The 245,814-nt window shown below is 40.6% G+C and overlaps 1 protein-coding gene across 1 annotated transcript; it reads left to right on the top strand.

Moving 5' to 3' along the window:
- Positions 1–2,352: 2,352 nt before the first annotated feature.
- lrp1bb (low density lipoprotein receptor-related protein 1Bb) lies at positions 2,353–186,096 on the top strand (the record flags this gene model as incomplete). Its single annotated transcript, XM_083682704.1, has 92 exons — positions 2,353–2,437; positions 63,885–64,007; positions 74,377–74,514; positions 83,506–83,625; positions 84,105–84,233; positions 86,012–86,269; positions 86,729–86,891; positions 90,344–90,566; positions 92,008–92,197; positions 92,384–92,527; positions 93,721–93,957; positions 94,408–94,588; positions 96,997–97,216; positions 97,327–97,516; positions 98,728–98,850; positions 99,017–99,157; positions 99,853–99,978; positions 100,796–100,912; positions 103,803–103,883; positions 104,045–104,215; positions 105,033–105,215; positions 106,218–106,418; positions 108,523–108,768; positions 110,014–110,211; positions 110,949–111,153; positions 113,030–113,194; positions 114,024–114,268; positions 118,345–118,476; positions 118,774–119,001; positions 119,573–119,747; positions 120,049–120,143; positions 121,563–121,712; positions 126,761–126,901; positions 127,017–127,142; positions 127,420–127,551; positions 130,535–130,669; positions 130,895–131,024; positions 131,513–131,639; positions 132,134–132,285; positions 132,946–133,070; positions 133,369–133,740; positions 136,024–136,213; positions 137,855–138,059; positions 140,812–141,004; positions 141,921–142,046; positions 142,435–142,563; positions 142,735–142,854; positions 144,370–144,483; positions 144,696–144,845; positions 145,069–145,191; positions 147,543–147,662; positions 148,301–148,429; positions 148,529–148,651; positions 148,787–148,927; positions 149,125–149,312; positions 150,739–150,922; positions 151,066–151,151; positions 153,934–154,056; positions 156,139–156,320; positions 156,599–156,798; positions 157,008–157,196; positions 157,745–157,893; positions 158,300–158,393; positions 158,795–158,911; positions 159,373–159,492; positions 160,501–160,620; positions 164,123–164,239; positions 165,465–165,571; positions 166,430–166,562; positions 167,317–167,423; positions 167,541–167,673; positions 168,089–168,211; positions 168,402–168,524; positions 169,253–169,393; positions 169,689–169,823; positions 170,740–170,859; positions 171,256–171,497; positions 172,308–172,531; positions 172,789–172,895; positions 173,664–173,780; positions 174,083–174,256; positions 175,344–175,469; positions 177,466–177,630; positions 179,222–179,383; positions 180,001–180,175; positions 180,427–180,531; positions 182,063–182,176; positions 183,071–183,147; positions 183,476–183,566; positions 184,129–184,279; positions 185,208–185,282; positions 185,845–186,096. The coding sequence occupies 92 exons, from the start codon at positions 2,353–2,355 to the stop codon at positions 185,983–185,985; spliced, it is 13,923 nt and encodes a 4,640-aa protein (XP_083538830.1). The 3' UTR covers positions 185,986–186,096.
- Positions 186,097–245,814: the final 59,718 nt, after the last annotated feature.

Here is a 245,814-nt window from a genome sequence, read left to right as displayed (position 1 = left end):
AATCAATCGAGATGAGATTCTGGGATCTGAGATTAGGCAATGATGTACATTAGTTATATCCCTCAAGTCATCCCAGACGTGTCACCAAGAGCATTGTGCTGAAAACCATATACTGCATAAGACGTGTTTGAACTACATGACTACATCATCTATGACTGGTTCTGGGGCCAAGTGGTTTGCATATTTGTGTGCATGTCAGGAGAACAGGTCCCGCTGTGTGAGAAATAGTTTCACAGGTTATGACGAATTGTATGAGTGGCAGATCAGACTGCCCTTCAGTTCGGGAGCTGAGCTCACACGAGTGCCATTGGGTGTTCAGATTCACTCTGACAGATCTGTTCTATAGCGAGACCACTAGGTCCACTGTGAGTGTTACTCTTATTGACAGGTTCAAGCACTCTCAGTGCATGGCTGCAATCATTATTAGTATAAGGGCTTTACATTTGAGATGACATGATTCTATAGGTGGAACAGTCTTGCTAATTAGGGGCAAGGGTGACAAGACAGGCAGATACAAATAGTTGATTGCAGTTACATGTCTTTATCAGGGGACAAATTAATACACATAAGGTGCACTCTGGAATAATGAGGGGTTTTCAGTGGTCACCAATGTCAAGGCAAATGCAGTATTTTATATTCTTTAAAGCATAAATGTGGCTTTATAACATGCACTGAAAAAAAAAGAAAAAAAAAGAAAAGCACCCATTGTGCAAGAGATTAATGGAAAACCTAATTATGTGTGTATATTACAGTAACAAGGACACATGGAATGGAACATGTATGCACATATGCATGTGTGTACTGTGCATACAGTAGTAGCAAGGACACAAGCATGAATCAAATTACCTTTAATGTAATTACACATTTTGGATTTTACTTATTGCAATAACTCAGTGAATTTGACATCTCATTTCCTACCTTTTCTGAATAAGTTCATGTTCAACTTTTCAGTAATGTATGTTCAGTTCTATTAACGTGTCTAATGACTAATGTCACAGGTATATTCTGTCTTGTGACACCAGTTCAAAATAGCTTTTCTATCTGGCCTCTGTTCTCTCTGTCTCAATTGTCATTACCTTTTGTTTTCTATGAATTGGTTTTTATATTTTTATTTCATAAACTTGCTTTCAAGTAGTTTAGTTTAGAGATAATCATCTTTAAGATGGTGTCAGACTTGGCTTTAAAATGTCCAAAAACATACATACACTCACGTATTGTTACAACTGAGAGTATTAGTGCTCTGTTACCCCTTGTGAATACTGAATGTTAGGGATCATGGTTTGAGCTTCAAAGCTGCAGCCAGTGCCTTCGAAAGGAAGCCACAAAACAGAGATAAGTGTCCTATGGGCTAGCCGCTGGCTGTCATAGTGTGTGGGCAGTCTTCAATACCATTGAAGCACCATGAGCACTCTGTGTTTGCTTCCACATGTTTTTTATTTGTCTGAGATACTTGTCGGAAGAGAAGATTCAGAAAACATGTCCACTGGGATCTTAAATAATACAGTATGTGTCCTTTCTGTAAATTGAATTGGCTGAGAGGTAACACTGCATTGCGTCGCTAAACATCACTGTTAACATTTGCATAACTATTTGTGTCTAGTGTCTTCAACTTTATGGCAATAGTTTATCCAACATGATCTCACGAATTGAGCGTGTGATCCTGTTGGCCTATCTATTGCAAAAGTGTGCATGCAACTGATTATGTGGGCCTAGCAGTTAAATAGCCTACTCCTGAGTGAGATTACCTTTCTGTGGGCAGTGTCCATGTTCTGGCTTTATGAAGAATACCAACACACAGGATAGAAGAGAGGATCAATGAGGTAATCCAGGTAAAATCTAGTAGCCTTCAATGTTTTATCAGTGTAAACCTCTGAGATATGTTTCCCACATTTTCACAAGACTGACTGCTTTGTCTGATTTGAGAGAAAAACACATGTTTCTCGTTTGTTAGCAATTAATTTAAAGTGTAGTTGATATGTGGCGACTGCAATGCAAACAAACCCACAGCAATTAGCTGATTTCCATTTTATGACACCTTATGTCAGATACTCTTCTTTGCGTTTAAATAAGCGCCAAGACGCACACATTCAGTATCCTCCCACACTCTCACCCCGCCTCCCATTCTTTGCCTCCCCTCTCATCGCTCTCTCCCTCTCATACTGTCTCCCGTACGTCCGTTTAGCTGAACACCTAGAGAACTACAGATCTATGTGAATGTGCGGAGTGAGGGAGTGTTGGTCCGTTCCGCAAACAGATTTCACTTGACATCCCTGAATAACGGCGCTCGACAAGGGGGGCTCACCCGGACTCGTGTGAGAGAAGTGCTGTGGCCCTAGCCCTCACTCCGCAACGATGTCCGAATTTCTAATAGCCTTTCTCACCATATCGGGATTATTTTCGTGCGTTAAAACCCTGACAGTCGTGGAGACAGAGCAAGGTAAGAAAGCAAGGCGTACAGGGGATGTGCAGTCCGATGAAACTTGGCTTGTTCACTCTTTCCCGGTGCATGGCCAATTTGCCAGGATACAGTTGATTACCATTAACATGACAGGTTACAACATTAGTTGTAACCTGTCCCCTTTCGTTCCCGCACCGCAACTCATGTAATGTAGGCTAATGTATCTAAAATTGCCCATCATTGGTGTAGTGAAGGTGCGAAAGCGAATGTAATCCCTCTATTCTTGTTGTGGGCACGTCGCAACGGTTTTGTGACATGACCGATTCAAAATGATATGTTGATCGTTTGTTTAGTCAGTCTTTTTTTCTCCAAACGATGACAATTTGTGAAATAGAACCAATGCTGAACTTCACCACCATGTAGCCTATGTAATAACCATCCCTGTGCGTAGGCTAACTCTGTATGCTGGCGTTGCTGTAGCATGCAGCAGGTGACACCCGCGTAACATGCGATGCAGTGACACGCGCACGGTTTCATCTCTGACCTGCTCAGAACTCACATACAAAGCTGTTCAGTCACCTTAGCTATCTTTGACGGTTTCTTTTATCGGCAATATGGCCTACATGTCATGAGTAATGCCGTTGCGTTTATTTGAGGTTGTGCGCAACAATGGCTAAAAGGGGGGAATTCATTCGAGGTGTGGAATAAGTGCTCTATCAAGAACGCAAATGTGGAATGTTCCACCCGCGCTGATCAGATCTTGTCTGTCGAGTTGCTCTCTAAGATCAATAGCCTTCACTTCATTGTCGTTTTCTTTGTTGCCTCATAGTCTACTTGTAGTGTTGAGAGACAATCAGTAATGCCATCAAATACCCTCAACAGAGCGTGGAAACCATGGACCTAGTGTACTCCAGGTTATCACAGCAGGTGGGCACACAATGTTTACTGTAGCGTTTGAAATTGAAATATTAATTTGATTCCTAAACTCCCCATGGATGCCCTGCTCAGGGTAAAAAAAACAACACCTGAAATAGAAAAACTGGAGTTTTGTCAGCATTGCAGTGCTAGCCTATGTATCTCAAATCAAAGTGGAAAATACTGTTTCAGTGTGGGTGTTGCAATATGTGTTTCAACTACTGCTAAACTTCTGGTCGGTTTTGTATTGTATGTACAATCCAACAAAACAGGCTCCTTGTTTAGAGACTCACAGAGATGAACACACACACACACACGCACACACACGCGCACACACGCGCACACACACGCACACACACGCACACACACGCACACACGCACATTTTTGTTCAGGTCAGCACATCAAATATCAAATAGATGTGTGCCTCAGGATAACAGACATATCCATTAGAATCACTCCATGAGTAAATTCCAGGTACGTGTTCACAAAAAGAAACAGTGAGCTGGTCTGGTCCCTCTCTGGGACTACTTCTGGAGAACCTTATTACTGTATTCAGGGGAGATGGAGGAAGTTAGAAATGTTCAGAAATAAGTTAAGATAACATGGCACTTGGTATTTAATAGACATACAATCGGTCTGTAGAACATATCAGATAAAGTAATTTGGTGTATGGGGTAAAGTAGGTAATGGTTTATATGGTTTAAATACATAGTATGTTCCGTTGCTGCTTATTCATGGAACATAATAAAAATGACTGTTTTGCTCCTTTTAAACTATTGTGCAGGCTACATTTTGTTCCAAATCAGTGCTTGCCATCTAACATTGAGCAGTTTGGCCAGGGCGTTGCACTGGCAGCACAATCCTGAGCTGACAGAATGACATGATGTGAGTTGAGGTAGCCCAAACCAGCCTTATTTTATCAAAATACCCTTGGTCTCAGTGGTGACCGCCACACCAGATAACCATCATCAAGTACAAACAGCCCAAGGTTGTATGAAATGTATACTCCTTTTACAAAGTAGGAGTATGGTTGAAGACACTGGTTAGGTACTATTCCTCCCTAATGAAATCAGGAAGGTTGCCTTCAGGGGCTAATTAAATTAGATTAAATCGGAGCATGCTATGCTGCCCTATGATCCAGCTGAGAGGTGTTGCTGTTGATGGATAGAAGGACATCATTATGTCTCGGTATGTTGACCCACTGTGTCTAGATTGTAGATAATGTCATACAATGTTTATTTATGAACAGTGTCACATTACTAGTTTGATACTGTTGGATGTCATGCATTTGGTATCAAGCTAAATTACCTTTATTAGTATGCTTTTGGGATCAAATTGTAACTGGAGACATTATTTTCCACTTAATTTTGTCCAAATTCAGGTTATGAAAACACTTGCTTTGGTAAACAAGAGTCATCCCAAAAATAAAACAGTTTTGTAATAATTACCCAAAGGGCTTACATTCAGAAACAACGTCACCTCTACTGTATGGTTACATAACATGAAGGGCTGACTTTCCAGGGAAACTGCTGTGCTGCTTCTACTGTTGACCCTCTAAGGTGGGCCTGACCGCTGTTTTGATAGCTGGTTTTCATAGCTTTGTCTGGAAAGTATTACAGTAAAATGTGCTGGCTGTTCTGCATCTTTTGTAGAACCAACCTATCCCTATCCTGTTCCAACATGGCAGCGGAAGTATAGGACTCAGCATCAGGTGATCCCCGTCCACTGAGTCCTTGGGCCATTGGCCACTGTCAGCACCAAGTGATTGGGAAAACCACAGTGGATGTTGTTACACATACTTGACCCCTCTTGAGAAGAGGGAGTAATAGGGCTTGTTATTCCAGAGCAGAGAACTTGCTGAAAGGTACATAGATTTATGGAGAAGATGAGGTAGTGGAGAGGACTGTTTTGTCTAGGGCAGCACAACTGCATGGGGAAGTGATTCATGCAACACCTGTATGGTGGACACTGTTGTTTTAGTTGGCCTTCGGGTCCATGGCTCATACTGTATATTTATTGAATCTCACCTCAACCTTAAGCTTGGCTAGAAAACTAGCAGACTTTTGAAAACAGCTTGACTGTTAGTGAGAGGTGCACAGGTGTGATTGTGTCTTGTTTGCAGATGTTGAGATCATTTTTGTTCAACTACGGCAGTAGTTTGAGTATTTTGATCACTTTGAGACAGCTTCATTTAAAGTATGTAACATTCAAGTTTTCTAAAAGCTTCCTAATGGTTGTAATGATGTTTAATCGGTAGCGATCAGGGAATGAGATCCCTTGACAGTAATATTTCATTGACGAACGCTGTTTCGGTCCTGCGAAACCGTCTTCTAAAATGGAGTGTCCTAACCAATACTCTGTTTGTATACAAACATGTTGTTACTGGCCTGGGGTGGTCTAGAGGAGTGGACTCACCGATTTTCGCCTTTCTGTCTCTGGTGGCTGCCTCATCGGAATTGTGTGTTCATGCAGAAACACAACAGCTAATGTCCGACACTGCAAGTCCATTTCGGGGGTAATATAATTATTAGGGTGGTTGTTGAACATCAAAGTGAATTTCTTTGCATTGGCCAGAGGTGGCAGATGTCCAATAAACATACGCCCTGCTCCTTTAAAGGAGCTACACGTTACATGTTCACTGTACTGCAGCATATAATGGCCTTGAAAAGTCTTTAAGGATAGAGCGTTATAGAAAGTAGGTAAATCAAAACTATCCATAATGTCCAAAGCAAATATTTATAATTACCTGTTCACCTGACATGTCGGGACCGTATCTCAATGGTCTGGATAGGCGATTTAGCCACAGCTAGCTAGTATCAATGGCTAGTACTAGGAGACATAAACAAATGGCATTGTATTTTATTGCAATTTCAACTTGTTGCTACAGGGGAGCCAGATTTCATGTGTAGCTCCTTTAATCCAGCCCCATTTGACAACCCACAAAACATGCTATATTTGCCATAACATTTGTGTTGATTTGTGTTGTCGTTTTATAAAAAAAGCTCTGCCACAAAGAACACACATTGTATTCAGTCCTGTCAATTATGTACTATTGTCAGTGGACCCTATTCCAGGACTAAGGTAAGCCATGGCCCCAGGGAATGTGAGCCATTAAGAGTCAGGTGCTCCCAGATGAGTTATTATGGGCTGTGTGGTCGCTCTGGAGGACCTCAATAGGACACAGTTATTGAACATGAAACCATTGGATTTTTATTGTGTGAACTCAGTATCACCCTGCATTGTCCTAATAGATGACAATTCAATCAGCTTGAGATTGGCTGGCATGGTAGAGTCCATCCACTGGAAATTGACTCGACTGAATTGATTTCAGGCCGGAGGAGGAGGAGCTCCTTGTTTGACCCATATGATCTGTTTGTGTTGATTCCCCTCAATTGACTTAATTATTCAGTGGCAGGGGGTTTAATATTCGATTTTTCTGAAATGTTACAGAATTGGTTATGTGATAAATGAATCAATGAGAGTTTCCTCAGAAAAGGGCCTCTCTCAGTAGAGTTAAATCAAAGTGCTTGGCTCAGCCAGATAGCAAGATGGTTGCTGGAAAATAAGCACAATTAAATTATTGATGTGATAAAGCATAACTGTTTTATTGCCAAATATGCTGATGAAAAGAGGGACGAAAAGAGCAATGATGGAATAACCTGATATGATCAGAATAACTTCAGCTGAATTAATGGTTGTGATTGACGGAAATTGACTGCACCATTTACAGTAATTTGAGAACTAAGTTGATCTTGTTTCTGTTACTCCCATTGCATCTTGTTTATTCAATGGAAGTAACAGAGTTTTGCGACTCACTATATCCTTTATCTATCTGCCGTTAGTCTTCCCGTAGCTTAAAGATTTTTTGTGTGCAGCAATACAATATATGCTGCCACAATTAGGCTTACACTGTAAATGTTACAAGTACAGTAGAGTCTGTCTGAGTGTGCAGTGTGAAGAAGACAGTGTGCAGGCAGTAGGGGTCTTTGCTGCGGGGATGGCTCCGTTGGGGGAAACCATCTCTTTCTGGGCCTAAAGTCAGCCTGTCAGTTTGACAGGGTGAACCGCGAGCATGGAGGAGACAGCACCCCAAGGAGCCTCCCTGCCTGTGTGTGCTCAGCATTCATACACTGTTGGAGCAAAGGCTGGTGGGGTGAACTGGTGTGCTCTTATCTTGTTTCTCACTCTGTCTCAACTGGACATGAAGGCATGCCCTTCAGGAAATAGCATTGCCGGTTGCTCTTTTTTTTGCAACTTTTGACTAGTTTGTGTCGATGACCCTCAGGCTTCTTTGCACATGGTTACTGTGGCAGAGTGGGAAGATGTGTCACCCTTGAGTTTGTTACCATGGGAATAGTGTGTTTTGCACAACGCTGGCCATAGACACCTGTAGAGAGAGAGAGAGAGAGGGAGGGAGGGAGGGAGTACAGGCACGCAGACAGACACACAGACAGACAGGCAGAGAGACAGACAGGCAGACAGAGAGAGGGAGACCAGTCTGTGGGTCAGCCATGTTGGTGTGTTGCTCCTCTGCCATGGCAGCAGTGGTGTGGCTGTGGACCAGGACCTGGGCTGCTCAGCCTGGCTGGGGAGACACTTTCCCAGCTGCCACCTGGCACAGGCCAAGGGCTCAGAGGCCGATGCAGCAGTGGCCCAGAAATGAGAACAGGGGAAGGATTCATCCAACTAGCCTCATTCAGGAGACAAACCCAAGGCCAGTTGGTGATGCTATACTGCACCCTTTAAAAGAAAAATCTGGGTACTGAGACAGAAAAATGTAACTTTTTGAATAAATAAAATAATGTAAGAGTTATATAATTTTTCTTCATGGATTTAATCATGTAAATGCTGATGCAACAACCACTGTGCAACCACTGTAACAGATATGATGTTATTCCATGATTAGTTTTTCACCCATACTTATAAGCCATTGCCTTTTATGAAGGCACTATAGCTATTAATACTATAGCTATTAGTCTGTTGATGGCTACAGTAGAAAATGTTATGCATAAGCAGTGCATAGGAGTTGCCAATGGGCAACAAACACACGCATGCACGGGCCTGCACTCACACACACACACACACACACACACACACACACACACACACACACACACACACACACACACACACACACACACACACACACACACACACACACACACACACTATTATGAGAGAGGCTGGCAGCTCTAACTGAGTGTCTGTACATGTAGAGCCGCTTTGGCTGTGTACTGTGTAGTCCAGTCCAGGGCTTGGGAGGGGTATGGTAAGGATGGGAGACAGAATTATTGGCATCATTTCTATCCCACTCCACTCAGGAATGATAGGCTCAGTAAAATCTTTAGTCAGTTTATCACCAGCTACTCAAATTAACCTGGTCCATACAATATGAGTTTTTTTCCAAGCATTTGAGCCATGTTTAGTCTGAGTATGTCTAAGTCTGACAGAGTACAGAGAAGGTTTTTGATGTAAAATATTTTGGACATTGCCGCTGAAATAAATAATTCAACACATGCTTTATTGCCATAATGCAGCAGCAGGTATTAAAATGATAGTTAAAACCTCTACCACTACCTCCACACCTGCAGCAACAATCCATTCTCAACAGCTGCAGCCTGAGCCTCTCACTAAGATTCAGTCAGTGGCAAGTACATCATTGTGTTACTCTAAATTTAGAGCACCAGATTCTTGCACACTACCTGTCATCGATGATTCTGTCATGATTTTGAGTTGCCATTGATCTCCGATTCCCTGGGGTTTGATTGTGAGTCCTATTAGCCATGTTTCCATCAATCACAGTTCAGCTGTTTGTTTGTTTGTTTGTTTCTCATTTTCTTTGATATGATGAGAGGAGCTCAGAGTTCTGGGTTTGTTTATCCTTCCCCCGTTTTGAAATGTGCAATCATACCCTTTGCCTCACCGATGCGCCTCAGTGCTCCGTAAAAAGGACCAGAGATTAAGCACTCAGCCTAAAAAAAAACGGGCTGTCACAGGTATCTTCTGCTCACCGCCTGATAGGACGATCCTTCTGAAACAGTCCTCGACACTCCGAAACAAAACGACAGAAACGCCTCTTACTTTTTAGACAGCAGTTACGCATTTACCTCAGTATTGAATTGCACTTCATCACAAAGGATGAATTGGGTTACCAACATAACATCGTTTGTAGTTTTTAGTTCATAATAGTTCATGCAGTGGTAGGAGCCTTAGATATGACATATATAACCTCCCGATTGCTGGTCGGCTTCTCTAACCTCTAGGCCACCTGCTGCCCCTAATAGTGAATAGTGAATAGTGAATAGTCTGTCAAATTAGGTTATAGCCATCCAATAAGGTTAGAATTTAAGGAACTGTATCATGAGGGCATGATCAATGGTAGTGATTTAGCTACCAAAGGTCACTGCAGGTTGTTGTTAAAAGTATTGACAGTGCATTAGCACTCATCATTGCCATCATTAGCTTCTGTTATGGGCATTAAATACAATGGCAATGTATTTGGGCGTTACAATGTTTTAATGCACATTTTTGATATATCGACCAATATTTTGTAAAACCTACTCAACACTGATTGTCACGTATTTGTGCAAAAAACAGGGAGCTTATATCAGCTAGTCAAGCTTTCATAGGTGTCTCGATTGATTGGCGCAGAAGCAAGAGTTGATTTTGGTAATTTCTCGCTCCAGTTGGCCCAGTTGACACAATGTGAGTCAGCCGTGTAAGACGTCTTTTTATGTAAGCCAATAAGTAGAGGCTGGAATTCGTTTGGCCAGAGCACAACTGAGGTTAATAGATTGACCATTCTGTCTCACACAGTGCTCACATGACGGTTGGTCTCAGTAGGACTGTCGCCTTTTCTTGTCTCAGCTCTCACATCTCCTTTTTTCTATAGCTGTACCCTCCAAAGACAACTAAAGACTGTCTGTCTGCGGATGAAATCAAAGGCATGATGCAAGTACTAATGCAATGATAGGTGAGGGGAGCCAGCTGAGGAAAAATCACGCCACTGCAGTCAGGAACAAGCGCTCTGTAATGGAGGGCTTCATCTGTTTATTTGTTGATTTTTCAGGAGATGAGAATGACTAACGTCTCCCTCTGTAGGTGATTAATTATTGTCAAGTGATGGAAGCTCTCACAATCAATCCCACTGCTTTGAGGTGACGTTTATGTTGATTGGCAATTACACACCATTGTTCAGAGCAACAGATTGCACGGTAAATAATATTGTTTGGTAACAATATTGTTTGGCATCGGTGTCCTGTGGCTATGAACATTTTATATTTGAATTTCAAATGTTAATGCGCAACAGTTAGAGCTCTTGTCAACAGTTTTTGAAGTTTGACAAATCATTATCTATCCTGATAGTTTTATACCCTGAGGCGAATTGACTGGTTGTTTCTAGAAATGACATCACAGACATGAGGTGTTTCTCAATTGTGCAGATCCACACTCCCATGCTCGGAGTACGTTCTCCACACCCATGTTCTAGAGCACATAGGCATCCAGGTGTGTGGAGAACGCACAATTTCAGAAGCACTCCCATGCTACTTTATTACCTTTAACCTTAAAAGTCACCTTGCCAGCTGCGACGCACCATGTTATTATTGTATTTGTATTTTGGAGAGCTCTACATACATTTACCATAATATAATGTATATAGGCCTAGACGTAATATGTATAAATGTACAAGAGTGTGCAGGTGCTTGACAATGTTGAATGTATTACTTCTCCTTGTACCGTATGTAGCCTAAGTATTTATTAAACTGATAATGGAGCAGTCCCAATCAAATATATATATTTTTTCAGTTTTTATTCGACAGAGACAGTAGAGAAAGACAGGGTATGTCAGCAGGGTATGGGCTGGATTCAAACCCATGATGACACGGGTATATGTGTGCACTGTAGGCCATGGTGCTAGACCACTGGACCACCCATGTTATATTCTATAATAGGGATGTGAAAAATCATCTTGTTCCCTACAGCCTAATCCTCTATTTTCTTATTGTGTACTTGTGTACAATGAAATCATCCATAACGAAATAGAAAACAAACATATCTCTCTCCCTCACTCCTCCAGCGCAGTGCTGTGTGTGTGTGTGTGTGTGTGTGTGTGTGTGTGTGTGTGTGTGTGTGTGTGTGTGTGAGTGAGTGAGTGAGTGAGTGAGTGAGTGAGCGAGCGAGCGCAACAGCCTCTCAGTGTCGTGCTCTGTCACAGCTGAGTTAGACGAAGCCTGTATATAACCCCCCCACCCCCCCAAAAATACATTTACGGATCGATCATGAGTCCACATGTTCACCCTTATTCTATAATAATAATTCTATGATAATATGTGTATTATGGCATGTACCGTAAGTGGAAAACATGGGGTCTAGTCTCATTTTCTTGCGCACAATCGTACGCACACGGATCTGTGCTTGACGCATCAAATGTGCTTGCGGAGCTCCAGCGCGCGAGCTGCGTGTTTAGGGCGGAGAAACTCACATTTGAAGGGTGTGTCTCATGAATATCATGGATGCTGCATTCTCATCTGATATTTTACGTACCAAATCTCCATGTTACCTGCGCGCTGGAGAGGCTGCATCAAGTCCAGCAAAACTATTGGCAGTGTTCGAAATTGCGTCTTTTGCTATTCGTATTTTATGGATGACGGTTGATTCAACAGTAGGCTAATCAAATAATTTAACATTGCTCATGTCATGGCCATTTGTTTAAGTGACACTGGAAATAATTGACAACATATGTAGCAGCATTGAAATAGCAAATAGCACTGCAACCCTTATCTGTGGTAGGACGTTTCACTTTTAAGTGGTTCTCTGTCATTTAGCCTACCTAGGGTTGCTATTAAATAATAATAATAGCCTAAATGTATATAATTTACATTTACATTTATGGCATTTAGCAGACGCCTTTATCCAAAGCGACTTACAACAAATACATTTGTGTAAGTAAGTGAATCATCTATCCATCAGTCATCATAAGATAAAGTAATCAATGCTCGGACCAGGGGCCATAGGCAGTAACAATGCTAAAAATGTATCGTCATTATTGCTTAGCAATTAGAAATAATGTCTTCGCTGATGGAGGGAATCCGGTCCAAGAATAACAGAATACATCTCTTGGGCCAGAAAGTGCGTCAAGTCTGGAATGCCTATGGCTTTTGGAATGCCTTTGGCAAGAACGCCTTCTTTGGCGCAAAGATTTTCAAAATGAGAATACCAAATCTTGGAATGTGCGGAGCCAGAAGTGCGTAAAAGGCGCGCAGCACAAGGAAATAGACAATAGACCTCAATGTATGTTATTGAAATGTCGAAACAAGCTGGATATTAGCTAGATATGCATTTATGTAGCTACGGTTTCCGTATAATTTCTGTGTCAATCTTCAAAAAGTGTTTTAATTGTAATAAAATGCAAGTCGAGCAGTTCGTCACAAAAACGATCTATTTGTAGGTAGCTGGTCGGCTACTGTAGCTGATATATACAACAATGAAACATTTTCAGGCTTTAATCTGTTTTGGCATGAACTGATTCAAGGTCGTAAGGATAATTGAATAACATTTGTTTCGGGACGTTGTTTTTTCCGTGTTCTCATTTGCATGCTCGGAGCATGGGAGTATGCATATTTAGAAACACTTATTGTGTTACCCTCATTGGTCTTTAAACTTTGATTCGAAGTAGAGAAAAAGAAAGAAGAGCCTGACAGTGTGGCACCTTTGGGACAAGTCTAATACGGCAACAGAGACAAGACAGGACATTTCTGATCTACTGTAGCCTATGCAACCCAAAATAAATGAAAATTACAAAGAAGATTGGCTTACCGCTTCTAGGTATTGTATATTCATTACTCATATGTGATGTTATGAATGCAAATCATTGATACAGTGATATAGTACTTGAACTCGGTGTCAGGGTGTATTAAGGGAAGCGGATTACATTTAACAAGCTTTCCAGAACCCCGAGCCCCCTCAACATCACTGAGTCGCATCACGTTTACGTGCACATCGTAACTGGAATACTGGCCCTTACCCTGGTTAAGAGCATAACCCGGTTTTGCCGATTACATGAGCCGTACATTTGATATGTTACATGAGTAACATATCAAAATACCACGGCCGCCAATATTCCTCTATGCATGATCTAATTTGCTAACCTGACAGATTTCGCTAAATATTACACAGCTGGCTCACTCTGTACTAGCGAGAAAATGCTTGTCAGGAAGTGTGGCCTCTCGCATAAATGAATAAGTCAAAGACAATTAGTCCTATCATGATGAAACTTGGTACACAGATCTATTGGGCTCTCAGGGTCATACCTCGAAATCTACATGCAAATACCAAAAGGGGGCGCTATACATGTCAATCACATAAACCTGGTAAACGTCTTCAAGGCTCTCCCTTGACCATTCTCAGACATATAATATAATGTATGCCATTTAGCCAACGTTTTTCTCCAAAGCAACTTACATTGCAGTGAGTGCATACACTTTTCAGTATATATGGGCCCAGCAAGAATTGAACCCACAACCTAAGCATTGTTAGTGCCATGCTGTACCAACTGAGCCACAGAGGAGATATCCGCTTCATCCCGTGACCTTGCCATGAGTTTTAGACCCTGTTAACCTCTGCTTGCAGCTTTAATTATTCATATTATTATAAAGCTTGTATTTGAAATTCCATAGCAAACTATTTTAGCTAGTTTGTTGAGCATGACAAGGTTTTGTTAGATATTTTAGACTGAATAACATGACCAGTCGCTAATATAGCTTAAAACCAACTTCTTAAAATAAAGCTTCTAACCAGCACAGTTTTTCCTCCTATCTCCGTTTCTGCGCTGATAGGGAAAGCAAAATAATGTTGAAATTATGTTAAAGATGAAATGTTATTATGGGGGTAGTAAGTTAGTCAGTAAGGTAGTCAGATATCACCATAACAGATCACTGTATTCGTTAATCTAAAACAAGCCCTTCTTACAATACAGCTACTGTACCCACTTGTATGGTACCTGAACCTTTGCACAATAGCATTTTGACTGATAGTGCCACTAATTCTTATAGAAAGTCTTACTTGCGATGACTGTAATCTGTAGTGATTTACTTCCTTCAAACCAGTGGTTCCCATTCTTTTTTGGGTAATGTATTCTAAAAACACTTTGATCTGCCTGAAGTACCCCCTCATGTGTGCACAACTGGCGTGATTCCTAGATTAGGTTTAACAAGATTAAATAAGCGTTAAATATCAATATTATTTAATTATTATGTAATTTAAACATAATGATATTGTACTATTATAATACTCATGTACACTTATCATCAGCTGAATCTTTTTTATAGAATTTTCTTTCCAAATTATACAAAAAACAAAGATCACATTTTCAGTACTTCCAATACATGTAAGTAGCCCAATGAGAACGTTGAGGTGACACTTTAAATGGCATGGTTTCATGGTATTATTTTATAACACCTCGCCACAGAGGAAAAAGTGGCTGAAGCGGCTCCATAGGTTTTGGAGGTGAAACCAAAGAGGACATACTGTTCATTAAATTGACGATACATTGACTTTTCAACTTTCTTACATTCAACTGGGTCACTTGAGCTGGTGCTAGCGCTGCTGCTAGCGCTGCTGCTGCTTGGAAAAGCGTGTTTCAGCCATTGATCCATAGCTTGACCTAGTTGCAACTGAAAGCTAGCTGTTACCTGAAATGGTGAGCCTCTCTGGTGCGCACGAGCAGAGGAACAGGTACACGTGTCACAAGCAGAGGATCAGCGGGCAGGCAGAGGCCAGGGAGTTAAAAAAAGTGAAGTAAAAATATAAAATAACTTCCCAAGTACCCCCTGGGGACTGCCCACCTACCCCTAAGCATACCCCCAGTTTGGAAACACTGCTGTAGACAAATGTAGTCATTGTAAGTCGCTCAATAAGACCATCTGTGTAATGACTAAAATGTAATGTAATTATACTGTGTGCCGACATATCACACTGTGAAAATAACACTTTTGGACACGCCTACATTCTTTTAAGTTACTCTTTAAGGCTGACCTTATCATTTAGTTCCCAATGTCTGACTCACAGTGCTCATTATTTTCTGACTCCGGGCAGTATAAGCTTCATGAGATCTGTGATGCTGTGGCTACAGTGTAGATGAAGAGATTTGATGTTATGTAGTCTCTAGCAAACTGGAGTTTTAGATTGCTCAGCCATAATGCCAACCAACTCCTGTGACAGTTATCTGAGGTCAGGCCTCACTGTCTGTCTGTCTGTCTAGCATGCGACATGGCAGAACAGGATAGGTCTTATCTCAGTGACCACAGCATAGCTGAAAGGGTCTCAAATTGATCTCAAAAGTTTGTAGACATTTTAAGACATTTCCAGACCTCAGAAATGGTCTATTGTGAAGCTGAGATCTGAAATGGTGAGATTTAATGGTGCCTATCATTTCCCTTCATTTGAGATTGAGGCATATAGCTAAATCTACAAAACAGATGGTGTGAGGCATGGACTCACCTTGAAATGAGACCAACCCTGAGTTCTGAAAATATCTCAAGATCTCAAACAAAGCACCACAGAATGATGCTATTCTTCTACCCCACTGTCCTGAAACACAATATTTATACCCAGAGTATTAACAGTACTGTACCTCTAGTAATAGTAATATGGTTTGCATTTTGACCATCAATGTGCCAAAACCAAGAGCCAGGTTCCATGGTCCATAAAGCTGAGAGACACGATGCCTGAAATTTGAGTGATATTTATGAATTCATATACAGTATGCTCCTCCTCTCAAACCAGTGAAGCAGCTAGTCTCAGAGTGTAAATCTCCAGAAAGAGCTTGAATTTGGTACTTCATTCAAAGCTTAGTAGCCTCTCTGAGGGGATTTGTCTCAGCCTACTATGTCGATGTGCCCAATTCATTCCAAAGTAATGTTTTCTAACTAGAAAGGCAGGACTGGGCAATAGAGGCGAGGGAGCCTTTGAACAGAGTTTGTCCTCAAAATGATGTTTCTGTGTCCTGAAACCCTTCATGTTTTAGAACATAAGGGCTGTTATTCTACACTTCCATGGCTAGCAATGAATGCTGCCTACATCCATGTACAGGAGTGCTATGCGTCTAATATGTCTTTGTCTTATGTTAATATGACTCTGTTCTGCTAGGTTTTGTCCAGTGTCGACAATGAACACAGTAATGGGCAGGAGTGATTTATGTCCAATGAAGGGCCTCAATCTCAATTAATTTGGAAAGGCTTCAAAAGAGAGATTTAGCGAATGTAGCTCTCTGATAGGAGAGACCACACCGTTGTTATGATACAGTAGACGTACGAGATCCTTAGAGGATAAATTAAGAATATGGATGCATTCAGTTTTTAGTCCGCAAACTTGTCTGCATACTTGTCTGCATACTATTCTGACCGAGCAACCCTTCTCAGAGTTTGTCATAATGAGTTTCCTAGGGATGGTCAAATCTGATTGATGTATTGAGCACAGCAAGTCTGCATTGTTCATGATTTTAGATGAAGAGGCTGCAGAATATGATTTAGAGTGACAGTCTGTCAAAGATTAAAATGCTGTCAACAGATTTGAACACCTTTGGTCTCCAGGAACAGCAGCCAGCCTGTGCCCCAGGGAGAACCTTTGTGCAGATAGCACCTCAAAACCCCTAATTTTCATATACTCCTGAATGCAATTGACTGCTCCTGGCGATGTTTCCCCAGTGGAACATGGGCGTTTCATTATAAAGAGGCCCTTACCGACCATCCTCCACTCTACTGTGACCTAATGACTTTCCAGAGACGACTGCCAGGGATTAGAGCTCATCCTCATTTTCTTTTTTGCTTCTTTCTCAGACAATGTAGTCCAAGCTCTGCGTCCTTGCTTTTATATGTAGGCCTATTGGTGGTGCAGGAAAATGCCATTGCTCTTTGCAACATTAAATATTGATGTTCATCCACACAGGCATGAATAACAATTGTAGGAATTAAGCTTATGTAGATAAAGAGTGCAACTAATCCACATGTAATATATAGCTGTAAGTGGCTTTTTAGGGAGTATATAAAGTAGTCATCAGAAGTGCGGTGGTGCCGCTGCTAAGTATTTTTAAGAAGCAAACAAAATAGGCAATCTCTGTGTTATGATACACTTCGTGGTGGTCTCCCTGACCCAGATTAAGACTAATCCTGGACGCAGCCTTGTTAATTGTAAGAGTCTCCATTGTCTTAATCTGTGTCTGGAATAGAGGTCGGAAAATGAAACAAAGTACAGGCAGTCCAGAAAATGTATTTTGTGAATGAATGTGTTGGTAAAAAAGTCATGATATACTGTACCAGGCAAGAGCTCACATTTCATTTAACACATGGAATATGCTTGTGTAAATATCGAATTGACTACGTTATTTAAGTAAATCATTGTGTTAACAGCATTAACAGCATCATGGATTGGATAAAGGAGGATAGTCATTACTCTTTTTGGAGGAAAGTTGACATTGGCTGTATTTATAGAATGTATTGGTGCTCCATGTTCATGATCATTTAGTTTAGGCCATACAAACTTGATTAATTATTTAACGGATTTCATTTTCAGAAAAGTGAGTCGAGTGAGCGACAAAAACATACAAAGCGTATCAAGTGTACGATTATCCAGATTTGGTGTTTTGGTTATGGAAAGGTGAGACAGTTAATTATGCTATTTATAAGTCATATTTAACAAAATCCAGGGGTAGGCTTATAATGGGGGGGGGGGGGGGGGGGTGCACATACCACATTCCTACAATTGATGAGAATTTATTGCATGGCCAAATAAACAGTCTTCTTCTTCTTCTTCTTCTTCTTCTTCTAACCCTAGAGTCGCCAGGGGCAAACTGAGTGCATCACGGATGAATGTGGAGTGCATGGAGGTCGCTACCGCGCTTGGCTGTGGTTAAGGCTAACAAAGTCTCAAAGTTGACGGCCACCAAAGGCTCAATCGAGCGCTCATAAGCATATCAAGAACCAGCGACAAATCCCCAAAACAGGTTTCTATAAGCTGGGCTGGGGCGGGGTCAGCCATGCAAAGCGCTCCCGGCCTGTTTCAGGTGTGATTGAATAGGGTTTCAGCAAATAGGGTACGCAAGGGTGCATATCCCATAGTGAGATGTCTAACCGAGTCCACTGAAAGAGAACAAAAAACGGAATGAATTCACAGAACAATGGATTACAGATATATACTAATTAGTGTATGGTTCAGTGGTTGTATTTAGAATAGTAAATGCATTTAACTAGATATTAAAATGCATGCTACAGAAAGTATGATGCAACAGCATGTGCTGTTGTTGGCATAGGAACTGAGGAGAGCAGACATCATTCAAAAGCTTATAAAAGTTGAAATGGAAAATGAATGCACTTAGTTATGTTGGAGTTACAGTATCTGACACCTTGCTTTTTCTGCAGCACTTAGCTAATGTAGTCATAGTTATCTGAGGATTTATATGAATGACTTCTGATAGTCTGCTGTGATTAGAATAGGCATCCAACTGATGCACATTGATTAGATGCTTGTAAACTGTATCAGACCATCAGCCAGCTGTGATAGCTGCCACAGTGTATAGTGTAAAGTAACCCCTGAAAGCCCTACTGAAATCGTTTTGTAGTATTCTCAAGTTGTGCCCAGGAGTCTCGGCTAGGTAAACAGAAAGTTTCATACTTTGAATCTCCTCTGTGCCTACGGTTACTGTATATGTATACATAGCCTCTTGGGCCATGGGGATGTGGACCCACACTTCAAACTTACCCTGCAATAACCTCTATGGAGGCTAGGGAGAATATAAACTGACAAATCAGTTTCGCTGGGATAATATTTTATGCAGTGAGAATATAAATGTCATCTTGGAATTCTTTAAAAGCAAGTTGATGTAAAGCAAGTATTAGCCACTGATGAACCATTTTAATGTTCATCATCATCTTGCATGTCCTTGGCATGTGGCTTGAATGGTTTACCAGACATGTGCTAGAACAGTCTGATAGATTACCTCAATGTGGGCTATAGACTGGTGCATAGCTGTAACAGACTACTATCAAAATAGACTGCATCTCACCACCAGCATGGAAAGACTGTTGTATATTGCAATGACCTTTCACTTGGAACCTTTTTAGCTTCTTGATCATAGACACCAGTCATTTGTGGAGTAAACTGAATGTTCACCCTTTTTATATTAGACTGGTTTTATTTGGACTGTGTACTCTGGCTTTGATGGGATTTTGATAAAGGTGATAATTGACAAAAGGTTTCTTGTTGAATATGAATATGTTTTTTGTGCATGTGTGCATGCCTGCATGTGTGTACATATACCATATGTGTGTACTTGTACCCACCATGTGTTTCTTTGTATCCACCATGTCCAGCAGCACTATTTGAAAATGAGTACACCCAGATATCCTCTCTGATCTCACAAAGGAAGACACTTCTAGTTTAGAAGGAAATTGAGTGGAACAGCTGGAATCACGCTGTAAAATGGGTAACTAGAGGGTAACAATCTCCCTGAGGAGAGCATCTTTGAGAAACACTGTGGAGCATTTCAATCAGTCCTAAACAGCAGGAGACTGCATCTTCCATGAACAGAATCGTTAGTTCTGCACAATATGGCCAAAAGTGATGGAAACAAAAACATCATGCAAAACCTGCTGTCTCTATTCCCAGTCTTTATTCTTTAACTGACTCTTGAATATAGACCTGGCAGTACAATTTGTAATACTACACACAAATAAGATGCTATGGGTCAGGTCTCTTGCTGCCATTAGCAATGATATTCAAATAATTGTGCAGCATTATTGTACACATAACATACAGTACAGTAATGGTATGAGCACCCACTTGTGTATTGTAGCCAAGTGACAACTATATTTAGCAGAGACTGAATCCTGACAGCAATACAGCTGGGTATAACGATATCATTGTCATGTTGATTGACTGGAAGACAACAGAGTGCCTCCAAACCTGGCACTCATTAGTGATTCTGTCAAATCATATTCTGGCACAGGCACATATGGTGTAGGAGAGTCTGGCCCATGTAGCACTTTGGGTTGGCCACAAAATCTCTGCTGTGATCGGATTTACTGATAATCTGGTAATGTGGTCCAAACTCCCCTGATGAAAAAACAGTCCTGGACTAGACAATGCAAGCTGACACTGTGAGCCAACACATTCAGTGTGAAACAGAGTGTGTTTACATTTTAACTGTGCCAATTTACTGCTTAAGAGCAACAGTTATCAATTCTAGTGAGGCCCAGATAATTGACTTGAGAATTTAATTTTCTCAGTCCAAACATGATTATGCTGTGGCTTAGTGGATGCCTGCAATTGCTGATTTGTTGCAGGTTGTTGAGGTTGGAATTCAATCAAACCAGCTATGGATTAAAAATACTGCTCCTAGACAGCGAACATTGGTCCTTCAATAACAACCCACAAAAAACATTGACAAAACAAAACTTCAAGATAATCAGTGTAGCCTTATTCTATTGATTAAAACATATATGATTTTTTCCTCTAGAATCAGTTTCCCAATACACTTAGAAAATAAGCACAAGCAGGACTATCAGGCTGCATAATGAGTCATGGAGGAAAGCTTCACTTAATGCCTAAAGCTAAGAGAGAAACAGGAGGGTGTGAACTTCAGAGACCACCTGTTCCTCTTAGATATCTTAGAACTGGAAGCACTGGAAAGTGTTAACATCTTTAGAAAAACACATCATTATGAAGTGAAGAAACAGATTGAGAACTTGCCTACTTGATAAAACAGTAACCTACCTGCTACCCCAGCGGTAGTCTGTAGACTGATTGTATGGTGTTGTATTAATTATTTACAGTGATTAAGGGGGACAGGTGACTATATTAGGAACAGGTGGTAATGTGTTTTTGGTATTGACTGTGAAGATTATGCAAAAGCATCAGTTTGAATGTGCAGTATGAGGGTTCAGCCGAACAGTCAAACTTTCATACTACACTAAAAACTTACGAAGGTTTCCTAACCTCTCTCCATCTCTCGCTCCCTCCCTTCATTCTTGGCAAATAAAATACAGCGAGTACATGACATGTTGTTCCTCAGGCTCTCAACTCAACTGTAAACACCCAATCTTGTAAAATGAGCGCATCTTCTCTCACCACAAACTAGCAACATACAGTACACTGTGAACTCATAACTGAATAAGCAATAATTCTAACTTTGTCTAAGGTTGTCTCACAGTGTGGTAGGCAAGGCTCCAAGGCAGTAATGTGCAGTACTATATCTGCTGTTGTGGAGAATCAGTTTGGATACTTTGTCTCTTCCCTAATAATTTGTGTAATGCTGGTCTTGTGTCACTGCTGCAGCATCTCAGTGAATGGGCTCTAATCATCTTTAATATTCCATGTTTGATTCCACCCTGTCTATGTCCCTGTCATTGTGATGCTACAGTGGGGACACATTTGGCTTGTCAGCGGACGTAGCTGTTCACCCTTTGATGCACAACATGGGTCAAAAGTGACCCGACTGAGTTTTTCTTTTCAATATCTTTTCAATAAATTAATTTCATCATTCACTATTCCAGGTATTTCTCAATTAACTTGTTTTTGATCATCACAAATTCTTATTTTCATTTTTTCTTTCTTGCTTTTGGAATGAAAGTCATTTTTGTCACTTTTTTGTCAGTTTTTATTCACTATGGAATTTGATAGGAATTTTTGATATTTGTAAATGTTTGCAATTAGAAACATACAGTTAGGTCCAGAAATATTTGGACAGTGACACAATTTTCATAATTTTGGCTCTGTACGCCACCACAATGGATTTGAAATGAAATAATCGAGATGCAATTGAAGTGCAGACTTTCAGCTTTAGTTCAAGGGGTTGAGCAAAAATATTGTATGAAACATTTAGGAATTGCAACCATTTTTTTACACAGTCCCCTATTTTCAGGGGCTCAAATGTAATTGGACAAATTAACATAATCATAAATAACATTTTTAATACTTTGCCGAGAATCCTTTACAGGCAATGACTGCCTGAAGTCTGGAACCCATGGACATCACCAAATGCTGAGTTTCCTCCTTTGTGATGCTTTGCCAAGCCTTTACTGTAGCTGTCTTCAGTTGTTTGTTTGTGTTTGTTTGTGTTTGTTTGTGGGTCTTTCTGCCTTTAGTTTTGTCTATCTTTTGAAAGATAACTGTACATAAACTGTACATAACTGTACAAAGTAGCTGTCTTCAGTTGTTGTTTGTTTGTGGGTCTTTCTGCCTTTAGTTTTGTCTTCAGCAAGTGAAATGCATGCTCGATCGGGTTGAGATCAGGTGATTGACTCGGCTATGGCAGAATATTCCACTTCTTTGCCTTAAAAAACTCCTGGGTTGCTTTCGCAGTATATTTTGGGTCATTGTCCATCTGTACTGTGAAGCGCTGTCCAATCAACTTTGCTGAATTTGGCTGAATCTGAGCAGACAGTATATCCCTAAACACTTCAGAATTCATCCGGCTGCTTCTGTCCTCTGTCACATCATTATTAAACACAAGTGACCCAGTGCCATTGGAAGCCATGCATGCCCATGCCATCACACTGCCTCCACTGTGTTTTACAGAAGATGTGGTATGATTCGGATCATAAGCCCTTTCAAGCCTTCTCCATAATTTTTTCTTCCCATCATTCTGGCACAGGTTGATCTTAGTTGCATCTGTCCAAAGAATGCTGTTCCAGAACTGGGCTGGCTTTTTTAGATGTTTTTTGACAAAGTCTAATCTGGCCTTAGTATTCTTGAGGCTTATGAATGGTTTGCACCTTGTGGTGAACCCTCTGCATTTGCTCTTGTGGAGTCTTCTCTTTATGGTAAACTTGGGTAATGGCATGCCTACCTCCTGGAGAGTGTTCTTCACTTGGCTGGATGTTGTGAATGGGTTTTTCTTTACCATGTGAAGGATCCTGCGATCATCCACCACTGTTGTCTTCCGTGGATGTCCAGGCCTTTTTGTGTTGCCGAGCTCACCAGTGCGTTCTTTTTTTCTCCGAATGTACCAAACTGTTGATTTAACCACTCCTAATATTGCCGCTATCTCTCTGATGGATTTTTTTGGGGTTTTGCAGCCTAAGGATCTGTTTCACTTGCATTGAGAGCTTCTTTGACCGCATGTTGTGAGTTCACAGCAAAAGCTTCCAAATGCAAATGCCACACTTGGAATGAACTTAGACCTTTTACTTGCTTAATTGATAAAGAGATAACCAAGGAACAGCCCACACATGCCCATGAAACAGCTTTTGAGTCAATTGTCCAATTACTTTTGGTCCCTTGAAAAAGAGGGGGCTACATATAAAAGAGCTGTAATTCCTAAACCCTTCCTCCAATTTGGATGTGAATACCCTCAAATTAAAGCTGAGAGTTTAAGCCCATATTCATATATAACTGTAACTTGAGTATGTTGTGGTAAACAGCTAAAATAACAAAAAATGTGTCAGAGTCCAAATATATATGGACCTAACTGTATTTACTGCTATTCACCTGCCACACATTTCAACTCAACATGACTGCTTTTGCACATCTGATGCAAGTCTTATACAATTGTTTTACCTAAGAAAATATTTGATATCTTTTGAAAGATAACTGTACATAATATTTGAACATTAGGTTAAGGTTACTTTGACAGTGACATCCATTACTAGTGAGAAAGAAAAATATGTCCAATACTATTATCTAGCTAGCTGTTCTATTCTAGCTAGCTAATGTTAGCTTGGTCAACAAAATATAACTCAAGCAGTATATACTTGATCAACTGATTGATATATTGAACTGATTGAAATATTCTTGTGGTTTTGATTTTCTTTATCCAGAGTGTTAGTATGGCTGTTCCCAGTCATTCCAGATTTACATCTAAAATGGTTGTAGACATGCTGCATGAAGAACAGGATGAGGGAGATGAGGAGGCAATTATTGGTCCTGATTCTGAGTCTGAAATCTCTGATGCTGATGACCTAGACTATGTGCCACAGGGTCAAGCTGGAGTTGTGGGTGTGTCTTGGAATCCAGCTCTCCTTGATGAAGAAGACTCCTTTGATGACATAAAAGACTCGTCTGATGAGTCCTCTGAAGAGGAAACTCAGACCCAGCCCAATAGATTGAGTAAAAAGGGGTCTTACTGGAATGAGCATCCCCCCACTCAGGGCAGAACAAGAAGCCACAACATCCTGAGGAGCTGCCCAGGACCTGCACCTGGTTCAACAGCTGTTTCACCGAAAGATGCCTGGGATATGTTCATCAGTGACAACATCATTGAGGAGGTTCTGAAATGCACCAACTTAGAGGGACGAAGAGCAGCAGCAGCAAAAGGGAAAGAGTGGAGAAGAGGAATTCATGGCCTTTATTGGTTTGACCTTCCTTGCAGGGGGGGACAAGAGCTGGGATGTGGCCCTGCAGGAGCTGTTTCTGGATCCGCTGCAAAATCCAATGTACAAGGCCACCATGGGGCTCAGGAGATATGAGGATATCCGCAGCTTCATACGGTTTGATGACAAGAGGACCAGGGCTTTGCGACTGGAAACAGACCACATGGCGGCATTCAGGTATGTGTGGGACTGTTTCCTGGCCAATTGCAGAAGATGGTTCATCCCCAGTGACTGTGTCACCATAGATGAGCAGCTTGTGCCATTGGATTCAATGGCAACATGACCATGGTGAGCTATGTGCCGAAGAAGGGAAAGGCTGTTGTCCTCCTGAGCACCATGCATGATGACAAAGCAGTGGAGGACAACAGTGTGAAGAAGAAACCAGAAGTGATCCAGAACTAGAACAAAACAAAAGGAGGAGTGGACACAATGGAAAAGATGGTTCGCACCTACTCATGTAAGCGGAGAACATGGAGGTGGCCCATGGTGCTCTGGCACAATGTGCTGGATGTTGCCATCCTCAATGCCTACACCAACTTCATTGCATAACACCCTGATTACATGGGTGGTGTGACCAATGCACGGAGGCTTTTCATCAAGGAGCCGGGCAAAGAGCTTGTCATGCCACATATGAAGAGGCGCATGGAGGGCACGCCCCACCTCCAAAACCATATTACAGAGGCAATGGGAAGATGTGGGATAAAACAACAAAACACAGCCACCACCAAACCACAGGAGGACATCAGACAGGAGGGCCAAGTGAAGAGGAAGAGGTGCAAGATCTGCCCAGCTGCCAAAGACAGAAAAGTCAGCAGCTGGTGTTTCCAGTGCACCAGGCCTGTGTGCAAGGAGCACAAACATGTAGTTGTTATTTGTGACATTTTTAGTTTTTTTTTCCTTTTATTTGGTCACATTGACCATAGTTCACTACAGTTCACAACAGTTACACTACAGATACACTACAGTTCAATATCAGTGTTGTAGGTTATCAGTGTTATGTGTATGTATTTTTTAACAAAATTATTATTATAGTATGTCTTTATTTTTTATAAATCACACTTGCATACATGGGTCATTTTTGACCCATGTGTGTAAACTTGATGTAGTAATACAAAAACTTTTTGTTCATAAAGTAAGAAAGGAAAAATTAAAATAACGATTTGTGGTAATCAAAAACAAGATATTTAATGAGTACTATTAAATGATGAAATAAATTGATTTCAAAAGATATAGCAGAGAAACACTCAGACATGCATGAAATAACATAGGAAATTAATATAGGTCATGTTTGACCCATGTTGTGCTTTATATTTATATTTATATATTTATTAGAAGGGGTTTGCATAGCTTGTGCATCAGAGGGTTAAGACTGGAGTGCTCAGACAAGTCAGATGTCTCTTCATAGCCAGGTCTCTTGGCACATGACCTTATTCCCTGTGACATTTTCAGCCATTAATCTCCAGACGTAAAGTGATGGAGTACCTCTCCCAGGTTACATTGTGCTCATGTCACACCATTTTCTGTGTGGCATAGAGGTCATTCAACCCTATAGTCGTGGCGTTGAGGCGGGAGGAAGCTGTAATTTAATCAGCTCAGTTGGAGAACACTGTTTGATTATTGTCATTTTTGTACAGTAGCATCAGTGTGTGAATGTTTTGGCAGAAGACACTTAACTGTCCCTATTGTCACAATGCAAAGAGAGGTATTGTTTTAAGAATAGTTCAGCACTCCAATCAGTTATTTTTCAATCCCTATCATTTTGAATGACAAGGTGACCATTATTAATTTCAGGTTATACTGTAAATTATTCAAGATACATATATGATTGTGTATCTCTTGCATTCCAAACTGGTACTAGGTGATAGTTGGTATATAAGCTCTGTTTTGACAATTGCATCACGTTTCCACTGTCAACATGTTATGTATTTTTTCTCTGAAATTAACACTAACCATTGTGCTAATTGTACAGTGCATTTAGAAAATATTCAAACCCCTTCACTTTTTCCACATTGTGTTATGTTACAGTCTTATTCTAAAATGGATTAAATTCATTTTTTCCCTCATCAATTTACACACAATACCCCATAATGACAAAGCCAAAACAGGTTTTTAGAAATGTTTGCTAATTTATTAAAAATAAAAAACTGAAATCACATTTATATAAGTATTCAGACCCTTTACTCAGTACTTGTTGAAGAACCTTTGGCAGCGATTACAGCCTCATGTCTTCTTGGGTATGACGCTACAAGCTTGGCACACCTGTATTTGGGGAGTTTCTCCCATTCTTCTCTGCAGATCCTCTCAAGCTCTGTCAGGTTGGATGGGGAGCATCGGTGCACAGCTATTTTCAGGTCTCTGTGATTTCTTTTTAACATCTCTCATTATGGAGTGTAATTCTCTTCTCACAGTTTGCAAAACGGTTTTATCTTAATGGAAGGTATGCAACTGCTCTTGAGAATTATGCCTACATACTGTATTGTATTACTGATTTTTTTCTTTACCAACTCCTACATAGTTCATTTTTAGCTCATGATTTCCCACTGGACTATCTTAATGGGAGACTATCAGTGATTTATGATCTATTGCAGGAACAATGAAACAAAGCCAACAAACAAACAACCTGGAAGACCAGGTTTAGGCTGTCAGAATTGTTTGCCAGTGCAGTATATTGGGAGTAAAAGGTTACCACTAAAACAGGGACTTGAACAAAGCTGATAGATATTTACAGCAATGACCCTGTGCTCCTTAACGCCGTTGTTTTATCTAAGTCTGTAATAATACTTTATGGATCTGTTGACGAACAGGCCAAGACAATCGTTACACGCGGCACCTCTTATCACAGTGAAGTGATGTTGCATTAATGTTTGTTTTCTGTTCAGTGGGCATTGTGGCCAAAGGCCTCTGTGAGCCCCACACTCATGATTTCTGGTGATATTTTCCTGATGAATTGTGAAATCAATGCAGCCAGTGGAACACTGCAATCCCCAATGTCAAAGTTGTGCCTTTGCATGGAACATTTATTTTTGTGGAGGCAGCTGTTGCCACAGTCTTTTTTCAAAAAATATGTTTTAGGGCATTTCTGCTTTATTGGGGAAAGAGACAGTAGAGATTGACAGGAAGGATGAGAGAGAGAGGAGGGATGACATGCAGGATATGTCGATGGCCGGAATTGAATCAGGGACCTTGTGATGATATGGTATGATATGGAGTGCCAACTACCCTGGCTACTGTTTAAAAAGGCCCTAGAAAAAAGAAACAGCTATATGAGGACATTTTTAATTGCATACAATGTTATTATATTTTGCCCTTTTTCTTCTCTGTCATTTATTATGTTTTCATGTGTGGTGTGATTCATCTGAAATGTTGGAAAATCTCTGTCTGAGAAAAATGCTCATTCACAGTATATTGATAATAACCTCTGTAATGTTGATATTTCTTGACTTTAGATGACTCCTCTAACATATATATGAAGGCTTGCAATGTGCAAGAAGAAGAACTTATGAGAACTTATGAACCTCATAAGTTGGAAAATATTTATTTTTTCATTACTTTCAAATTGAAGCTCAACAGATCACACAAAAAAGTTTTGGAGTGTGTTTTATTGTCTGAAGTTATTGTTTCATATTGTTTCAGTGCACCACTGTCTAGCTACCTGATGATGTTCTCACCATGGTACTTCAGTACTATGGTCAATAATGTGTCAACATTTACCTGGATACGTTTAGAATGTGATTCTTGGTTTTAATTATGTTTTTTGTTGATTAGCAGTAGTGGTTGGAACACAACACCCAATTTGACCAAACCATTGTGGAATTCAGGTCAAGTGGTACACTTCTCTACCAAGATAAGCTCATTCTATAGCTATGTTTGTTTGTGTGAAATAGTTTAAACTTTTGAAAACTACTTTTGCCTATTTTGCCATAGAGACACTCTGAGCATTTGAAACCCAGGGTCATTCATTGCATTGACCCTGTGTGAGTGTGGCTGTGACCTCCATCTTTTTAGTGTGGATATTGACAGGCAGGTCAGAAAGAAAACCCAGAGTATTACTCCTGCAGCAACACCATTTCTCATCTGTGCTTTTGAAATGATACTGCAGCTCCTGTGAGCTTGAAACTGAATTAATAATGAACAGAGTCAATAGGCCCCAGTGTCCCATTCTCCCAGATATCACCTTGGAGTGACTTTGCTCAGGTATTGAAGAATTGAGTCCAGAAGGAAATACATGTTTACCGTCAGAGCTGTGGTCTGCTTCCCTTAACTCTGAACAAGAGTGCTATCATTTCTATGTGCATTCTATACCGCTGTACCCCAGATTTCCCCTCACATTAATGTCACAGGACATAAGCTCTGGAGCCGAAAGGAAAAAAATCCTCTCACACGTAGAGCTTTTCTGTCACATGTTTTCAGTCCTTTGTGCAACACTTGTATAATCTTCACTGAGAGACGTTTCAATTACACTGGGTATAAGCGCTCGGAAATGAGATTGTTCTGCGTCTGTTTGTTTTGTGCAAACTAATAAAATATGCATTGGCTGAATGCTATTTAGAGCTGTTGATCAATACTCGCGGCTGATTTTATGAGAAATCTCTAGAGATCATGGCATAAAGTGTGATAGATTGTGACTTTGATGAAAGAGGGAGGCAGGTAGAACTGGCAAATAAACATGCATTTAATTTCACATTTCCATATGTTGTCCTACTATCTCACGCTGTTGAGTAACTCCAGCCAGGATACACAAGAAATTACATACATTTTCTCATTTTCGGGCCAGATGGCCATTTCTGTTTTTTGTGAGAGAATACTGTGGGGAACAAGGTCCCCATCTTGATTAAATTGATCATGATGACTCTACCTTTTTGCAAGGAGTAGCCTGATTTCTTACCGCTATTCAAGGCATACCTTCTTTGTTCTGCTCTTGACCATGACATTCTCACAATGACTCACTCACAGAAAAAGTGCGATGATAACAATACAATGTCTGAGTGAGACTGTTGTGTTGCTGCTGGCCCTAGACATTTAAAAGCCCTGAAATTAGCCTATTGTGCTACAACAGCTTTAACTCTACATCCCTGGGAGTCCATTACTGTCTTAGTCTCATGCCATGTCTCCTTTGTCCTGGGATTTAGTGTTTTGTTTTCAGTTTTTAGACTTAGCTACTCCACCACACATTCAAGTGGAATCTGACAATCAAATCCTTTATTTATTTAGATTTTGTATAGCCATTCCATTAGTGTAGATTCTCCAAGAGGCTTTTGTATTTGTTAGAGACTCTTTGGTCCATATTGGAATAAAAGTCAACATTTACCCTGAGAGAAGCTTGATAGTGGGTTGCTCTTGAGTGTAGTGTATGTTCATGGGAAACCCTGCTCGTTAAGAATGGCTCTGTCATAGCCCTTTATTAGACTGAGGCTGCCTCTCTGCTCTGATGATTCTTTGAACAGCTGTCTCATTCTGCTTTCTCTCTCTCTGTACTTCAAATATCATTGCCACGGATTGGACAAGAACCACAGAGTGAGCCTATGAAAGAAATGGTTTAAGGCTTGTAGTTTAAGGCAGGCAGTCGAGGGAGGGAGTGTGTACTGTGTGTGGGGGTGAGAGATAGTACTGGTCAGCCGGTCAGCTCAATTACCCAGCATGTGATTGTCTCCCCTTCCAGAGGAAGAGAAAAAACGGTTCATTATAACTCCCACACAACTCAACCTCTCTCTCTCCAGTTTGCTTTGCACCATAAGTCCCTCCTCAACTGAAGAAATCACTTTGGCCTCAGCTCCTGCTGAAAACACATTGTGTAAGTTTGGTATGGTCAGTATAACAGATGTCACAGCTAGTTACATTTACAATAGGAGTGATTACTGAAGTACATGAGAGATCACTTTCGAGAAGGAGAGCACTGAGAATGATTTACCTATCAAGCACAGATATAATTACATTAACATTTACATTTTCATGTCCGTACTCCCGTGACATGCATTTAAACAATAAGTAAACATATTTGGTCTCCTTGTTACACATGCAGTGCATCAGCCGCAGTCCACAGTGCTTGATACAGTATTTGCGTTTGCAAGGTAAAGATTTCAAATGTATCTTCTTAAATGTTCATATGGCCAAAAACATTTGGTACAATTCATGAATTTCATTACAACTCTGGTATGGGTTTTTGACTATAGAAGAATAGAAGAATCAGTACTCCTAGCAGGGAAAGAATACACCTTGTGTCAGAGAAGGGGGGAGAGGAAACCATAGTGATGGTGCTGCTTCTCAATGAAGCAGGGAAATGACGAGTGTAGAAGTCAGAGAGAGGGGTGGACATACAGTATAGACAATGATTGAGAGCAGGACCAGCTCATGATATCTTATCAAAGCATGAGATTCCTGCTGGCCAGCCACTCCTGGGAATTATCTTTTTTCCCTGGGATTTTACCCTGGGGAGTCTGAGTGCCAGCCTCCTAATCTCACATAGAAATGAAAGGGGATGCATCCCTATACTTCTGACCCTCATCACTCAAGACCTCATGTCACATCCCTCCAATTGATGCCACCCACTATGAATCCCAATAATCCTCAAGCAATCCTTAATCTAAAAATGATTAGCCCTACAAACACAAAAAACTTGTGACTGACAGGAGCATTGTGCAACCAATCTTTCTTTAATATGCCTGTATTCACACTAGCACTGGAAGATAAAATAAGAAAATGCCTAATATATTTTTTTCCCTTTTAATTCTTCTTCTACTCCATTATAGTGATTCCTCTATTGACTGTTCCATGGAATAACTCACAGCTTTGGTGCAGAGAAAAAGATTGACAGAACAAGTGACAATTAAAGTGGAGCTGTTAAGCAAAAGAGAGGATTTCAGTCTTAGAGAGGTCTCCGCCAATGTCCTACAGTCCCAGTGTGTGCCAGCCTCGCGCCAGTCTCCTCTACCCCACGGCTTAAAGACAAGCTATCCTCACACCCTCACCGGCTCTCCCAATGGCGGTCAGCAATTTCACACAGGGCAATTACGCTGTCGTGGCTTCACGTCCGCCATACTTTACCGCTATCTTTTAATTGGAGGAACGGTGAGTCATTTCATAGAGGATGAAGGAGATGTGTTCTACCTGCCCTTAGCTCACTAAGAATAGAGCTGAATAGAATAGGATCTCTCGGTGCTGTGTAATGTGATTTCACCCCAGGCCACATTTTTAATAGTCAGGGATAGGTTTCCCATTGAGGTTGCTTTCATTTCAGAGGCGAGACACTGCCTTTGTGCAGGGCGTGCACAATTGGGATGTGAGATTTTGCAGCTCAGTCATTAATGGTTCTGTATTTAAAACTTGATATCAGATTTCCACAGGGTTTGTATTTTTTTTTTCATATCAGTATAAAGCATAAAGGAAAGATATATGAAGCAAGGACAGCAAGGATAAGATGAAGGTTTAAGGTGACGGACGATGGAATCAGGTTAGGAGTCTTTTTTCTTGCCGGGGGAAGTTCCCAAGAACTGCAAATCATATTCAATTTGATCCCACTGCCAAATGACTTGCTAAATTATGCATAACTTTTTAATTGGCTGTGCTCATAGTGGATGTGGGATTTCTTTTGTGAATATGTGATGTGAAAGGTGAGGCTGTGTTGAGTCTGGCGGAGGCAACCCTGGCTGTATTCCAGAGGGCGCGTCTCCTAGCAGTAGGAGGCCTCCTAAACACTGTGCTGTCTCCCTCTCTCCTCCACACCTCTGCTGTGTCCCTTTCACCCATTCCTGCCTCTTGGTAACCCCTAATTTACCCTCTGGCCAATGAATAGAACATTTACAGTGCCTTCGGAAAGTATTCAGACCCCTTCACTTTTTCCACATTTTGTTGTGCTATAGACTCAATTTCAAATGGATTAAATTAAAATAATTTGCCATCAATCCACACACAATACCCCAGAATGACAAAGCGAAAACAGGTTTTTAGAAATTTCAGTACATTTATTAAAATCAAAATGCAGAAATACCTCAAGTACTCAGACCCTATGACACTCTTAAAATGAGCTAAAATGCAAAAATGTCATCAACAAATCACTCAGTAAGAGTCCATCCATTGAGTCCATCTTAATGCAAGGATAATAATTTTGGAATTAATATCTTTGTTTTTATAGGCTCTCTGATTTACATAGGAATTGCATAGAGTTTAGAGTTTGGGTGGGACTCATAAAAGATAAATAAATAGAGATAAGAAACCTGGTCAGTTTTGTGTTACCCATACACGTGAATGCAAAACACATCATGCTGAGAGGAAAGGAGATCTCAGAGGATATCAGGAAGAGGGTAGTGAGAGCACATCAGTCTGGGGAAGGTTATAAAATAATCTCAAACAAGATTTGAGCTGCATCAGTCCACTGTGAGGCAAATAATTTACAAATGGAGAGAATTTAACATGACAGCAACTCGGCCTAGAAGTGGACGCTCTTCCAAAATATTCCCAAGAGCTACAAGAAAAATAATAAATCAGGTAAAAGCCAACCCAAACATAACATCTAGAGATTTGCAGACCTCCCTTGCTGCATCTCAGGTAACTGTGCATGCTTCAACAATAAGAAGAACACTGAATCGAAATGGCATTCATGGGAGGGTTGCTAGGAAGAAGAATCTGCTGTCAAAAAAGAACCAAACTGTAACGTCTCGCCCTGTTCCTTAGTTTATGTTTGTCTTTGTTTCATGTTATTCATTTATTGTTTCCTGTTTTATTTAGTTTTTCTCACCTTGTCTCTCGCTTCAGACACTTCTTCCTGCTTCTGTGTGTTTCCCGCCTGTGTGATGTCTACCCCGTCCTGATTAGTAACCTGTCCCTCATCATCCTTCCCTCTCCTGTGTATTTAATTTGTGTGTTTCCCTGTCTCTGTGCCAGTTCATCTTTGTCCTTTGTGCCAAACGTACCAGCGATCTATCCTTGTGTTGTTTGTTTTCCTGGTTTTTGATCTCCGCTATTTCCCTGACTTCCCCTTATCGGATTATATGCCTTACACTTTGACTGCCTACCTGTGTACCGTACCCTGTTTTTGGAAAGTAAAGACTATTCTTTTGATTCAAGATTTTTGTCTCCGAGTCGTGCGTTTGAGTCCTCTGCCTGCATACTACAGTCATTACAGTACAAACTGGCCAAATTATGGACTCAGCTGACTCAGACTTTGTGCGTGCTGCGCTTCAAACCCAGGGGAGACAGATTCTTCACCAGATGGCTCCTCATATACAGGAGGGCAGTTGCATCTACTGTGCTCAGCTGGGTCATTTCATCTCAGGGTGTCCAGTAAGACAAGGCTCATCAGTGAGGAAGAGGGTGCTGGCGAGCCGAACTGTTTTTTTCTGCTAACCCCTCTCGTTGTTTCACTCCTGCTTGGCTTATTACTCCATCCCATGTGCAGATTCACTCACCGCACTCAACTGATTCAATTCATTATCGCCAATAACCACACTGAGTTTCTGAGCTTCCATCTTTTCAACTCTCCTTTACACCCTTTCATCCTGGGTTATCCCTGGGTCTCCAAACATAACCCTCATATAAACTGTTCCAGTGGGGAGGTTACGGGTTGGGGCGAGGGATGTTCACTCTCCTGCCTTCCGTCTGTTCCTGCTTCAGTATCTCCTTGACCTCTGGTCTCTGTACCTCTTGCACCTCCTGCCCCTCCAGTACCTCCAGCACCTACTTGATCTCCTGTCTCCTCGTCCTCCCTAGTTTCAGTGCTTTCCGACTTCTCGGATCTTTCTAGTATCCCCTCCTGTTGCCTCAATCTCAAGGAGGTATTCAATAAGACCTGTGTTTCCTCTCTACCCCCTCATTGGTCCTACGACTGCGCTATAGACTTGCTCCTAGGAACTCCTCCCAGAGGCATCTCTATTCCTTGTCAGCCCCTGAGAGGGAGGCTATGAAGGAGTACATTGACTCTTCCTTTGCTGCCGGTATCATTCGCCCATACTCTTCTCCTGCTGGGGCTGGCTTCTTCTTCGTTGACAAGGACAAGACGATTCGTCCCTGCATCGACTACCGAGGCCTGAACAATGTTACCATTAAGAACAGGTACCCCCTCCCTCTTATCTTGACAGCATTTGAACTGTTACAAGGGGCTAAGATATTTACTAAGCTTGATCTTAGACATGCTTACCATTTAGTAAGGATAAATGGTCACTATGAATACCTTGTGATGCCTTTTGGACTCACCAATGCCCCAGCTGTGTTCCAGGCTCCGGTGAATGATGTTCTCTGAGACATGCTTCTGAGACATCAGTTTGTCTTCATCTATCTGGATGATATCCTCATCTTCTCCCCTGACAGGGAGACCAATGTCCAGCACATCCATCAAGTTCTCCAGCACCTCCTTGAAAACCAACTCTTCATAAAAGCAGAGAAGTGTGAGTTCTATGCTTCCACCGTTGCTTTCTTGGGTTTCATCATCTCAGAGGACAACATTCAAATGCTCCCTGCCAAGGTCAGTGCTGTTGCTGAGTGGCCCACGCCTACCAGTCGCAACCTAGTGCAGCGTTTTTTGGGTTTTGCAAATTTTAACAGATGGTTTATCAGAAACTTTAGCACTCTTGCCGTGGGATCTGTTAATCATTCTCCCTGGGATCTGTTAATAGTGCCTGCCCTCACCTTCTCTGCTGTCAGATTCCAGTGGTCCCCAGGCGGACCAGGCTTTCCAGAGACTGAGAGAGAGCTTCACCTCGACATCCGTCCTCACTCTTCCGGATCCCCGTCAACAGTTTGTGGACGGCAGGACCTGGTGGACTGGGAGGGGTACGGTCCTGAGGAGAGATCCTGGGTCTCCACCAAGAACATTGTGGATCCAGGTCTCATCCGGGATTTCTGACCTGCCGGGGACGTCAGGTCCCTAGAGGGGGGGGGCTACTGTAACGTCTCGCCCTGTTCCTTAGATTATGTTTGTCTTTGCTTCATGTTATTAATTTATTGTTTCCTGTTTTATTTTGTTTTTCTCATCTTGTCTCTCGTTTTAAACACTTCACTTCCTGCCCCTGTGTGTTTCCCGCCTGTGTGATGCCTACCCCGCCCTGATTTGTGTCACTTGTTCCTCATCATCCTTCCCTCTCCTGTGTATTTAATTTTATCTGTGTGCTCCCCTGTCTCTGTGCCAGTTTGTCTTTGTCCTTTGTGCCAAACTTACCAGCGATTCCTTGTGTTATTTGTTTTCCCAGTTTTTGATCTCCTCTATTTCCCTGAATCTGCCTGTTGCCTTCTCCTTATCAGATTATATGCCTTACCCTTTGACTGCCTACCTGTGTACTGTACCCTGTTTTGAAAAAGACTATTCTTTTGATTCAAGATTTTTGTCTCCGAGTCGTGCATTTGAGTCCTCTGCCTGCGTACTACAGTCATTACACAAACTGCCCATCTTAACTTTGCCAGAGACCACCTGGACAAGCCTGAAGGTTTCTGGAAGTCCGTTCTCTGGACAGATGAGTCCAAAATTTGTGACCTTTTTGGTCACAATCAAAACCACTATGTTTGGCGAAAAACCAACACCGCCTACCACCAATACAACCTTATCCCAACAGTCAAGCATGGTGGTGGGAATGTCAAGATCTGGGGCTGCTTTTCCTGCTCTGGACCTGGACAACTCCACATCATTAAGGGAACCATGAATTTTGAGGTATACCAGGAGATTCTTGAACAGAACGCCAAGCCATCAGTCAGAGAGCTAAAGCTGGGCTGAAAATGGGTCTCCGAACAAGACAACGACCCAAAGCATTCAAGCAAATCTACCAAAGAATGGCTCAGGAGAAAGAAGATTTGTGTTTTGAACTGGCCAAGTCAAAGTTCTGACCTAAATACAATCGAGATGCTGTGGCAGGACCTGAAGCAGGCAGTTCATGCCAGACACCCCTCAAACCTCACTCAATTGGCTGAGTTCTGTAAGGAGGAGTGGGCAAAAATCCCTCAAAACAAAGTCAGAGACTGATTAGTGGCTATACAAGATATTTACTCCAAGTTATCGCTGAAGGTGCCACAAGCTATTGACTGAAAAGGTTCACATATTTTTGCACACATGAAATCTGAGTTTTTGTTAAATAAACCACTTTCATTAAATAAACAATGAAAATATATTGTATTTTTTTTGTTTGTGTCCTTTATTTGGAATGTCTTTATTACGAATTGGGGTTTAGATAAAGATTTTATAAGTTAATTTAAATATTTTATACAAAAATAATGACCACAAACTTTCAAGCAGCATTGTATAAAGATAGCTGCCCTCCTTAAAATGGAAGTGTCACAGAGAAGGACACAGTGCTGACCCTAATGAATGTACCTCTCTATGAAAGTGATGCATGCATGGATGTATGTGTGACTCATTAAGATGATAAACTTTTATGAGGTCATCATGGTGTAATCTTTAGGTTTTGTAACATAGGCCATTCCTTCCTGATTGAAAAGGGTCTGCTAGCAGGCATTGCACCTGACCTCAATACAGGCAGACCTTAACTGTTGTCCATCCCCATTGATGTCTGCAGAGAGATGGACAGCATTGTAAACTCCCCCGGGAGCCAGTGAATATGATTACTGGAGATTAGTTCTGTGATGAATTACCACATCAAGCCTACATAAACCATTCCAAAAGCTCTTGAATGCACAGAGTGGGATGCTAATATTGGCTGCATTAGGTTGCAGTTATCAAAATGAGTTCTTCTACGGCTAATGAGCCATTAGCTTTTCTAACTGCATAATGTGCATTAGACACCTCTGAATCCATATTCATGACAAGGAGTGAAGGACTCTAGAGGCCATCAAATTCTCCCCTGGAAACAGGCAGCCACCTTCTCATCAACACATAATGATTGTGACTTAAGTGTTTTGTCTTGTCTTTTAAAAAGTGGTCTGCAAGATTTCCTACTCGGGAGTGTTAGGCCAATTATTGAAGTTTTGATAGTAATTTGCAGAAGGGAATCTGAAAGGAATGACCTTCAAAGGTCATTTGCTCTTAATTAACAACAATAGGTGCAGCAGAAAAAAAGGAAAAAGAAAAGTAAGAAAACTGAGAGTTTTACTTTTGTGTCATGATCCAAGACTAAGTTGGTATCAACGTTATCTGAGCTAACCCTGCATCAATGGTTTTTAGTTTCAACCAAATGAATTACCGCAAGCATCTTGCTGGTCTTTTTTGGAGAAACAACTTCAACCCCTCTCTATAGTGATGCCTCCTGTACTAATGAAGCTTTCCTAAAAGCCAACACATGGCCTGCCTGCCGTGCCAACTATAAACGGCGGACATGTTGAAAGAAGTGTTGCCAAGGTGCCAGTGTGGCTGCTGTCCCACCTGCCAGTGTCACAGGTCCCTCCTCTGTCTTCAGGCAATGCATGATGGGACGGCCATCTGACGATTCTGGGCGCTTTCCACACCCCTACATCCTCAGTCAAACTATACCCCCCTCCCCTACACACAAATACACAAGAGAGGGATCTGTTAATAGTGCTGTCCTCATATTGTAATGCCATCTGCTCCGCTGCAAGTCGTCTAGGGAGGAACATCATTTTGATGATGTGGGTTGGATGTGGTCTTTTCCCAAACAGCCCACTCGTACTTCTCTCTGTAATACCAGGTGTTAATGTAACCTGTCCATCTCTCCTACCAAAAAGTCAAGATAGTCTCAGTAGCTGTAAGTTAGTTACTTTGGTGCTGACAAATTGTTTCTGAGAAAGGAATTGTACAAAGCTTAGATTTGGAAGATGTCCATTTATTTCCATTTGCTAAAACTAGAATCTAAGCTAATGGCATACCTCTTGACAATATTTGGCACATTTAGTATTTTTGGCACAGATGCTTGGGTTTAATTCAGGGTTTACTTTCTATGTATTCTGGCACAGTGGAATGACTGGAATGCTAATGCCATCTAAAACACACTTCTTGTGACACAGTTATTGGAATGAGGAAGGAGATAAGCCTAAACCTAGCCATTTCTAAACTTAAGCTGTAGTGTTGAATTGCCGTGTATAGGTAGACTATGATACCAAAGATTATTTTCTGTGTTGCATGTTGAGGTTTGTAGCTAACTGTAAATATGCTCAAGAAGCAGAGTGAGCAGATGCAACTCCTACTCTATACCCAGTAGTCCTGTTTGTGGTAGAGTGATATATAATTGTAATGAAGATGTGTGGGTTCCTGTTTGTGCCTATGTGAAACAGAGCTTAGAGAAGAAACACACAGGGAGGTAAAGATGAGACAGAGGTGCCCAGAGCAGCCTCCAAGGCCCAGCACGCCTGGGGCCACTCCTGCCAGGCACACACACACACACACACACACACACACACACACACACACACACACACACACACACACACACACACACACACACACACACACACACACACACACTTTGGGTGCAGAGTAGGGCTGGGCGATAAAATTATAATTGTTGAATATTTTTTTGATTTGATAACCATAAAGGCATAATGGCTGTTATCAAGATAAAGCTTGTTTTGCGTCCTGTGTCCCGGCTTCCCGTTAAACATGGATAAAGAACAGAAGAAAACAGGCAGGATGCATGAAGAGTGAGAGAGATTTATTTTATCCCTGTGCTGAGAGCACAAGGGATCCTCTCCCACACAAGCCCATTCGCTAACACACACACACACAAAGCATACACACGCAGTAGCGGCGGGAGCGGGAGACAAGCAATCTTTTCCCATTTTGCTGTTTTGTTTGCTGACGTGCCTTCCCGTTTGTCATCCGAACTGTCAAATATTTTACCAAAACATTTTAAAAGTTTACAGTTATGTCTCTACGATTTGAACCGGCTATAGCGCCATCCCTTACTTTGACTTAATCAGTTTTTTAATAATTTGCTGGATTCTATCACTTCATCCGTTTAGAGTCAGCGCATAATCAAGGCCAATGCCTTCGACACAGTTAATGACTTCTCAAAAATTAATTCATTGTAGAATACACTAGTATCATATAAACAGTTTTATAAACGGCTTTATTTAAACAATTGATAAGCAACACTTTGTCTTCTTCCGTCAAGCCTTGTGCTAACAACACAGCCTCTCTTGCTCAGAGGTCCAAGGCTATTGACTTTTGAACATTTTCTAGGGCTGTCTTTTTAATTTAATGCATACAGAATACCAGATATAGATAGTCACCTCACCCACTACCTATCATGCCTATTTTTGGTTGTCTGGTATTGCCTTGGGACACCTTCTGGTTTCTTCAGGCTTCAGTCCTAAGCAGAAAATGCCCTTCAAACTTTGTTATCGACCAACATGAAAACATGTATTGTGATAACATTTCTGGCCATATAGCCCAGCCCTAGTGCAGAGCCTCTAAGACAAATGGGGAGACTTGCTGAGAGATGTGATAGTTTTTTTCTAGTTACACACTGACAATGAAATCAGGTTGTGACTTTTGAGCATTTACATAAATGAGTCCCCCACTGTACACACCCAAACAATAAAAAATGCACCATATGCTTTTGCCACAACACAATCTGTTGTGGGTCAAATAACCATGATTATAGAAGAGTAGAAAAACAGGAGGATGAACCATAGAGACATATCACACAATATTGTAGGCTATTCAGGATACCTGCTAGGGTTGGGCGATATAAATGATTGCATACCTTTATACCGTCCTCAAATTTTACCGAAAAATACAAAAATAACGTTGTGTGGGCCTAGCGGGAGCCGTCTTTGCTCCATATATTACATAGGTACATTGAAAAACGAAATGATTTATGTGGTGACTGTTATACCATTGTATATGTATGACATTTGACCTAAAGAATCATTTAAACTTTACATCCCGATCACAGACAAACTAAACAGTTGGATAGCATAATATGATAGCTTAATAAGAAGCATCACACACTGCATTCGTAATAATATAACTTGTCTCATGTCCTATGTCATGATACCGTATTACCGCCCAACCCTAATACCTGTACATTAATGGGTTCAGGTTTTATATGATTGCTATGCTGGTCATGCACAGGCCTAGTACATTCTGAACACAATGTACAGTAGTTGGTGTTCTCGTCCTTGCCCCTCATGATTGTTGTATCATTGCATACTGCAGGCTATTTAGTTCCAACATGCTAGTTACCTTCACTGCATACTAACTCCCAACCCACCTTTATTGTGTATTTCTACCACAAAGAAAGGGGTATAGGTATAGACATTACAGACAATTTTGAGTGGCAACTGCACTGCTGGTGTCCAAAGAATCAAAGGCAAACTATTGTTGTCATCTTCAATTCTATGGCTACAATTGATTGCTTTTTTGCTGATCCCTATCAGGCCACTGCACTGTGCAAAAGCTTTATGATGCTGGGTGTATTTCCAATTGTACAGACACAGCACAAATTAAAAGCACATTAGTCAAACACTGTTACAAAACCTTTTGAGTCTTGTGTACAAAATGATAAAACCTATACATCCCCTTCAATCCTACATTGACCTGCAACATTTTGTGCACATGGTGAAAGCAGGAATTGGAAATCTATACCTGCAGTACCAAACAATTACTGTATATGTTCTGGAGAATGGTACAGACCTTGAGAATCTAGTATTTTTGGCACAGATGCTTGGCTTTAATTCTTGAATCAGAGAATCAGACTCAAGAAAGAACATACTGTTTTAGATAGAACACTAAGTGGCATCATCTTGGGCTCAAGCCTGTGAGTCAGATCAGTGTGTGTGAGCTAAGGTTCAGGCAGCACAGCTGGACTGTGACTACACAGCAGGGGTCTGAGACTGGGAATATGAGAGATAGAAGAGAGAGTACACAGCCATCTCACCTCCAACATGCCCATCTGATTGCGGGTATACATACTGTAAGAAAGCCTGTCTGTTCAGTTTCAGTTCCCTCTCGCCATCATCCCTTTGCCGTGCATGAATGCCATAACGTAAGTAACCTAGCAAAGTTTCCCTCAGGTTTATAGACTACTTGTCATTATTATTTAGTCATTACTCACGTTTATTTTGACATATTTAGTTAGACTTTACGAGCCTGTGATGCTAGCATTCCTGTCAGACAATTGAAATATAACGGTTAGCTGTTGTGAATTGTGTAGCTGTTTATTTAGCTGTTTATTGTTTATTTTATGTATTAGTGAACATTGCCTTTCTCTCTGTAATATGCGCCTGATTATAATAGCATTATATATATATATATATATATATATATATATATATATATATATATATATATATATATATATATATATATATATATATACATATATATACATATATATATATAAATATATATATATATATATATATATATTATAGCTCTTATACTTGCCTGCCTCTGTATTTGTGTAATAACATTGTAATTACCTCAGAGATGTCTATTATTGACCTTTATTGTTTTTCATGTTTACTCTGCACAGCATAATTACCCTTTCTTCTATTATTATTACACACATGCACAAATTCCACGTCCTTTTCATATACCCTCTGAGCATAGTACTATACCCTTTATGGATAAATGGCACAGCTAGGATTCTGAACAGTATTGTCAGTATTGTGAATAAATCTCTCAAAACTGACGACCATCTTCCCTGCTTCTCTAACCGGAAACACACCTTCATATCTTCACCTACTCAAACCACTGTTAATTCCAAAGGCCCCTAGCCTCTATTTCAACAACTAAAAAGCTAGCAAAATAAGCTAGTGTAGGTGACTGGTGTTATCTTGGCGAAAAGGCTTTCATCACTTCACCAACTTTATCATCCATAACAAAATTGACAAAACAAATAGAAAACTCATCCAGTGCAGCACAGTGCTGTGTGTGTATGTGTGTGTGTGTGTGTGTGTGTGTGTGTGTGTGTGTGTGTGTGTGTGTGTTTGTGTGAGTGAGTGCCCAAGCCCTTCCCTCTCGTGCTCTCTCACAGCTGAGGAGATTTCACGTTATCCCTCATCTACCAAAGTAGCACCACACAAAGCTTAGACAAAGTCTGTATGGAAACATTTAAAAAAGAGATTTTCGAGTATGGAAGTAATTGATTATGAGTCCAAATAGAGTACTAGTGTACTCGCGGTACATGTTCACACCCCTAGTGCAGCCTTATTACATAGACTGTGTGTGCTTGCTAGGGTAGTGGGCCAAAGTTGGGCTCTCTAAATCAGTGATGGCAGTCCATAGATTTAGAGCAGGGGAAGCTGGTGGAGGCATAAAATGGAGGACTGACTCGGGGAGATTATACATTATTTGACAAGAAACCGAGTTTGGTTTATAAGAATCAACAGAATGACCTATTAGAGACTAAGCATGCAAATAATTCTATGTGTTCTTTTGTATTCTTGTACACAACTCTAGTGACCTTCCGGTAATTATAATCATCTGTGGCTGATTACCACAGTGTACCTGAGTAAACGCTGTTGTTTCCTCCATTGAAGTCCAAACATTCATCGTTGCTCACCGGTGGATACTACTTGCAATTAAAGAGATAACATTAATTGAAGTAAGAAATGTCTGTTTCCATAGAACGGACACGTTCAGTGGCGCTCATTATCTGAGTTGATATTTCCAGAGGACATGTTAATCAGTAAAGTTTGCCTCCCTAGGGGTCTTACAGTAGGTGCATGTAGGCAGTATGTTTGACTTTGAAAAAGACAATGGAAATAAGGAAATGAATAAAGTTTATGGAATGTTCCTTCCAGATTGAAACGTTAATATTTAACCACAGTAGGTATATGCATTTGAAACCCTTTATTATCTCATCTTTCATCGATTGAGTTGGCATTTGCGCTCTGTAATTAACATTGAATACACAGTATATGCTACTGTATAATTGGCTGTAATAACAAGGGCTGCATGCTTAGTGAAAATAACTTTATTTTAAATAATTTTTAAACTGAATTGATGTCCACTCACTTAACACTTTATTAGGAACACTATACTAATACTGGGTAGGGCCTCCCTTTGCTCTCAAAACAGCCTCAATTCTTCGTGGCATTGATTCCACAAGATTTTGGAAACATTCCTTTGAGATTCTGGTTCATGATGACATGATTGGAGCATATTTTTCAGGTGTGCTGTGAATCTCCCGTTCTACCACATCGCAAAGTGTTCTATTGGATTCAGATCCGGTGACTGGGAAGGCCACTGAAGAACACTGTAGAACTGAACACTGAAGAACTTATTGTTATGTTCATGAAACCATTTTGAGACAACCTTTGCTTTGTGACATGGTGCAATATCATGTTGGAAGTAGCCATTAGATGGGTAAATTGTGGCCATGAAGAGATGCACATGGTCAGCAACAATACTCAAATAGGCTGTGGCATTCAAGCGATGATTGATTGGTATTAACAGGCCCAAAGTGTGCCAAGAAAACATTCCCCTCACCATTACACCACCTCCTCCATGAGAAGGTGTACAGGTGTTCCTAATAAAGTGTTTGGTGAGTGGATGTAACCAACTATAGGATGATTACTGTTCAAAAAGATCACAGTAGTGCAACACAGGAGTGCCACACTGTATATGAAGTAGTTTGTTGTTATACAGTAACTTGAGGAAATTAATAGAGGACAATAGGATGTTTGCCAAGGAGACATTTCCGTTGTCCAGATGGCAGAGTATTAGGGGCGGTACCACCAGATGGTGGGTGCTAGTCGAGAGGAATGGGTAGGGCCTGTGTCATGATGTTGGAAGGAGAAGGAGTCTTTGAGGCTCTTCTCCCGAAAGAATATGAAGTAATATTGGGTTGGATAGTCCAAAGATGTAAAGTATGACGTGATTAGTCATGGTCTATTTTTGTTCACTATTTTTCAGGTAGAAAATGGCATGATATATCCACACATTACCCCTAGGATATCAGGTAAGTCAGAGCGAAAGCCTGAATAAGCTGCCACAGATGTTGCAGAGTATATTCGACAGATGGACGGCCCTGTATCTCATTGGGGAGGTGATCCATGTTTGTAAGCCAAATGTGTTACACCCCCACAAGAAAAAGGGAAGGCCTGTCAAGCACATTCTGGGTTTTGCCCTGAAATCTATTCAAAGAGACCATTTTTGCTCTATCAATGGCTATTAAGCTCCTATTTGAGACACACTGACTGCTTTGAGAAACTTCTTGTTAACCCCAGTCATTCCTTTACCTCATTGATTCTTACTCCCAAATTCAATTGTGGACCTGCTTTTCACCTCATCTTATTGTGTGTTTAACCCTTAACTTCCCAAAACTAGGTGTCTAGTCTATCCAGGTATTAAACAGAAACATGCTTTGGTTTTGTGTTTTTTTTTTGTTTGTGCAAAATTCAGCAGTAAATTCAGCGTTCTATAACACTCATCTACAGTATCTACTGTGTGGCTATGTTACCTCAGTAAATACAGGTTCATTTTCATTTCTGTGGCCAAAACAGGACCTCAGTCCTGTTTTCTTCAGACAGGTATGAGAATATTGAGAGACATGTAGAGTCTATAAATGTTCCATTGTGATTTGGAGTTGTTTGCTCTCTGTGTGTAATTAGGTGAGGTCTCTGAGGGGCCAGTAGAGTGGAGGGACATCACTTGATTACAACCATTAATCACATCGACGAGAAGGAAAAAGGAGGATGACTAGGGAGCTGAAATGGACTGAGTCATTTTCTTAATGCTTCATTTCAACTTGAAGTTCAATCAAGTCGCTTGACAAATCTTTTCAGAAAAATTGCAGCGATGAGTCACAATGGTGGGGGCACAAATGTCGTTTTTACCCACAACAAAAAAAACATCACAGCAAATTCCTTGTGAGATGCCAATACAATTATTCTCAAGTTGTCAGTTTGTTATTTACAGCGTGTTGAGTATTCTCAGAGGGCATACAGTTAGAGATTAACTAAAACATGCAGAATTCATTAATTTTAGACCTCCAATCCCATCCATCCCTCTGAGAATGCCTGCAGCCAATATGTCCTTGAAGCTAGTTTCCTTGTTAAGACTGGAGGCTTTTTCTTTCATCTTACCAGTCTCCATACTGCACATTAAGGGTATGCAAGATGTATGTTCCATGAAAGGCCAAATAGAGCTCTGTGTTGAGGGGAAATAGGATGTATTGTCATATTTATGAGAAAGTATTTTTGTATTTGCAAGGGACATGCTTGTATACGCTTGGTTAACTGCTGCTTTAAGGAACGACTGCTTCAGTGGTGCCATCACTCCACAGTAACTATCCCTGCATTAGAATTGTTCCGTGTTGTTAACAGTAACCAGGAATCATCACATGTAAGATAATGTCTTCCATCTAACACAGTCAGCAGGTTAAAAACAAAACTAACCAGCGATTATCTCATATCTCATTTAAACTGTCACTCACACCTTGTTGACAGTTAATTTACTGGTGCTGGTCTCAAATGTTTATCGCTGATGTAGAATTCTATTGAATTGAATAAACATTGACCGAATGAAAACATTGTTTCATGCTAATTGATCTACAGTATGTGATGGATGCCACCCTCATGTGTGCATGTAGAAAACTATAATATTAACTTTTGAAAAAAACTAAATTACCCCTGATGAAGGTGTGAGCTGAAATGACAGTTACTATCAGCTATCATGCTGTTGCAATAGAAAACTATTTAATATCTCTTCTCACATACTGTACTCTATGTTTGGTACACATTCTAGCAGTTTGTGTAGTACAGTATGCAGTTGTGTTGGAAATCCTGATATTAAATACATTTTGATAACGTGAAGGGGGTTATATGCAAACAAAACATGTTTTTCATACTGTATATTATCTTCCATAGAGGGTAAGCTCAGGTCATTTTGTTAGTGTAACATGTTGTATTTTGGGGTTTGGCCTGTCTTGCACAAAGAGAGAGAGAGAACATGCTTTTGAGGCTCCAGGTGGGAAAGCTTGTCCAAGAGGGGATAGTTGGAGTAGGAGTCACCTTGCTTGAGGGCCAGGCACAGGCAATTTTGAGAGTAACCTGGTGTTGTCGTGGAGGACATGGGCCCAGTGACTCACACTGGCCCACGGCCACAGGGGTCTTATCACCAGACAGCCGTTTGCCCATTGGGGAGTGACACTTTGACTGCCTTGTGGTCACAGGCTCTGCCTGACACACAGAGCAGGTGGTGGAAACATGCAGCCAAAAGGGACATCCTTTTTGGCAGAGGTTTTGAATGAGAGAGAGGATGCATATCTTATCTGAATCTCAGTAATCTAATGGGAGTCACTCACTGAATAGGATTTTTAATCACAAGTATTTAGATTGACAGAGTTTACATTGAATAGTACAGGCTAGAACTACTCTCTTGCTCTTATAATCAATAATTATTGTCTTATTGAGTGATGTGGTAGTCCATCCTATAGGACTAGACATACCAGTTAAACCCTCTGAGAACACAGGGAGATTGTGTGTAGTGTGTGTAGTAACATACTGTAGGAGAATGTTCATCATTGAGTATTAGAAAGTCATCATAATGAATGCTAAAGGAATGACCCTGGAAATCTGAAACTGTTCTGAGAGTGTTCAGGAAAGGACATTATTAGAATACAAAAAAAGAAAAGGTTGGAGAGCAATTTGTCTTAACAGACATTTTCTGGCAACCAAAGTTGTTAGATTGGATGCAGCAGTGTAGTGTATGGTACAGGTATGAATCCTGCAGTGGTGTGAGGTTATTAATTGAGAACATCAATAATAACAACCCCTGTTCTCTCTCTTGAGGAGAGCATTCATCATGTGAGGTCAGTGCAGTCAGGCAGGAGAAAATGGGGCAGCTTTGGCCATAGCAAGCTTGGACTCGCTGCACTGCAAATCTCCCCCACCTCACCAAAGTGACAAAGTGCCATAACACTAGCCCCATGTTCGTGTGAAATTACTACCACATGTTTCTGCCTGTGGTCATGTGTGTGGATGACAAATCCAATCAGGTATCAGGCTCCTCTCGTCACCTTTTACTGTTACACATTACATCAGGTTGGCTGAAACTAACCTGAAACTAAACAAGAGGAAAAGCAGCTGTGGTATGTTTACTAAGAGGAGAACACAGTACGAGCACAACTCCTCATGTCTTGACTGAACATAAAGTTAAATGTTAAGATGAACTGTACATGTTGTGTTGTGAAAGATACATTTTATTGCAGTAGTATAGTATATTTTGTGATTTTAAGGCTGGGTCAGAATCCAAGGTACTCATAAGATGACGAATGACATCATACGTTTAGTCTATTAGAACCACACCTGTTTCCTGTGCAGACTGAAAAACAGCCATTAAGTGAAAAGTGGGCAAAGTGACAGTTTTAAACATGATTTTATGTTTGTATTTATGTAGCAGGACAGGTGTGTGTACATATCACTGGTAGTGAAGAATTTGACAATGTTAAGATGGATGGCTATGGTACATAAATTATGCTGTAAGAGGTCATATACAGTATTTGTATTGTTACACCTCATAGCTTAGCTGATCTCTGTGTAGACAGGCTGCAGCTGTGTAGTCATAGGTCAGGCCAACAAATTCAATCATCGACATAGTAAATCTGATCAGTTTGGAATAATTACTTGTGTGTGTAAGGTTGCTTTAACTCAGTAACACTATCTAAAAATGTTACTTCTGAATCTCTTAACCTTACCTCATCATTTTTTGTTTATGCGTGCCCACAAGGAGTGTGCATCTCCAGTCCCAGAAGTAGTCCATTTACATTGACTCCCTTTGAAGAATTGGAATTTTGAATGATGTTTTCATGTATCCCTCCAACACCCACTGTGTTAGCTTTGCGTTGGTGTATCAATGTGTCTGGGAGGAATAACACATTGCCAACCCCTACCCAGCCCACTACAATAGTTACTAGCTATTGACAACAGCTGTGAAACAACCCATAGCTTTTTCTTGACACTGTTGACTGCAAAGCTTTTAACAAAGTAATCTGAAAAGTAATGTCATGTTCATATTGTTTACATTGGGTCAGGTTCAGGTAGTCAGGAGCATACAGTATAGTAAATGCTGAATTCACCAAAGTGTAATTATATTTCATTCAAGGTCAATGTGACATACAGTTGAACTATGGTATTGTTGGGCATTATTTCCTATGTCAAAAACTGGTTGTTAATCTCATTACTGTGATTTACAATGGCAGAGAGTTTGGCCGAGGCTATAAAGATGAAATGGATGTCAGAGATGATGCCAAAAAGCATAATTAATGTTTGTTACATTTCTACAGTCAAACACACCATCCTTTCTGCTCCCTGAAACAGGCACATTCAGTCTGCAGTTTTGTTGTTTTGGCCTTCAGTGACACCATTTAAAAGGAGAAAGTGGTGATTAGGGAGGCTTTTTCAAACAACCGCCCCCCCCCGAACACACAACCCTGTCTCTGAATCTTCAAATCAAAGTGCCATTATAGTTTTCTACCTGGTATTCAGATGAATGGACTGTGAACAGGGGGTATAATGCCCTCTTTTACCTGTCAGTGTTGAAAGCCTGAAAGCCTTAAATCTTTTTTTAAAGAGCTGAGATGGCTACCATTTGTCTATTTGAAAGTGAGAGTCAGCTGAAAGCTCACTGTGACAGTGGTGGGTGGGGTTAAAGAAGTAGTTGAGAGAACGGAGAAGAGAGTCACACATGGGAAGAACTGATAACTGATATAACAATATAACATATATATATAATATATATATATATATATATAGTGCCCACAATTATTATTGGAAAGAGGAAGCATTTTGCCTTCTTTTAGCTCTATATGCCAACAGTTTGGATTTTAAGCAATTACTATTGGGTCAAAGTAGAGGCCCTCAGCTTTAATTCAATGTTGTTGTGTTCACCATTTAGAAAGACATTTTTTATTAAAACATACTCCCCCTATTTCAGGTCTCCAAAAGTGTTCGGAAAAGCACTCATGTTGAAACAGACATCAAGTTGTTGCAAACGTAACCCCGTAATTCAACTTGCTTCGACCGAGCCTCGAACTAGCCAACACACGTGACCTGACCGACTCCTCAAATACCCAAGATTTTCCACAGCACGGTTGCGGGTATTTTAACTTGAGGAGTGTGTTTACCATCTCAACTCGGTTACACTTGGTAGATTGGTTGAATTCTTTGCATGCAATAACTGCCTGAAGTCTATGACCCAAAGTGCCTGAAGTCTGCCTGAAGTCTGCGACCTCTGAAGATTTACTTCTCTAGTCAAGAACTTTCTGCTTTTTGGCCTTGAAAAACTCCCTAGTTGCTATGGCAGTACAGTGCATTCAGATTTCATTCAGTTTTTAATTTTTAATAAATTAGCAAACATTTCTAAAGACCTGTTTTGTCTGAATACTTTCCGAATGTGCGGTATGTTGGGGTCATTGTCTTATTGTATGATGAAGCGCCATCCAATGGATTTGGATTCATTTGCTTGTACTCGAACGGACAAGAGGTTTCTGTACACTTCAGAGTACATTCTGCTGCTGCTGTCAGCAATAACATCATAAATTAAGACAAGTTAGTCAGTTCCTGTGGCAGCTATACATGCCCAAACCAGAGCATACCCCCTCCACCATGTTTCACAGGTGAGGTGGTATGCTGTAGATCCTTTTTTCTCCAAACTTTCCTCTTACAGTCACTCTGGTACATGATAATATTCATCTTACCTCTCCAGAAGACCAGTGCAGGCTTTTTAAGTACTTTTTAGCAGTTACTGATCTGTGGGACAGTTGTTTTGTTTTTTTCTTAAGTATGGTGAGCATTCTTCGGTCATCCACTGTAGAAGTCTTCCTTGGCCTACCAGCCTGTTTGGGATTGCTGAGCTCACTAGTGACTTCTTTCTTTTTTAATGATATTACAAACTGTTGACTTTGGTAAATCTAAGGTTTTGGCTATATTTCTGATAGTATCTCTTTGGTCCTGCAACGCCGAGAATCAATACTAGACATTGACAGCTCTCTTATGCCTGCACAAAAGAAATGATGGAACACACCTGACTAACCAGAAACACCTCTCAAGCCAATACTCAAGCCGATACCTTTGGTGCCCTAAAATATGGGGACTATCTATACAAAAGGAGAATATCTACTTTAACCTCATAGTAATTGTTTGATTTTAAATGCAAACTGAATCACTTTGTTGTCATAAACACAAGTAATGTTCAACATTATTTAGACATAGGAACATTGAGAACCTACACACATTCATGAGATCAGACCCTCCCATTTTTCTGTCCATGTTTCATGTATTGAAGTGCATTTAAAAAACTCAACCACATTTTATTCCTTCTCTTCTAAAATGCTGTCTATTTCATTCTCTTTCTGGAATTACTCAATAAAAGCATACTCATTCGGATTAGATGCAACCCCATTTTGAAATGATCAATCTAATTCTGAAATCAACTCATGATTTGAATGTGTGACGTATTTTGACTGGTGTAGCAGTTCTGAGTGGTGATGTCTTGATGGCCATGAAATGTGTTATTTGTGGAGAGCCATGCACTGTTTTATTTCAGATGGCAACACTGCAGTAATTATCGCATGGATATTGATTTATTATGTCCCTCTCACATATGGTTATAGCAGAGGTATTGAGCAAACTGCAGCCATTTTCTTGCTCCCACAAATCTTTACACTTTGTTGCCATGACAACTTGTGAGTTTATTTTAGTTATTAGATGTGTGAAAGCTCTCATGTTTCTTCCCAAGGCAATTTTAGAAGGTAATATAATGAATATCAATTTGACTGAGATCAAAGTACTTACAAAAGAGAATTCACTTGCATTGCCATCCTTTAATGTGTCATTAATGAAGGATTTGAATGGGACTGATTTTCTACAGAGGTACGCTCAAAACATTGAAAATAGGGACTTTCAATCGTTGCATAGATGATGTGAGGTGCTGCTAAAGAAAAAGTCAAATAGGTGATAGGTATGGTTTCTAAACAGTTAAAGAATGATTCAACCTAAAACACTTAAGTAATAATAATATATTGTAGGGCTGTCAGTTGATCCAAACACATTTGTTGATATATTCCTTCCTATTAAATTGATTAATCTATTATGTACATTTTATATTTTATCACCTTATTTTTCACCTTGCAATTTAGGTGGTCAGACATTTTCAAAGCATTTCTCTAAACCCCAAATGGTTCTTAAACAATGACTGCGGGAGTAATTGGGTACTTTACAAGTTAACAAGTAAATGATGGCCTCAAAGGTGCAGATTGCCATTAAGACAAAAGGGTGATAATTGCTTTGAACCAAGCTTCTTTGGTACAACACTCTTGTTTGGCTACTTGCCACTCACTCTAGCTTTAACTTCTTGTCCTTGGTCTGGTAAATACTGTAGAATTACTGATTGTCTTTTTCATTAATGAGTTGTCAATTAAGGTATTAGATCATTAATCTGTTAATCGATTAATCTTTACAGCCCTACTATATTGATATTAAAAATGACAATTCTGCATGCATGGTCATGATGTACATTTACATATTGTTGACAGCATAATTGCTGCCTTGTGCTGTGAAGATGCAGTAGAGGTTCTTTCAGGACTTGTGTGGGGATGTCTGAGTTTCAGTAGGCTGATGTCCTATCCTGATTTACTGTGTTCTGGTTCATATCCATCTCCTACACATTTCCATTAGGGCCCTGTTTGTCTGACCTTAGCTACTAAGGAACACAAACACTGAATGGAATTTGTCTCAGGTAATAGATGGGTGTTTTGTTGTCTAGTTGGTGTAGCACAGACATACAGTACTGTGGTACTTAGAATGGGATGAAACTGCATAATACCCAACAGTAAAGAGTGTTTTCCATGTGTGCGTTATGTCACTATTGATTTTGTATATCACTATGCACCTTTTTGTTTGAGCACATGAATGTATTATTTTGTATTCTTTTGATTTGTAATTAAATCATGCACAATTAATGTTTGGTCCCAGCAAGCTTTTTCTGACTTTAAGTTGCATTTCAGTACAGTTGTTCCTAGTGCTACAGTATGTGTAGACCCAATTCACAGGCTTCAGAAGACTGTAGAACTGTATACTGTATCAACTACTGTAAAGCTGTAATATGGTTTCCTGTAAAAAGGTCAGAAATTACACTATACAGTGGCTTATTTCTGTGTCTTTTCACCACTGCATGTGTTTACTGCATTCCTTTTGCCATGCTTTATTATGATTAATAGCAAGCAAGTATCTATGCTGTTCTGCATCTTAACGAGTCCAGAAGTGGATGACAGCCATGTTAATTAGCTGTAAAAAGGTCAGATGCCCAGTAATGGAGCGAGTCACAAATCAGCACTGCAATTAGACATTGTTCTTGGTGATTCTAAAGAGTAATGTAGCCCTGCCATTTTCACTCTTTTTGGCATTGCAGCGGAGGAAGTGGAACATGTCATTTTTTGTCTACTTTTTGTCCTATCCAAGGAAGAAATCATAGTTTATTTAGATTTTTGTTGTCCATTTAGGCCATGTAAAGGATGCATCCGAAGGATCTTATCCAAAATACTCTTAGATTATTTTAGAATACATCCTGTTAACCCATTTAATTATGTTCTGTATTCTGAGAAAAAAAGGAATGAACATTTTTCAACCAAATATCATGGATCATTAACATAAACATGATCAAACTGAACACAATAATATGTAATTGATGTTTAGCATAACAGTGTGGTGCTGAACTTCAATATATGAGCCCTACATGATAACATTTTACATTAAAGTGCCCTTTATAAAGGCTTTATTAATGATTTATAACTAGTTTATAGACTATTGATAATTTGCATTATAATTTGTACCTAACACTATGTGCCTAAGTGCCTAATAGGGAGCTTACACTTAGGCACACAGTTGCATTTATAATATTTGCCTAACACTATGTACCAAAGATGTTCCAATCCTTCCTTTTATCTGGAGAGCCAAACATATCAAATTGATTTAATCATTTGTTGGATTAGATACATCTCATCCTCCCCCTAGTTCTCACAGTTTATGAGTCCTCTAAAAGAGGCTGATCCACTTCCTTGATGGATCTGGATTACTGTACTGTACATCCCAGGCCTTGCTACATCTGGCTCATCATTTGGGCTGTTTATTTCAGTCTTGGAGTGCCAACTATAACACTAATATAGATGACTGCAGTCAAAGTTTTACCTGCACAAGGACACAACTTTAAAGGTGAGCTTTTTTTTTAGTTGGAAGTAGCATATGAGTCAGATATATATGGGTTTGTTTGCTTAACCTCATCCAACTAAAATAAGCCACAGAATTTGTTGAGTCAAAAATATTGGCATCATTTAAAATTACTACCATATCCACTATAGATATTAAGAGCATGTTCATGACTCACCTCTCATTACTTTTCACTCACCAATACTGAGGAAGTTGAAGTGAATCTAACAAATAAAATGTTTGAGTTATTGACTCACTGCACCCATTAACTACATTCAAGGTACTCAAATCTAGATCCCCCTCCCCACAGTAATCCCTTAGATGCTGCTTATGCATATATATATGAAATATAATTTGTCCAATCAAAGTTTATGGATTTCTTAATTTTGTCTTTTAGGCTAAGAACTAGACTAGTAACAGAACAGTTCCTTCCTCATCAGTAAATTTGTTGGGGATTCTAGACAGACCAGACTGTATTACCCAAATATTGTTTATTACTGAATTCTCATGCCCTGGTTTTGTCTGCAGGGCAAATAGGATGCTCTTCCTGTTTCTTGCAAAGCTTTTGAAATAAACTCAGAAATTCTGTTTCAGGAACCATTAATGGAGACAAATGAGTATAGCTTCAGGCTTAGATGTGAAAAGCATTTTATTCTCAGCTTTGTTTAACATGTATTACGTTTTGCTTATCATTTACTCATCTTTCATTAGCTGCGGAAGACACACACACACACACACACACACACACACACACACACACAAACACACGCGCACGCACGCACACACACACACACACACACACACACACACACACACACACACACACACACACACACACACACACACACACACACACACACACACACGTGAAAGCTCTGTGGCATTGAATCAGAGTCAACCATTGAAAGGTTGTCCATCCAGGCCCATCTTAGTTTTTGATTCAATTCTATTAAAGTGATACAACAAGATATTTGTATAATTTCAGCCACTGGTTCTAAAGACCTAGAAACGGGCACCTGCATGTAATCTCACATAGTAAGTCTCTGCACCACACGTAAGCCAGGTGCACTTAAAGTATTAAAAGTAGTTACTAATAGATTGAATAGATACTAAACAGCCATACAATCGATTTATGGTATTTCTTTACGCTGTAATTGTGAAAAGGAAGGATGCAAAGCTTTTTAAAAGATTAGAAGAGTTTCAAATAGCCGTTTCTCCAGCCGGCTCCTTCATGAGAGAAAATACTCAACCAGGAAATTACTTTAGCAAAAGTTATTCATTACAGCTGACGATTTTGTGGCTATATCGGTTAAGTGAGTGATCAATATGATGTATTATACATGTATAGGCTATGGCTCAATTTCAAGCCCAAAACAGGAGGTTTAAAAAAAAAAGGTTGACATGCAGTCGTTATTTAGTTTGGAAATGTTCACGGAAACATGAACACGGAAATGAACCAGCCAGCGAAGACACTCACATTTCACATGAAACGAGTGCTTTACCAGCAGCTGTGGATTCATACTGTGACAGAAAACCCTGTCACTGATACAGTACACTATGCCAAATTCAGGCAGAAGGGCAGATTCTTGGCAGGTGCACGCACTGTCACAAGTAATGATTCAGCATGGTTATTTAGTGACATTTTCAAGGGTTAAAAGCTACATATTGCACTTTTAAACTGTTATATAAAAAAGATAATTTAACTAAGATCAAAAGTCATCAACAACACAAATTTTAGTCAAAGATTTCATACTTTACCCTGAAATAATTATAATGTTTATTGTGTTGCTTTGTTTGAGAATAAGAGAACATCTTGAGACGTGCTCGACAGTCAGAGCTTATCAAAGATTTCCTGCCTTTCTTTATGTATTGTATCATGGTGCAATATTGTATTCATCTTAGATAAAGACCTATTGATTTCAGGTCTTAGACCAGAAATACTCTGTGCTTGTCCTTAAGGGAGACATGCTCTACAGTTTTGTGCTGCATTTCTGTGGCAGTGCATCTTGATTAATCTAAGAATACATTTCCCAATCAGCAACTGCCATTCACATAATAATAATAATAATAATAATAATAATAATAATAATAATAATAATAATAATAGACCTCCCAATTAAACAGTTCATCTGACCTGAGTAAAATCCCACTGTTTGAGTAGTATAATTGTATCGACAGTGTTCAGAATGGTATAAAGATTTTAACTAGCAAAGTAGAGTGAGTGTTGTCTTCATAGTGTATCTAATTAATTACTAGTTAATTGTAGATGTAACAAATTGGCACAATGTATTCATGAATGATCATTGCTGCCCACACATGGCAAATTGTAAAATAGGCTGCTTCTCATCTAGCCGCAATATTTTATGCTCTAGTAGCTAATTTTCCCCCCCTGTGTAATGTTCAAATCTCAATTTACTACAATTATGTTACTCATACCCCAGCCTAATAAGACAGGGTTATGTTTTGAGACATATTAGATGAGACATGTGCTCCCCATTTTCTAATGGAATGAACTTAATCAGATCTGGTAAAGCTGACTCCCAGCTGTGCGACTCTGCTGAGTTCACTGAGGAACAAACTGGAAACTTTACATTACTGAAGAGCAAGTGCATCGTAATCAAAGGTACTGCAGGCCCTAATCTAGTTCTCAGACACTTCCGCCAAAATGCTCTGAAGGTCTGGTGGACAAACACATTAAACTTGGCCTTTGTTTACCAAAGAGAGACCGGGAGGATCTGCCAGTCGCATATTCATTAGTTTTACATTGCATCAAGCATCTCCCACAGCACTTCACTCCAGTGCTACTGCACGCTTCTGCCTTGCAGTCCTGTTATTCACTGAATTCAAATAATGACAAATACTTCATACTTTAAATTCACTCCCATTTAGGCCAGGTTTGAGTTGTTATTCCGGGCTTATATGCACTGTGCGCAATAGCCTGGGGACAGGGTTACTGCAGCCCCCAACGACACACAGATAGCATTGTGACAATTCTCTCTGGTACCATTCCCAAAGTGTGGAAGGTGGCCAATGTACTCCCTTTTCACAAGGGGGGTGATCCCAGCCACTTGAATAATTATTCCCTATCTCAAGAGTTTCTTGCATAGCAAAAATAATGAAGTCCCTGATCAATTCTCAGATGCAGTCCTTTTTTATCAATAAATTGCATTTTAAATGTGCACCAATCAGGTTTTAGGTCTGGACATGACACCATCTCTGCTGCTTCCCTAGTTGTAAATGACATTGTGATCTCTATGGATAAAAAACAGCATTGTGCAGCTGTCTATTTTGACCTCTCTAAGGCTTACTGTTGATCATGCCCTCCTATTACAGAGGTTATCTGCCATTGGTTTGAATCAGTCGGCCTGTAATTGGTTTCAAAATTACCTGCAGGATTATTTCTTATTAGTTATTAAAGGTGTTCCGCAAGGTTTGATTTTTCAATGTTGTAAGCAGGGCTCCCCTGAAAAAGACATCGGTCTCAATAGGATACCCTGCATAAATAAGGGTTTAATAATAGTGAGATGAACATTGTTTAGGCCTAACCGAAAGCCTGTTTTTTTGTACTTAAATGTTTGATGCTTTACTTTAATTTTTGAATGTACTTCATTTAGTTGCACATATGGATATCCATTCAGCCCAAAATGTATAGACAAAGGTTCATTTCGCAAATCTAGTCAGTGACAAAAAAAACTGTTCAAGCTGTCCTGGTTGCTGGTTGTTGGTCCTTTTCTGATTTCATGAGGATGAGCACACTCCTTAAAATCCAGGAACCTGTAATGCAGTCACCAAGCAACATTTTCAAATAGCCATTTGTGAATCATTTTCTGTGTGATATTCTCATGAAGAGGGAAAGAGCAAGCAAGCAGCATAATGCTTTTAACATTTATAAACTTTTAATTTCCTGTCCAAGATTAGTGCAGTTAGCATAATCCCTAGAATATATCCATGTTGTTAAGATTTTGTCTAGGTTAAATACTTGTGTTATCTTGCAGAACATTTTAGTTTCCTCTGGTTTTGTTAATGTTTCTGTTGGACCAAGAAGCAAGTATGTCTCAAGAAAGCTTCTCTATTCTAGTAATACTATAAACATGAACAGTAACTAAGAGTAACATTCTACCTCTTGCCAGTCATACAGTTTGTCATAGGTACTGTATATTCACCCAAAAGATTTCTTCCTTCTGTTTTATAGTAGGACACTGTCTATACCTTGTGCAATGTAAAAATGTATGTGTATTATGTAGTATTATGCAATTGTAGAAGGGTGTAGGATTTGGCAGCAAAGGGACATAGTAATGACAGAGGCGCAACGCTCAGAGGCACAGGGTAAAACCAGGTACAGCTAGTGTATTTACTGAATAACATATTTATTAAATAAACTGCAATATCTACGATTTGACAGGTTCAACACGTGTGCTGTTGCTGCTGTTGATAGAATAGGTAGCTCAGGTTCCACAGCTTATCTTCTGTATGCTCTACAAACGAGGAGATCGGCCCTTATGCTTCCTTTGTCATCTCCACAGAGACATGTTGCTTACCAAAGTGGAGTATGATGGGTAATGGATAGGCAGTGCCGATGGTGCATTGGCAGGGCCATGGCAGAGGTGATCCCTCACGGTAACAGCTCTCACTCTACCCACAGGATGAATGATCTTAATCTGGTACAAGAAGGGACCCTGACAGGCCAGCACAGCCCTGCGAACTAGATGAGCCTAACAGAACCTTGACTGGCAGTTCACCTCCAGGGATGACAGAGATCCTGTCTGCTTAAGCACCTATTACTCTACCTGATTGGTAATCATGACGCGGGTCGGGCTATAAATCCCCAACAGGTCCCCAGGCAAAATAGAGGTATTTGATAGAACATGGTGATTAGGTGACCTTGAACAGGGCATCACTTATTGACCATATACGTAACTACACATTGGCATATACAGTATATGAAGTTGACTGACATCTACCTCTGTAATACAATATACAATAGGTGCTTAGAATATGGTATTGGTTGCATCTTATAGATTGAAGTTAGTAGTTAGTAAGTAATAGAGACAATTATCTGATGCACAGAGAATTGTTGTGTAGATGGATTTTGGTGGCGCCAGCTTTGATTTAAATGTGTATATCTATTTACAGTTGAATGAGCATGCCTGGCGGACATCCTGAAGAAATCGCACCTGCCATTTGTCAATTCCTTTGCGATTGTAATGTGTCTCACACCTTGCCCTTTGTTGGGAATGATACTTAAAGAGAAGGACAGCAAGATCTCCTTTGAGTTACCCAGGTTAGGCCCATGGCCACCAGTCTCCTGCGTTGTCCTTGTTAACGTATGGTTAAAACTTACAATCATGTTGCTTTGAAACTGTTAAATTGGTTATTTTGTTGATATTCTTCCTATGTGCATTAATGTGATGTTGTGCACTAGATAAAGGTTCTATTAATACAGCACGAAATAATCGTGACCAGGTTCTCACATTTAATGTCTAATGTTCACATTCATCGTTGAAGAGATGTAGGGTGAGTCATCACCTTCAGATATTGGCCTGAGCATAAACTCCTTGCAAGCCGATTTATCTTAACTTGAGGGCATGGCAAAATAGCATTTTGGGTATTCTTAATGAATCTCGGACCCAATATGATCGATTGTCTGTCACACAGGGATAAGCAAAGCATTGTCAATCATTATTAACCATGAACTATCCTTTGGAGTCAGATATGACGTAATATTAACTTGTGTTAGTTGGACATGTGACCACTTGTGCCCAGTTCGATTCATTATGCTCATAACCATTAGAAGTAATTATTATGAATAAATGTATGTCTAATTTTTTAACCGTCCTGTATTCTTCAATGTTTTATTTCCAATTTTTCAGTTGTACTTCACTGAGGGAGCCCACCTGCAGGAACATTTACCTGAACAAACATTTTACCCTGCATTAAGCGTTTCCCAGACAATGTGAGCATGAGCCCTCACATGCCAAATAACAATGACTATCACTATGATTCAATAGCCCAGGAGATCCCCTACTTCCTTGTGAATGCATTGTACTGTAGTGCTTTCCCCTGCATGTAGAGTAAAAGGGCACCGAGGACCACACGGCTTTAAGATCAGTCTCATGAATCATTTATTGTTTACTCGTTGGGGAGTTATGCCAAGGAGCAGGAGGCTATTCAAGTCATTGTCTTCTGAAACTTTCCGCTGGTGTACTCTTTGATAATTTGTTGACATGCCCCTGCTGTTGCTGAGAAAAAACAAGTGACCTCGCTCTATGTTGAAGGTCAGGCAGTGTCTAATGAAGGCCCTGTTGTCCTTTCACATTGATTTCTCACCCATTTAGGTTAGAATGCAGAGTTTCTCAATGTTGCCATGGGGAGAGGCCCTCAGCGCAGTCTGAGTTTCCTGGATGCAGTGCTTTGTGGAATGTGTAATTGCATCCCTGTCTCTTACTACATTATTTTCTCTCCCAAACAGTATGTTAACTAGAGTTGGCTATGCACTCGCTTTTAATCCCTTACATCCTTTCTTTCAAGGACAGTATAGGGACTCGTTTCATTGCTGACATTCACGGATTCATATACTGGCTGCAGCATTCAGGAGCTGAGTGACATTCTGATATCCTTCATCACAAAGAGCGTGTAATGGTTCTTTCACGGCTTCATATTCTGATGAAAGTCGACGTGGATGGCATTTAGGTCTAAATACCACATGGCATGTGTCACCGTGAGAGATAAGCTTGTAATAAAGATTCATTAGAGCAGTGCAGGCAACATTACGATGCATGGCACTGCATTGAGATTCTCAGCATATATGAAGATTAGGGCACGGACACGTCCAATGCTGTGGTCGTACTTAATAACCTGTTCTGTTTGGCACATAGCCCCAACGCATCCATAATGCACATGACCTGCGTTTGGCCATGAAGCAGAGTTGCCACTCACATACTGTAGTGGTTTTGCATAACCTATGGCCACTATTGTCAAAGTGGGGTACGCGTACCCCCGGGGGTACGTGGATCGAACTAGGGGGTACGCGAAGTAAATTTGTGATTTACCTGCAGTAAATAATATTATCACAATGTTATCACAATGTCTAATATGTAAGGGATAATGTTCATAGAATATCAATTAGGCTACAAAATAACCGACAGGGGGTACATGACTGTTAAAGGTTTGGGAACCACTGCCCTATGGGATGTGTGTGTTCACTTTACCCTGTCCTCATGTGACCTTGAATTCCTGATTTCAGGGAGTATCCATTGCACTGAACTGTCAGTTCCATGCAAAGTCCTTTGTGTACATAGTACTACCAAGTTGAACACCAAGTAGCTTAACTGACATTAGGGGTATTTCTCAATCTTCCGATATTTCAGAAATATCCAGCAGCAATTGGCTTGTTATGTGGTACCTCACAGAGAGGTACTCCTTAACAAGCCTATTGCTGCTGGGTTTTGAATTGAGATGATCTTCACTCCATTGCATATATTTCAATTGGTTTCTGTGATGTTTCAGGACCTCCACAGTTAGACACAAACTGGATATAATACAGTACATATGTGGTCATTGGTGAAGTAGAGGGAGGAAGTAGGATACACTATATGGCAAGGAACAGCTCAATACGTAACACCGTTCAGGTGAATATGTGCTCTTTTAGAGGGCCTATTACTGGAGCTCTTGACCAGCCAATTGTTAGATTTTCAGGGCACTTTGTGGTGCAACCTCATCTGAATGAGGTAATGCACATTTTGAGGGTTAAAGAGAAATGACATAAGCTTTTTGTCATTATTATCATATTGCTGGTTTATGTACTGTATGTGATACTGTGCTATGTGATTTCAGAATATATCGTGCTACAATTAATAATGGTAGAAACGCTGCTATGGGCAAGCGGAAGGAATGTCTCCTCCTCTACACTCATAGATTTGAAAGCCCATCTTTCCTCTTTTCCTGTCTCCAAATGACACTTTTTGCTCAGTGAAATCGGGCATATTTCAAAGGCTCAATGGCTTTAATGAGCCGCAGTGTTCTGCCCATAGTGGCGGCTGTGTGTTAGGAATGAAGCTTGTGATAATGTGCCCGACCAAGCTCCACTGAACGTTTCCCACTGTTATGGTAATATACATGTGTTTTCCTCACCAAAGACTGCTGCCATTTTGTTTAGCTGTTATTTTCATATCTACCTAATGTTTGTAAGAAATTATCTTCAAATAACCATACTGTTTAGTGATACAATGTGTCTGCCTGTTTCTTTCTCATGCAAATGCAGTGGTATTTTAACTGGGGGGGGGGGGGGGGCAAACAAACAGCCGGGTTTGTTTTCCTGAATGTAATGTTTTTTCTTCTTCTTTTTGTCTAAAACGGTCTAGGTGTGAAGCTGCAGTGACAGCAAACGTTCAAAGTCAAGGAGTAGGGCCTTGTGTATCTGAAAGGGTAGAAATATTGACATAAGAGGTCATCCAAATAACTCAAATATGGCCCTTTGCTTTCAAGGCAGGCCAGCATGAAAGCAGGTTGACATCAATAGGTATCCTGGCTGCTCTTGGGTCCAGAGGCCACCTCTTTTATGGGTTGCTCTGCCAGCAGAGGAAATGGCCCCTCAGTCACTAGCTCTCTCTGCTTTCAATGGTAATCAATTCAGCTTCAAAGGTAGAGACACATCCACTGAGACTTCTGCAAACCAAGCACGCCTCGCCCAACCCTAAGCCCAAGCTGTGTTTATTGACACCTTACCCTTTTGCTTCCTTATTTGTCAGTGAAGGTGAATAACCCTAGCCATCATCGTATTTGCTATAATTGTATTTTTTGGTGTGAAACCACTAGAAAATAACATCGTAGCACCGTTTGAGTATCAAAATACACCTTACATAGAGACAAAGTAACGTGTGCGTGTGTGTGTGTGTGTGTGTGTGTGTGTGTGTGTGTGTGTGTGTGTGTGTGTGTGTGTGTGTGTGTGTGTGCGCGTGCGTGCGTGTGTGTTTGTTATTCTGAACACAGTTTTTAGTTTATGTTTTTGAGCCAAGTGGTAACGGCAATATAAATGCTTATAATAAGCAGTGTGTTGAAGAGGTTACATTTTATGATTATTCTTTTTATTTTAGGATATGAAGGTCAATATTCAATATTGTCGTGCCACCTGTATATTTTTATATCAGGAAATCTGTTTTTCTCTGATCTGTATGAATAGTTTTATAATTTAAGATAATGAATGAAATTGCTAGATTTCATCTGTGGATTAGAGGGGGAAAATAAATGAGATGTTTGACCTTTTCAGATTTATCCCAGGGTAGTGAATTTGCTTGAGGGCACCAGGGCAGAGAGCAGTGGTGCGTTGAATTATAACCATCCTTTCACACGCTGCTATCTTCGTCACCTGCTCCCTCCTCACATAAATGAGAAATACAGTGTGAGGGAATCTGTGCAGTACCTTTGGGTGTAAGAGAGTTATGCTTTGAAACAAATTACTGGTTCTCCTTTAGGAATGGAAGAGCTATAGTGGTAGGTCACATTGTGGTGTCAAAACTTTAGTACAGCATGTGTCACTGAATGTGTCTGAATGAGTCTGGCAGCCACTGGCAAGAAACATGTCAACACACTGACAGATGCCTGCTATTGAAAGGTTGTGAAGAGTCTTTAGCTGACCAGGCTTTCACTCCGTTGAAATAAAGACACAAGACATATGGGAGAAGAATGACCACATTGTAATGGGTTGCAAAGCGATGGAGCGTCTGTCTTTTGTTGTCACACTCGTTTGAGTTTTCTACAGAAACAAATGTGTGGGTGTGCTTTAAGGCTCTGTGTCGCATCTTTTATCTACTGTGCTACTTTTATATTTGTTGTCAAGCTAAATCCAGTGTGGGTCCATTGAGCCAGGTGTTTTGTACTAAAAGTGTTTTCAAGAAATGGTCTACTCACAACAATCATACATTTGGTTTGAAGCAGTGATGGCAGACCATATCCACAATTTGTACATCAGCATTGCAAGGCATACGGAGGACGATAATGTTAAGCATGTAATAAGATCACTTAAGTCACCCCATTTTACTACTGCCTCATGCTTAACACAGCTCCTGACCTTGCACTACAGTTACATGTTTTGAATGAAACATGTCAGTCATCCATCTCATTTCTTCATGACACATCTCCCCTCTCCACCCTCTGTCTCTCCATCCAGAGCCTATCTTGTGTGACGTAGGGGAGTTTCACTGCCATGACCAGCTAACCTGTGTCCCAGAGGGCTGGCTCTGTGATGGTGAACCAGACTGTCCAGATGCCTCAGATGAAATGCCAGACAGATGTAAGTAACTCATGACTCATTCATCATACACACCAATCCCTCCAAGGTATTCATATTTCATATTTAGCGGTCTTGCCTGTCTGAACACACTCTACCTGCAAATCCAGACTGTAGAAATTGGTATTGCATCCCAACAGCCATTTGAGATTGGGAAGCAGATAGCATCATCTGACAAAGATGACATTGCAATTGTAGATAAAGTAGCTTGTATTGCAGCCCTGTTTACAATGGAGAAGACCTGATCATTTTCACCTTCACCAGTTGTCTCTTTCTGAGACGATGACTTTTAATTTTGTGCTTAACCATTGCACCTATCCCAGGTTGCAGTAAGCCAGGTGTTTTCTCCTCCACCCAGTATTTCATTATCATTTAGATTAATCATGTTGGCGCCATTTATTTACCATGCCCATGGATAAAAAGCTCTGCATATTCATCATGGGATTTCATCACAGCTCATTATCATGGATTATGTATTGATAGAAAAAGGAATTAGATCAGCTTTGTCCTTACACACACAGGAACAATGCAATTAAATCTGGTTCAAACCATTGCTCCAGCTCTTCTCCATGTACAAAATACAGCCTTTATATGGGATATCAATAAAGGCACTAGCCATGCATTATTACGTAGAACCATTTAAATTGAATCCTACTTTATTAAAACATTTAAAGTAAATGTGACTATCGTGGGTGTCTTTCTCCAGCCAAATGCAATGATTGCATGCAGCTATTGCCCTCCCCATCTTTGAGAAACTGTCATGTCACCATTGGCTTCTCCCTGCTTTGCCTCTCTCGTGTCAGGGAAGTGTAATCACCACATCTGAAGGCACGGGGGGAAGTGCAGCCTTGCATTCCATTACCCTGAGACTAAAGGGGGGCACTGGTCTACCCACTCAGGCATAGCCCCCCAGGGACTGGACAGCAGACAACGGTTATCGGGGGAGCTGGAAACAGCCCGCTTTCCTGTAATGGCTAAAAACAGCGAGCAAAGTGGCAATTCTGCAGCTCCCGAAGCAGACGCTCTCTAGCTGATTAAGAATTAAAACATTTCAGGGTTTGGAGACATAACATCCTTGGGCTACTGTTTTGAGACACTTTACTATAAGTGTGTATGACTAGCCTACCATACAGTATTTAGCATAGTATCACAAACAAATTACATTCATGACAATTATATTATGTGTCAAGACTGTCTGGAATGATATGTTATGTTGTCGTTTACCTTGCATATGAAAATATGAACACTGATAACGCTCCCTTATACAGTAATTGCATTATAGCCATAGGCTGTTCGTGTCCACTGTGCAGTTGGGAATATTGAGGGTTATAGGCCTAGAACGGTGTATGCCCTGAGATACAAACAATTATAATACTGTCAGTGTTTGACTTGCCTTGGTGCCATTACAATCAACGCTATGGTTTTTGATGTTGAGGGATATGGAGTCCCCACCGAATCATCTGATTGAATTATCATGCCCAGAAGATCAAACCATAAAAGGGTCAGTAGCTGCCTTCAATCGTGGTCATGGAGCGTTGGCAATACGCCATTTAATAACTCTGATTTGGCTTGACCCATTCAACACAGATGTTGATCCCAGTTTCCCAGGCAAAGGCAGAGAGAGGGGAACTCTTCAAAGAATGAACTCTTTAAAGAAGAAATCTCTCCATGGGGGTTCCCAGAGTTATTCCCCAGTGTTCAATTGGGGGGGGGCAAGATGAACCTGAGGAGAAACCACCCATGATACAATTTGATTTCACTGTGAATTTTCCTTTTCACCATGAAGAATAACAGAATATGACTGTTAAAATGATTACTTATTTATGTATAGAGTGTAATGTATTTTTGAGAAGTTAATGTAGTCATTCCCCTTGAGCCACATGTGTTATTCCAATGCTCATCATAGCTTGCCAATTTGTGCCTGATTCTGTCATATTTACAGCATTTCCTAAACCCTGCTGATATTAGAGATGGTACTCTCTCATGATCAAATGTTTTTACTCGTAAGTCAACATTATGACAGTTAGGCAGCACCCTGGTCCCATTGATAAAGCTATGCTGAGTGATAAATAGCTCCTTCGGGCAATTTCTTTCTGGCACATATCATGTTGAAATAAATGTATTGTAAATGTATCTATTCCCTGGAAGAATTGGCACCCTAGGACTGAGGTTTAGGGGGTAATGTAGCGTTGCACCTTGTTATTAAGCTGAAGGACAGGCCTTCTGCATTATGTAATGTTTACCTTTACAGCTCTCTGGGTGCGAAGACACAAGCCCCGATTGACTCATTGAATTTGAAACGTCTGACCATGAACTCATTTACATTTATACATGCAAGGAATACACAGCATATTTTGACAGCTGTTTTTTGCGTATAAACTGTAGTATTTTATGTACTTGTAATGTGCATGACTTGGCTTTCTCATAGTCTTCCCCTAGATAAGGGGAGAAATGTGCCTCAGGTGTTAAAATGCTTACAGGTTGTGTAATGACAGCTCTGTCACTTCATTATTTAGTATGTGATTGGAGTGCCACCGTTGGAGCAGAGGTAATTGGATCTCATGTTTAGTCCCTCATCCCTACATCTGAAGCCTCCATGTGATAGGGATCAAACACAGCCCTGAGTCATTTAGCCCTCATTATCATCAGGGGTTCAGCTCACAATGCCATCAGTGTCTTTAACCTGCCATGTGCATCCTGTTCACTTGTGATATAAAACCACATTTTCACATCCAGAGGGGAGGGTTTTTGTTCGGAGGCTGACGGCTTCGAAAATAAGCCTTTTAATTTAGTGGCACTGTCTCCCCATTTGGAGCAGGGCTCATACACTTCCCCAGGCTGAGGCCATCTGTTTGTGGGGAGCGGAGACACATACACAGCACAACAAATATGGTTTGTGTGTGTGTGTGTGTGTGTGTGTGTGTGTGTGTGTGTGTGTGTGAATGCGTACATGCGTGCGTGCATATGAGGGTGTGTGTATGTGCGTCCGTGCGTGCGTCCGTGTGTGATTGCAGAGGGGCGTGTGTGTGTGTGTGTGTGTGTGTGTGTGTGTGTGTGTGTGTGTGTGTGTGTGTGTGTGTGTGTGCAGATCGGGTGTGTGTTTGTATGTCTTTGTGTGTGTGTGTGTGTGTGTGTGTGGGGGGGGGGGGGGGGGGGGGGGGGTTGTTGGTATGCTTAAGGCCTGCTGTTAATCTGGAGGTCAAATCATCTCACCTGAATAACTCAACAAGCAACAAGTGAGAATGAGAACCAGACTGTGACAGATATATATTTGCTTTCCATGGAGCAAAAAACTATTAGAACTACATTTTAATTTGATGAAAACTGTAAAGTTGAAAATTGCACAACAATTCTTTGGGAAGTTATTAATTAAACATTATGAATGTCGACTGTTGTGACTGTTTACAAAAGGCTGCATTGAAAACATTGATCATTTAAACAATAATGAGTAAAACTCCACTCTTACATTCCTGGCATGTCAACACAGAAGTGTATTTATAAGAATGATATCCGTCAAGTCTATTCATATGATAGATTATGTTTTTTCTTTCACAAAGTGGCCGTCTACCTTTGCCTTTTGTGTTGAGCTGTTAAATCCTTTGGTGTGATGCCTTTTAAATTTGAATGCAACATAATTATACCTTTTTAATCAATAAACTATGAAAACTAATGGGAGAAGAACCCGGTAATTTCAAATGAAAAGCTTGAGAATCTCCACAAAGCCCCAAAATGGCCAAACATGAGAAGTCCATTGGTGTGACAGATATGTCCAATGGTATGGCACCATTTTCATGTCAATCCAGAGGGCACAGCTGTCACACCAGTGAACATGTTCTCATAATAACCCAGTATAAATGGTGCTTTACATCATGAATGTTTTATCATTCTGAACATTTAAAGTGATGCAGGGTAGATTTTATGCATATTTAATATTTTTTCAACAATCTACAAGGCAATTATCCTTACAAGGAAAATTAGAGCGTGTGTCCACTGGGCATACCATCTTCCACACGTTCCTTTCTCTCCATAGCAACTATAGGGTGTAAATTCATATTGATAAGGCATAATGTCCTTTTCTTCATAATGATCACACCATGCTTCCTTGTCTCCCAATCTCTGCTTTGACAGCTACTATTTTCCTCTTTTTAATTCCCTGCATGTGTGTTGTAAAGGACAACATCTCCAGCTTGTCATCTGAAGCCCCTAAGAAAGAGCATATTTTATAACCTGACAGTCTTGCTGTCATGGAACCATAGTGTGACATCTAAGTACTAAAGCCTACATTACCCCCCTGCTGCTACAGCAGAGAAGTTGGTGTCAAAGCACACTGAGCTTTGAGTCTCCACAAACACAGCTGACAGACGTCTGAGAGAAAATAATAGTGCCAATAAACCATTAGAATGGATTCATTGTTGTTTGTGTTGCTTGGCCAGGATTTAACTGTGATGAGCATAAATCAATATATGAACTACAACCATGTTTTGTTTTCATAATATACTGTTAGCAAAATTGCACTAGAAATTATCCTTCAGTACCATGTGTTACAGCCAGTCATGATCAGAAACACAGTTTAAACCCATCTTATTCTAAGGGGTTGGATTTTAGCCAAATGTTTTTGAGGTAAACAGTAGCCTACTCCCCTTACTTAACTTCTGTTAAAATGTGCACCCCACGGTTGTCATTGAAATGCCGTGACACACACTGCTTTTTACAGAACATTCTGGATGTATTGGATGAATGGTTCCACCTCAAGCTTTAAAAAATATGTTTTTCATGGCATTACTGCTTTTTATTGGGATAGAGACAGTAGATATTGACAGGAAGGATGGGTGAGATAGAGGAGGGATGACATGCAATATATGTCAAGATTCAGGTGTGTCATGCTTACGTGGCATGCGCTTTAGTGTGCAATGCCACTAAGTGCCCTGGTTCCACCACAAGGTTTTCCCATTGTTTTGTGACTTGCTACTTATACATAGCCATATGTCTAACCACAGCCCTGGCTTTAGTTTGACCTGTGATTTGACCTCTGATTTGTTCCAATGGTATCGATTTACCAATTATTTCCTAATGGGCTTGGAGAATTGACAACAATACTGCACAATTTGTTGTTAACAGATGATTGTTTTCAGAAAAGATTGGCTGTAGCACTTCTGACAAGAATATATGTATTATTCATTTGAAGTCACCCCCTTAACAATTAGATTTGAACATTTGCATAAAATTAGCCCTAGAAAACATTTCTTAACACAAATTATGTCATCATTTTGCAAATTATATTCATTTGGCTTTTCTGTGTTTGCTGTGTTATTTATTTGAAATGCAAGCTCTTGTGTATTGGCCTCGGCCCCAGTCCTCAGTGTTGGAGGGTGATGTATAGGGGTTTTATTGTACAGTGACTGGTTTTGAATTTGATGTATTTACAATGGATATGTTGTCAATGTACATATGAGTTATGAATGCACAGTGAGCTTGATTGCAGCTGACATGTTGGTTATAATGCACACCTTCTTGCTTTTATGCACACCTATCAGTTTTAGTACAAAGTGATGCTAATTTGCTTTACAAATTGTAACGGTCTTGTAAGATACATTATGCAGGACTGCTGTGGTAGAAAGATTTTGTTTGGTTTGAGTCTCGTGTGCATTAGAATAGTATCTCTATTGGTATCTATCCATTCTGAAAGCCAATATTGCCAAGTAATTTCAGTAACTTAAAAGTTTGAAAACTATTTTATTGGTCAACCATTGGGTTATTCTTGCAATAGTAATGGAATCTCAGATATTAGTGAATAGTTAATGAAAAAAATAATAACTGTAATGTTAAGGTAACTTGAGGAGATGACATAGCATCTAGACAAAAAGGCTTGCAGCTAATCTTGCTGACATTTGAAGATGAAATCACAGGGACATCAACATGAATGCCACTGCCACTCAGAAATAACACAGACTGACTAGTCATGATGCAAAGCACAGCTTTTACTATACTGTACTGAAAATATGTTAGAATATGATATTTTTCAGGTGAGTGAGCAGATGTGAATCATTGGCCCACCCACACTCTAAGAGGTTTGCTGCCCTTAAACAATATTATTTTTTTAGAAGAGAAAAAATATACTCTAACCCTAAAAATGAAAAAGAACAAAGAATCAAACCTAACTGCTGAGATCTAGTGCAGTTTCCATCCAAGAGTCCTACAACAGTGTGTCCAGGATACAACTCTTGACACCTACAGATTTCCCCCATCACAGTTGATGCTCCAGTTGCTGCCTTGGGCGGGGGTGTGGAGCTGTAAAGCTTGTGTCGGGAGTTCTCTGATGGGTGGAGGAGGGAGGAAGTGAAATAATACTGGGATGTGCTGAAGCAAGGTGGGCGACTGTGAAACCATAAAATGGAACCTCAGCTCTTATATGCCATCGGAACAATTTGCCTCTGTCCAAGGTCAGACAAATACAGAGCAGAAGCTCATCCTGGCCGACTGCAACATTTCAAATGTCAATGACCTGAAGGTCATGGAGAGAAAAAGGTTATAAGGGAGTACTTTTTCAGGTTGTTGAGGCCAGTTTTGGAAGTCTGTGAGTACAGTTTACTGATGGTGCTGTGATCTGCTGGCCCTCATGGATACATGTGTTGCACCATTTATTACTATCCAGTGTTGTGAGATATTTGTCGCAAGTTATTGGTCAACCACAACATGGCATACCCCAAATGTCCTCTTCCTTAATATAAATATACTTCAGCATGATCTCTAAAAGCTTGAAGACAGTCACAATGCCACACATAGGGAATGAGGTGAGAAGTTTACCATACCCAATGCAGCTGAAGTCAGCACACAGTATGTATCACTCATGTATCACACCCATGTAAACCTACAGTGCAGAAGCAAACATCTTTGAGAACCTTTTTTTTTTACCAAGTGAGTTGGCTAAGGAGTGATGTTCTAATTTACAACAGCGACCTGGGAAGAGCAGAGAGGTTGAAAGATACAATTGATAGCTGATGCGAAGGTGGCAGTGGTACAATGATTGTTCAGCTTGGGTATTTAGTCAGAACACTGGGGTTATCACCCCTACTCTTGCAGTTGCCATGGGATTTTTAATGACTACTGAGCGTTACAGCCTCTGTTTACTATCTGACCCAAAGGATGGCACCTTTGTAGAGTAGTGTCCCTGACCACTGCCATGGAGAATTTGGCTACCCTTAGACCAAAAGTGAAGTGCCCCCTAATGGCCCTCTAACACTACTTCCATCAGCATCTGGTATTTCAGTCATGCATAGCTTCAGAAGAAAACTGGAAATTCTGGGTTTGTATGGCTGCCAGTGAATTGAGAAGACTAAGACAAGCTGGGATTTGGCCCCTGGTCTGCACAGGTCACTACAGTTGTTAGCAAATATGTTTTACATGGTGGAGAGAGTGACAAGGTAAGGGCCAAGAGAAGCTATGCATGATGCTTTAATCACCAATCAAAATAATCCATTGGCAGATTTGGCACATTTCAAATCAAAATGAGAAACCGTGAAGAACAGAAGAGTTCAATGAGCTCCCTACTGATTGATTCTAATTTATTTTCTTCTTAGAATTCATCAATTCACATATCGGTGGTACAACCCTGATGAAAGTGATAATCATAATGAACATAGCCGCTGAAATTTCAGCCAGGAGGCTTTCATTTCACATTAAATTGAGGGATTATCCAGTCCCAGATGATTTCTCTTCATTGACTTCTTCAAAGTGGGTAAATATCACCATGGTTTTTAATTAAAAAATACTATGTGGAAGAGGATAGGAGATTGATGATTTATTTTGGCAGTGGACTGGAATATGACTAATGACGAATATGCCTAGGACCAGAATATGACATCCCATATATTCTTTTAAGTTAATAAAAAGGACCCCCCCCCACAAAAGACCTGATTAATTTTTCGCTTTGAATATAGTGGACCTACTTAGCCTATGTGTGAGCTCATTGTTCGTGGAAAAACATTTGATTTCCTGAGCCTTTAGCCTGTAGTCTTTTTTTGACTGAACCCTGTGTAATTGAGAATGATATTTCCTTCGCTGCAACATTATGCTAAGGATATATTACCCTCACAGGTGTGTGGTTGCCTTATTGTCTTGTATTATTACCCTATGAATGCGAATGATTAATAATTAATCGTATAGAAAAACCACAACAACAAAAACAAAAATAGTGTACAGAACATGGTTACAGTTTCAATCAAGGGAGGACACTAGGAGTATGTGTCCAAGCTATTCCTTGGTAGGTACAGTACTGTACAGTATGATGTTTAAAACATTTTTGGAATGCACTGCAGAGGAACTTATATGATTTGCCCATGTTTACAGTTTTCACAGTGTAAAGAATAAACATCTCACTAATAGATAGAGATCATTTTCACGTCATTGAAGGATACATCTGTCTGTAGCTCTTGGTTTTGTGATTAGACTAGTATTTAAGTGTGCATGGCTGTTTCATCCCTGGACATGATTAATTTATGAATCAATTATTGAGAATCTGGAGCTGTGCCACTCCATTCCACACTTGCTGCCTCTCTCTTCTATATGTCCATTGAAGACTTGTCATACTTAATTTCCGTCAACTTTATTATCTCTGCTGGATGCTTGAATCCTTTTCTTCCTTTTTTTTTTTTTTTTTTCACTTTTTAAACATTTATTTTAACTTTTCATGGACCCACCGGAATAAGCAGAGTGTGGTTCGTAGTTTGGTGCTGGGCTGAGCTGAGAGAAGTGATTCTCATCATCTCTCAGCTGTAGAGAGACCATCTGTGTGCTCCTGCATGGTGGATCAAAATCACTGAATATTCATCCCCTCCCTCCCATCGCATTAGATCGGTGCACACGCAGTGAGAGAATTGGGAGAGGTTGACAATGCTGTTACGTTGTCAGAGACCTACACATTTCTGTGTTAACTACCATGATAATAAACTCTATGGAAAAAAGGATTTGCTGTTCAGAGATTTGGATACATTATGGTAACGTGTACGAGCAGTGAATATGTAATTTGAAAAGCATTGGCCAGTATCAATACCATTTGTAATCCAAATTGACCAGGGTCAGTCGGTATATGGCACAGTATAATCTCTATTAAAATGAAGCTGCCGCCAATCTGATATAAATAGAAACATGTAACCTAAAAGATTGGATGTTAACACTCAGGTCTCAGAGGAAAAGTGTGAAAAGAGCACCGTTGATTAGTCTGCCATTTTCCTCATGTATGAAATATGAACTCTTGGAGTAGAGGTCACTTATATTTGACTTTCCTAAATATAGCATATCCTTGGGCCTGTGGAGATGTCTAAGAGAAAAAAAATTCTTCTTTAAAAAAGATCTCATACCCACTAACTGTAATAAAGAAGGCAGGAGAGTTAGAAGCGATGGTTAAAATGAATCATTATTGTCTCGATGCAGACGCACTTCTACAGCTCCACAAATCTCCCCTTTAAATCAATTGGGAGCGACAGCCCTCTATGTAATGGCCACCTTAATTGTGGCATCATCCTGCCTTATGAAGTATAAATGAAAGCTGTGAATAAGTAATCGTTCTGTGAAGACAGTTCAAGTGCTCTTGAAAATGAGTTCGGAGGTACAGGAGAACTCGGGGGGGTTTGTAAGAGATCCCGTCACGTGAGCCATAAATCTTTTGTTAAGTGGCTGTGTTGCCATTATGGTAATTGATACCAGTGTAGTTAAGGTGCAGTGTGACACATTTACAGTGCTGGTGCTGTGGTCAGGTGTGTTTTATGTGCTTTTGTGGCTGCTGCCATGCCAATGAGGGTCACCTATGTGCCTCATGAATCCTTAAACAGCTGCTCTCTGCTGTTTGTGTGGACGGGAGGGACTGGGCCCACTCTGTTTTAGGTATCAGTGTGGTTCAGGAGCATGGCTGCGTACCAGTGCACTGAACATCTGTTGTGTGTAGAGAACAATGCTGTCAAGTGTAAACACATTTGCATACGCAGACTCTCGTGCCTCCAATATATTTACCCCGATGTGCACCCGTGAATATCAGCACTTTGAGAAAGGAGTGTGCAGTATGGAGAAAATGTGCCTTCACATAAATACTAATAATATAATGACAATGAAAAATACATACAAGTACATTATTTTCGCAATGATAAAGCTATTTGTCCCAGTTGGTGTTATTCATTGCCATTAGCTTAAAGACGCTCTGATATAGCTTCCTAGTTTCACTTTCTGAGTGTACATTCACAGTATTCGGATTTTGAATTAGCAGTTACATTATGAAATATCCTGTGATGTTCTCTAGAATGTAGCTAACATACAGTATTATCACAAATTGCTTGTCATACAGGGCTTGTAAGATTAACATTGACTTGCTTCTCTCTTTTAGGTGTGGGGGAGGTGGTGGTCAGATGTCCCCTCAATCACATACAGTGCATTGGGACTAGAAAATGCATTCACTTTAACAAGCTCTGCAATGGGGCCATAGACTGTGCGGACGGCTTTGATGAAGGAGTTCACTGTCGAGGTAAGAACTGACAATAATACCTTACTCAAGTTGATGTTTAATTTTGTGACTGAATGTCAATGTGCCTAATGAAAAGAACTGGAATGTTGAACCTTTGGTAGCATGGACCCCAATAACGATGTCTTTACAATAGTGATCTCTTTTCTTAATATTGTACTATACTTATAAATACAATACAAAAGAGCATCATTTCCTATTACAGTATGGTCTCATTAATTGCCAAAATGCATTTTCATTGTGGCATTGTAGTTGAAATGTTGTCCTTTGTAGTTACAAATCTGTGAGTGCCAAGGTTACTTCATATCAGCCTGGTTGTCAGAACAGGTGAGTGGCACAGCGGGTCAGTATCACCAGGTGTTATGTTGTACACAGGTTGTTGTTGCTCACAACATTCTAAGCTGCAACACCAAGCTGCTATAGACACCTGGCCTCTGTGATAGGACAATGCCCACACAGCGGGCAGTGCTCACTGGCTGCCCATTAGCTGCAGTCTAGCCAATGCTGTAACCTTTGCTGACCTGGAAGACAGTGGAGTCACAGTGGGCTTTGCCAGTGTGTCAGTGCTAGGTGAGGATCTTGGCCTTCGATTCAAGGAGTAGTTGAAAATGATCCAAAGGTCCATTCAGTGGGATGGCAGAGACTGGCTGTTCCAATGCGCTCTGCTAGAATAATGCTTGCACTGATAAATTGGCTTGCTGTGTTTCCCCGGAGAAAGACACTGGAATTGAATTAATATCGATCTCAAAGTGGTTGACATTGTAATAGAGCACTGCATAAGTGTGTTTGTTTTTTAAAAATCCTCTTAAAATGTATGATTTTGAATGACTATCACTGCCAAAGTGATCTCAGGCAGTATTTGTTGAGTCTGCTGTTTAACTGGTGAATAAACCACTATATCAAAAGAAGCTCCCATTGGCCAATGAGATTCATATAGTACAATGCACTGTAGCAATTCTCTGCCAACTAGCATCACCTGTCTAACTTTAATAATCTTTACAAAGACATTGTTCAAGGATGGGTAAGAATAACCTTTACAGCAAAGATCCATGGTTTGAACATGTTACGGTGGCATTATCTCTTTAGCTCTATCTATCTGGATATATTCTTGCTCAAGCTATCCATGTGGTACCTCCCAGTCGCAGAGGGTATGACCAAGCAAGACTGTCCATTATTGATCCATGGAGCGGCACTACAAAACCGTCTCATTTAGCTTGAGTGGCAGTGACCTTCTATTAAGTTCAAGTTGGGACACATATGTTCATGCACATACAGAACAGGGAGGCAGGAGGAATTTAGGTCACCAAGAGAAGTTTGAGAGAACCAGCTGGATCTCTGACAAAACTTTTTTTTGCCGTTCTCTTATGAATATACATGTAGAAGTCCCAGGAGGACAGAATGCAAAGGTGCCCATATGGGAAACTACTAAACCCTTCTCTCTCACCTTCAAAAACCTGTTTATTTTTAATCACACATACTCATAGCAGTGCTGGAACTTCTCATCGGAGCACATGATCAACATTTTCCACTGAGCCACCTGGCACTGTTTGCTCAGAACATTTTGCAAAGTGCCTTGACTTTCTGAGAGCACAGTATACAGTATCTAGCTCTTTTACAGGTGCAGTGGATGGGACATAACAAACTACAACCTCACCTACACACCCACGATTACACCACACTACACACAATCCTATTTCAGACCACGCAGTGATGATACTGTAGCAACAGTGATAACGATGATCACAACTACTACTAATACACTGGATACATCATTGTACAGTGGAACAGTTAATCCATACTGTTGAAATTCAAAAGTGCATAATGTGGAAAACACATACATGAATATAAATGTTTACGACCCAAAGTGATTTATGGAGGATTTAGTAGTGTTACATTTTAAGGAGCTCAAATAAATTCAATTATTTTTTGTAACTATGTTCTATTAAAACCATTTACTCACAATTTATAGTTTAATTGAGGGTATTAGTTCATAATTATTCATAGATGTGAGAATAACCCAGGCATTTCAAAATGGCTCATTTATTGCTAATTAATGGCTATTTCATTACATTTTCAACTAATTGAGCAGTCAATGCATGATACGTATTTCACAGGGACAATACAATTGTTTCAATACTTTGCATGAATTATTTAAAACATACTAAGAAATGCATAACAAGTCCTCCAGAATGGCCTGTTTAGCACAAAGTGTAACAATGTGCACACAATAATTCTCACTTGACAATAACAAGCCAATTATTTTTGACTTTTCTATTAAGAGCACATTGGGTTCAGTAGTTATACTTTAGGTAGCAGCAGTTATTTCAGCCGTACTGTATTAACATTGGCACTGAAGTACTGTAACAGAACTAATTTTATTGTGAATGACAGTAATGTAGGCATGGCAAACGAGAACAACATCACATAACCATAAGTCCTCTTCTGGAGAGCACTTACCAGTGAACATGATTACCACTACATGCACACATATTTCATTGGACATCCAATGTCAGCGTTAGCCAGTTACATTTATGGAAGCATTCTGACTAGCTTTTTAACAGAAAATATGACTCCAAGAATAATCCTCCAAATGCCTTAAAACATTACAGTGATGAGGTGTATCTGCCATCAACACTGCACTGTTTTGACAGGCTTTTCTCCATCTGATCCACAGGAATATGGACCTCTCAATGCGGTGTGGGGGTAAACTGTGCTTTCATCTGTGGAGGAACACTGTGCTGATTCTCATGTCAAACCCCTACCTGTCAAGAGTCTGTCTGCGCTGGTTTGCCTTGTTCAAGAAATGGCACATTTCACAAGTCGACTGCTTTCATGACTTTTAAGCATCTAGACATTTTAACCTTACTAAATGTCTAAATGGTGCGAGCCACCTTTGTTTTTGGAGGATTGTCACAACAGTGCAAACTGTGTTTGTTGTGGTTTTCATTTTACCTCTCAATGGGATAAACACCTTCCATCATTTTGTGTTGACACCGAATAAGTGGACCCAGGCAGTCTCTAAGTGTTACAAATTGCCTGAGTTTTTTCTTCGTTTTTTTTTCTCCCCAGAAAAGATACATTTATTAATAGATAAAGCAGCCTTGACAAAATAATGAAAAACATGTCACACATGTATTCTCTCCCCTCCTACTGCCTCTCAACAGCATTCAATTATCTCACTTGATTAACTTTTCATTACTGACAATTCCAACAAACAAACAAACGTTACCCTTCGGGGCGAAAGAAGCTATGATAAGAAATGTCCCTGTTCCAAAAAATGACTAGCCATGAATACAGTACAAATCATTTCCTGGTTTCTTTGTAGCCTGGAATTGTGGTGCCAACCATCCTTATAGAGGCAACTATTAATGACATTTACGTAGGTTCAGCCAGGGCACTTTAAGGAGAAGGGCAGCTGGCTGTCAGGTGACGGACAGCTGTATCCACGTATGAAAGAAAGCAAACACATCACATGTTCATGGGACTAGGCTTAAAAGAACCGAGTTATGCAACACTCCACCATGGTTAAACAGTGTTTTCGCCACTGGCTATGCGAGTTCATTTTGGTCGTCCCACCCACCGCCCCAGCTTCTACTTGCAGATTCGCTCTGTGTTTTTACCTACCTATGGGAGGGTTTCAGTTTATGCCTTATAATATTGTATTTAATGTTGTTAAACTTCAGGCGTGGAGCTATATCATCCAATTACGCCAAATCTAATGTATTACCATTTTCATTAAACTTCTCAAAACAACGTAAGTGTCCTGACTGAAGCATATTTATACTGCTCTAATGAAATGGACAAAGTGACGAGTGAGAGGACAAAGTGCTACTACTCACATTTACAACGCCATATTGTGAGGTGATTGGTTGGTTTTATTCATATTATGACAATTGATATGACTATTGTTAGACTGATTTGGTTGTCACCATGGGTTTATTCTATTTTGGTCACACTTCGCATGCAGAAACACAACAGCTAATGTCCGACACTACAAGTCAATTTCCGGGGGGTTATTAAGGAGGATCTTCAAACTGAATTTTGCCGTGGTGGCTAGAGGTGGTAGATTTCACTAAACTTACGCCCAGCTCCTAACATTGCACAGTGAAGTGAAATACAATCAATGCGCAAGGTAATCTGTGAGCGATAAGTGATGACAATTGGTTATTCAGAAAGTCAGTTTCTTAACACAAATATGTTGTGTATAAAAAAGTGAATATGAGAATATGTGTCATGTTGTGCAGCAATGGTCAGTCAAATATAGAGTTAGAATTTTAAGTTTGGATGAAATATGACATTTTTGTGAAATGTAGATTATGCATGTTTTGTTTATTTTCATGGATATTCATATCTCATACAATCCCAAATGTGTTTGACAAGTTTTTTCATTGGTTTGGTTGTGAACTGCCAAGCTCCAATGCAGACTGTACAAACAATGACAGACTCTCTGAATCAATATTTTATGCATTTCACTTCGTTGATTCACAGTCTGGTGAGATATTGTCACTCATATCATTACTCTCCTTAATGTGGGGAAACAATCTGGTTTCATCAAATCCTATTACAGAGGATTTTCCTCCTCAGGAGTGGGCTGAATTAAAATTTCATTGTGTGCTGGAAGATTCCGACACTCACACACATGATATTTCCGATATTTAAGGGCATGTCAGCAGCTTGGCGGTGCACCAATTCTCAAATCCCTCTGAAAATTGTGTTTTGAGGGATTAACAACATTTACTGTCACATTTGAGCCCCAGTTTTGAGCCGTGGGATTACATTTCTCAAAACGACATGTCGTACATGTACATGTATTGCTCAATTTTGATACATTCTACACTGTCTGGACAGTTCTGTGTCAGATCAAAGCCGACGCACTTAAGTTACTTCAATAACTTTTTTTTTTTACAAAATAAATGTATTTTCATGCCCTCTTCTACAGACAATTGCATGTGTTATCAAAATCTGGTCCAATCATGTGGGAAGACAAGTTCCTCCTTTCTAATGTGTGAACCTTGTTACTCTTGCCAACCCAGAGGACACCCAGGTTGGTAAGACTGCAGAACAGGTTAGACTTTTAATTTGGGGGCAGGAAATCCATGCCATGCTTATTAAAGGTCCTTCAGTTGAAGACGGCCATGGCTTCTGTGTTGGGTCAGCATCTTAATTTTGTCCCACATTAATTAGAGGCCTTGAGAGCAAACAGAGAGGTTGTGTAAAGGATGGCCTTCCAGAGACAAAGGCCATGTAGATCCCAGAAGGGATTATAATTAGGCCAGAAGGGGGGGAAGTTCACTGTTAGCCTGGGCTTACCCTCTATTGCCCATAGTGAACCGCCATGTTTGTGTTGGCAGAGTAGCAGTGCCACAATCACTATGCATGCCATGCCATCTGTGTGGCCTCTTGTGGGGGAGCTGGGCTAGCTCTGTTAGGGTGTTCTCAGGTGGATGTCTATATTTGTCTGTCTCTTTATGATACTATTAATCAGTGGATTAGAATTTAAAATGCGCTAACATTTTGCATTTCAAAATCAGAATGTTATGAGTAATTGGTTTGAACATTAGTGTGCAGCATCACATTGAATTAGTATGCATTAATTAAAAAGGTATCTAGAGTACAGTCAATGCACTACAGCAGAATTATTTACAATCTATAGCATGACAGACATCTCCAATATAGTATACGGTTTATTAAACGGTTTGATCAGAACATGCATTATGATTGGTCGAGATGCGTTTGAAGCTGTGCTTTATTCCCTGATAAAGTAACATCTATGACATGTTTTGCCTGTTTACCATACATTGCAGTTATTTCCCTGTGCACTCGAATTACGAAGATTTGTTCATCACGTTACCTTGACAACGGTGGTTGTTTTGAGAACTATATTTCTGAGTCCAAATTAAATACTTAAGGCATTGTTTCTTGTCACAGTTCATTATTTTGTTTTGTACCGTTGTTTCATCATAGAAAAGTACTTCTGAAGGACATTTACCTTGAAGTTATGCAAGTATGCTAGCTCCGGTATCGCTTGATGATGGAGGTTGTGATGCGTTCCATAATTTCTCCGGAAATAACATGTTTTCGAAGATCATAAAAAAAAAAAGAACATCTGAAAGGGTGTCCTTCAAGTTTCCCAAGTGTCTTTCTTTGTCTCTTTGCTATTCGAACCACAAAAGGAGGTAAAGAGGTAACACATATTACTGTACTCATCACCCCCCTCCCAATAGGCATTATAATCCATTTATGATCTACTTTGCATCTCTCTGTACATACACTAGTTTGCCCCTGATGCATCAATGGCATCGAGTGAAATAATATGTTTTCAAAAGATTTTACCTGGTACTCAGAACCACCAGCCATAGGTTAGAATCTCATAGAGGTGGAGGTGGCTCTTCACTGACAATCAAACTCTAACATTCTCTTAACTACAGAGAACAAACTAACATACACATATTTATTGTCCTTCAGGATACAGTTTGATTTAAAATAAAAGAGAGACAGAGAGAAGATTGATAACCTATAATATACGTCTATCAGCCAGGGTTTGAACACGGATCTCCCGCGTGGAAGACACAAGTGTCTACCACAAAGCCAAGAGGATAAGCATAACCCTAACCCGTGATTCCAAACCTCTACTACACATTCACATAACTGCACTTCTTCATAGCTGAGACGCATGTAATGTACTAGGATTCTTGTAGAGAACTGATCAAATGTAGGGTTGTGTGTAGATGATTATACTGTTGTATAATTAGGTATAGTCACATTTGGATGATTATGGAATCCAGGGTGTTTGTGCTGTCGTTTCAGCACCAGGGAGAGAAGTAGAAGTGTGTCTGGGTGGAAAATAGATGAACTGCTGTCTGGGAGTAGATATGGGGATTAGGTGTGTGTATATAGTATCTATGCTCAGTGTCTTGTCACTTTGCATGTTCTCTTCCCACAGAACAGGGAAGTGTGCCAGCGACTGTACCAAGCCATGAATGATAAGCACGTCAGTATCATGGGGTATAGATAGAAGGATGAGGAGAAACTGTATGGATGAAAGGTCTTGAAAGAGCACACAGACACACAAAGAAATAAACTGCATAGTCTGATCTGCATGATGTGATTGATTCTGAGTTAAGCAAAACAAGTTACAGGCAATGGTTCTATGTTATGTCATCCTCATTGATACACTTTGTCACTGATAACTACATTATGAAATGTTATTAGTATAAACTAACCAGCTATTGGTACGCAAGAAACAGGCCTTGAGTCATTGTGTGTGTGTGTGTGTGTGTGTGTGTGTGTGTGTGTGTGTGTGTGTGTGTGTGTGTGTGTGTGTGTGTGTGTGTGTGTGTGTATGTGTTTGTGTGTGTGTGTGCGCGCGCGCGCGCATTTCTATAATTTCAAAGACACCTCGAGATTAAATAATCCATCTGAGATGTCTTTAACATTATCAGTTAATGTACTGGATTCCAACAACCACCCAGACAGCTTTTATATTGCACCTGCCATCTCTCAAACAGGCCACTTCATCTTAATGTGTCAGCAAGCTAACAGCAAAGACACATCATGAAAAATTGACTTCTGACGACTATATAAATCTTTAAAGTCTGTACACTCTTAACGTGTCAACTTCCCTGGAATAGATGCATTTTAATTCCTAAAAACAAGACCAATACAAATCTATTTTTCCCGATGGCTCTCCACATATAGTTATGTCTGCTGCTTTGATTATGGTTCAGCATCCTGATTGATGTATAAGTATATGTTGTCACAAGCTGCCTTGGTCTGCCTCAACACTCGCAGATTTTTAAAAATGCCTCATCTAGTGCTCTGTGGTTAGCAATAGAAGAAAACATGTACAATCAATGAATAGCCTTCATCCACACGGCTGTTGTTTGACACTAATTAATTCAGCACTGGCATCTCTATCTTTGAGCAATTAAAACTTTGTCTCTGTTTTGAGGCTTGTTCTATTAAATATGTCACTTATTACGCTGAGTGTTTATCAAGTCTCAAATTGCTGTTCTTTGTTCCATTCTGTACAAAAGAATGGTGTTACACAAAGAACATCAGAACAAATTAACACAATCTCGGAAAATTAGTAGTTGGCCCACTCTCAGAACAGCCACCAGTCACTGTACATGCCAAGTAGGCATGTGTTTCTAGAATGCACAGCTGATGTCTCCTTTGTTGCAACTTCTACAAAGTAATTTTAGACAGCTTCTTATGTATCTGTACTGTACTTTTGAGACTGACAGTGAGACTGACGCTGACAGTGACAGAGACTAGCGCTCTGCTTATGATTCTTGCTGGACTGAGGGGATATAAATGGACATTGTGGGACGGAAGCTATTCATTACCTAACCTGAAAATCATTTGAAGGAAATGAAGGTTTCATAATAAAGACTATTAGGTATTTTATTGTTTGCTTCTAATAGAGTTGTGCTGCAGGCTTAGATACAAGATAGCCTCCACATTTATATAATTGAAAGTTGATGCAGACAGAAAATATTTCAGTTCAGAGTTAATACAAGGTTCTCTAATGCTTTTGTAGAGCTGTTCTTACTTCATAGGCTTTATAATGTGTTCTCACCCAGCTGTGTAGCATTTAACTCAAGGCTCATCACATTTGTGTGCAAGTAAGTGTACAATTGTGTGTGCATTACAATAAGCTTTAGTCTGCAAATTTCTGGCAAACCACAGTGAGTCTTTCACTCCCTCTATGAACTTCTTTTATTTCATGGAGTTCAGGGGCTCTTCTCACTTCTAACTTTTACCACTTTCAAAGTGTTTTGGAGTTAGCAGTTACATGAGAGGCTTTTTTCTTCCCATTTTTATTTCCCAGATACTCTTGCACAACACCTATTAATCGCCGCCTTAAGCTCAGGACTGTCAACCAGGAACGCCAAATTCTTCCACTGATGGGGAAAAAGGGCTTTGAGGAGAGGAAAATCAAAAAGCAATTTACATGTGTTCTCCCCCCCCCCCCCCCCCCCCTCTCTGCAGAGCTGCTGTCAGCTTGCCACGAGCTGCGCTGCCGCTACGGCTGCGTCATGACGAGGAATGGCACCTTCTGTTTCTGTGCCGATGGCTTTGAGGTCGGTGAGGACGGGACGAGCTGCAGAGGTAGGGAACGTTAGCACTGTCGGCCTCCTGCCCAGGAGTGCCTCTCCTTCACCCTCAGCCAAACTTCTCCAATGAACAGGCAGGGGGCCTTAAGATGACAACCAGCTGTCTGTGGGGCCTCCTCTCATGACCCCCGATCAGCTCTGGCTGACAGCTATTGCATGTGACACCAACTTCTCAGAGGTCAATGGTGAACCTCGAGTGAGGTTCAGAGTCAGACTTAACACAGGTTTATTTCCACACTAATGAGATACTTTATGGTGCTATTACTGTATGTAACTAAGCCTTGAGACAACACAGGCCTACCAGTAGTCATCAGTGTGAAGTGTAAGTGGCAGTTTTTTCCAATGGAGTCTCCTTGGTTGTGGAGTAATTATATGTAAGGTGGTACAGTGAGGCCACATTAAGTATACTTTATGTATTTGGGTCATGTTTGAGCACACCTAATTTGTTACATATGACTCTCCCTCTCTCCATAGATCATGATGAATGTGCAGTGTATGGAGCATGTAGCCAAACCTGCATGAACACCTATGGGTCATACAGATGCAGCTGCACAGAAGGATACATCCTACAAGCTGACAGAATGTCCTGCAAAGCTAAACAAGGTAAGGCAACAGTGCATTATAAACAACATCATCTGCATATGTTTCATTTTTATTAATAACTTAGATACAAGGGGTTTGTCCACCATGTAGGGGTTTCGTAGGACTAGTCTGTCTTCACCTTGTTTTACTCAGCTTTGGTGGAGCAAGATTAATGTATTCCACCAGTGACCATATCTATCACCCTCAAGGGAATAGGTAGACATGGTCAGGCTGGGATAATGATAGAATTAATGAGCTCAAGGTTTTAACTGGGAACAATCTCCACTACTTTGTGATGAGACAATACCCAACTTTGGTTTGATTTATGTTACAGTCCAATCCTGGCACCATGTCGAGGCTGGTGAATAAAATAAGTAATTTCCAGTGTTTGGTAGAAAACAAGCAAATGCAGCATTATGCAGTTGTGCTCCAGTGTACACAAATACATATTCCATCTTTTGCTGTGTATTTGTGTATTGTCCATTGTACCATAACTAAGTGAGCATATTTGTGAGATGAAGCTACTGTGTGTCAGATACAGGTTGAAAATAGCTCAAGGCACTGCACACCTAGCTGGGGAGAGGAACACTGTTGCTGCTTTTAATCAATGTGACTGGTGTCCTACCAGGAATAAACTGAATATGATTACCCATAAACTTAACTGAACCCAATGCTCACACACATTAATATTAATTTAGCAGAGACTGATTGCAGTACAGGGATGTAACTATGGGTTTACCATTAGTTGTAAAAGCTCATGAATATATTTTAGAGCACACACTCTCCAAGACCAGACGATGGGAAGCAGTAGAGTATGAAAAACACATTAAAGTGGTTCAGTGTTTAATTCAAGTCTGAAAATCAAAGCACTTTTCTTTTTTTTTTATCAGAAATGTAATTCAATCGTTTACCATCACAGTCTGACACAAGGCTATACGAGATTATATGCAACACTTTATTTTCTCCCATTGCACTCTCCAAACACCACACCTATGCCCAACCTTACATGACATTGCATGAATCACAAATATGTGTTTCTGAAAATGTTATAGATGGCGTCAATGTTGAAATTGATGAGCATTTCATATTTCATATTTTTTTTATGCTTTTCATTTCAGAGAGGGACATTTTATTGAGTGACATGCAGTTGCACATAGAACCGAATCTGTCCCAGAGCCTGTATGAGAGTAGTTTAGCCCCTCCATGCTACAGTAGTAACTCAGAGAATATTGGCTGGACCCTAAAGGTTGATTTAGAGGGATGACACTTAAGATAAGCGGTTTTGAGAGTGGACACACTGATTTATTGCCCATATTAGGAGAGCAGCACCTCACTGGAACTTGTGTGGGGGGGGGATCAGGATAAATCAGGGTTTTTGGGGTGAACTCAGTTGCAGGGAAAGTACACGCTCAATTAGGCAGCAGAAGTAGGTTGTGTTAGCTTACTAAGTTGCTGTACTAAATCCCCTTCTCACTCAAACGAAGGGAAACAGTGTGGGAGAATACCTTGTTCATCGTCCACATGTCCTCAGAAATCAAGGCCTTATGATGCTACATATTCTTGCCGTTCATTTTTGTTTTGATTCCGATGGTTGGTTGTGTTAGTTGTTTTTCTAGGGTGTTTTTCCTGAAAGCTTTGCAGATCATCTTCCATCCGTAGCCTACGCGGGACATGTGGCGATCATACTGTATTGTTTGATGTTCTAAATTACAGAAATGAATTCCAGAAAATCAGCATTCTATACATCTCAACATTCTATGCTGTTCCTATATTACCAATGCATTTTCCTTGTGTTTCAGACCCTGGTGACAGTCCTCCACTACTCCTTATAGGCGGTTCAGATCGAATTGTAACCACACATCTAAACGGATCTAGTCTTCAGATCCTTAGACAGTTGGATACAAATGGAACACTTGCATTGGACTTCCACTACAACGAGGAGGCGGTGTGCTGGGTGGTATACACAGAGTCCTCTGTGCGGCTTCGCTGTGCTAAGATGAAGAATCCGAGTGGCTTTGCAGAGGAAAAGGAAATCAAAACGGTGCAAAGTCTGCAACGTACGTTTTCAAGGATTCACAAACATTCTTTCTTTGTTTTATCTCCTCCGCTCTCTCTCCTCTCATTGTTCAACACACACACACAGTTCTGTCTATCTAGTCTTTTCAGTTACTTTAACATTTTTAATTTCAGGATTGTCAGTATACCACCAGGTAGCTTTGTATGACTATTCATTCGATTACAAATCAAGGTATGTCTTAAGATTTCTTTTAATGGTGTTACGCCCTCAGCTCCTCTGGCAGGGTATTCCAGAGGCGAGGACCATAGACACTAAATGCCGCCTCCCCGTAGTTCTTTGTCTTCACCCCGGGAACAATTAAAAGTGTCAGAGGACCTGAGTGATCTCAAGGGTGCTTCATCCTTGTGATGTACCTGTCCTTGGTCATATGATAACAAATACAGTATATTGATTTAATCAATGGCAAGACTGTAATGTTTTCTTCTGTCTCTCTCCCTAGATGTTGAGCATATGGCCATCGATTGGCTCACTGGCAACTTTTACTTTGTTGACCGAGTAAGCGACAGGATATTTGTTTGCAACCATGGTGGGGACACCTGCGTCACCATCATAGATCTAGATCTGTCAAACCCTAAAGGAATATCTGTGGATCCACTCATGGGGTGAGTAAGCTTTGCCATATGAGACTGACACAAGTACAGTATAATATTCCTGAATTGTAGAGTTTGGAGGAGATAGGAGAGATAACCCTTTACGACTGAGATGCCCTACCTGAAACCTATAGACATGTGCTACTTCCATTAGCTTTTAGAGCACCATTAGAGTTTATGTCTTCCATGCTTGAGACCTGAGTTCAAACCCTGCATCGATCAGATATGCACATCTTGTCACTTACGTTTATGAACATATCTCGGACTCCGATCGACACAGAGTAGAGACACTGAGTAGAGACACTGAGTCAGAACTGCAAGCCTTGGAAACGTAACAGTTGAAGAGCATGGATGATTGTTCATCCTTGCACTAGCTAGATATTTGTTTTTTTGTCTCTGAACATGTCTAGCTGTATCATTTGCCGGGAAGCCACTGCTCCAGACAGCTGCTACTGTCAGGACTTTCATTAGTATTCACTGATTTCTCCCACACCCCACAGTAGAAAACGCCCCTGCAGGACTCTCTGTTTGAGCATTTTTGTTTCTGTCGACACCACAAAGTACCCAAGCTGCTGTGGAGAAAAAAAAATGTCTCTGAGCCCCATGCTTCAAACTGTAAATGCTGAAATGTATGGGGAGAAAAGTGAATGAGACTATACAAAGAGTCCTCCAAGGAAAGAATGGATGCCTGATTATTCCAGTTATCAGCAACTAAAAGGGTTTTTGTTGTAATATTCCCAGTGAGCAGGAACTAGGAGCTCCATTATATTCATGAGGGTACAAGGACAGGCAGTGGGCTTGGATTCAGATCAGGTTTTTAATGAGACGCCTTTTTGCAAGAGACACAGTATCTTAGCACCGGAGCTCTTAGCAGAGCAAATACCATTCACAGGGCTAACAACAGCAAATACCATTCACAGGACTAGCTAAATGAAAGCATCGTGCCTTTCTATCTGTATACAGAGTTACTATTTATATAGAAGCTGGACCCTATTGCACATGTTCTTATAAAGCCTCTGCAAATATTTACATTCAACTGATTTGATAGATATACCCTGAGCTTCCTAAGCTAACCTCAACCAGCGGTTTCTTAGCTGATCCCTTTTAGATAATGCATACTCTGTAAAGTTCTCAACACAGAGGATTAATGGGAAGGGAACGTGTTTATTGATACAATGATTTTAAACTAGTATCTCACATCTGCTGAATGCACTCTGCATAATCCAAACATTTTCCTCATATGGAATGGCTCTTTTTTACTTTGTGAGAAATGCAAGTCTCCTATGATCCACACCAACTCTATGCAGTGTGGTTCAGTGTATTTGCATTAGGAATGACAAATATTCTCTATTTAAATTCATGAAAATATAATGTGATTACTCCTCAGGACAAACATGCTTGTTCACTTGACATGGTAGGTTGTGGTTAAAATGTTAAAATGTTAGTCATGTCACATGTCATACACACACACACACACACACACACACACACACACACACACACACACACAGACAACATATGCACACATGCACATACACGCTCTGGTGACATGGCCTGTGTTCTGAGGGATGATGGTGTAGGAGGAGAGTGTGCAGACCCATAGGGGAGCTGGGTGTAAATGCTGACAGCTAGATTGGTTATCAGGCACAAGTGTTTTTTTCTGGGCTCCTCTCCCTCTAATTGGTGAGACATGGCTACAGCTGTTTCTGTGGAAGGGAGGCTGAGAGAGCAGAGGGTCTGTCAGCCTGGGGCAATGGAGTGAAAACAATTGAAATTGGGGAGGTTTGTGGTAGCAGCACAGCATGAGGCAGAATGTTTACAGAGTATGTAAAAAAAAATCCAATTGTTTAGAGGATCTCTGAAAGGGAATTTGAATGTATACTTTGTTCAACCTTGCCCTTGGTAGTTTTAGTTACAGTGTATAACGTCCCAAACACATATACTGACTAAGGGGGCATATTTCATCATCTTTCATTGTTAGATCTAGTGCAACATGAGATATTTGTTGGTTTAGTTTAGCAGGACAGACTGTTTTACCCTTTAACCCACTGGTAAATCCTCAACTATATGAGACTCCTCTGAGAGGGAAAGAGTCAGTCTTATTAGGTCAAATAAGTTAACATAATGCTTGAATCAAGATTTTAGGTATTTATTTTTCGCTTATAGTTGACATGACTGACGTTGACATATGATACTGATATTTGTATGCCACACTAGATATATTGTAGTATTTTCTTATTTAGTGAAGTACTTTACCCACATTTTCTTTGTTTTTCATGCCTTCTATTTATAAGTGGTTTTGAATGTTTCTGTACAGAATTAACTTTGTTTGCATCGCATTGCTCCCACAGAATGATAAGAACATGTTATTATGATATCTGTGGTTATTCCATGGAACACAGGGACAAAGAGGAAAAAACCTTGGAACTCTTTTGTGCTGTTGTGTTCTAGAATGAGAACATTTAAAAAAAGGATTCCATTATTGTTTAGCTAAGAGCCATGTGGCATGTCCCTGGGTCTCAAGAGTTTGCTGAAAGTTGAAATGAATGTTGTCACATGGCTGATTCTATTGATATCGTCTTTTCTATGCTAGTTAGAAACCTTGTTGTATCTACCAAACTCTACATCAGCAACATCTTAATCCCAGAAAGCAATAATTTGTATGCCATGTGAAGGTGCACCTGTTCTGGGAGTTGTGTTTCTCGCTGACTAAGACCATTTTTCAGCCCAGCCTGTGCTTAGGTTCAAAGGCCACACTATCTCTCCCCTGACTTTACCTGTATGGATTAAGTAGGCTCCCCCCAGCCTTCCGCCTCTCTCTTATTATCGTTGGAAGGTGTACTGGCCTCCACTCAGGGAGCCACCATCAGTACAGCAGCTCTGCTTCCATACCAATTTAGAGAGGAAAATGGATTGTTGGTGTGCCTGTCTTGTTTATATTCTTTCTTTTTGCATTTTATTTATTCAATAAAATGTGATATTTACAGGCAATAGTACTTTGAGTGAACATTTGATTTGAAGAACTTGCAGGCTTGATTGCCCCTTTGGTGTTGTTGCCCGGTTAACATGGTGGTCCTGAGATTGTCAGTGATGATATTCTTCAAGCTTTACTTGCTTTCATACAATTTGAAATGGGTTGAAACATGTAGTAATTTGCATTTTTCCTCTTGAAGTATGTATTTTGGGTTGTGAATGAACTTGTCTAAACCCTTTAGCTCAATAATACCTGTTATAGAGGCACTCCTGTTCAGTTTGCGATCTCTTAACTTACATTATTGACTTCAAATACTTCTAGGAATATGCATGAACAACCATAAACTGTCAATGTGTCAGTTTATGTATTATAATAGATGGCAAAGTATTCAAAAATTATCTAAAATATACTATACTGTACCAGAGGTCATTTTGAATTACTTGTGTTAAGTACGTATTTACTGTCATTGCTCTCCCTGGATCTCCTCTAGGATGCTTTTCTTCACTGACTATGGGAACGTGGCCAAGGTGGAGCGTTGTAACATGGACGGCACCAACCGGACCAGGCTGGTGGATTATAAAACAGAACAGCCCACAGCCGTGGCTCTGGACCTGGTGAAGAAGCTGGTGTACTGGACAGACGCCTACCTGGATTACATTGAAGTGGTGGATTACAACGGCAAGAACAGGCACACAGTCATCCAGGGGAGTCAAGTGAGTGTCAAGCCCCATCGTGGGCTCTGCTCACTCCAAATCAACACTAGGTGTTTATTGGATAATGGGAGGAATCAATCGATAATTGTTTTACTAATTTATCAATTTTTTACTCATTTTCTTTGACCAACTGACACACACACACACACTCACAAACACACACACACACACACACACACACACACACACACACACACGCACGCACACACACACACACTGACTGACAACTATTTTTCCAAAGCCATACTTTGTGAGGCATTTGATGTCACCTGATTATACCGTTGAAGAAAGATATAATTCCTCCACCTAAAATAATTATGGAGGCAAGTTTTGATCCCTGTTGAATATGGATTTCCTTGGAATACACACTGATTAATTAGGATGTGGGCTGAGGTCGCTCCAAATGGGCATGTCATTAGTCTTTTTCCTGTTGCACACTTTTCAGAAAGATACCGTAATTAGGGAGTATTATTATTCAAAAGGAGAGCCCTTGAAAGCGACCCTGTGCAGTGAGTCTCACATTGTATGACGGAGGAGAAGAGGGCATACGAAACACCTCATTGTGTGCAGGCAGGTGTTCTCAGCATAATGATGCCTCTCTCATGGCCTCTGTGGACTTTGGAGAAGTTGCTCTGCATATCATCTCCATGACAAATGAAAGACAGCTTCCTGCTCTGGCAGATGATGCGGTATTCATCACCTCTCTGAATCTTTCATATTGCTAGGCTAGTCTGGCTGCAGTGTACCACATAGGCATTTGAACAGAAAACACAAAATATAAAACAATATGCAGATGGAAGCCATTTCTTGTAATCATAATACAGTATGTGGAAAACCTCCTTAAAATTCGCATAGTCTTGGAGATAGACTGCTTCTATTAGTATTCAAAGAAATCCATGGTTGAGTGGTTATGGGGTTGTTTTTCTGCCACATGTTTCGCCGCCCCAGGGTTGAGGTGAGGCCCAGTGGGCTTAGGCATACTTCCTGTGAACACGGCTCAGCCAACCCTGTCTGTTTGTGCATGGAGGGTGTGAGCCTGGTAAATGTAGCGTGGAGGCCAGTGTCACGGCCAGGGACAGGACACATCCCCACAGGATTATGCCCACTCCCTGACCCCGGTATAGGCTGGTGAACACATCCACACACACACATCCACACACCCACACACCCACATGCACATACACACACACACACACACACACATACACACACACACACACACACACACACACACACACACACACACACACACACACACACACACACACACACATATCCTTCTCTCATGTCTCAGACCCTTGAGTTACTGTACTGTATATGGAGTTGTGTGTGGCAAGATAAAATAATTGTGTTCTTCTTCTTTTCATGTTTTGTTTGAAATTATGGATTTGCCCAGATTCTGCTGTTTGTCAATGCATTTGTACTGAATGCTCTATTCTAGGTGTCCTATATCCATGGCTTAGCTGTCTTTGAGGACTACTTGTATGCAACACACTCTGACCCCTCCAAAGAGACAACCGCCATGGAAATATTACAGATCCATCAGTTCAACTCAACAGACCCAGGGACATTAACCAGCCTGGGGAATTCTAATGTAATACGTGTTTACCACAAGCTCAGTCAGCCAAAAGGTAAAGTACATTCATGTCAGGGTGTGTACATGCACATGTGTCTGTGTCAAATGTACAGTACTGTACATGTGACAAACATGCCCTGAAGGATTTCTGCATTTCCTCATAATACAGGACCTCCAATGACATGATTATAGTAGAGATGTTTTTGATGGTCGATAATGCACTTTCCTCTCCAATTTCTAGTAAGGAGTCACGCATGTGAAACAGATCCGTATGGGAAACCAGGCGGATGCTCCCACATCTGCCTTCTGAGTGGCAGCTACAAGTCCAGGACCTGTCGCTGTCGAACAGGCTTCAGTCTTGGGAGTGACGGCCAGTCCTGTAAAAGTCAGTACACAATTTGGCCACACTCTCCTCCCTGCATGTCTTGAAAGAATAATAAAATCATATATTTCTGAAAACTTAGAAAGGAATAGGTCAATCAGAATATGTCCTATTAAATTGTTTTTGTATTGTCATCGATAAACATAGACTGATATTGAGATGTGGATGCATATTGTGTAGGTCAACTGTCACTTTCGACTAGCGGGTATCCCATGCATGGCCAATACATCTCTGTGCCTCAGATAGACAGTGATGAAGATGAACGCTGGTTGAGATGGGCCCATTTGAGAATGATGTCCCGTTATTGACCTGTCTGTTGCCTGATTCATTATTTCCATAATGGAGTTTTAAGTTTGTCTGCATTCGTTGGCTTGCCTGATCAATCCATGGACATTGTGTAGTTGACAATAAAAGCAGAAGATCAAATTGATGACACAATCAGAGGTCCACCGCATTTCGATCGGGGTAACGAAACGACTCCCTGTGACACGTTTGATTTATACCTCCTCCTAGATGTTCTGATGACACCAGCTCGCTCTTCACTGAGCCCTAATGAGATTCAGTGCTAAATGGTAGTGCTTCTTCACGCGGCAGCCAGTCACGGTGGGGTTTGATATCTGGGTCTCATACAATGCTTAATTGTCTCCTGGGTAGCCAGGCTCTCCCTCACAGGATGATAAATTGAAGTGATGCATGTGTGGTCTCACCCCCAGCAGCAGAGCCTCCTGGGTAAGGGCTGAGAGTCTGAGAGTGAGGAGAGGTCTGCTTCTCCTGCGGTAGCCCCCTCTCTCCTTTAGGATCCCAAGGGTCCCACACAGAACCCCCTGAGTGACTGGAGGGCTACAGCAGAGCTGCCTCAGCTTTTTAGGCCTCTCTGTTTGCCTTTCAACACTGATTATTTTCTACATGGAACAGCAGTTTGCAGTTATAGCATTACCATTGTCTCAGTATTCCTCAGCATTTTCATGCCGCTAAAATGCCTGGATAGTATATAACATAACTGTGATTGAAGGGACAGGTCACAGTCATTGGCACTGATTACTGGCTCCATTAAGGTGAATAAATGAGCCTGCCCCTGTCTCTCAGATTAGAACAATGTGGTGTGTAAGGAGGTTTAATGCTCGGATCAGCATTGATGAATTACACCAATTAATTGACAGTAAGAGTAAAGATCCCTTCCTGTTTCCGTCTTGTAGAACCCAAAAACGATCTTTTCCTGTTCTACGGTAAGGGGCGACCTGGGGTCATCCGAGGCCTGGACATGAACATTAAGTCCAGCGATGAGCACATGGTGCCAATAGAGGACCTGGTCAACCCCAGAGCTATCGACTACCATGCTGAATCCGGCCACATCTACTTTGCTGACACCACCAGTTTCCTCATCGGTCGGCAGAAAATAGATGGAAACAGTCGGGAAACAATCCTCAAAGATGGTGGGTTTCTTTCTTGTCATGCTTATATAGTCCTTTCTTGTTTGTTTGTTGTTAACTGCCTAACAAAACAAAAAACATGCAACTTTTCAGATTGCTATACATTGATGTGAATAATATTAAATGGCCGGTATTCAATCTGTTGCAGATAGTGGTTTTCCACATAAAAGTGAAAGACATCAGTTTGCCATCAGAACTACGTGTGACGTTATGGGATTGTAGTTTTTAGCTAAATTCAGTGTCAACTGACCATGATACACTATGGTGCAAATGAAAAGCACCACTAAAAGCCACTATATGCAATTGATTGTTCAGTTCCTTGGCTTTCCAAATTGTCAATTATAAATGACATCTGAGAAAAAGGAGAACGGGAAGTCAGGGGGGATGACACTGACATTGGTTTTCATCACCTTGTAAAACTTGACAATGTCGATGGTTTTCATCATCTTGCAGATCTTGACAATGTCGAGGGGATTTCTGTGGATTGGATTGGGAATAACCTCTACTGGACGAATGATGGTTACAGGAAGACTATCAGTGTGGTCAGACTGGAGAGAGCGTCTCAAACTAGGAAGACTCTATTGGAGGGGGACATGTCTCACCCCCGAGCCATCGTTGTGGACCCCCTAAACAGGTGAGCTCACTGGTGCAGTGGAAAGAGGGAACTAAAGTGGGTGGTAGAGAATTAATGGAGAAACAGATATTTCAGTGAAAGTAGCTTCATGTCTTTCCATGCGATAATTCATAATGTGAGACCGCTGCCAAAATACTAATTTAGCAATCTGGTGTTTCCCATATGCCTTGCAGTTAGAATCTCCAATAAACACCTGCTTCAAAAACTCCAATAAACACCTGCCTCAAAAAAATAGCCGGCCACTAATGACATTGAAGCAAATAAGTGCCCTATCCCTAATAAATGCTGGGTCAAAATGAACTGTTCACTGGTGTGAAGCTATTCTCTGTTGATATTAGCAGATCATTAAAACAACACATTTGATTCTGAGTGAACGTTGCAACATTACCTGTATTTTCAACAGTCTAACAGATGTCCATCATCTACTAATCTGTCCCTCTTGGTGAATGATTAAATGAAGGTGAATTACCATCTATCAAAGATTAATCTGGTTTTGACTAATTGATTGTAATGTTGGTGGATATTTGTTTTCAGTAGGTTATGATATACAGTGCTTTCGGAAAGTATTCAGACCCCTTCACTTTTTCCACATTGTCGTAGAAACATCTCAAGGATGGTCAATGGAAACGGGATGCATCTGAGCTCAATTTGGAGTGTCATAGCAAAGGGTCTGAGTACTTACAGTATGTAAATGTGATATCAGTTTTTTTTATTTTTAATAAATTAGCAAACATTTCTAAAAACCTGTTTTGGCTTTGTCATTATGGGGTATTGTGTGTAGATGGATGACGAAAAAAAAGAATGGAATCCATTTTAGAATAAGACTGTAACATAACAAAATGTGGAAAAAGTGAAGGGGTCTCAATACTTTCCGAATGCACTGTATTCAGCTCTGTCATATCGCAGGTTTGAGCAACAGTTTGGCAACAGCGGCAGGGGTAACAGAATAACTGCTCTGTGGTTAAATCAAATAAACATGCGGGCTACAGAAATAAGTTGTACGGTATGTCTTACTTTCAATCAAGAGATCCCATTTTGATACCAAGAATATATAGAAATATATCTCTGCCTGAGGCATAACCTTATGTCAAGACGATTTGTTCTAGTCAGACTTTGACCCACTGCAAATGCACACAGACAACTGAGTTTGAACAGCTCTCTGGCACTATGTGATACTGGTTACAAGAGACACATCCAGGCCCATCATCTTCATTGTGTGAAGAAGGGAGAGCGATTGTCCTAAAAGGAGCCTTTTTTTTTCACAGTAGAAATATACGCTGATTTGGTTTCATTGGAATGAGCTGGCTGCTGGCTCTTTTGTGTTGTTGGGCACTTGTGGGTGGTCTGGCACTGTTTAAAACAGACAGAAAACAAACAGCATGCTGACTCTGTTAACATTCCTCATCAAAAATAGTTACTGCATATTGCACAAAACTGAATATTCTCTTTTGTCAGAGGGTTTAATTTATTTTGTTATCATAGCAGAGAAGTGATAGCTTTTTCACTGCCCCTCCCACTGACAGTTGGCACAGCTTTATTAAAATTGTGCTAGAGGCTGCCAATGAGTGTTGCCCATTCATCAGATCCATCACAATGATCTTTATCTGCCTGCAAGATTCGTCTCCTCAGGTGAAATAAACACGCTCCAATGTGTATTTATACCCTGGCCTGTTCTCTCCACTATATTACTCTCTCTGCATGTCACCTCCGGTCTGTGTTAACATGATAAGGAATAACTTTGCTGACTTACTGTCTCAATCACATCTCTCTCTCTCTTTCTCTATCCCTCGCTCCATCGTCTAACACACACACACACACACACACACACACACACACACACACACACACACACACACACACACACACACACACACACACAGACAAATAAACACACACTTTTGCTTTGGCTATTGCTCTACACCGCTTTAGCCAAGAGTGAAGGCTGCGGTGTGTGTGTGTGTTGAATTATTCATTGGGTCATGAAGATGACTTGCACAGACAGAGAGAGCTTGATTCACCCTCTATCACATTCTGTTTTATGTACTGCACATGTAGCGATCGAGGCCTCCATCATTGATGAGACAGAAAGGGCTCCCCAGCCCAGTCAGTAATGCTGAGAGGCTACAAATCCCTTAAGCATGGATACCACAGACTAGATCATGTCAAATCGTTGACCCAATCGCTTTTCAAATATCACAGGTCCATTGAGAATATGGCTTCAACTGAGTGCACCCTGGAAAGATAATGTCACTAACAAGGACGCAGCCTCGGATGAAGGCTATGTTTGTTATGTTTGTATTTGTATATTTGTTTGAAAAACAGATTTAATATCTGATTAGCATGGATCATTAGGGCTTTTGTCAAGCTCCTATTATAACAAACACATTGTTTCTTTGTGTGTATTTTAGTTGGATGTACTGGACTGACTGGGAGGAAGATGAGGTGAATGACAGCATAGGGAGGATAGAGAAAGCATGGATGGATGGATCTAACAGACGGATATTTGTCACGTCAAACATGCTGTGGCCCAACGGCCTGACCCTGGACCATGGGACTAGTACTATGTACTGGTGTGATGCCTACTACGATCACATCGAGAAGATCCACCTCAATGGCACTGGAAGAATGGTGAGTGGAACTAAGTACACTCAATTACCAACATTTTCTCCCTAATTCAGGCACGTGCTTTTCCCCTGGCCTGCTCTCCAAGGTCTTTGATTTGCTGTGTTTCTGTACAGGTTGTTTACTCTGGTAAAGAGCTAAACCATCCATTTGGGATTTCTCACTACCGTCATTCCATCTTCTGGACGGAATACATGAACGCCTCCGTCTTTCAGCTGGATCTGACGTCAGGGGACGTCACCCTGCTGAGGAGCGAGAGGCCGCCTCTCTTTGGGCTGCGTGTCTACGATGCCCAGAGTCAACAAGGTCCGCCTGCCTTTACCCCCTCACACATCGGCCATCACTTAACCATACCATCAGAAATGTAGTGGGTGCTACCTTATAACTGCAACTGCAACTGCGACTTAGCATATTCTATACAGTATACTCAATTTGAGTCAAACTTCATGTCATGATTTGTCGCATAAATTCACTGTGGCAGCAATTTTACATTGAGTTCTGACTCAACAGACTGCTATGGTGAATGATGATGGATTTGTGCTGTTAGAAGTCATAGATGAATAGCTAGCAGAGGCACATGGTACGCATGGTTGATGGTGGAGAACTGTAGGGCCTTGAAGCAGGAGGTGCTCTTGTTATCCGGCAAAACTGAGGTAAAGCAGTGTTTAGACTATTCTGCTGCTCTGCATGTGTTGAGCAAGCGGGAGGTATGTTCATGGTTATACACTCTCACAAACAGAGGGAGGATCTCGGCTATGTAACGACTTCACGATCAATGGACTAAGATAAAGGGGCACTTTGAGCCGATTCACTGCTTTCACTATTAATTTAACCATTCTATAATTTCACATACAAACGATGCATTTTTCTGATTAGGAATGTAGGAGTGCGTGTGCACATGCAAGCATGTGATTATGAAAAATGGTGGCTGTGCTGTAGAGAAAGCCTAATTCCCAGCATGAGGCAAGCATTCGACTAGCCATTCTTCCAAAGTTTGTGTCACCAAAGAGATTAATTGGGCCACCCCATCCCCTGAGTATTACTGATTGGCTCTCATAAAACAGAGGCTTTTATCACATTGGCTCAGGCACTGCCTTTGGACCTTACACTAAATGAAACCGACAATGGTCTCCATGCCTCAACTTTGTAAGTGACAGTTTCTTCACAAACATTTTTTTTTTCCTTCCATCCCCTGAGAATGGTTGGCTTTGTCCAAAAGACAAATTATTCCTCTGAAAGGATAAAAATGTCAAATAGCTCTCCTCAACAATGTTCCCAATAATTCATTTGACATGTGGTTATAGATGATGAGGCAAGCACCTGGCACATCCCTCGAGAACAGGAAATGGGTTTTGTATTAAGGAGATATTTGATGTGCATTACTTTACACTGACCTCTGCACCACTGCTCAGTGAAACGAAAGACAACAAAACAACAGGAACTCATGACAAATCCAGTATGTGCTTTAGGGCAGGTGATTTGAGGTGAGCAGTCATCAGTCTGTCATATGTCTCCAGGTGACAATGCATGCAGAGTGAATTATGGGGGCTGTAGTACCCTTTGCCTTGCCATCCCAGGAGGGAGGGTGTGTGCCTGTGCTGACAACCAGGTCCTGGAGAAAAACAATGTCACCTGTTCAGGTAGGATCAAGCAATGAATTTGTCACTGCAATCGTGTTTACTGCAATGCAAGTGCTATACAACATGGTTGTTTATCAAAAGCCTTTTTTTAGATTTCAGTGTTGTGTATTTGAATCAAATTGATTCCACCCTGGTTGATTTCTCTCATGTATTTTTCTTTCTGAAGTCTCTACGGGAGGATTGGAGCCACAGCGTTGTAAGAGCGATGAGTTTCAGTGTGGTAATTACCACTGCATACGTGCGTCATGGAAGTGTGACGGAGACGATGACTGTCTGGATGGAAGTGACGAGGAGGCCCATAGCTGCCGTGTGTATTCTTTATTCTTCACACACACACACACACACACACACACACACACACACACACACACACACACACACACACACACACACACACGCACACACACACACACACACACACACACACCTTAGCACACACATACAAACACAAACACACACACGCATGCACACATTTAAAAAGTAGATTTTTTTCTTGCAATCAACTTTTATCTTGTCATTGATACAAAGCGGGTGAATAACATTCCTCAACTCTACCCTCCCTGCCGTATCCCTCCTACACTTAGAAGAGAATTTACTCTTGAGTAAATCGATAAGATAAACACCATGTTAGACGGTTGAATGCTGACTCATTTTTTAACAGAAAAATACTATAATATAAGCCTCTGCCAAAATTATCAGAATTGCAAAATCAATTATCCTCTCTGCTGGGATGTCATATAGTTTAATGGACCTCTAACAAGGTTTGGGCAATTTTTTGATTCAGGTCCCCGCTGTACAGCATACTTCTATCATTCATTTTGTGTGGTTGGTACAGTACCTCTGATTTTCATCAGGACAAAGTTTGACTTCAGAAGTCCGAAGACTTCTTCATGTCCACAGTTATCTCCAACATCTTGAAATTCAGGTGTGAATGAATTCAACTAAGAAATGTTAAAACACAGAATCTTGCTAAGGTGACAAGAGTATCTTTGTCTGTTCCAGACAACCACAGCTGTCCCACTGAGCAGTTCAAGTGCAACAACAATCGCTGCATCCCTAAACGATGGCTCTGTGATGGAACCAATGACTGTGGTAACAATGAAGATGAATCCAACATCACATGTTCAGGTAACTGCTGTTTTCTCTCTGCATTTCCTGATATCTGCTATCCAGCAATGACTTTGTGTTGTTCAGCTTTCTATGGTATCTTTTGAGATTTGAAATTAATTAACAGAGTGCATTTCCCTGAGAGTTATAGGCCTTTATGTGATGTTAAAAGTAATTGTAAGCTTTAAAGTACACCAAATCCTTGCAGTTTTTGCCTAAAACCCCTTAACTACAGATGGTTGTCGGTACATCAAAGCATCAGGCAGCATACTGTGCAGTCAAACATTCTTTGTCATATCTTACGGCCTTGGAACAGCTACAGTATAGTGTGATCTATCCCATCATGTGAAAGCATACCCTCGAATCAAAGAAGTTTTAGCTCTCTCAAGAGGCGACTTTTCCTGCTATTGAGTTAATGTCAGTATCACTTATGTCTGACCCTCAGTTTTTTTATTTCCCTTAACACCTAGCAAGTTGCCAGCTGTGCTTCTTTTTTTTTTTGCTTGTTGCCTCAGAAGATCAATCAATGGGTGTTAGTGGGAGTGATAAATGTTGCCGTGTCATCAGATTGACATGCATGTTAGACAGCAGCAGGAGATCACTAGTGTGCTATTCATGCATGTCTGTCATGGAAATAGAGTATGTGGCTGGGAGTTCATGTAGGAGTCCTACACATTTTCTATCGTTGTAATATATGTGTTGTACATGTGCTCGAGGGATCAGCTAACTGTGCTGGGCTGTGGTTGGCATACATATGATGCAGTGATCATTCGAAGGCTGTGGAGGTCTAGCCTTGACACACATGTGATTGAATTACATGTGGTCTTCGCTGTCTCAGCCCAGCCCTGTCAGCCCAACCAGTTCTCCTGTCGGAACGGCCGCTGCATCCCCCAGGCATGGCGCTGTGATCGGGATGATGACTGCGGAGACATGTCCGATGAGACATCCTCTTGTGGTGAGTTTGATTCTGCTCTCTGGAGGATTCTTCACACTAAGAATACCTCACAATAACACACAGGATATGAATACACACACTCCCTCTGGGAGGCCATGTTATGTTTTTACTAGAATTAGAATAGGAAAGGAAAGCATAATTTTTAGGAGAGGCCTTTATAGTACTTTCAGTGAGTTTGAAACTGACCACATCCGCCAACTCTGACAGCAAACGAAAGGAAATTCCACTCACAATAGCTCAGAGGAAATGGCTGTGTAAAACACAGTTTTTTCTCTGCAATGTAACAACTGTATAAGTGACTTGAATTATTAAATAGCACTGTGTCATCTGGGTCTGACGCTGAGCAATCACTTACTGATATGGGAAAGGTGGTGCCAAATTAGACTTCTAGCATTAACGATTAAATGTTTTATAACATAGTCTCAGCAGTATTATACAATCTATCTGAATTGTTGTTGGTTTCTACTGAATAGATAGTTTCATGCTGTGCATCTTTCCTTATACCTTATACTTTACTTTGTGCCACTTCAATTTAAAGGATTGTAAAATATGTTCAATACTGTACTGATGTGGGGTGGAAAATGTCAAATTACTAAAGATGTGTAAAGAAATGGAAAACACATTTTTAAAAGGCTTTTGAATCCTCCCCTCTCATCACTGTGTGTGGTAAAGATGCCAAATGCTGCATAGTGTTATATCGTCTCAGCCTCCCTTCCTTTGTGTGTCCTAAGCTGCTTCGGTACACAGTCACAAACAGCCAGGGTGTAAGCAGTAATTAAAGTTCATGCTCGGCTTCATTCAATCATAATCAAGCTGCGCTGCAAAAACATATTCTCTCCCATACTGTTGTCTGAGCTTCCTCAGGCATTACGGCTCTGTAGGAGTTCCACCGCATTGCTTCTCTGCAGCTACTGTGGGTTTTAAACACCTGAAGCTCTGTGGTGGCACAACTCTGGAGATTGATGCTAATTTGAATTTTGTTTGTCAGAAGTTTTGTAGTTGTCATATTGTATGTTAAGCCAGACTCTCAGTTGACTTGAAAGTACCATTATTTATGGATGTCAGTATTCATTTTTAATGAGTGTTAAACTCCAACCAGACGGATGCTGTCGGTAAGATGGATTCCTTTGAGGAAAATAAAGCAGATATTTGTGTGATAAACATGCAGTGGCTTAACAAATGCCCAAGGTAGGTGTTCCAAAGACTCTAAATGTAGTCTTGAAGTTCAAACAAAAGTCAATAAACCTTGAGCCTTCCAATATGTGAACACTTCAAAATTGTCTAGTTAACTCAAAGCCTGTGGAGCATGTGATGAGAATACGAATGCAACACTATGTTGTCGAGACCATATACACGCTCTGCCATTCAGTGGATGGAATGTTTTGCCGCCATCAATGGTAGTGGGAGTAAACTGTGACTGGCAGTGACTCCTTGACCACACGGTAAGAATTAAGGAGCAGATGTTGGTTAATTACAGAGGTGTTAATTTATTTTCAGCAGCTAGCGTAGTCACTGTCTGTCAACGTGCCTGCTTGTTTTGACTTTCCCACTAAAGCACTAAGCTATGGTGCAGAACTCCCACTGGGGATGCAGTTTGTTATGTTGCTTTGGTTTTGTCGCTACCGTCATTGATTAAAGCGTTTCCGCAGAGGCGTTCTCTACATTATTTGGATTAACCCAAAGAAAAACATCTGGGGAGTGGGGACCTATGATGTTTTTCCCCGTCTCAAACTTAATTTGGTGTTTAGTGTTTTTTGTAAGACCAAAATATGCCGTTCTCCAGTTCTGCATTGACTAAATTAGTGAGTCTTGATCAGACTGTGAATATGTTTTCAGCATTTATTAGACTTGTAGATGAGGTCTCCTACTACTTGAAAGACAGCATCTTTATTTTCTTCAAGAACATACATAATGTCCTGTCCAAAAGGGGCATGAAAATGCAGGGTGCCATTTACAACAGCAACACTTGAATGCTACACCTACGGTATTAGCATATTCGTTAGGCATATTTCCATGAATTTCCATGTGTTTAGCATAATATCCACTGAGGTATTGAGGCACTTTATTTAACTTGCAAGAGAATTCATTTATGACAGCAACATACTTACATGTTGAGAAATATAGTTAGTTAAGACATTATGGCTGTTGATAAGGGGCTCAAGGATATCCTTTTGACTACAAATTTTACAGAGAATGTCTCTCAGCAATAAAATTAGACTTTTGATTAAAATTAGAAATAAAAGCACATTCTAATTACTGTCAGGCAGAATCTCATTCTTTGCTTAGCATTTTTTATTCAATTTCCTTTTCATATAAAAAAATCTGGATTATTATTCACACGTTACAGTAATGTCACATCCCCTTACACCAAAATAATGTTTCTGCTTGGATCATGAAGTTATTCAATAACACAGTTATTCAGGTCGATGTATTACTCACCAAGTTCATTATAAGTGTGCCAAGTGTTCACTTAGACATAGAAAAAAAAAAACAGCGATGTGTATTTGGCATCAGGACTACACTGTAGAAACACTTTAAAGGAAATATTCATCCCACGAATAGGCAGACCTGCATTAATAAAGGACCTAATTAATTTGATTAAAGGCAGACCACACTGCGGGTTCACTCAGAATGTGTACAGTATGCAGTATTGGTACAACTTAGATTTCCCGATAACACTAAATGACAATGTGCATGAAGGAACCACGTGTACTGTAGGATTTGTCTTTTTTCCAGCTGTAAACACCTCTAATTCTGATATTGCATTGGAACCTCAGTCATGTAACAAATTAGTGGCAGTTATTGTTTTTACTTTCATTAACATTTCTAATAGTACATTGTATTTGGGGTTTAGAGCCTGTTGACTGTCTCTTTGCCTTCATGTCTGCAGCGTTCCCAACTTGTGAGCCCCTCACCCAGTTCACTTGTTCCAATGGGAGATGCATCAGTGTGAAGTGGCACTGTGATTCAGGTAAATGCCTGTTTATATGCTATACTTTGGATTTTGCTTGTATCTTGTGCTCGCATAATGTACTCCACAATTTATTCCTTTCATGCATTCATTTATTAATTAATTCATTCATTCATCCTCAACCAGCAACCTTGACATCCCTCTCTCCTGTGTGTCCCCAGATGATGACTGTGGAGACGGTAGTGATGAGGTGGGTTGTGTCCACTCCTGCTCCAACACCCAGTTCCAGTGCTCCAGTGGCCGCTGTATCCCAGACCACTGGGCCTGCGATGGGGACAATGACTGTGGAGACTTCAGTGATGAGAACACCACCTGTGGAGGTGCTGGGGCTGGTAAGAAAGCACAACGTTGATATATCATAAACTCATTATTTAAAATTAACTGTTGAATACAGTCAACCCTTATTTTGTCACATGAATGTAGCCTACAGTATTTTGTGTTATACCAAGAATAGGCCTATATGTTTACATTCGCTTGTGCGGGACGGCTGATTCCCCTCATTATGACACATGCAACAATGAGCGTATCAATTATTCAATTTGCTATTCAAATCAGTGTAAAGACTAAGATGCTAATGACAGGTTCAAAGCAACTATTAATTGGCCTGGTCTAATGTCCTTAAGTCTTCAAGCTCACGCTCGGCTGATCTAATCTCATCTCTGTTCACAAGAGTACAACCATCAAGATCTGAATCTTTTAATCTGTTATAATTACCTCAGAAAGCCGGAGCCGGGGCCCTGAAAGACTCTCAGCTCACTAGCTTGTCACTAAAATGAGGAAGCTATTCATCAAACCATCTTCTGATGCGAGCTCCAGCCCTTTCCCTTTCTACAGAGTCCGCTTTTGGTCCTCCCCAGGGGCAACCACTCTGGCTCGGCCCTGACTGTTTCGAAATACTTATGATCTTTGGCATTTGAGCATCAAACATATCTTTTCAGAAGTAAAAACATTTTTCTTGGCAATGTCAAAGTGGTTAAGCACAAAGAGTCTGTTTCACAGAGCATGTTTAGCATGATTAGCCAGATGGTCATTCAAATTCACAGCCATTACTGAATGACCGACCATGTTAAATGTTTTTTTCTTTTCCTCCCACAGTGGAACACCTTTGACAGTCTCAAAATGGTTATTGTAGTATATTTGTGCTTGCAGCATTGCCTCCTGTCATCGAGTGCAGTGGGGAGGAGTTTCACTGCAGTACAGATGGAACCTGCATCCCAGAGAGATGGAGGTGTGATGGGGACAAAGACTGTGAGGATGGGAGTGATGAGGGGGTGTGCGAGGGCACCAAGAGGATGTGTGACCCCAAGGCTAAGTTCACCTGTAAAGACACAGGTAATGACATCACTAGCAGGCTATACTGTAGCGTGAGCGGGTTTGTGTAGCCGCAGCACACGCGTTATTTTGGACAATCACTGCTATGATTCTATCATCTCATATGATGCAGTTGACAAACACCAAATAGCTCAAAGACTGTGTATGTGTTTATGGCATTATCCACACTAATCCCACTAGCCTCATTCTCGTATATCATAGATCATGAATTTGCATTACAGACTTCCTCCCTTCCTGCAAAATGCAAACCAGTGAATCTATTCTCCATGTGATACCGTTGTGATCGAAGGACTCTAAATTGGGATGCTCTGCTTTCCAGGCTTCACACAGTCTGCATTAAAGATGATAATTCCTGGCATATTTGTGCCGTCTCCTTCATCCCCTACGGTGGTTCCACCTGGCTCTTTGTAATTCACATGGTGAGGAGGGGAATTTCAGATTACCCCTGTGAGCAGGTATCAGGAGCCTGTATTGATCTGCTGTGGATTTTCACATGAAGTGGAGCGCTTACCACAGAACGGAGCCAGTGTTTGTTGTTGGTGGGCTCCATACAGGAAGCTTGACATTTAAAAATAACTCAATGTGAAGGAGTAGCCTTTGCTTCTATTATACTGTATGAATGTATTTGAATTAGTAATTGTATGAAAGACAATCCTCAAATTCGATATTTAATCAAACAAATCACTTCAGTTTGATTGATCATTGAACCCAGTTAAATTGAACCAGCTTGCCTCTGATTTGATTACCTGAGTGTGGGCTGTGTAAGTGTGATCTTCAGACGAATTGACTTACTGCTGTCACTCCCACATGAAACGTTGTTTTCAGGTTACTTTTGTTCAATGGTAATGCAGATGTAATGTAGACTGCTGAATACCGACTATCAAGCTGCCACTTTATTCCCATAAGGCTCCATTCCTAGAGGCGGCAGCTGATAATTGCGTTTGGTTCTGAGGGCTGTCATCTTTTCTGTCTCCTTACGCCTCCATGTGTGTCACATTATAGGGAAGTGCATCACCAAGAGCTGGGTGTGTGATGGGGATATCGACTGTGATGACCGCTCAGATGAGGAGTCCTGTGAGTCATCTGTCTGTAAGCCCCCCAAACACCCCTGTGCCAATGACACCTCCACCTGCCTGTCCCCAGAGAAGATCTGCAACGGCAAGGTGGACTGTGCCGACCAGTCTGATGAAGGGCCTTTCTGTGGTAAGGAGAATGTAATATGTACTGTACTCAAACAGTCTGTGATTAGTCTGTGGTCTTGGCAGAGTTTTTGTAGAAGGCTATATAAAGCCTGTGTTTACTGTCAGAAGAAGTGATATGTTTAAGCATTTCCTTTTTGTCTTCATAGACAGATTTACAGGTATTTCCCTGTGCCAGTGTGGTGTATCCGTTTCGCTAACTCTGTGTTTCATTTCCCAACTCATAAAATAGCTTATACAACGGGTTGATCAAATCAAGCATTGTGATTGGTCCGATATCCACTATATCAGCACTGCTACCTCATCACGTTCACTGGCAATGTGTGTACATATGCCATAGACGCTGTTCAGGATATTGTTGCTTTTTTAAAAAGCTTTTTTCAATAATGAAAATGTTGCTAGACCAATGGAAGGGATTCTGACAATAATGGATCATTCATGGTTGTTTTTGCAATAATGGATCATTCACGGTTTGTCTTTTGCTGTTACACTCAAATTCCAAACTGGCTAGTTAGCTTTTATAAGCAGCCAGATATAGATGTGTTTACTGCGTTGTCTTGCCAATCATATTAGATCATGCATTCCAGAACTATCAACCAACCTATGTCCCTAACTATGGTGATATTTCATGTATTCCAGAACTATCAACAAACCTGCGTCCCTAATTACGGTAATAGTTTTATGAACTACTTGTATAGGTGGAGGGTATGAACCAATACAATATATCACGAAAAAACCCCACTAGCACCATAGCTTGTTGTCTGAATTGTTGCTGTTAGACACATCTCTAGGATCTATTTAAGCAATAACACCCTCTAGGATATTGGAACGGCTGTGATGCTCGACATGCTGTGACCACATCACAGCCATTCCCATATCCACGACACAGTATAGCACACCTTCTTGTGTGTTATTGCTTAAATACATGCTTAAGATGTGTCAGAGTCAACACTGCCTTTCCCTATGGAGTATTGTTATATATCTATTAATTCCCAAAGCCTTGAGACCATGAGGACTTGACGACATGTGTGGATTCAGAGACCAAAGGGAATGATTGGGAACGTGGAAGTGTTTGTCCAAGGCCCATCGGAGGGAGGAAAGGTCTCATGTGAATAGTAGGAGATGTCTAATCCGTCTGAGTGAACAGTGTAAACATTGTGGTTCATTTCATAGAATCACTAACCAACCCTCACGGGGGCCCACAGAACCCCGGTGTCTATGTGTTACTTCTTTAAAAAAAAAGAAGAAAAAAAAGGCCCACACTGCACTGCCAGCTCATAGCCAATTAGGTCATACTGGAGGACCTTGAGGGCCTGATTGATTTGAGCCAGCTCAGCAGGACACGTTCAACCTGCTGTAACCCGTGGGAGCATTCACACTCCTCTGTATAGGCAGGGGCACCCTGGAGAGAAAAATTCAATCCTTTGTTGTCTGTGCCAAGAAGGTCTTAATCATGGAGAGACCCTGGACCAGTGTCATTTTCACCAGTATGCTTTTTCATCTGGACCTGGCCATCTCTAACAAAAGCCAGGTGCCTCAGAGAAAAGCCTTCCATAACAGACCTGAGAGAGAGAGGGGGAAAGTAAAAGCGGAGCTCACCGAAAAGTTATTCATGTTTTTCTTCTCTACTAATCAGTTTTGAAAAGACTAGTGCACAACTTTCAGTTTCCATCTTGTTTTGAAGATCTGGCAGTAATAAAGGCCTCATCCCTCAGATCACACCACAGAGAACCAAATCAACTGTGGCGCCTCTTACATTATGTAATAGCTTTCCGTGTGTTGGATATGCAGTGGAAAAATTCCATCATCACACTTGACTTGCCAATCTCTGGCTTGGAGCGAAACTGACGGTGTTATTCTTATACCAGTTTTCAAAAACATCCACTCTAATCCTGTGATGATTTGCATTCATTCACTCTTTAATAATGCAGCATATTGTACAGCATATGACCAACACGTTGTTCCTGACATTTTGCTGACCTGCATTTAAGGGCCTGCATATGGGTCTCACACTCCATTATCTGCCCAGTGCCCTTTTTAAAACAATCTCATCCAGTCTACTGTAGCCTTCAGGTTCTTAGTTCCTGTCCCATCTTTCCACTCCCTAGATAAGTGTTTGGTGGCGAAGGGGGGCTGCAGCCATCAGTGCACGGTGGTACCAGGGAAGGGGGTGGTCTGCTCCTGCCCCCCTGGGCTCCATCTGGACTCTAACAACAGGACTTGTGAGGCAGTGGACTACTGCAGCAACCACCTGAAATGTAGCCAGGTGTGTGAGCAGTACAAGACCACAGTCAAGTGTTCCTGCTACCCAGGCTGGAGGCTGGACCCTGACGGAGACAGCTGCCACAGCACAGGTACTGTAACACAATGGGTAACACAGTGTACGTGTTGTTTGTGTGTGTTTGTGTGTGTGTGAGTGTGTGTGTGTGTGTGTGTGTGTGTGTGTGTGTGTGTGTGTGTGTGTGTGTGTTTGTGTTTGTGTGCATGCGTGCGTGCGTGCGTGCGTGCGTGCGTGCGTGCGTGTGTGTGTGTGCGTACAGTATTGCTACAGCAGTGTTATTTTTCACACAAACAGAACAGAGCTTGCACTTGCACATTTTAGCATATACTGAGTTGGAGCTGTAGACAATTGAAGCATTGGGGAGTAAAAAATATTGAAATGTGTTCACTGCATCTTTGTGGGTAGTTCTTGATAAGTGGAAAGGAGGTGCAGAGAATGGCAAAAGATGGTGATTTAGGGTACTGTCAGTTTGAATTCCATCAAGTTAAAATCTAAAGGGTGTCTGCACACTGAATCCTGTCTTTTCCCATCTGTACTGACACAGAATGAAGGAACCCCCCCCCCATTCACAACGTACAGTTCATATAATCAGTTCATACAATCACAGAGTTTTGTCAACAGTTTTGCATCATAAGAGATAACCCTTGTAATTTGAGTAATTGCATGGATGTTTGTGGTATTGCCTCAGCACTGCTTGTAAAGGGCCACTCTACATGTGTCATTTTCAGATTTATGAACCTCGGTGTGACTACAAGCCTCTCTATTTCCCTCAAAGATTGATGACAGTTGCAGTGCTAATCTCATGTTAAAGTCGGAAAAGGTGCAATTTCCTGTATAGGAACACATGAAAATTGTATTTCTTCTTACATAAATCAAATTGTGTATGCAGAAACAAAAAACCTCATTTAATCGTGACAAAGGTGTTCTTGAATTTAAAGTGACGTTTTATGCCTCCTCAGAGCATGTTGTAGGTGTAACATTATAAATATTTATGACAAATACATCTTTAATGTCCCTATTAATGTCCCAACAGCTGCTTGTCTTTTTTGTTTGTCTTATTGTTGTTGTCTTATATACAGTATATAGAAAAAAAGTGTCTGGATATTATTGTGGTTAGGATATTATTTTTAATGTGTGCATGACACATACTTTGCTTTAGAGTACCGTACTGTTGTGTCTAGAATTCTCTGGAGGGGTGCATAATTGCGTGCGTGCGTGCGTCCTCAGCTAATGGTACCATTTCAAATCATTTCCCTGGTGTTGTTGTGGCATCGTTTCAGTTTGAAGATGTTCTGTCTCCGTCTCTCTCCTTGACCAGATCCCTTCGAGGCGTTCATCATCTTCTCTATCCGACATGAGATAAGACGGATAGACCTTCACAAGCGGGACTACAGTCTGTTGGTGCCAGGGCTGAGGAACACCATTGCGCTCGACTTCCACTTTAATCGCAGTCTGCTCTACTGGACAGATGTGGTGGAGGATAAGATCTATAGGGGAAGGCTGTCAGACTCTGGAGGTACACACACTAGATCTGTACACTGTTGTGTGATAGGTGGAAGAGTGAAGTGACTTCCCTTCCCATCCCAATCCCAAGCTGAAATTGAACTTTTAGACACACCACTGGTACATACTGTGTGATCAGATACTGTCATGGTCTGAGTTTTGTTCTACTAAGATACTAATACAAGGAGCTGATGCTGTCTTTTTCATCCCATTCCCCATTGAGGAATTGTTTAGTTGGGTAATGGCAAATACAGAGTCACGAGAGTCATCTACTGTTATAGTGTTATAATGTATACTCTTTTATACTCTCCTAAGAGTGTGATGAATTACAAGTTTTTTTTTTTTGCTGCGCTGTATTTTGCGCTGCTGCAAGCACTCTTTCCCTCATCATCCTCTGTGGGGCTGTAGAATGGATCCCACTACTGTCCCACTGCTGTACCTATTTCCCCCTTTTCTAAGTCTTCCACAAAGGCTCCAGCAGCGGAGGATAATTGTAAACAGCTGGATTATAGACAGCCTGGGAAAACCTTTTATGTTTAATGGAACGCTAGAGGATACAATCTCCTTTTATGTCAATGCGTTCTCCTCCAGTGTTTGCTTGGGTTTCTCCCCAGAAAATGGGGCTTCATAGGGAGCAAACAAACCAATCCCTCGATGGGGTAACATTTCTGACTGAGTTGAATGCATCATTAGCCAGTCTTGTAAAGAGACAGGGGACAGTCGGTGATGAGGGTGTGGTTGTTGTTTCAGGAGTGACAGGGATCGAGGTGGTCATCCAGCATGGCTTGGCCACTCCGGAGGGCCTGGCTGTGGACTGGATTGCAGGGAATCTATATTGGATCGACAGCAACCTGGACCAGATTGAGGTGGCCAAGCTGACTGGGGATATGCGGACCACACTGATCGCAGGCGGCATGGAGCATCCTCGGGCCATCGCCCTGGACCCAGGACAAGGGTGTGTGTTAACTCACATACTGTACACTATTAATCAGGGATGAGATCAAAGGAATAAAGTAAAAGAACAACCCACTTCATATTAACTTCCACATCTACTTTGATGCATGAGGATGTCTGCCGGGTTGGGGTCCATTAATGCTAAAAACAGAACACATCAATAATGGTTCTGTTGACTCAATTTGAGCGATGACAAGTGATGTAGCTTATCTTTCCCTCTCCCTTGGCTCATGCACTTTACTGCTCCTCCATTTTTCTTTTAATGCATGGCTACAATTCATCTCCAAAATATCTCAGGCACAAAATTGGATGAAAAAGCCTCTTAAACTGTAAAATGGTACATATTGTTCATTGTGCCTCAGAATAACTGAACTCATGTCTATTTGCACTGTAGGTAGACACAGTGGGATACTGTTTGCAGATCTATAGCTCGATTTACACCAACAGCAATGGTGTGTTCTGACCTCAGACCTCTGTGGGCAGTCGGGTTAATCCACAGCCAGTTTATATTACTATTGTACCTGGTGGCATAAGATCAATATCAGGCTGCTTAGCTGATCACAGGGTTATTGGTGAATGGTGGCAGGGATGTATTTTGTAAATGCAGTATCTGCAGACAGTATCTGCAGACAGTATCTGCAGACAGTATTAGGAATAAACACAACATGCCTCCTGTATTGGGCCAAAGTCGAAAGCAACGGTGGAATGATTCATCTTGAAACGGCAGGACAATGGAGTCGCTCATTGAGGCAGTTAGTTACACACTTTACTGGTGCTACTGTGAAACAAAGTATAGCTGTTCACATTTCATTGTGTTTAGGCTTACCAACTGTACAATATGTAAGAATAAAGCATGCATATGAATGACTAGTATTTCATTATAGGCCTACACTTCTTTCAGTCTATTTCTGTTTAAAATAACTTCCTTATAAACCAAATCAACTCTTAAATAATTTAAAACTCTGTTTTTCTCTATTCCCTGTGTTCCACATTTTGGGAGGACGACTTACATTTCCGTGCAGAGCATTGCAAGTGTAATGGATGAAGCTGGTGCCTAAAGGCAGAGTTCAGTTTCAGAGCAATAATTCTAATCTAATTACTTGAATCCACTCAAAAGAGTGGGCCATTGATTTGAAAGCCTGGTCCAATGAATAAGGCTATTGATTTGGACAAGGATATTTCTTCCTAACACTGTTTCATTGTCGTCAATGTGTAATTTAAGCATGGGCATTGGGTCTCACATTCTAGCTGGTTCTGTGGATAAAAGCAAGACAGAGTTCATGTTTTGGAGATTAGACATGACTCTGTTGATGGTCAAAGTAATCACAGTATTCATTTACAGGCTTCATTGAGCCGTAGAAGGTCGTAAAAAAGCAGATGGCTTCCCATTCCAGCCAATACCACAGATGCTGTGGATAACATTGTTCTATTTGGTGCTGTTCTTGGACCAGAGACTGCTGCCAATCTGTGTGTTTAGTGGTCCACTTACAACAATACACTGCATGTAATCATTGTAGTTTGGAATGCGTTCACATTGACGAACCAATGAAAACGATTTGAGGAATTGCAAATGGTACATTTATTGATGAAGCTGTTGTCTGTTCTATGGCTCTTAGCCTTAGTCAATGTTCCATGAAAACATTTCAATGATGGAAATAAAGATGCTCTTACATTTCTGCTTTTCTTTCAACACAGTAGATGGTTTGGGTTTTTCCTTTAACAGCATGACTCTGTCATGCATTTTATTCACAGAGTACATTTTCTCGATCGACAAAGTCTGCTCTTTCCATACTCTAGATTCATCCTTAGAGAAGCAGATAACATTCCAATGATCTCACAGATAATGGTAGATCTTCTCAATGGGTTTCTACCTTTAGAATCCTCTTCTGGACCGACTGGGACGCCACTTTTCCCCGTATCGAGGCTGCGTCCATGAGCGGAGGTGGAAGGCATATTGTGTTTAAGGACATGGAGATAGGAGCCTGGCCTAATGGACTCACACTAGATCATTTGGAGAAGAGGATTGTTTGGACTGATGCCCGGTATGTGCCTCTAATATTAGGATGCAACTGTGGCTATTTGTATTTTGTACATTTTCTGTAGATAACAGAGACACCTACCAGAGACTGTGTGATTTGATTCAAAGTGTGGTTGTTCAGTAATGGTGAACAGCAGAATTGTTTATCAAATGTAAATATACCTGAGCTGAGGGAAGACATGTCTACGATGAGAATAGATCACATAGAATACCGCCTGCAGTGAGAATCATGACAATTATCCCCAATGCCTGTTTATGACACATCCACTTTATGACGTGAAGCACGTTCTGTCTCTTTATTTTCAAACATTTGCAACTACAGCAATATAATAATAATAATATTATTATTATTATTATTATTATTATTATTATTAATAATAATAATAATAATAATGTTAATAATAATAATAATTATTATAATGCATTTATTTTATATAGCGCTTTTCTCAGGACTCAAAGACACTACATTCCATGGAGAGAACAGAAGAATAGATAGAGAAACAAAAAGTAAAACAAAAGCACAGTCGGTAAAAACAACAATAAAAATAGTTTAAAAGATGGGTTTTGAGAGATCGTTTAAAAGAGGAGAGCACGCTGGATTATTTAATGTGGTTTGGGAGAGTGTTCCAAAGAGTGTGGGCAGTAGCGGAGTAAGCCCGGTCCCCCCAGGATTGGTGTTTAGTCCTGGTATATACATATACTATATGATATACAGCAAATATGCACTTCCATCAAAGGCTCTTTAAAAAACGTTGGTTTAATGTCTAGCTGGCTTGTCTGGTTTTAGAGACAGACTTGAGTGATTTCCGTCTCCTCTCTCCCTCTCCTTCCAGTTCTGATGCTATCTACTCTGCACTGTATGACGGCAGCGGGGTCATAGAGATCCTGAGGGGACATGAGTACCTGTCACACCCCTTCGCTGTGTCCCTGTTTGGGGGCAGCGTCTACTGGACAGACTGGAGGACCAACACACTGGCCAGGGCTAACAAGTGGACGGGGCGTAATGTTACAGTGATCCAGAAGACCAGCGCCCAACCTTTTGACCTGCAGATCTTTCACCCCAGCAGACAGCCTCAAGGTACACCTGCCAAGCCTAGTCGATCCACCTGGACACCTTTGGCCACACAGATTAGCCACCTCCCTGAGAGTGTTTGAGTGTCCTCACTGTCCTCACTGTCTTTTAACTCAGAAGATAGCTTGTTGATTTTCTTATTGTTCATAGCGATATTTAGGCATTCCTTAAGAAGTAATTACTGGATATTGACTGAGTGTTTAAAAAATAAATATATATTTCCTGTTGTGTAGAGAGAAAAGAGAATATAATGGCATTATTTTTAGCTCCTGCTCTGCCCTCATTGGACCTGTCAGTCTTGTGGCTCCCAGCATGCCTACAATGAGGCTGGCTGAGTGATTGAAAAAGGTGGTCATGCAGAGAACTAGCTTGCATTAATGGAACCTCTGAATGGTGTTTTTCCCTTCACCCAAATTAGTCTAATTGGTTCATGTTACAGAGTCAAGCAGTTTGGGGGTTTAATTGAACCAAAATTAATGAGAGAAGCTGCAAAATGAGATTACCCCTGTCGGCAAAGATGATAGCCATTTTCTTGTATACCTATTGAAAGTCAGAAACAAAGACACATGCACTAATTTAATCAATTATGAATGCCTAAAGGTATGCAAAATCATGACCAGTATTATAAATAGGGTTTGCCTTTCAATGATACAAGTTATGCATGTCAGCATGCACATTAATTTGCCAGGCTAAAATTGATTGGATTAAATGAATTTCCATTGATTGCTTTAATTTGTTCAGTACATGGATTTAGCAGTAAAGTTGAACTACAAGTGAATGGAATCGTTATGATGCCAGCATTTTGTTTTGTGTATAGCCACCTGGTTTAGTCTAAGGCTCTTTAGATGCACAACATTTTTTCAATACCACCAAGTTTCAAAATGTCCCTCCTCAGCTTTCTACAAATGTAAGACACCACCCATGAATAAGTATTAGTGCAGCAGTAATCTGGTTTGCATCTATTCAGCAATCCCACAATGCTGCCAATGTGGCAGGAGTTAATTTGCGGCTTCCTTCCTGCACTGTATCTGCATACTGGTGACTGCTCTGCATACTGTAGATAAGTGTGTACAAATTGAACTGCATTTCTAAAGAAGCCAGTAAGTATGTCTAATCCCATTTTAAAGAGCCCAATGGGGAGAACTGGCTGATATCCACTCAGGCTAGTCCCAACGCCTGGAGATGCTGCTGCTCTGTTGGCCCTGCAGATCTGGACCAGAGAGAGGGAGAGGATGGGTGGGGGAAGTGGAGAGACAGGGAGAGGGAGAGGATGGGTGGGGGAAGTGGAGAGACAGGGAGAGGGAGAGCTGTGGGTGGTACAGTCCTGGTCTCTGGAGGTGTTTGGTGGCTGCCACAACTGAGATTTACTGGGGGCGTCAACAGTCTGGTTGTAAATACATTATGTGCAGTTGGGGAGAAGAGACAGGGTTTTTAGGATGGGCAACATGAGGTTTGAAAATAGGGAGGAGGTGCCAATGATTAGTTAAGGGGGAAGCCAGTCCCAAGGCCTCCCAGTGAGAGATGGTAATTGGTGAGTTATACTGTAGCTCCAATATAGCATCAAACACAACCAGACACAATATGCAGCAGGCTCCCATGATACTATTTATAATTAAAGGAACAGTGTCAACTTCTGAAATCATGTATTACAAATTATGTTAGGAAAATGTATCATTCTTATAACGTACACACTTGTACTTCCAATGACAAAGTGTACTGCAGGAGGCGCCAGTATTTGCCAGAAAATGATTTCATATCCAATTTTGTATTCATGGTTGTATTTATGCAACAAAATGTGTGTCTAAAATTGTATTATATAAAAGGACCTCTGAAGTTTTCTCCATATACTGTATTTGCGCTCTGCTGGGAGCCTGGGCATACATAAATATGATCAGCATGCATGGCGCATTGAATCACTGCAAAGCATGAAAGTGTTTTCGACAAGCAGATGGTCTAAATACATGCAAAATGATAACATTGCTGTTGATAATGAGATTGTTGTATGAGAAAATCCGTCCACTCACATAATACAAGGCAAATGTGTGTCTTTCCAACACAACACTTGTCTCATTCACTTAGGAGTGAGTGACAGAGTGACAGAGGGAAGAAAAGGGTGTCAATGATAATTCAATCTGATTACACAACTGACCTGACAGAGGCATAGTCTCCGTGTGTTAGCTAAATGTAAACATGTTGAATTATTTATATGATTTAGAAAACAGAGCCATTTGCACTGAACATCTACCCTATCAAAGAAAACAGAGCTTTCAGAAAGCCACAGTAAGACATAAAACACATAACACACTTTACATACTGTTTAGCATAGCCATGACTACCTAAGGCCCTTCATGAATATTCAAGCATCTGACAGGGTGACTCTTAGCAGAGCCAAGTGCCCCAGCAGCCATCACCTAGTGTTCCCAGTGGATGTTCTGGTTTAGATGGAAAATACTGTACAGTATGTCACTTTTTGGGCACCACACTCTGTGTAGTCTGTGTAGTTTTATTTTGTTTATGAGACGTCAGCCAGTCTAGAAGGAACACACTCTTCTGCTGTCATTGTCATTTCTCAAGGCTATGATTCAGCTGAGTGTCATGCTGTATCTAGACCTTTTCCTCTCGTCATATGTGAACTGTTTTTCAACTAACAGCAGGCCGATTTTCCCCCTAAACCATTCAAATGTATAATGTATTCATTGAGATGTCTACAAATGTGTCAGGAAATGAGTTTGGAAATGAGTTTGCTGAAGTTGCTCGAGGTAAATCACTGCAAAACATATCGTTGTATCTGCTGAGGGAATGCATGAAAGAGAATAACTGTTCTATCTTAAAAAAAGGGAGTGCAATCAGAAAAGAGTTGTTGTGGAGTGGACTGAGGGAGAGCTGGCATTTGTCTATGTAACCTACTGCCTGGATCACTGAGGAGTTAAAGCCTTTACAATATCCCAGCAGGGTTGTAGAGTGGACGGTGTCTGGAGAGCATGTCAGCAGGTCCAGGTTTATACAGTGGGCTCCTGCATTGCTGTGGTCCTACAATAACAGACCATGACGTCACTGTAGATTCAGAGAGGCGGTTGACGGGGGAGGAAATACACTGTGGTCATGAACTCAGGAGACAGAGAAATTAGTTTCAAGAAGTCTGTATTAAAGGACCCTGGCCTCTGGAATCACAAATCCTCAGGAAGAATTCAGGTCTCAGATTGTATATACGTATTTCCTGTGATAAGGGGGCTACTTGATATCATCTGATGTTGAATTCATCCATCTTAGAAAGTGTCAGGACAGTGGAAAGGTCATGGTGATTTTGAATTTTTAGCTTATGGAATAGGCTAAAGCAATTTATTTTGCCAAGTCACAGATGACTTCTTAGTTTGCATAATTTGATCTGCTTGGTCAGCATTCATTACAACCTCAGTTCTGTGGGGATGTCTCACCCTTTCCCCCCCGATGCATGCCAGTGGTACAACCCACTTCAAAGCCTTGTAGAACAAGTGGCCGACTGTGGTCATGACATGGGTGGCATGCGTGGTGGGGGCAGGAAGGAGGATGGGTGGAGGCCTACCTCAGCACAAATATAAATTAGGAAGTCAGCATTATGGTTCAGAAGTATAGGTGGCCATCCAAAACATTACACACATTTTGGCAGCTGTTAATTCGTTTCCTGTCCTTGACCTTTAAGTAGCTGTTAGCGCTTCAGAATAGCCCTTTAATGTTTCGGAGCCCATAACATTTGTAGTTTGTTTCTATAAGCTTTTGTGCCCTTTATATCACTGCCAGGAAGGTGAGGACTTTTGATCCTAAAATGGTAAAAAGCATATAATATTTCTGTTTTTTAGCACTACTACTGTACATTACTTATGCTACAGTACCCAGTCTGTACATAGTAGCCTTTCTAAAAAGGTTTTCCACAGAGATAAGTCCCTGGGGATTCTTGTTCAAGTCCCTGGAGGTTCTTGTTGAGTCTCATACTGTATGTGCCCAACGCTTTTAGTGCACAATCCTGTATTTGTCATTGCCTGTTTTTCTATCTTTCTGTTCCTTCTGCTGACTGGTCTCAAAAGTTGCACTGCTCTCTCATTTAGCTTCCAACCCATGTGAGGAGGATGATGGACGTGGTCCCTGCTCGCACCTGTGTCTCATCAATTATAACCGCACAGCTTCCTGCACCTGTCCACACCTCATGAAGCTGTCCCCAGACAAACAGTCATGCTTTGGTGAGTGGGACCAGCCATCAGCAGTCCTGTAACATCCCCTGTGTTTATGCTTTTTGACATCAAAATGACAATGTGGGAGATTACACATTGACTACACAAAGGAGGGTTAGAATTTGTATGCATATTAATTGTCTCATTGGCATTTTAAGTTTTGGCTTCAGATTTGATAAACATCAGCATTTGAAGCTGTTATAGTCATATCTTCATAGCCATATCTGACTAAAAGGTCAACCTCTTAAAAAAAACAGTAGTGATTGACATTCTTTCTCCCATTCAATTTATCTCTGTTCTCAATAGCGCTGAAAAGGTTCCTGCTGTATGTCAGGCGATCAGAGATCCGTGGCGTGGATATTGACAACCCTTACATGAACGTTATGACAGCGCTGACTGTACCAGACATCGATGATGTCACCGTGGTGGATTATGACGCTCAGGAGGAAAGGATCTACTGGGCTGATGTCAAAACCCAAACAATTAAACGGGCCTTCATCAATGGGACCCAATTGGAGACGGTCATATCTGGAGGTAGAACATAGTCTCCTTTTTGGTACTAACATGCTGTACCTTGCATCTGTGCTGTGAACATCTTTTGATTGACACTGACATCAACATTTCTTGATTTGTATTTCTAATGTTGTGTCAGGACAAAAGCACAGAAAATCAACTCTGTCATTGTCTGCAATATTTTGTTTTTGTTGTGTCTGAAAGGTATTGGCTAGCAGATTGGCTGTTATGCCAAATTGTGCTGCATGAAAGAACATCTTTGAAAACAATAGCAATTGATCCCTTTTCCTTTGATGAATATCGATAGAGCACGTCCTAATTCCTGTCTTTGAATTTTGTGAGATTTAATTTGATGACCACTGATAACTGAACAAAAGCCTCTCTGCACAAGCTGTTTGACATACTGAATTGTAATGTTTACTTTTTCGCTATTTCTCAAATAAGTGGATGTTTTTGTTTTGTTGAAAATCTTTTATACATTTTAATACCAATGTTTGCATATCCCGGCTGTCTGACTCATGCCCCCTAGTGTCTCTGTAAAACACATAGGCCTAGTTGGAGTGACAGGATTCCTCTATTGTTTTGTCCCTAGATATTCTAAATTGCCGGGGGCTGGCTTTAGACTGGCTCTCCAGGAACTTATACTGGCTCAGCTCAGAGAATGACGAGTCGCAAATCAATGTCGCTCGCCTAGATGGATCCCTGAAGACCTCTGTCATTCATGGGATTGATAAGCCAAGGTGCCTTGTAGTGCATCCCGCCAAAGGGTAAGTAGATTACACCACAACATCTGTGCTTCAGCATTATCTTGGGCCCATTTCATGGGTTTTAGGATATCTTTGTTTTGTTGAAAAAGAAAAAAACAGAGGTAAAAAAGGCAACTGCAAATGCTTGCATGGAATATGACACACTTATTCCTTGGAATATACATCATCTGCCATTAAGTATGAACTCTAATCAACATCAATATAATTCTACAGTACAAATGCATTGATTAGTCAAATTCGAAAAAAGATTACAAACTTTGTGTTATCATTGATAGGATGTTTCTTATGTCTTCCTCGGTAGTAAAATTTACTGGACAGATGGCAACACGATCAACCTGGCCAACATGGATGGGAGTAACAGCAAGGTCCTTCACCAGAACCAAAGGGAACCAGTCGGTCAGTTGAACATTATAGCTCTGTTTGGCCTGGCTGTGAAACAATGCTCCAGTACATCCCCATATAACGTGTTATTGCCTTGCACAGGAGCAATCCCTAGGCTCGCCATGTTTAAGCTGTCCACTCATATAGAAGTCTATTATATACAGTACAGTACATACAGTAAGGATGTTACCCGCCCACTCATACTACAGAAGGCTGTTCATTGATCATGAGCATGGTTGTTTTCTCTTTGTGTTCTGATTTGTGCACAAATCACATCTCGCCATGTGCTAGGAGTTAATATAATACCACTCTGAAGTAACTGAATACCTTTTTGCTGCCATGCCAGTTTGAGCTTGTTCACTCAGATGATATAAGGCTGGGCGAACAATTGTGCATCTGCAGGTCAGCGACTCAAGCAGCTGCTCTGACAGACCCCAAGGTCATATTGTCATTCTCTCAAATAAACAGTACCATTGTTTTCACTGTTTTCAGTCTGTTGGCCCTGTCAGCAATATAAATCGCTTGGGCATCATATTTCACATGGCTTCATTTATGATTATGGGGTGGACCTGGGGACAGAGTAAATTAATGATCTGTTGTGACTGTGAATCAGCCATACATAAATCCAACACACCATGTGAGACAGAGAGCTGTCCAGGCACACAATTGAAATAGCCTCCAGTTGCCACCATCAATAGTGCCATTCTGTCAAATCCCATCATGTCCGCTAGGAAATGGATTTAAAAGGAGACACTCTCTGGTCAAATTATTTATAATGTCAACTGGAGGTCATAGAGATATCCCAGGCTGCAACTAATCATTCCACCACCCCACACACATATACTGACTCTCACCCGTATAGGCTATGCAACCACATGAGTATGTCTTTCCAGTACCAGATGCATATTGCATCTAGTAGGCTTTATATCTACAATTTACTGACTGTAGAAGGATTGCTTGTGTTATGTCATCTTTTCCTAGAATATTTCCAAGGAATATTTTGCAGAGAGTTGTTACCTATGCTAGCTATGTTACCTATACCTATGCTAGTTACCAATGTCTTGCGACATTGAAGAAGATGGTAGAAAACCTGAAGGAAAAACTGAATTATGTTTTTTTGGAGCTCCGTCCAAGCAAAGTATTTGATTTATTTGACGTATTGGCGAGGTGTCACTCATTTGGAACGGGTTTCTGCTCTTTTGTAGCTACTTTCTGCAAAGGATTTCTCCAGGCTTTCCCAACTACAGTAGGAAAGCCTGATCTCAACAAGGTTACATCATCATTTGTGAACACACAATTTCTGTACGCACTCCAAGAAAAATACTAATCTACTAAAATAGTATTTTGTTATGCCCGGTATTATCTGTTTTATAGCTACAGTACTTATTGTATTCTGTTCTGTTTGTTAAATGGACTCGTCCTCTCCTCTCTTAGGCCTCTCCATAGACTACACTGCCAACAAGGTGTACTGGATAAGCTCTGGTAATGGCACTATCAACAGGTGCAGTCTGGACGGCAGCAGTCTGGAGGTCCTGGAGACTGTGAAGAGAGAGTTACCTAAAGCGACGGCCCTGGCTGTTATGGGTGAGTGGAGCATGTCAGTGCATCAGATGCCCATCAGGGATTAAGGAGAAAGTGTGTGGGGATTATGTGTCGCTAGTTAAGTGGTTCCTGAATGAAGCCATTTAACCAGCATTGGCGACAGTTCTGCTCCACTCTGTGTGAAATTGCCTGGGCATTAGATAATTAAAACACAGGCTGGGTTTGATTGATGATTGATTTTTTTTTTGTAATGAAAGGGGAGGTGGATGTTTATTGTGGATTGTTGCTCAGTATCTCTGTTGAATCTAATATGTTGGACAATCCATCACCTGTGGGTTTCATTTGGAAATGTGCTAAAAGGTTATAGCACAACATGATGGTTTTTTTTCAATAAGGAGGTACTGAATCGTGCTTATTTTCTCAAGAATATTTGTTTTTTGTTATTGCACCATACAGAATACAAACACTCAAGCATGACTGAGCTGATTCAAAGATGGTTTTCCATGAAAGCAATAGAGCTTATGCGAAGTCACAGTATAATATATTTAAAAAAAAGAGAAAAAAAAATGGAAAAAGTTGAATTTAGTTTGGTAGCTATTCTGTAAACATTCTTTGGGGAAGTAGATTAGTTATTATTTTCATCTCCACTGGCGACTCGTCAGCCGCATGGTAAAATATGACAAACCGATAGTAGATTTTGGCCTCCAATAATGACAAAATGTATATGCCAACATCAAAGAGGGGAAATCTTAATATGATTGATTTAAGACCAGATGGAAAGAAAAATGTTAAGACCACTATGTCTCATAAGACGTCCATTTCAGCACATAGCATCTGGGTTTTTAATTACATTACACCTTGAACATTTTTTTGAGTAAGGCTTAGAATTTTAAATGGCTTCACGTCCATACAGTTACAATCTGGACAATTGGGAAGCATCTTGTATGACTGTATTTACTTGCCAGCAGCAGTAATGAGCGGAGAGCAAATACAGTGACAGAAGGGTGTTGTTTTAAAGTTAGAGTTGATGGTCTGATTTGGCGAGAAAAGAATGTTGTCAGAGCGAGAATTCATGCCTTTTGAAGCACAGTATTAAGTCATTGCAGGTCTCCTTCTTTTTTTCGTTGAACGATTGCCTCTGACTGCAAGTCGAAAAAGCTCTAATTAGGCTGTCAAAAGTAAAGAAACAACTATTGATGTCGGCTTCATTACTTTATGGGCAGTAGGCACTACTGTATTTAAAGTCTTGAAGAGGACTGGAACAAATGTGACAATACATTAATGTACTGTAAGAGTTACGTTATGGAAAAAGTACTCTGAAATGTTCTTGCAACAGAAATGGAAAAAGAGACGTCATTATACTGTACAATTCCACATTTTGAGCTAGAATGCAAGGCAACGAAGACTAATGGCTTATTTCAAAGCTGTGGCTGACTACAGTGGAATGATATTCTCACAACAAATCATCTATCACAATTAATAAAGCATTGGTGTGTTACTCTTCATTGCACTGACAGGTACTGTAGGTTATACTTAGGTTTATAGCACTCCTTTTATGAAGGAGGACAGAAAGGGTGTGTGTGTGTGTGTGTGTGTGTGTGTGTGTGTGTGTGTGTGTGTGTGTGTGTGTGTGTGTGTGTGTGTGTGTGTGTGCGTGTGTGTGTGCGTGTGTGCGTGCGTGTGTTCGTGTCATACATGTTTGTAAAACAATAATTCTATCAGAGTACTAACCAGTTGTCCATAACTCTCAGTTTGTAGACCAATGATCATAAAACATGTCTTAGTGTTATGGGTTATGAGCTTAGTAATGTTAGGTAGGTGCATGACAAATAGCTTACAGTTTTTGCATCTTGTCATTTTATAAACCTAGAACATAGATTTGCAGATATTCGGTGGTATAATCTGAATAAAGCCTATTTTGCTTCAATACACTATCTAAAGCTTTTAGGCCACTCTACATTGCTGCAAATGATTTTCAGCATTTTGTTTCTGACATTTTCGGCTTGTCAATACTGTATGTTTTAGCCGATGTAATAGACATATTTATTGAGAACGAAACACAGTATGCATGGTATATAGCTGAGATGTTATCTATAGATGACCTAAATAGCCCTCTTAGAGTTGCTTCATGAACAGGTACTCTAGGTAAAGTACAATAGGTACACAAAAGTCATATGAGGCAATAAATCTGGAGGAAAGGGCAAAACTGCAAAATACAGTGCGGAAAGTATTCAGACCCCTTCACTTTTTCCACATTTTGTTGTGTTATAGACGCAATTTAAAATGGATTAAATTAAAAGAATTTGCCATCAATCCACACATAATACCCCAGAATGACAAACACGTTTTTTGACATTTCAGTAAATGTATTCAAATTGAAATACAGAAATACCTCATGTACATACGTATTCAGACCCTTTGCTGACAAAGATGACACTCTTAAAATGAGCTAAAATGCAAAAATGTCATCAACAAATCACTCAATAAGTTGAATTGAGTCCATCTTAATGCAAGGATAATAGTTAATGTAATTTTGGAATGAATATCTTTGTTTTTATGGGGTCTCTGATTTGTATAGGAATCAATTACACACAAATTCTTTTAATTCAATCCATTTTAATTTCAGTCTATAACACAACAAAATGTGGAAAAAGTGAAGGGGTCTGAATACTTTCCGAAGGCAGTAGAGGTGAGATAAACAGTTGCTGTAGAGTAGCCTTTAGAGATGCCTGTTCCTATTGTCTCCATAGTGACAGTAGTGATGATGAAACTACATGTATATGCTCACACTTCTGTTTTAAAATCTATTTTCACCATGCTAACCTCTATCGCTAAAGTACCTACATTTTTTTCTTGTAGGGTAATTTGTGGAGATCAGTAATGAAATGAACATTATATTTATCAGCTTTTTTCATATGCCAATGATTATGTGTGCCATCTGTTTCCAAGGGGAATGTTTGTTTGACATTGTTAGCATTGTGTGTTAGGTTTATGGGCTGTCCTGCTCCATTGTGAATTAGAGAATCAAAGTTATTGAACACAAGTTTTCCTTACTACAAAGCCCTTTGGTCTTCGTTGGGTCAATCAATGGGCAGCCTGTGTTTGTAGTGGTTAGGCGTGTTCCTAGCCATCATCCTGTATAAATTAAGAGCGATTGCGATCTAACAGGGTTCTGACCCAGATCTATGGCTCTCTCTCACAGCAGGGAAGGGAGACCATCGATGAGAGACTTACTAAGGCTGCTCTAATGACAGCTTTTCCATAGTTTAGCCAACTTCTGCCGTAAATTTAAAATCACCATTTGACTGTGGTCACATGATATACAATTCTGATTGCTTTCCGTGCTGGTACCACAATAGCAGCATGTCTGGCAGGCTTCATCAATCCAAACGTGTCAGAATGAGCAAAATTATTGTTATGCATCGACAAATCAAAAATGTCTAAAATGTTGACAAGCACACAGCAGTTTACAAACAGCAAACAATTGCATGGTTTTCTCCCACTTATATATTGTAATGATTGCCAAGACCAGTTGTGAATAGAGGTAATGAAAGCTCTGTCACAGTCACAAGGTCGACCCATTCAGCTCCAGGAGCAGTGCAGTAATTGGATTGGCCAGATGGAGAGGTGAGGGCCTCTGTTTAGAAGATGTGGGTGATCCATCAGGTAGTGCCTTGCCTGGAATCAAACAAGCGGTTGAGAAGGAAATTGAATATGATGAGCAACAGCTAAGCAATCACAGCTTCCCTCTGCCCCCCATGGCATCACATTAACACTGAGAGAACAGCTAATCTGGACTAGCTGATCCGGTGGGGTCAAATGTTGGGCAAACTGCATGTAGGCTGTCAGTCTCAATCATGGCAACTTGTCTGATTTCAGAAAATGAGTTTCTCTTTCCTTTCATTGTTGACTTTGAGTCCAAGGCTAGTACGTTGAATGGCAGTGGTTGCCTTGGATTGTAACAGTGTTTGCTTTTTGACCTGCCTGCCTGCTTTCAGTCAGAAATGGTTAAGATTTGCAGCACCACATTTTTATTTAATCTGTTTGTTATTCGTATTTTTCGAGGGGATTGAAAATGTTGATAAAGAGAAAGGCATGCGTTCCTGAATTCCTCCCTATTGTCTTTTCTTAGAAACCATATTAAACTAGGGTATAATCATAATCAAACAGACTATAGTACAGTTCTCTTAGTGACAGAGGTAATGACATTTCAAATTAAAGCTAACACTACCATAGAGAAAATTAGAGAAAATATACTGTATCCATGTGGAAACATAAAGATATTTATAAGCGCATGACAATAATAATTACAGTAATACCTCCAGAACTGAATATAGACATTGTATTATACATAATGGAATCTAAGAAAGATCCTTTTCAATCCATTTCAATTCCACTTTCCAATTTTTTTCACTGCATGATAAAATGTTATGTCTTTGCATAATCACTGGCTCTCTGAAATATGAACACATCTCTTACATGTTGAAAAATAAGAACTGAAGCCCTCTTGATGACATTACTCTACTGATAAATCTAAATATGTTTTTCACCTTACCTGCTTATTGTGTCTATTTTTAGATTGTGAAAGTAGTCCTAAATGTATGTCTTGCTACCCAGTACTTATGAGGCCCTCTCTAAAGGGACAAGAGCCACTCGACATTGCTGCATGCGTCAGTGCAGTGAGGTTGGTTGCAGTCTAGTGGGTTTTTGAATGGAAAATCCTTGTCATGTCTGGATATTCTCCAGTCAAGAGCTAGAGCTGTGTACCACTAGGTTCTGCTGGGGTGTGTGGGGGGTGGGGGTGGGTATTGTGCTGGTTCCTCTGCCCACACTCTCCAGCGTCCCTCTCCAAACTCATGCTACTACGCTCCCACCTACTTCTCTTCTCTTTACTCAAACCTTCCCATCAACGAGTACCTGTGTTTAGAGCCCTGGTGTCTTGTCGGTCAACAACATCTTTTTCAACCTCAATTACAGTTACTCTACACTACTTGTACATGCAGAGTTACATAATAGTACTGTATAGATAGATATCCAGGCAGACTTTATTTGAGGGTATAGTTTGAAATGAGGACTGCTGTTTGTTTCAGGTGGTAAACTATGGTGGGCAGATGATGATTCAGCTCAGCTGGGCACTGTTACCAAGAGAGATGGACGGAACGCAGTGATTCTACGTAATAAGACCAGTGGAGTGGTACACATGAAGGTGTACGACAGAGAGGGCCAGAGAGGTAAGAGCACGCGTGCAAAACACACACACACACACACACACACACACACACACACACACACACACAAATGCAGGTTCTGCTTCTCTGATTTTATCATTTGATATTCAATATTCAGGAAGGAACCCATGTCAGGTAAACAACGGAGGATGCTCCCAGCTCTGTTTCCCCACATCTGAGAACACTCGCAGCTGCTCCTGTACTGTGGGCTATAACCTGCGCACTGATCGCATGTCCTGTGAGGGTAAGCAAAGTAGACTACTCAAACTAACTACACAAATAACAGTAGCCTCCATGTGACCCTACAGCATGACTGTAAACACAAACTCAATGTGACCGTACTAGAAACCTCTGACCTCTGATGAAACGTCCTAACATAATGACTGCATATTCTCCCTTTTTGATAAAAAAGTAAGCATGTTATAACACAGTGGCATCTACTGTATTTTTTTCTCCCCTGTATTGCCTGCCTTGTTTATGTAAAGAGAGTGAATGAATTACAGTACTCTCTTGTTCTCTAGGCATTGAGTCATTTCTGATGTACTCTATCCATGAGGGGATACGAGGAGTCGGATTGGACCCCAATGACAACATAGAGGCTTTGATGCCCATCACAGGGACTCTGTTTGCTGTGGGTGTGGACTTCCATGCAGGTACAGTACTTCAAGGACTGGCAGATCACACTCAATCTATGTTCCTCAGTTCACAGTTATATTGTAAATCTACAGTTCACGGAACCATGGGCCTCTTCTTCTACTGTGCTCTGTGTTATGTCTGCCACATCTACATTAAATAGATGGACTCGATGTATTTGATGGCTGCATATGGACGTAATGTGAATTTGTGTTGTGGATGGTGCTTATGTGTTTGGGTGCCTTGTGTTTTTAATATGTTGATGTTGTTAATCTGTCATTGTGTTTTATGTACCTTTATCTAGTTGGAGCATGTGAGTCCAAATAAATTGTTCCGCAAGCAGACAATATAGTACAATATAATATAAAACAATACTCCAAGTGAGAATTCATAATCAAGTGCAACGGGTGAAGAGAGAGAGAGCGAGAGCGAGAAAGAGGGAGACCTTTGTTGTAGTATGCTTTAACCCTTTAGAATAATGGTTAGTAGTGCTGTTGAGTGCTCCAGAGATGAAAGAATAATAAGTTCACGTTAGGGGCACATCAGCATGAGTAACACCCGACCAGTTTTCCACCAGCCTGAGAACCGCTCCTGACACAAAGCAATTCCCCAGATATTGTATTAAATGAGGGTAACATGCACACTGCTGGGCATAAACCCATGGCTTGTGCTGGCATTTGTATACAGTACATGGTCTCTTTCTTGCATAATTCATGTGATAAATATGATAGATTTATTACACAGAAAATGCTATGAATAAAGTATGGGCTAGTTGTGCTTCATATATATTATCTTGCCACCAATATGTGATAACAAAAGCCATATATTAAGGAAATGGTGTGTTTTATCTAACATAAGCGCACACATGCAAACACACACACACACACACACACACACACACACACACTTATCACATACATACATACATACATACATACATACATACATACATGCACCATAGTCACATGCGTGTATGTGTGTATGTATGTGTGTTGCATCAACCCGTTGTTTGCAAGTGAACATTACTTCAATTATAGATGCAGTCTAATAGTCCCAAAGAATCGGCCTAACTTATAGAGGTAGTGTACACGAGTTGTTACCTGACCGGCTAAGGAGGAATAGGGTGAAAACGTCACACACCTGTCACAAAATAATTGTTGCAAGCTAACACTGTATTACTTGAGGCTCAACGACCACCTGAATTGTGTCAGTGACCCTGAAGGTCAAGAGTAATCTTAATGTGTGACTGCTTTTTGATTAAATGAGGATACAGCTGAAAATGTAGTTAAAATTAGATGCTGGCTGAGTAGAAGGTTGTGATTGCCCTCCCCTTCATTGCTTGATACAGGTGAACATGCAAATACACAGCTATGCTCAGCCAGCAGTAGCTGATAGCTCACACATATCATTTGCATGGCATTATGAGGCAGGTCGCTGGAGCATAAAAAATGAAAAGATTAAAACCTTCCAGCTGGATCCTGCCACATGTAAGATATGTGTTAGTTGTATTAGAATACTTCAAAAATGTATTCAGATACTGAGTACTGAATACATGGCTCAAAATGTATTCTGATACTGAATACTGAATGCATTGCTCAAAATGTATTCAGATTAATGAATACTTTTTGGAATACTTTTCCATTTGTACACAGGAGCATTTAAGAAAACACAAAAAATAATTGTTGGAAGAAGCATGGACACACTAAACAAATATTTCTTTAAACCTATGTTGGCATGCCGACAGAGGGCCAATGGTTTTATAGACAGACGTTGGCATACCATTGGTAGAATGACATTCAGTACGCCAATGATAGTCAGACAGTGGCATACTGTTGGTGGACACCCGTCGGCACGCCAATGGTAGACGGACTCTGGCATGCCAGTGGTAGACCGACTGCCAGCATACCAATGCTAAACCGACAGCCGCTATGTGAACGCTGGACTAATGACTGATAGTTGGTATGCCAATGGTCGACCGATGTCGCCCTGGCAGTGGTAGACAAACAGTTGACATGCCAATGGTAGACTGACAGTTAAACCCTAAAGACCGATGCTTCAGCCATTTTAGCTAAATATAAAGGTTGGTAAAGGAGTGGAGAGAAACAGCCAAAGCAGTGTGCCATCAGTGGGCTGCCTTCGGTCCAGTTGTGGGTGTCAGCTTGTCGTTGGTGGTCCTATCTTTGACCGATATGAATATTAGGCTAGCCGATTTTTTTAGTCGCGGACACTCTCTCAAGAAAGCTCTCCGTACGATACAGCAGCTATGAGTAGCACCACAAATTGAAAGTCAACTTCCACCACCTTCAGCCATCAACGGGATGCAGATCGCACAATTTTATTTTCTTCATTCAGCTGAGCAGCTACTGTGCAGTGCAGAGTAGCAGCAACATTGTGAGATTGATTGAGTTGCAGGCTGTTGCAAAAGAGATTAAAGTATTAATTTTGTTATTTATGAAAGTAAATACCATAAAATGTATGCTACCAGAATACTAAATACTTCAAAATGTATTCTGAATACGTATTCTGAATATACTGCATGTATTCCGATAATAATATGAATTCAGTATGAACAGGTGGGTGCAAATAAACATGCTGCCTCACCTCCTAACAACCTGTGTCTACTGACAGGCAAATACTGAGATGTACTTCAGGCTGGACGGAAGATGAATGACTTAGTATTTCATGCTGTATGAAACAGAGTTATTATCTAAAAGATCATAACATTTTAGATGCCATGCTTTGCATATGCAATATACTTTTCAATAAAATCGGGTATACAATAGCCATTCCGGCATAGCTCTACATGTCAACAATGAAATGAGGTCTCTTGAATGTGTGGATATGCTAACAATCATGCTTTATATTCCCATTTTGTGAAATGGCCCATGCTGTAATAAAATACAGTTTCATGAACTGTTTTGTTTGTGGGTATACATATGATTTGTGGCTACACATTTAGCATTGTATTTGATGTTGTTGTGAAATATATCCTCTGTTTTGCAGGAAATGACACTGTCTACTGGACAGACATGGGCTTGAACAGAATCTCCAGAGCCAAGAGGGATCAAACCTGGAGGGAAGACATCATTACTACTGGCATCAGTCGGGTCGAGGGCATCGCAGTTGACTGGATAGCTGGTCAGTGTGGTTTGCTGTGAAATGTAGCCAACAAAATGGTCTGACTTTATGTGGTTCTCAGTGGATACGGCCATATGTTGAACAATTATGAAATTATCTCTGGAGTATACAGTATGCCAAAATAATTAAGTCCTCTGGTGTGTGGTTTTACACACAATATTTTGTTTGTGTTATGATGTCTGATATCTGTCATGCTTTGTTTACATGTTTGGCCTCCTTCAACAGGTAACCTATACTGGACAGACCATGGTTTGAATCTCATTGAAATCGCCCGTCTCAGTGGTGCATACCGCTCTGTGGTCATTTCTGAGGGACTTGATCAACCCAGAGCCATCGCTGTCCATCCACAGAAAGGGTATGTCTGTGTATCAATGATGAAAGGATGCATTTTGTATAATAAATGGGATAATAATCTGTAAAAAAGCAGGGGATAATGGACAGAGGAAGAGGAGGCCTAGTTTGATCTGTAGGAGTCGAGGTGATTCAGCTACCTCTCTCATGATGTTGGTAGATAATCAGGGATAACCTGCTGTGTCAGTCCAGAAATAGAACATACGATAGAGGGCGGCTGATATTATTAGTCTTACCAGGACCACGCGAAGATGTCCTGCAGTGAGATTGTTGTAATGGTTTACCCATTTGGAGACTCCTGCACAATCATAAAGAAGGTGTACTGTATGATTTGTTTAATTCAATTATTCTGACAGTCAATCATACTGTATCCGGTTAAATTATATTAATAATAATTAATAATTATATATATATATATATATATATATATATATATATATATATATATATATATATATAATTATTAATTATGTGCTTCTCTCTCCTCCACAGGTATCTGTTCTGGACTGAGTGGGGTCAGAACCCCTGCATAGGGCGAGCACGGCTGGACGGCTCTGATCAGGTCACACTGGTCAACTCTGGAATCGCCTGGCCCAACGGAATCTCCATAGACTACGAGGTGCAGACACCTGACCCCTAGTCCCTTCTATCCACTTATTATATAGCTGTTTCTAGGGGCGCCGCTAGCCTCTGTTGGGCCCAGGTACAAAATGTCACGACTTCATGTCCCCCCCCCATGAATATTAATTTATACTCGTTGTTGAGACATGATTTTGTTGACCTCATGAGATCATCAAATGATTCTCTTTGACTGGAATTCAAGACACAGGTTTTTTCATTTTTGTTTTTACACTCGCTCCATACTGAGTATAGCTTATGTTTACTCATAGCCATGTAGGAGCATTAAAATAGTTGTATACCCTCGACCCAAGATTGAGGATTATCCATGCCTCCCCCCTGGACCTGGACCTGGACCTGGACCTGGACCTGTACCCTACAATCCCCCCCCCACCCCCTTGCGGCGCCCCTGGCTGCTCTCATACTTCTTTTGTGGATAAAATGTACCCAATAAGAGGATAGACCAGTGATGTGCATTTTTAAATTACCTTCCAGGAAAATAGATTATACTGGTGTGACGCCCGCACAGACAAGATAGAGAGGATCAACCTTGAGACCGGTGAGAGTCGGGAGATTGTACTGTCAGCAGCCAACGTAGACCTGTTCTCTGTGGCTGTGTTCGGGGCTTACATCTACTGGTCTGACAGGTAATTTATTATTTCCTTAAATGCACATGCAGTGGCCCACAAAGTCTGCAGCACTAACCTGGTATTAACCCTTGCCTCTGTGGGATTCATATGTAAATGCTTCTAGTATGCCTCAATGTCATTACCAAGGATAGATCCTTCACATTTTGTCCAGCCAGTTGTTTTGTGGATGTTAATGATTGTGTGTAAGGCCATTAATTACTTTTTGGATTACTTTTTATCATAAAAAATGTAAGTGCCCTACAGTATGTCATCAAAATAGCACTGAAGAATTGGAAATAATAACACTGAAGAATAGAGGACGGGTTGAGAATAAAAACACAAAATTAGTCTTTTGACAGTCATGGACATGATGAAGCGCACTCTATACAAGTGGTCACATGACCAACTAACACAAGTTAACAGTACATTATACAGTATCTGACTCCAAAAGATGTCATGGTTAATAATGATTGATAATGCTTTGCTCATCCCTGTATGAGAGACACTCGACCATACAGACACTCCGCCAGCCGTGCTCATTCAACTGTAAATAGGTAAACACATTTAAATCAAAGCTGCCACCACCAAATCCGTCTACAACACCATTGATTACTTTTCTTTCTTTTTGTTTTACTTTTCTGTCCACATTGTGTACCTCTCCATTCTGGTCTGTGACAGAGCACACTCCAATGGATCAATCCGACGAGGCATCAAAAGTGATGCCACAGAGGCTGTGACTATAAGGAGTGGCCTGGGGGTCAACCTGAAGGATGTGACAGTCTTTAATAGAGGCCGGGAGAAAGGTAGACGTTTCATAATGGTCATATTGATTGTCACCACCATCAGCATTGTATCACTTCATCATACGTTTGTTGGTTAAATGAACTGAGAAATATCTACTTTACTATAAAAAAGCTGAATGGTTCTAGGCAGAGCATGTTTTCTATATGGGTTTTATTAGCTACTATTATTGGTTTTATTAGCCACTATTATTGGTTTTATTAGCCACTATCATTTTCAGCCACTGTTATTATCAGCCGTAGCACTGTAGTAAAAGTGCTAATTGAAGGTAAGAAACATGTTTTCCTCTATGCCACACAGGCACCAACCCATGTGCCAGGAGTAATGGGGGCTGTCAGCAACTGTGCTTTCACCTGGGCAGCGGGCGCAGAACCTGTTCCTGTGCCCACGGCCACCTGGCAGAGGATGGCTTTGCCTGCGAACGCTATGAGGGCTACCTGCTCTACTCTGAAAGGACCATAATGAAGAGCATCCACCTCTCGGATGAGAGTGACCTCAACTCACCCGTCCAGCCCTTCGAGAGGCCAGCGTACTTCAAGAACGTCATAGCCCTGACCTTTGACTACCGCCAGAAAACCTCAGGGACAAATCGTATCTTTTTCAGCGATATCCATTTTGGAAATATCCAAATGATTAATGATGACTGGACAGGAAGATCTATCATAGCAGAAAGTAAGTGCATTTAAGAATGGCTTCTCCTCTACCCTCTGTCTCTACTCTTGTGTTTCGGTTGGACATTTTGAGTTTGAATGAAGCATGTCTCTTTATTTCGAAGGGTCTGAATATAACAGAATTACTGCCAGAACGAATTCATGTTTAGTTTTTTTGCTGTTGCTTATTTATTGTTCTGTTTCTTTCAGTGCTGTAATTTATCAAACATCATCCTGTCACACAGGTCGCTAAGTCCACTGACCTAGCTATAGAGTGAAATGAGAGACTGCGGCCCTTTCTGCCTCTTAGCAGACATTTGTGAAAAGCCATTTGTAGAGAAAGTAAAGTGGCACTGCCGTCCTTGATGTATTGTGTGGCTTCAATGCATACTACATCAAGTAAGAGCGTTGAAATGGCCACCTCCATTCTTCCTCCACTAAATGGAAGCAATTTAACTGTCAAATTGGATGGTTAGGTTTTTGGTCTTACTATTGATGGATGAAATTACCCCACTCCCATTTTCACCACATTCAGATCCAAATAGAAATAATTGGCCTGACATCTTCTGCGTTATCTAAGAATACAAAACCTGAACATGTGAAGATTAAAGACAGCTTACTCAGACAGAGTACTCATGGGAGCTCGCTGTAATATTTGCATCTAAGAGAATCTAAGAATTTGAAGCATTTCTCTCAGACTTGGAATGGAATGCATAAACACAGAATGTGGAATAATGCATTATTTTTTAGACTTTTACAGAATGACAGTTTGTATTGATGGCAAGCAAGAGGAGCAGAACCATTTTATTCCGTCAGTAGCCCAGTCAATCCTGCCTTGATAAGGATGAGTGGAGGCAGATGAGCAGGGAAGGCCTCAGTTCTGCACGGTTAGCATCTTCTGAAGTCTCCTCTGAGATGAGAGCTCAACCCCCCCCCCCCCCCAGACCAGCGGGATCCACTGATCCATATCCTCTTCATGTTCTGATGTTTGAAAAAATGAGAGAAGGGAAAAGCCTTCAGTTAGCTGTGACCAGAAAGCATTACCTCATAGGAAAGCGATGTTGATGTAATAACTCAGAAAAAAAAAAAATGTATTTTTAAGACATTTTGTATGTGTTAAATCTCCTCCTCAGCACCTCTGCATGTGATTGGTAGACCTGCCCATCAATGCAGGGAACCATAAATGACGAGTGATGCGATACTAATACTATTTAGGCCTTTAATAATCCATTGCTTTTATAGCTTTACACATCTCACCTGCTCATAGTTGGACTGCATTCCCATCTCTCTCTTCAGTTAAATGTCTAATTGAGCAACGATCAAATCTATGTTCCCTTTGAAGGAGTCTCCACCCTCTATCGGCGTCTAGTCCTGTAGATAAAAGCCAAGGCTCTCCTCTCTCTCCTCTCTCCAAAGTCAGTCTCTGCACCCTGTCATTGAAGAAGGGTGAAGATGTTAATCTTCCATATTTCCCGAATTAAGCTCCACATCCCCCATTAATTACTCCCTGGCCTCGCCAACCATTTCCGGCAAACCGAGCTGTCAGATGCCTTTTATTGCGAACAATTAATTAGCAATCGGCTGACTCGGATAGTACCTTAAGTATTCATCTTGTATAGTTTATGGCTTTTAGAAGCACCGGATTCAGCCCATATCACCAGATTTGACCACATGTTAAGCATTAAGAGCAATTAGGCACTGCATCCATGCTGGGGTTGATCCTTGTAGAGTGGAGTGAAGGAGATGATATTTCAGCCAGGCAGCTCAGTAACACCTCAGTCCCCACTAGTTACCTCCGGAATGTCTATTTTTTCATAAAATGAGAATTTGTTGGATTTATTTTTATTGCGAAGTGAGCTCTCTGAAGCAAACATATACTATACATGTGAAACATCAGCTTTGCATAATAACAGTAGAACCACCCTCAACCCAACTAGATATACTGTACAGTAATATACATATCGATATCTATAGAATATGTCAACACAATAAGTAGTCTTCCATTGACATCCACTACGAGTCCATTTTTGAAAAACATGGTAGAGACAACTCTGTGCCCTACATTGCATACATTGGTGTTCATGACTTTGAGTCTACTTGAGATTCTATAGTTTATTGGTTTATTTGAACTTTAATTATTTACTGTGGGCTATATGTTTGATGTCAATGTCTTTTCATGTACTGTATATAAGCCCTCTCAGTAAATTCAGATGCCCTGCTAACATTTCTAGTTTGATAGACAGTATGTCTATGTATTTCCAATGAAGCAGTGGATGATCCTTTTCTGCTCTGTCTGCTCCCTCAGATGTGGGTTCGGTGGAGGGACTGGCATACCACCGTGCTTGGGACACTCTCTACTGGACCAGCTCCACCACCTCCACCATCAGCAGGCACACGGTGGACCAGAGCCGGCCAGGAGCCTTTACCAGGGAGGCTGTGGTCACCCTGTCAGAGGATGACCACCCTCATGTCCTCGCCTTGGATGAGTGTCAAAAGTCAGTGGTTCCCTCATCTTTTAATTTCATTCAATTATATCATCATTGGTATTCTTAACGGTTGTAATTCATTAGTTACTACGACAGATGAGGTTTTATGCCTGTGGTAACGCTTGTCAATCAGCAGAATCAGATTTTTACTGGGTGCATTACATTCATCTATACTGTACAGTATGCATGCATCCTTGCATAGAATATATTGTGTAACTATCTGAATACTAACTTAACCTCAACAAGCTCTGAAGAGTTTTCTGCAATCTGTAAAATGTTAAACAGCAAATATGTATTCAGTTCATTAGTTGTTGTAAAGAAGATTGTATTCACATGGTGTGCTGAGGGAAGCATTTAATTGGTTCAGTACTTTCATTTGAAGAAAGTAGCAATTTGAGAAGAAAGTGAAAGGCATGAAGTGTCTTTTCACAACAACATACCAATGTCCTGTGACATCCATTCATGTATAAAAAAGCATATCTCAAATTATGGTAATTACTTACAGTCCTTGCATCAAGGAAAAGTCTAAGAATGAATATAAATATATTACCGGCGAGTGCTGGCCCAGGGGCTCACTAGCTGAATTAAACTCTTGACCTCAGCGGTTATACTTAGTTGATAATTTGGCACATTTTCAAGCAGAGGCCAGAATGATGTCTGTTAATTAGAATTTAACCTGAGATGATTAATTAGCATTCCCTGACAGAATATTATAATTGGGTTCTTATTAACCCTCAAGTGTGGAACTCCACTATGTTTTTTTTTTTATTATGTTTTAAGTACTGTAGAGAAGGAGGTAACATAACCAAACCCTACCTCAATTTTGTTCAGCCTTCACTTAAAACTTGAAAAGTGTCCTCCCTTTTATCTTAGGAGCAATACACAGCATTCTGATTGAGGACACACCCTCTACTTTGGTCAGTGTTTGCTGTAAACTGTAATGCATTCATGTATTCTGCTCATTTAGCAAAACCTACTTACACAGATATGGATCTTTCATTTATTTACCCACCAAAGATTATCATTCTCGATATTCTTAGTAGTCACCTCAAAGAAATATGAATACTCATTCCATCTAACATCCAACGATGCTAATCTGTTTTATCAAATGGAAAGTGAGCAGCAAAAACTGCTGCACCTTATCAGACATGAAGCTCATGCTTGGCGAAGGGGACACAACAAGAGGAGCAGGTGACAGGTCATGAGTGCCACATGAGCTATGGGACCACTAGATAACAGAGTGACATGACTAGATAGACTGCAGGCAATTTAGAATGGCTATGAATAATTCTCACACTCATTAGTGTTTATTTTCCCCAACGAAAGAGAAGCTTGACAAGTAACAATTGCAGTCCTATTAAAGCCATCATACAGGACCCTGATTCAATTTCAGAGAACACATATTTGTTTTGTACTCCTCACATGAGGGGGTGTAAAGATGTCAGAAGGGGGGGTGTGCAGATATAAAGATACAGAATCTTGGCTACATCTGTTTGCAATGATGGTGGAAATTGCTTTTAAGACAAGAGATAACAGACTGTAAATGTAACTTACTGTTACTATCTTCCCTCCTCTCAGTTGAGGGACTTTTAAACGGTTTCTTGTGTGTAGTTAATAGTGGGTTTTGGAATGTCTGTTACATTTTTCCAGCCTGATGTTTTGGACTAACTGGAATGAGCAGCGACCCAGCATCATGAGGTCCACCCTGGCAGGAAACAACATGAAGGTCATCGTGAGCACTGACATCCTCACACCCAACGGTCTTACCATCGACCACAAAGCAGAGAAGCTGTACTTCTCTGACGGAAGCCTGGGGAAGATCGAGAGGTGTGATTATGATGGCTCCTACAGATATGTGAGTATAATTGACGTGAGCTGTGGCTGAGTCATGTCTGTCTCGCTACTACGGTATCATAGACCATTCAGTGTTGCATGTTGTCATGGCGATCCAACACTCATTCCAATGGTATTATCCTGTTTGTTATGTAAGAAATTGTTAGACAATTGTTAGACTCATGATTAAATCTCACTCTCATTACTTCTAGTTGGACTACCATGTGCTTGACGAATTCATGGTCAGTAACTCTCAATAGAGGAGAAATGATGTTTGAAACCTGGTAGAAACAAAGGCGATGGTTCTGTGCTAGAATGTGAAGCTGTTATGCCCCCTTAAGCTTAGACTCATTTTCTGCCTGCCCACATTATCTCCCATGCCTATTGAGCTGACGGTGTTTCAACAATGGATAGCCTCTGTAATACTTCTCAGCATTCTTTCATATATCATATCAAAGACAGAGCCAATGGTTTACTTAATTATAGAAGTAATTTCCCTTCTAAAGCAAAGGAGCTCAGTGAGGGTCTCATTTTATTCGTGAGAGGTTGCATGCATAATGTATTTCATTCTGAAAATCCTAACTGGATATCTATCCCCCTGTATCCCCTGCATGTCAGGGATTACATTACATCCTGGTTCCTCTTTGCTATGGATTTCAATTTGTGCTTGACACGACCTCTGTGACTCAGGACCTTGGCCCATTGCAATTAGTTACCCATACGCTTGCCATGTGGGGTCGTGTGGCTCAAAAATCTCACCCCATCGGGTCCTTGTGTGCCCCTACGGCAGTCTACTCCTGCTAATGAAGGCTCACATGGAGAGACCCCTGTGGGGGCCAGCCTGCACCGCCCCAATTAGAACATGAAAATTAAACAGAGGTAACTGATTATCAACAGAGCAGCAGTGAGCGACCCTGGGTGGAGTGAGAGTGGGGCTTCCTGCCAATGCAGGGAGCGTTATGGTTGTGGGGGTGGTAGTGCATGGTGTGCCGGGTCTCCTGGGGGATTGGCTCATCCACTGCGGGTGTGTCATTACAGGCTGACAGGGAGAGGGAGAGCTGTGACATGACAGAGATGAAATGAACACAGCTCTGAAGGCCCACTCGCCCTCACACTCTGGTGTGGCATTTTAAGTGGAGAGCCATGTCATTATTAATGCCTAAACTCTCAGAGAGCCCAGTGGAATGTGTGTTGGGGAAAGATGTCAACATGTTTAGTGGTGAAAAGACCACTTTAGGTGGGAATATTCTGAATATAAATGTAGAGCCTCATATGGATGCTAAGCACGCGTCTATCTACATGAGCAATGTACTGCATGCATGTCAAGTGAAATACATTTCAAGAATCTTTTCTGACTTTACTCTTGATTACGTGCCAGGTGAAGTGGAACCATATATGCTAAAATGTATGTACTCGCTAGTTGTTTGGATAAAAACGTCAGGCACTCACTGAACACTTTATTAGGAACACCTGGACACCTTCTCATGGTGGAGGTGGTATAATAGTGTGGGGATTGTTTTCTTGGCACATTTTGGGCCCGTTAATACCAATCAATCATCGCTTGAATGCCACAGCCTATTTGAGTATTGTTGCTGACCATGTGCATTCCTTCATGGCCACAATTTTCACATCTTCTAATGACTACTTCCAGCATGATAATTCACCATGTCACAAAGCAAAAGTGGTCTCAAACAGGTTTCATGAACACGACAATGAGTTCAGTGTTCTTCAGTGGCCTTAGAACACCTTTGGGATGTGGTAGAACAGGAGATTCACAGCTTTAAAGTGCACCTGAAAAATCTGTAGGAATTGTGTGATGCAATCATGTCATCATGGACCAGAATCTCAAAGGAATGTTTCCAACATCTTGTGGAATCAATGCCACGAAGAATTGAGGCTGTTTGAGAGCAAAGGGAGACCCTACCCAGTATTAATATAGTGTTCCTAATAAAGTGTTCGGTGAGTGTATTATATCATTATATTAGGTTTAATATTCATTGACAATTTTATGTACATAATATAGACTCATCATGCAAACACTGTACTACCAAAGTACATCTCTATTTACTCAGAACATGTATTTTAGAGTTGTAGTAGAGTTTACAGATTTTGTACACTGTGCCAATTAGTCCCGTTGTGTAAAACTACCCATCCCCTAATCTAATCTTTTGTCAATATGTTCCATCAAAACCCATCTGGCAGTCTTGCATATCTCTCTCTCTCTCTCTCTCTCTCTCCCCCTCTCTCATCCCTCCCTCATCCCTCCCTCACCCTATCACCAGTTGTTGCTGTCACAAGCTGGGTTCCTTTAATCAACACCTGTCCTATTAATCCCAGTATGGCAGCAGAGCTAATGTGATCATGGTTACAAGCGTGTCCCACTAATGGCTGAGACTACATAGCTGCAGGAAGCCCTGAATCCCAAAAGGAGCCATGGATGGATTCCTGCATCCCTCACCATAGCACTGTCATTTACACATCCAACATCTGGGTTAAACAGTCACATGGGGGGTGTGATGATGCAATGATGAATTTGATGCAATGAATCATCACCCTTTTTCTTCTATATTACTTTTTTATTGACAAACAAATACAAACATTATCACTGAATGACATCAAACATTCATACAGATACTGGTACAAAGTAGTAAAGCACAAGGGATTAAGCTATGGCTTGACATTGGTCGATTATATAGTGCAGATCATAGTCATCCATGGTCTACTGGAGTTTGGCTTTGAGTCATATAACTGATTTGCTGTCCTATAAATTATAGATCATTGTGAAGTCGGGCCCAGGAACCTTCTTTGGCTTGGCTATTTATGGGGACTTCATCTTCTGGTCAGACTGGGCCCGCAGGGCTGTGCTGCGATCCAACAAGTACACAGGTGGAGACACAAAGGTACTGCGTGCGGACATTCCCCATCAGCCCATGGGAATTATCGCTGTGGCGAACGATACAAACAGCTGTGAGTATTCCACCTGGAATAAGCTTACAAAGACAAACTGATGGATTGTTTTTGCTTTTGTAAGTTGTGTTGTCTCTTCACCTAATACTTTTCTACAACATTTGGAGGACTCATAGTAAAGTATCTACCAGGGCCCTTTTAATGTGAGAGAAACAGTAGGAATGATAAATTAGGAAGGTCTTATTTAGCTATGAAGAAACTCTTAAGCTGGGGATGTAATTAATAAGAAAGTATCCCTGAGTCGGAGAGGAGGTCTCTGAAGTGTCACATATATAAAAACTAGGACATTGGGAAATGGGCTTTAGAGTGTCCCCACGGCTTGACTCACTAAGGCTGCTGAGAGGGACTTTTTCTTCTCATTTATTTCATCATTGCAAATGATTGCAGATACCACACTTTGACCTGTCTTACTAGAACAAAGCGCAACAACCGGCAATGCATAAGGAGACGACAAAAAACAACCGTTTTTATCTTGACTGTTTTCACACCTTCATTAAACCTCCTTTTCTCTTCCTGAGCAACAACCTGGGCACTTCAGGAGCTCTTCCAGAGGCCTGCTGAGTCATCCCTCACAAAGCTACTGATGCGTAAATGAGAGGCAGGGGGTTGGAGAGGAAGGGGGGAGGGGTGAGGGAGTCGGACCAATGGTTCATTTGTCACGTATCTCTCTGCTGTATGTTCCTACTCCCTCTTCATCTCCGCTTCTCTCTTCAACAAAGGGGATGAGACGAAACCACCATGTCTATGTACCTGTCATCTACTGGGTTAATTCACATGTCATGGGGTGGGAGGAGGGCGAGGGGGAGAAGTTGGTTTCAGAATAAACACAATGTTAATTCAGGTTCATCTATTAAACAGAAATTGCAACTCCACTGTCTGTGTATTTAACATCTCTGGCATTCTCTTTCTATTCCAGGTGAGTTGTCTCCATGCAGACTCATGAATGGTGGTTGTGGTGACCTCTGTCTTCTGACCCCAGATGGGAGGGTCAACTGTAGTTGTCGGGGAGAGCGTGTGTTATTGGATGATAACGGATGTGTGTGTAAGTCCCAAAGTGTTGCTTTGTTTCCTCTTGCACACTGAACATGTAATTAAAATTTCACAGCTCTCAGAAAAACAAGTTGTTAATTATCCTTTAGACCAACTGTCTATTTGTTTTCTGAGTGAAAAATAGTGTAATTAGTTACAATAAGCTTTTGCACAAGTACAGTCTGGCAAGGACACAGTGTTTAGGCAGTTAACTGTTTCTTCAGTGGAGATATGCACTGTTTGTTGTTGCATCATCAAGGTCATATGGGTAGGCTGTATCTACAGTTAAGCTTAAAGTTAGACCACAGTAACAGCACAGTGGAAATTATGGTGTTTGTCATGGCATGAGAATAATCATGTGATTGGGTAAGCTCATTATTAAACAAGTTCTAATTTTGTAGCTGAGAATTCATCCTGCAACATCCACACTGAGTTTGAATGTGGGAACGGAGAGTGCATTAACTACCAGTTAACATGTGATGGAATAGCTCACTGCAAAGACAAGTCAGACGAGAAAATGCAATACTGTGGTAAGCAATCGATCAAATTATACCCTCAACATTTTTGCTCCTCCAAGTAAAGCCTGTATGAATAAAATGAATCACCATCCACACTGTGAGGAAAGTGACTGTAATACTACAGGTTATCAATTTAGCTTTTCATTTGGAAGAGTGAGTATTTTGTCTTTTCATTTCATACAGACAACAGAAACTGCAGAAGGGGCTTCAGGGCATGCTACAACCAGCGCTGCATGGCCAACAGCCGCTTCTGTGACGGGGTCGATGACTGTGGGGATAACTCAGATGAGGCCTTCTGTAACAGTGAGTATATGGACCGTTTGATCTCCCAGTCAATCCTGATGCCTCGGAGGGCAGGTCCCACTTCGATACAGTAATGCTGCGTGTTAGGCTACATGCTGTGCTAAGCCGATCACATGGGCCTTGAGACTCAGAGGTGACTCCCATGGGGAACCCTCATTTGAAAGAGAGAGCATGCTTTATGCACAAAATGATTGCAATTTTCATAATTTTTAGAGGATTTGCTCAATTTCATGCATCTTGTACAAAGTAATGAATTACCATGCAAAGATAGGCTCATGTTTAATATTGTGATTCACATGAATTGATGTTTCCCTTCCATTCTACTTTTTCAGTAATTTTGGGCTGCACGTATTTGACTGCAAAAGGCCCAAAGGAAAGCAAACCCTAGCAGTGTTGAGCGGAGCCCCACAGCCGTCATTGTCCAGGCCCACGCTAGTCATTGTCAAGTTGTTTTGCTGATATATGTCATCCTGAGGCTGCAGGATGTTATTGCACAATGATGCAAGTCTGAAAATTGGCATTTAGGTGAAAGTACTATTTTGGATAGGCATAAGAGAGCTGTCAATGTATTGATTCTAGGCTTGCAAAAATCAACAGTTTGGAACTTAATTAAAAAGAAAAAAAAAGCACTGGTGAGCTCAGCAATCGCAAACAAGCCAAGGAAGAGGTAGGCCAAGGAAGAGGAAAGTTTGGAGAAAAAAGGATCTGCCCAAGATTTACAGCATACCACCTCATCTGTGAAACATGGTGTCTGGCGTGGGCCTTTAAGAAAGCCCAGAAGGCAGCACTAGGATTCTCTTAAGATTAATGTGAATCTTTTTCCCAGAAATAACATTTAATGCAAAACAACCACTGCACATTACACTGACTGTAATGTGCCTCAAAGCATGCATTAGGTTTGTAATAGCATCAATAGTGCCCCTGCTTCTATTGCCTTTAAAACCTTTAATTACATGCACTCTAATGAAAAGGCTATGGTGCCATTGATGGTAAATTGAGCAGGAAAACAGGCTGCCCCGCTCTCCTAAATTTATCTAAGGCAATTTGTCTTTGTGGTCATAATATCTTATTTACAATGGTTTAATACAGTGGGGCTGATATTAAAGGTCATGATATTGCCTTTGAATTATTGTCAATTATTGTGGATACATACTCAAATCATCATTTATCTGATGTCTTCTATCCTTGTCTGTCTGCCTTTTTCAACCAAGACTGTCCCAATAGTCTTTCCTCTATTCCTCACACCCTCTCTCCTCACTTCCTTCTCAAAATGCAATCGAAGATCCCCTCCCCTTTGATATTCTCCTCTAGTGCATTTAAAGAAGGAAGCAAGGAGAGAGGAATATTACTATTGGGAAGCAGGGTGAATGCAATGTCAAGCCAGTGTTCAGTAGTGTCCTTAAACACAAGATGCCTTAGAATGAGTTACCTGGATCAGTGTAATACTTCCCCCTGCCCCCCTGTCCCCTATGCCTTTAACATCCACCCTTTTTGAAATGTTAATTTGTCCCTTAGATATCACATGTGTGTCCTCTGAATCATCGTGCCAGGATGGGAGCTGTATTCCCAGCTCAGGCTGGTGTAACCAGGTCATTGACTGTGCTGACGCCTCTGATGAAAAGAACTGCAGTAAGAACGGCCTTTATGGTGTGATGCTCGAAAAATGTCATTTTGAAAACATGGCACCAACCACTGATCAATTGGACTCAGTGATTTAGTATGCCCATATCTTACTTGTACACATTCGTTCTCAATCCAGTTATTCGTCTGTATGCTAAAGTACACCCATGTACAGTACAAAACTGTAAGCAACTGTTCACAGTATTATATTTTTTATTCAGACCACACAGACTGCTCTGACTTCTACAAACTGGGGGTGAAAGAGAGAGGTTTCATTAGCTGCAACTCCACCTCACTGTGTATCCACCCATCATGGATCTGTGATGGAGCCAACGACTGTGGAGATTACGCAGATGAGACCAACTGCCAAGGTGATTCTCCTCTCCTGTCACCGTGCTCTCTGTGTCGGAAGACAGATCAAAAGAGTCAACTCCAATTAGAAAAGACTTGGGGAGAGTTGTAAAACATAGATATAATTTCTGATGTGATAGGGCTAGGGCTCCAGAATGAGAGATTCTACGAGAGCTTAGATAAAGACCCGAATCACCACTCACACCAACATGACTCACCCACTCCCATTGTTGTGTGTCCTAGTTTCCCACGGGCAGAGGTGTGAGGAGGGCCACTTTGCGTGTCCTAGTGGGAACTGCATCTCCAGTGTGTGGCTGTGTGATGGACAGAAAGACTGCGAGGATGGAGCGGATGAGTTCCAGTGTGGTAAGCCTGCCTTGCGTTTACTTGTCATGTCGACAAAGTGTTGACAGTGTGTTACAAAGGGAACATCTATTATAGGGACTGTCTGAATAACTTACATACATCTACAAGAAGCTGCTAGTTCAGTGGATGTCGTGACAAATTGTGAATCAGAGTCGTTAATTGTGTGGCACATCACAAGGCCATGTCTTCACACATTGTATTGTTCCTCCTCATTGTGTGTTTAATTACACTGCTCAGCCGTCTGCTACTTGTGGGTAGAGAGTCTACCTCCAACCCCTATTCAAATAGAGGCACTTAAGCGGGCTTCTTTTTTTCCCTCTTGTGTAACAATTAATGAATTAGCCCAAAAGTCATTGTGAATTGTAACCAGAGATGTGGGTTAATTGGAAAATGCTAACGTCTATAAGGATCATACATTCCTTCACACGGAACTGTGCACAATCCCTGTCACTGGGGACTACAAGAACACTCCTAGACCACGCTTTGATCCTTACTAATGTATGCATAACTTACTATGACAAAGTAAAGGTCTTTCCAAATTAGATACAAGAGGACCATAATTGAGTCATGGTCTAGGTAAATATACATACTGTATTACTATCAATTGTTTATGTGTCATTTATGTTGTCATCAAAGGTAAAGCAAAACGTATGTTTGAGGGCTACAGAGTTACTGTAGTATTTCTGAGAGTATTTCCTTCATCGCATGTTTCAGATGATCAAGTACACATACTAGTGGGGGAATTAGTTTTGACAGAATGACTGTCTCATTTGTTACCTGTCTTTGAAGAGTACTATTACGCACGTTGTCAAAGTGAATGAAATTATGAGGTTACAATGAAATTGCACTGCACATGTTTAGTAACATTGTAATTACCATTATTGTATATCCTATTTGTTCATTGCTTTGTAATTGCATAGAGATGATGTTGAGCAGTTTTCCAGTTTAACCCACATTGCAAAGAAAGATCTAGTATTTTAAGGTGTGATTATTCAAATTAAACTCATGCATGTCTACAACTGGAAAATATCAGTCACATTCTGATATCAGTCAAATATCAGTCAAATTCTGATTAACTGACTTGGATCCTTGATACGGCATACTTTACCCTCGCATATAAGAAGAGCAGATACCCATTCCTTTATCTAAGTGTTTCATGATTATAGTATGGATGTGAAATAATGGTGTCAAGAACTGCAAATGTGCTTTAGCCTTTCAGAACTGAGATGAATCATGCCTCCATCTGAATGGCATGAATTCTGTTAGATGTTCTGATCACATTTTCAGAAGAAATAGATGATATTCCCATTTCTCAGAGTTAATTATCATATAAAAAGCCCTGGCTATTGATAAACTGACAGCAAAGGACAATGGTTTGAGGAAAATGTGATTATTTCTTGGAAAATCCCAATTTCACAACTGATTAGACCAAATACGCGTCTGTCATTGTAAATTGTCTCATGAGCTTTTCTCTGCAGTGAAATACCACTGAAAACCTGAGATATGAAATATCTGCTTTCATATACTCACGTGTAGTAGTGAACGTACTACTATTTTATTATTTTTTTAAATAACAAACTTTTAACATTTGAAATGTAATTGTCATATCACATACAACACATATCAATACTCTGCCTGTGCTTCTGTCAAAGGAGGGAGATTGATATGTTATAGGGAGACAGATACTGAAGTATTTTACCACCACATGTCTTCAAAGTTCCATCAGACTTCAAATGAATTCTGAGAGAGGAACCGCATGAAGGTTCCCAAGGGAGGGTAATTCAGATAATATATGTTTATTTACGCTCCTGTCCTTTTCTCTTTCATCTTCAGTTTGGTGATCCTCCAGATCCAACAGGCTTCTGTTGACTGACAGCAGACATACATATCATGAAAACAAATCAGAATATCCCTCAAACAAAAAATATATACATTGAAAATAGACCCAGATAATCAAGAAGATATTTATTTGAGAATAAACCGAATATTTGTTTTATTTATTATTGGAATCTTTTTCAAATCGTTCCTTGATGATAACATCCGTCCTTCACGTTTCTGTCAGGCATAGTTTTGTTTGTGGTGTGTTTGACCTTCCATATTTGTAACCAGCAGCTATCCTTGACCACCAAACAGCTTTTTCATTACTAAGAACAGAAAATATGTAGCTAGGTCCTTTGTTTGACTGTGTGAATGGACAGGCAAAAAACAGCAGAGGTAAACAAGTAGACTCTGGACAACATGGATACCCAGCCACTTGTGCTTTGATGAAAAAGAGCTGTGTGACTTCTACAGTGTATGCCATTTTTTCTCAATGCCTTTTGATTTATGGCTTTGGAATGTGCGCCCCATAGACTCTTCATGCCTGTGGAACCAGTTTGCCTGCTCAAAGAACAAGTGCATCGCTAAGCAGTGGCTCTGTGATGGCGAGAATGACTGTGAGGATGGACTGGATGAGAGTGTACAGATCTGTGGTGAGTACTAGAGGTCATAGCACTGGGGCTTTAGGTGAAGATTACTTCTTATCTCCACACTGAGCAGGAGACCAGTTTGAGATCACTCAAATAATGGTGACACAAAACTGAAACCAGAGACATATTGAAATTCATTTAATTTGGTGCAGAGGCAAATAGATTGTTCATCATTAGGACCAAGAGGCACAGCGTAAATGAGATGTAACAATAATGAATTTCCCAATCAACAGAAATAATCACACAACAATAAATAGAAAATGTTTGCCATGAACAGTAGTATAATTGGATTGTAATGAAATGTCATGGAAATATTAATGAAATACTATAGCCCTAAGCCTTTCCACACACAATGGGAATAAAGACTGCAAGGACAAAAGGAAGTGCATTTTTAACCAGACGAGCATTACTGAGCTTTACTGTCACAGCAAGATGAATTTGATCTATTGATTCCACATTCCATTGAGGAATTGGAATCCTTCTGTGTCCTTGAAACAAAGCTGGTTTGATATTGACATGTATTGGTTAGTGTAGTAGAATGTGCATTTAGAATCCATAGTGGTCTTAGGTTACAGTTCACCCTGTGTAGCCTGCTGTGATTTTGATGAACAGTACTGTATCTTCCTCTGTTTCCCCCCCAGGCTTAGTGACCTGTGCTCCAGGATTGTTCAGCTGTCCTGGATCCTATGCCTGTGTGCCGAAACGCTGGCTGTGTGATGGAGAGAGGGACTGCCCTGATGGTAGTGATGAGCTCTCTGCAGCTGGCTGTGGTAAATATGACCTACCTGAACATATGCATTGCGAGTGTCGTGATGTGGGAATCTGTTGTTCACACAGCTGAACCGTCAACCTGTTTCCTCATGCCTTAGCACCCAACAACACGTGTGATGACAACTCCTTCCGCTGCCACAACAAAGCATGCATTCCCCAGAGATTTGTCTGTGACCATGACAATGACTGTGGTGATGGGTCGGATGAGTCGATTGAATGTGGCAAGTAGATTTTCTTGCTCTTCCTGTAGCTTTGAGTACAGTAATACTTAATTATTTGGTGAGGCTGTAGGTGTCTGTCGCTCTGCTGTTTGAGTGTCAGTTGGTGAGGCTGTAGGTGTCTGTCTCTCTCTGCAGTCTACCGCTCATGTGGGCCTGAGGAGTTCCGCTGTGGAGACGGACGCTGTCTGCTCAGTGCACAGTGGGAGTGTGATGGCTATGCAGACTGTCCGGACCGCTCTGATGAGCTGCCACTGAACCTCAAATGTCTGGCTGCAGGTAATACTGCTGTTTGGCACTCTATGGGAAGCTGTTCATCAGTGTCAGCAGTCCTAACACACCCCCATAGGAGGACATATGTCCAGGAAAGAGCCAGGGGAAGAACAGAATGAATCTATCCATAATATTTGTCAAATTAAAATCATTTCCCACAGTGTTGTATAATTGCACACATTTTTGGCTTATTATCCTTTCAGGGAGTTTGTGCAATGGCTCCTTCTTCATGTGCTCCAACGGGCGCTGCATTTCTGAGGGTAGCCTCTGTGACAAGAAGGACGACTGTGGAGACCGGTCCGATGAGAAGAACTGCAAAGTGAACGAGTGTCTGAACCGCAGAGTCAGTGGCTGTACACAGGACTGCCAGGACCTACCTGTTGGATACAAGGTAGGAGTCTACAACAGTTTAGTACTTTAACAGTCCATTCTCTTGCCGTAAACCTGCACTGTAGAACCCTTTAGTTTCATGTAGAGCCTCACTCATCCTCAAGATAAGGCATTGGTGTGATGTGTCAACATGTTGTGTGAAGCAGCATTGTGGTTCGCTTTTTATCTACACTTGATTAAATGGAGGCTTTACTGCTTATTACAATATGTAATAAGTCCTTTCCTAGGATTACATTCATTTTGAATGTCCTGTGTATTTCTATCAGAGACAAAAGAGTAAATAACCCGCTGGATGGCTCAAAGCTATTGCTGAACATATTAAAACCAAAAAGAAAGGAGCGTTTTTAATAAGAACATGCTGAACCATGTCCTGATTTGTTGTAAGAGAAATCTTGAAACACGCCACAGGCGAAGTGCTAGAATGTTATTATAGCAATATGCATTTATAAGAACTCTAAAGACTGATTATGCTGTGCCTCATATCAGACTCACCCACAAAATGTAAAAGCACATAAACACTGAGAAGTAAGCACTGATTGCCAGCCACCACAATGACACTCAATCATGGTAAGGGAATTCACATATGATATGCTTCCTTCATTTCATACAAACATAGATGCTACAGGTTCAACTGATGAAAGATGAGCAAATGGTCCTAGAGAGCCTATTGGGCTAGCTCACCAGGAACATGTTTGTTTGTTTTGAAAGCCCTGGCTGCAGTCCTACGTCAGCTCTCATTGAAGGACAGTTCTGCTGAGTTTCTGAGGGATGACTCTGACTCTGATGTCTGGAGTGGATCCAGGTCAGGGCCGTCATGCTGAGGTGACCCTCGGCCATCAGAATTGTCAGAATAGCACTTCCTGCCCTCAGTCCAAATTTTCCCTCCGCTCTCTGCATCAAAAAATGACCAAAAGGACAAAACAAGTATTCCCTGTCTAGAGAGTTGGCCAGAGCCGACTAGAGAGCACATCAATGCAGACCCCTAGCTCATCTGTCTGAAGCTTGAACACAGAGATCAGCAGAAAGGCCCTCAAGGTTATAACTTTGGATGAGAGAGGGATTTACACAGAGTCCAGTATAGCTGATACAAGCACTTTGAGTTATTTTAGGCTGCGGCTACTGAAAGGCAGGGGTTTTGTTCCCTGCACCATCACTTTGATGGCATCATACTGATGTCACTACTAGGTTGTTGTAATCCCTTTTTACTGGCCTGGAAATCAGGGTTCTTCCTGTGTTGAGTTTATTCACTGTTTTAAGTTCTTTTGCATTATTTCGAAAATAGATTTTTGTATAGAAATGTGTGTTTTTATCCGCAAATAATGGTCAAATTACCTCTGTCTCTTACAAAGCATTGTCTGTATTGACCAGCCCCTATCTCTATTACTGACTAAATGTGCTCCATTCTTTTTGGTTATTTGTGTGACCAGTGTAAGTGTTGGCCTGGATTCCGGCTGAAGGATGATGGGAAGACCTGTGTGGACATTGATGAATGCTCCTTCAGCCTGCCCTGCAGCCAACGCTGTATCAACACCTACGGATCCTACAAGTGTTTGTGTGTGGATGGCTATGAAGCCCTGGAACGCAACCCCAACACCTGCAAGGCTCTATCAAGTAATTCAAGTAATTTCCTTGTCTGTGCAGTTTGAGTATAAAATGGCAATGGCTCCAATGATATGTTCACGTGTACATGTGATGATTACCTTATTACTATATGTCTTTTTAGAAATGTCTCATGTTGTCTTCTTTCCCTTCAGTGGAAGAACCATTTCTCATACTGGCAGATCATCATGAAATCAGGAAGCTTAGTGTAGATGGATCAAATTACACCATTTTGAAACAGGTAAGAAGAAGTAACAACACCCTTATACAATGTGTGTATGATATTGTTTTTGTTTTTTTAAGATGCCAAAAGATGTATATACAATATGTTTGGTCATTCTGTTCTGGAAAGATAAGCAAATCTCTAAAAATAACAGAAACCAGAAGACCAGAAAATCCATTATGTGTTTTCTAATTGTGTCCTTTAGGCATATCTTTGTCAGTCAAATTGCCTTTCCTCTGGCGTTTCATCTCATGTCTTTTCTGAGTTGTCTTGTTTCTCTCTCTGTCTCTCATTCGTCTGGGAGTCAGGCCGTAAAAAAACATTGACAATGTGAACCGTCCACTGAGAGAGTGTGTGCTGCTAAATATCTCTAATGAGTCAGACAGGGTCATGAAATGGAACTGCCAGCACAGTGAAACCTTAATGGAGTAACAATTAAGATGTGTGGTGACGTGTCAGTGATAACAAGGCCTACAGTCCTAGCCCTTTGAAAACACCCTAATTTCAGCTATTAAGTGGGCAGCCTGCAATGGGAGTCATTATGTAAATCAGTGAAATGAATTCTATTTAGTGTCTTTAAGTGCTGAAAGCTTTCATTAATCATTATTTAATTGATACAGCCACTGTATCGCGTATATATCATAGGTTATTTGTGTAAATATGATTGAAAGAGATCCAGGTGACATACAATATTTGCCCGGCTTCCACAAAGGGAGACACCATGAGTAAAATTCAGGATTGAGATTTTTACATTTGATAAAAGTAGGAACAGGAAAGGGATAGTTCACCCAAAGTACAAAATCACATATTTGTTTCCTTACCTTGCCAGAGGTCTATGGACTAGGACAGGGTTCAATCCACTCTTTGGGTTTGTTTATCTAGCCACTGCCAAATTCAGCTAATATCAGCATTTTCTGTCCTCAAATCCGAGAGATGCAAAGGGGTCTGACCAGGCTTTTGGGGAGCTTGCAGATTTTTACTGGCTCCCACAAGTCTCTCTGAGAGTCAGTCACCTATTGCTATTTCCTGGAGATAATGGGGGTTCTTAGTACAGGATTTCAGTATGAGCTCAGTGATTCACATTAACTTGACACTGTATTAGGAGTTGAGAGTTGAGCTGTTGTATTAGAACCACTGTTTCCCACATGCTGTAGGGAGCTCTACATATCATGTCTCAGGGTTCTTCCCAGGATTTTTGAACAGTGTGGCGCTGGATTGCATTTTCAAAACCCAACTTGTCTATTCGTGTCAAAATGTGAAAAAAAAATACTGCTAAAACGCTGAAGTTACTGAGCAACATCATAATTTCACTTTTGCTTTTGTTTTTAACAACTATGTAATTGGCGATCAAAGATAGTTACTCTATCATTACTAAATATGTAGCTTAATTTGCAGTGCCACTTACATTCTTTGGGGAGAACCCTTATGTCTGCCTTATCTCATTCAAGGTTGTCAACCTCCCATCGACTTTAACCAATTTGATTGGTAAAGGGAAATAGTCCTACAGAGGTCCCAATGGAGAGGCTATTTCAGTCATTATTACACTTCATCACTGCTGTCATATTAGCCACTTGAATCTGGGTTCATTACAGTATGTGAATCACACCATGTGAGATGGAATTCAACCCTCAGGAATCCTATAGGGTCCCATTTAGAACGATCTCACCATGACTATTCTATTGAGTGGTCTCACCAGCCACCATTCACTTTAATCACCATGTTAGCTTTAATGGGAACTCAAGTGGGAATCTACATATGGGCTTTACTAAGTGGGCCCATTAGTATCTGGCTCGTATTCCACTGACCTCATATCACTGCATCACCATTACCATTACATAATACACACCAGTATTATGTCCAGCATACTGTTCTGCCTTGATGTAAATCTTATCCAATCTGCATGCATTATGTATTGCTACTGCATTAAGTAACCCATTTCATCATACATTTATCTTTAACGTCATCACACCACACTTTAGTCATCATCATTATCTCACATCATCATCATCTCACCTGTCGCCATTTTTTGGCAGTAATGTGTCCCTTGGAGCAGTCTTCCACACCCTCTTTGTATAACGTGTAGTTCTTAGGCGTGTGTGAAGCTGCTGTGATGAGCTGGTCTGGTCTTAGGAGCTGTACTGAGATGGAGGGAGAGTTCCCTCAGGACACTTTGGCGCTTGTCTTTGAGGGTGTTGATGATCTGATGAAGATGTCTGGTATCACCTGTCATATTTCCTGACACCTTATCCTAACACCCGTGGCTGCAACAGCAGGGGAGGTGCGCTTGTTTAGGGAGAGGTTTTATCTGACTGACAGGGGGGTCCTCTGAGCATGACAGGAAGGGATGTGCCTCACTCTTCTGCTTTGATAGTGCTCCACTCAGCTTTTGACTGGGTTTCAGACATAGCTGGAGGCATCTTATCTCATGGGGAAGCGTCCAAAGTCAGTATTGTTAGTGAATATCACAGGAGATATAAGCTTACGGTATTTATTTGGGGGTTACAGTTGTTACTGTACATCCTTGACGACGCACCTAGATTCAGAACCTCACACCAGATGCCTCCAATTATGTACATCTCCTACATTACAAAGGCAATGATTGACCACTTTCCATATTCACATACTGTAGCATTGTATTCACATTCTCCATTGCTGAGTGTGTTTGAGTGTTTGAATGCTTACCTTCTGAATGATGCCACAAAAAAATGTCAATCGCTAAGCAGTTTAATGGGTGAAATGGAGCTTTGATGTGGCATTTTGCACCATTTAACTTTTATTTTTCTTTCTCTTGCTTCCACAGGGCCTCAACAACATCATCCATGTAGATTTTGACTACAGGAAGGAATTCATCTACTGGATCGACTCAACCAGACCCAGTGGACGCAGAATCAACAGAATGCGTCTCAATGGGAGTGACCTCAAGGTACCAGTGGGTCTACATGTCCTTGCCCCGCCATATGCTACCTTATGCCACCTTACTCCAGAGAGCACAGTACCAATTCTCACAGTCTTACCATTCTTCCACTTGCTTTCTTCTCCAATGGAGAGGAGGAACGTCTTGCACTGCAACACAACTGAGATGTTCGACCTTTAACAGCCAATACAAATGAACTGGTCTCTTCAAATGCCATTGAGGTTGAGATTCTCATTGGTCGTATAATCGATGGAATCCTATTATCCCTTTTATAGACTTCATGATGGACTTTTATTGTTTAGCGGCAACAGTGCGGCAGCATTGCAAATGAATGCCTATTAATGGGAACAATGACAGCAATAGTAACTGAAAGCAGTAACTGAAAGCAGTTACAGTTCCATAATGTAATAGCTTTCTCTGGCTTCATCATGGAGGTCCATTTGGGTCATGGGATTGGAGCCCAGAACACGCAGACGTCACAAGTGCACCTGCTGGGCTACCCCATCCTCTAGCTCATTAACATTAGTGTGTGGGGGGCAAAAGGCTCATTCAGCTCAATTACACCCACAGTCCCTTTATGAGCCACTGCTACCACACAGCATGAGCTAAAACAGTTTGAGGTAGATCTGGGGTTTCCACATTGGGGTTAATTATGGGAACTCAGAACTAAGTGCTATTGGTTTAATCCCTCAATATGATCCCTGAGTGGATTTTAAATTTGTTCATTTACACCAAGGTAGTGGCACAGCCTAAGCCTAAGCATATGTGTACAGTATTATACTGTTTATTTATGTCTGGAAAGGTAATTTCACATATGACGATACCATATTATTAACCATCCAAAAATGTACTTTTTACACATGTGCTGGGCAATGTTAACACAGTACTGTATTTCTTGTTATATCTTGTTGTACTGATTGAGAATCATTATGAATAATTAATCAGATGAGTATAATTGTACCGTTAATACTATTTATTCTAATTGTTTTTAATTTTTGACCTTCCAAATAACAGCCCTCAGCAAGCCACCAGCATGAGTTCCTACAATATGGAAGCTGACACTGTCTAAACTGAAGCCATGTTAATGTAAACGCAAGATGAAAAAACATATCTAGACCATCAGAGCCAGGATTGGTGGATTGCAGTCACCGTGCAGCTCAAAGCCTAAGGCAGTGCCCACATAAATGAAATAAAAGACAAAGAACATCATACATTTTGGAAATGTCTAGAGCTTTTATGTTGATGATGATTATAATTGTATGCCCATTGTATTGACAGCAGTGTGTGAATAGTGACAGTTGTGGTTATTTCATTGTTGTGCCATTGAAGCCACTTTCAGAGACACTGTCATTTCATCTTGTGCTTTAAAACCGTGAACATATGAACACACACACACACTTTAAGGTTGAAGGTTTTGCAGTGATAGGGCGGATAAAATATTTTTGATATATTTTGTTGGTTCATCAGATGTTTATGTTTTGATGAACAATATTAAAATGCTGACATTTCTCACAAGTTAACCTTCATTTCCACATGAAGCATTTTTTCAAATCAATGCAAGAAAAGGCTAGCAAAATACCGGAGGCTCTATTTCACGTGTTGAATATTAACTACTCTCCTTTTTTTCTCCGGGGGGACAGTTGTAATGGAAAACACTCCTCAATCTGTGACATTTTGGAGACTGTTTGAAGCTCAGTTTAGTCTAAATTACTGCTTAGGGGACGGCCTAGTCTATTTGGCAAGGCTATATATCTCTTGCAAATGATGATAGAGAAGGCCTCAAAGCACATCATGTCCCTTAATAGCAGATTGCATGGGTGTTGTGGGTTTGAAAAAGTATTTTCAAGGCACCGGTTTCATCTGCCAGCTGGCACAATTATTGTTTATTCCAAACAACTGGTTTTGCTAATTCAAAAGCTGCCTGAACTCAGGGACATTGATTGAGAGTAGTTCCTAAATAATTGAACCATCATTAAGATGGCCCTTCTCACTTTCTACTCAATCCTTCACCCGTTACAGGCATTAATCATTTGATGTTGTTGTTGTTTTACTCTCCCTGCTAGCTGTTTATTCCTCTCCTTCCTTCATCAGATAGTTCATCGGACAGCCGTCCCCAGTGCCCTGGCAGTGGACTGGATAGGGAAGAACCTGTACTGGTGTGACGTAGAGAGGAAGACCCTGGAGGTGTCCAAAGCCAATGGCCTTTACCCTACAGTCCTGATCAGCACTGGCCTCAGGAACCCTACTGACCTGGCCCTTGACCCTCAGACTGGGTATGGACAGTACCAGACACGTTATCCTCTAATGACAATCTCTATCGATACCATCATGTTTATATCCAATCCATGAATAAATTGATGTTACAGAGTGAAGTTTGCTTTGATTTCTCATATTGATTTGACTGTACATTGCATCAGATGACGGCCGTAAGACCAACATCAAACTGTCTCTTCTGTCATTGATTTTCATCTCCCTAATGTTTACCCATCATTTTGATGAGGTTGCGTTAGCAACAGCTTGTTTGCGAATTCTAATTTATTTTTCTCTGTAGGTATGTGTTCTGGGTAGACTGTTGTGAAGCCGCTAACATTGGGCGTATTGGCATGGACGGGCGAGGCCAGGTTGTTATCATTGACACAGAGATCTACAGCCCCACTGCTCTCACTATTGATTACACCAACAAGAGGCTCTACTGGGCAGATGACAACCACATTCTGTTTGCCAACATGGATGGCTCCCAGAGACACAAAGGTGAGATGTGGGGCTTAGAAGTCTCAGGCAGGGCTACCCTCACTGCAGATCGTGATTCCAAATCATATGTTCTACATATGTGTGTGTGTGTGTGTGTGTGTGTGTGTGTGTGTGTGTGTGTGTGTGTGTGTGTGTGTGTGTGCGTGCGTGTGCGTGTGCGTGTGTGTGCTAATGATTGGTCAATTGTATTGCCTTGTGTCCCTCTCCAGTGTCCTATGACCACATCCATGGGGTGATGGGATTGACCATGTTTGAGGACTTTGTCTATTGGACCGATGGGAAGTCCAAATCACTCCGCCGGGCACATAAGACGACTGGAGCACAGGGGATAGAGCTTCTTAACTCCTGGCAAGCTATCAAATCCATCAAGGTTTACCACTCTCTACGGCAGCCTGAAGGTAACTCACCTGGCTGCCTACCCAGCAGTGTCCTCACTTGCCCACCAAGTCATTGATATAGAGCATATCTTCTTTATGATATTGAAGACACAATATTCAGGATTGCGCCGTCTTTTCACTGCAATGAATTGCAATGACAATTCAGAATAGTGTCTCCCCCTCTCTCCCTCCCTTTGCTCAATGCAAACTACTTCTAACTCAAAAGTTCAAGTTTTTAGTTCTTCGTTACGCGACCACAACCTCATTTGCACATTAAGGCTTTGGTTGCTTAGTTCGGCTTCCAGCAATGAGAAAAGCTTGCGGTTCCCAGGCAGTTCAGTAGGTAACCAATGAGCCACACGTACGCAAGTCACAGGTTACTGTACATGCCCACAGCAAGTGGTAGATGCCCAGAAAGGGCAGGGTCTTGGTAGGTGCACGCACTGTCACAGACTGCCAATTCATCATGAATAATGATTCAGACATTTTCAAGCGGAAAAAGCTACATATTGTACCTTTAACAAGTGCTAGTGCTCTGCTTAATGTCATGTTTATATTGTTCCCTACAGTGCCCAAGCACCAGTGTCAGGTAGCCAATGGAGGATGCAGCCACTTGTGTCTCCTTTCCCCCGGTGGGGAACACAAGTGTGCTTGTCCAACTAATTTCTACCTGGCCGCTGACAATAAGACTTGCCTCTCCAACTGCACTGCAAGTCAGGTCAGCCCATATTCCTTCTTCTTTCCTCATTCTCTCTCTCTCTCTCTCTCTCTCTCTCTCTCTCTCTCTCTCTCTCTCTCTCTCTCTCTCTCTCTGCCCCCTCTCTCTCTCCCCTCTGCACTTGTAGATGTTGTAACTCTGTTGCAGTTTGTTATTCTATTCTGAATTTTCCCTAAGGCAGAACAGTTGTTTCATGTTTTTTTCTCTTTGTTTATTGCTCTGTGTCTCTCTCTCTCTCTCTCTCTCTCTCTCTTTCTCTCTTCTCTCCTGCCATGCTCCTGTAGCTCAACTTCCATGAAAATAGTAGCATATAGTTGTTTTTTTCCCGCTTTGAAAACTTGAATGGAAAGTTTTGAATCCAGTTTTTGTGTTGCATTGAATTTCATCTTGTTCATTTGGTGTGTAGTTCCGCTGTGGGACAGATGAGTGTATTCCGTTTTGGTGGAAGTGTGACACGGTGGATGACTGTGGGGATGGATCTGACGAGCCTGCAGATTGCCGTGAGTACCGTATCCTCTCAGTACAGTTCTCGGAGTAAGGCTTGAGGTGCAAGTGGCAAGTCCCACTGAGCTCCTGGAGATTTTCAAATCTAACATAGTTTAAATCCTTGAAAGCATCAATGGAACACTGGAAGTGTCTGTCTTCATTGCAGGTTGTATTGTTTGGTTGCTGAGCTGTTCATTGATATTTTATGATTTCATTTCATATCTGGAAAACATTCATGAAGTGGCTTGAACTATGCAGTTGTACTTTTTTGGCTTTAATTAACTTTGCGGTTGTGCTTTAAATGAATCCATCTCTTTAAGCTTACAAATGCATAACTTATCCTAATATAATATGAGCACATATAAAGTTCAGTATTATTCACTTCTACTGATTAAATGTAATTTCTCCCATGCAGCGGAATTCAAATGTCAGCCTGGGCGTTTCCAATGTGGCACAGGCCTTTGTGCTCTCCCCCCCTTCATCTGCGATGGGGAGAACGACTGTGGAGACAACTCAGACGAGGCCAACTGTGGTGAGGATGATTGTGCTTATCACTGTAATAAGATAAGATCCGACGACTGATCTACTATAGAGCAACTTTTCACTTTCTGTTCAGTGGCTCTTTCACCATTTCACAATTCTCCATTTGAATTAAGGCATTGAAATTGAACAGACTGTAATTTGTCTCTATGAAGATGCATTACAGAGGAAATATAAAAAACTGTTTTCTTGCAGCCTAACAGTTTTCAGAAATGCTTACAGCGACACAAACACATTAATTAGTTTTAAATTGGGTCACAACTACATTTTATGGATATCCTTCTATATGCATTTCTACGCGTTCATGACTGTGCTAGTAGCCTCTGGCATTACATAAATTAGTGTTTCACTCTACCTTGAGTAGATCCAAAACCTTTTTCCCTTTATATGTTTTCTGTGACCAAAAGGGATGCTCCGTTGGTTCCATCTCCCCTCTTCCATTCTCGCTTTCAGAGACGTACATCTGTTTGTCGGGGCAGTTTAAGTGCACCAGGAAGCAGAAGTGCATCCCTCTGAACCTGCGCTGTAATGGACAGGATGACTGCGGGGATGGAGAGGATGAGACAGACTGTCGTAAGAATATTGTGGATTACTTTTTGATGGATTGTTTTAGGAATCTTTAGGATTACTTTTTCACTGGTCTGGGAAGTCTATGGGATTATTCCCCTTTTGATCCCTTTTTTATTCCCCTTTTGATCCCGCTTTTTTCAACAAAGCCTGAGATTGATTATGTGAAGTTTAAAGGTGGGATCTGACAGGTTGAGATGAATCATTTCAAAGGTCCTTTTTTGACTTGAATTTACTGTTAAGTCCAGACAGCCTCTATGGTACCTTAAATGATATGGAGTTGGTGATTAGGTATTCTGAAGGCAAGCCTGGTTATAGCTCGTTTCTGTGAGAGAGGATTAGCTAACATTGAATTAGAGTAGATGAGAACGAGAGATGTATTTCAATCCCATGATGTAACTCTTGCGATCAGCCCATTACAGCACTGACAAATGTCTAAGATGTGCTACACTTGTCTTTTGTGTGATTGCAAGACCCTATAAGCCTTAATTAAGGTGAGACATAATTACCTCACCCAACTCATAGTATATGAGTTACTGTTATTTCCACTTCTAGTCGGAATAGATTTGTAAAAGTACATTAACATATCTTGTAGAGCGCACCTTGCCAATCAAATGATAATGTAAGAATGAACAGTCAAGGTACAGAAAAGAAAACCATGGCTGCTACTTTTGGTGTGCAGTGTTGCCATTCTGCAGATCAGCTTGCCAGTAACCAGACGTTGATGTCAATAGACTGCAGTATGTGGAGGTTGTGCCATTTCTTTTTTTAGTAGCCTGACTGCAAATCAATTTCTGAGGCTAATTGAACAGGATGTTTTTTACCCCCATTCCTTTTTTGGTAGATTACAGTTATTTCACATGGTATAGACTACCACTGCCGTGTTAATTCTACACATCAAGGATTTGTTTGTGTTAACCCCCACACAACACCGTGCTGGTCGCTCTCACACACCTCCATATGCCTCTGTCCTCTCTCTCCTTGGCCCTGTTTACACTGGACCCCTGCCCATAGCTGAGAGCACCTGTTCCCCAGACCAGTTTCAGTGCAAGGCCTCCATGCACTGCATCTCCAAGCTGTGGGTCTGCGATGAGGACCCAGACTGTGCCGACGGGTCAGATGAGGCTAATTGCGGTGAGTGGGAGAGACTGCTTATTCATAAATCAAATCAGTCTTCTTGTTTTAGGGCCTGAAATTAAATTCTGATTAGGAAATGAATTAATTTTACACATGGGTTCATTCTCATCTCTTGCCCTGATTGAGTTGAAGCAGCCATAAAGGACATCCACTCGTAGTTATCAGTACTGCATTTGATATACAGTACATGTCAGCACCGCTGACACAAACAGAGCAAACATTGTGTTTCACTCTTGCTCCGCTGTGTCCAAGTCTTCTTGAACTTTGACACCCAGAAATAAGTTTTGAGTTTCTTCTCATAATATTTTGTAACCCAGTTTCCTTTATAAGTGAAACTACCATTTTGAATTGAGCCTCCCTCAACCTCTCGCAAAAGTCCCTAAACCCAATTGTAAGTTTACTGCATTACCTATAAAGCTAAAGCTCGAACTATAAAGTGAACTTGCATATCCTTTGTTTTGAGAAACATCACTGCAAGTGAGTCACTGAAATGCTTTGTTGTACTCCTGAAGTTGCACTTCCACTTGGATGAGTGTAACTGCACAGAATATAACACAAAATAGATTTTAGCTCAGTTCACAAAGAAAAGGGAGAACAAGGCCCGACATGAATTGCCTTTTACCTTTTGTGCAGAATAGCATGCGTATTGTAGATCTTTCAAGGGTTTTGTTCTTTCACTTTGTCTCAACCCACTGGCTAACTGAGTGGCTCTTGTTCTCTTTGAGGATATTGAACAGCTCGAGATCAGTTACATTGTCTCTCAAAGTATTAGTTGTTTGCTGAATTCCAACTCTTGCTGTCCAAAAGGCTACAAGCTACAGATTCCTAGGTGTATATACACTCACCTAGCACTTTATTAACTTTATTAACACCTGTACACCTTCTCATGGTGGAGGTGGTGTAATAGTGTAGGGAATGTTTTCTCGGCACATTTTGGGTCTGTTAATATCAATCAATCATCGCTTGAATGCCACATCCTATTTGAGTATTGTTGCTGACCATGTGCATCCCTTCATGGCCACAATTTACCCATCTTATAATGGGTACTTCCAGCATGATAATGCACCATGTCACAAAGCAAAAGTCGTCTCAAAATGGTTTCATGAACATGACAATGTGTTCAGTGGCCTTCCCAGTCACCGGATGTGGTAGAATGGGAGATTCACAGCTTAAAAGTGCACCTGCAGGAATTGCGTGATGCAATCATGTCATCATGGACCCGAATCTCAAAGGAATGTTTCCAACATCTTGTGGAATCAATGCCACAAAGACTTGAGGCTGTGTTGAGAGCAAAAGGAGGCCCTACCCAGTATTAGTATAGTGTTCCTAATAAAGTGTTAAGTGAGTGTAAGTGTGTAGTTTAAAGTTGGTTATATTATTAGCATTCCCTGAATATTTGCAAGTTAAAGGGGGAAATTGCACACAAACACAATCTCATCGGTACCAACAAAGAAGCAATCATTTAATAAGATAAAGTGAGGATAGGAACGGATTATAAAGTCAATGTTTTATTCTCAGGGCTTGTCCCAGTGAGGTATAAAGCTCTTTTATCATCAAATATTCCTTTCATCAGCAGTTCCCTTTAGCTGTGTGGATCCCAGTGCTTACCGTCTCATGCACGTCTAGTTCATATTTTAGGTGAAATGGTTGCTTACAATTTACTGTTGAAGGCCATTATAGATCTTCAGCAGCTGTCATAGCAAGCTTGTCTGTCTGTTATTTTGCTGAGGCAAATTGAATCGATAGCTTGGTCAATTTGAGAGAAAATAACATTACCTGCAGCGGTTCGATTGAGAAAACTGAATAGAATGGAGTTGTTACTGTGTGCGCGCGTGCGTGCGTGCGTGCGTGCGTGCGTGCGTGCGTGCGTGCGGTCCTGGTGGTGTTATTATTGAGATCTGTGGTTGGGAAAAGTGAAGAGGGTGGGAGGCGTCAATGAAATTAGTGTTTGAATGACATCTGAAAAGGCTAACTATCATTACACAACATTACACAACTGTACACAACTATCATTGTTTTTATAATGCATGTCACTCCTCTTAGGCCCTCTCCCTATTGATTTACATGTCATTTGTATCTGTGCTTCTGATCAAATATACAGTATCTCTTTTTACTTCAACCTAATACAAACTGATTCCAAATATCAAACGTTATTAATTTTTCTTCACATGTAGCCTATTGATGTTGGACTTACAGCAGGCAACATAATTGAAAAGCGGGTGCTAAAATAGATTCAAAGGTCCTGCCAACATTGAACAGGGGAATTTAGTTCCTGTATACCTGTACTTGTACTGTGACATCTAGTAGGCAAACATTGAAAACATGGGGGATTGTTGTGAATGTATCTTATTTTACTTTTACTTTTTTATTATTACCTATTTATTATTACCTACTACCTATTACATCATTGAAGTGACTGTTGGTTGTAATGCTGAAGGTATAATGAGCTAAGATATAGTTGTGTCACATGTTGTCTTGTGCTGTGTCACTCCTGTTAGATCTTGTGGGAGACAAGCTCCTAATGAGTTCCTCCATTCCTCCATCGCTCCTTCCCTCCTTCCTTCACTCGCTCCTGCAGCTGTCATGCTGCAACAGAATGTTGCTAGACCTGTCACAGAGGTCTTTTGATGCATCTCCTTCTAACTGATTACAGTTTTAGTTCGGGCATTATCCCTGACAACTTAACTCATATATGTCTTGAAAAAGGAGATCTTACTGTGACTTCCGAAACCATTTGGTGGAATTTAGATGAATGGTCTTTTAGACCTAAAAAAAAGAAAAGAAAATGGTGTTTTGATGTGTCTCTGATTTAGTGAAAATATAACTTATGTGTTATTCTGACATCAATTAATGAAATGCTCAGCAACAAGAAGGGTGAATAATTTGAATAATTTGTTAGTAATAACCATGTGATAAAGCAGAGTTACTGCACAACACATAATGAATACAAGTTAAGTGACAGAGCTGTTTGCTCTCTCTCTCTCAAACAGTAAATGGAATTTACCGGCAAGCTTTTCTTATGATTGGCCGGTATTTCAGATCTAATTAACCTCTGTGCATGCAGTTATACAATGAGTTATTCTTTCATTCCTTCTTTGTACAATTCTTTACATTTCCCAAATGCATTGTCTCTTGTTTTATCTAGAGTAGACTATAGCATTGAGCTGTGTCAACAAATGATCTTTGAAAGACATAATCATTCTTATAGGAATTTCTTTCAAATACTGTTGGAAGTGAAAATGTTTAATATTGCAAAGTTCTTTTCACATATTCTCTTTTCACTGTTGAGGATCTAAGCAATTGGCAGTTCAGTCAGGTATTTCATCTTACGTTGTGTTAGCCTCTAGAGTAAGAGTATGTTTTAACTGGGTGTCAGACTTGCTCTGGGAAACCCTGAGGAAATGATGATTACACATAGAAATATGATAGCTCGCCATTAATATTCATGCTCTTTGAAGCCATTTTCATCTGTGTGTTTGTTTGTTCCTGATGAAAAAAGATGAAAAGACCTGCGGACCTCATGAATTCCGCTGTGAGAATAACAACTGCATCCCAGACCACTGGAGGTGTGACAGCCAGAACGACTGTGGAGACAACTCAGACGAGCAGAACTGCAGTGAGTACTCTCCTCCTTTAGTTCTCCTCATCGCTGTGTGGAAACGTGTGTGTATATATATATGTACTTGATGTTCTTCATGCACTTAGGCAGTTAGTATTTGGATCCGTTTGAAGATCTAACTTTATTTTTTCCCCCTTGGTCTTTGTGTTTGTATACCATTCCTCTGCTAAACTTTCTAAGAGTTCCCCACTATCAAAGTACGGCAGCTCAGCAGAGCCCTGTTTCAAACCAGGCTATACTGTATCCTCTGACCACGTTTCTCCCCTCCAGTTTGTATCTTAAAGAAAGCCACAGCCCAGAAATTCTGAACTTTGATACCATATCTCCTCTGTAATTTTTCAAACTCACATTTTCATTTAGATATTCATCACTACTGGAAGAAAGTTTTATTTACCCATGAAAGGGCATTGTTAAGCCAGCCAAGCCAATCCATACCGTGTGTGTGTGTGTGTGTGTGTGTGTGTGTGTGTGTGTGTGTGTGTGTGTGTGTGTGTGTGTGTGTGTGTGTGTGTGTGTGTGTGTGTGTGTGTGTGTGTGTACAGTGCTGTATCTATGTATGTATGAGTTCGTGCTGAGTATGCATAATTCATTTGATTTATTAGGTGCTTATTCCCCCATACCTATTAATGTCACATAAAATGCAAATAAAGGCCAGTCAAGTGTTGGATGGTAAAGAATTAAGCAGGTGTGCTAGCAGACAGGGGAGAGGCTGCAAATCAGATTATCCTGCAGTGCCTGCTGGGAGCCTTCTTTGAAGCACAGCTCATAACAGCACATACACTCCTTGAGTTCGTTAACAGCCCATGATAACAAGAGTAGGACCCCTTGTACTGGGTTTGATGCAGCTGTTTAAATATCATCTAATGTTGTCCTCAGGGACAAGGACAGGCCTAAATGTGCAGAGTGGTGGTTGCCAGATTTTGGGCTCAGGAGTATGCTGTCCGCTCAGTTGTGAGAATAGCTTTGCATGTATTAACATCTTGAATAGCCGTGCCAGTTTCATACTCAAACAAATGTTTCTGAATAGCCAACAAATTGTTTATATTGCCATGGGAATTATCATGCAATGCTGGACAGACAGGTGGTTGCCCCCTAGAGAGGTCTATCTGCTCTCCTATGACACCACTTGTTAGGCCCATACTGTATGTGTTTGCCAAGAGCAGGGTTGCTTTTTCATGGTGATTTAAAAGTTAGTTATGTCCTTGTTCTCTCCTTGACTCAGAACCGGTGACCTGCAATCACAAGGACTTTGCGTGCGCAAACGGGGACTGCATATCTGCTCGATTCCGCTGCGATGGAGACTACGACTGCATTGATAATTCAGATGAGGTCAGTGATCATAAAAAAGTGTTTACTGTGTGAACTGACAGTTTTTTTTTCTGGAAATCATGGTTGCATGTGCATATTTAAGATGTAATAAAAATATGTATTCAGTGAGTTGCAAATGCCATGTTGCTAAACGATTATATTGCATTACAGTTGCAATAATGTATGCATCTTCATATTCTAATTTTAAAATGTCCCCATTTGTATCTTAACTAATGCATATAAGGATGACTGTACTGGACATTCACATTAAGCTTTCACTATCATTTAAATGTGTAGTAAGTATAAGCTAACTTAAGTATTGCATTTACCAGCCTTGCGTGGGAGTTGTTTGTGGGTGGGTGAACTATTCATGAAAAATGACCTAATCAGTAGAAAATATTCATATGTCTATTGTACCTAATTTAAAGAGAAATGCCTGGAATTACCCATTTATTCCTCTCTGTAATTTATTGCTCTGTTAACAAACCGCAACAGCAATTGCATGTTTAATCCCCTCTATTTGCAGTAAGACAACCCCTACCAACCCGTTATTGTGTGTGGTCTGAATGACAGCTTTCTGGGTCAAAACAGAGAAAGAGTACTGTATATTTATTCTCTTGAGTAAACAGTTGTCAACACAGCATGTTTTTTCTTATAAACAGCGATCTTAGACCCAATGCATCTCCACCTTCTCTCCTGTAGATCTGGCTAATAAAGCAATTATGCTTAATTTGGTGTAAACGTCCAGCAATTCTCTGCCATCCTCACCTTAGCAGAGTAACATAGAAACTCTGTGAGACAATGGGAGCATCTCCTGTTTACATTGAATATGAGCTCATTGTAAATCTGAGCCTCTTCCCCTGTGCTGTATGTCTGCAGAAAGACTGTGAGGTGCGCTGTGCTGAGGACCAGTTTCAGTGTCTCAACAACCTCTGCATCTCACTCAAGTGGCTCTGTGATGGTCAAGAGGACTGCAAGATGGGAGAGGACGAGAGAAACTGTCAGGGAACCGGTACATGAGGGCCCTCTTGCTTTATGACAACATGGAGGTCTCATCTAGTTCATGGATGCATTATGTAATCCTGTAAAAAAAGAAACTGTTACTGGACAGTATGTACTGTTCTTTGAAGGAAACTTTCCCCCAAAACTTTTTTAGTATAAAATTGAAGTGGTTGTTAACAAGCTGAGAGTCACTTCAGAGCCTGTGAGAAACACTCACAGAAGCCTTGCAGTATCTCTTGTTAAAACCTGGATGAATTTAAAGAGTTTTTAAAATGTAGTTTGTATTTAATGGGGAGTGTGTAAGGATGGGGAATTTCTGGAGTAGGGGGTGAGTTTTCCCTTAGAGAAGGTGCACTGCAGTGTAAAGAAGCTAGGTTGATATTGAATCCCATTCCATAGTCTATAAGAAAATACCTTGTATTCTTGTGAGGAGCAGCTACAGCAGTTATTGTGACCTCAGCCAGAGCTCCGATGGTGATGATTTGGTGGGTGGGTGTGAGACCACTAAGGCACTTCATTCAGCAGCAGGCAGCACACAGCATGCTTTAGCCTGAGGCAAGACATCATTTTTAGAGCTACAATATATATTCTGTGCCCAGCACTACTGTTTCAGTAAGGAATACAGTGTTATTCTATATTTCTGACAATATTCTGGACAATAAGAAAGACATTTCAGCCTCTCTCTCCAATGCTATGAATGATGTCATGTTATTTGTGAACTGAGTTGTTGTAAAGCTGTGTTCTTCTGGACTGGATGTTTCCAGCGGTCCCCTCCTGTTCCCTGAATGAGTATGTGTGTGCCAGTGGAGGTTGCGTCTCAGCCAGCTTGAGGTGTGACGGACAGGACAACTGTCTGGACGGATCCGATGAGGTTGGTGGTTTGTGGCCCTGCTTAGAACTTTATCCAAACACGTGCAGTACAGTCTGAGCAATGTTTTATACATCCCCACTAGGCGAGGCTGATTGCCTTGTGTTTTCATGTTGACAGATTGGCTGTGTGAAGGAGTGCCGAGAAGATGAGTTCCTGTGTCTGAACCACGCCCACTGCATCCCACACCGATGGCGCTGTGATGATGTGTTTGACTGTGTGGACCACAGTGATGAGGAGAACTGCAGCCAAGGTAAGACAGGGTTTAGTATGTTCCCCTTGTGTCCGGTGTTTAACCAGCCTTTTTTCTACAACTGCTTTACATCCCAGATGGTCACTCTCCATGTGAAGAGGATTAAGCTCATAACAATACTGTGATAGCAGTAAGGAACATATGCCTGTCAATGTGGTGTACATGTTGATTACTTGCTAATTACCTTGTAGAGTTAATTGCTTGGCAGATACATATTATTTTCCATGTGTGTGTTATACACATTTAATAATGAGGATGAATCACATACTCATTCTGGCAAAGAAAGGTCACTTTGTTAATAAGATACTATTTCACATAGGCACAATGTTCTGTTGAGGTCTGATGTTCTGACGTACTTAAAGGGAGAGAAAAAAACATATTTTATATCAATATCTGTTCATCTGTGTAATTACAGGTGCTTTCTTTTGTCGTACCGATGAGTTCATTTGCAACAACACCTTGTGCAAGCTCCACGCATGGGTCTGTGACGGCAAGGACGACTGTGGAGATAACTCAGACGAGGACACAGAGATGTGTGGTGAGTTCAAAGACTTTTCTCAAGGGTTTTTGATGGAGTGGGTATTATTCTCTTATTTCATATAAGGGTTAGGGTTATGGTATTTTCATGGTTGAATTGAAAGAAAAAGGTATATTGAATAGAGGTTTTGCACACTACTTTTTAGATTGGATTTGACTGAAACCCATTGCATTGTGTCTTTCCTCTCCAGCCAAACTTCCCTGCCCCCCCACACGGCCATACCGATGCAGAAATGACCGTGTGTGTCTGCGCCCTGACCAAGTGTGTAACAAAGTGGATGACTGTGGGGATAACTCAGATGAGGAGGAATGTGGTGAGCTTACACCAGCTCTGATCTGACAGGTTTTAAAAGATGCAGAACTAAGGAGATAATGTATTTAAACATGACGTTCTATGTGTAAGAACAGCTAAAAAGTGGTGTAAATGTAAGGCTGCTTTGATATCCCATCATCCTTAGAAACTCAAAGCAGCATATTTGTCTTTGAATCTCACATGAGCAAGTTTCTAAAGATATCTCAAAGCGTTGCTCATTTTTCAAGTGCATATTCCAACCCAATCTCGAAATTACTATGTTTTGGAGGATCATTTCTGCATATCAAAGAATATGTTCTGTGTGAATGTATTGTCTAGCTATACTGGCATGTAAATACGAAAGGCAGAACGCCGCCCGACTGGCAACCCGAACGTTGCTGGTTTTTATCGTGCTTGGGACACTTTTGTGCTAATTCTGGTTGCGTATGCTAATACCTTCCCCTGACAACTTACCCTTGCCTTAAGCACTAAATGTTGTGCATAATACTCCCTAACCGCCACGCAAGTCATAATTCACTTATCTCTTAATAAAGTATCTTGCAATTCATGTAATTTTCACACAACGCACAGTATCTTCAGTTATTGACATATCTTACAGCACCTCATGTGGTCGACGCTAGTATAGCTAGATAATATGTGCACACAGAAGGTATTCTTTGGTCCGCAGAACCGATCCACGTGCACACAGAACATATCCTTTGACTTGTGTCCCGCTGTATCCCATAGCAGAGGTGGTGTCTGGCAGGCCGAGGCCCTGTGGGAAGGCAGAGTTCACCTGCAGTAACCAGCACTGCATCCCTGCCCAGCTACAGTGCGACCTCTTCAGCGACTGTGGGGACGGGGGTTCGGACGAGCAGGACTGCAAGGCCTGTATGTGGGCTGTCCGCATGATGACATTGATCATTGTCCTGCATCATCCACCATTATCCATCACCCACTATTATTGTCACTGTGATGTAATGAACAACTCTGGCTCAACTGTAGGGCTGTGCTATACAGTATGAACATGTTAGATGTGATGTCTAAACATGTATGGTAATACATGTCTATGTTTACTGTGCATTATTCTGCTGTAAATGCAGTACAGTAGATGTTTGTGTAGCTGTCATACATCAAACGTGGATTATCATGTGTAATCTAAGTGTTGTCTCCAATCGCTCAATAGTTTCTAATGGAGATGTATGTGGAAAGAAAGCAAATCCATGTGGGGAGGATGCAATTTGCAATCAAACAAACATAAGCGCATTGTGCCAATGCAAACCAGGCTTCAAGAGGAGCCAAAAGACTGGGCAATGTAAAGGTACTGTATGGCCTCGTGTTCTACACTGCACAGGATGACAAAAAGCTTATACTACTTAATGAAATGTTGATGTGAAATGTTTTAGTCAATCAATGTGCCTTCTGTTGATATATACACTGCTGTAGTTTATGTACATACTATATGTACAGTGACGTAGTGGAGAGTAAACAGGTAAATGCTGCCGACGCACCTTTTCGGGGGGTGGATAGCATTTACCTTCCTTTACTCACAGTACATCCCTGCATATGAACATGACCTGGTAATTGTCTGTACAGAATAGAAGCCCACATTCCATGATGTGTTTGTCAGTAGCTTTCACTCAATTACATGCTAGCTCATTCATTTTCAGTGAACTTAAGTAATTATGGATTGCATAGTTTGGTTGCATAATTTATTCTTGGATAATGATAGCTGCAATTATACATTAATGTACAATTATACATATACCCTAGACCTGACACTTGTCACATGTTTAATGCTTTTGTACTTTGTACTCATTGCTTCTGTGCAGTATTGAGGTACTGCCTGGAAATAATTTCCTCTTTAGTAATGGGTCAAGGCTTTGCTCATCAGAGAGGAAAACAAGCCATATATAATCCTATTTCAGACACCGTACTGTATGACTGTTGTGTCATCACAGCAGCTAACCTTTGATCTGAATTGACTCATTAAGTGTTGGGACCAGGTTGTCACCCAGTACAGATTTAATGTGTCATGTTCAATCAGTCTTAATAGTGATTATTGTTATCTCCTTAAGTATCCTCATCACATCCTATTGGTTAGGAATCTTAACACATACTGTACTCAATCTCTTATTTGGCAATATTAACGTAATGATTTGACAAAAAGTCACTTAGCCCTAATTTCAGGTACTGTATTTTTACTGACTGAAGTTTTTCTTTCCTTTTCTTTGTAGAAATCAATGAGTGTCTTCAGTTTGACACATGTGCTCACTATTGCACAAACACTAAAGGATCATTCAAATGTACTTGTGACAGAAATTTCAAGGAAGTCAATGGCAACTGTATAGCAAAAGGTATGGGACCTATGATTTGAATGTTTTATATGCTAAAGTATATTTTACTTCACAAGATCCACTATTACTGTTTAGTGTCAATAGATAAATGTTCTTATTATCTAATTATATCAAAACCCTCACTTAGTAGAATATGTATTTCTGTGTACTGATGGTGTTGTATGTTTTTGAATATTATATACTCATTGTTACAGTAAATGCCTGGTCTTGTACAGTAGCTTTGTAATTACTATCCTGATCAATCATGATTATGTGATATGGAATGTTTAGGACATAATTGCTTATATTAGACAGTAGTGTTTTTGTGAATGAAATGATGTCAATCTGTTGTCTAAAACCCCAAATGGAATTTAGCCACTTTTCATTTTTTTTGCATATTAATAACTCAACGGGCAGGACCAGAAGATCGAGTGCTCTACATAGCTAATGACACTGAAATCCGAAGTTTTGTGTATCCATTTAACCAGAGCCATGGACACAAACTACTCACTCGCATCGAGGACAATGCCCGCATTATTGGGATGGATGCTCTGTTTCACCAGCAAAAGTTTATTTGGGCTACCCAGTTTAACCCTGGTGGACTTTTTTACAAAGAAATCCTAGACAGAAGTCAAACTAAAACTAATGTTGGAAACATAGTAAGTATATCCAAGATTTGGGTGGGAAGTTGTTGTTTTTTTGGCGGGGAGGGGGGTGGGGGGGTGAAATACATTTGATGGACATAGACTATTTTAAAGACTTACTGTTCAGTAGCTTTATTACAAGAGATGCATGAACCTGTCTCACTATTCTAAATCCATTAAATCGTTGCCTTGGTTATTGCATTTCAGCACAATGAATTGTCAGTATTGAGTTATAGCAGAGAGATCTTTAGTCATCTAAAACTCTCACATCTCTCATTTGTGCCTGTGAAGCAAAGACATTAACACGTACCATTAGCAAGGTGCCACACAAGTTCTTATTCCCAGTTATTGTTTGGATTAGTTTAATGACTATCGCAGACTATCACTTTTCCAATTTTATGAACTGATAAAGTTTGTGAAACCGGCCCATTGTTTTAAGATAAATTACACACATCTTTCAATGTCAGTTGATGATGTGTTTAATATTAGAACCAGTATGTAAATTCATCTGACATATGAACCAAGTCTAAATGCTTATATAGCTTTTATTGGTAAGATGTCTGGAGGTGAAATCATTGTGGAGGATATTCACCCATGGCATCAATGTTATATTGGAACCAGAAAACTTTATGAAGTAAATTATTTACATTATTCACTTTTCACTTTTCAAAATTATAGCATGGTAGCCATACACATTGTAATACAAATCTGGTATTTAATAGACATTTAATAAAATTTTGATAAGGGAGAGAAAAATAAGTAAATGTTAATAAAGTTATGGCTAATAGTTTAACAAGATGCCTCACATTTGACTGTTCCTTGCAGTGTTCAGACTTCCGTAGACCCAGAGATGTGTCAGCTGACTGGATTACAGGAAATATCTATTGGACAGACCACTCTCGGATGCACTGGTTCAGCTATTACACAGCCCACTGGACTAAGTTGAGATACTCCATAAATGTGGGCCAGCTCAGGGGACCAAATTGTACACGTCTGATAACTGACATTGCAGGAGAGCCTTATGCCATCGCTGTCAACCCAGCCCGGGGGTAAGATTGTCCTTTTAGACTGTGCTAATTCCATCATTATGTTGTCACTTTGTTGCCTTATTTCTCAATAGCCCTGAATGTTCTGCTGAGGACAAGTGTGCAATTTTGTCCAGCGGTATCCAAGATTGTTTTCGTTACTGATTTGTTAAGTGTTCACAGAGATTCTAATATTTCTGCATGAAATCCCATGTTATCCACGAAGGCTAGTTGCTATGGGATTCGCACCAGGAACTGCTTTTCTTTGTGCCCCTGTACAGGATGATATACTGGACAGTGATTGGAGATCACTCCCACATTGAGGAGTCTGCTATGGATGGGTCCATGCGTAGGGTCCTCTTGGAGAAAAATCTCAGGAGACCCACAGGTATCTTTCCATTTTTAACAATGATTCAGCTGTAAAGTGTGAAGGCTTGAAGAGATCCATAATGGAGTTCGACACATACTGTATCAAATTAATCGATACAAATATCTATTTTTAAATCCATACAGTACGTGTCATTTCACTGAAACGTGTTTTGGAAGGTAGAGCTATTAGAAATAAGGCCATGGTAAAAAGTAAAGTAACGGCTCTGACACACCAAACCTGTTGTGGCGTCCTATGGGAGGCACTTAGTGCTGATCTACTTTTTAAAAGATGGTTTGGCCTCCTTTAATGTAAGGGACCCATGCACTGTCTCGGCCACGGAAGGGGAAATTCATCATCTGTGGAAAAACAGAAACCTATTTAATCGCCTTAGCAACATCGTCATTCTTCCAGTCAAACTCATGAAACATGAGTGTGAAATTAGGAGTCAGTTTTTATAAAGGGAAATGTAGGACATACTTTAACTACAAAGGTCTGTCATCAATTGAAAAACACATTTGGTAGCATGTTTCTATATCAACACTAATTGCTTGTTATAAAGAATTTGACTGCATAGACAAAGACTACAAAGCTGCCAGTTGAATAAATGCATTGTCTCCTATTCTATCTGGAGCCTTTATGTAACTTTGACAGTGCAATCCATGCAATTGTGTTCAAATATTTCAAGAACCACTGTTTAGACCTGAGGGCTCCTGGAATGAAGGCGTCCATATTGATCTTTGCACAATTCATAAGGCAAATAAATCTCTTCCTTTCATCATCCCCTAGGTCTGGCGATCGATTACTTCAGCCAACGTTTGTATTGGGCGGATCCTGAGCTCTCTGAGATAGGGAGTGTGAGATTGGATGGGTTGGACCCTCTGGTGACAATCAGTGACAGCCACGGTAACATCAACCATAGAGCAAAGCAGTTTTTCTGTCAGTAGAACATAGCACACACTATCAAAGTGGTCGTTTTAATTTTCTTTAAATTTTATCTCCAGATTTCCACAATAACATTGTATTTGTGGCTATAGTGACCTAAACAATGGGTGCAGCTTTCTGCCCACACAGCACAGATTTCTTTTAGCTGCCCTGGGCATCTCATTAAAACTAAAACAATGTGTACTTGGTCATTGTTGGTTGTTGTTGATTTGTTTTTCCCAGATTGTATTGATTCAGTTTTTTCTGTGTTTTTGTGTTTTCAGGAATATCCCAGCCATATAGGATTGACATATTTGAAGACTACATTTATGGAACTGGGCTAAAACATGAGGTCTTCAGAGTCCACAAGTATGGCAAACAGCCTGTGGAGTTTTTCCAATTGGGTCTAGAGAAAACTACCAATGTCATGATCTCCCATCGGTACAAACAGCAAGATGGTAAATAAAACATGCTGCCGAATTTCTTTTGAATGGAAGTAGCAAACAGCATGAGCACCATGGGAAATGTATTGAAATTACCAGGCTAATAATTGTATTTAAGTTCTATATTTAATCTGCCAGTTGAACAGACTTCATGCTTTTGAGATGGTATAAGCTTTAACAAGGGCAACTAACAAGATCTTAGTAACGAGACCCCAATGTACAGCTCTTCTGGCTGGTTCCTTGTTATACCCAAGAGCTCCCTATCACAAGGAGAAATGCATATGACTGTATGTGGCTCTGTCTCCGGGCTGGGAGAGCGCCTTCTTCCATCCATTGTTTGCCCTTTTTCAAGTGTGGGACATGAAAGAGTCATCACATCTCACAGACAATCGATGTTGTTCTTACTATGGCTACCCACTTCTCTTTTGCAGCAGACCATGGTTGCTATTTGTTACCTCTGTAGTGCTAATGCTTGTGAGGCATCAGACAGATCAGTCTTGGTTGGGGTTTTTTCAGTGAAGGCCAGCTGAGCCATTCCCCAAAGACTCATTACTCCAGCGATGTAGTCTTTGGGCAGATATGCGCAGCTAGCAAAAAGCTATGACTATGTGGTTTGATGTCTTCAATAAAACACTGACACCCATTTATTTCACTGCTTTGATCCCAATGATCCCTACATTCCCAAACACAGAAATCTATGTTATTTAAGAACTTTTTTTTTCTGTCTGATTGAAAACCCAACACTTCAACTGATTTATCTGAGCAATATGGCAGCATATAGTGCACTTTACACGCTCACTAGCCGGGCACACTATTTATTACATATAATGAAATGTGGACCATGTCTCTTGTTGATTGTATCTAGATATTAATCTAGCATTCAGTCAATGATAGGGTTTACCCCCCTCTCCTCTGTTTTGAAAGAATTCTATGTTTTCTTGCTACAGAAAATTTTTAACATGTTTGTTTTGATAAAGAATAATGACACTGGCAGATGACTAGCTGTAGCCCATTAAACTGCAAAAGTGTTGTTTGACGAATGCTCTGAAGTTCTGGCTAGACCAAAAGACACATTTTTTATTTGCTTTTCCTGTTTCTCTAGCGGCCAATCCTTGCCTAAGAATAAGCTGTGACTTCATGTGTCTGCTGAACCCAGCGGGTGCTACCTGCATCTGCCCAGAGGGGAAGGTGTTGGTCAATGGGACCTGCAGTGATGTTAACATCTCAGGTAGGCCTCTATACATTTCACAACTAGGGTTGAATAGCGGGAACCGGGTTCCCGAGATTTCCCACCCAAACACATTCATGTTTCCCGAGATAAATAATTGCGATAAACCGTGAAAAATATAATCAATTATTTCTTAATATAATCAATTAAATGTAATCTTGGATCCCAGAATCTCATCTTTCGATTGAGATTTTGGGGGCATAGGGAGTAAAAACAAAAAAATGTGCACACATTGCACAAAATGAAAACATTAGCTATAGAAGTTTTGACTCTGATCTTCATCAGATGGTTGTCTCCTTTGATGGGCAACAAGCTTGCCAAATTTCTCTTGCAAAGTATTTAATTGCAAGTAAAGAAAGTAAGCAAGCTAACTTTGTCCACATCCAGAGTTGGAGCGAAAGTTAGCTCGCTAACTCCCTAAGCTCGCTTCGTACAGTAGTATACCCTTTGAATAGTTGAAAAGTGTGTTTATTTATTTAACTCCTTTCATTTCCTATTAAATTACTTTGGCAAGCTTGATACTTGTCAAAATGGGCAACCACAAAACAAACCTTCAGAGTCAGTGAAAGAAGGATTTTATGACAAACTGTGTCTTGGCTGGGTTACTTTTATTTCAATACATGGCATCGATACAAAGTCTCAGACTCTAGCTGTCTACATAGGAGTGCATAGAGGAGGATGCTCTCTGGCTAGCTGGAAAGCTGTTAATTTTCAAAGTGAGTGACATGGTGCTATCTTGGCAAAAACGGACCAACTTTATTGTGCATAACATTTAAGTGAATGCATAAACAACAGGTTACCAACAAAACGGTTCGAAACAGGCTTCTAGGGGCAGGTCGTGCAAAGCTAGAAAAAAGCTCTTCATCAACGAGAAGCAAAGAAGAGCCAGGCTGAGGTTTGCAAAGACCATAAGGATTGGACCGTAGAGGACTGGAGTAAGGTCATCTTCTTTGATGAGTCCAATTTTCAGCTTTGCCCAACACCTGGTCGTCTAATGGTTAGACGGAGACCTGGAGAGGCCTACAAGCCACAGTGTCTCGCACCTACTTTGAAATTTGGTGGAGGATCGGTGATGATTTGGGGGTGCTTCAGCAAGGCAGATTTGTCTTTGTGAAGAATGCATGAATCAAGCCACATACAAAGTTGTCCTGGAAGAAAACTTACTTCCTTCTGCTCTGACAATGTTCCCCAACTCTGAGGATTTTTCCAGCAGGACAATGCTCCATGCCACACAGCCAGGTCAATCAAGGTGTTGATGGAGAACCACCAGATCAAGACCCTGTCATGGCCAGCCCAATCTCCGGACCTGAACCCCATTGAAAACCTCTGGAATGTGATCAAGAGGAAGATGGATGGTCACAAGCCATCAAACAAAGCCGAGCTGCTTGAATTTTTTATTCCACCAAATATTGATTTCTGAACTCTTCCTAAGTTAAAACATACTAAAACATAGTATTGTGTTGTTTAAAAATGAATATGAACTTGTTTTCTTTGCATTATTCGAGATCTGAAGGGATTTATTCTCGGAATGGAAAAGGTGTAAAATTACGCAAAAAATATTCAACCCTAGTCTCAACCCCACCGACTGATGCTTCATGTTACCTCTAAAACTGCTACAGATGCAGCTCTAACAAAGCACATGCCTTGGGTTTCTGAATCTCTCAGCATGTGAGGAGAGTTGTTTGTTTGCTACAGTATGTCTATGCTTAAAGAAATGTGTTTGTAGCATTGATTGTTGCAAGGAATGTGAGCTTTGGGAATCCAGTCTTGTTCTGTTGGATTTGTTGTTGCATACTATCTTTTTGGTGCACCTCTGGGTAGCACTTGGAATTACGGTGCACAGGCTTTGAGATGATACAATATGATGCCGTGCTTACTACTGTATGCACCTCTCTCCTGGCCCACCACTGAATGAATATCAGCCCCCCCATTGATGATGTAAGTTAGAATAGTAGCTGCAGCATAATTACTGATCTATGCCTTGCTGTTTCTAAAGGGGAGCTCTGTCGGCCAACGTGTGAGAACGGAGGCCGCTGCCTAGCCAATGAGAAGGGTGACTGGCGGTGTTACTGCTGGCCTGACTTCTCTGGAGAACGCTGTGAAGTCAACCACTGCACAGACTACTGCTTAAACGGAGGCACCTGCATGGGCTCGCCTCTTGGTGAGACTACTGTTATCAATGACATCCACATAAAGTGCAACCATGTGTCTATTTTCGAGTTACAGCATTGGTAATCTGCTTTAAGAATAAGATATGGAATGCATTTTAGTCAGGGAACTCATGTCTCAGATTTTTATTTTGCTGCTCTGTTAAACTCATTCTGACTTCTATGAATACACTGAAATAGACTGGGGGTGCAGATCACTTGAATTTTTTCTTCACATCTTGTCCCTAAAATCAGTCAACTGACTACATAATGCATGCAAGAGGGCAATTATCCACAACATCTCTTCAGTCCCTTAGAACTGATGGAATTTGTGAATTCACAAGAGCAATTATTTTTAGGCAGACATATTTAGATTGCTGTGGTTTTTCTATCAGCAATTGAAATGAAGGTTGAAAATAAATTGCTACATTTACTTTTCACTGTTAAACCTTGAAGATGATAAAAGTCCACTTTAAAGACTATAAATATAAGAAATGTACTGTAGTTACTGAATGTTTAGTGACAACACATGAATAAATAGTGTGATAGAACAGTCTTTATTTTTTAGGAGCCAGAGTAGTTACGGCTCCTGTCAGTATAGTGGGTAGATATTTAAAGACGAGTCTGCAACTTCTGATTTGAATTTTTTAGATTGTGAGCTTTTGGAAATGTTTGCTCCTTAAACATACTGTATGTTCTCCTCTCCTCCGATAGTGAATGTGTCATTTGCCCAATTAAAGAAAAAATATACCTTGCTCTGGCTTGCCACAGTGTATATCCATTTGTATTTACTGTAACCTCTCCGGTGTTTGATAAAAAGTTTGGAAATGGTTTTAGACATGTTGGTCCCTCTGTCAGTTGACTTAAAGCAATTAGTCTTTGTATTTTAGAGTACAGCTGTATTTGGCTACCTAGTCCTAACGGAAGCTTTCGAGTGATATGTAATGACATTCTGTCTGCAAGATACAAAGATAATATGTGATTAAAACACAACATCAAGTAAGATTTTGAATTAGTGGAGGCAGGTTTGCCTTTACCGTTTGTCAGTCAGTTTTTTGCTTCGCTCAATACCTAAGCCCAGTGTTCTGTAGTATATGATGAATGGTACCCCCATGTAAGCCCATACGGTTGAAGGGAGTAAAACAAAGTGATGTGATATTTGTTCTGCTGCTGGGCATACAGTCACTGTCTGTCCATTCATGCTTTGCGACTGACTGGTTTTTCATAAAGTAAGAGGTCTTGCTGCATTGAACACATATATCCCCAGGCAGGAGAGTATTGCTCTAAATGAACGATGGAGGGTGAGCTTGGGAGAGCTTACTGTCAGATGTGTTTCCTCATGTACCCCATTTGGTGATGAACAGGGACTGGAGGCACCCGCAGTAATCAATTAAGTCCTGGAAGTATTTCAATTACGTCTATCTGACCCATAGGGACCTTGTGTGATTGAGAAACTGCTATCTTGGGTTTCTGGATATTTTCAACTATTAAAATAAACATGCATTGGTTCTATCTATGTTATAACTAAGTATAGAATTGGCAACTAAAGTCTCATCTCTTTCTCTCTTTCTCTCTTTCTCTCTCTCTCTCTCCCTCCCTCCACAGGGAAGCCTACGTGTCGCTGTCCTGTAGGGTTCACAGGTCCATTCTGTGAGAAGCGGGTGTGTGATAGTTACTGTCTGAATGGAGGCACCTGTGATGTCAGCCTGGGGAACCAACCTGTGTGTCGTTGTATGGCAGAATACACCGGAGACCGCTGCCTCTACCGTGAGTCCGATGCATTTGACCTTTAGACAACTACCAACCCTGCAGTGTTCCCAAGCTCACCAAAGTATAAACAAATGACAATGACTACAGTATGACTGACTGGTTATTTGTATTAATTTATATTCAGTCACTCTCTTGGGAAACCTCTATTTCAGTTTGCATATTTTGGGTTCCAACAACAACAAAGAGACAAAATCAAACAACAACATATAAACACTATTTATTTGATCAGAAAGGGCATATCCTATATCTACAGTGCAAATACCACATTTGACTTACTTTGGCTTGAGAGGATTCTAAATGCCACTCTAAGCAACCTTTGGGTGTTTCTGTGCTGTACTGATAAAATATTTCCTTCTCTTATGTAGGCTTTGTCATTATAAATTGTTCGAAAACAATTTCAACTGTGCACCATTAGGGCTTTTCTACAGTTATGCACCCAAGGGGTGATACGTTTTCATCTCAGGACGAGATGCCATTTGATGCGGATAATTAAGTCTCATTAAAGCCCTGTAAAATTCCAATCAAACCAGCTAAAACTACGCTCCCAGATCCTCATTAACCACAAATGCTCCCCCCCCCCTCTCTCTTTCTCTCTCGCTCTCTGTGGGAGACAGACATCTGCCACCACTACTGTGTGAACTCCAAGGCCTGCACGTTGTCCAGCACTGGCCATGTTGAGTGTGTATGTCCAGCCAGATACGAGGGCAACAAGTGTGAGGTGGACAAGTGCCTGCGGTGCCATGGAGCGCCTTGCCTCATCAACGATGAGACAGGAGATGTGGTCTGCAAGTGAGTTGTTGGCATCTTACAGTTTAACACCAAAGAGGTGGTGCTTGATATACTGAAGTTCAATTGTAAATACAGCACAAGACAAAACTGCATACAATATAGTCGGTTACATTCACAAGATTAGTGGAAAACACTAGTTAATTCTGTTTCCAGAAGGGCCTCTTAGGATGATGTATTGAAAACATGCATCATAATTCTCCCTTGAGAACTAATTTAATTGTGTTCCTCTCATCCGCTGTTCTCCCCTGCAGCTGTACTAATGGCAGAATAGCACCCAGCTGTCAGCTGTGTGACGGCTACTGTTACAACGCAGGCACCTGTCACCTGGACCCAGACACCAACCTGCCCTTCTGTCAGTAAGTAACCCCTTAATTGGTACAGGAAAAGAAAAAAGGAATGTTCTCTGCTGTGTTGTTATTATTCTTCAATAATGCCCAAAACCAAAACTAACCAAAAATATTTGAAAAGAAGGGATGGCTGTTTAACAGTGCTGTAAAACCTTTAGCAGAGTACACATTTGACACTATTGGGTGCTGGCCATGTCGCAGCATGGGGTGTGACGCTGGGACACAATAAGAGAGTGAGTCACACTTGAATGTACCTTGAGGTTTTGAAGTCGATCTAAAGTAGAGCTTTAGAAATAAAACTCGGTGCCTGGCGCTCTGTGGTAAGGTAAAACAGCTCTGCATGGAGGAGACTGACAGAAATATGAAGTAGTCATCGACTCACACTCCTTACACATCACTCTTCCGAACATAGAACACTGTTCATTTTCCCAGCTTAGAGAGGTGTTTAACTTTCTCTTTTCTGTGGTAGGTTTTAGAAGACTGTCCTTTTTTGATATGTGTGGTAAGACTTGTATTACACAAGCTATGAGCAGCATGAACTCAATGGAAATGACATGCAGAGGACAAAAGCAAGGCGGGTGACCTGAGGGAATCAGTCATGAGAAATAATTCTCAAATGTTGTGGTGGTCCACAAAAATGAATTTCAACTTGGCTATAATCAGGTGTGGTTCAATGTTAAAGACTGTCGGTGTTGTAAAAGAAAATTGGAAATCCAGCTGAAAGGGAACCTTGTTGCACAATCTTTTTACTGTCCATTGTCCATTGTAGTTAAAACGAAATTTTGTGGCCAAGACTGGCACAATTCAAGGGACAGATTCAATTTCTATGCAAATGATCCCATCTCGTTTTCTATGAGGTTAACTGATCTTGATAATGTGGTTTATTCATTGGCTGCAAGGCACATAGATTATGTGGGATGATGAATATGTCTGTGTCAAGAAATCATAATGTTTGACCCTAAACTATAACAGAGTAAATTAATATCTCATCGGGGCCACACTGACTCTACAGGCAGAAATACCCCCATTCAAATAATAATTTTCAGATAACTGTCAAAAGGTCTTCGAGATAATCAATGTTGTCCACCAGTAAATATAGTCAGACTTATATAAACACAAATCAGGCATGCTTTGTTTTGATAAGCCCTCATAGCATATACTATCCTGTGCACAAAGCATAATTTGAGAAAAGCTTATGTTTGTGGTTGTTGTTTTTCTTTAACATCCTTGTACCATAATTAAATAATGTAAGTGCATACATATATGCTATATTCCATAGCAGACTGGTCTTGATTATGTTCTGTAATATCATGTTTATGATATTTCAAAATATGATAATACTTAGCTCTGTTTATTGATGATACAGTAAATAATCTTATTGTGAAAAGATACCAATCTGAGGGACGAATTAATTTTTTGTCATGATGTTGGCCCAAACACAAATTATCTTATTTCCATACATACTTCTGAGGGGGTTCAATCTGCACATACAGTATCATCTTGTCTGGCCCTTTCATCACTCCACAACAATGTTTTACAGCTGTACATCAGGGTTCAAGAACCAACGTTGTGATGAGCTGGCCAACCCATGTGATTACTTCTGTCAGAATGAAGGGATGTGCACTATCACTGCCCTTAACAAACCACGCTGCAAGTAGGTCCCTCACCTCTCTAGCTGCTCCTAGAGACCCTCCCTGTCCATCCGGCTCCATTTCAGCCAGTATATGGTCTATATCACTACTGTATATCACCTCCAACCTGCACCTTACTGCCCCATGCTGCTACCCATCCACATGTCATTCAGCCCCAGATGATTTTCCTTTTGGGATTTACATTAGAGATGGTGTGTGATTGTAATTGTGTTGTTTGGACATAAGTGGTATGTGACCAGTGCATGATGACTCATTTTGCAATGCCACAGGGAGACAAGATAAATATAGACTTGGGTTTTTATGGATGAACATTTTTGAAATTAGTTTATTCAAAAGCTTGTCAGTGATTATGTTTTTAAGTCGATGACAACCCTAAACAGCTCATTAGTTGGTGATAAAGATCTCGCATAGTGTTTTCTCAAGCATCATTGTTTTGAATGTTCACCCACCACAGAGGAGACTCTCTGCTGTCTTGTGTTGTTCATTATTAATATTCCTGATGGTCCATGCTGTTACATTTCTTTCTATGGGGGATGATTCATTTTCTGTTTAAGGGATGCCATCTTATTTATGATAGCAGGATGTTCTGATTCTTGGAGTGCATGTAATTTAGGGTAATTTCATTCTATCATCATCCAGTCGCACCCGTCAGATCATTCATGCTTTACAGACCCATCTGCGTCAATCACACAAAATTGGAAATCACCGCCTCTAACTAGGGTCATACATCACTACCATTGGAGCTCATCCAAAAACAAATGAGATGACTTGTTTTTTTCTTCCCGTGCTTTTTGCTGAATATTTATCATGTTAATTTACTTAGCATGTCATCTACTCAGCACGACATGTTGTGTTGGGCTATGGTTAATTCTGCTTCTCTGATTGGCCTTTTGCAGGTGCTCAGCTAATTGGGCAGGCACACAGTGTGAAAGGCCCGCCCCAAAAAGCAGCCGATCAGACAACACCAGTGGAGGTGAGTCCAGGAGTTTTCAACTGTCAAGCAAATGACCCACCCAAAGGCATTCCTTAATGCCCATCATCTAGTTAGCCTTTGTGTTATGGTTAGATGGGTGGTGTTCTGTAATGCTTGCTTATCGGCTTTGGTTGCAATGTTTCTCTCATCAGTATCAATCAATCAATCAATCCATTATCTGTATTGTTCCAATTGATAAATAAGCCTTTTAATACATTGTAAACAATATACTGTACTCCTGACACATGGAAGAAGAATGGATGAGCCTATGATAACATTAATGGTAACACAGTTCCATCCTCTCTCTGCTGTTGTCTGTGTGCTTCAGGGAGCATAGCCATCATTGTGCCACTGGTCCTGCTGGTGATCTTGATCACAACGGTGGTGGCAGGCGTTTTCATCTGCAAACGAAGGCAGAGGTAAGAGAGGCCTCGGTCCACATGCACAAGGCTGCTGCTCTCAGGTGGAAACACATGTTGTGCTCTCGCTAGAGGAGGAGAGCAGCCTCACTAGAGGAGGAGAGCAGCCTCGCTAGAGGAGGAGAGCAGCCTCGCTAGAGGAGGAGAGCAGCCTCGCTAGAGGAGGAGAGCAGCCTCTCTAGAGGAGGAGAGTAGCCTCGCTAGAGGAGGAGAGCAGCCTCGCTAGAGGAGGAGAGCAGCCTCGCTAGAGGAGCAGAGCAGCCTTGCTAGAGGAGGAGAGCAGCCTCGCTAGAGGAGGAGAGCAGCCTCGCTAGAGGAGCAGAGCAGCCTTGCTAGAGGAGGAGAGCAGCCTCGCTAGAGGAGGAGAGCAGCCTCTCTAGAGGAGCAGAGCAGCCTCGCTAGAGGAGCAGAGCAGCCTCGCTTTCTCTGTCTCTGGCTTCTCCCCTTGCCTTGTTTTTGTTTGTAAACCTGCCTTTTGAAAGATCTGTTTTTCTTTTCATTCCACTCTCTTGTACATGTTCTATATCATGGTAATGAGGGTTGTCTGTCGTCCTCCTCCCAGGGGCAAACGAGTACAGAGGCAGCCTATGACCAATGGAGGGATCAATGTGGAGATTGGTAACCCTTCCTACAACATGTATGAGGTGGACCATGACAACCATGCCGATGCAGGAAGCCTCCTGCGACCCAACTTCACACTAGACCCTCATAAGGTTTGTAATAGAGGCAATGTATGCACAGTATGACTCAACCATTAGCCTTGTCTGTAACAACCTGTCAAATGAATGAAGAAACACTTAGGTGTTAGGATTGATTTGATTATTATAAGTGCAAGAATGTAGTAGTTAACCCTATTAGCTTTAGTCTTACAGTACCCATGAACATATGGTTGCATGATTATGCACCATTATTGCTATAAAAGCAATGTTAGTAGTTTGATTCATGCAAAGTGGCTTTAGATTCCACCCTGGAGGCTTGCACTCTATTCATGATAGGATTTGATGTAGACATATGTAGTTGCTTTGGCAGGTGGAGAGTAAACATCAGATACGGTACAGTATGTATGTGGAGAGATTAATATATGCAGGTGCTCTGTACCAAGGGAATGTTTTATCCTGCAGGTGATTTATTTTCTACATAGGTCTCAACGCTGCACTAACACTCCGCAAATCAAATAAATCATAACAGCTTTACTGATCTTGTTATCGAGCTTGTCTGCTACATCTTCAAGCTTAATTCTATTGCTTCTTGCCCTGCCAACTTTGACATCTGCTATTGTCAGTCCCACCTCGATCTGTTTTCATTAGAAAGGTAGTGACTGGAATTACAACTAGCTCACACCTTTATGTCACTTTATTCTCACTGGATGGGTGCTCCATCCCACGTGTTTGAGGCACATAATGTTTGCAACTTCAATGTATGATGACCAGAATCATAACCCAAAATGTATGGACAATGGTCTCATTGAGTCAGTTGATTTGATATATGATTGATTTTCAGATTGATTACAAAATGTAAGAATATAAATCATTGATTTAATCAATACTGTATGCATCCCTCTGCATATGTGGTTATGCTTGTTGGTTGAAAACAAGTGGGCCTTGTGGCATGGTGAAGAGTAGTAGAGCTTGTGTGTTGCAGGGCTGGTGTGTGAAGTCCAGTGACCCTCGCAGCTTGGGCATACATGCTGTGCCCAAAGAGGTTATACCAGGACAGGTGAATTATACAACACTTACCTGAACTTGCAGTACTTTAAACAACCCATAGGTTGAGTCATATTGTACCCAACCTGAGAGAAAATGGTATCCACAACTATTGCATTTCAGCATAAGTATACATATGTACTATGTTTCTTATGTTTTACTAAGTCTTTTGTAAAAAAACAAAACAAAACAAAATCTAAATAATATGTGCCTCATTTGACATGCATTAGCTATTATTGTGTAATAACATGAACTAATGTGCATGAGCTATCTCCTTCACTATTTCCTGCTCCTATGAAATAACTTATAGCTGTGTCATTCATACTCTATTGACCTTCTCTGTCGTTTAACATAGTGAAGCCTTCATTGTCCTCTTGCAATTGCTTGATTTTTAAGCGATAACCAAGTACTGATTGTTCCTCTTCAGCTGATTATTGATACTTGTAGTTTGTTTGTTGTAATGCAGAGACTGATCTCTCTTAGACAGATAGCTCTGGTGGTGTGATGTGCCTTTGTCAAACATGGAACTGAATTTGTATTTTTACCTTTATTTTTTTAACAATGTTTTACTGCAGCCCATGAACTACTCCAACCCAGTGTATGCAAAGATATACCTTGACGGACAGAATTGCCGGAAACCAGTCATCAACATAGACGAGAGGAGAGAGCTACTCCCAAAGAAACTAGAGGGGACAATTCGTGAAACCGCCGCATAGCCTGACTTTACACTTTCTACTCCTTTTTTTACGACAGTGTACAAATGTATAAAAGAGAAAGGAAGTTTTCTATTTCCTATCAGGCTTTCGGTTTGGTTTAGCATCAGCATTACCTCCTCATTTGTGTGCTGAAACCAGTTTGTTTCAATGTCCAGTTTCTGTTGTTTGCTTTCTAATGTTTGTTTGTCAAACATCTGTTATAGAGCACTATATACTGTGTCACAAATAAAGCTGCTGATTTGCAAAATACCTTATTAACACCAGAAGTCATCTGTTGCACAGTTAAGATACAGTACCTATTTCTGCTCCTGTACTGTATGTCTCTTGTCAACTTGTCAACAACTTGTTATGCTGGTGCAGTATACTAAAGCAGGTCGGGATTTATTTTCGGAACTATATATATATATATATATATATACACATATATATATATATATTATATATCTCATTTAAAGTAACTAGTTTATGTTCCACAGAAACAATCTGTTAATCTTCACAATAACATTTCTCATTTCATGATCAGTTCATATCTGAGCAGTGAGGCTTGTTTTGTACATTGTTTTTGGTATGTTTTGATTTGGCCACTAAGGATTGAGTCCAGTAGTGGCTAAGGATTTAAGATGGTCATTTTCTCATGCATTAGCTCTGCTACAAATTAAGGCTGTTATTGAGCTGACTGAGATGTACTGTATTTGAAGACGTACACCATATAACGTGTGCTTGGTTCAAAGAGATTGAAGCTCAACATGAATGTTCAGAGAACAGAGTCACAGATACTGTACTCAAATGACGTCCATATTTTTGTAGGTCTCATGTATCAACATACGGCATAAGGATGTACACATGGAAAGGATTTAACATGACTCTACAACTACAAGGTTACTTTAGAGAATCATAAAATACTTTCAGAAAAGGAAGACGATAAATATAACAAATTTTATAATTTTGTATTTGATTTGTATGTTGTTTGGCTGCTTGTATTTTGAAGAAATGTATTAAATGTAAGTACTTTTATATAAAATGTAAATCAATATAAAATAAAAAAGGGGCTTATTTCCATTTCAAAATGAATGTTTTGGTCTCATTCAAATTTAAGGGTTAGACAAAGAATTGACATCTCTGCTCAAGCTAACGTCAGATATTAATGTGATGCAGCAGAGTTCATCCATTGGTTGCATCAATATGAATGATATTCCTCCAGAGCAAGGAGACTCCCTTTGGAGCGGTTTGGGCACATTTCCATTAACCCACATGAAGAGATTTAAAAGGCAAAGCTGTCACATTTTCAGGGTTCATACGGTCCTCGACCTAACAAGTCAATCAACAGGAAGAGGCATCTTATCTGGGGGTATGAAAGGTGGAAGAGGATGGGGGATTACTGATTCTCCCAGTGTGTGCAGACAGGGCGAGTGCATTCATTACCTCCAATGAACACACCATCAATGCTGCATACTGAATGGTAATTCGGTCTCTCAGAGTTTTACACACAATGGCCATCTCTCTCCCTCTTGTGTTCACCTGTTTCCTCACCATGGCAACTGGAGGACACACTGCTCATTTCCAGAGAGCACTCCATCCATCCCAGGCATTTTCCTCTGATATCAAACTGGATTTCAGCAAAGGTGATTATGTGGGCTCTTCCTGTTTTCATATTTTTCATATTCTTCCAAATGTTGAGTCACCCCCCTGTTATCATGAATAAAGGCTGTCTTCGTACTGGTGAAAAAGAGTGAATAAGCAACATACTGTATATCAGCATCATTTCTCTATCATTTATAGATTTTTTATTCATTTATTGCAATGTTAAGCTGGGCCATTCCAAGGCATTTGAAATGCATTTCTAACTGTCATTGATATAGTTGCACGACCGTCTAGATGTTACTATATTTTGACTTTAAGAATTGAATGGTACTGTATAACCAAAATGATGCATTGAAGGTGGATAGTAGGTCTGACGAATTGATTAATGCAGCAGGATTTTTGATGAAACCAAACTGATTATGCTGCAAATCTAGCCATCTCAACTCAGGCTGATGAGCAATTACCTATCATATATGTTATTCATGTCTAATCCTCACTGTTGAATTGCACAACCAAGAGAGAGAGATCAAACTAGTAAGTCTTATTATAAGCAATATACTTTTTGACTCACCTCGACTGGTACACCAAATTGAGATGTGGATCTGAAAAAGGGACAGTGGTTTGACTCAGGTCTTGGTTTGTACATGTATTGATGCAAGCTCTCTCACTTTATCCATGTCTGCACAACTTGAGAGAATCCAGAAGTGTGAATGTTGTATTATCCTGGGACCAATGTACAACAGCTATACATCCTCACGATCAGCCGTCAGTCGCCTGCCCACTGGCTGAAAGAACACAGCTCTCCCTCCATTTTGTCAAACACCTCCTCCAATCTGACAACAGACACCTACTACCACAACTTACAAACAACCTCAGGCATGGAAACACACCACTCACGCAAAACAAGAACTGAACCTCACAGAAGAGCTATCCCCTACATGACAACACTATTGAATGCCAACTTCTAATCCATGTATATTGCACTACTGTATATTGTTTTTTGTTTGTTATTATTTTAGCCTTTTAATCTTTGTATTCATCACACAATTCAGAGGTCAAAAAACCTTTGCCATGTGAATGAAATAAAATGAACTTGAACTTGGACTTGAACTTGAAAGCAATATGGTGCAGTAATTGTGTAGCCACTGTAGTTTCACTGAAAGATAGACTAAGACACACTGAGCTCTACTGTCCAAAAGGACAATACTGTACATTCAACAGGAATATGGTATGCTATGGAGAGCTGAGGAGAGTGCTAGCTGGTCCACTCAGTTGGCCCATGAAAGTGTTTTAGGGCCAGAGAAACAGAAATTTGACAACCAACCCAAGCTCACAAATTCACCTCCCCCTCCCCTCACCTTGGATATTGATTTATTGTCTCTTTTCCACTTAGCAAGCATCATCATACTCCTGCATAAACATCAGAAAAACCCAGAGGACTCATCTCCCGGACAGAATCAATAACAGCAGGAGCCGTATTCACATTATGAACAACAGGTCTTGCATACTTATATCGCAGCCTGTTCCACTGAAGTCTACTTATCTCTTTATAGGAAGAGCTGGAGGAGAGTTTTTTCGCTGGCAAGCCTATGTCTCTAATATCGCTAATGTTACCAAATGAAAGAGGATTGCAGTGATGCACTGTTTTGTTGTTAGATTATCCATATACTGTATGTTAAATAATCTAATATGTTTAAATGTTGAATGGGAGTGTGGTAAATAATGGTAGTCTAATGATCAAAGTAAGTGCATGTCTATTTTGGAGCCTTTTTTCAAATTATTGTTTTGCACTGTGGTTCTATATTTGAACTTAGAAAGAATGAATGAAGGGTAATGACTGAATGAAGGGTAATGACTGAATGGCATTTTGACAATGTCCAGAATAGTATAAAAGGAGGGATAAACTATACTCCTTGATGATATTTTCAATCAAATGTAACTCCTCTCTCCAGAGGATTACATCCACAGAGGATATTTCACATTCATCAACACCTGTCCATTTGATTTACAACCAGAAAAAACAAACAGAAAATGGTGACAGAAAGATACTAGTCAGATGCTAATGTAGTCATGCATGAAACTACTGTACAATGACATCAATCCCCTCTTCAATCACTCTTACCATTTCGCCATTTGTGTGAGACGGACAAGATGAATGTGAAATTTGATGGGATCTATATGGTCAGCCTTTCTGCCAGCATGTATTAAAGCAATATGATACACGGCCATAATGTCTTACAGACCTCCAACTTTATAGATCACTTTCATCACACTTAAGAGTGGAAACCAGGACTGAGAATTTGCTATTCAGCTCCAGTCATTCCTCTGGCTATTTTCAGAAGGATTTTATGCTGACCTTGTAGGAAGGATTTGAAAATCACAGGTAACAAATGACATCATTGACATGGTCCATGAATCTGTTTTATTACTGAACACTGTAAAAACGGTGCTCTGTCCTAAAGAGCGATAATGCACTACATATGAAAAAGGAGATACATACAATGTGTCTTATTTTGAATTATCTGTCTTCCCTAAACAGGGATGTTCTTTGAACAAAACTTTACCCCAACTTATTTTATATATATGCAGATATGCAGAATCTGGCCTCATGTAGTTGCTGTGTAGTTCTAGCACATTCCTTGACTTATGACTGGGCAGATGTGACACAGAGTTAAATTATCATCCCCAGGATAAAGCAGGACTTTGGAACATTTGACAAATATGTCTCTGAGAGAATTAATTTACCTTCTCATTTTGTTCCTCCCACACCCGTGTTCTTGATTCCTTCACTAACAATGCATCATTGTGTTTTTGATCCTGATTTGTTAACAGTTTAGGTTGACAAATTTACAACCAATTCTCAGTCAATATGGGGCTCGGAGGACCATGAAGAATAGAGCTGTGTCGGAACAGAGGTTGATGTACCTTGTTTGTTCAGATGTGCTCAGACATGCATGGTTGGAGGGACACTCAGTGTGCCCGCCAGTGGGTATCAGTGGGCACAGAGTGGACACATCTGACCAATCAGTCACGCACTGGCCATTTCCATGCACCATTACTCAAGATACATACACAGGCGCTGCACACTGTGCCAGACAGGCAAGTTTGTTGTCCTTGTAAACATAATCATCTGTATACCGTCCAAATGCTCTCAGATCCCAGAATAGCTTAGGCCTCAGTGTTATCTCCCTGCTTCTCCAATGCCAACCTGCCCCAGCATGCAGCGTGTAGCCATGTTCCATCCCCTTCCAGGCCCTATAGGGGCCTATGAGTCACATTTCCCCCTCTCCTGGTGCAGCCGCTGGGTGATAAAGCCAGCAGTATGCCTCTGTGTGTCCTGGGCCACTGGTGCTGTTGGCACAGCTAGGCTCTAGCTGCAGCTCTAATTACATTGTTGGTTTAAATCTCCCCGTCAGACATGGAGGGCCCTGCCAGCTTCCAGGGAGCCAGTGACCTGCTGTGGCAGCAGATGTTGAGGAAATGATAAGTGAGGTTTCCGTGGGCTCTCTCCATCCTTGTTGTATATATCACAGACGCACTGCGCTGCCCGTACCACACAGTGCCTGACCCCTCTCGCTGTGAGGAGAGAATAAAGTGATGGTCAGAGGAAGTTCAGATAGATAGTACTTGAACACCCATCACTCTTTAGGTTCATGGTGCCAAATTCATGTTTGTTTTTCTATTACTGGTTTATAGCCATGTAAGAACTCCTCAGAGCTTCCCTTTAATTACGAAACAATCTGTCTAGTATTGGTAATTCAAAAGTTTGAATGCCATAGAATGTCACACTATAAATGAGCATTATCCTTGACTATGAAAGGATCTGCTATCGGTTATGTCCTTCAGTTTGAATATAAACTATACTGTACATATATAGTTTGGGTATTACAACCCACAACAGCACCTAAAGAAACATATTTCTGAAAGTGCCACAATGCCTAGGCTTAGCTCATTTATTTATATCACTCCTAAATGCTTGGGCCATTATCTAATTACAGTTGTATAAATCTGGCTGCATTGTTTCATACAATTCAGCTTGTAAAAGGGTATGTGACTTTGCTTGGCCAGAGTGTTTAAAGCCAGACTGGCTGTAAAGTATTTGTCCATTCCATTGATTTTGTCTCCCCTATTGCTGGTATGGTGTTGCCAAGCCCATCTAAAAAAACATGAACATTTCCTGAGCTAGTAGTTGCCTGTATCCCCCTGTTAATGGAGAGAATGGTAATGCTTACTCTCACTTGCCAGAGGCCCTATGTGAAAATTAGTTGTTGTTTTTTTGGGTTTTTTTTTTTAATTTTTTATAATTATTACTGAAAAATCACAAAGTAAAATCCATTGTCCCCATTGGATAACAGAAATATGATCATCTAGATGCTTGTGAAATGAATATTTCAGCATACATAGCGGGCAAAACAGTATGTGAACATCGGACCATATTCCAACGTTGTATTTCAACCAGTTTTGGCTCAAATAAGTGGGCACCACTTGTTTTCTTGTTCCCCAGGTTTTGATAGAGAACATTTTTCTTCACCCTGGGGCTTTTCATGTCCTTGCTCAGTAATCAGCAATATGAGCCTGCTGAATTGTTAGTCACTCCACTGCAGAATTTCTCTCTCTCATGCTCCCAGCAAAATTGTTCTGAGTGTGTATCGGATGGACCCGTGGAGAGGAGGACAGGTCATAAAAGAGTCCTCCACTGTGAATCTGGGGTGGGCAGAGAGAGGCTAAAAGCTTGCCACAACACTCAGAATCTTGGCTGTCATCTGGGTTTTTTCCCAACCCGTTTGTTGTGCCAAAAAAATAAAGTAAAAACAGGTACAGAGGCTGACTGAACTCACTGTCCACTCCTATGATGCTGTCAAAGAGAGTGAGAAAACACATAATAAAAGCAAACATTTATTGAACAAAAATATGAATATGGATGATTGATACTGTAATATATATACAATATATAGAGTATAACTGGATGAAGTGAACTACTGACCGCCCAATGGATTCCTATGCCATGAATGGGCGCTGCCATAGCGTTCATAGTGACTTCTGAATAGTGGCACCAGGCTTGGCTCCAACGCAGGTACAGTTCATTGCTAAAGTAGAGGCACGTTTCAGTGCATCGGGTTCACTTACTCACCGACACACACGCCTTGGATGTGCGTGTATGCTTGTGCCTTCAATTCAGTAAAATAAAACAATAATGACTAAAATACTTCTGACATTGTATGTGGGCTTCTTCCAGGAAGAAGACAACATATAATAGTAGGAAATAATAGAAACCGAAATCGCAGTCCAAAAAAGTCTGTGTGTTTGGCTGTGGGTTTCAATGGGAAAACATCCTTTGTGGCACCAAAGTGCTCTGCAGTTCACCCCATGGCCCCATGGTATAGAAGGCTTTAAAATCTCTCTGCAGGATTGCTCACCTGCTGTGGATACAGTAAGGCTTGCCTCTTTAGCTGCTGGTCATGAAGCCACCTGTTTACAGTATATGTACAGGTATATTACAATGTATCTCCATGAGGGAACCTCAGAGCAATTCATGTGATCATCTTTCATACGGCCAGAGCTCTAGAACATGTGGATTGGGACTAATCTGTACTGTAGAGAAACACTGATCTGCAGGTGTTATGGGACACTTTGAGATTAGGTGTTGAGTGTGTCCCTCTGCTCTATAATCAGTGATGACAAGAGATGACTCACATGCAATACTGTAATAACATGTAGACCTGTGGTGTGTTTTTCCCACCACTAAGGCTGAATTCCTTTAATTGTAAGGCCCTATCAATATCAATACCATGAGACCACCCATGAGAACACATGAGCGACTTAAGCAGATGATGACATTTGTGTAGTTTCTGTGTTGTATCAACCAAGGGATGTGCTGGCAGAAAAGATTTGTTTCCCTCATCCGGATAACTGATGATAGCATAACATCTCACTGCATGCACCATATGGACGATCAGATGTTCTCCCTCTTTCTTACACGCCACAGGAGGAAGAGAACAGGATGAATCAGTCTTTAAAGTATTTAAGTTTTGCATTGGGTCCTTTGGTCTGTATGCTACTTTTACTTTTACGATCTTGTTCAAGAACTGTAGGAAGCATCAAGGGATTGGACTCAAATCTAACCCCTGCTGATGTTACACTGTGAAATATGATACATATAAAATTCAAGAATAAATCAAACAAAGGCGTTTTACTGCACGTTCCCTTGCAATCCCTGCAAAGTAGGATAATTACCAGGGCCTAGTATTTCAAAACTTTTAATCTGGATCAGAATTAATTAGAATGTATTCTATCCAGGATCAGATCGAGCTGGCTGATTTCCCCTTTACTACTGAAAATCTGTCAGATCCTGTAGATCTGATCCTGGATCACAAAAAAATAATCATTCTGATCCATATTAAAAGTTTTGAAATGCTGGATTGTAGAAAATGTATCTATAGCCATCTATAGCCATCTATAGCCATCTATAGCCATCTATAGCCAGAACAGATGTTCATACTGTATCTAGTATACTTATTATGATGTAATGATGTAGCAATGTATACATGACAGTTAGAACAACCTACACAGCCTGTAACCACACTAATACAATTGAATTAAATTCAAAATTAAATTCTGAATATATTGTTACAGTAGCAACTGCCATCTTTACAGACATTAGGTTCATCTTACCTGGTGATGGAAATAGTGATTCTGCTTGATTAATAAGTTACATGATGCATTAGTATTACAGTTGTCAGATCAGTTATCGGCTGCTCGATCAAGCCCTCTAGAAGGATTTGTTTTGGCTTAGGCCAAGGTGCTGGTACCATTACCATACTCAGCATGGTAAACACATTGACCTCAATGGCCACCGGCTACCCATATGATAAGACAGAGAGCAAGAGGGGAGGCTGAGCAAGGTCATTCGATTTGCTGTCTGGTACTTTTCCACTGCTTGAAGTTTAGCTTAAAACTGAGGCCTGGCCTTCGCCCACCTATTTTACTGTATGCTGTATCTCTCCCTTATGCACACATTGTATTAAATAATTGAACGACACAGATGATCTCATCTCATCTCTTGACTCCACACATCACACTCGAGTCTATATATTCATTTTGAACTCACAAAAAGTCAGAGCAAACATGCCTAACTGTTTTCAGGGGTGGCCTAGTGAAGGCTACAGTATGATGTTAATACAGTGAAGAGTAAACAACCATTAACATTACATGCATGTGTGTATGTCAACCTCTTGAAGAGAGCTGAGGTAATCATTGACATCTAAAACCAGGCTTGGAAGTCAATAGATTAAGAATTAGATGTTGTGATCCACTGAAGGTATCTTTATCCCTGAAAACAAATAGAGATATGTTATTGACACAACTGGATAAAACTGGGGTTAGGTGAAGGCTATGAAAATCTGGTTTGTGAGTGTATACACATACACTGTTAATTTCCTTTTGAAACTAAGAATATTGATAGAGTATTATTGATGTATCAGTCTTTCAAAATAGGGTATTTGCCTTGCAGCATTCTATAATCTTAAATTCTTTATATATTGCATCCCATAGCAGCATACTGTAATGCTGGCATAGCATATGCTTCAAAATCAGTCTCTATTCTATTTCAATCCAAACATTTCACTTGTGGGACGCAATGAATTATGGTGGCCATTCACTGTACGAAATAATAAAAAAAAAGATGCATGAAAGACTGCTGGCTGTACATCAGCAGTGAGTGTGATTAATTATCACTCCATGAGAGAAAATAGTATGTTCTTTGGCGAAAGCATCAAGCTTAAGGGCTCTACTTCAGCAATTGCAAAACGCAATTCAAAATGCAGGCGTATTGACATTTCGTCAGCAGTAACAAGTGGAAATAACACTGCGCTGAAATGAGACAATGAACAGGTCAAGAGCCATCAGCTGTGCTGAACTAGCACTTACTGTATGTTTCAGGAACTCCCCTATAGCGCTGCTCAGCCTCTCTCTCTTCTCCACATCTTATAATAGCCCTGTGGGCCTGTTCATCCTGGCTGGACAGGCACTGGATCTATATCAATCCTGTCTAATAGATTCTGTACCTTATTTCAACGTTTAAACAGTGGGCAGCATAAAACAAATGTTAGATTTTAATTTGTGACAATTAGGGGGTGTTTATACAATAATAATCTGGTAATAAAGAGGTATCACATCCCAGATTGTTAATCCTCTCTCCAAATGATTTATATTATCTAAAGTGTCCAATCAAAAATGCATTTGTGTCGGTAATCCTCTAACAAAGCCACTGATCCAAACCGCATGTGTCTATCATAATCCATTCAAAGGTTACTGGAGTTTTCCCATTTAAAAGATGGTCAGCGACTTGTGGGTTACAAGGCAAGCTGTTAATGCCTCCAAAACCAGCCTCCTTATACGGCGTACTTTCGTGTTTAGGTACAAGATTCGAATAGGAGACTGGTCTGATTCACAACAGGAAGGATCATATTGTTTTGGTAAAATGTATTTTATATCACTCACAAATAGTCAGATTTAACAGCGCACATGACGTCAGATTTCATAGTCAGATTTTACAGCGCACATGACGTCAGATTTCATAGTCAGATTTAACAGCGCACATGACGTCAGATTTCATAGTCAGATTTAACAGCGCACATGACGGCTCTTGACCTGCTTATTGTCATAAACAAACTTCTGTTTATCTCTACTCCACCTACGTGAGCACAGACGAGACGGCGCTACAGGGCCGTGGAATTTTCACCTATTGCCGCAGACACAAATTGCCAAAATGCCTGTGTTTTACACTGGCTGAAAATAGAGCCTCCTAAGTGCATTTTCTCTCACTCTGTGCAGAGGGTGGACACTGACACCCTGCATTGCCTCAGCATGGTTCATTCTAATCCTGTTAATGACATATTGTTGCATATTCATTGTGAGGCACAATCCCATCTCCAGGATAAAGCTCACAGATCTCCTAATTTCCGCTCTTGGTCAAAAAAGGAAGTTGGGTTTGTTCTCTTAAAGTGATTAAGGGGATATCTTCCATGTATAATCTGTAACATGGTTGTGGGATAATAGGGCTTTGCAATGTATAACTAGGAATACATCTTATGTGATAAAGAACTTTGAAACAAAGTTATAGAAAGGTTAGATTCTGAAATGATAGATTCGACCAAGCATTATGATTGGCTGAGAGGCATTTAAAACCATGCTTTATGTCTGTGAAAAATAACACCTACTACACAGTATGAAGTGTTTTACTTGTTTACCTAACTTTGTAATACCATTACTGCCTAACAAACCACACCCTTTAGCTGTGACTTAATTCATGGAAAATCCCAGCCTGTTATGCTTTATTGCTTAAATATGCACTAGTTTGATTAGATTAATTAAGAATCAATCACCTTGCTGATAGAGGCACCAACCCATGAGGTGAGGTGTATTGCATAATGCTCTTCATAGATAATAAGCACCTTTAGTGGCATCACTCTCCTTCGCCATCTCTCTGGCAGGCAATTTCCCTTCTCTTTCTACATGCACGGCTGCACTATCCTGACCAAATGGGGGATGAAAGCACACTTATTGAGCTTAACTGACCATGATGAAAGTTTGGCTGAAAAGTGTATGGACTTGTGGGGGGTCACCTGCTTAAGGACAAAAAGGGTTCTATATCAGTTTGTTGAAGGCATCAAACCTCACTGGAAGCTTATGATGACTGTAAGGTTTTTATACTGGTAATCAAGTGACTCCACATACTTATATTTGTATTATTATATTCAAATACAGCCCTATGATTGCCTGTAATATCGAGCCCTCTGATTGGCAATAATATTGAGCCCTCTGATTGGCTGTAATATCGAGCCCCCTGATTAGCTGTAATATCGATCCACTGATTAAAGTCTTTCTGTTTAATTGGTTGGAACTCAGTGATTGAAATTGAAAAATGTGATTGAAAAATGTTATTGAATCATATAGTTACAATACAAGCTTACAGTATATGGGATTGAAGGTTTGTGAACTCTTAAATCCATCAAAACACAATGTCTGTATCCAGGAGGCTGCTTGAGTGGCCCACTGGTTGCTGTAGGTCAACTATAGCCATAATATGCACTCTCAAGTTACACTTACACACATACGCCCACATAGTCATGTGTTGCATAAAATGATCTCAAACTTCAAAATCGAACATTACCTTCTTCAAGACTAGATTTCTGGGCTAATGAGTCCATAGGGGAAGTTCTGCTGCATTTAGTTGAAACATTTGAATATACTGTTGAGACCACAATGAAGACTACAAGACTGTTTGGTTAGTACAGATCTTCTTTGAATAATATAAATAAGCTTGTAAACTGAATCCAAGTGAAGCAAATGGCCTCAATAAAACAAATCCATTGAGCCCAGTTTTGGCAGTTTTTCTTACTCTCAGGTGTCATTTACCTATTCATTTCCTCTTCCTTTCCTCCTTTTTTTCTTGGATGGTCCCCTCTCTATGCCCTTCCCCTGTGGATTCTTATTATGCCTTGCTAGTTATGGTGGATTGAGGTTTTCTCAAAGTGTGTCCAATCAATATCCACGTTTGGCACCCCAACTGAGTTGCTATTGGCTCCTGGTTGATGCACTGCCAAGCAGATCTTTGTTGTCATCATATTCTGTATATATGGTCTATATTGATTGGTAACAGTTAGTGAAGCTGAAAGTGACACTCCATATTTGTTAACCCTGGAGCATCACTGATGGTGAAAAAAGGACCCGATTACAGATAACCCACAAAAACAAATCATACTGTAGGACTGAGGAATTTATAAAATGGTCAAACAAGTGAAAATATTGGGCTGAATTGAATTAATGTTGAGAGAAACGGCACAAGCTTAAAAAAGCCCTCTCTGGCATATATCAAGGACCTATTCCCGATTACGGTCTGTCTTATACAGTACACTCAGTGAACCCAGTTTTATATCTGCTAGTCATGCATTGGAACATATCAATCTCCCTATCCCGTTAGTGCTTGGTGGGTGTACCCACCTTGAACTGTTTAAAGTCTGAGGCTAACATACTCATCAAGGACATAGCTCAGAGGACGAAACGTAGAGTAAGCATGCTTGAATGGTGATAATTGGCAATATGGAGCAGACCCTACTGAACGTGCCATGCTCTGAGTGAATCAGTTGGATCATAATGTTATGTGCCAATAACTTTGAGAATTAAATTCTTGGTGAAATAGATCAATCTCATCCCAGCATCCTTTGAGGATCACTACACATCCCTACTAATATTGGAAGAGTTGAAAAAGAAAAATGATGGCAATTTACTCCGACTCATCTTTCAAGAGATAACAGCTCCGGTAATGATGACATCAAAGGATGTCTGCCATTTATTCAATAATGCAGTTGGGTGGTTTTTATTCATAATGTCACATCTGAAAATAGTGTAAAATGAATAACACTGAGCTGGAACCAAACTATACATAATGGCAATCCAGATAATGACACAGAGTCTGAGCCAATGTGGCATACTGCTGGTGTTCTAGCTACAGTACATAACACACACCTCTCACAGAAAGAGAGCAGAGAAACAAACAAAACTGTGAACATAAAGTACAGTGCAGTCAGAGGGGACCTAAGATGAGTTGTGTGTGTATTTCATTGTTCAGCATACCTGAGAGTTTGAAACATATTCTGTAACTAAGTTGCAATGCATTTAAAAGGCAGAATTAATAGAGATGAAATGTATAGCCTTTACTTTTCATACATTTACATTACATTTATGGTATTTAGCAGATGCCTTTATCCAAAGCGACGCACAGCAAATACATTTGTTTAAGTAAGTGAATCATCTATCCATCAGTCATCATAAGATAAAGTAATCAATGCTCAGACCAGGGGCCATTGGCAGTCACAATGCTAGAAGATTTATTTATTTATTTTTAACAGGAGAAAAACTTGTACAGGGGGGTAGTGGGGGTGAAGAGGTCTTTAGGAGGGACTGTTAAGATGTAGCCTGAAGAGATGGGTTTTCAATCTACGGCAGAAGATTGGTAGTGACTCTGCAGTCATGACAGCAGTGGGAAGCTCATTCCACCAGCGGGGCGCCAGGACAGTGAAAAGCCATGGCCGAGTAGTGCGGCTGCTGCATCCACGTAGAGACAGCAGTGCCAGGCGGCCAGCCGAGGTGGAAGAGCGGAGTGATGGTGCAGGGGTTTGGGGGCTGACCATTGCTTGCAAGTAGGGAGGGGCTGTTCCCTTTGCTGCCCGGTAGGCGAGCACCAGGGTTTTGAATCTGATGCGAGCTGCTACCGGGACCCAGTCTAGGGTGCGGAGGAGGGGAGTGGCATGGGAGAATTTGGGAAGATTGAACACCAGACGGGCGGCAGCGTTCTGGATGACCTGCAGAGGCCTGATGGTGGAGGCGGGGAGTCCGACCAAGAGTGCGTTACAGTAGTCAAGGCGAGAAATCACAAGTGTTTGGACCAAAAGTTGTGCTGCTTCTCTTGTGAGGAATGGATGTTTCCTTCTGATGTTGTAGAGGAAGAATCTACAGGAGCGTGCTGTCGCTGTGATGTTCGCCACACAGGATAAGTGGTTGTCAAGGACCACCCCAAGGTTCTTGGCTGTATGGAAGGAGGTCTTGGAGAAGGCCGGCTTTCCCTGGGAGGAAGAGCAGGTCAGTCTTGTCAAGGTTGAGCTTGAGGTGGTGGGCTGACATCCAAGCAGAAATGTCTGTCTGCAAAACATGCCGAGACACGTGTGAGTCAGAAGGGGGGAAAGAGAGAAAGAGTTGAGTGTGATCTGCGTAGCTGTGGTAGGAGAAACCATGTGAGGAAATTACCAAGCCAAGAGATATGGTATAGAGGGAGAACAGTAAGGGCCCTAGGACAGAGCCCTGGGGGACCCCAGTGGTGGTCATACGCCTTCAATATATATTTTTAAAAAAAGAAGCTGTATCAGCTTATATTTCATGGAATTATTTTTGGAATAACACAATGTCACCAAGCGTACAGTAATATGTAGTCCATTTGCAAGTCAGGTGGCAGATTGAAGAATTACAATCCGTTCCACTCAAACACTATGAAATGAACAATTGATAAGTGTTACTAAGAGCTCTAATTGCAGTAATCACAGTCTGCAAACTATAGTTTGGGTATTATAACAGCTCTCAGCAAATCAAATAATTACCCTGAACAAAAAGTGTAACAACCGCCTTGAAGCAATACTTAATGTACTCCTCAGGCTTTAGAATTAGTCTGTTAAGCTTCAAGAACTGACCACAGGAAAGAAGCCCAACATGAATTGTCCCTGTGTTATTACTCTCTGCATTTACATTAGATTTCAGTCAATACAACACAATGGTGTCTGAAATACTGCAATGGTACTTGTGTTAAGAAACCCAGCAATCCTCCAGATCGATAGAATGACAAGGCAACATCCAAACAGAAATGTTCAGAAAAATGTTATTCTGAACAATCTGCCCCACAATTGAAGAGAAAACAATTTCATAGAAGATAAACAATGATTCTGGCACTTTCTAAACCCTTCCCGCCATAAGACATGACCCTTCCCCCTCTTGGCACACATCTATACTGTAGTATGGTGGAGGTGGAAGAACTGAAATAATAGATTTTGAAATGAGCTTTGTGGATTCACATTGCTTTCAAAGGAATAGAAATTATTTAGCAGTGAGTAGTGTGGAGGGAAGAACTATTCCTCAGATTTCATATCCACCACTGAGCTGAGACTGATTATTTTCCTATTAGAAGCCTTTATGTATTATCTGTGAACCTAGGGATGGGTCTTTCAGTCACACAGGCTCCACAAAAAGGGGTTTTAAGTGAAACGTCATTATGCCATCCTCCTAGAATCCCTTAATTTGGTTATGTTAGAAATAAATAGTTCATTAGTATGCTGTGATTTGTATTGGCATGTGGGGTAGAGCGAGGCTACTTATACATACTATATGGTTGTCATACTGCCTATACAAGGACATATACATGGCACCCTTATCTGTTTGTGCCTTTAGTTGGAACAGGACATCTTGACAAACTCCCCAAAAAAGAATCTTCTAAATATTTCAAAGAAGACGGTTGCAAATGACTTCAAAATCTCCAGTGCTGTTTGTAGCATTAATGAAACAGCTGAAGACATACAGTACTTACAGTAGTAAGTTGCAGTGAAAGAATGGTCTGTGCATTAACATCCATCAAATAACAACATATTTCTTTGGTATTGAAAAGGGTACAGAAAAAGGCTTTAATATAATATTTCGGAGTTGACTTTCTGAACTCCATTTGAATTCTTTACTCTGCTAACCCACTTCTTAAATTAAACATGTATTTTACAATGTATCATTTACACCAACAAAAATAAAGAAATAATCAAATACACTTTCATTTTAGTTCATTAGTTTATTCATGAATGGCAGCTGTGGTAGTTCCAAGTACAGTACAATATCTTCAAAAGGTAACAACAAGGCATTTAAGACCCTCTCCAGAGGGGTGAAAATGGTTGTGTCACGTGGGATACCTTGGCAACCGACCCGGCCAATATTTATCCTCAGAAATTTGAGCCGACCCAAACATCATTTGTTGTTGAAGTATTGGAGCAGAAAAAACAGGAGGAGGATGAGCATGGATGAACGAACACTGATGCCATTGCGTAAAGGCGCACAGCCTGAGGGTAAAGTAGTGTCCAATATTATCAATAAATAACTATATCTGGTATGTATTTACGTGTCTATTCCTTGTCATTATTGCTTCACATTGTTTTTGTTTGCACTTGTTCTCAAGAATTACTGGCGCTTCTATTGGTGCCCTGGTCAGGTGAACTTGCAGGTTAAGGTAGAAAATGTCCCTATACCCTTTGGCCGTGTAGAGAGCTGCATATAAAGGGTGTCTACATATTGTACTCCTTTCCTAATCACTAGATTTCCTGTTACCCTATTGAAAATGCATTTTGACAACATATACCTGTAGTTCCTTTGATTAATGACTTTCACAAAATCATTTGGTTGTCTTCCTATGAATTTACTCTGCTGTAACAAATGAAGCAGGCTATAATATAACAAAGCTTTCTTAGATCTAGCAACACACTTCAAACTTCAAATTTTAGGGGGGGGGGTGTTACCTGTTTCCAAAAAAGGTTGGATGGGGCTGGCAGAGAACTCACCTCGATGACGTCAGGGAGTAAGAATGTCATCAAAAGGACATGGATCTCAGATCATAAGGATTTTGACTTTGGTTCTAAAGATTTATTCTTTGAACAAAACTGCTTATTTCCAACCAAAATGCTTGTATATTGATACACTTAGAACGTGGATTTTCTGCTTAAAATGTTCGGTTTTGACTGGAGGGGGTCTTTTAAAAATCCAAGCTGAGAGAAAGAAAACTTGCACAAAACATTTTGTAAAAAAAACACTCCATTGTGAATTACTAACTGCAAAGATGTGGGTCATTACATTTCATTCGTTTGATTATTGTTCAGTCATAGTGTAGCATTGTTCAGTTTTACTTGGGGGCCTATACTATACAGTATTTCAGATTAAATGGAGAGGGTAGCCTACTCCTACTCTGTGCTTGTATAGGCAACTTCGCTGATCTTAAAATCCCTCAGAGTCTCATTGCCTTTGGCTGGCTGCATTTAATTCAACATGAATCCAATTAGCAAATTTGCTCATAGAATGAGTTAATACTGTATCTGCATATCAATAGGGCCTGTATTTTCAACTTCCACAAAATAATGTTATTATTGTTATCGTGCTACAGTAAGATGAGAAAGATGAGAAGAAACAGTAATTTAGGTGGAACAGTAATGTACTGTATGTAATCTACATGTACAACAGCAATCACATTCATTAAGTTGGTTTGTTAACCGTTGAATGATTTAATCTCATGGAGGCTTGGTCCTCTGTGGTATTACAGGAGATGAAGATTGGCAGCAAATGATAATTGCAACCATGAATTTCAAGTGTGGTGGTGAATAAGATAATAACGTGTGCGAACCGTAAATAAATGTTGATAAACAACACATACTAATTAACATACTCTTAGAGGAGGAGTTGAAAAAGAAAAATGATGGCAATTTATTCTGACTCATCTTTCAAGAGATAACAGCTCCAGTAATGATGACATCAAAGGATGTCTGCCATTTATTCAATAATGCAACTGGGTGGGTTTTATTCATAATAACATGTGCAAATCATAAATAAATGTTGATAAATAACAAACAATCATTAGCATACTGTATGTCAGGAGGAGTATGTCAATGACATAATAACAGGTAGATTTTCATTGTTATTTACTGGCAAAATACTGAACATTTCTTAACTTCAGCTTGTACCGTTTGATTGAATGGATGACAATAGACAGATCGGTCTGTCCTGCCTCTGGACTCATCTGTTCATCTCCTCAATAGCCAGGTCGGTTTAACAAGTGCCCTTTGAGCCATGATCACACCTCGGGCTTGGCAAGTCAATGAGGACTGGACATGTCCAACAGTCAGTGTGTGGAACTGAATACTGAGGTGTGAAGAAAGGCTCCATGAACCAGAGGCTCCATTGCTGATTGGCAGAGACTACTAAGAAGCTGAATAGGGTATGGGCTGGACCAGCAGGCATTGCAGCAGAGTTGGATTTCCAGGCAGCACACCTGCTAAATTCTTCCCTTTAGAGCGTCATCCTTTACCGTGCCCTGAATGGTAAGCAAATCTAGTAGAGAATTGGAGCAAATAAGGAGATTGAATAGACTCTTGTTTATACAGCATATATAGTAAAATGCCGATAAAAGGGAATGCTTTGTTTTCATTTTTGTGTGAGAATTTAATAAGCAACGTCCCTTGGGCTGGTTGCTGCAGTACAATTTCTTTATTTTTACATCACTCTCTACAGTCCATTGAAAGCAGGATTCCTCATACAACAAACAATAGGATTACCCCACTTCTTAAATGCCCGAAGATAGGTTGTCGTTTGCTTGCAGTATGAGCTGTATTGAACCAGCCATCTCAGGTGCTGCCATACAGTTGTGTTTTGGATGAAACCTATCTATAATTACTGTTGGGGGGCGACTAATGCACGGCCCGGCTTGACATATTCATATAAACCATCAAGACTTCAGAGAGGGAGGCTAAAGGGTCCACAGGGAGGGGTTCATCCTCACTCAAGGAAAAGTCAGCCTCATCAGTGGGTCTGGACAAGACCAGCATGGGATTATGTGCTTGTTCTATCATCTGAGGGTAAAACCTTAGGTGACCAATCTAGATGTTTTTTCTGCAGTGTGACTTTATAAAGACAGCACACAGTGATTAAAGTGAATGATTGCTTATGGGAGCATTCACAATAGATATCTGTAAAATGTATGCATTGATTGTCAGTAAAAAAAAAAAAGAAGTTAATATTGCCTACTCTACTTTACAGTTTGTAGTGAGTTGTTAGGCATGTCCATGCCAGGGCCTCATTTGATAAATGGTTTCATCCAGACTCATCTAATAAAAATAAAGTAATTAATATGATTAGTTGTTATGTTGTTCTGATGATGTGAAGGATGAAGGATGACTTATTTCTAGATTAATTTAGGTGGACAAACCTCAGCAATTTAATATGACCAATCAAGCAGATAAGTGGCCACACTTACTGATAATTACACATGCAGCACTCATGAAGAAACAAAAGAGGTGAGGTTCTGCTAAGTTAAGCAGAGGCTGAATTTCCAGAATTATTAATATTAGTTCCCACAGCTGGAAATTTTCTTCAGCAATTCTTATTTCCGCGAACAGCATGTACAGCTTAATCTGCAAAGGCCACGTCTATAGGACCCCTGGTACTTAATGATTTAATTTATTTGAGAAACCGTCCAAGCCCATGTATAAAACTTGCTGACTGGGAGATAATTAAATCAGCTCACAGAGACACGTGTGCACTCAATATTATCTTCTAGTGCCATCCTCCTACAACACTGTTATGACCTTGAAGTAATGAGATGTTATTAAGCATGCCAATTTACGTGTCTATTTCTATGCATGTAAAACAAATAGTCTGTCATCAAAAACCTTGTGTCAACGTTGACGACTATAAATGGACAACTATAAAAGGCTTCTAAAAAAAAGTGCATACCAAGGTTAAATACTGTATATAAATGTGGACGAAAAGAAACAGCACTTCTCCGACATACAGGATACAATTCCTCTAACCCACTTAGGACTTTCCTGAAGCAGAGAGCATTATGAAACACCCGTCCCTGGAGATTCTGTCCAGCAGTTGGTTGGCTCACTCAGCCACCCAAGCCACCCTGATGGAGAAGGGTCCTTTGATGGAGAAGGAGGGAACGATTGTACAAAGCAGCAGCTTTCATCATGTGAACGTATTGTACATGTACGTATGACAAATGAACCTCTACTGCTCAGAAATAGAAATGCTCTCCCCCTGTTTCTCATTCATGCATCAGTGGCTTTGTAACGGATGACTCAGCCTCCTGAGCTCCCGAAGCACGCAGGTAGCCTCTCTTCTGATTACAGAGTGGGAGAGGATGGGGATCAAAGTGAAGGAGATGTATAATGAAGATGAGGGAATATTCACCAACATTGAGCAAGAACCTCAGCAGGTTGCCAGTTGTTTTAATAACTTTTCATATTAGTTTTTCACTTACTAGTCATTTGCTCATCCTTGTCCTTCGGTAGAGTTTCAGTCATATGGATTAACAACTGTCTAGATTCAATCACATATTATTTATATCACAAATGATGTTAAATGATTTGTCCTTCAAATTCCCTTTGAAATATTTCTAAACCTTGAACTTGAACTACCAACACTCTGGTAGGATAACATGAGGATATTTGTGCATGGACCGTTAAAATGTATCCCAGATGTTGGGAGTGTAGGGCTAAATGACAATGTCAGGATGAGGGATGCAGGAATCCATCAGATGGGTCCTTTTGGGATTCTCTAGGCCGGGGCCATCAGGGCTTCCTGCAGCTATGTAGTCTCAGCCATTAGCGGGACACGCTTGTAACCATGATCACATTAGCTCTGCTGCCATACTGGGATTAATAGGACAGATGTTGATCAAAGGAACCCAGCTTGTGACAGCAACAACTGGCGATAGGGTGAGGGAGGGATGAGGGAGGGATGAGAGAGGGGGAGAGAGGGGGAGAGATGCACGACCTCTAGATTGGTTTGGATGGAACATATTGACTGATAATAACATTTAGTTAGATCCTATTTTCAAAGACAGTTATACTTGCAGTATAATACATCTTTGTATTCTCTTGGAAAATACCTCTATCCTCAGACATTTGCATTGACCGGCCCGGACTTTTCTGATACAGGTGAGATTGTGCAATTGTATCAATGGTGAATTATTTGAGAATCTTAGTATCTAGTTATAATGCAGCTACTGTATACCTACATTAATCCCACTGTCTTCTGACAATCCCTGTTTTCCTGTTTTCTTTGAAGGGAATCTCCTCTGTCATGTTGTACCCCTTTATTTTACTCTTGTTTTTGGTCCAACAAACACTAATGCAACGAGGTGAGATTACTGTGCACTTTATCTCTGCGCCTCATGTGAAATGCAACACACACACACACACACACACACACACACACACACACACACACACGCACACACACACACACACACACACACACTGTTCTGTAATTAGAAGAAGAAGAGGGCAGCTTCAAGCGATAATCCACTGTGTGCTCACCTCTCCTCTGCCCCTCTCCATTGCTTTCTCTGTGTTGCTGTCTGTTTCTGTCTCTCTTGTCTGCCCTGTTCTGTTGCTGACTATTCGTATTCTATTCAAGCATTCTATGTTAAAGTAAACAGTTGTTTTACTAGTAATTTATTTAACATTTTAACCATATTTAACATTTTAACTGTATTTCATCTGTTATAATTTGTGCAAATAAAACTAATTTGAATCTAGAGCAGCTTTAAGTTATATTCTACTGTGCTCAACCCACCTCTGTTCTCTCTCTATCTGTCCTCTTCTGTCACTCTCTGTGTGTCTTGTCTGTTGCTGTCTAAGGTACTTGTTTGTTACTGTCTCCTTTGTCTATCTGTTCTCCTGGTGTCTCTCTCCATTATCTACTCTTCTGTTCTCTCTGTTATCTACTCCACAGACCATCAAAAGGTTTGGGGCTGGACCAAAAACATCAGAAGCCCCGGAAGTGCAGGCCTAGTGATGCCACTGTATGTGCATACAGTGATTAGTGATTTCTTTTTAACATCAAATTATTCACAAAAAGTTTTAGCTGTTTTAAAATGTCAACGCTTTGGTCTGGTTAAGAATTGCTGAGACAGTTGAAAAAGACAAGCACTGCCAATTATCAGTTGTGAATGAAGCGGAATTCATTGCATTTCAGGAAATTACTCTGGTATCTCCAGGCATTCAAAATGCAAAGAAATGGGTCACTTGATGAGTTAATTGATGCTCCCCTAATATACTGTTGGCAAAGTCTGAATCCAGTGAGAATAAGATACAGACACACACTCTGAGAGGTTTTGACATTGAGGTTCATTTGCTTTTAGCATGTAAGATAGGGACTTGAGCTATGGCATTTGTAAGCAGTGATGTGTATCCTGTGAAATAATTACAATTAGGGCATTAAAGCTGCACAATTAATGTTTTTGAAAAACAATTACAAAGAAATTAGGACTTGTTAAAATGACTGAGGAAGTAAATCAATCATTGTCATATCCTAATAGGCTTCTTGTGTTGTTGAAACCGAAGTGGGGTATAAATGGTGATCAGGGAATGCCACAAGACATTCCGAGGTGAACCTGGCTTTACAAAACCATTCCAAATATGAAATGCATGTTTGACATGTTTTGTTGGTTTCATGGGATGTTTTAATGTGTAATGAATGCTCATCTAACAGACAAGAACATTATGATTTAACTATACTCACCATTCTCAACAACTTGCTATGTAGGGTGCAGGGCTGTGGAGGAGGAGGAGTGGGCACGCCAGGGGAGATGGAGCAGTGGGCTGCGTCGCTCATTTAGTTTTTTTTTGTTATATCTTTCTTTACCACCGGCCCACCAGGAATTCTCCCGGTGCTCAAGGTGGCCAGTCCGCTACTGCTACTGTATAGTCAAGACAATGTCAGACTTGAACAAGATAAGTTAAAAAGTAGTTATGCTTTTTGATTGATAACATTTTAGGCCTGGGGAATTTAATAACAAATGTCCACACAGTCAAACTGATAGAAGTCAGTTAAACTACTCTGATCAAGAGTGTCGATTAATCATCTATGGTTCATTTTCAATTAACTCAGGGCGCCTAAAACCCATTTGAAAATATTCCAAATTGCTGCCTTGGGATATGCTCTCAGGGGCAGGGAGTTTAATTTAGCCCACTCAGACTCTGTTTAATCTTGAACCTGAGGTCAGCACATCTGCAGAATATCAAATTTTCCTAATCAGACTTCCTTAAATTTAGCTTGACATGCCCTGTCTGTAATGGGTATAATGAAAGACAGGGCTTGACTCTGGTTAATGTAAGATTAAGTCTGTAGCTGAAAATTGTAGCTAGATTGTTTTAGAATTCAAACTTAATTTTCAGCTCCTAATGTATGATTGCCTTGAGTGTCAAAATGGATGGCTGTATTTATTTTTGTTTCGTTGAGGCTTTCTAATGGCATGGCTGTTTGCAAACATTTGAGTGAATAAGTGAAAAATGAATGCAAGCAAGATTTGGACTACAGTACAAGTTTTAATGTAAAGTTTCACAGATTGTCACCTCAGACTTAAACACACCGCGACTTAAACACACTGCTAGTGCGGTGCTTATTGATGTAAACAAATCAGGCAGTAGCTAAATCCTAAACGATTATGTCACTCCTCCCTAAAGCTCCTAGTCGTTTTCAAAAACCCTGTGATTACCCCCAAATACGTCACTCAGGGTAAAATCCTCAAACAAGAGATACCTAGCTTTCGATCTACATAATGCATTTGGAAGTTGCATTTACATGCCCACACGTTCGTAAGGTGATCTCGACAACGATTTTGAGGTCAACAATCTGTGAAGTGTCCCTTTAATGGATAATGCTTGTCACATTTTAGACCTTCTGCTGTTTGTGAAAACATATGGATGAAAATGATAAAAAAGCAAAAAAAACAGGAACAACTAAGGGATGGTCTAAGCAGCCCTGTTATTACTGAGCGTTCACAATGTCACTCCTTATCTCAAGCAAACACACTTTCTCTCATACAGTATGTAAGTGCAGCTCACAAGAAAAAACTGTTGCGTACAGTATAGGGAACAATTGATGGGTGTGGGGAGAGATGGGACTTGATATTCTTCCCCCTCCACAAGAAACATTGACTCAGATCTGTCTTTGACACATAACAACTTTGAGGTCCTCCGAGATGCACATTTTGCATTAACAAGCCTGTGCCTTTCACTGAAAGATCTTCACTTGATTTGAACTTTTTCTTCATATATCAAAGAGCTGAGAGCTACTCCGTTGTTATTGTTTATTGAAAGGATCTGAGACTGTGCTTGTGTAATGGGATTTGAGTGAAATGCACTGCACTGCATGTGCTGTATTATTGAGGTCTGCGCTTATCTATTAATTCAGATGGAGCAGATTTATATAGCTGTTTGTTTGCATTCTTGAACATAAACAACACACTTAACAATAGAACACACTGGAAAGTATAGAAACACATTCGGTACAGTATGTAGCCCACATAATTCATACATAACATTGTACAATACTGTACATCTATGTAAAATATCATCTCCATGCTCTGATTTGAATGTTTATTCACAACTTGTTAGTGTGTGAATTCACACTATGTTAACAGTCATCTCACATGTGACAGGATCCAGCTGGAATGCCTTCATCTGCTTCACACTTCACTGACCCGCCTCATCACAACATGCAAATAATATGCTTGTGTAATCAGTGGCTCGTGATTCCTCACCTGTTGCCAATGCTGCAGAGCGCGGAGCACTGGGGATGGAGCGTAAAGAAGGCGAGCTGTCCATCTGTCGGTATACCACCACTCTCTCGTGTGTGGAGACAGAAATGTGATCACTACTATATGTATTTCTGCTGCTGTTGATACCGGTGAAGACATGTTTTTGTCATCTCTCTAAGGCCTGAATGAGTTTGTGTCTTTGATATTTGAGCTTTGTTGAACATTTTTGCTCTATTAAATTCATATTTTACTCAACCAAGACAAGTGTGCTACTAACCTACAGTACACATTGCACAGCTTTGCTGTGAAATGAAGGTTTTGATTTGCACCATTAGCAGGCATGTCGTTACAACAGGCTACATTTTTGTCCATCCATACCAATGCTGATTTCAGTGAATATTTTAGTAGCATACCTATCCAAAGAACTTCTTCACATTGTATTGTGTCTTACTTCTGCTAGTTTTAGTGATGATCTCAGAATCTCAGAAGGACTCAGAATGTTCTCATGCACAGAATGAAGAGCAGGGACATTATAGGCAGTGCATGTCTCCTCACCCTGACTCATTCATTGGGCCAAGATTACTCACGAAAAATGTCTGATTGCCTGGCATTTCCCTCTCAAAACGATTACCTTCTCATTATAGCCTGTTCATGAATGTATGAACACAGAGGACTCGTACATGCTGAAGCACTGGTAATGTCCTCATTGATGCAAACTCGCTCAGGCAGGTCATTTTATCATATTGATTCATTTCCATCTCCCTAAATACATTCATGCCAATGCTTTTAAGTTATGCATGCCAACTGCAACTCATCACAGTGACAGCTAAAGCACAGACGGGGTGTCTGTGGTAATAGTTTCTTTACTGACTGCAGTGAGTCCTTAAATACCTGCAGAATCATTACAGCTCCCAACACACATACACAATCTCATTCAGACAGTGCATCTGTATGAGATCTAGAAGGACATACGTATGTGATACAGCGTTCATAATAACTTGCATTTGTGCTCTTTTTATTCATAGCTTCTGGAAAATGATGTGATCCAGCAGCATCTTGCAAATCCACACTGAAACTTAATCATGTTGTCTTGCTACTCGTGCTAAGCCTGTTGTATAGTCCATACCTCCATCACTGAATTCTCTCTTCTATTTGTTTTTCCTGATATGGTAACAATGCATTTATTCTGATGTATGAGTCATACGGCTAAAATAAACTCCATTGGATACAGTAACTCAGCTTTCTCACTGTGCGGGACAACTGTAAAATCATATGTACCCCAGAACAGTTTAGATTGAATGGGGCCCTTGGTTTGTCCTGTGTTCCCATTAACTTCTGTCATTTCCTCCTGGTGTGAACAATTACAACAGTGGAAAGGGGGAATTAATCATCAGTGAGCTTCCTCCTAGGTTAAACAGTTGAAGTTATTTTGTGAAGTTTCAAGCAGGCTTTTTAATCAGGCCCAATTCAGTTTGATGCCACTCTGTGGGGAGGATTGAGGATTATTCAGCTCAGCTGGAAATCAGGGCCTATGGGAGGCTAATCACACACGGTGTAAAATAATACGATAAGAATGCATTCAGCAAAGCACTCAAGCTCATTAAAATAATCACAGTGGAAATCTTCATCAGTGTTTCCAAGAGTATCCATCACTTAGGTGTACTCCTGTAATAAATGGAAAAGGCCCATGATTAACCTCAAACAATACAGACCATTATATAACGTCAATGAGAGGAACTCATAGAGGCACAGCCCTCTTGTGTCTTCTCCCCTATGCATACATTACACTCTTGCTACGTGGTTTGTCTCAAGCATGCTAATCAGACCCCTAACATACTTTTTTCTATGCAAATGTCACAGTACCCTTTCTCCCCAGACCAGTCTGGCATATGATGATCACAGGACATAAACCTGAAGGTGAAGGTTGTAATCTGTGTCAAACTTGAGATGTAGGTTGAAACTATATTTAGTCGTAAGCATGTTATGGCCCACTCAAGTAAAAAGATACTGTGAGGTAAGATGGATTGCAAATGATTCTGCTCCGAACTACTCTGTCCATGATCCATTTTGGGAACAGGCAGTACAGCCTACTTGTCACTCTCTCTGAGAGCTTGAGGAAGGATCATAAACAGGCCGTATTCTCGCTCAAGGGAACTGCACTCTGGGCTCTCATACTATGTGCCTCATACAGTACCAGTGGACTGACCATGGCAGTGCCAATGAATACACAAACCACTGTGGTGTGACCACCAATGTCACATTCTGCCTCGGACAAGGAGCCTACAGTACATATGATATCCTCTATTGTTGTTTGTGCTCTAAACCAAATCTCTACGGCTTGAGTGGACACGGCAGGACTGGACTACAGAATACTGTTGCCAGAATACTGCAGGTCACTGACAGTATCTACAGTATGTAAGCGCATTGGGGGTGAGAGCCAATGGAAGCAGTGTATACAGTTAGTATACAGAGACACAGTAGGTATACAGACATACAGAGCTGATGCTGTAAGAAAATACGGATTTTCATATTTTCATATTGCTACTGATGAAAGCCTGATGTGAAAAGGAAACAGAACTAAATAAATAAAGTATAAGAACACTATTCAAGGTTGTACACTAATTCTCCAAATATAAAGGAATAACTGGCCACTGTTATATTTTGTCTTTTGGGCTAATGGCATTGGTGGCATGGCTAAAGATAACACGTCCTCTGGCTAAATCCCTTCATCAATGTCCCCGGCATCAGGTCGTCAGGGAGGGATCCAGGTCAAAGACTTGTTAGATCTCAATCTCGGCCAATTTACACAGGATGACGGCTTTGTACGATACAATCAACAACCTCCTGGCACTGGGACATGGACGGCTAATTAATTAACTTCGGAAACGAGAGAGAGGCTTTAGCATCACAATTGTTTCATCAGAGCTCAGTAACTGTAATAGGAGTCCAATTTGATTACAGAGAATAACTTCTGATTTGATTACAAAGAATAATCCTAACCCTAACCATAAAATAACCCAAGCCCTAGCCCTAACTCTAGCCCAAAAGTAGAGCTGTTGAAAGATAATAATAATAATAATAATAATAATATCTTTAAAAAGTGTGACAGCAAATCCCAAGAAGACCAACTTTTAAATGCAAGCAGCACAGACTTTCCTCATGTCTGCCAGTATAAAAAATAAAGGAGCTATGCTATCTGGTGCTGCACTGCATCATAGATCCCCATTAGGAGGAAGAATGACAGAGAGGGTGTACATCTTCACTGTCAAAGCTGTTGAGACCTTTTTTCACATTTGAATTCACAGAGCCGCACACACGACAACCACAAAACAGTTATTTAATTTCCTCATATACCTCAATCCTATTCATTCATGCTGTCTCTTGTGTTTGTACCCAGAACATGCACCTTTTCTCAGTTTAACAATCAGGCCCTGTGCTTGGGGAGAGGCACTCCTGTGGAGGGCTTGAACCAGGAAATCAGCTTACACTGGTAATTAGTTTGCCCATTTGGCTGCTGACAATTGAACCTCTTTCATCAAAATACCAAAGGCTGAGGCGAACTGCCTCAGCAGCAACAAGCTGCCCCAGTGTACACTCCCCACAGAAACAAGTCTTCATCCCTGTATCAGTCTAACTATCTATGTCATCCATTTAGCAGTGTTGAAATCTCATCTCCCATGCATATTTTCCCTCTAAAGAAAACAACCTCCCAGTGACAGAGATGTCAAGTCCACTGATTAGCTGTGTAACTGTGCTTTGTCTGGAAGCCAAGGCCATTATTGTGAGTCGTAAAAAATCCTTTGAACAATGTCAGCTTTTTTCTGCAGGTGTCCACATTTTTCAGAGAGCCTCATTAAATTTATGCAAATGAAATTGTCACCCCTTGAATCATGCAAATTCGATTCTAACATTGTGCTTCTTGTTATGGGAGACTTGGAGAAGTGCTTTCCTGGGACTGAAATTGCCGCTGCTCTTGACAGTTACACTGTTTTTGCATTCACTGTTGTGAAAATATTTTTCCTTATTGTTAATTCCTGTTACCGGCCCATGGTTAAATTAACGCTTTTGTTGATTCTTGAGTGGCTTAGACTTTGCTACTCATCAAGGATCTAATATCTATGCATGGCTGTGTGTATGGTCTGAAATGTACTGTATGATCAAATCACCTGTCATTATCTGTTTTGGCAATCAGAGCACTTTCTTATCGCCACATTTGAGTGCCTCTATCTTTTATTCCGCTATCTGTAGCGATGCTCTTCATGCATTTTAGCAAGCATTAGGAAAGATAGGAAAATCAAGGACAGGGACCCGTTTGCTGAATGGAGGGACAAGCTATTTTTAGCCAAATGTCACAAATGTTGCATGTTCTTGGACGTTTGACATGTTCTTGATTTTAGTGTCCAAAATACAGTTGACAATAATCACATGAAACGAATGAGGAAGTGTTACTGTGAACTAGATGTAAACTTGTTGAACACAGTTACAGTTAGTCACAGTTAAAGTCTGTATGTACTGTACAGTAATGCTAGCTAGCTATCATACCCCATATCAAGCACCTAACTAGCCAGCTTGTAATTTAGCTATTGTTTGCAAATAAAAGGATCTGGCTAGCCAGTCAGTGCAGTATAACCCTCATAGGATGTATCCAACCATCCAAGATCTCTCCCACCCAAGATCCCATCCTTGCCTCCAGTATGTTGGCCACACATAATGTATTTACAACCAGACTGTTGACGCCCCCAGTAAATCTCAGTTGTGGCAGCCACCAAACACCTCCAGAGACCAGGACTGTACCACCCATCTCCTCCCTCTCTCTGTCTCTCCACTTCCCCCACCCATCCTCTCCCTCTCTCTGGTCCAGATCTGCAGGGCCAACAGAGCAGCAGCATCTCCAGGCGTTGGGACTAGCCTGAGTGGATATCAGCCAGTTTTCCCCATTGGGCTCTTTAAAATGGGATTAGACATACTTACTGGCTTCTTTGGAAATGCAGTTCAATTTGTACACACTTATCTATGCAGAACAGTCATGAATTGATGATATTTGAATGAAGGAACCTTGCTAAACTTACCATGGGTCAAATTTGACTTATTCCTTTGAACAGCTGTGGTGATGTTAAAATGATTACTGTTTTACAACTGGTTGATTAGAACAAACATTGTGATTGGCCGAGAGGCGTAAGAAGCCATGCTTTATTCCCTGATATGTGGTGGCCGTTTTGAGAACTATATTTCTGACCGCAGGGCAGAAAGCACCACAATCTTTCATGCAATAAATACTTAGGGCATTGTTTTCTTGTCACAATTCTCTGCTTTGTTTTATAACCATTGCATAAATGCAATAAGACACTTGAGTCCGTGCTTTGTAATAATGATAATAATAATAATAATAATAATAATAATAATAATAATAATAATAATAATAATAAAGTTACAGCTGAGGCCGTGCATGATAAAGCTAGGCCTCTTGTGGCTTATTGCTTAATTAAACAATGGTTTGATCAGGTATCGACTGTTAATGCATACCCTGTCATGCATTATTGCTTACTAAGTCGATGTAGATACAGAAATGTAGAAATAGGTAGCTTGATGACACTATGAGACCTAGACCTAAATAATGCCATGATTTGGAAGTAAAAGAGCAACACACACTGTATTGGATTCAGAGATTACATTAATTAACACACAGAATCTTCTTTTAGGAGAACAATTCATTTTGTCAATGTTGACATTATAACACAATATTTCTCTGACATTACAGAGGGAAGCCAAGCATTATGTGTTGGATGAATCTGGCTGCATCTTCCCACTCAGTGAATAGAATTCCAATTGGAAATTGCCAACTGAAGAGCGGATCCATCTTTTCCTTGATATTCTTGATTTCGCCATATGAAGGATATTGGTCATACATGCCTTACATATATTGCTCCCACATACTGCCAGGGTTATTACATTAACCCTTATTGAAATTACTATGGTATCAGGCCGTGTTTGCCTCAGTTACTAGAACTGTCACAGCTTTGCAGGAGAAGGACCTTTGTATGCATCAATTATACATGTGAATTCAACATTCTAATAAAATAGAAGATAGCTATGAATAATACCCAGAGAGCCTAGAGCTATTTCCATTAAAAAGTTGATAAAATACACATTTGTCATTGCAAAATAAGAAATGGTACTCTGATCAGATATCAAACAGCATTTCATTATGAGGATTCCTTGTAGTTTTAGCTTCTGTTGTTCAGAAATGAGCAGGAGTTTTACTTTGTTCTGTTCGCCCTACATTACACATTCCATATTTCATATCAGAGAAGATCTCATACAAGCAAATCACACATGTAAAATGTCCCTAGACGTGATCTCTGACACAAGGGATGTTAAGGACTCCTCATATTTTTAGAACTGTGTAATGTAATAGAAACCAAAGAATAAATTACATTTATTCTCAAGGTCAGGTGAAACATAGCTCTTGACGTGAAACTCTCCTGGATCTTTGATCCATTACTGTGAAGAAATCATTGAAGTTGGAATCCCTGGTAGCATGCCTTTGTTGCTGGGACAACAACAACAAACACTAAAGCCAACATAACGTGCCAACGTGATTATTGCTGATACATCTTCCACAGATAACAAAAATATTAAATCAGCCATAGTCACTGCAGGATTCATACATTTAATCCATCAGAATACCTAATGGTTGGGTGCTCATGTGTTGACAGTGTGTTACTGTCTTTTCAAAACGTTCAGTGCAATCACTGTCACCACACTTACAAATGGAGTCATCGTTTCAAAGACTGAACAAATCTCAAAACAAAACATTTCAGTCAGGACACTCACGTGACACTTTGGTTTAACCATTTATTGCATGAAAATGGTAATACACTTAAGATTGGCATAATTGGATGGCTCCGCTCTGTCGGGCTCCCTGCCTGGAGTTAAACGACCACAACATACAAGTAATAAAATATGGCAGGAAGTCAATGACTTATCAAACCCCCTGTAGGTAGGCTACATACAGACGACTGAGCGGGTGGTGGCTGGTTGTGGTGGGTGGGACGACCACACAAAACTAACCATGTCACAATTGTCGTTACTACAGGATGGAGGAGCGTAAACATGGCTGCTTTTAAGCCTCTTCCCCTTGAAAATGTGATGGTGTTTGTGCATACGCGTGAACCAGCTGTCCTCTCACCTGAAGGACAGCTGCACCGTTGACTTTGAGTGCCCTGCCTGATCTAACGCTATGCTCCATTTTCAGCTAATAGCTCAATAGATTCAAAACAGCTCAGTTGTGGCATAAAGCACTTTTACTACATTGCAACTGGTTCTAGTTGTTGATTGATGCGATTGACTTTGAGAGACTGTATTCTATTATCGTAACAGTTTCAGCATTTATGTGGTATTTTGAATTGACCCAATGCTAAGATATGGGGCAAAAATGTAAGTCACTCAGCTTTGCATTTATGATACTGCCTGTACTGACACTGAATATGATTAATGGTAGTTCTCCTGAGAACTAGACCATCCAAATGAGACACAATTTGTGTCACAATGTTCTGTCACCATTCGATATAGTAAATGTAGAGCTTTCTCTGAAATTGCTGGTTGGATCAATACCTGCTCCTGCAGGATTTATTCCATTCAGACACTCTTGAGTCGAGCACAGAGGGCTATCTCAAATTCCCCACCTGATGGGAATGGCAACGAGTTGCCTCTCTGAGAAGCTGGAATTTTCCAATCATTGACTTGCAAAGGGGTTGAATAACGTGGCATTCATACATATGTTTGAGTCCTTAGAGCATGGCTATGTAATTGGACATGCATACCAACCACTGACTATGTAGTCTCTCAAACATTGTAGTAATACCAAGACAGCACTGTGTAATTATCAGAAATTCTTAGTGAGCTATACACTAGAGATAGAGAGAGTTGTAACAATGTCCTCTCTATGACCTCACATCTGGACTCATCTCACTTGTTAAGCAGGATCTTGATAAGATGTTTAGGTTTTGATGATGGTTTCTACCCAGAGGCCTGATCATCAATAATGGCCCATAAAACAGAGGCTTATCAGAACCCCCCCCTCGCGCGAGCAGAGGGTTTTAGCAGGCTCTAGCAGTTAATGAACATTTAATGGCTGTAGTTACAATGTCCCCATTATGGTTATTGTCTAGCTCTGATGGCAAGGGTTGACATTTCAATTTAAAGTGTGGCTGTTATCGCACTGCTGCCCTGCAGATCATGACATTCACAATGTGGAGGTCGACACCCAGAGCGTCCCCATGGCCTCCAGGAGGGAAAACATTACTCCTGAATATCTGCTCCCAAGTGATAGGCAGGGAGAGAAAACTCCAGACACCTCTGGCTGAGGGAATTGCTGGTTCAATTTTCCTTATCTGTCCAGCATTTCAAACAGCTTAATCACTGATCCAGAAGCAAAGTTAGATTTATCATCTCCAAAAATATCAAGTCATCTCCCAATCAGACCAGATTGTGTTGTGGGGTATTTCAGCAGCTTGAGGTCTGTTGCAGAGTGTGAGGTTTGCTGGGATTCAGGGTGACAGTGGGAAGGAACAGTTATGGTGGACTAACTCTTGACGTGAGAATCTGCATGAGAAAGCTTATGATTTATTACATCCACATCTCACTGACAAGATGGTAAGCTGTAAGGAATTCAATGCCAGGCTCCGCTATCTGCTGTAATTACAACAGATTAGAACTCAAACCCAGAGGGTAACAGTCATAAAGAGAGATTAGATTAGATATGTCAAGTCAAGTGATGAGGACATGGGCAATTTACATCTGTCATTTCAAATGTATAACTTTGGAAAACTGTTGAAGATTTAAAAGGGTGACTTGTCGTAATCAGACTTAGAGCTTTTTTGTTATTATCACCCAAATGTAGATACCTATGGCTTTATGACCTACACTGACACTGACTGTTAACATTTGACATACAATGCATTCAGAAAATATTCAGACCCCTTCACTGTTTCCGCATTATGTTATGTTACAGCCTTATTCTAAAATGGATTAAATTATTTTTTTAGTCATCAATCAACACACAATACCCCATAATGACAAAGCGAAAACAGGTTTTTAGAAATTGTTGCTAATTTAGTAAAAATAAAAAATTAAATATCACATTTATATAAGGATTCAAACCCTTTACTCAGTACTTTGTTGAAGTCTTCTTGGGTATGACGCTACAAGCTTGGCACACCTGTATTTGGGGAGTTTCTCACATTCTTCTCTGCAGATCCTCTCAAACTCTGTCAGGCTGGATGGGGAGCGTCGGTGCACAGCTATTTTCAGGTCTCTCCAGAGACGTTCGATCGGGTTCAAGTCCGGGCTCTGGCTGGGCCATTCAAGGACATTCAGAGACTTGTCCCGAAGCCTCTCCTGCGTTGTCTTGGCTGTGTGCTTAGCGTCATTGTCCTGTTGGAAGGTGAACCTTCACCCCAGTCTGAGGTCCTGAGTGCTCTGGAGCAGGTTTTCATCAAGGATCTCTCTGTACTTTGCTCCGTTCATCTTTCCCTCAATCCTGACTAGTCTCCCAGTCCCTGCCGCTGAAAAACATCCCCACAGCATGATGCTGCCACCACCATGCTTCACTGTAGGGATGGAATTGGCCAGGTGATGAGCAGTGCCTGGTTTCCTCCAGATGTGACGCTTGGCATTTAGGACACAGAGTTCAATCTTGATATCATCAGACCAGAGAATCTTGTTTCTCATGGTCTGAGAGTCCTTTAGGTGCCTTTTGGCAAACTCCAAGCGGGCTGTCATGTGCTTTTTACTGAGGAGTGACTTCTGTCTGGCCACTCTACAATAAAGGCCTGATTGGTGGAGTGCTGCAGAGATGGTTGTCCTTCTGGAAGGTTCTCCCATCTCCATAGAGGAACTCTTGAGCTCTGTCAGAGTGACCATTGGGTTTTGGTCACCTCCCTGACGATGGCCCTTCTCCCCCTATTACTCAGTTTGCCGGGCAGCCAGCTCTAGGAAGAGTCTTGGTGGTTCCAAAGTTGTTACATTTAAGAATGATGGAGGCTACTGTGTTCTTGGGGACCTTTAATACTGCAGAAGTTTTGTGTAATCCTGTCTCGGAGGTCTACAAACAATTCCTTCAACCTTATGGCCTGGTTTTTGCTCTGACATGCACTGTCAACTGTGGGACCCTATATAGACAGGTGTGTCCGTTCCAAATCATGTCCAATCAATTAAATTTACCACAGGTGGACTCCAATCAAGTCGTAGAAACATAAACATAAATTATCAACAATTGATTGATGAGGAAAACATGTTTTAACCCATTTTAGAATAAGGCTGTAACATAACAAAATGTGAAAAAAATGAAGGGGTCTGAATACTTTCCGAATGCACTGTATTGGTAAGAAGATGTGAAGAAGATGTATCAGTTAGACTTCCTCAAGAAAGATCTGCTGGATACTTGCACAAGCAAAGATAATTGAACAAACCATCACAATTATTTAGTTTTGAATGAGAATAAATACAGTAGTTACACATAATTTTGCTCAATTCAATTTGAAATCAATCTAATATAATTTCCTGAGCAGTGATTCCTAAAGTTATGTGTACAAAAAGCACATACTGTACTGTAGCTAATAGATATTTCCTAGAGATCCTTATTGCAGTGTTCATTTAAGTTTCTAGCTCTGGGTGAAATGGCAAAACCATGTGAAAGATACAAACAGGGGAGGTTTTATGGAGTAGACTTGTATTATTATTCACTACACAGTTTTTTTCTTTAAAGAAGAATCATTTATCTGTGGACACAGGCAAGCATACCATGGGACAAAAGACAAAGTAGACTAGTGTAAAGGCTGTCAGTTATTAAGTTTGACTTCAGGGCCATTGAAAGGTCTCAGTCTTTGAAAACACCAAAGGCAGTGCCTGAACCAATGAGATAAAGGCCTCTGTTTTGTGAGAGCCAATCAGTAATACTCAGAGGAGACCAGAGCCAATTAATCTCTTTGGTGACATGAGCTTTGGAGGAATGGCCTGGTTAACTTCTCGTGGCATACTGAGACTGGATCGAAACACTGCTGTTTTTCCTCTCATCTCACGCTCACAAACCATGAAGCTCACTGCTGCAGTTAGAATCCTTGAGAGGTGCTGTCTGTTATGGAACTGTACATTTACAGTGTTTTAAAGTAGTTTGTTTTATTTGCTTCAAATTTCACAAATCCCTTGAAGAAATGATGGTTAAAAAAATTTTAAAACCCAGGTGAAAACGTTTAAGCAGCTGTATTACGTTAAACTCTCCTCTTTGTTTCTATCTCTGTATTGACATAATGACTGTAAAACCAACATGTCTTCTGCCTCTGCTTTAAACCTCATGAGACAGTTGGATGTTCCAGTATCTCTCTTCCTGGTGTGGATAACATAGTAAGGCTCTGTTCTCTCTACTCTCTGTTTTGCTTCTGCTTCCTACTGCTGTATCTCAGAGTGGATGACAATAATCATCCATTATTCCAGCTCCACACAGGGGTAGGGTTGAAGAGTCAAAATGGTGCTTTAATAATGCTTTGCAGAATGTCCTGGACTCTCCCTGATGTAATCCACTCCAGTTTGCACTTTGCTTACTTAGACATAGAGTTGGGTTCAATAAAGCCAGCACTGCAGGAAACTTGTACTCTATAAAACTATAATCTTAGCCAATTTGCTAGCCTCTTTCAGTATAAACAGGCACTTTGATTTTTTTATAAGAAATACATAGAGTGAGTATCTAATTGGATATACAGCATACAGTGAGTATCTAATTGGATATACAGTAAGTAATTTGGTTAAGAGAAACAATTATTAATACCCAACCCAGAGGGATCATCCTGATCATGGAGGGAATCTGTTTTAGAACAAGATAAGCAACCATATATAGAAACATTGACTTAATCTTTTTACTAATAACCAAGCTGTGGTGCTGGTTATTTGTATTGTGATTCAGAGTATACACAGTGAGCTCTAAACACAAACAGTTACTCACACAGTGGTCTAGTGCTCTTCATAAGGTAGCGAAGCAATGTTTTGACAGGATTGAACCCCCTGATAACCAAGCATAACGGATCTGTCTGGTCTATTTGTCCTTCTGCACTGAGTGTATAATCCTACATGTCTGTTAGCCAAACGAGCCCCCACTCCAAGTGTGATACATGTAACAAAATGTGACAGTGGGGGTAATGGAGCGGCCTTGTTGTCTTCTTGCATTCAGGGCACATAGAGAGGAGCTTTGACGCTGCTGGTGCTGCTGCTTAGCCTACCCCCAAACGTGCTGCTCTGGACAAGACCCGAATCAAAGCGAGGTCAGGATGATTGAAGTTAATCTTGTGTCTTATCATGTTGACACAGATATGATGCGACACAGAGGGGAAGGGAACATTGTGAGGTATGGGATGACACAATGTGACAGAGGCATGTATTTTACCAGGGGAATTCCATTCACCAGAGTAGATTGAGACTGCCTTGCTCTTAGATGGATGTGGAAAAGGAAGAGGAAGTGGATCTGTTCTTGTGCCTATCCCACACACATTTTGCTTCACCTGATTTCTATTTTTAGCGACTTAATAATAGTGTTTTAAATTTCTAAAATAAACAACATGATTTTCTCTGTAATTACAGTACGAACAGTCTGCATGTCATCTTACATTACTTGTGCTAATAGATGAGTCTAGAAATTAGCAAAAGGGAGATGTTTCAATATTTGCAATAATTATTCAAACTCTGTCTCTGTGTGGGGAAACTGTTAGCATTATTCGACTTGCTGGATCCTGCCTCGCTGGCTTAAGTTACAGTAGATGCAAATCCAGTGCAACTGGGATGATTATGAGGAGCCGAACCCTATATTATCACCTCTCTATTGCCGGCAATTCTTCAGTTTAGAGGTACATGTGATCGTCTCGAGTGTATACAGCTTCTCCGTTATACACCCAGACGGCTAAGCACAGGATAAACAAACACCTCTAATGTAATGGGAGCTCAGCTCTCTGGAGAAGTGAGATTATGATGACAGTGAATCAATGCACCTCAATAACAAGGCTTTGATTTAAATCCAATGTATGGATGAAAATCCCTGCTGCCTAAATAAAGGACTTAGTAACCTTTCATCCTCATGGTATTGAATGATGTGTTAGGATTAAACTGTTGCTGATGTTCTGCTCATTAACCCTCTAAATCAAAGCACTAATGATACAAATACAGAAATTGTTGAGGGTTTTTAAGGGAAGACTGGTCCACACACCTTTTAGAGGGTGCTATAAAAATGACTATCTAGCAACATACAAAATGTACTGACTGTGACAATTGATAGGCCATGATGGTGAAAACCTTCACACCTGCAAAAAGAGCAGAGAAATGCAGAGAAAGACACCAACAACCCAACACAAACAAATGACTGTGAGGCCCCTGTGGTGGCTACAGAGAGAGTAAACACTCTTGGGGATAGGTAGGTGGGTGGTAATGTCCTCCCAGAGGCACTGCCAAGCCTACCACCCCAGCCCCCTCAGGAGAGAAGGGTTGGACAGGTTAGATCTACACTCACACTCCACTCCACACTACCTACCCAGGAGACACCAGAGCTGTTGGTGAGACCACACAGGCATCACTTCAATTTATCATCCTCTGAGGGCAAGCTTTGTGAACATGGTGCATCTTGCATGATATGAAACATCGGCAGATGCTGACATGCTGGTGTTTTCACGTGCTGGGATAGTAAAACAAAAAGTGTTTAAATTGGGATTGAGCCATCGTTGCCTTACAGCGCAAATCTAAACAGATGTACCGTATAGCAATTGTGTCATTGTTGATGATTGAATTCAAATGGCAGACAACAAATCTTGTACAGTAACACTTTGGAGGAAATTGTATAAGATTGCTGGCTGGGCTGCTAGGTAACTCTTGGCCTGACTTAATTAGGTAAACCTAGCTCAACATTTGTTGTAAATCAGTAGGACATTTGTGAGGAAAATCTCAAAATCTCAAAATCACTATCAATGTTATAAATCGTTGTTCAACTGAAGAATTAATGGAAATGTGGTGGTTTCATAAACAGTTTAGTTTCAGTGGACTCTATTACTGTAAATTCATGTTTGTCTTATTCATTACACAACAGCATATACTGTATATGAGTAACTACATTGTTGACTCTGCTTTACCTCACATGCATCCTTTCTGCCATCTACTGCCCTCCTACTCACCATTCACCACTAACTGCCTGAAAACACCACGCCAGAGAGCATGACTTTAGCTTAGACCAGGGGGCAAAAGCATGTTCTGAAATTCAATCAATGGATGATAAATTCACCAAGGGAACCAATTTAAGGTGCCTTTAGGGTCCAGCTACTGTTCAACAACAGGAAGGGAGCGTGGGGTCATTTCCAACTCCTGTGAACTGAATGCCAACAAATATCGGTTTCATGCTGGTTCCCTGCATTTGTCCTTCTAATACTTTACACTTCAAGTTACCGCTTCACTAGTGTGGATTCAAAGTTGAATGTATCATGTCAAACTTATCCAATTAAAAGTACGGGAAAAGCAAGGAAACATAAGATGAACAATAGTCCTAACTGTGTATACTGTGCATTTTATAGCTCTCAGCAGTAAGACGAATATTAACCACTTGCAACATGATACTGCATTGGCTTTGTGAGCCCTCTGCCTTTATTTTGATGTAGGGCATAAATGTAAGGTACTGTACAGTGTGCAAATGCAAACTCAGCACATTTTACTGATAAGGAGAGCCAGTCAAAGAGGAGAAGCCTATTTAATCCATGCAAGTCGAGTCAGGGGAGAGATAGCATGGCCTTTGAACCTGACCCACAGGCTGGCTGAAAAATAGTCGCCGTCAGCAAGAAAGTCAACTCCCATAACAGGTGCACCTCCACATGGCTTAGGTTACACTGTATATTAATGACCGATCTCTGCAGCATCAACCATGAAAAACAGTAGCTATCTTGGAAAGTCAGTAGAAGTACAGAATGTAACACCGACAAACAGTGTGATGTGAGTTGATTGGGAGACTCATTACTGACTGGCAATTTTGCCTTTTTTACTTATTTATTCCAGACTCCTCTATCCAAAAGCTCTAATGAACTCAAGGTAGTTTGGCAGGGTGGAACTTCATGAACATGATTAGGCCTACAGTACATACTGTGCGGATTTCGCAGCTAGTGTTACCAAATGGAAAGACAAATACGCTATATCCACCCTAAAGTATAGAAGTTAACTTGGGAGAAACTTCAATACCAAAGAATTAATGGGGGGCTATGTCAGTACATATTCCATAAACGTTGCGCCTCATGCTGTGCTGCCATCACAAACCTCCACAATTTCTGTTATTTTCACTCCATTTCCCCAGGCTGACAGACCCTCTGCTCTCTCAGCCTCCCTTCCACAGAAACAGCTGTACCCATGTCTCACCAATTAGAGGGAGAGGAGCCCAGAGGAGCTCACTTTTGCGCCTGATGACCAATCTAGCCCTCTCATCTAGTGTCTCACACAGTTACACTTATTCGTTCGCTAATTAACTATGCTCTACCAAGCATTGTACAAGTTACAGGCTAGACAAGACATGCCCCCTGCTTAAATTCAAAGTGTGTTGATTTGAATGAATGAATGAATGAATGATCAGCCTTCCTAAACGATAAAGGATATGTATTGGCGACACAAGTGAAATTGAATCAGTAGTCCACCACACACGTTCCTATATCTGAGAATGTGTCTGGGCTCAATAATAAACAAGTTAAGTGAGAATGAAAATGATTGTTCCCATTCTTCTTTCTTCTACAATAAAAAACTAAATACATACGGTAATAAGTTTCAATGTCAGTCCACACAGTGATTTAGATGACTTAATAAATACTGTATGGCATAAGTCATGATTCATAATGTAGAGAGAAATAGAGAGAGATGTGTCAGATATTTTTCCAAACTTTTAGATATACCAGTAGATGTGTATCATACTGTGACTATCATACTGTGATAATGCCTTTCCCAATTCTGAACATTTACAGAGATGTAGAGACAGAGTTTACCTACAGTACAAGTGTGGTTATGTGAAATGTGTCTAATTATTCAATTCAATTATCTTTATTCTTGCAGTGTTAAAATCCAGATGCCATGTGTGCCTCTATATTCTCCTCCTGCACCACATACTACATCCTCCTATATACACTATATTGACACATTGAGTATTTGTTTAAGTAATTACAGTACGTAGATCAAATTAATTCCAGGTGAGCATTATTAGAGTGTGTGTTCAATGACAACATCATTGCAGAAGCAACTGTTTAAATATTATACTGTACCTCAAAAACACAGCTCTGCTAAAAGCTAAAAGAAAAAAACACAACTCTGCTAAGAGAGATACTGCGTCTCTTAGAGAAAAGCATCTCATTATGCTTTTTTTTATTTAATCCAAGCCCACTGCCTGTCCTTGTACCCTCATGAATATAATGGAGCTCCTAGTTCCTGCTCACTGGGAATATTACAACAAAAAACCCTTTTAGCTGCTGATAACTGGAATAATCAGGGCTCCATTCTTTCCTTGGAGAACTCTTAAGGGATCTTAGTCATTTTTATGTAGATGCTTTGTGTGATGGTAATTTACTGAATAGATCAAAATGTCAACTATGAGCCTGATCAGAAACATGGGTACTAAGTGGTGTCTTTTTTAATATGTATATTATTCATTGCGTATCATAACTCTACAAGTTCCTATTATTCTATCATACTGTGTGGTATAGTGACAGTTGGTGACTATGGCCGTGGTTCAACCCATTGAAGATAGCTTCTTGCGGCACTGTGCTCTGTTTGTTTTTAAAAAAAGGGAGAAAAAAAACAACCAATTAAAAGTTCTATGCATGAAGAAACTAGTCCAACTCTAAAGAAGTCCTCATTTGTTTGTCTTTTTGCTTTATGTAAAAAAAATATGAGACTGTAGCTTTAGTTTTGCGGGCAACAGTACCTCCAGTAGGATTATTTGTCCTTGACAGTGTCCTGTGAGGAAAGGCTGTATATGTGGAAGTAATGCTTAGGGCCTTCTCTGACATTCAGACAGATAAAGCTGGTGCTAGTTATCCATCTGCCATTCTATTGTAAACAACCATGGTGATAACTCAACAAGCCTTTAAATGTGAGGTGATTAAGATCATACATCATTCAAAGTTTTGTGTTACCACCGCCTCACGCATGCACGCACGCACGCACGCACGCACGCACGCACGCACGCACACATGCACGCACGCACACATGCCATAACCTTGAAAGATGCTACCGTTTGTGCCATAAAAAGAAATATGCTAGAAACCAATACAGGTCAGAGAGAACATTCCCACAACACCTGGCAGATTTATGCTCAAAATAGTGGCTGATCTGAAAATGTGCGTAACAATATCATACCTGAATAAAGCATGATTTAGAAGTCCGAAGGGCATAACATGAAAGCTCCAGGACTGGCCTTTCAGGTGGAGAGAGGTTACGAGATAAACATAGCCATTGGCCCTAAGATGAAACGACACCCGCAAAATCTAAGGTGAGCATTTCATTTATCACATTTAAGCCACATTTGTATCGACTTCAAAAGTAAATACACATTAGAGAATTACTTCAAAGCCAATGCCGATATGTCTGTTAATAAGCAAAATCATGTGTTTCATGGTGACAGTTCCATCACTATGCAGCAGCATCAAAGCAAATGGGTCATGAGTCCTAACTTTGATCATAGTCAGTCAAACATTGACATATTTTGACCTTGGCCCATCACATTGTAGGGGCAATATTTGATAAATGACATAGTCATGTGTATCTGGAAGGCATTCCATTATAATGCAATGAGAACATTGTTTGTGGGTGTTTCCTACCCACCAACGTAATGTTGTATTTCATTGAGGTGCCCACAGATTGTTTCTCACTGGTCAAGTGAAGCTGTGTAGGCCTTACCTCCGGGCAGAGAGCTAAAGATTTACTACAGTGAGTGGACCAAGGCCAACAGAGGTGACTTCTAGGGCCAAATGGACTGTTATATTTCAGGCTTTGGGTTCACTCGGATCAGTGAAGATTTATTCTTCTCCTCTACTGTGGTTTAACTCAGGGGGCTGCATTCTAAACCAGCAATAAATCAACATGGCTCCCTCTGTGGAAACCTTTGTTTCTTGTTGCTTTTTCATCCAATGCTAATTTCTAGGAAGGGTTATAGCTTCAATTAAATGGTAGAAGAGTGATACTTTGTTATCTTGGAATTTAGAGAAGACAGTTTCGAACTCTCTCTTTGGAATTTAAAGAAGACAGTTTCTAACTCTCTCTTTACCCCCACCCTCTAAGATCAGTGACCTCTTGCCTCTCAGGAACTGTAATGATCTCATTGGAGGGAAGGAGTTCAATGTTGAGACAGGTTCCTGTAACCCAGATTCTCAAATATGAGCATTGGATTCAGTTAAGTACATGGGTAATCATAGTCAATTTACTAGCAATGTTATTGATAGCAAATCAGTCACCTTAATTCAAAGCTGCTAAAATGAGTGTGTGACCCCAATCGATTTCGACAAGTAAATGTTTGTCCTGCAGGTTAAGTCACCTGAACACACACTAGGGTGAGAAATACCCTCACGCGCAGTAGTTAATTTGACTACTAAAAGAATAATGATGAATGATTATAATCAATTGCACCTAGAAAGCTAAAAACTTAAAATGCTTTACAACTTACAGTGGAAACTTATCCTATCCACTCATCTAGTGTAGTCCCGATGTGGGGGATGTATGGCAGCATTTTGTTCCAGAGCGCTCATTCCACACCAGCCTGTGAAGAGACCAGAGAGATTATGCCAGTACGCTGGGGATGTTATTTGATCTATTCTTGGGTGGCACATCTTCATCCTACTGTTCTGATCCAACATGAAACATGCATACAGTGCCTTTGGAAAGTATTCAGACCCCTTCACTTTTTCCACATTTTGTTGTGTTATAGACTCAATTTAAAATGGATTAAATTAAAAGAATTTGCCATCAATCCACACACAATACCCCAGAATGACAAAGCGAAAACAGGTTTTTAGAAATGTCAGTAAATTTATTCAAATTGAAATACAGAAATACCTCAGTATTTAAATACCTAAGTATTCAGACCCTTTGCTATGACACCCTTAAAATTAGCTAAAATGCAAAAATGTCATCAACAAATCACTCAATAAGTAGAATTTAGTCCATCTTAATGCAAGGATAATAGTAATGTAATTTTGGAATTAATATCTTTGTTTTTATAGGGTCTCTGATTTGCATGATACACAGGAATGAATGATACACAGGAAGTGCTTCTCAGAGCTACCCTCTTGTTGTGTTGTAAGGCATTCTAAGAGCTGGACAGTGATTCCATGCTTTTCTGTCAACAGACATGCAATGACATGTTAGGCTACTGTTAGTTTATTGGTTTCTTGATCATCGATCCCAGAATCAAAGTGTTACCAAATATTCACCAGGCTAATTCCAACCTTGCCAATGTATTGCCAGGACTTATCGATCACATGGGAAAGACTGACACAGCCAGGGAAGGAGATAAAGATAACTTTCAACTATGTTGAATCAGGTAGGAAGGTAAGAAGGACATCTATTGACATATACATAGAACAGATCAAAAACAATATTTCTGCTCTGCAATTTCAAATCACTTAATATTAACAACATTGAAAATGAACCCACTGTTCTTCGTTGGCCATAACTTTAGCGTAGTCTTACTTCATTGCTGGGTGAATTGGCCTCATTTATGGCCTTGTAGGGCAATAGCAATAGTTATATCATGTAGCTGTGAATTTGTGACTTAAATCTGATATACAATCTGACAAAACCACTTCGCCTCTCAATACTGCTTCAGCTGCTGAGAGCACACAGAGCAGTAGCGGAGCTACGAAGTGATCGTAGAAGCGATATGATTTGGCCTTTCGCCTATTGACGATTAGACTACCTGTCTATTGTTTATTCATTCACTTTACGTTATGGATAATAAAGTTGCTTGTTTTGTTTGTGCGTGGAACCAGGCTAGGCTAGGCTAGGCTACAGACTGACAATCATAGCATATTTTTTCAAGCCAATTTCAGGGACGAAATATACTGTATGGCTAAATGCGCATTCCTACCTGCAAACATTTTACAATAATTTGTTGCCATTTCATCAACCTTCTGTTTGAGGTTGACCAACGATGGGTTTAGGCTTTTATTCATTGATTCATCTTATGTTGTCTTTAGGAATGATTTAACAAGTGAGAAACAATTACAACATGGATTATTTTCCTATCGGAGATATGAACTCCAGATATGCTTCTTGAACAAGATCACCAGCTGGTCCTGACAAAAAGGACACCTGATATTAAAATTCTTGGACACTGAAAGGTGTTGGACATTATCAGAGGAATCCTTCGATTCCAACAGCCACCCAGACAGCTTGTATATTGCATCTGCCATTTATCAAACAGGCCACTTCATCTTAATGTGTCAGCAAGCTAACAGAAAAGACACATCATGAAAAATGAAGCAGGGATGCACCTATAAATCATTTCTCACAATTCTTTCTGTATTGGGACCCAAAACTGGACGACAGGTGACACCCACCATCCTTTTCCTATTATGCCTGTGGAAGGATTATAAAAAAGCCTACACATGTTTATGCTATTGATTATAACCTCAAAGTAACTTGATACCAAGTGATTTACAGTAGCTACAGTATGTGGTCCCTTGCAGTGTTGTTTTCTAGTCTATGACTAGGAATCCATTAAAACCAACAGTGCTGTGGCAGCCCTCCAGGAGGGGTGTTATGCACCAACCTCAATACCATCCACAACTGGCATTGTCTGCTGAACCCTGAGGAAATGCAAAGTAACATATGTTTCATCTAATGGGTTCCATTCTTCTCAGCCTGTGTGTGGGCATCTTCTTCATTGTGGAATTAACTAGACCCATTGCCATGCTGTTTTTATCACAAAGCATTTGCGTTGTTATGTCATGATTATAGCTAATGTCATACGATGGAGATGGGTAAGAGACTGGCATATGTTTCAAGTCCTTGTTGGGTGGCAATGGTAAATGAGTAAATTAGTGTCATAATGTATGGGGTTTTTGTGACATTGAATATACTTCAAAAAGTGTTAGTAAATACATGACTGACCTGCACATCCTTAGCAAACTCCAGATTAAATCATTTTTATTGGATGTCAATTTAGGTTTGATAAGTCAATAATTAATAATAGGAAGTTAAAGCCTGCAGTGTAATTAGCTTGTCACTTAGCTTTGGGAGTCCTCAGCTCCTGTGAACACATGGTTATATTAGATATATGCACAATGACTCCTCAGTGACTTACTGTAAAACTAACAAATTGGAGATTTATGTTAGCACTGTTGGTAACGATTGTTCTAAAAACACTGCTTTCCCCCTCCGAAATATTTGTCATAATCCAATGTACAGTTTAAAGCTGTGTCATTGCAATTACAATTCATTTTAATGAGCAGTCATTAATGCACAAAGGCAGATATCTCCTCTCCTGGCAAGCCTTTGTGCTGCTCGTCAATAAAACCATTAGGTACAGTAACATAATGACATAAATGGCAATTTGCCCCAAGAAGCATTGCAAATGCATCAGACACTCGCACTCTTCAGCAGTAAAAATGTTACTTTGAGTTCAAGGCATGGAACTAATGTGTTAGAATTAGAAATCAATCAACATACATGGCAAATATTGCCTTTTACTAAAGAGCTCTCCTTACCTTGACCTCTTCAGGCCCTGGTAATCAATCTTCTATATTGGCTCGATGAGGTACAGTACGAGCATTATGTGTGGCTTTACCACTGTAATGAAGGTGGCTCCAGTGCTCTTTACACCAACATTCATATGGAGAATGAATGCCCTCACCTCATATGAAATCAGGTAGTTACTTTATATCTAGCATGATGGAAGCCGCTCATATGTATTTTGTACATGTCCGTACTTTAATAACACAGTACTTTAATTACACAGATAATATGTATTCTCAAACCTTGCTAAAATAGCCAATTGATATTCAAAGCTTGTTCAAACTGAACCGTCACTTCACTTTAACTTTTTTGGAGTCACTACCTGTTGATCATAATGCACTACAATGTGTTTTAAGATGAACAGCTATTTTTTGTGTCTTATTTCCTTGGATTTCTGGACAGCAGGTACCTTTTAAGACCAATGTGAAAACATAATTCTTTGGAGGGCAGCGCCAGGTTCTGTTAAATCTGATTGGTCCTTTACATTTAAAGACATAGTAAACACAATGAGAGAAAAACAGGACATACTGGAAAGATGGATAAATGAGTTGAACAGAATACAGCATATGTCTCCATCTTGTTTGGCATATGGTGCTGTTATTCACTTACCTATCATAGTACACGACACGTAGAAGGGATGTTTACCGATCCTTTCTATTTGTTTTGAATTGACTGTCATGGACTTCATTGCTAAATGTACACGTGACGGTTAAAAAAGGGACGGTAAACTACAGTATGACAATATGACCATAGCAACCATGGTCCTTTGGGAAAGTTATTCTCCTGTGAAATGTTGTACTAAACTAAGGGCAAGCTTTGTTTGTCTGACCTTGGGTTGAGCTAAATTGTCCGTATTAGTTCACATTTTGAGGATTATACAAGAGCTGAGGTTCCATTTCATGGCTTCATGGTCACTCACTGTCTCTGAATATTATAATTTCTGCTAGTTTCCCCTGTAAACTGTTGAGTCAGATACTTTTTAATTTTGTTGTTTCTTCTACCCCAAAATATTTTGCAGGGCTATTTATTTTTAAATTCTAAATACAAGTCATGCATATGTAGATGTCAATGATCTGATTGTGTTTGAATAGGTATTTAAATATGTTGTCAGTTTTGCCAAGATGCAATTGTTCCATTGCTATTCCCCAGCGACCGTTTTATATTCATGAAATGCACTAAAGCATCATTTATGAATAGAGTTTCTGAATAAGAGAGCCAAAATTTGACTTCTCTGCACAATATTATTTGTTTGTCGTCAGAGCGTATTTGACATGACTGCATACCAGGATAAGCCAAACCGATTGGGTCAGACAAAAGAGTCATACATACACATACTCTCACTAGCATAAACACAGAGACATACAACATTTTTACATTTGACATTTTAGTAATTTAGCAGATGCTTTTATCCAGAGCAACCTACAATAAGTATGTTCATCTAAGGTAAGTGAATCAACTATAAATCAGTCATCGGAAGTAAAACCTTCATTAAGTTTAGGTACCGTACAAGTGGGTATGTTAGGAAGTGCTAGGTAGGAGGTGGAGTGGTCTGAGGAGGAGGAGCCTGGGTCTACAGAGATGGATCTTTAGTCTACAGCGGAAGATGGGCAGGGACTCTGCCATCTTGATAGTGGTGGGAAGCTCATCCACCAATGGGGCGCCAAGACAGAGAAGAGCCTTGACTAGCCTTGACAACCACTAGGTTCTTGTAGAGATGGCGGATGGTTTGGGGACTGACCATTGCTTGCAGATAAGGTGGGATAGGACCTGGAGCAGGAGTTGCGCTGCATCTCTCATGAGGAATGGGCGTATCTTTCAAATGTTTTAGAGGAAGAATCTACAGGGCCGTCACTGTGATGTTAGCCATACAGGACAGGTTGTCCAGGATCATCCCAAGATTATTGGCTGTCTGGGAGGGGGACACAGTGGAGTTCTCAACAGTGATGGACATGTCTTGGAGTGGGCAGGCTTTCCCAGGGAGGAAGAGCAGCTCCTATTTGTCAAGATTGAGCTTGAGGCAAGGCAAGTTTATTTAGATGTCTGAGAGACACGCAGAGACACATGTCGCCATCTGTGTGTCGGGGGGCGGGAGGGGGGGAGAAAACGTTGAGTGTCATCAGCATAACCATCGTAAGAAAAAACATGTGAGGAAATGACTGGGCCAAGAGATTTGGTATTCAGAGATCCAATAAGGATAAGCGATCGACCAAGCAAATGCACACACATGTACACACCCACCGCCCGCCTGCCCACACACACACACACCATATTTGTTGTGTTGTGTATGTTTCTCTGCTTCCCAGAAACAGATGGCCTCAGCCTAGGGAAGTGTATGTGGCCGGCTCCAACTAGGGAGACAGTGCCACTTTAAATTAAAAGGCTTATTTCCAAAGCCATCAGCCTCTGAAAACCCCTCCCCCTGGATGTGAAATATAACATTGCATTAAAGCAAAATGAACAGGATGAGGCTGACTGCAAAAGAGAGGCAAGTCATGATTTCACCAAGTAGTACACATTCCTGGACCATCTTTATTATGTTGTTGCTGGACCAACAAGTTAATCATCCAATCAGACAATTATGTGCACTTGTGACATTCCATTACAAGTATGTCACTTTATTGAAAAATATTTCTTAGCATTGCTTTCCCTGCTTTTTATCAGCTGACAATTTGGATGTTGAAGTTATATTATCTAGTTAGCAGCCTAAAGTAAATGAAGGGAAAATAGTAGGTAAAAACTCTCTAAAAAGATAATAAGAAGCTAATATTATGGAAATGTACCACATAATATTAGACAAATTATATTGCACAAAAAATGTATTAAAATTATTATTACAGAAAAAAGATGAAGTACAGTAAAAACAGACCTAGCTAAATGTTCCCGATTTGACGATTTGACGATCTAGGACCACCATAGTAATATGATGATCCAGGACTGTCATAATCTATTGCTAACATTAAGATAGGTCTGTTGTTGACATTGATGATATTAATCATACTTTTCTAGATTCGTTTGTGCAAGAGAAGAAAGATGCCACAGTTGTTTAGCATTAGCTTCTTGTTAGCTGATAATGACATTGTCAAAGTTATTACCTATCTATCTAACTATTTTCCCTCAATTTACTTTCAAGGGGCAGTCCAGTGAAAACTGTGATTTATATTTAATATGATAATTCACATTTGGGCCAAGGCAGATACAATTAGCATCACCAAAATATGAAAAATCTATATTATTGCTGTGTCCGTTCTTTATCTAAAAGTACTGTACATGGATCTGTCTTCAGTCTGAATCGGTTCAAAGGGCAGCAGATCCACCACCCCACTATCCAATTCCGTTAATTATATTTACAGAAATGAAAACATATACCTGAAGGGTTAATTTATCTGGTACGTAACATTTTTACAACCAATGATGCAAACATATCCAGAGAAATTACTCAGAATAACAGTAAAAACATAATGGTATGTAGGCTACCACACAACTATGAATTACATCATAAATTGCAATAAAGACTTAAATCAAATCAAAAGCTGTAACAAGCTAGGGTAGGAGATGTGTTTCCTTTCAGGGCCATTAGTTCAACGTATTAGTTCAACGTATTGCCTGTCAAAAGGGATAATCAATGATGACGAGTTCCTCATGTTCCCATGTGGTGATTATGCATGTAAGATCATGTGGTGATTTATGCAAGACTCAGACTAATCTACATAATGATATACTTATTCTGTTGATGTGCACCATTGCATAAAATCCTATAAAACATGGCCTTCATAAAATAGATAAAACATGGCTAGAATCCAGTGCCAAATGGCTGTGCTATACACAGACAGGTATCTGTCAGGACGTTGACATAGCTGCCAAAGGCTGTCCGAGATGCTATTTGATCAGTCAGAGGAATGACATATGCTTTACTAAAGGCTTGTCACCTCTCTACAGAAGAAATCCTACTACATGCCAGAGCACCTCTGCTATCCTAAGGAGGCCTCAAAGCTGTTTAACCAGTCATGTGTTACTAAGCTGAGTCTTTGGACTCACAACTGCTCTCCAGTATTACTGCGCCATCTGAGGGATGAGTGGGAGGTCAGGTTTAAAGCAGCTGAAAGGATGGCGATAATGTGTGTTCTACGGACTCCCTCCAGCAAATGCACTACCGGGGACAGTACTGAAAAGGTAGTATACCACTGGGTTTCAATCAACACATTGGTAGTAGCTCAGGATTGGTAGAAGATATATATTGCACCTTTAGATTTTAGCATTACCTCTATGAATTTACCATACACAAATTCCCTTCTATTTATATATCCTTTTAACCTTTAATATATCCTTTTAATCTTTTTCAAATAGCCCATAAAAAACAACAAACTATTCTTATTCATACAATGGCACATTGGCACTTTCATTGACACCTCTTTGGTCCTCATGTTGACAGACACCAATAGCAAACTCCACAGGCAAATCCCAAGCCTAGAATCAATACTACACACTGACAGCTCTGTTATGCCTGAGAGAAATTATACCAGAAACACCTGTCAAGCGAATTGTCCCATTATGTTTGGGTACACTAAAATAGGGGGACTATGCATAAAAAGTGTTGTAATTTCTGAATGGTGAAAGCAATATGTACACAAATACCATCAAATAAAAGCTGAGTATCTCTACTTTACTCATAGTAATTGCATAGTAATCCAAACTTTTGGAGTATAGAGCCAAAAGTAGACAAAATGCTTCACTGTCCCATTACTTAAGCAGGGCACTGTAGTTAGGACTTAGATGACCCCAGATGCCAGTAGTAGTCTATCTACTGTACCACACATTTTCATATACAGTGATGTTGTGTACAGTATGTTCAGAATTACATCAACATATTGATGGCAATTGATACCAAAGGCACCATAGGCACCTTGATACCTACCTGAATAGGTAGAGGTTCAGTCTGTGCTCAAACAGCCAGAATACATGTAATGGTTGGACCTTGGATCTGAGGCAATGCATTCATTTTAATCACTCTCTCAGAATGTCAATCAAAATATACACGATACTGAAAATACATCTACAAAGAAATTTTATCCTTTCCCCCTAAAGGCCAAGAGCACAACAAGTATGTTAGTAATCATTGAAGCACAACTGATTGTAACTCAAATGGGTTTGCCTATATCCCCTGATAAAAAATGTTCCTGATCCTCTTAAAACGAGTGAATTCAACAGCATCAGCTTATTAAGGGAACAACTAGGCCTCCATGTTGAGTCTCGTTATCGTGTCCAGTGTCCCCTGTCTGTCACTCAGTGCTCCCTGGGTTGTTTCTCCCCACCACCAAGCAAATCCTCCATACCTCATTTTCAGACCTCAGATATAATAAAAAGCGACAGGTGACATCTCACGGATCACATGGAAGAGTCTGACTGATGCTTGGCAGCTGCTGTAGACACTGATACAGCCAATTAAAACACAGGTAACAGCATGTACCCCATTCAATACACTGTGGGATAGAAGACTCATCCGTAAAATGCAACTGAACCTTATGTGGAGGTTGGGCATCTGATCCACTAGATAACATCTGTTGTCATTTATCTAATCAAAGGAGGGGTAACAGTTATTCATTCCTGATTGCCATTCTCTATATCAGGAGGCTGCAGTGACAGTGTGATGTCATTAAAGACATTTTCTCTCACAGTGTCTCGATTGGATAGTTTTCTTTCTTTACAGTTGCTAAGTGCAATATGCTATGACTATATAGATTTCGGAATAATATATGCAGTAAACACACTCACACACACACATGCACACATCCACACACATGCACACAATCACACTAATCATGTACAGCAAAGCTATCAAAGATGCCTCTTCTAATTAAAATTAACTTGCTCCTCTTAGATTTCAAGTTTCCAGTTTATTCATCAATGAACTTGAGTTGCACAGCTGGAAGTCATCTTTGGAGGATCTGATTAGTTAGATTTCATTACAAAACAGGGTGCACATGTCTAGTCTAATGTGCCTCAGAGTATTTCTCAGTATAACCCTGCTGGCATTAGCATTGTAATGGGGCTAAATTGTAATGTTCATGTATGAAACAGAACACGTCACTACAGTAAAAAGACGATCAAGTTCAAGTCTGTGTTATTTGCTATATACAGTTTGTTATATAATATAAAAAGTATGTACAAAATTGGGTCAGCATAGTACTGTTTTTTCTCACAGTTTTTTTTCACTGGGGGGGGTCCATTTGATTTTGAGTTTTGTGTGACACTGCTGGATCAAATTGGTTTCTCTCACTGAAGAAAGATAATAGTCCTTGACCTCCAAAGAGGAGTGGCGTCTGTTGATGGGAGCTATGTCACCGCAGATCTCAAATGGAGGGATACTACAGTACAGCACAATTGCATCCACCCATCCCTCCTCATCCCTTAACACAGGCAATAGCAGAAATATCCATCGACAAAACTCTAGCCAACACAACATAGGAAAGGTCAATACCCTTCATCAGGTGAACGACACAGAGTAACCTTACCGTACCTGATGTTTTTTGTTTGTTTTTTAACTGTTGTGGACACGTACATATCAGATAAAAACTACATTCTCTAATTCCCAACTCACATGACTCATAACAACTGCATGGCGGTGAATAAGCAATAGATTTGATTAGCGGGAGGTCGGAGCTCAAGCTGAAACGGGGCATTAAAATGACACAGTCCATTGCTCCCGCTTGCAATGCCCCCCCCCCACACACACACACACTCCAAGAAAGGAGACTTGAAATGAAATAGTATGATTAATGTTCACAATCAAGCAGAGACATTTTGCTCATGCAAGTCCCTCCTCTGTCCCAAGCCAGTTACAGCATTATGCAGAAAGCAGAACAAAATCACATGAGACAATTTGTACAACTCATGACTCATGTTTTGTCATTGTTCTGATGTAATGACTTGAGGTCAAATGCAGAGTGGGGAAATAGAGTCATTTGACATAGTAAGAGGGGATTAAACATTTAAGCTTATGATTCAAACTTCATTCAAACTAAGCTTATTGATTTAGATAGAAGGAGAGGTTTGTCTTAAGACAAGGTAAGGAATATGTGCTTAAAATACAATGCTTACAACCATAACTCATATACTGTACATAATATAAAATAGGCACATAAATACATACAAATAGACTCAATGGCTAGTACAAGAGGAAGCTTCAGTAAACATCAAAGATTCTTATTTGAGCCTCACTTATAAACATGGTGTCCTAAAACTCATTATATGCAATCACATGTTCAGATTTGTCTATCCATGTCCTGTCATACAGTTTTGCCTACCAAAATTGTTTTGGTAAAATGTCTGAAGGCCAATGTTTAAATCAAGCTACTATTTCCACCCATTGTTGTGGGTTGTGTGTTGTATTCCTTCTTGGTGTAGGTTCATAATGTGAATGTAAGTGATTTGGTTTATCTCATAACTCCTGATGATAAATGATGTTTATGGAAGCAGTGTGTGTGGGGAAAATCTATTGTTTTCTATTCAAAACCAAAAATAGAGCCTTGGTTTGTTTGACATAGTGCAATAATAAACATTTAGTGGCCCACACGAGTACATACTGTATTCACACACATTATTCTTAAGAGATATTAAATAAATGTACTTGGAATGACCTTGGAATATTTGTATCTTGCATCACTGAGTGAAATAAGGTGTGAAAGCATTTATAATGCATGTGGTGCAATAGACGGCCCTGAGGAGATGGATTCAGGCATTGTACCCAGCTTTCTGGTTCCATGCACAGAATGATGATCAAAGAATGGGAGTTGAAGGCTGTTTTGCTTGCTATGACAGTACCTGCCTGAAGTGGCTGACCTTAGTGTCATGATAATGAATACCTCATAAACAACATATGGAATATTGTCCAAATTGTTGCATAATTAGAGAAAGGTTAGGCATCCGTTATGCCTGTAGTAATTACTCAATTACTGGTAGGTTTTATGCATGCATAAATAAAATACATATACAGTATACTGTATATCATGAAGTGTATATCATGTAGTGATTCAAATGTACCTGTGTGACTGCAAATAAATCGCCATTGCTTCATCTCAAGTTCTATTCTTCCCAAGCCACACAGAAGTGAGAATGGGCTGAAGAACAGGACAAGAGAGAGCATGAAAATTCAATCTGCACAGTCAAATTGATGATGTTCCCCTGACGGCTTGCAGAGGAGCAGATGGTATTACAATATGAGGACAGTACTATTAACAGATCCCTCCATTGTGTGTCTGTGTCAGGAGAGTTGCACTAGAACTATGCAGGGGCTTTCATAGCCAAAATCGTCAGATGGCCATTCCAATGTTGTGAACGTGAACAGAGAGCTAGGCTTCATAGGAGGAACAGCATACTGAGCCATTGTCATCAAGCAAGCAGCATCACTGGCAAGAGAAGAGATTGATGTCGCTCATTGTCCTTTGATTAGCATTGATAACATCAACTCAGAAACTCTCACTATTTGTAAAGAAAACATAAGGAACTATTGTTCCCCTCCAAACTGTGAAGTGGCTTCTGAATGTCACAATGATATGAAAGAATGTAGCTAGGCCTAATATTGAAGAGGACTGTTTTGGCAAGGAATGGTCCTCCAGACAATGTGAAGGGCTAAACATCCACTAAAAGTCTTGCTGTGATTGAAAGCATATTTGGGGGAGAAAGGCAAAGTTAAGTGCTGCATGAATATTTCAGACCCCATTGTCTAATTACACTTAATTACCGTGATTAAGAATTTAAGGACACAGAGAGTCACAGTAGTAACTTCCATGCTGAAATGGTTGCTGTCAATTCAGCTGTAAAGATCTTTTCGAAAAGGATTCTCTGGTTCACCTCACCCCTCATCATGCATATGGACTTTAAGTTTGAACCCTTAACCCTATTAAGTAGTTAGAGAAGCTAATGGGTACAATAAGGGAGGGATCATTTTTAAAATGGACATTAATTGCAGAAACTCATTTCATTAATTTGTTAAACTACCTAAACGCTTTTCAGTGTACATTCCAGGTATTCATCATCACACGCCCCAGTCTTAGACATCTGAGATTAGCACCAGAGTATGAGTTCACAAAGATGTCTCTTATTGTCAAATGGGACCGTTGATCAGATAGAACAGGTCCTGGTCTGATACAGGTCAAACAGATACATATTGAAAAACCCTTTAATTTAGAGTGTAGACAGGTGCTTATGTAACGAGGACCTGGGACAACATCATTTGTTTATGGCAGATGTCTTTATGGAGGGCTGGTGCCGCCCCTCTGAGGTTGATGGTCTGCCTCTAATTAATCACACCTAAAGTATTCAGACTGATGCTTCATTATTTTAAAACCACATCCGCCTTTTGACTCCAAAATGATCAACCCCAGTAATGACACAGGGCATTTTGAATACGTTTTGGTCCTGTAGGTTATGTCACAAATTGAGTTTATATCATGGATGGATAGTAAAAACATGAAACACAGTCTCCTACAGTAACATCTGTACATACAGTATAGAATGACACCTAATAACAGGTAGAAATGAAGCCTGAGGGGAGACAGAAAATGTTGTCTTCCACTTTGTTCTAAGCGCTGAATATCAGTAGGACTGCCAGTCACTGTTTTTCCACTCTGAGAGGAGAGACAAATGTCAGGAGATCTGTGATTCTCTCCAGGTAAGATGAAGAGGATGGATCCCTATATAGAAGACTCCCTAGAGTGAAATCCCAGAGGAAAATCATTCCCTGTCATTCCCGAGAGTGGATGGCAGGCATGAATCTCATGCTTTGATAAACTATCATGAGCTGGTCCTGCTCTCAATCAGTGTCTATATTATAGCCCCTATTCCCACAGCGACAGTATAATAGTAAAATGCCCCCCCCAAAAATATTTTTTGGCTAACCCCTGTTTACACAGGTCTTGATTTACCATGATTTACCCAGTTTACCCTGTTTACACACATTAGTTTGAACAGGGCAAGTGGGCAGTGATAATCCTGGCTATTTCATGGGTACGCAACGTCATCACTTCCTAGCGTGAGGCTGAACTTGTTGTTATAGGCTGTGTCCTCTCCTGTATACTATAGTGTGTACTGTTTACGATGCCCTTATCATGCTTTACCTGCCTAGCTATTAAAAAAAATACACGTCTAGGTTCACCCCCCCTGTCCGGTCAAAATAGTGCATTGTGAAAGCTAATTGCAAACTGACCATACTAATTAGGTACAGGAGCTGAATGCTGTGCTGCTAGGGAAAGCTCATAGTTTGAGCTAGATTACATTCCATTCATTTACTTTATCCAAAGCGACTTACAACACTTGCTGTGCGATGTATCATTTTTTGAAGCCAATAAGCAAACCTAGCGCTGCTTCTGCCTCTAGCGATGCTGCTTCTAGAACATCAGAGGCTCCGGCTACTGCTCCTGTACCCTCCACAAGCATTGCTCCTGTACCCTCCATAAGCATTGCCCCTCTACCCTCCACAAGCACTGCTCCTGTACCCTCCACAAGCATTGCCCCTGTACCCTCCACAAGCACTGCTCCTGTACCCTCCACAAGCACTGCTCCTGTACCCTCCACAAGCACTGCTCCCGTACCCTCCACAAGCATTGCCCCTGTACCCTCCACAAGCACTGCTCCTGTACCCTCCACAAGCACTGCTCCTGTACCCTCCACAAGCACTGCTCCTGTACCCTCCACAAGCACTTCTCCTGTACCCTCCACAAGCACTGCTCCTGTACCCTCCACAAGCACTGCTCCTGTACCCTCCACAAGCACTGCTCCTGTACCCTCCACAAGCACTGCTCCTGTACCCTCCACAAGCACTGCCCCAAAGCAGTTCTCTCTCTCGGCTGATATTCAAAACGAGATAATTGAAACACGGTTCTTGCAGAGGTCAGGAAAAGGTATGCAAACGCTGACTTGCATCAACTTGATGCTAAGTACATGTCCACTGAAATATTGAGACATCTTTCTGATGCTGGCTACAGTGCTGACAACATAGTTAGCCAGTGTTATGATGGTGCATCAGTGATGAGTGAAGTACAAAAGAAGCTTGCGTTGTGCTCTCTCTGTGGGTCATACAGATTCTGATGATCCCACCATCACCCCCTGTCAGTCTCTGAAAAGATCCCTGCTCAACATCTTTGACAGGGCCATTTCAGAAATGTAAAATAGATTTTCCAAGAAGAAGGTAGACCTAATGACAGCCATATCCAGTCTTGTACCCAAATCTAGTGCATTTCTAGATTCCACCTTGTTTCGCCCTCTACATGAGTTTGCTGGGACTGCATTATTGTTGCAAAACCAATGTTAGAAATGTCCAAATGAAACTGTCCACTGTGTGTAAACACCTGCAGGAGTATAAGGAAGCTTTTCCTGTGTTGCATAAATTGTATGTAATAGCCCTGGTAATTGGTGTGTCTTCAGCATCATGTGATGTGAGTTCCTTCTCCACACTGTCACGAGTCCTAACCCCCTATCGTCGCACCATGTTACAAGAAAGAAAGAGGAATTTGGTGATCTTGGCCCATGAGAAATCAATAACAAATACCTTAGACATGGATGAATTTGTTAGAATTTTGCCAAGGGAAACAGGAGACTGATGTTGTAGATAGATAGATAGACAGATAGATGGATAAAAAGAAATAAAGAAATGGATATATGACTGATATACTGTACATATACCTACAGGCTACTATACCACTTCTCTTACCTCTGGGCTCCCTACTGCCCAAGTTGCCTACCTATTATTTCTACCACCCCACACTAATATAGCAGGCTAAAACCTGCTGTAGTTACATCTATCCATTCCTATTCATGCAACTCTCAAAGATAAAATACATTGCGATTTGTCAAGAGCTACAGTAGGCACTAACATTGCTTTGTCATTGAACACAAACTGAAAACTGAGGATGCAGAACCAGAAATGTGCATTGAAATACGTTCAATGGAAAACAAGCAGATGGATAATGATGTCACTTCTGAAAGCAAGAATATGTGTTGAATAATTTGAGATGGCAATAAGAAATTATTTCTCATTAGCAAAGACAAGACCGTTTTCATAAACGGAGAAGTCTGCAGTCTGTGCACAATTTACCCTGAGGCAAAGCCATCACTCAGAGCAAGGAGGTTTTAGTATTAATGTAATTACAACAGGCACATGAACACACTCACACTCACACACACACACACACACACACACACACACACACACACACACACACACACAAACACACACAAACACACGGAAAGAAAGAGAGGAATAGATAATAATGCATACCTGTAAATACCCTTTTAGATTCAATACCTGAGCCAAGTCACTACAAGGTTATTTCTGGGAGAAAGGGACACTATAGACTCTGTTCATTAACAATTTTAAGCTCACAGGAGCTGCAGTATCATTTCAAAAGCACAGATGAGAAATGGTGTTGCTGCAGGAGTAATACTCTGGGTTTTCTTTCTGGCCTGCCTGTCAATATCCACACTAAAGAGATGGAGGTCACAGCCACACTCACACAGGGTCAATGCAATGAATGACACTGGGATCCAAATGTACAGTTTCTCCTTGACAAAAATCACAGAAGTAGTTTTTAGGTTTATCATTTGAATGTCACAAACATGTTGATGTAAGCAGAGGTGTGATTATTAAAAAGAATGCAAGATATATACAATATATATACTTACGTAACATTTACAATTAAATTGGGGGGGGGCATGCAGTGAAACATCTTAGTGAAAGATTCCTCATTAAAATGCAGTTATGATTGTTCAGTATACAGTAGGCGAATATAGGCACAGCCAATTACTGTGACATCTCAGTATCTGATCCTCTAGCAACATTCTAGAATATCTTGAACCCCTCAGTCTATATGTCTTAAAATTGAGGTGGTCATCTTTTGAAATATCACAAACATAAAGCCTGGTTTATGGTGAACTAGCACAGTGAGGCTTCAGGCAGTATGCCCAGCCAACAGAAGACACACATTAATTCAATAGCCCCCACTGCGATAAGGGGGTCGAGCTTATAACTATTTTCTTGGGCTGCTGTTATCACCAGATCGGGTTTGGCGTCTGTCCATCAAAAGATCTATAAAAACATTATTGCAGGCCAATTTTTGATTAAGCTGATAAAGGCTGCTGGTAATCACGGTAAATGTCCATCATTTTTTTCTGTTTGACGCTCAACAGGGATTCACTGCGGTTTCTAAGGCACATGCTGTTCTCCAAAATAGGGCAATCTCATGACAGACCCTGGAGTATTCTTGTTTTTTGTTGGGTTGTCTGAAAATATGTCTTGCTGTATCATTGTATTCCATCCCTGCAAAGTCTATGAATATGTAATTAGAACAATGAAGAAATTGACACATACAGTATTATCTCAAGGTCTTACTCAAACATTTATTTGAAATAAATAGTAATAAATACAACAATATAGGCTGGTCTATCCTTGGTCTATCCTTGTTACAAAAACTCCACTGCCACTCTCCCACCCTCAGGTCAGTTAGGGGGAGGGGCTTGTAATTGCCTTCTAGCCAATACTACAGACACACAAACACTAAATGAACAAGACTGGATCAGGTGAA

Source organism: Argentina silus, assembly GCF_951799395.1.
Source record: "Argentina silus genome assembly, chromosome: 12".
Classification (NCBI taxonomy): Eukaryota; Metazoa; Chordata; class Actinopteri; order Argentiniformes; family Argentinidae; genus Argentina; species Argentina silus.
This window is presented reverse-complemented; position numbering and strand designations above follow the sequence as displayed.